The sequence below is a fragment of the Vespula vulgaris genome, chromosome 8 (assembly GCF_905475345.1).
Source record: "Vespula vulgaris chromosome 8, iyVesVulg1.1, whole genome shotgun sequence".
NCBI lineage: Eukaryota > Metazoa > Arthropoda > Insecta > Hymenoptera > Vespidae > Vespula > Vespula vulgaris.
Genome location: NC_066593.1, coordinates 7,079,164 through 7,367,521, shown reverse-complemented (window position 1 = coordinate 7,367,521; position 288,358 = coordinate 7,079,164). Strand labels below are relative to the sequence as shown.

The 288,358-nt window shown below is 33.7% G+C and overlaps 5 protein-coding genes and 1 long non-coding RNA gene across 8 annotated transcripts; 3 read left to right on the top strand and 3 right to left on the bottom strand.

The window, feature by feature from the left end:
- The first annotated feature begins 2,814 nt into the window (after positions 1–2,814).
- Positions 2,815–4,396, top strand: LOC127065697 (uncharacterized). Of its 2 annotated transcripts, XR_007782159.1 has the most exons (3): positions 2,815–3,102; positions 3,186–3,552; positions 3,908–4,396. It is a non-coding gene; the product is annotated as an uncharacterized LOC127065697 (long non-coding RNA). The 2 variants fall into 2 exon arrangements; XR_007782158.1 differs by having other exon boundaries at positions 3,186–4,396.
- Positions 4,397–40,405: 36,009 nt separating this feature from the next.
- Positions 40,406–44,752, top strand: LOC127065690 (UDP-glucosyltransferase 2-like). Its single transcript, XM_050998423.1, has 5 exons — positions 40,406–41,294; positions 42,402–42,769; positions 42,886–43,105; positions 43,226–43,445; positions 43,552–44,752. Exons 1-5 carry the CDS (start codon positions 40,820–40,822, stop codon positions 43,847–43,849), a joined length of 1,581 nt encoding a protein of 526 aa, XP_050854380.1. The 5' UTR covers positions 40,406–40,819; the 3' UTR covers positions 43,850–44,752.
- A 4,872-nt stretch (positions 44,753–49,624) lies between these two features.
- LOC127065692 (myrosinase 1-like) lies at positions 49,625–53,001 on the bottom strand. Its single transcript, XM_050998427.1, has 8 exons — positions 52,867–53,001; positions 52,676–52,785; positions 52,177–52,310; positions 51,770–52,103; positions 51,344–51,686; positions 51,081–51,231; positions 50,036–50,277; positions 49,625–49,950 (listed from the first exon to the last, which is right to left on the bottom strand). Exons 1-8 carry the CDS (start codon positions 52,923–52,925, stop codon positions 49,794–49,796), a joined length of 1,530 nt encoding a protein of 509 aa, XP_050854384.1. The 5' UTR covers positions 52,926–53,001; the 3' UTR covers positions 49,625–49,793.
- A 445-nt stretch (positions 53,002–53,446) lies between these two features.
- Positions 53,447–57,453, bottom strand: LOC127065693 (myrosinase 1-like). Its single transcript, XM_050998428.1, has 7 exons — positions 57,345–57,453; positions 56,641–56,759; positions 56,388–56,521; positions 55,586–56,265; positions 55,357–55,507; positions 55,012–55,253; positions 53,447–54,700 (listed from the first exon to the last, which is right to left on the bottom strand). Exons 1-7 carry the CDS (start codon positions 57,392–57,394, stop codon positions 54,550–54,552), a joined length of 1,527 nt encoding a protein of 508 aa, XP_050854385.1. The 5' UTR covers positions 57,395–57,453; the 3' UTR covers positions 53,447–54,549.
- Positions 57,454–116,152: 58,699 nt separating this feature from the next.
- Positions 116,153–267,744, bottom strand: LOC127065688 (protein O-mannosyl-transferase TMTC1-like). 2 transcript variants are annotated; one of them, XM_050998418.1, is made up of 15 exons: positions 265,176–267,744; positions 208,413–208,590; positions 190,532–190,605; positions 186,722–186,853; positions 185,814–185,886; positions 176,695–176,798; positions 154,299–154,488; positions 144,034–144,155; positions 143,611–143,775; positions 143,089–143,202; positions 132,187–132,327; positions 130,484–130,683; positions 129,952–130,087; positions 123,249–123,378; positions 116,153–121,570 (listed from the first exon to the last, which is right to left on the bottom strand). In XM_050998418.1, the coding sequence occupies exons 1-15, from the start codon at positions 265,529–265,531 to the stop codon at positions 121,385–121,387; spliced, it is 2,301 nt and encodes a 766-aa protein (XP_050854375.1). In that variant the 5' UTR covers positions 265,532–267,744; the 3' UTR covers positions 116,153–121,384. The 2 variants fall into 2 exon arrangements, with proteins under 2 accessions (XP_050854375.1, XP_050854376.1); XM_050998419.1 differs by lacking the exon at positions 265,176–267,744 and adding an exon at positions 233,473–233,601.
- LOC127065686 (MATH and LRR domain-containing protein PFE0570w-like) lies at positions 144,509–153,257 on the top strand. The gene is made up of 4 exons (XM_050998414.1): positions 144,509–144,914; positions 145,017–145,248; positions 145,347–151,438; positions 151,700–153,257. The coding sequence occupies exons 1-4, from the start codon at positions 144,588–144,590 to the stop codon at positions 151,916–151,918; spliced, it is 6,870 nt and encodes a 2,289-aa protein (XP_050854371.1). The 5' UTR covers positions 144,509–144,587; the 3' UTR covers positions 151,919–153,257.
- Positions 267,745–288,358: the final 20,614 nt, after the last annotated feature.

Sequence of the window (288,358 nt, the reverse complement as noted above, 5' to 3'; positions counted from 1 at the left end):
TCTCGTGTAGCGTCTACGATGAGAATGTAATTTAACAGCTTTGACGTGGTAATACTTGCATACATCGCTTACATGCTACCGGCTGTTGTACAGCTTGGATCGAGACATGAGAAATTCTGTAGGTTTGTTTCATTAATTATGCTTACGCTACGATGAATCTTTATCGGAGAAACCGATCTTGCGTAAAATTTTGCATAAGAGAACTAGAAATTATTGAAATGTTAATAATTCCTAATTTGAAATAATATGTTTCTTTATTAAGAAAATGAATAATATAAATAATATATAATACAAGGCAGCTCTCTCTTTCTTTCTCTTGAAAAGGATTTGTATATGTTAAGATATACATAATGACGGATTTTAATAATGAAAATATCTTTAAATCGTTTCAAAATTTTCAGGAAATTAACGTTTCAGAAATATGAAATATAGTTATATTCCAAATTGAATATAACCATTATGTTTACTGCGAAATAAAAGATTATTTCTCTGTTATATTATATACTCGAACTATCATCTATCTTTCATAATACTGAAAATGAATCTTCAATAAATTACATCCATATTGTGTAATATTGTAGTGGGCTTCGTAGAAAAATCATATCGATTAGTATCGAAACTAATAGAGAGGATGAGAGACAGAGAGAAAGAGGAAGAAAGAGAAAGAGAGAGATAGAGACAGGGAGAGACATTTGAGAGATCGCGAGATATTAACAAGATTTGTTAGATTGAAAGATACGCATTATAAATCAGTTGCTTTAATAATAAAATTAAATGTACAAATTGTGCTAAGTGATAGAAATTTCATCGAGAAAATCTGGAGGGTGAATAAAAGAAGGAGGAAGAGAAAAGAAAGGAATAAGAGAAGGGAGAAAGGTGATGAGTTCAAAGAGATGCTAACCTCGAACTTTCTCGATTAAAAGTTAATTGCCTTTTAGTTAAGATCATGGAATTTCAATCAATGAAGGAGAACGGCTCGTTCGATCTTAAGTTTGAACTACTGCAGTGTCAATTAACCGCATCAACATTTACTTTCTGTCAGATCGAATTCTTTTCGATGATGCTTACTGGAATCGGCCGTTCAGCTTCGTTATTTATCTTCGCTTTTGTTCTTCGTCTTCGTTAGTTAATTAATAATCGTTTTAAAGATTGATGAAAATAATCAAAGCGTAATCGAATAATTGTAATAATCTATTAGATTATTATTCGATAATATAAAATGATATGAATAGAAATATTTCGCTTTATGAAAAATATGTCAAATATATCGTAGTCGTTTAAAAAATTCGCTATTTTATAAGAGTATGTATAATTCTTTGTCGAAGTGAGCCCTTTGAATAAACCGAATAGTGCTGGTAGTATGAGCAACGAGTTTCCTGGCAAAGGACGTCGGACGCCTACGCGCTTTTATCTCTGGTGCTCGTTCATTTGCAACATAACATAAAGCTTAAGGAAGAGAAAGACAGGGAACAATGGAAGACACAAAGAATGAAAGAGAGAGAGGAAGAGAGAGAGAGAGAGAGAGAAAGAGAGAGAGGGAAAGAGAGAGAGAGAGAGAGAGAGAGTGAAGAATAATCACCGTAGCGATTAATAAAATTTCATTTGCAAATTCGTTCGTCGAATATAATCGATATTCCGCATATTTTTTCAATCTAACGTATTGGTAATAGTGATTTGGTTTATCGATAATAGAACCAGAATGTAAAAATGGAAAATTCCAATAAGTAAATGTTTCGAAGTTGATTGAAAAAATTACAAAATACTTACATACATGTCGAGATACGTTAAATTGAATAAGAATATCTTCAGAAGAATGAAGTTTACCAAGAATTTCATAATTCACTCTAAATTAGGTTAAAATTTCATGAAAAAGGTAGAATACTCGTCGCCTTATTTCGTACACTTTGAATCTTGCATCGAACCGAAGGGAATAAAGTTTAATTTTCCTCATAACACAGAGAGTCGCGAAGCGAGATACCGAAGTTGAAAGTGAACTCGAAGCAGGAAGTCCCCGAACGAATTAAAAGGAGCCACAGAAAAGTTTCCACAGATCCTACGTACGCGAGTTTATACGTGTCCCATTGGTGATCGAGAAGGACGTTGAATACAACGAAGAAAGAAAAGAAAAATATTTCGAGAAAAGAAGAAATAATGGGATTGGAGAGAGATTGAAAGATTTTTATTTTATATTAAAGAATTCTGTATTAATTAATTCTATTAAAAATCGAAAAAAAAATTATTTTAACAATATTATTGAATACTAAATAATATCTAATAATATTATTGAATAAAGAGTACTTCTATTTATCATATATAAAGAATATAAAATAATTAAATATTACATTCATATTAATGTAATTTAAATACAATGAAATTTTAATATGGTTCTTCGTTATGTATACAGTCGAAGCAGGCCAGTCGAAGTAGGACAGAATTGTAAATAAAACTAAGTATGTGGATGACTTTGAAAATTAACAAGTTAGTCTTCTCTTATACTCCGTCGAATAAACATCGCAGCTCTCTTCTTGTCTCTTTTGCTCTCCCTCTCACGACGCAGGTACGTTACAATGAATAATACATCCATTATTATACATTCATTTTTATGAACAATGTATAATATATAACGACCACTGTATACTGTCGTATAATTTAGTATTTAAGCAATACTACATTTATTTAAATATTATATAACTCGTAATACGTTAAATCTCTATCTCAAGGCCGTTTCTTATCTGTAATGTCAACAAAAATAAACATTCGATCGACTTTAAAGGTTATCGAGTTAGTATTATTTTACATTCCGACGAATAAACATCGAAATTCTCTCTCATATAGTCAAGCTTAAATAATTCTATACTTGTAATTATTTTACGTTCGTTTAAATAAATGTATGGTGTACATAGAATATAATTAATTAATATTTAAACAATGGTATATAAAATCGCGGAGTAGAATCAGTGTTGATCGTGATAAGAAATTCATCTGCAGTTTCTTATTTTCATCTACGTTTTATTAATTTCACGAGAATTCCAAGACGCATTATTGTGGTACTATTGGGCTTTAATTCGTTTGAAAGAAACAATTGTTTGTTCATTTTTCTTTGTATGTGTATATATATTTCATTTGATTTGATTTTAGATCGCTATTGCAAATAACTTATCGTTTTGTTCTTTGTTCTGTTTTAGATGTAACAATGATTCTTTTTCTTTTCAAAGAAGAAGGAAAGTAAGCTCCTCGTTGGAAGTTTTTAAAAAGAAAATCAAAGAACTCATCGATCCCATGACTACTGTGGTTGCTATAAAATAAGTGTGTTTTGAAGACATCGCAGAACTTCTTTAAGTAGTGAGTCAATTTTTAAATCGTTCCGATCACTTAATCATATCGAATATAAGCATATTTTAGTACGTTGATATTTTTTGTCTTACAATCAGTATGAATTAGTTTTTTTTTTATTATTCACGTTTTTTTGATGGATTATTTTGATGGACTAATCAAACTATTCAAGATGGACTAGTTCTACAGAGTAAACTACTTAAAACAGAAAAAACGCTGGTAATTTTACTATCTTATTATTTATTCTTATTAATTATTAATATTAATTTTATTGTTTTAAGTTTCTTTGTTTCCATGTTCTTGTACGTTCTATTGCACCTTCTGAGTTTCTTTTTTTTCCGGAAAAGCTTTTGGGTGGAGGTTTCTTAAAAATGAGTTTTTATGATTGGAAGAGGCTTTATTAAAAGAGATCTTTTATAGTTAGATGGATTTTTTTTTCTTTCTCTTCTCTAGACTGAATCTATTCATCGTTGAAGAGGGAGTTGTGATTTCGCATTGATTTAGATCTTTATACGAATGTTTTTGAAATATTTTCGTATTGTAAAAAGAAAAAAATGTCTTTTATCCCGTGTAGATAAGCTAGAAGAAGGGCATTATGGGCGGAGTGTGGGCGGAAACTCGCGTGGGTGTTTACAGGCGCGATTAAGCCCAAGCTTGGTCCCCAATGTACTTAAGTAGAATACTCGCGTGGGTGTGTCCAGGTCACTCGCGTGAGTATTTGTGGGTATGATAGGATCTAATCTTGGACTCCGTCGTAAGTTGCAGAATTGCTAAAATACGATCGATCGTACTTAATAACTGAAGCTACTGATGTTGGACGATCTCGCTATCTATTATCCAAGCTTAAAATGTCTGCAGTTAGTATCTGAATTCTCGCGAAATAACAGTGATTTCAGTATTTAAATGTTATTTTGATGCTGCTTTGATTGTTTAATAATAATAATAATAATAATAATAATAATAATAATATCCATTACCTTTATCTCATCGGTCTTCAGAAGAAGTGACCTCTATGTGCGAGATTAAGATATAAATAATAATAAATGGACGATATTATTTTCAATCTAATGTGTATCATTTTTTCTATGACATGTATTCCATCCAACAAATATTAAGCTAATGGCTGCTTAAATACCTATATGTATAACTAGAAGCAAAAGATATAAAGTTTGTATAATTAACAAATAATTAACAAACATTTTTTAAATTATTTTAAAAAAGTATAATCTGGCATACAGTTTCTTCTTGTTTTTGTTAGATGTATTATTATTTTACTAATACATAACACATACAAAAATTTCTCTTATACACATTGATATTTCATTGCGAGATAAGCGCGGAAGGATAATATAAAACTGTTGGAATGGAAAACTCATTGTCAGACGCATGTAGAAGGAAATCTTACTATACGTCATTTATGGCTGCAGGTGTACGTGATTCTGATTTGAAATACTCGCAGGAAGCATCTCCGTTCCTGTCAGTTGCATCGGCCTTCAGAATCTTGAATATTTGCGAAGATGAATAAGTGAAATTGTTCCTATACTTATCCATATAACAATCATCACTGCCACAATTACATACATATACATTGCGGTTAGTTTTACACGTTCAACACAATAAGAGATTCGAGAAGTGCAAAAGACAATTACAACGTGGAATAATTCTGCGGAAGAGTAGCTTGTGAAAAACATGTAGATACACGTGAGGATTTGAATATTCCACGCATGAACATAGTCGTATACAAATAACTTTCTAAGATAATTTAGTTTCCTAGTTTTGAAGGAAAATCCTATTTGATAGGTAAACATTACCAGAAAATATTCCTTCGATCTTTAATAGAAATTCAAGAAAGTTAACGATAGTGAGAAATTCACGTCTCGAGTGAAAAGTAAAAAATAAGAAAGAGAGAATAGAACAAAGTTTCAAAGTTTCTTAGTGAGGTGTATCGTATCATGACATGCATTTAAAAAGCGATTAAATAAGGGAACAAAGGTGCAGGTAGATCAAATGATAGGTAAGAAGGGAGGGAGAGAGAGAGAGAGAGAGAGAAAGAGAAAAAGATTTGATTAATTTTAATTTAACCGTTTTATAAAACGAACGACTTAAAATAAATAGCAAAGTTCAATCGTTCTGATTCGAAATGACTTATTCTTATAGTAAAAATTCATCCCTCGTATTTAATTGCAAGATAACAATACACTGTAAAATATTTGTTAAAATTTAATATCGTAAATAGTATCGAAATAAAATGTAATATTTATCATGGAAGCTTCGGTTATCTATAGAAGAGAATCGGCAAGCGAATACGCATTTTTTCATGTGAAATATAGGGATCTCCGCACAATAGCGAGGTGTCGTAGGAAACGTTAAACGCAGCGGAGCGCGACACCAACGACGAATGTCTATTCCCTGACGTTGGTGACAAAGGCGGACGTGAGAAAAGAGAAGGGGAAGAAGAAAAGATAGAATGGAAGGAGAATGAGAAGAGGATGAGGGTAGAAGGAAAGTGGAAACGTTGTGTGCGAATCGAAGAAACGAGCGAGGAGAAATGGAGGGTGGTTTAAGTAGAATTCTTACGTCGATCGGATTCCACTTGAGGTGGCAAAGAGAAAAGATCGGAGAAGAATCAAGCGTACGGCGACAGCGTGAAAGAGGGTAGAAGTAAAAGAAAAAGAAAAAGAGATAGAGATAGAGATAGAAAAAGATAAAGAGATGATGAGTCCAGATAGAGGAACGAAGGGATGACTCGCCGAGTGCTTAGCTCGGGAGGAAAGCAAACAAATCGATGTGCGAGTGCATTTCTTGATTTCATCTCCCGTTCTTTTCATTGACGCCAGGCTCACTTGCCAACGTTAGCTACTTAACGTCTACGTTCCTCACACACACGCACGCACACACTATTTCTGGTGAACTTCAAAGAGCTTTGAGACGCGTCTGCGACACGAGTCCTCGACGTATTTGCGGATTCGCTTATGCGGAAATTGGAGTGTGAGTGGATCTGGGAAGATTTAAGCGAGCTAGGAAAGATGAGGAAGATGTATATGTGCTGTTGCTCGTTGAAATTGTCGTGTTAGATGCACCCTGCGTTCCATCTAACGTGAACGTCGAGGAAACCGAAGAGTTCAATAACACGATTTGCGTGACACGAACGTACTAAAACCTTACGAATATAAGATTGGCACCTTCGTACGATGATAAAACTTTGCGCGGATAACGTCGACTTTCTTCTAAACTTCGATGCTTTCAAAGTGATTGATGAAAGAAAGGTTAAATTACTATAAGATTATCGAAAGAGAAAGATAATTTTGGTTTCTGAGTAAGAATTCGACTAATGCTTGGACCATTTATTGTATTTTTATTCCGTCCTATAGAGACCAATAATTATTTATAGGAACGATATAAGCAAATGACATTGATAAAGTTTATAATTAGAAAATTAATGAACCTTATCTCTTTTAAATGGTCGATATATGGAGGACGCATAACGATCCATGATGATCAGACGATAGCTTTTTGTTCTATACCCGTCCATTCCTTATAGTCGATATTAGATTTTACAAGCTTCTGAATATGACACTTACTTTATGAGCTAGCCTTCTCTGATTCTGCTCACTTGAATTCAGCTGATGAGGTTCCTTTAATATTCGAGCGTCTGCTAGTCGTCTGATCTGAAAGATGATCCAAGTGGAAAGATGAAGATTGTAGGAGATCCTCGTCTATCTTGTCTCTTTTACTATCTTGTCCGTCTTATGATAATAACGCCGCTCCTCGAATATTAAATAACTAGAGTAATTAATTATCGGCATCTTCGTCGTCATTACCTATGCTATGTTACATATACTTATATATATGTATGTTATAATATATTTTCATAATGTTCGTTTAATAATTATTATGACAATTAAGTACATGCCGGAATAAAAAATCTTTGATCGATCACTAAAATCGAAGTTCTTTTTTTCTTTGTTTTTGCAATAAACGACATATTTGTTCAGCTTGAAAGTTTTTTAACAATTTCATTTTCTCTTATTGTGCATCGATCACTGGAGCGTGAAAACCTATCGATGCAAAAAGTTTTATTATAACATATATCCCAGTGGAAATAAATTCGAGAAAATCGTCCGGAGAGTTAACATCCGTTCTATGGAACCTTTAAAATCGATGATAACCTACCATCCTATTTACTATCAAGATGTACATTTATAGATACTATTTTTCGTTTACCGATCGAATCAAATCGAACCGAATCGAATCGATTATCAGAATGAATGAGTTCTCCAATGAAATTATATTAATCGTTATGACAATGACAGAGGCGATGACAGTAAAGTAAAAAATATTTTAATTCGTAAAATTAACGCGCGCATTGTCGAAGTTCAAACGGAAGCGAGCATTAAAGAATTAGGACGGTTGGCGAGGTCGGAAGGAAACAGAAAGACAACGGGAATAATAAAATACGAAGGGAGTAAGAAAGAAAAGAAGAGAGACAAACCTAGCGGGACTACCCGGTGGTACTAAATACATTCTCGCAATTATTCTCCAGCAGTTGGCGGGAAAGAAAGACAAGGAAGAAGTGAAAGAAGGGAAGGAAGGCGATGCGAGAAGAGAGTGCGGGTAAAGGTTACGGAAAAAGAGAGAAAGAGAAAAAGAAGAGGAGACAGAATAGCAGGAAGTAAAGGGCTGCGAATTCGGAAAGAGCGTCCGTTTCTCTCCATTTTTAACCTCTTTCTTTCTTTCTCTCATTCTTCTCTTTTGGATAGCCGTTGGTGGTAGTAGCATTAGAGAGAGAGAGAAAGAAAGAGAGAAGAGAGCGGTGGGAAGAGGATGAATGGTAGATGCTGAGAAGAAGAGACGGGGTCGAGAGTGGCAGTAAAACTTTCAGTGAGCACTTTTGTTAATTAAATGCCGTTGTTCGGTTCAGCTCGGCTCTTTTAATCGAGTTATCGTTTAAACAGCGCTTATTCGACAAAGGGGTCTACTTGAATAAGTCGAGTTTAAAGACCAGCTTCTGCGCAAACATATCAACTCGCCGCGTCGCGCCGTTTTTCCCTAATTACAGCCAATTCCTATACCCTTCCAATGTTTCCTCGTACATTCGACAAACGCAAGAAAGAAGAAATGGAAAATAGAACTTTTCACAAGCGATACGAATTATCGATTTCACGACGTTTCCCATTGTGGATAGGCTCATAAGAAATATCGTATTTGCGAGTAGAACGGAACTTTACGAGTAATAACTCGATTCGATCAATTTTTTCTTTGACAATGAGGAGGAATTAATCTTTGAAACGTACCGATTAGTCTCCGAGTTGTATGATCGATAGAAATGTTCTCAACTGTAAATGATATAGGTATTCGCCTTGATATCGATTATAACGCGATGTAACTTTCGTTTCTCTTTTCTCTTTTCTCTTTCCATTTATACCAAACTCTCTCGTCGATAACGTATTTGACTTGTTTTTCGCCATTTCAAATATCGTTTCGTTTTGCCCATTGACAGTTGGCAGTGTAAACGGCGTGAAGGATAGAGATAAAACGGTGGATGATTAGGAAAAACCTTTAAAGTGGTGATGAAAAACGAAGGACGATGTTTTACGGAATATATTGAATTCCGTTTAAGTTCACGCTCTCACCGTGAGATCGATTGGTTTTACGTAGTAGGATAAACAAGAAAAACGATGATCATCCAAACTCGAGGGAATATCAACACCTTTAATCGTGTATATTCTTTCAGATTTTCTTCATTTTTATCTCTGCCGTCTTTGAAAACATTCGCTTTTCCTTGAATCCGAGCTGAAAACTCACTAAACCCTGAAATAGTTAGCCAGATGTTACATACCGTAATATCATAAGGCCATTCCTAGGCGATTACTCTTTTTGAAGACCGTGCCAGTGGCTCTTGAGAGGTGCATTAAAAGCTTCTACCTCTACTACCTTCATCCCTTTCTTGTAGCTGGTTGTTCGTTCTTTCTGTCTTCTTCTGTCTTCCTCGTTCTACCATCTGCCCTTTCCCCTAACCAACATCACTACTAGCATCCTTTCCGCCCCTTCTTCGCCACCTCTTTTTCGCGAACGATAATGCCGCACAATCTCGGTCGACTTTCTCAAGCTTCGAGCGTCGAGGAAAATATGATAATCCTTGTGCTGCGCATCAACCCCCTCTCTTTATTCTTCCTCCTTTTTCACGAATAAATCTTGTCGTTCAACAAGGATTTTACGAGCACCAGGTCCGGTAGATGCTTTGTGAACAAAACTTTTTCTCCGTCACTTTCGATGGAAAAAAATACGACTCTCCCTGTATCATTCGTTCAAGCGAAGAACCCTTATCTAGCTCTGTCTTTCTCTTCCTTTTTCTCTTCGTTTCTTCGTTGCTCGTTGGCTTCGCTCGAGCGCAACCAGCGAGCAACGAAGAAGTTTACACCATGTTCCGCTTCGAGACAGAGACAAAGATCAGTGGCTCGGCATTGTTTTACCGTCGCCGAGATTGTACGAGAAAAAAACACGGCTATTCCAACGGTAAAAATGATTGTAAAAGTTAGCGGACACTGGGACATATGTCAAGCGACCAAGCGAATGATCGATTCAACCTTCTTACTGTGATCAAAAGTTCAAGTAGAAATTTTAAAGTTGTTTCGGCGAAGTTAAGTAAACTTTATTCGGTTGATTTCTTAAATTTGTCTTAGGAGACTTCTCTTTTTGAAGTTAATTCCTTAGACTTTCGTCCTTTCGAAGAGATAGCCTTGTTTGCCGTATATATTTGCCGATTAATTAAAGTTATTTTAGAAATTGAAAAATCTACGAAAATGAAGAGAGGAGAAATATTCTCGATATACGAATTAGGAAGAGTAACCGAGATAAAAATGTTGAAATAGTCGAGTACACGCTTTTTTCAACTTTCATCTCGTTTTCTTGTTGTTAGGACGTGTCAAACGCGTTTCTTGATATCAAATTGCAAAAACCAATCGTAGGTACTTTAATGTTTCTTACTTCGAATTTATTTTCGTCTGTTTGCTTGATTTTTATTTGCATTTTTATTTTTCCTCACTCGTTTGCAAACTATGATGAACGGAGTTTGAGGCAGATGTGCGCGTCGAGATCACGAAGTGGTTTCGTGTCTCCTAGTCCCACTAGCGTACTCGCTTGCTCGGTAGCTTGCTAGCTCGCCTACAACTCGACGCAAAATCCATTTCCGTTTAACCAGCAAACTTTTAACAAGCCGTATTCGAAATATGCGTGTTCCGTGCTGAAGTTGCGGCCATTGTACACAATGAGCTTTCCTATGTGGTAGTATAAAAGAGCTGGCAATGGGAGTCGAGCTTTGTAATTACAAAAACGCAGGTTCGTGCGATTTCAAAGTGCTGCATACATAGAAAGCATGAATATCTGTATTTGTTGTAAATACTCACAACTATAAAAATTATCTTCCATCGTTTCATATCTAGTATATCGTTTTATCTTACTTTCACATGAATTTATTATCGAACGTTTCTTGATGATATGGCAGCGTATATATTTTATAAGTTGCAAAATGATATCGTAGAGACGTCTTGAGATGTTGACGTGCTAAGATGAGAGAACTACATTTTTGAATTATCGTAAAACGCTTTTACCGGTTCGACAGTTTAAACGTTTAATGTCACGCGCACCTTTATTGTGTCTAGCAAAGCGGAAAGTATCGAACGTTGACGATCTCCCGTGGGATAAAACCAATATCCCGTCGTCAGAACTGGGTCAAAACTAACACCTTGAAAGCATTTAAACTTAGTCGCCGAGAGAGATAGAGAGAGAGGGAGAAAGAGAGAACGTCTCTTGGGTTTCCCATGCATATTGTCTAGTCTACATAGAATGCATATTCCGCGTTGGAATGGCGGAAACTTTGACTGCGACAGATACAGGATATTCCAGACGGCGGACTAGTACGATCCTTCCAACTGATTGTAAACTAATATCCCGTTAAACTTCGTGTAAAATCAGATAACGGAATAAACACGAAATACAGTCATTAAACATTATCCTCGAAGCAGATCTACATATTTTGTACAGGTCCACGCGTAACTTGTCGAACGATTTACGGAATTTCGATATGGAGATTTTACGGCAATGATAACAACGACGAGGCCGGTCCAGAGAGAGAGAGGGAGGGAGGGAGGGAGGGAGAGAACAGAGAGAATCGCTTGAAAGCGTGATGTGAAGCTCATTTCCGTGGGAAATCGCATCATATGTACATATATCGAACGACAGAATATGATACGACCTTTTTTTCGCTATGTAGCCATTTTTTTCTCGCGATATTCCATGTATGAAAATGCTAATATCGCTATCGAGGCATTAAATATCTTTTGTTTTTATCCTGAATACTCTTCTTTATATTTGTATGCAGATATAGTATCAGCATTTATATTCAATGTTTGACAATGTAATATTGACAATGTAATGTTATTGCTCGATTATTGCAACTAAGAATTCGCAATTTTTAACAATAGATTAAGTCCCAAAATATTAATTATCGATGATGCAAACGTTTCGTTCTATTGTTTGTCAAATATCTATTTATAAAGGCAATGAGTAAATTTAGATGCAGCGAATTACTCCGTAAAGTTGGAAAAGAGAGATGACTAGCGGAGGTTAAGAAGAGAGAAAAAGAGAGAGAGAGAGAGAGGGATAGAGAGAGAAGAGAGCAAGATTTGCTTTTCATTGCAAATTCAAGTGTGTTACGCTTCGTGAAAACACAGGGAGAGCAGTAATTAAATGTGAATTATTTAGAGTACGTTTTTGTGCAGAGTCAGCTGCAGATACCAAATATCCATGAGTAGCAATGCCAAAAAGAAAGACGGTCCGTTTCGCCGCTGGCGAGTTTCTATATGTGTGACCATGGAAGGATTAGAGATGGACTTGGAGTAAGTGTAGGAAATAAATAAAGAGAGAAAAAAATTAAACGGAAATATCCAGAAAGAGAAATAAAACTAACTCAAGAATAGAAATGATTATATCGAATAGAATTCATCGAATCTACCAGTTTTAGTTTTTTCTTTTTCTTTTTTTATTTATTTTCTAAAATTGATTTTACATATTTTTAATATGTTGATTACAATATATGATAAAATATTTTTAATAAACGAAGACGATGAAAGGTATTATAGCGGTTTCACGATAAAAATTGTAAAACTCTTATCGAGAAGGTTGAAAGTTCAGTTAATTACCTTCGAAAAATCTTTCGCTTGAAGTCACTTTAGCGAGTGAAAAAGTACACGCGAGAGAAATTGCAGCGAAAGAGTTGTGTAGGAGAGCGATAGAATTGTAGTAATCGAGGGTGGACGGTAGGTAAGCAGATATAATATTTTCCACTCGAAACTTTCGACGAAAAAGCGAGGGAAATTGCGAAAATCCGCTGCCCGACGTAACATACGTTCAACACGTTCATTCGAGTATGATAATCGGTATTGATCGGTTACTACCAGACTTGAGAAAAAGAAAGAATGAAACAAACAGACAGAGAAAGAAAGAAAGAGTTAACTCCACTATTCTGACGTTTTTTCTCTCTTTCCTTTCCTCATTTTGTTCTTTTTTCTTTCTTTTTTTCTCTCACTCTTTCTCTCTCTCTCTCTCTCTCTCTCTCTCTTCACTTCTTCTCTTGCTTGAAGTCCTGCGTGTTCAGCCGTGGCCACTGTGGCTCGATATATCGGATGAGAAGCCACCCCTACACTTTCCTTCCCATTCTTTCCTTCCTACTCTTTCCTTTTCCCTTCTATCTTCGACCACGAAAACCACGAAACCCTTGTCGTCGTCCACATCCTACTTCGAAGAGGAGTATCCCGTTGTTCCGCTTAACCCTTTTCTCTGTTCACTTTTTTTCTTTTGGTCGAGTCCGGTATTTTCGCTCTTTCTCTCTTTCTCTTTCTCTTTTCTCGTCTGTGTCATCCTCGCCAATAAAGAAACCACGTACCGAGTTCAATAGTACGCGATGCGACCTTGGTAATTACGGATTTGGATCGAGAACGGTCGACTCGAACGTAATGACTCTTTTATCGGTGGCTTTTAATTGCAGGAAAGCTTCCTAGAGGTTGATATTGGTCGTACTTGGAAACGGTCAAAAGTTCGATCTTTTCGTTCGAGTTAATCAAAGAAATATTTTATTTTATTTAATATTATATTAAGGGATACTTTTTTATGAGATTAGATACAAGATATAAATGGGATGCGTGTAAATACTTACTACGAAAAAGATGAAGAATCGTAAAGATAGATGAAATCTTATAGAATCTCATCTTTCACATTTAATCCGAAGCTCTTCACCTTGACTCTCTTCGTTTTATCTGGCACTTTGTCATAAATAAAAAGGTACGAAGGGTTGTCTCACCGCCTTACCTTTTATAAAAGGCGTGATTTACGAGCGACTGTTAACATCCGTGTAAAAGGCGTTTTAATCCACACGTGACGTTGCGCGCAATAAAGGCGTCAGCTGGAAATATTTGGTCCACATTGGCCGTTCCAAAATCTAGCTTACGATCGCAACTGCTGTTTCTTGATATCACCAGAACACATTTTCTTCGTGTTAACGAGTACGATGTCATCGATTTATTAAAGACCGTCATCGACGATGAGCGTTCTAATAACGATTGCATTTAATTGCTTTTTCTGGAATAGAATACGTCGTTAGTGACTCGTTTGGAAGGTATCGTATCAGCATTTTAACGATTTATTGTCTAATAATTTCTTCCAATTCTAGATTCGTTAGCAATTTGTTCTAATTTATAGTTGTTAGATATTTCGATCGGAATGAAAGATAGTCTTGAACAATTTAAAGGTAGATCGATACATTTATTACATGTTACTCCATTTAAATAATAAAAAATACACTCGTCAAGAATCGTTGTAGATGACGAAATAATTGAATGATGAAGTAGAAATTATCTTTTATTTCTTAATACTCTCTTGTATCGCTTTTGCAGAGGAAGCAAGCCATTTCACGTAATTTATTTCGGCTCGTATTAGATATTATCGACGAAAAGTAAGACATAAAGTCGTAAAGTTTCATCCTCTCGTTCTTGGGAATTTGATGAAAAGACGGTCTCTTTCTGATGGTAACTACGGAACGCCAACGCTTAGAAGTTGAAAGTTTCTGGTTATTATTAGGAACATCATGTAAATACCTTTGAGCGTTTATGTACGCCTTTTTATTACCTTCAGTGGCCGCTTCTAGAATTTTCTTCCGCGCGAGTATCCAGGAAAAGTTTTGTAATCGGATGACGAACTTTTCAAAGGGAAGGAAGGCCGAACTTTTCATCTTAGCGGCTCTCTGTGTTTCAAACGTCGCTTCTACTTTTTCTTCTTCTCTTCCACGTTCTTTCTCTCCCTCCTCATCGTTGCCTATTCGTCTTCGAACTTCCAACCCCCGTATTCTTTCCCTTCGTTCGGTTGCCTTTTGATAGTTTTTGGGAAGGTTACAAACGAGTGCTAAATATCGTGAAAATTCGTAAAAAAGTACTTTGTTACGCGTCGTTTGTACAAGAATAATTTACACAAGCTTACCTCTCGTAAGTGGAAATTAAATTGTTTGATCTCACCCTTTTGCAGAAAATGCGTCGCACATGAGATAATTTACTAATTGCTTGCTTTTAACTACACTCGAGAACTCCATAGTTGTTCTCTTTATCTCTCCTACATGTTGTACTACGTACTGCATGCAAAGTAAAGTGTCACGAAAGAATAAATGCGTTTTGCACGGATCAACGAACGTAAAAGAAATGTAGAAAACTTAAAAAAATGTTTGAAAAGCTAATTCGATAAATTTGACAGAACGTATATTTCTCCGTTAAATCTTTTCGGTTGTCGTATAAGCATACCGGGTAAGATTTATCTAGAAATCGTTCATAAAAACCTTAACTTTTCTACAGTCTGGATAATAGAAGCTCGGTCCATCGATGCTCGGTCTATTCAGGGTCTAAAGAATCGGTTTCGAAGACGTTATCGTCCTTCCTACAATAATGCACCGGGATTATCGATCTTCGATGCGTCACGTTCGCCTTCGTCTTGCGTCACTCTTCAGAGCTCATAGACCGAAAGAAAAAGAAAAAAAGAAAGAAGTAGGTAGTATAGACGAGGTTAAGAGAAAGTGTCGCTGAAAGAGGAACGAAGCAAGGATGGTCCAGGAGCAGCCTAGCTAATGAAAATCCTTGGAAAAATCGACTTCCACTCAGGATGGTGTTGGTGGTGGTTAGCTCTCTTCCTACGGCCCGTAAAACTGGAGAAGACGAAGGATTTTCTCGTAACCTCCGGCTCTATCGGCCATACCACCATCGAGTTCCATCCAGGATCGTAAGCTTGGAAGAAGACACGAGAGGAATTCAATCTGGTCGATGTGACTAATGAACGAATAAAACGCTTTTCCTTGCCGCATTCCATCTTCCCTTCTTCTTCTTTTTCATGGTAGCACGAAATAACTAGACGGTACTACTGTTTTTAAGAAAGAAAAGGATTCATCGAAATCATCGAATTTCAAACTATTTTGAATCGATGCACTTAGATCTGTACATCGATTGAAATTCTTTTTCGTATCTCTTTGAATTTCGAAATTCTATCTTTAGTTTGTTCTTTAGAGATAGACAACTTTTTTCTATTGTGAGCCATATCAGTAATCACCGCTGTTTATGTGAGCTCATTAGCTTTAAACGATTATCTATCAATAGATAGAAGCAAAAGCCATACCAGTTCACGAGAGTGGGTATTAACGGAGGCGTCAAATAATGGGTGTCTTCTTCTCCTACCTTATCGGAGTAGATTAGTAGAACCACGAGATACATGTGATCATCAGTTACCCACTTCTAGTTTTCATGTAATTGTTTGTAATTTAAAAAATCAAACAATTTATTCGCCAAACGTAGTTTCAACTATACAGTCAACGTATGCAGTGTGTATGGCATGTCGATTAAACAATTCTGATCTATTTCATGCTTTGATTGCTTCAAAAATGTATCATTGAAGTTTTGAAAACGTAAATCGAGTTGGAAATATTTCTCCGTCGAAAATATAATAGTCTGTGGTTTTCCGATTTTTCACTATCAATGCAATAGCAAATATGATATAAAACTTTAGAAGTGATTATCTCTTTAAATCGAATTATTGTAGAAAAGAAAAAATACGTGTCTCTTATTTTTATCTGTTTTATGAAATTATGAAGTATCATTAAAATCAAAATCGGCTATTCTTTAGATGTTTCTTTTAAGACCCACCATTGAATCATAATACCTCCATAATCATTTACAATCTTTTTTATTTTATCAAAGTCGAACGATCCCAAGATGTCAGTTTTTTGTAGATCAATTTATACAACGTTTCAGAATCGAAATACATAAATTTCGAAGCGTAGCGAAAAATAAATTTCTACAATTTCAAATAGATGTTCACGCTTCAATTAATTAAATCATAATCCACAAATCTAGGCAACTACTTTTGAGAAACTACTCTTTTCATATTCCCTAGACGATAATCGTTAAATCTCGAAACGTAGAACGATTTAATAGAGCCTCGCATCTCGCAGGAAGCTTTTACCTTTGGGGAAAAATTTTATGATTAATGGCGCGGTGTGGCTGTAAGGCATGGTGGTCGAGTAGGTACGTGCGTGTGCTTTGAAACAAAGCGCGGCGCTTACTTTACGAGCGCAAAAAACAAAATCGTATGGCACTTGAAGTACCAACGCTCGGAATAGGGACCGGCATCGATAGAGATTGCGATTCGGCACGAGCTTGCAATGTTGCTTGAATCGATTTTTCCACGACCGCCATTCTTTCTGCTTTCTCTTCGAAGCTCATGCATCATTTTTAATGACCAACAATATAAAGTTCGATGTGTTTCGAGTTACCGTGAGCGTACGTTGAAACAAAGAACGACGAATAAAAGAAAGATAGAGACAGAGAGAGAAAGAGAGATAAAGAAATAGAAAAGCAAAATAGTATTATAGAAGTTTGAAATAGCTCGCTAGCAAAATAGGTATATTTTGAAAGAAAGTTTCAAGTATCTCAACTATATGCTGGTTAGCATGTAACCCTCGTACTATGAAAACGAAATTTAAGGACACTCGAAAGAAGGGATGACGATGTACGGAAGTAGGAAAGAATGAAAAAAAACGAGAAAAGGGGAGAAAGACTTATGGATAGAGAATTTAGAGGAAAAAATTACTATGGATTTACACGACAAAAGTTGTTTGCAACGAAAAAGTTATTGCAACGAAAAAATGTTTGCAACGCTGAGAAATAATCTTTAATTTTTTATATTTACGAACTTTCATAATAAAAATATTTTTAAAGATATAAAGAATACACGGTTTAATGAGATTTCTTTCATAAATTAATTGGATTGTGATTTATTCCGAAAAATTTCAATTTAAGTCAGGTCTCTCGAACTGATTCTCATTTGTCATATAATAATTTTTAAATTCGAAATATGAAATATCCTTCGAATGAGTCGCGTATATGAGTCTGAAAATCGTGTATGACACGCAACGTGATCTTTCTCTCCTTTTCCCTCTGTCTTTCTTTTCTCCCTTTCTCTTTGCCTGTCTTTGATGTTCGTGATCGGAGGATGATTTATTGCCAGCGCGTATAAGTTCTTCGTAATTTATGCACAATGACTACCACATTTACATCTTTCTATCTATCTATCTATCTATCTATTTATCTACTTCTTTCATACGTCCTTTCCATCTCTCTCCACATTTGACCCTACCTTTCTTTATCTTTCTCTATTTCAGTCGATCAATCTTTCCGTTTCTCATATTCTCTTTGTATTTCAACATTTTTCCAACTCTCTCTAACTTTCCTTTTCTCTATTTTAAATCCTTTTCACTCATATGCTTTCTTTATTTAACTCTATATAATGTCAGAGGGTTTTATTCGATTGTCCACCATTTTAAGTACGCATTGTGTAATTTTCGCATAAATATTCAACGACCGTGATTTATCTTTCTTTAAACTTCTTCCTTTTACGCGCATTATTTTGGAGCGTTTACGATGTAAATATTCCATTTATATTTTTACTGTAGGTTTTTTATATTTACATGAAAAATCCACATGTCAGATGGGCGTTACGATTATCTCTACATATTTTTTAAATTCCGTTTAGATACATATATCTCGGCCGTTCTCAGACGTAGTAAAAATAATAAAGCGTAAAATAATCTTTTCTTGTGTGAATGATCAACACGCAAGCGGAATACTCAATAATTATTTCACGATATCGTTGGTCATCTCGTCGTCGGTTAATTTTTTCGAGACGTCATTTTAAAAATGAACAAAAGAAAGGAAGTAATAACATGGAACGATCGAAAATAATGAAAACGCTTTTGATGTGCGATTAAGTAAGCGACAAAATCGATGTTATTGTGCGTAATTATCTACGAGTATTACGTATAATCACGTGTGCTTTCGAGCAAGAATGGCGTGATCGATTCTCGTGTTTATTTCCTGTTTCGGTTCGCAGCTTTTCCCGTGTTATTTAGATATAATAACATTAATGTCCGGCTGGCTTCAATCGTTGCGTTAAAATCACGCAGTATTTCAGAACCTACGTGAATTATTCAGATACCGCATAGATTTATTAGATTATTTATCATTTATTTATCGATAAAGTGATTGATCAGTAAAAAACAATTAAGAAAAAACGATTGTCATCAGACAAAATCCCACTTATTCATATCATATTCATTAAAGGTATCTATAATCGTTATTTTCTATTCAATTTTATTGACAATAAATTCGAGATTTTAAATTATATTTGTCATACTTATCATCGTTAACTTTAGTTTCTTTTAAATAGTTCCTGTTTCCTTCTTTGAATATCTGTTCTTACATACATTTACTATTTTTTGTTAAAGATATAGACGAAGTTAAAAGAGAGACAGAAACAAAGCCAAAGAGAAAGAGAGAGATTTTGGTGCAATGGCACAAGAGTCCTTTGTTAGGGATTACAAAACGTTTCGTCCGGAACGGAATCCTCTTTCGGAAATTAACTTCTTCGGTGTCGCGGCGCGTCTCACGCTCTTCTTCAAGCCCCTCTCGTTGAGACATCGTTTTCCTCCTTTTCTCTTTACTCCTTCTAGGAGACCATTATCGTCGTGGTTAGATACTCTCCTTCCAGTCACACGGATTGCTCCTTCGTTTCTTTACGATGGCGGTTTTGGCAACAAGCTCGTCGTAAATTTGGCTGATAATTCTTCCACTGGTCGCGTTAACCTACATTACATACAATTTATTATAGTTTATAACTTGAACGTTCCCCGCTAACCCTTCTTCCTTTTGCGGTTATCTCACAGTTTGTTAGTTTTGTCCTTGGCGACTCAATGGCTTGCCAAGAGAAAATTTCTTATAACTTAGAAAATGTTCCTGTTGCTATGGTACTATAGTTTTTGTTAATTTCTAGAACGATTTATTTTGTATTTTTGTGAGTACAAAATAAATCAGATTTAAAAGGTTGCTGAGAGTTCTCAAATTGTTCAGGATCGATATAGACAAGAAAAGTCCTAGACAGTAAACGATGTCCAATACGTTGCAAAATATATTTTTATTTAAAAGTAGAACTTTCACATTGAATTCGAATTTATAGATTATGACTATAGAGAGATTTCAAAACTTAGAATTCATCTTGCTTATATCTATGCTATAGACTCAGAATCTGAAAGACTAACAACCGAAGCAGAACTTATAATCTAAACAGAACATATAATCGAACGAAACTTTCTCTATGGGATTTAGAATATGGAGACTCGGATAGAATCTACTACATACGAAGTTATTGTAAGAGCCCGAACTATCTCGGGTCAAATATTGTGCAGACCAAAATCATCACTTCAGAAACGTTTAGGTTTGCTATGATCAATGCTTGCAATCGATTTTGACAAAAAGAATTATAATCGAATTGCGGTTTGCATCGACAAAATCGATTTTGATTGTTAACACTGCCAAAGAGAAATATCAATTTTATCTGTTTTCATTTTATTTGAATATATTACAATAAAAAAGAACTGCTTCTGCAATTTAAAAAAATTATTTTCCCTGTATAGGAAAAAAGAACATATGAATTGTTTTATTTTGTTTAAAATTGTAGAAATTATGAGTATATTTATGGTGATTGATCAGATTAGTTAATTTTAATTTACTATATAGAAATATTCACTTTGAAATATGGTAATGTTCAAGTAACGATATTTAAAGGATAGTAATATTTCTTTCTTTTTGACATTTATGCGTTACTTGTTTCTTTTTTCTTCTTTCTTCTTTATATAAATAAAAAAGAACGATATTTTCAAGTTTCTTTCAAATTCTCTAAAACGTTGGAATAACGTTTATCGCGGAAATGTAAATTCATAATGTTGCGTTTAAAATGTCGTACGAGAAGAAGTCTTTAAATGTGCATCATTTTAGTAAGAGTTTATTATCTTTGTAAGTTCCTCTTTCATACACAGTCGTATCCATATGTGTATCTATGTATATCACATATGTAGTCACTTGGTATCTTAATTAGTAACAGAGGAAAAATATGGGGCGAAAGTTGCTTGGCAAATAATTCTCAACTAGAAGGTTATATTTTATGCTAGAGTACGTCGAGTAATGCACATGAGCTCATATAAAGAGAGAAAGGGGAGGAAATGGGGTAGAGATGGGTTGAAGGAACGAGAAACACCAAATCCATGATGGCGTAAATACGTATGCTCGGGATGCAAGTACACCGATACTGAGCGCGTTGGTCCTACAGAATATACGGTGAGTTTGGTTTGTTTGCCAAGATATCTGGGTTAATGAGAAGTTAGCTAAGCTATAAAGTAGACGTAGTCCTATTGCGTATTCTCCGCGTGAGTGTGCAAAACGCGTACCATCTTCTGTCGTCTCTTATTTTCTTTCTAAAACTTAATATCTTAATTATCAAGTAGCATCAAATGATAATTGAAAAATATCTCCTTGTCATTCGCGTTCAGAAATATACAGACCTTATACAATCTCGCCGTCCCCCTTTTTATTCGTATATATATATATATATATATATATATATATATATATATATATATAGATATATATATATATATATATATATATATATATATATATACACAAAGAAATTCGTCGTCATTTTATTTTCTGGGTAGAAAGAAGAAAACTTAAGGGTGGATTTGCCTGGGATAATTCGATGTCGGGAACGTTCTCGTTCTTGTAATTCAGTTTTAGAGATAGATAGAGGGAGAGAGAGAGAGACAGAGAGAGAGAGAGAGAGAGAGAGAGAGAAAGAGATGCAAATAAGAATTTCGTGCCACGTCTCTCATTAGACCGTCTTGATTATACTCTCTCTTTGAGTGCTTTCTTTCATTCGTGGGGGATCGAGTTTTATTTTTCCAAGATTTGAAAACGAAGTGATCTAATCGAATGGTTCGCTCTTTTGTTTACAACGAATGATTTGATAAAGAATCGATTTTGAGTTTCTTTATTTCAAGTTTAAAATTTACTTGTCACACGTATAATTAATTCATTTCGAATGGATTTGTTTTTAAAAAATGTCAGTATTAGTCGAAAAATGTTACCGTTCTCTTTTTACGAACAACATTTGGTCTCACGGAGAAAAGCGTATAACTGTTGAAAAACGAATGTCCACATAGGAGGATTTTCAGCTTTGTTGTATGAAAGCGGCTTAAATGCAATTTCTTGCCGAAAGAAAATATAAATTGTCGTGAAAAATAAAATCACAAAGTTACAGAAAATATTATTGTTATTTGTAATTCAAAAACATATACATATTTAGAAATTTCATAGAATGAACATCAATGTGATAATAAAAATCTTCTTATCATTATATTACCAAAGATTATTTCAAATCTTATTTGTACGTGTGCGAAATTCTTTGTAGAAATAAAACGCAGACATCTCATTTCCGTAATTGGATTTGGAAATGCGAAGGAAGATTCGTCGACACGTAACTCATTAGTTCACCTTGGCACGAATCCCTTCTTTTTGCTTCTTTCTCACCCTCTTTCTCTCTTTCTCTGTTATCTATCTATCTATCTATTACTCCTTCCTTCCCGAGGATTCTTTTCTTTAGGATCACAGAAGCCGTTCAAGCCATGTGCCAGGAGGCATTCACCAGCGTCTCATTTTCGCGCTCGGTATCCTCGAGAATATGACAAATGGATCTCTATCTGTGGCCCCTCGAGAATTTCGATAGAGATTGGGCAAGGAACAAGGAACGGGGAAGAAGATGGAGCTTAGAAAAAGAAGAGAAGGAAGATCTAGAGGACGAAACGAAACTCTGAGAAGCTTGAATTCGAAATCCTATTTGAATGCGATCCCTTTAATCCAGACTTGCAACGGATTACAGGGATAATTTTAGTGAATCGCGCCTAATCAGCTTTCGAATTTGAAGTGTTCGGACTAAGTGCTTCCATGGTCCGTTTATTTCATGTCGACTGAAGAGGCTAAGTATTCTCTAATGGATTTTAATATGGAACCGTTCTGTCATATCCCGAGCTTCTAAGATATGATCGAGCTTTTCGTCGACGTCTTGGTTGGCCGGTAAGAATATGAACGGGATTATCGGTAACCTCGATAACAAGGCCGAAGAATCAGAGGGAAGAAATGGATTTTCAATTTGAAGATTTCACGAACTTTCCATTTGACTTTTCAGGTACTTCTCTAGAAGTTCTTATTTCAAAGACGAAAGAAAAGAGATGGTATTGGTTACTTAAAAGTAGTATAGTCGGTGACATTAATTCTTTTATGAAATCGGATTGATAAGAAAAAATTGTATCGGTATATAAGAGAGGAAAGAAAAAAATTGTTCTAGAAATTAATAAAAAGATCGAGCAAGAAGCAAATTTAACTTTCTTTAACAAAATTATGTGCCAAAACTTTAACTCTCCTTAACAAAATTATGTGCGTATAAGAACATGTCTTCGGTATGTTTTCAAAAGCGACCAACTCAATTTTGTGTTTCGGCTAAGCGTCGAATCCGTTCGTTCACGGTGGACGAGCTGATCGAGATTAATCGCATTCCACCGGTCGAGAGCGGCCTTCTCTGATTGACGACGACTATTAATACAGGTCGTCAGGTTGCACGTACGGGATAAATCGGGGATGCCCACCTCCTCGAGCCACACGCGGAATCGAGCGTGACTACGCACGAACGCGCGAGTTCCCACCATTATCTATGCGTTATCGTCCGTTCTCTCTCTCTCTCTCTCTCTCTCTCTCTCTCTGTATTTATCTATCTATCTATCAATCTATCTATCTATCTATATCTTCCAATTCTATACGGAGAAGAAATTCTTTTGTTAGATAATATTTAATGAGGACTACGATCAGAAATAACATAAATGAAACATGAAATAAAAATAATAGCCAATTAATATTGAGTTAAGTGACGATAAAGTAATTATACAACGAATACAATTGAAACTTTGCAAACTCGTATGATAGATGATATATTATGATTTGGAAATAACATAAGTTTTATAGATATTGTAGATTGAAATTTTGTTTATATAAATTTCTCTCCGATTCTAATAGTTCCAAATATATTTAAAATTTCAATAATTATTGGATCATTCGGTATGTCTACATGAAAGATAAGACGAACAAGAATCAAAGATAATTAAGGTCGTCTTTAACGAGACATGATTTAATAAAAACTTTGCTTTCAGCACTTCCTGTCACGATTTTACGATAACTTTAAATTTCTATTCGAATCCGTAATCGAGTGTAGAATTCTCAAAGTGTCGATCCTTTTTAACGAGATCGAGATTTGGCGTATGCCGTGAAAGAAAAAGTTTGGAAGTGTTAGCCACTGACACGAAATCGTGTCATTCACCGTCGATACATGCGTACACATCGTTTCCTCGTTACTTCTCGCTTGCTCATGCGCGCGCGAATTCGAGCGAAGTGGAGAGGAGAGTCGGAAAAGAATGGAGGTGAATAATTCATTGAGTTTCATCCGCACTTGCGGTTGCTCGCGGCTCGTACAAAAAACGTTGTTCGAACAAATCCACCCTTCCTTTTCATTTCCCACCCTCTCTCTTTTCTGTCTATCTCTCTTTCTTTCTCTTTCTTTTTTTTTATCTATCCATCCAACTCTCTTTTCTTTCTCTGTCTATCTTTTCTGACCACCGTTACGGTTTACCCTCCCCACGGCATTTATTCCTTTTTTGCTTTACGAATTCATAGTTCGTTAGCACCTGGACAAACAGAACGTAAACGCGACCAGCATGAATTTTATTCAACGCTGTTAGATCTACTCCATTCTGTTTCTATTGTCATCGGTGAAAATTACATGAAAAGGATAGAAAAATAGATAGGTAATAATATTTATTTGATTAAAGAAGTGGTTAAGTTCATTTTATAGATTCAACGTAAACAAGTAGCATTTTTTGAAGAAAATGTCACAATAAAAATATATATATATATATATCAATTATCGAATCGAATAGTTGAATCTTTTAATAAAGTCAATACAAAAACGTTATTTGTGTTTTATTTGTTGAATAATATCGTAACGGGAAAGGACATTGTTTCTAACAAATAAAGTGAACGTATGTATGACAGAAATTTTTGAAAATCAATGTTAATACAAACGTCTTAAAAAATTTCTCATTCATTCGCATTCCATATGGTTTCTCGTGTCCATCGAACATGATCTTATCTGCTATGTAATATTTCATTGAATATTTATCGTTTATGCTTATGTCAAAAAGACATTGTAAATTCGGAACAATGCTTATCGTCAAGTTTTTATTTTACAAGACTTCTTTTCAACTCAATTACAATTGAAAATCGATAATTCTGAAATTTATCAATGTTGCAAGACTATGGTTATCTTCTTTTAAATTCTATAGGATGAATAAACAGGAGAAAACAAATTTTTCTAATCCGAGAAATAAACATGCATGGATCTTGAATGTTTATCTGTATTTATATGTTTAAACTGAAAAGACTGATGATTAATTTAGAGTTAATCCACAATTTTTGTAGGCGACGAGAATATATTCGTTGTTTTTTTGAAACAATTTATCAAAGATGTTTTTATATCATTATAAATAGAACGAAATTGCCGTAGACATGGCTATATGCGATCTCATTTGACTAAAACAAAGAAATAGCATTCTGTAAAGTCGTAAAAAAGCGGCAGTTTATTTCTTCAGCGCGAAATGGTCATTCAGCTTCTCAAATTTGCCGGCGCAGTGTCTCGTTGCGTTACGGCCATCAATCTCGATGCCCACGTTATTAATCGTTACGCTGTGTCATCAACGTTTTCACTGGACGGCCGACGAAAATGGTACGAAGAAAAAATGCGTTTTTCGCGACACGCACGCAATACAATAACGATCTATGCGTGTAACAAATTTTTATTGCACTAATGTCTCTCTCGCGATCTGAAAACATACTATATTGTGGCAAACGAAAGATATATAGGACCTTTTTTAGAAAAAGTCTTTCTCGTGAGAACTGAAACAAATCGATAGTATTCGATTATTTTTCAAGACTATATCGAGAGAAACTTTATATCGGCAGACGTAAAGATTCATTAAATTGAGTTTTGAATTTTGATAAGAAAGTTTAAGAATTCCTCTCGAATTCATTTCGTGAACAAATCAATGACGGAAGGTAATAGAGCGAGTCGAAAGGTTAAAGTAAACCATTCATAAATCAAAGTTCGAATCAATTTTTGGGGAGAAAAAACTTTAGACTAGCAAGATGAAGTAAACTCGATCGAAATATCAATAAACTTATTTCGAGTTTTAAGATTCTGGATCATTTTCTATTTTGACGAACAAAGTTAATTCATTGAAAAACTTACCTATACGATTCATTATTTCATTTTCAATCATATTGCTCTTCATTATAAATTGTATCATAATAAATTGTATTTTTAATGGACTTATATATGATACGAAAAATATAAATACAGTAGTCCTATCTACTGCAAAATATTGCATATTCAGTACAATGTGTAATATATGAAAATCTGTCGAACACTTTTTCAAAGATTTTATTTTTTTAAAAGAGCATATTTATTGTGAAAACAGTGAAAACGAATGAGGGACAATAATAAAAAGGATTTTTACGTGAAAAAATAATAAAATACGCCTATTTAATCTATCTTTATTTTGGAACATTTTCCATCTTCTCTTAAAATACGATTACATTTATTTATAAGTTTATACGCATTCGGTTTTTTGAAAATTTTAACCTTTTCATCTTTCTTTCTTTTCCCCTTTTTTGCTTTTACTACGCATACTTTGTTTTTCTGAATATGTCTCGTAAAATAGTTAGGTTCGTAAGCGTAACTAATGCTTTTAACGACGGTATCCGTGCCGACTCGATAGCGGATGTTGTTTCGAGTCTTGTTAAGAGCCGCAATAATCACGAAACGTGGCTCATCAATTTTCAAAACTCGTTACGTTTCGAGTATACGCGAAATGGTGTCGGTATGGGATGCAACTGCAAAAGAGTATTGCATCTAAACTGATATACAATTCGTAGATAGAAACGTGCAAGCGAATTCGAGCTCGAATATGTGAAAAACGAAAACCGATCGATATAAATGAGATCAGGCGAACTGCAAATTTTCAGATTGTATTCAGCACCTATAGATATTTATCTTCCTATGGATTTTTCGAAATCAATGAAGGGCCATCGTCGTGTTTTCGTAAGAGATATAGATTTTTCGATCGTTTTAATAGAATATTTCCATTGGAGATTTCCAATTTAAGTGGCTGAAGCCATTGTTATCGTACAACGATCAAAAATGAATGGAAAACGAACGTTTATTTCGGTTCCACCGTTCGTTCTAACATTTCAAATATTCTTTATACAATATTAAATTTATATTACAAAACATCGTATAAAAATATGGAAGGGCTAACGGTTTAGAAAATCGATTGTAATAATTCATTGAATGTATGGATCTAAAACATCTCATATCATATTGATGGTATTGGCGTAAGTGTAGAAATATTCAAACACTTTATGAAATTGAATAACTTTCTAAATCGATCAAAAGAGAGAGAGAGAGAGAGAGAGAGAGAGAGAGAGAGAGAGAGATGGAAAATTCTAAAATAGTAAGTAACGAATACGTATGGAGAGAATATGTTATACGAAATTTATCTAGAATTTAAGGTTGATTTACTATTTTCGTAATGATTTAAACAATCATTAATATACACGGATTACAATAAAATAATATTTCAACAATAGTATATTCGGTTTAATGTTACAGAGCTCGTAATACGCATTAAATATATAATAATTTTACTTGATATCTTACTAAACGTATATTTTCAAACGTTCGAACGCGGAGATATTATCTTTATTCAATGTCAACAAAAACTAACTTTCAGGTGACTTTATCGGTTATTGCGTTAGTTTTCCTTTGCATACCGACGAGTAAACATCGAAAATTATTCTTCCCGTACAAATTTTAATACTTTATATTTTTCACAAAATTCTAATTTTTTAAACAATCTTTACGGAGTGCAATAAACTAATATTTAAACAATTGGATATTCTTAGCAACATTACAAAGATCGAAGATAGGAGTAATATGAAATAAATTCAATTTAATCTTTCGATAAGTATAAATCGTGAACTCGAGAGGGAATAGTTAATAAATAAGATTATTTTATTAACATTTAAACAATGTACTAGGTACGTGAACTGTAAGTAATTAATAATTAAATAATAGAATATTCTTAGTAACAGTATAACGAACGTAAAAAACGAATAATATAAAATACTAATATAAAAATTAACATTTCAATACGTGTAAATTCAAATTTTCAAATAATTTATAATAAATGAAACAATATGTAATTCTTAAGCAGGATAATAAACTAATATATAAACAATAATACATCAATTTAAATATATCATAGCTTGAAACACGCATTTAATGTAAAATAAATGAAAATTAATATTTCAAAACATTTATATTGAGAAGTCCTTGTACATTACGTAGTACTTGTTTTCTTATAACTTGAACAAAAACAATGTGGTAAATGACTTTGACTGTTATCGAAACAGTTTTCTTTTGGACTTCGACGAGTAAAGATCTAAGCACTTTCCACACAGATAAGCTTAAATATATCATATATCCGACTATTTTAGAATTATTTAAACAATTTGAAATGTGCACGAAGTATAATCAACTAATAATTAAACAATAGCACATTTATTTAAACATTTCCTACCATGAATACACCTTAAATATAAAATAGAATTAATGTAATATTTTGATAATGTTCAAACGCAGTTGTTACCTATTTTCCTTGACAAAAACAAACATTTTACTAATCTTGACTGTTATCGAAACAGTTTTTTCCTTATTCCGTAGAATAAACATCGAAGCAGTCTCTTTATAAATAGGTAAACGAGTGCGGAATATATTATTTCATATTATAATAATGATATTATTAATTTTCCGCTTAAGAACGTGACTACAATCGTTTGGGAAACAATGATGTAATTGAGTGTTTGTATCGTTAAAGGAAAAATCAAAATATCGTGAAGTAGAAGCAGTGTTTGTTCGTTCGCGTTTCGCGATTTAAACAAGTGAACTTGAGTGGATTGCGTGCAATGCAGTCATTAAAGTCAGTGTTTGCTCGCAAAGTTTTTGCTTTTTTAACAATCGCAGAGATTGTATTTATAAACAACAGTAGAGTTTTGTGAATTAACTTCAGTGACCGTCCGTTAAAAAATATCTACCGCGAATTAGAATCAGTTCACTGCTGAAGAGGATTTCAACCAACATCAATATCGATCTCATTTTTAACCACCTAAACTATCCACTTTCAATTTCGATCTAAATCACGGACGAGTGTTTTGGAGCCATTGCAGAACTTCTTAAGTAGTAAGTTAATTTATAAGTCTTTTCGATCACTCAATCATGTCGAGGACGAAAAGTCTAAATCGACATGATTGGTCGTAATCAATTAGTAGAAGAGCATTAGTGACCACGAGGAAATTTACTCGTGAATAATTTATTATTTTTTAATTTATTTATTAGTTCAGAATAGGGTTTTCTTGTTCTATAGACGTTTGTAATTACTTGCGATTTAAATATTTCAATGCATTTTTAAATATTTTTCGCTCGCAGAAATACTAAAGAATTAATATTAATAAGTTCTAATAAAGAATAAATAATCAAAAAAGAATAACCAAAAAAATTAGATTTAGAGGAACATAGATTTATTCGTTTTATACGCGGGTTACGAAGACGATAATGAAACGTATATAGGAAATAGATAATGTGATAGTATTGATTTAAAATCGATCGTATTCAATACATACTGATTTAAATTTTTATACGGAAGAACATAAAACTTTTTCGATTAGATGAAATGTGGAACAATTCTTTCCTACTTTTCGATTGAAATAAATAGATCTCGTGGTACTATCGATTTTGTACACTTTGTTCTAAAAGATATTGGATGTGATCGAGATTTTATTTGATTTTAAAAGAACAAAAATATACGAGCAGAATAATTTTTATATCGATTAATTTACGATTTTTTAACGATTAATTTAATAATATCGTAGGTCTCCAAATATAGCACATGGTGAGATGTGGATTGATTATTTATGATATATTTAAATCTCTATTTAGATTAAATAATGAAAATTCCGCCGGTCGATGTAGATAATAGTTTAAACGATTATTCTAGATCAGTTATTCAAGTTTCACTCGGGTGGGACCCTTGGGAAAGACCCTTGGGTGTGGGCCCTTGAGAGGAGTCTTGGGCGGATCTCTTTCTTTCAGTAGGGATTTTCAGAGTTTCATTTTGATACTCAAATTTTATTTGATAATTTCATTCGATATGTTTACCTCTTGTTCTGAGTTTTGTTATTTTCATGTGTTCCAGTTTTTTTTCTCTTGTCCTTTTTCTCATCTTCGCTTTTTCTTTTTATCTTATTCTCCTCCTTTTTCTCTTCAAGCTGGATCATTAAGGGATAGTTTCATAGATGTTGATCAGAATTCAATTTATTAGTACGGATTCGATGTATCGTCGAACGGCTCGGTTTATCATCGAGTACTTTATACGGAAGTACGGGTAAGATAATTCTGATTGAACATTAAAGTACTAATTCTAAATTGCTAATAATACTTCCATAAGAAATAAATTGGATATTTTATATTTTATATTTTTGTATATTGAGTATATAAATTTGCGATTAAAATCAAGATTTTGTCGATTATTTGGTCAAAAATACTAATTATACTTGTTAAAATACGAATATATACTTGTATATTATATATTATTTTTATAAAAATCAAAACAATAGTTCGTTTCCACACTATCTATGGAGTAAAAGTCCTAGCACTATCTTTTTAATGATTTCTCCTGTTGGAGTAATTTTCTTTAGATTGTATTATTAGTATTATTATAGTAATAATATATAATATAATAATATATTAATAAGAATAATGACGAGAAAGAGAAGAAGTAAAAATGGAAACACATTTATATTTATATTATGTAAAATAATATTTGATATATAAATATTCAGCAATTTTCATATCAATTATATTTATTAATCTTTATGCATTTATATCGTAAAATAAATTCATATCTGTGCAGTGTAGTATTTATCACAGATTACTGGGACAGGCATATCATCATTAAAGAAGGATGTAAATATGAAAGAATGAAAAGCTTGAGTTCACAGCCTAGTAGCATTATCTATTCTAAACCAAACTAAACTGATCATTATATTATGTGTGAGAATGGTATAAGCTACTCAAGCTTATAGACTGATATGATAGGGCATAAGGGTATTCCCCACTTGCGCTTGTAGTTCATTATCTATCGCTGAAGTCACATACTTCAAGTGAAAGATGATGAATTGTCTCAACAGAGTGACCATCCTTACAAAATGCAAAAGCAGATCTCTAAAATATATGTGTATTTCTTATTAAAATTCTTAATGTATACAAATTTATGAAGATATTTTATCATTTTTATTATTGTTACAATAATGGTACAACTTTTGAAAATTTTTTAAATACTTCATGTATTCACTCAAACGTTTAGAGCATTTTGTTTAATCTAAAAATTATTATTTAATTTAGAAAGTGTTTGAATATTTTTGCAATTCATTGTTACTAGAAAAGGGATCATTTTTTTCTTTAAATTGGTTTTTGTTTCATGTTTCTACGACTTTCTGTTATGAAGATACGACTTTTAAAAAAATTGTCATTTAGAATTCTATAAATATGTGGTGTAAATACCAACGTGAATAAGAATCGTAGTAAATGGAGAAAACTATTTGCGTTTTTATACTGGTCAGTATGTCAGTATAAAAGTCAGCTGGAAAGAGTGCCGCAAATTCCAGGAATTTATATAGATCAATGTGTCAATAGCTGCATTAAGAAATTATATAGGTCAGTAGTTCAACTCGAGCATCTAATATTTATATGGAAATATCTTTGGAACTGAAAGTCGTGGAGACTTCCAACAAAAATCATTTCAAAGGAAAAATTATTTTCTATTTTATTGCTAAACAATTAACAATATTTAATAATAATCTATTATAGAGAATTCCTAATAAAATATTTTTATAATTAATTTCTTGTAAAAGAACATCATATAATGAATTTATATTTATACATATATACCAGTTTAACAATTTGTTATAAACAGTTAAAGATAAACAATTTTTATAACTAATTTACTTAGTTATGAACAATTTATTATAAAAAATGTTTATAAAAAGTCTTTTACAAATTTATATTATGCATAACCATTTGTTAATAATATATCAGAGGTGCAATATGTTTCTAAAAACATATGAACGAGAAAATTATTAATAAATAAAGTTATTAATAAATTAATAAACGTTTGAGCTTTTGTGAGAAACACAATTTAGAATAGTGAAAAAAATATTTTCAAAAACAATATGCTAGATTAAATGGATATTATAGGCTCTGAGAACGTATACATATAAACGAGTATTTACTTTTCATCGATCGAATACAATTTCCGTTGTTGAAATTTTTATTTAACTTTACTTATATCTCCATTGTGAAAATTTTATTAGACGAAGAATTACCACTACATTGAGAAAGATTCCAGAAGGGTTAGCCGTTGCGAATTTTAGTTTTCTACCCTTCCGATATAGCTATAGTTCCTGACTATGAAGTTCGAACGTAGATCGCCGGCCAATTCCCGTAATCTCTATTTTCTTTCTCCACTTACAGTACGCGTGCTCGAATGAATCCGGTACGAAATTCGAGAAGCTAGGGAAAACATAGGATCGACTCTGAAGTGGAAATTTTTGGAAGTGGTATTCGTTCTTATTGAGAATTTGAGAAAATAATGAAATATTCGAATCATCCACAATGAATTTTAAACTTTATTTTCGAATTTCATATTTCATTTCTAACGTAACTCATTCTTATAAATTTTGTCATCCTATTTATTTTTGATTCATTTTCCCAAATTTATCATTTTATTTAAACGAGATCTATTTGTATCGGCATCGATTTTATCCTCGTTTAACAGATATCTACATATATCGATCTTATATTTATTCGTCTTGTTTCGTTTTTTGATCGATTGTTCAAAATTAACTAAAGACTCAATTATCATTACCAAGGCTATCCTCATCAGGAGAATCGCGTGAAGTAGTAATTGAAAGAATGCCCTGAAGATAATGCGTACCACGCAAAGGAAAGGATTGACGGATGACAATTATTACTCGAGGAAAGTGTCAGACATTCGAAGCATCCGAAGCTCATTGGTTCGCAGCTGACGTGTACAAGGAAATGGCATTTAACGGATTAAAAGCGTGCTTGCAGAGTGCTAACGTGCGAGCGTTCGATAACGGCAGGCTAACGCTACGATTTTTCGCACGGTCGACTACTTTTTCGAACCGTCTGCGCGTTAACAGCCAACCGGACTTATCGATTTCGAACAAAAGCACCTCTCGCTCTCTCTTCGAACCACCACCATCGCCACCTCGTCCTCCTCCTCCTCCTCCTCTTCCACTCCCTCTTCCTCGTCCTCCTCCTCCACTCTTTCCCCTCCTCCTCCTCCTCCTCCTTCTTCTCCTACCGCTTTACGCTCTTTTCCCGACTTTTTTTTTGCTGCTACTGCTGCTGCTCGCAAATTGCTTTTCTCCTCGATAAGATCTATCCGCGAAGGCTTCCATTTCGGTTATCGCTGCCATTCGAGTACCTTTACTCCTCGGCGTTCCAGCGAAGGTCGTCGAGAGATATCGAGATATTTCTTCTCGAATATCGCGATACGTTTCCTTTTAAAATATTACTCGACGATATTTCGTAGTATGGAAATCGGAATGCTTCGTCGAGAATACCTTGACGGAAATTATAGGATTCCGTTTTAACCCTTTGAAAATATACTAACCCCATGTAGTCGAGGTTATTTGTTGAAATTAAAGTTGATTGTGGACACTCATAATTATATGTAATTCGAGGAGATTTATCGTACTCATGGTAGGAGGTAATGATAGTAGTAGCTTTGATTGCTCGATATTGATGCATATACGCTGTTATTGACAGTATTCTACGTGGATAATATTGATCAGAGACCTAATGTATGCACCTAACTTACTGTAGGTAATTAACTACCTTGAAATTGTATTACAAAGCTAATTTATTGACAAATAGATTATTCTATTTATTAATAGTGAATATTCTTACAGATGTTTATCCATGAAAAATTAAGAATTTAAGAATCTAAAATTATTCATTATCTCTGATGTTGAAAATTTATTTGAAGAAAATTTACCGAACCGAAATATTAAAATGAAACTAAATATTAATGCATTTGCTACCAGAATCGCAAAACTTTATTAATTCTACTACTTTCCTTCCTCTAAACGTACTACGTCCAACGGTTAGTAAAGCGTAAATTTTTAATACACGCTTGCCATTAACTTATGTAGGTATGTATAATAAACGGCTTGTATAGGAGCATCTGCCCGATATCATGGCACATAAAACCTCGTAATTAAACGGTGAACGCGTACGTCCGGAAAAGCTCTTGCTCCAGGGAATTTTGCATATTTTAAGTTAAACGCTGTATTCGCGATCGAATGGAAGAGGATAACTCGAAAAGTTTCGTGAAATTCGTATGCCGTAGAAGATTTCGAGATATCAAGCGCGATACGTGTACGCCTAGAAGCGCGCGTGCACGTTATCGTACTGTGAAAGTTTTTATAAGAAAATCGTTTAGCTCGCATCTACGTGTGTGCGGCTGCGAAAATCGGTAGAGAGAAAGAGAGAGAGAGGGAGAGAGAGAGGGAGAGAGAGAGGGAGAGAGAGAGAGAGTTAGGAAAAACAAAAAGACAAGGAAGAGAAGCACCTATTCATACGCGAGTCTTGGCAAGAACGCTAAAAATCATTTATTGCAGTAGATATTTGTTTCGAGGCCACGAAATTGAAAAAGAAATTGGTATTCTCGCTTTCAGGAAGATAAACTTGTAGCCGTGGTAAACTTTATACACTCGATTTAAAAGTTATTTCCAGCAGAGACGTGAGTAACGTTTATGATTTTTAATGAGATTTTATCTTTCATGTGTTACTTTTTTATTTGTTACACAAGCACTGAAAGACAAACAAGTACCATACTTTGAAATTCCCTATTACATTTACATCGGCCTTCTTCCAAAAAGTTTTGCACAAAATATTGGACAAACAAATCGGATGAAAGAAGATGATAGTGGGGAGACGGCTGTTTCGTAGTATACCGGTAACGCGAAATAATATTTTTTGGTTTATCCACAAAGGAAGAACTCGTGTCGGAATCCAGGTCGCCGTTGGAAAATCTCCGCTGGTCGTTCGTTACGTTCTCGTCTAGTTGTTCATCGCTCTTTCGCTTCGCGAGATATCGCAACGTCACGAGCTATACGAACGCTAGTAAAAGGATGAAAAAGGATGAAGGAATACGCGAATACAAGAATGGGATAGAAAAAATGAGAAACACGAAGTTGGAAATGGAAAAAAGAAAACTAACGCGGGAAAAAGAGATAGAGAATAAGAGGGATACGGGTATGGAACATTCGTACGAAAGAGAGAAAGAGAGAGGGATAGAGATATATATAGAGAGAAGAGGAGAGGTCTCTACGTCCTGAAGCTCATAAATTTTACCGGTCTGTGAACCTCCACCGGTTCGTAACTCGTTCGACCGCGATCCGAGCTGCCGGGAGCTTCGTTGTAATTAACATAGGACGATGCGCAGTGTAAATTACGATTATGCATGATTTACCGGTCGTGATAGACCATGGTTGAGCCATCTTGCGACCGTTCCTCGTCCTTCGTTCCACATTTCCCGGCAGATTTACTTTTACGTCGACCTATTTCATATTCGATACATTTTGAATTTAATGAAGTATATTTTCGTAAAATCGATCATTTAAACTATTCATTAAAAATATTCGAGAAGAAACTATTAATTATACAATTAGCGAGATAGGAAGTATGTTGAATTTTTAAACGTTTTTAAAGTTAGTAAAATTCTTTGGTAAGTGTATCGCGTGATCGGATTATTTCAAATAATTATTAATTATAAACTTTTTCCGATGTCAGAATACAGTGGCGGTGATTAAAGGTCTTTGTTCTTTATCATTTTGTCATTGTCCAGAGAATGATTCATGCGTGATACAATTTAGTAGATATGTTTTCAGACATGCAAACAGTCGATCCAATATACAAAACGCTGATCCATCGTGGATTTAGATTCACCTAGTTACTTCAATATCATTGCATTTTGGAGATTCGTTTATGAAGACTCGTATAGGTTGGGAACAGAATACATCATTTCTAATTTACTAAATGCCCGAGAGGCATATCGCGTGTTCTAGTTGATAATCATTAAATCCTGTACTAATATAACTATAATAACTAATATCAAGATCACTGAGGTCGTAGAATATGAATTTTTCAATTCTTGATAATTCGAGACCAAATAAGTATTGCTACAAATAAATATTTTATTTCAGGACAATTATTTGTCACAGTTCTTTTGTAAATTATTTGTCATTAAGTTTATCATTCGATCACTACGCAAATCCTTGCAGTTTAAATGGAAAAGAAGACAAGACGGAAAGTGATAGGAAAATGAGAAGTAACTAGACTTGGGAAGTTACGCGACGTAGAACTAAGAATTGTACTTGGCCTTATGCTTGATTCCGCATACGAACTTTAAATGGTTACATTAATCTACGTCTCTCTTTCCGCCTTGATTTATTTCTGTATGTCACGGACTACGGATAATCGAGTTCCGTCATTACCATGGAGATGCTTGGAATTCTACTCTCCTAATACGACATACATTTTCTCTCTTTCTCTCTCTCTCTCTTTATCTTTTTTGATCTTTCTGTATCTTCCTTCTCATTCACCTTCCAACTCTTGCATATACTTATTCGTAGATTGCGGAAGAAACGTAACGTGAGAAGCAGATCTATTTCGATGGAAGCATGGAGTATGACGATGTATTCTTCGTCAAATTAACTTTGAATTCTCTTTCGTATTCTCGTTCGACGGTGGAAACGAAAACTCTATTGTTCGTTTTTCTCTTTTCCATTTGAGTTCTTCGTTGTCGTCGTCGCGAATAGTCACGCAGGTAGCAGTGCCATCGCGAAAGAAATTTCGTGTTTTTTATTATGGCAAACTATTCGCGAATTTATTTTCGAGGAAGTAGCTTAAAGAGTAAAGGCAGCTGAAGTGGAGTGAAAATGTTAAATTTATGAAAGTGGAGCGAGCCATTACGCGTTTAAAGTAATTTACGGATATTCAACAAATGAATGGCAGTCATAAATACTTTCTGTTAGTTTCGGATGTGGACGGAAAGGATTATACGAGAAACTGGAGGATAAAGGGGTTCGTTGTTAGGACTCAGATTGATTCGCTTTTCTCGTTTCTTCAATGTTCTTTCTTGGATATGTTAACAGTGATCGATCATCGCTTATATGAGGAAAGATTAATGTCACAATTTTATTATTATTATTCTCATATATGTATGTTCTTAAATTTTAGGGGAAGAAAAAGATGGAGAGAGAAAGAGGGAGAAATGGATCGACTAATCTCTTTCAACTATGAACCGTCTCGACCGTTATTATCAAACTTAGGTCCTATCAACGGAATTATGACACTTTCGATAATGTTGAAATTGTTTGGCGAGCGTAATTCTTGTCTTCTGATAAAGTCTTTGATTTAGATGAGTATTAGGCAGGATGAACTCAATTTCAATGCGAACGTTTCATACTTAATAAAAGAAAGAGAGAAAGAGACAGAGAGGAGAGAGAGAGAAAGAGAGAGAAAGTATAATACGCTATGTTATTAGATATAATTAATTTCAACGATTTGTTATATCCAGTTCATTGATTTACTTGATTTGTATTAATTTCAGTAACATATGTCATGTTGAAATCGTTTAATACATACATCATGTTAATAATAGAAAGCTTTATGAATTATCTATCGTTATCTTTTGTTATAATTAATCATCGTAATGAATATAATTATATACGAACAATTTTACGATACGCAAAATATCGTAAATTCTTTGAATCGTGAATTACTTGCACGCTTAAAGTTAAGATACTTCTTGGAAAGTTATCGTTATATCTCCGTTTATCCCTTGGGAAACAAAAGGGAAATCCGTGCCAGAGAATTTACCGCGACGTAGAAACTGTTTGTAAGGTACCGTAAAGAAGGATGGGAAGGAGAAGGCAAAAGGAAGAGAATGCAAGATTTCAAAGATGTGTCGCTTGAGCGGGCAAATCGCAGCGGAAGTGCCATCGGGCGAGCATGATCGATTCGATGTTTCCTCGTCGCTAAGATTTGCGCACGCACGATGCCATTTCCTTCCTTCCTTTCTTCCATCAGTTGCTTCTTTCTCTTCTCACTTCAACGCACACACTCATATACGTGACCTTCCGTACGTGTACCTTCCACATTTTTCACATATAAGCGCGTCTCCATGATTTCTTCGGTGATATGAAAACAAAAAGATCTATGGTACTTTGGCAAAATATCAAAGACTTTGAGTTATATCTTACAAAATTTTCTCTCTCTCTCTCTATTTATCTCTCTCTCTTTCTCTCTCTTTTTCTTTATCTTTTACAGACTCTTCTTTTTCGTATGTTACGTACAACCGAATGCACGAATATCTAAAACTGGAGGAGGTCCTTGTATTTGGCTTTTCTCGAGCAATCGGAACAACTGTTTGCCAACCCTACCGACCCAGAAACGCACGCGACTGCGTGGGTGCGAATTCGCCGGCAAATGTTTGCTCTCGTAGGATTCGCTTTTGGTGCACGTGCATCGATAAATTTTCCAATTCTCCGCTTCACTATCGTTCCTTCTTTCTCACTCATTCTATCCCTTTAGAGAAATCGAATGCAACTGTTTCATCTTTTTACAAACGACCAGATAATGAAGAAATGGAAACTTGCATGAGAACGTGCATTTTATCATTTATTTTAAAATCTTCATATAACTCGTAACTATAAAACTTCATTTTAGGTATTCGATTAAAGATTATTTATCCCAAAATTTACATCAATTATGTAAATTATGATAATCTTGTGAGAACGAAGATTTCATAATAATTTTAACGCGTTAATAACAAAGACGAATGAATGTATTCGCGTGGATAATGTGAACGTACTTTTTTTTTTGGATATAAAAGAACATTTTCAAAATATCGATAACATTTAATTGATTTATTTTATTTGCATACAAAAAAGAGATGAAAATATATTTCGTTGACATTCGAACGAAACAGATAACACGCTGTATTTTACTTGTTCACATTGACGGGCATCGGAGAGAACGTTTCAAGATTGAATGGGAAAACAAACGGACGGATATAAAAATAGAGAGGTGCGATAGCGTTTCTTCTGTCTCTATTTCGTCAGAGTTTCTTCGTTTCGCCCGCTCTGTTGAACACGCTTTCGAAAAAACCGCCCATTATTATCGTTTAAACGAATTTCACTCTTTACCCCAAAAAACGATTTCATTTTGAACCGCCTGTCGTATACCCATGTAAATTGACCATGAACGTATTTTTATCTTATAAATTTGAACAAGAAAATTGATGTATTTTTCATTCGTATAATAGATAAGAGTATTTGAGGATTCAAATGAAAATGAAAGTTTAAAAAATGAATGAAAAAAGATGTTGAACTTGAAAAAATGAAAAAAATAGTGATATCTTAGAAAATATTATACATAGAGACTATAACTATTAGATAGTCAAGACTTGATTGCTGTTATATAAAGATCACGTAATTATATAATACTGACTTATTAATTCTCATATGTAAGAAATGGAAAACACATATTTATGGTTTTTTAATTCATTAAGAAAATGTGAACTGACATTTGGAAATGGATGACCGGTAGAAGAATTATTATAAAGTAAAGATTCTTATGACTAAACTTAAAGAAGAATCCAAAAGAATTACGATTACACCATTTTAATGGCTCTAAAAGTCTCCGAATTCGATCTAGCGTAAAGTACAAAGAAAGAAACGAACTGTTACGCAATCTTCCGTGGATAAACGCAATCGATTGGAAACTCGGTAAAAAAAAGAATGACTCTCTACGACTGTAGATAAATCGTGTATCTTGCACTTTGTTAGAGTTTTATTCGTTTTCTTTAAAAAATAATAGTTTGATTTCGTTCCAAATTCGATTTTACATGGATACTATAAAAAATCGCATTATAATCGTCCGTTGATAGTGTTAACAAAATATTTATTAAAACACTGCAAATAAATACTTATCAACAGTTTGCTGAGTCACGTAAGATTGTCAGGAAAGTTTCAGATGACAAGCACATTGTAGACATTAACTCGTATTACATAACGAGATGTTACTTAGGTGTTATAATTCTTTAATTACGGAAGTATAAATCTTTCCAAAGATTTCGTGGGATTTGATAGATTGATCTGATAAATATAATATTTATGTATATATATATAATTAAATATAATGTATATAATAATATATATAATTAATTATAAATGAGATATATTGCTAAAATTGTTTCATAAATAAAGAACTTTGAAATCATAATTCATTTAAAATCAATCATAATGTTTACAAAGATAGTGAGATAGCAGAAACAGAGTAGATGATCATTGTGGAAGATAAATCGTAAAAAATTTACTAATTATAAGTCAGAAGACACTTGAGTATATGTATCGGTGTGATTAGATTCTGAAATAGGAACTTATTGCATGTCGAACGCGCGCGCACTGTAGCACGCAATGTATATATAGGAAACGTGTTATTCGAATGAGTTTGTTATCGTGAATAGTGCGATCGAGCCGTAGTATACCTACCTGTGGATAAGAAACTCAATCGGAAGAGCCGTTTTCTCAAGACTGTGTAGATCTACCGTGAACTATTTTATTCAGACGTTTATTTTTCTCCGATTGCAGCATCGTACCGCGTTTGTTTAAAAGTCAGAAAGAAAAAAGGGATCATCATGAAATCATTAATCGTTACTATAGTGGCATGTCTTTTGACTCTCAACGTAGGACTTAGTAGTAGCGCAAAAATTTTAGTTATCATTTCAGTTCCTTCTTATAGTCATCAAATTGCTTACCAGTCTATCTGGAAAACTTTGAGTTTATTAGGTCACCATGTTACGTTGGTAACTACCGATCCACTCCCCGAAAAGAATCTGACAAATTTGAGACAAATAGACCTTAGTTATAATTATAAGCACATACGAAGTATTAACTTCCTAGAACTGAAAGGCAAATATTCGTGGCAGAATATCATGAAAATGTATTTTTGTGAAATATCAAGTATTTTAGCCGAAAGTATTTTTAATCATCCTGATTTCAAGAAGATCTACACACCTGATAGTGGCGAAACATTCGATCTTATCATAACCGAAGCTATTATAACGCCGGCCATTTACGCTTTTGCACACAGATTCCAAGCTCCTTTGATAGGTAAGTTTGAGAAAATTTTTTCAAAAATTAAAAAAGTATACGTGACTAAATATCAGTTTGTTAATCTACGAAAAAAGAAATAAGTTAAATTGTGAATAAGTTAAATTATTATCAAAAGAAAACCGAATAAGTTAAACGTCTTATCTTTTTGTTTGGAATATTCAATTTTTTCAGTAATTATTAATTCATTGCATGACTGTGTATATTTGCAAATTACTTCAACATGTAATTAAACTAAGAATACAACATTTTTTTAAACAAACCTTTGTCCCTAACAATTTAACATTTTTATCAGTATTTTTTCAATAATTATTTAGAGGAAACTTACTAATTCTTATATAAGCATGTATTACGACAGGACTTTGTCGTTAATGATATGATAAGGTATGATAAGAATCGATGAGTTTTATTATGATTCTTATAAAATTCGTAGGAAAATTGTATTCTGAAAGGAATTATTTTACGTCTACTAATTGAAAAATGATGTAAGTAATATTTGTATTATAGGTCCTATTAAGATTATTTTCTTCTTATAGAATAGAGTTAATATTATTTTAGATAATTTTATAGAATAAAGTTAAAATTATTTTAATCTCATATCTACTCCACAATATATCTACTCTAGCTAGAAAAATACTTATTCATTTTTATATATACTTTTATTATTTGCTAAATATTTTTCATAAAGTTCTGTAATAAAATTAGTAAAGCCTTGTAGAAAAATTTTACATAATTTGATATAATGAGATATATATAATTTCGATTTTATATAATTTGATATAATGAGTGGATAAGGTAATTAATATTATAATAAATAATTTGTTATGATTTTTTTTATAAGAAAAGGTAACGCCAAAATTAATATTTTTTATTACTAATATAATTATAAATAATAAAATTTTAGAATATTATGAATGAAATTTTAAAACAATTCTTATTGTCGTATTTCTATTGTGTTTCTATTAAATTTCAAATTCGTTTTCATATTGTATCTCATATCTCGGAATAAGGATCTTGTTAAAAGGACTCAAAAAATTCTTCTTGTCTTAAATCTTTATTTTTATTTTCCATCTATTAAATTTTGACAATTCTATAATATGTTTATAGGTACGTATTCATTAGGCTTTTTACAAATGTCTCACTTTGCTTTTGGTAATCCATTGTTACCATCGCATCCTTCAACCTGGGATATTGGTGTCACTGGTCAGAATATAGCCTTTTGGGCAAGAGTACAGAATTACGTCTTAACATGGTGGCACATACACGTAGATTGTCATAACATATTCTATAAACCGCAACAAGAAATTGCAGAAAAATATCTGGGTAATATACCTTCTATCGTAGAATTACAAAAGAACATGAGTATCATACTTGTTAATCAGCAAGAAGAAATTTCATATACCAGGCCCAACGTTCCCAATATTATACATTTTGGTGGTTTACATATAAGAAATAATTTGAAACCTTTGCCGAAGGTAATTTTTTGTGTAATTCATTCAATATTTTCTTTCTTTTACTACAGTGTTCCGACATGTTCTCTTTCATCATAGTTACTTTTAAGTCAAGTATAATAGATATTAAATCTTTCTAGGCATTACAAGAATTCGTAGATAATGCATCGAATGGTTTCATTTATGTTAGCCTTGGAACAAACGTACATCCAGACATGTTCCCAGAAAATTTGAAAAATATATTTTTCAATACTTTATCAAATTTACCGGTAAAGGTTGTGTGGAAATTTACGGAAGATTTTCGAAAAATACCTGATAATATTTATATTGCAAAATGGTTTCCACAACAGGAGATTTTAGGTAATATAATTTAGTGATTTAGAAGTGATTTTTCAATATCTTTCATCGTTACGAGTTTATATATCCTATGGATAATAATTAACATCTTTGCATTTTATATGTTACAAAATGAAAATATAGCACATCCGAACTTGAAGCTGTTCATTTATCAAGGTGGACTTCAAAGTACGGAAGAAGCTGTATATTCTGGTGTACCTCTTGTTGGAATACCAGTATTAGCTGATCAAGACATGCAAGTTAATAAGATGGTGAGTTTAGGGGTATGCAAGAAAGTCGATATTTTAGAAATTACGAGAGAAGTTTTAAACGAAGCAATTATAGAGGTCTTAAATAACAAAAGGTAAATTTATAATTATAACAAGCTCTCTAAAAATCAGAGAAATTTACCTAAAATTTCTCTGATAATAAGAGAAGGATAAAGGGTAATAACAATATTTCTTCTTCAGTTATAAAGAAAATATGATGAATCTTAAGAAATTCATTGAAGATAAACCACTTTCTAACTTGAAGAAGGTCATTTGGTGGATAGAATATGTTATTCGTCATAAAGGTGCGCCTCATCTGCGTTCTAGTATTGTGGATGAACCTTGGTATCAAAGATACGACACTGATGTCATCGCCTTTTTATCTGTTGTATTGTTTGTCATCGCTCTTCTTAGCTTATATGTCGTTTATAAAATACTACTTGTTATTATAAAATATTACATAACATTAGTGACAGATAAAAAGATGAAAAAAAATTAATTAAACGAACATAAATGAAAAATTAAAATAAGACATACACCCACACACATATATATATACATGAATTTCGAACTTTTTAGATAAGATAGCAGGCAGAACCGGCAAAAAAATATAGAAACTGAAATTAACATATATAAAAGGCTCTAATGTTATCTTCATATCATTTATTTAATAACATTTCATTTTTATTTTAATGAATTTTATAAAAATTCTGTTATCATACGCAAGCGCCAAGCGTCGGTTTATCGATCGCATAGAAATTTCATGAGACACAACGTATCGAGAAAAACGAGGCCATTGCGACTATGCGAAAAGGACGGTTATATTTCGTGAAGCATTGGAAATTTATACAAGAATGTTATCATTTACAAATTATATTCCAAAAGAATGATGAAATTATAGATAGAATCATCGGGAAAATTGACTCATCGCGACCATGAAAATTTCCATAGTTACATAAAAATATGTTAAGTGCTAGTTAATTTGCAAGAAAAGACTATACAATTTCCATCATTTAACATATTGATATTACTTATCGTAATATATGCTACATGATGCGTATAAATTCCATGAACTTCAAAATGTTGAATTCGAATTATTTTTATAAATTTATCTAATGATTACATCACATTTAAATTTTCTTGCATATAAATAACACACAATATACATAATGAGGAATGAATTTTTCTTTTAATCTATCGGATAAAGAAAAGATAAGGATCAAGGAGCTGATTTTCTTAAGTTTTATTAAAAAGTTTCATTACAAACCAAATGATTCAAATCGATAAAGTTCTAAATTGGACTGTAAGATTACAATGCGTCGATTACAATGCTTCTTCGCCAAAGAGTATTTGTATATAAGACAAAAAAATGATGGAAATGAAGAAAGAGGAAGAGAGAGAGGGGGGAGGAGAGAGGGAGAGAGGGAGAGAAAGAAAGAGAGAGAGAGAGAGATAAGAAAAAGCAATGAAATCTTTTGGTACAAGTAAAATTTATTTTTCCAATTTATCATCGTGGATTACGCTTCGAAAACAATTTAACCTCCCCGATAAAATTTTCTAAAGAAAGAAAGATAGATAGATAGATAGAGAGATAGAAAAATAAAGAGAGAGAAAGAGCGAGAGAAAGTGTAAGTAAAAGTAAAAACGATGTAGGAAGACGCAAGGGAGATCGTCGTAACTCCAGCATCGAAGATTTTACGATGTGACAGCGACAGAGAAACGAAGAGGCGTATCAAAAGATTTCCAATGTCCGTGTCGTTTACTTTATCCTTTCGCTAGGAACTCTCCTTACCATTATCAGTAGAAATCCTTTTTTATTCTTGATGTAGCATTCCCGAGAGGTTATCAGAAGGAAAGAAAGAAAGAAAGAGAGAAAGAAAAGAACATTGAAACCAAAGAGAGAAAAGAAGATATGTATAAAGGGCTTCACTCGAAATTCACCTTCTAGAAGGATTTAATCGTTTCTTCGCTCGACAGTATTTCCTTTCGCTTTCTTTCTTTCCTTATCTTTAAATCCATCTTACGAAAGATGAAAATCTTTAAAGGGCTCGCTTAAATGTCATGAACCGATAATGGCGCGAAAGTTATTTGTCGCGAAGATCAACTGAAAGATCACAAATAAAGTGGTGGCTGACTCGACGAAAGTATTTACGCGAAAGAAGAAAATAGAGAGAAAATTAAGGAAGTGAAAGAATAAGAGATAAAGAAGGAAAGAAGTAAAGCTATACCATGATTTCGTTTGGTGCAATTTAAACGCCTGTTGTTTGCGTGTCGTTATGGAAAAAGTTTCACAATTACTACGGGCGAAGATTGTGTCTTCTTCTTTCTCTTTCTTTCTTTCTTTTTCATCATCTTTTTGTTTATTTTTGCGGTTCACAAATAGCAACTTTAATTTGATTCGGTTTAATTGTAAAACGAGAAGTTATGCCTCGAGAAAGAGTTCATGTTGTTATTTTGATATCAGATTAAAACGACGTTCGATTTTGTCGGTCTTTGTTAATATCTTTTGCAAATGTTGCATATTTTTATACGATGGATTTTTTCTTTTATATCAATGGACGTTATTACGTGAAATCAGCCAGGTGTGATACAATCGAGTAAATAAATAGACATGACAAATAATTACTGTACATTCGACGTTGATTTCATTTATGTGGTATGCACGATGTGGTTAGTTGATTTACAGAGGTATAGAATTGTAGATATTCAATTCGTTTTCGGTAACCATGGTTAAATTTAATAGCCTATAATGTAATTATATAGATATTACACCGTAGAAATGTAAATCAATTTTGCGGTGACGATAAAAGCATCAATTTAGAATAAACGGGGAAAAAAACGAATGAATGTATTTTCACTTATTGAATACACTCATCATTATCCATATAATAATTTCCAACAAGATCTTACGTTCTTAAAATAAGTTTCATTTAAAATAAATTTCGTCCATCTGTGTAAGTTCAAGATTTAAAAGAAACACGTTTCAGTATTTGTGGATTTTCTGGAACATATTGTCTTATAGAATCGGTGTAATCCAAAGCTATACTATCTTCTGTGGTAAATTTTTTGGTGGAGCGATTTTGTAGCTGTCGCCCGAGGCATCGACGAACGTGATATGGATACGTGTATAGTGTTACCCAAGATAATTACGCGAGATTTTGCTTGCCGAAGCACGATCTGTTATTTCCTAAACCCTTTTACTCTTTTTCTTTTTTCTTACCCGCCAGCTGCAACCGCAACAGAAAGCTATATAAACGAAATGGCCTCTCTTTCTCTCTCTCGTATGCTGTAGAGAGCTTTTGTTTAACTCCTTATTCCGTGATACGAGATTCAATCTATTTTCTTTCTCATAAATTCAACTATTTCTCTCGTCGATTCATTGCATTATTTAACTTCTTTCTTGTTTAATCATTTTCATCGTTTTTTCTAGTTTAAAAATTAATTTTAATGTGCAGTTACCACTACATACATATAATGTATGTATATTTCTATAATCTTTATATAAAAGATCTAAAATGTATTGTTCTTTTAATCATTAAAAAAAAATTGCATTGTTAAATTCGGGAAAAGAAAATATAGCACACTGTAAGATTATATGTATCATCGTTCAAAAATGAAACCTCTTCCTTCATTCTTTCTCATATAATAATTTTGTTGAACCAATTTCCAGATATGATCAACAGATGATTCTATAGTATTCTGTATTATTTATTCTAATCAGTGATGATTATTTAACAAAAATATATGATTTCAGTTTAATTTAAAAAAATATATACTATTTAAAATAAAGGGTATATTTAAAATATAACTCTTATATATGTGTATCGAGTCCGTTTAGTAAGACTAAATAGTAACTAAAGAGTCAGTTTAGTAAGAGCACTTTAGTACTCTATAATTTAGTACTTTTTGATTCTTCAGTTCTGACTTAATACTATACCCTTTCATTTTTAATTTGATTGACTTCTATAGTCTTTGATTATTTAACTATGATTGTACTTATTATCATTCAAAGATCATTCATTCATTCACAATCTTTTATCGCTTGTCGTAATTTGTATATACATACAAATATTCTTATCACATTGTTCTCTTAAAAGTAGTCGTTCACTTGAGAGTTCCTTTATAATTACTACTTCATTTACTTCGAAGCAAATAAATTTTCTAAATCCATTTGAAAACAACTTCGAGAATGTTTACTTTTAGATAGGCATGTACATTGAGAGCTTAATATCAGACAGAAGTCGCAGAATTATATTCATTTGAGATTTGTTCATATTTATCTACATTTATCTTTTCTGCAATTTGTTTTGTATAATAAGTTTGAGATAACGTCCAAATTTATCGGTTCAATATTGACTTTACTTCATATATTGTCATTAATTCGAAGGTCTCATATTTACTTCATTGTTTTCTTGTAGGCATTTTCGTATTACTACTCTCTGATAGCTACTGTTAGAATATAAATCCGATTCATATTTCTAAGAGAGCTCTTTGATAGTAACATTCCTTTGTTTCCGTTTGAGAGCATGTTACAAGGTAATCGTTTTCAAATATGTAATTACTCTTAAACACAGTATTTATTAGCAAGAAATACTTTCGTGAACAACTCGCGAAAATTTTATATCCAAATGGATCATTGCCTTATTATTCACTCTTGGAATCGATTGTCTTTTGTATATAACATTTTTCCTTCACATCACGCATATTGCTTTGTCTATACACTCTTTATCCACTCGAGACATATCATTTTTGTTCACGCTCATTCCTTCATGCATGCGAGAATACTGTTAGTTAAGAGGCTTACTCAATAGATATTAATGCATTCCACTCGATTAGGGTACGTTGCTAAGGAACGTTAGAGGAGAAGGAAGAGAAAGCGCTAATCGATGTAGAATTTCGCACTTACACCCATGGTGACTTGTCGACGGCCATTAATTATTGTCGCCATTAGTAAGCTAATTTCCAAGTAATTATACTAATTTCTAAGGTAATCAGACTGGGAAATGTTAAATAATTTTTAAACGTTCTAATTGACTATGAAAATGGTTAAATCATTTATGATAAGTGAGTTGTCAATATGTCTTAATGGCTAGCATAGTTCTGCATAAATTAGTGATACTTGATTAGTGATGATAACGTCACACATAGACGTTACACATACGTTCAATTCTAATAGTAAACAGGTGTTAGTGATTAGCAAGTTCAATTTATCATCAACGATTAAGCACAAGTCACATAATTTCTGCAATTTAATTATTATTTATGATTCGAGTATGGATGATTACTATTATTGTTATTGAATTATTTCTAGACTCACTATTGTCTAAAACTAGGAATGATAAATATCCTTAAAGTCTTCTTTTACATTAAATTACTATTTAATTGAATTTCTAATTATATTTTAAAATTAAAAATAGAAGACGAATTTAAAATGTTTCACGATTGTTATTTAATAGAAATATTATATAGTAATATGTCAAAGAATAATGAAAATAATTCAATATATTCTTTTGTATTCTTAGCATTTTTTATGAAAAATAATAATAGTTATAAAGAGCTTGCGAATACAACACGGAAAAAGACAGAAAGTTACAAAGATTCGTCGTCCGATTCGGCAAACATTTAGCTCGTTAATCGGAAGATCGGTCTCAACTCGATTTAAAACGTTTCTTCTCAGTACGATGACGGAGATTAAATCTTTTTTGTTTCATCTTCTTCCTTCACTTTTCTGTTATCATCGGAAATCGAAGATAGGAATTTCATTTCCTAGTCGACTAACGAAGTTTACCGTCTACTTTCTCTTTTGTCACTTCCTAACGATTATATAATATACTTGCATAAAGACAGTAGTGCCGATAAATGAGTACTCATGTAAAGTAGCTGATATGGACAAATTTATCGATAAATGCAAATATTAAAGACTAGATAACATATAATGATATATTAAGGTCATCTTTCAAATGCAATTTTTGTTCGCTGAAATTTGTAATCAAGCGCTAATCAAGTTTTCTCTAAGGACAGATTTTATCTTTAATGATCAATTACACATGTTGTATACTATTGCTGTAAATGCTGATTGTAAATGCTGATATACAGTGATGCTTAGATAGAGGAAATAAATCATGTCAAATACATATATATATATATATATATCCACCATTTTAGATTATTATCGACAAATTAAATTTATGATTTCTTCAAATCATAATAACTTGGAATTTCAAGGAAAGATACTTAAAAGATATTAGTCTGATTCAGTGAAACATACATAATATATTGTGAAGTATATTTATTATATAACAAATGTATAACATTATGTAATACATACATATAGAACATTCTTTTTTTCAGTATAATATTTTCAGTTTAATAAATATGAATAATTTAAAAGTATATTATAATAACAAATTATAATATTTTACTTAAAAAATCCGTATTTTCCATTAACGAACAGATACGACATCATATTCGTTTGTATTTGGTGCAAAATTAGTTATTTTTCGTTGTTTAATTACGTTTTTATACCACTCCATTGACATTTTGGGAGTTCTCGTTCTGTTGGGAGATGCGAAATCAACTTGGACAAGACCGAACTTTTCACTGAAACAAAAAGTATCAAATATTTGAAAAAATACTAAAAGTAAATAATTTTAATTTTTTGTTTTAAATTAGCAATAAATATTACATGTATCCATTTTCCCATTCAAAATTGTCTATCAAACTCCAAACTGTGTAACCTTTAATGTTACAACCATCTTCGTATATAGCTTGCAGCATAGCCTTGAGATACTCAGAAAGATAGTTAATTCTTATTTTGTCCGACAATTTACCATCGTCGGAAACACCATTTTCCGTAATAATAACCGGTGGATTGTTGTATTCATTTTTTATCGCATTAAGAATCTTTCTAAATCCCTCAGGAACTATCTAAAAACAAAATTTCAGACTTTTAGCATTGTCCATTCACGATACTAAAATTCAGTATGTTTTGTAAGTCTATTTACTTATAATTTACTTCAAAGATTAGTAATTTTTTATTCGACAAATGAAAGAAATCGATAAAGTTTCATTATAATATTCATCGAAATCTTAAATTAACAGAAGATATTATAAATGTTAAATATATTAACAAAATGATAGATATTCTTGAAGTATGAGATCCGATTACTTTTATTTTTATTTTATCAAAGAGAAAATTCATTAAATATTCAATAAATTTATCAAGAAGAAGCTATTAGTATCGTGGCATGGAAAGCCAAAGTTGAATGTCGTAAAAATTATCAGGTTCACGGTCGAGAAGTGTATCTATTAAAAATTATACTATTGATTTTCTATTCCCCTTTGATATCAATTTTCTTATCATCGAATACACTCGCATTGCTTAACAAAGAATCAATTATGAACAATTATACTGTGGAAATCTTGTTTATAACAAGCATGCAATCATGATCAAGCTTCGAGCGTTCTTCCACGGGTTAAACATCATCCATGAATTATGTACTGTATAAATTATTCATAAGAAGAGAGTTCTGATAATCGTTACATTTAATTGCAGAAGATGTATATCTCGAGTTAAGTAAAAGAAAAGGGAAAAAGAAAAGAGAAAGAAAAAATATAGAAAAGAAATCGTTAAATGTGTTCGATAGATAGTTTGATCGAAAGAAAATCTCTTTATGACAATAGATTAGAATTACGAATTAGTGTTTATAAAGATATCGTTTAAAGTTGACCTTTAACCATGACGAACCAGAGGATGGCCATTTCGGATCGTAGCTGAATTTAATTCCGCTATCTCCGTACCAAGTATCGTTCGGTCCCTTCGGTACAATTTCAACGAGATTAGAAGTATAATGATTTAAGGCGAAAAAGTCTGAAGTTCCTCTGCGTTAAAAAATATATTGAAGCATGTGTTATCGTGAATATAATAGTGTTAAATTATTGTAATATCATTCATCAATTAAAATAATTCATACATATGTAAATACATATCTACCGTATATATTCAATCCATTCCTGCGTGAATTCAGGCAATCTTGATTTCGAGTATCCTTGAATCCTACTATTTTCTGCTATACGATTCTTCATTACTTGGGGATAATCACCGGTTTTCGAGTAAATTGGATGACCTACCCAGCCACAAATAAATTGGAAGGCTATGTCCTCTGCTGCCAAATTATTTTCATTCTTGGCGAAATACGCGGATGACGATATGACGATAGAGATCAATCCTTTTTGTTCAGATCTGAATTCTTTGTCGTACATATGATATACCTTGGCGTGAGCTTTCAATGCATTGTGCATGCACAAATAAGATCCAATTCCAGTTATATTTTTTCCTAAAATATTTAATTTTATCGTACATTTGATACATAGATATATAATGCCTATAAATTTTTATTTGATTACCTTTCAGACTTACCAGGAGCTTTCGTATGTAAACCATAACCTTCTCCACAAAATACGGCTGGTTCATTTAAGGTATAGAAAAGTTTTACTTTAGGACCGAGCTCTCTGAAAACGATTCTTGCGTAGTCAACAAAATAATCAATGATTAATTCGTTAGTCCAACCACCTAATTTTTCCATATTTTCCGGAAGATCCCAATGAAATATTGAAACGTGTGATTGAATACCTTTTGCGAGTAATTCGTCGATAAGATTTTTATAATAATTAAGTCCATCTTGGTTTATTACGTTAGAAAAACCGTTCGGCAAAATTCGAGACCAGCTAAGTGAAAATCGATAGAAGTCCGCCTAAAATTAACGATAATTCTTCTACGATTCATTCTTTATTTTATCTACAGTTTAAAACTAATTAAATACATACACCTATGTCGCTAATTAACTGCACGTCTTCTTTATATCTGTGATACGAATCACAGGCTAGGTCACCATTGCTGTTGTCTCTTATCACCCCTCCACCATTGTGAGTAAATATATCCCATATATTAACACCTTTTCCTATAAAATATAATTATCTCATGTAATTTATACATTAATTTATAAATTTTTTCCATTCTATATTTGTATCATTAAAGGAACTATTATATTTGATTTATAATTATATGGGTAGTGATTAAAATGATTAAGATTTAAAATAAATTCACAAAAATGGATTTTTTTTATTTATTTTTCTATGTAACGATGTTAGTCACTTTTAATACTTTTAGGATTTTATTTATAGAATTTACGAAAAAAATTTGATCTTTGAGTGGTCTGGAATAGAATTTGAAATAGAATCTTTAGCTCTACGAGCCACTGATCTAGATCACTAAGCTGTCCAGGCCTTTGATATGAAGATATGAAGATGCTCATTCCTACAATACCATTAGTGTTCCAAGCTCCTTCAATTTGATAAGACGCAGAAGCGACTCCCAGTTGAAATCCATCAGGAAATTCCACATTCGTGAGAGCTTCAATCTGTTTCACTATCGATCTGAAATTGTAGATAAGCATAATTAATTTATATTATATAAAAATATTATATATATTACATATATAAGAAGTTAGTACCTACATTGCTACTAGCAACATATATACCATCGCTTTTAAGAAAAAGAAACATTTAATAACCATTACGAAGTTTACTGGTCAACTAACGATGTAATAATAACTCTTCGTGCTACACACAGATTATATTGAAGGTTATATATATTTCACTGTTATCAACATTTCAACTCAGCTGTTTTATCTTATAATTAACCGAAGATAATATGTCTTTCCTTTAAAAAAATATAATCTACTCTGCTGGAATTCAAAATTAATTATTACCTAAAATAATTATTCAACAAAAACTTATAATCAAAAATTTATTATAATCAATTCAAAAAATTTTATTTAAAGAACAGTAATAGCAGATATATAAATTTTCATTGGGTTAATGGAAATAATTTGTAATTAAAAAACAAAAGCTTAATAAACGACGTTTAAATTGTTTGCTGCTTTTTATTAATACTGACAAACACTAAATAATTATAAGTGAAAATAATATTCGTAAATAAGTGACTCAGATTGATTTAATGATCTAACAAATTATTTTTTTTTTATTATTGTATAAATTATTTATTTTATTATTGTATAAATATCTAAGTCAAAAGTAATCAGTGTTATATAACACCGGTTTATTATCTGAAAAAAATGTTATAATTATCTATATTAGTTGATAAAAAAAGAAAAAGATATGTAAGTTGATAAGATTTGTTAAATCGATAAGAATTTAAAAGTTTCCACTTACACACATTTTTAATTCACAAAAGTGTAAGGAAGTTTTCGAATGAAGATGTTAATGAATTCCTTTAAAGCACTCTCTGGTTAAAAATAAGTATTAAAGAAAATAATTTGCTTATAACATATATCTATGCATTCTATTGTTCATGTAAAAATGTATTCTATCTTAATATAAAATTATACACATGTTTTGTTATATCTATTGTGAAATATGTTTTGACATATTTATCGTAATGTATTTCTGTTTTTATATCGCTTTCTCTTTATCTCGCTTCCCACTTTCCATTCTTATGTTTACATACTTATATATTATTTTTATTATACATATTATACATATTATATGAAGGTCGTTTATTTTCAGCGAATTAAAAATTTCTCACACTTACATCGTCTCATATGCTATTGTATATTGTATCATCTGTTTTTCAGCATATCGAGCATCCAAATAATCAGTACATTTATACCGATGTAGTTTAAAAACTTTTTTATTTCTGTGCTTCCATTTAGCGGTTTATAGAATTCTTTATCTCTAACGTTTCCAAATGTAAAATCGAGAACGTAACGATAAGTTAAGAATTTATTGAATTTTGTACCGTCACATAAATGAATATCTATTTATTTAAATGACAGTACAAAATTTTCCATAAAATAATGTAAATTCATATTCCCATCTGCTAAGCCTGATGGTTAAACTATTATAAGTCGAATTTGCTAACGTAGTATTAAATATACGAATATTTATCGAATAGACAGTTGTTGCATTCCATGTTTCATTATAAAGCAAATTTAACTGAAATATTTATAAAGTTGAATGATCATGAATAACAACTACTACTTTTACGAATGTCGTTTTAATTGATTTGAACAATGTTCAAAGCAATGAAAATCTGAAATGTTAACTTTGATTCTCTTCTGTTATTCTCTTTCACATTCGTTATTAGTAATTTAAAAATATAGTCTCCTTTATAAAGATTTACATTCCAAGCGTGGAATTTCCATTTTCAAGGGAGCATATTTTCAAGCTTCCATATTTTATTACTTCTCGCCACCAATGAGCAGACTTTTTCAACGTTCTCTTCCTTTCCGGATCGGTGAAATTCACATGAACGATTCCAAATGTTTGGCTGAAAAATAGAATGATTGTAATTTATCTTCCTTTCGGACTTCCCAGTATTAGAACTAATACCAATTTATCTTTGTTTGATATTATGACATTTTCGTATGATGATATATTTTATTAATATAATTATATATTATTATATATTACTATGGTTAAAATATATTATCATATGTGTACATGCTTGTATATCTTTCTATATTTTGAAATTCAATTACTAATTAGTTGCGTTAATTTTATTATTTCTAGTAACTTTCTATATAAATCACGTTCTATTAATTAAAATACTCAAATTGCAGTTGAATGATTTCAATTTACCTATATCCACTTGACCATTCGAAACTGTCTATTAAAGACCATAAGATATAACCCTTAATATTAACTTTATCTCGATGTATAGAAATAAGCATCTCTTTTAAGTATTTCTGATAATATCTCACTCTCTTATCATCGTCAAGAGTATTTTCGCCGGAAACACCATTTTCCGTAATGTATATGAGCGGATTATTATACTCAATTGCTAATTTTCTAAGAATGTTACCAAATCCTTCTGGTACAACCTAAAAGTAAAGAACATATGAATGTTCATCTGTAAAAGTATTAAAATTTTTAGCTTGAATTGCGATTATAACGATGCGATTAGATTAGATTAGATAAATTCACCTTCAACCACGAAGAAATAGTACTTTCCCAAGTAGGATCTTGTCCTTGTATCAGTCCTTGATCATTATAGAATGAAGGTTCTAATTCGTCGTCTCCCCGTTCGACTATCATAGAAGTATAGTGGTTTACTGATAAAAAATCAGAAGTACCGCTGAATAAAGAAATAAATGAAGAAATTCTTGTAATCAGTTTCAATGTTTGATTAACATCCAATATTTTGATTAATTACCGAATATAATCCACCCAATTAGCTCCAAGTTCGGGTAATCGAGATCGTGGATAACCCTGTTCTTGACTCTTTATAGCAATCAATTTTTTCATTATATAAGGATAATCACCTTTTTCAGAAAATATAGGATGAAGTAACCAACCTATTGAGAATTGAAACGCTATTTCTGCTAATTCTGAATCATTTTCATGCTTTGGAAAAAAATTTCTTGAATGAGCATTGATACCCAATGAGCCATTGTAAATATCTTTGAATTCTTTCTGATACATTCGATAAACACGAGCATGAGCCTTTAACATGTTCTCTCCACAAATATATTCCCCAATGCCGTGTAAAAACGATTTAGAGGGTGCATGAATTCCCGTAGTATAAATGAAAATACAGCTGTCCGATGGTTCGTTCAGTGTTATGAATTTCTTTACTTTTGGAGCGAATTCTTTGAAAACGACTCTAGCATAGTCTACGAACCAATCGATCACATATGGATTCAACCATCCACCAGCATCTTCGATCACTTGAGGATGATCCCAGTGATAGAGTGTTACAATGGGTTCGATATCGTTAGCCAACAATTCATCGATAAGATTATGATAATAAGCAATCCCATCTTTACTAACTTTGTTAGAAAAACCAGTTGGCAATATTCGTGGCCAGCTTAAAGAGAAACGATAGGCCTTTATCTATTAAGTACAATATGAAAATTCAATAATCAAAGATAAAACAATAATCGTGGTTTAGAAATCTTAATTAAAATAATCTCTAATATTTGTAATTCAATTATGCAACAATATTTCACGCTTACCCCAAGTTGTTTCAACAAAGATACATCTTCTCTAAATTTATGATACGAATCACAAGCGGTATCACCGGTATCGTTATTGACGATACGTCCATTTCTTTCGTGAGAGAATCGATCCCAAACACTTTCTCCTTTGTCTATGTTTTTGTATCACAAAAGAGATAGAAAACATGAGAGAGAAAGAGAGAAGAAGATAAGTTGGAAAAGTTTCGAAGATGTAGTCACAGACTGACAGATTTGAATTTAAAAGACCTACCGCTAACGTTCCAAGCTCCTTCGATTTGGTATGCTGCTGTCGCAGCACCCAAGAGAAAGTTCGGTGGGAACCTCAGGTATTCCTCATTCTCCTCCGACAAGTTGGTCCCCTGCGTGGATCTGAAAGAGAAAAAGATAGAGAGAGAGAGAGATAGATAGAAGAAGAAGAAGAAGAAGAAGAAGCGTGAAAAGAGACTTTAGAATTTCGTTGGTTGAACTAGTAAGTATTTTATCGTGTATCGATCGTCCGGAAATTTCAATAAAATCCGATTTTTGAAGGAGTTTAATTTGCGGTACAGTCTTTTCTTTTCTGTAGATTCTTCCCAAACCTAATTAATATTCAATAAATTAGATAAAAATGCTCGAACGAGTCTTAACGTGTTATGATTTTAATATTAAACGAAATTTTACATTACAATCATTCTTTTTATTTGTTTCTTTCCACTCGCAATAACATGATAGTAATTTTAGAATACAATAATTCTTTTTTCGCTTGTTTCTTTCTAATCGACAATAACATGAAGCTAATTTTAGATTATGATAATTCTCTTTGCTCGTTTCTTTCTAATCGGCAATAACATGAAGCTAATGTTAGATTACAATAATTTTCTTTTCTCGTATCTTTCTAATCGACAATAACATGAAGCTAATAAATCTTGATTATTTTTATAAAATTGTCTTTATTAAGTAAGATAATAAACTTACATGATGAAAACAAAGAAAATAATAAATTGGGTCGAAGTGATGAGCTTCATGTCTTTCGTTTAACTGTTAACATTGTTTCAGTAACGTCTCAAGTTAATGAAACTTAGATGAACTATATTCATAGAGGTTATCGAGATGATTTAATACGACTAACCAAGTATATCTTATCAGTTTAAAAAGAAATTTTAAGATATTCTGTTCTTGTTCCTTATGTTTATTTATAAATAAATGTAATATTTACAGATTAAAGGAATTAAATACATTAAAATAACAGAATAAATCTATGAATTTAATTAGTTTACATTCTATATAGATTGGAATAGTTTATCGAATCGTTTGCAATTATGAATGTAGATAAACAATATAAATAATATTATTCCTCGAAGAAGCATTTAGAAGCATTTAAAAATATTTAGAAGAATTTCATTCGTCATTAAACATGACTGCTTGTAATCGATCATCGTATAAAACGTAAATTCGTAATTATAAATTTCCATGATATTAACTTTGTCTTATAAAAATACAAAGATGATTGAAATATAATACTCATTGGCAGACATTTTTCTTTCTCTCCCTCTTTTTCTTCCTTTCGTTTATCATGCTCGGCAGCTGACTCTCTAGAGAAAAGAGAAAAGGTTGAAAACAAATTAAGATTCTTTATCAGAGGTAGAGTACGAGATGGAACGAAGTCTCTTGGTTGTTCGGGATATCGTCACCATGCACCACCATTCCCGTTGAGTCTTTTATCGCGCCTTGCATTTTGTTTCACCATCACCTATTTACCTTCGTCCTTCATCCTTCTTTCCTGCTTCCTCATCTTTACCTTTACGAGAAATTAAAAGCGAAAAAGGATGCTGACGGCAAAGAATAATGCGCTCAGTTTCTAAAAGGACTTGCCTGCCACATTGAAAGATTTTCTGGCTCCTCCCTTCCTATCTCTCTTTCTCTCTCTCTCTCTCTCTCTCTCTCTCTCTCTCTCTCTCTCTCTCTCCCGCGGGAAAAATCTTCTCGCCTGTGGGAAATACGTATCCTGACAGGTAATCTGCGCGAAACATTCGGTTCAGAGGTTATATAACCCACGGATAGAGAAATACGTAGACAAGCGGGAATTTCGTTTCTACGTTTGTACGAGCGGAACGTATCTCTATCACTTTCTTTCTCTCTTTTTCTTTCGTGTTCTTTCCTTCTCACTATATAGTTTCTTTGTTTTCCCATACAAATATAGCATACGAAATATGTCTTACCTGCATCTCGTACAGCGTGACACCAGACTTAAGGATGATTTCTAAGAAACTGGTTCGAAGTATATTTTGTCTGTACTATTAAATGCTATATAACAATACACGCTTTATCTATCACTCTTATATCTGTTTCTTCGCGCGTTTTGTCCTAGTTTAACTAGAAAGAATGGTTTATCGGAAGTATTTGTCGACCTGGATAGATAAATATATAGACTATATTTTTATAATAAACTGTACGGTCAAAGACTATATTTTTGTATTAAGTAGATGTAAAATTTTTATTATAAGAAATTTTGCTAAAAATAAATTTATCTACGCAGATTATTTTGAAATAAACGATTATGATTGTTAAGTTAGCGTATATGGCTCGAGTGAGATTTTTATTTAATTTCATTTGAACAAATAAAAAATCTTGGGGACCATCATTAAAATCAAATCTAAATCATATTACCGTCTTAGATATGAAAATGACCTAAAAATCTAAAATGGTTTTTTTAAATACTATATACTATTTTTATATAATAACAATTTTTGTATAGTAACTTTCCAATCGCAATTGCTACTGATAACAACAGCTAAAAATTGAGCAAGAATTGAATGCGATTTGATTGTAAACATTATATATTTTTCATGGCATTATCTTTCCAATAAAGTCCGTATATTTTTCCATTCGCTTTGCCTTTATGGTTAGTGTAGTGGATACAAGTAAAAATAGAATCTGATTGATTGAACATCTGACACTTAATGACGAATCTAGGACATTAAATATAGTTGATCTAAACATTTCTTTATTAGACTTACTTTGCCGTTTCTTTCTTTTCTTATTTCCTTCTTTCTTTCTCTTTCTTTCTTTCTTTCCTTCTATTCGTTCAAATATTTCTTTATTACTTTAAGTTTTAACAATTTGTTCATTTGATTTCAACTTGGAATACATTGTCGAATCGGTTTGGCAGATAAAGTCGATAAGAAAAGCAAGATTACGGTGTAAAGCAGTATTTTGTTGGAAAGGACGCAATATCACAGCTTCTTTGAATTAAGAACAAACGCTAAAGTCTTATGTATAATTACGGCTGTCAAAGGAGAGATAAAGGAAAGTCGTAGGAGACGGTAAATACGTCGTCTGCATTTTGAGTATCGTCGGAGACACACCAGTAAGGATTTGAGAAAGTTTAATCCGCCTGTCTGTCTTTCTATCTTCATTTCTCTTCATCTACGTATCTCTTAGAAGGAGTAAGAGGCAGAATCTCGCACGACGTAAGATTTAGATTCATTAAGGTGCTTCTTCTCACTTCTCTCATACTTTCTCCGTTTCTCTCTTTCACATTCTCTTTCTTAGCTTCTCGCTCGTTTACCCCCTTATCTTAACCTAACAGGCTATTGTTCGCATAATGCTAACCCCACGAAATATTGCATCAATAAAATTGCTATGAATAAGTTTACGGTGGCATAAAATTGCTACCGTAGTTTGTGTTCTTTTGAAACGGGTACTTCCTCGTTCAAATAGATCAAATATGGTTAATTATATTTGGAGAGAGAAAGAGTCTACTGAGAATCATCGCAATTAGATCGACTAATTTCTAGAGAATGTATTAATTTTAAAAGTTTCGAAGATAAAAGGAATTATAACACTGACTATCAAATTTTTCGTGAATAATATACTTGCGACAATAAGATCGGAGTATTTTTATTATTGTTAAATTATGATGATTCTTTAATTACTGATAAATACGGTTGATTAGATTAATCGTAAATAAATTTGTACGTATTTGCACAAATTTGCAGATACTGCACTTTATAAATGTATATCAATGATTAGTGATTTCATACGAATTCCGACAAATCTAATTATGCAAAATTATGCGTTTTATTGTTGACATTATTCGTATACTGTGGAATTAAGTCAATCGGCGTTTGTGATATATAACATATGACATATAACATAATGATACAAGCGAGTTATTAACATGATCTACGAATGAACTGCACATATGATCGAATGGACCTTCAACTAACGATCAAATGATTATATTCAAGAAAGTATAAATTGTTTCAAATTTGGAAAGAAAAAGACACGTTTGTCATTTTAAACACACAACGTATATCATATAGACCAAAAGTAGAAAAGAGGAAGGGTAAACTGTTTCAGGTGACAAAGTTGTAGATAAACAAAGATGCAGAATGCACAACTAAAAGAGAGAGAGAGAGAGAGAGAGAGAGACAGAACGATAGAAAGGGTTCGTATCGTACAATAAACCATTCTTCGGGAAGCAAAACACGACGGCCGGCGCCGGCACGGTCGAAGCCTAACGTGCTGCTTCATTATGCGGTGCGACGTGGCAAAGTGCCAGGGCCTTTGATATAGAGGGTGGCCACGTCGTAACGCCAACACCACTACTACCACTAGCAGCAGCACCATCACTATTACAACTACTGCGTTCTACTCTCGTTCATCCATCGACTCACCCTTCCGTCTTTATGCTATAGCATGATCAAAGAGTATGTGTATGTGTAAACGTGTTCGAGAAAGAAAGACAGAGAGAGAGAGAGAGAGAGAGAGAGAGAGAGAGAGAGAGAGAGAGAGAGATACTCAAGAAGTAGTTTGTGTCCACACTCTGACGATGCTCGCCAGACTTACTTCGCAAGATACAAGTGAAGAAAGAGGGTGGAGACGTTCACGAAGGTAATTATACGGTCCCTACGTGCGGGATGATCGGCTTCTTGGATTAGAGGGACAAAACTGCTCAAAGGGAGAACGTCTTTTTGAGTAAATTTGACGGAAATTTTGTTTCTACTCTTCTTTTTTCTCTTTTCCCTTTTCTTTTCATTTTTTTCTTCGAAAGATCAATTCTTTCCAAACTGTAACTTTGGTTTCTTGTTTGGGCCACGAAATCGCGGACGCAAAGAACAAACTTGACATAACTTGTTGCTCAACTACGGTGGTAAAGTAAAAAGTCACCAGTATTAATCTTGCGCCGACTTTCTTAAGTCTTCTTTCAGCCGATAATTTCATGCGAGATTTAATTAATTTTAGTAGACTTTCCGAAGAATTTTATCAAGTTCAAAGACCGTAAGACATTAAGTTTTGGTAATCACCTACGATGACTTTGTTCAGTAGCATAGAATTGTAAAAAAATTTCCATTAGATTTTATTCTTAGATTAGTCCATCTAATTTATATCATAAAATGAGATTTACTTTCTTACATTAATAAACTAGTTTCAAGAAGAGTAGATATATACATACATATATGTGTGTGTGTATATATAAGAGGAGAAAAGAAATACGTTCTTGAAAGTAGGTCGATGGAAACTAATAAACCTCAGCGCTTGCATGTTGCGAGATGTGAAACGTTACGGAAACAAAGCGTGAAAAGAGTTCACTTAAAAGTGGCAATGGAGAGATCGTATTTTCTTGCGAGTATTAATAATAGCTCGTATTATCACTAGTGTATAAACGCGATACAATACATCAATACTACGAATGCAGAGGCGGAAAGCACTATTTGCCCTGCCATCGCATAAAAACGATTCCAAATACGTGAATAGCCAGCGCAGTTTCCTTTCTTGAACGCTTAAAACTAAATTCTTGATCAGAAATATTTCAATGATTAATGTGATATGACTGAAAGTTTTCTTCGATCGTTTTTAATTAACTTTCTATTTCTATTATCTGTTTATGTACGAGCCATCAGAACTTATAAGCACGTTCACAGCGATTTTGTTATTAATTATGATAGTCAGTATCTAACGATCGTAATGAATTCTCTCGAAACATCGTAATTCTCTCGAATGCATTTGAAAAATTAAGCTAATAAAGAGAACAATTATAATAGACAGGAAAATTGATCATTTTAAAATTGTTCATTCATCAACCATGACATAGAACAAGTGTATCCAGAAATATATTTTGATTTAACTCGCTTTTTAGTTAATCTTCATTATTTTTCCGTTGATTGGACGAATCTCTCTGCGGATTATAAATTTAATAAACGTCGATCATGACTTGAAATTCCATGTAGATAGATCTTGTTAATGCAATGCTCAAATTTTATCGATGAAACATAGATAGCGATTTACTAGTACTTTGTTATTAATCCCATTCGGATGTAGCAATAGGTATGTATGTAGGAGAAGCTCCGTTTAACCAAAACTCTCCGTTAGGATTAGAAATCGTTAGAATAATCCTCCTGGTCCTCGGGGATTCATTAAGTGTCGGAAAAACGTTATCAAATGGAACACCGGAAGGTGTTTAACGTCTATCGGCAGTATACGATAATTACTATGTAATATGTGGCATATGTACATAGGATCGATAATTACCTATTTTGCGAATATTACTCGCAACTCCTATTGCATTCATAGGATTGTAAATGTTAATATTTATGAGGTATGTCGATACCGAATATCGCAAAACACGCTTTTAAATTATACGCTTTTCATGCTGAAGGCACCAAGATACATTAAAATTTATTGTTTCGAATAAAATTCTCGTTGGATCTCTTTTCCCTTTTTCAATTCGATATAAAGCTTTTCCAACGAGCATTAAGACACGATAGAAAGAACAAGACAACGATACATCGTCTTTTTTTTATGTCGAGTAACGCGTAGGAAGTTTCACGAAATGGATGATAAAGAGAAAAGGTGACATTGGATAACGAAGTTAGCCAACGTTGTCTCTGTGCTACAGAACAGAAAGAAAATTGGCGAGTGTCCTCTCGTCGACGTCTCGCGTTTTTAGAAAAAACGTTCGGAGACGCGCAAAAGGCGAACGCTTGGAAGGAGAAAAAAGAGAAAAGAAAGTGTAAAAACGTGGATAGAGAGAAGTTGGCCTGGAGAAAGGGGAAAAGCCTTCGTTGCTTCGAACGCTATAGCAGTTGGCAACGTCTCCTAGAAAAGTCGACCGTTTATTTGGAGACTTTTATTTTCGTGAAAAAGAAAGAGGGGAAAGAGAGAGAGAGAGAGAGAGAATGTAGAAGGAACGAGTTAACAGTAGTAGATCGAGTTACCCGAGGCGCTTAAGGATGCGACGCTCATAACAAATGGTGGTTCGTCTTACGGCGAGCTACCGAGCACTTATTTTGCATCCTGACGGATAACTTTAGACGAGACGATGATGGCAATGTCGTCTCCTTTTCCATACGATGTTAAAGTAGTAGTCATACAATTAATGTCAGCCGTCCTCGTTCTTCTTCGAAAATAAAAGTTTAAATTGGTTTACGGACCGATAAAAATAGACACGATTTTTATTACTTAAATATAAATTTAAATATTGCGTAGAGTAAACTAGCTTAAATTTAAATTTACATTGTGCAATAGTTTAAAGAAAGAAAGAAGGTAATAACAATATAGCGTATCAAGATGAATCTTTCATCTTCTTTTTTTAGATTGACGTTCATTATTTTTGTAAAATTTTGCTGATAATAGTAGAATGTTTTCGTGATATTCGCAGATTTTATAAATTACATTAAATGTCAAAAAACTAAATTTATGTTTTATTATATTTGAAATATTACGTACTAAAGATTTTATTTATTTATTTATATTCATTGTACATTCTTTGCATGATTTTATAAACTTTTTTTTATATCTGTGATTCGATTTGTTAATATCTCAACGTTTGTTTTAATAAGATAAAACGAATCACTATGTTGTAGTAGAATGTGCAATTAATCGATCTATAAGGATAACATTTCTATAATTATAGTAATGTGATTTCCGATGGATATTCTTTTTTCGTTAACAATATTATTTTTTCTCGTTATATATTTAATAATATTTGTAATATTTAATAATATTTAATGATAATTTAATATCATAATTTCATCAACACGATCTTCATAGCTATTTTTATGCTAATATAATATTTAAATATAATATATAAATTAATTTGATATACTTGGCTTGATTTTATAAAATTATTATAATATAGTTTAAACTATTATATAAAATAGTTTCAATATTGATCTTATTTCTAATTAACTATTTATAGATTTAATAGGAATCTATTTGAGAACCTAGAGGAAGGATTAAGATGAATTATTTATTAGAATTCGTATTGAAAATAAAATTAGATTAATCCAAGAATTGTCTAGTTAACGCGAACTAATGGCAGAAACGAGACATTATCGGAAATATACCAGGAATATCTTCCAACTGACAGCTTCTCCCAGACGATCGCCCGCAGCTATAATATATCGAATGTGTTGCAATTATAGATGTGTTAGAGTTTTTGCTTAATCAAATATGAATCGCTTATTTGATGTATAAGTTCTCCAAAATTCATATACTTAAATAATAAAGAGGACATCTTTAAAAGCATTGCATTAAAAAAATCAAGCAAGTTTTTTAGTACTTTCTTCTTTAATTTCATTCGTCGAAGCGAGTGATGAGTAGTAGCAATGGTGATGATGAAAGCACGAACGAAAGGCACAACATTGTCCGACATTTATGATTTACGATCGACATGCGGCCGACGATACCTTTGCTTTTCTTCTCTTTCGCGTACGTGGAAAACACGTACACCCACTTTTCACTCTAACCGACTCAACCTCCATCATCGTGCAACGACCTTTCAAAACGCGTCAAAGAGATTCGAGATGGAAGAAAAGAGCAACTCTCTCTCTCTCTCTCTCTCTCTCTCTCTCTCTCTCTCGCTCGCTCTTTCTTTCCATGCTTGCCGTTAGGAAATCGAGGGTGGCTTGACTGATTTTGATTTTTTATGATGAAGTGAAAGACCTCTCTCGATTCTGTTTTTTCGTGAAAAGCATCGATAGGCTCTCGCAACAAAGAAATAACCCAAGGAAGCAAGATATACGAGCTTGAAAAATACGAACTCCGACAAGTTTATATTCTTATCGAAATGTTCTTTTATGTATACGCATTTTTTCGAAAAATAATAAATTGCTATATTAGATAAATGATAATATTTATATTTTTAAATCGGATCATTTTTTTCTTTATCAAATATTTTTATCTATTTACGTATCGAATAAGCAGTTCAATATTCCAATATAAAGTGAAACATATTCAATAGTGAAACATTTATGACGATCATTCTTTCGCATTCCTATGTAATGTTCATATCATATTGACCTAGTTTTGAAAACACGTTATGCAAAAATGTGGAATATATGAAACCGTTGATGGTCAAAGTGCGTGATGCATCAAATTCTAACCGATAACAGCAAAGCATGCCAGTGAAATACGTTTATAGAATTTATTTTTACCTTAAGGCATAGAAAATATCGTTTGATACAATATTATTACAAAATTACATTTGAACGTTGCTTGAAATAATATCTTTAATAAAACAAATAAAATCTTGTAGAATCTTACTACGGAAATGCAATTTATTGATGAAATTTATTCGTTTTAATAGTAAGAAATAAATTGTTTGATTATTTAGAAAACAAAATGGTCTTACTCGACGCACATTAAACAATTTAAATAGATTCTCTTTTTATAACATCGTAAGATGATCTTCAGACGATATTTCATGATGTCGTTGAAATCGTCGGTATAACGAGAATTTTTATCACAAGCGTCGCGTCGCGTCGTGAAAATCAAGAAAACTTTTCAAGTAGCCGACCGTAAAAGTAGTGATAGTAAGAAAGAAAAAAGGAGAGAAAGATAGACTAAGAAGTAAGAAAGAAAGAAGATGGTCAGAGACGAGTTCAATACGATTCCTTTGACCTTTTTGCCTTTTACCATCGTCACTTTGGCCTCTGCATTCATCCTACGGTATATTAAAGCGATTCTTGGCTCAGCTTTTTGATACAGATCCAAGAATACTAAAATTTAATGTTTCGTGCATACTGCTAGGATTCTAAAGCCACTGTCTGTCTATAAAATTTCTAATGCAGAGCTGTGACGTTTGGCACCGTGAATCTCAAAATGTTATCATTATTGTCCTATTGTTCTCTGTTGAATTCTGTTCAGTTCTCGAGAATATATACTTTAAGTAGATTCCAAGAAACACGTTTGAGATTCATGACATCAAGAAAATGTATCGAGAAATATAAGTACTTACATTTCCTCTTCATGTAATATCATAAATGATCTCCTCTTTAGATTCTTTTCTTAGGTCTTCTTTGAAGGAAAGCAATCTTTGAGAAGATTTCTTTGAAAATATGATGCATATTCAGTAATATCTCTCTTAAGAATATCCTTTGCGAAGTTCGAAGCAATCGAAAAGAAATTCAATGTCGCTCGAACTTCCTTTTATTAAAACGAACAAATTTCTATACTTGATTCGAAGTCATGTTTCAATATGTTCTTTATTAAAAGGCAAGTATTATACATTCTTAGAATCTCCGAAGTTTGAATGAGATTTATCAGTAATAGTCTTTTCATAAAAAGATTCGTATCAAAGGCTTCAAATCTTTGTATGAGAGAATTGCTCTTATTTAAGATATCTAATCGATGATGCAATTCTCATTAAAATCGAAGAAATGCATTTATTAGAATATTCAACGTTAGATGCTCAACGTTAGATTCAACTCGTAAAAGCGGCGTTATTGCGTTTGAAAGAGTTAAACCAGTCCGGCGATAACTTCGACTCCCTCTAAAAATAGGTCAAGAACGAACACGATAGCTTGCGTTCTGATGCGATAACAACCACTTTAGCATTGTTTCTCGGGCACGATCGAAGTCGTCTTTTCAATGGTACGAACTATACTGTAGCGTTTCTCTATCTTTGATAGGAAATCTTCCGCTTCTTGAATAGTCCAAGTCATTCGATCGATAGACAGGTATATGTTATAGATAGGTAGTGTTCAGCTTTTCTATAACTATTATTTGTAGACTATTTGTAAACTATTTCAAGATATAGATTGTAACAAAATGAATCGGAAGTTAGGTACAATAAATTGTCTACAACCTAAAGTAGATTACATCTTAAACTTTAAACTAAACTTTCGAACGTAAGTATGCATCTTTTTCACAACTTCCTAACTTGTCTCGACGCTCATGGTATTTCGTGCTTTCCAAGTTTAGATCTTATCTGAATCTGCAGTTTCGTTTTGTAATTTATTCGTTTCCACTTTCATCGAAGCACTCTCCTTTGACAATAAATTAGCTAGTGGATCGTAAAACGTAAGTTTCTAACGTGCTTTCGAGCTTTGTCGAAGTGTACAATGTCGCGGCGTAGAAATGCGCATGGTTACGATGCCGCGACAAAACTTGCCAGAAAATGTATGTAAATAAGGTTTACATATTCAGATAATGCGCGAAGTACACAGTGCCGCGGTGAACAGCCGGTGGAGCCTGAACCGAATCGTAATTATGCAAAGAACTCACGAGAGAACTAGTGTGAGTCTCTGTGAAGCCGAGAACACGAAGATAGATTTATATTCGAGGGATCGCGAGTGAGCTGCTAAAATGTTTAAGTTATTCGTCGAGGTGACGCCAAGCTAGGCGATTTTCGAGTTAACTGATCGATTCGAAGTTCGCTCGTTAATCTTCTTTAAAAACCTTTGCTCTCAAAGTTATTGCCTTCTTCATTAATGCCAGGGAGTCAGTACTTGTCGACTGACAAATGGATGGTGAACGATCGTTCATAGAGAAGAACAAGACTTGTTAAGATACAAAGAAAATTTGTGATTTTTGGAATTCAACGAAGACGGAAGAGTAGAAGATGAATTTGGATGATATATCCGGTTTCTTTAATCGAGAAAACACGAGGAGAGGAAAGTTCTTAAATTTTTTATTCGAATTCCGAAAGCAAGATAAATAAACTTTAATAGGTATATTTTAAACAACTTTCCTCTCCTCGTATTATATCAGAGATTCTAGCAAAAAAGATACGTCTATATTTTCTTTTTCCACAGTTAATGCCAAATTACCAGAAGTTCGTACTTTTCCCACGCAAGCGTGTTCCACTTAGAAAAGAGGGAAGAAAACCAAGAAAGATCGAGAAATCTTCGGGATCCTTTATAGAAGGAACAAAGAACGATCGATTGACCGAGGAATCTTCGAGGATCCTTTATAGAAGAAACAAAGAACGATCAATCGATATTTTTTAGAATGGCAGAGGTCATGGTTTCAAACTTGTTTGGAGTGTAGTACCGAGAGATATCGATGTAAGAGATGCTTCGCGTGAAGGGTTTGCTGCTTGGAGACAATAAGACGTTTCTTCTTTCCGGAGATTAAAACGATATTTCCTCGCTTTTATTCTTCTTTATTTCTTTTTCTTCTTTTGTTCCATCTTTCCACCTTCGCACAATATTTTGAGGAAATACTTGTCGGAAGGGCTTTAAAATCTCGTTTCCTTTTCAGAAACTTATAAGACAAGATCTTTCTCTACTATGTTTTATTATTTATAGAGAAACTTCGACACATATCGGGTTGAAATTTTTGTTGTTCTTGAAATAAGAACTATATTTCTATCTACTCTCACAACATGACAATTACAGATAACGGGATTTCCTGTTCCTTTCAAGCTGGAAAACGTGTAATCGCTGTTTCGTTCGATTCTGACGACATTCCTTCTCCGAAAAGCAAATCACGCGCTCTCTTTCCTTCTCACTAATACTTTCTATTGCGCAGTCGGAGTCGCGAGCGAGTTGATTCGATCTACTCCCTCGTACCGTCCAAATTAATCCCGTTTTAATCAAGAACGAACAACACTCGACGATTCCGCGTAATCGTGCAAGAGAGAAGATCGGGACGAGGAATAGCGGATGGGAGTAGGAATGGGAAAGAGGGTAAAGAGGTAGAGGAGTTTGGAGGGGGTGGTAAACCGTATCGATGAGATTTCACGTACAAACGGTGCCGGAACGGATTCGTCCGATCGCACGGAATTTCCTTGTGTCGAGGCGCAACGACAGTGCAATTTTTTCGTCTATTAAACGAGAATTCGATTGCCGCTTGGCCAGGCCAGCTTTGTCGATTTCGCGATGGCGCAGAAAGCTCGCGGCCATCGCGCATTCTAACCCACCCGATACCCTTTTTACCTCTTTTTATCTCTTTCTCTCTCTCTCTCTCTCTCTCTCTCTCTTTCTCTTTCTCTCACGAAGCTACATTATCAGGCTTTCCTCTTCACCGTCGTCGCCCTGCCCTGCACGCAATCTCGTTTTTGCAGGCAGACAGATGGAATTTGCATTTTGGATTCCAAGAGAGATAGATAGATAGAGAGAGAAAACGACGAAAGCGATACGGCGGTGGCTCTCGTCGGTAATAAGATAAAGCCGCGAATGGCTCGTTCGAGCCAGCTCATTCAAAGTGTTGCCCGTCCTCCGTAGTCTCTCTCGCCCTTTCGTCGCTGCTTTTTGTGAATATAAACCGATCACGAAATTTCAAGAGGCTAGCCACCATTGACCGTGCCAACCAACTTCCTACTATTATATCGCGCTTTGTCCATTTCCTCGCTGATGGATTTTCCAAATTTTGCACGTCCATTCTTTGTGTGTCCGCTCTTTCCCTCTCCCTCTCCCTCCCTCGTTCTCTTTTGAACTGTTCAATATACATAGTACCTATGTGTGCGTGGAAATATATATAAAACTTTTCCGGTTTTGTGTATCCACTTGATAGACAATTGATTTTGATTTAGTTTTAGGCAATAACCACAAATATAGAAACGCAAACACAATTGAATTTAATTGATGTATTATTTATTTCCTAAAATATGTATTTCATATATATATATATATATATATATATATATATATATATATATATAGCTAACAATGATTTTGTAAATACGATAAAAATGGACACAATGAGTATTAAGCGCTGTTATTTGGAAGAAAGCGCAACACATTAATGGAAAATCCTACGAATGGGTTATATCATAGATACCGCTTAAAAAGCTTTTCGATAAATTATTCTAGGGCAAGGCAAGCAAGAACATAATCGTCGATCGTTAAGTGCATTTTCGTGTAACCTATCTACTTCGCTTTCTCATAAGTATCATTTTCGGTGAAGTAAACTTTAGGATTCAGGAAACTACATAACGATGCAGAAAAATAACATAAATAAATTCTTATTTTATGAATGATTATATTTTGGCGGTTAAAGTGTAAACAATTAAACTAAAATTAGAAAAGAATAGTTAAACGTTTAGGAAAGAAGGATATTTAGGTACGAACTTTTACGACATTTTGACGTCGTATATATTAAAAAGTCGTCGATTTCCTTGGACTACGAGCATTCAGCGTACTCTAGAGAATTCTGCACGTCGTGAGAAAACTTACTTCGCGATTGATCACCAAAGTCGCATTCGCATCGTTAACGGTAACGTCGTCGACAACGTGGACGATCGCAGTGGCTGCGGCTTTTAATCAAACTACCTTATAGCACGTACAAATATTTGGCCAAGGAAAACTAGTCGGACGAGATTATCGGCCGAGATGGAGGCGGAACTGGAAAGTGCAAAGTGCGCATTCGGAAGAACGCATAGATCAGACCAGATTGTTGACCAACCCTGTGCGAGTTCTTCCACTTCACTCCATTCCTTCTGGTTCTCCATTACAAATCTTCTATCATTCATTTGCAAATAATAATAAAGGAAAAATAAGAACGTAAAAATACGTGATATCATTTTTCAAATAACGAAAGATCATATTTTGTTCCAATTATTTAGCAAAATAGAAGATGCCAAAGTAGATCTGCTTAAAAGTGATCCTCTTAATACTTTTTGCGAAGTTTGCTCTCTGTGTTTGTGTGATAATAAGTTTTATATCAGGAATATTGGGAATATTATTTTCGTGATCTAAAGTAATTTACTTTTCACTAAACTCCATAGATTTCCTTCAAGTAAATAATCAAGAAATGAAAGAAAAAAAGATAATTTTCAAAATATCGGCATATCATCACTAGATTTGCGATTATTTAATCAACATCGTAATTGCTTTATTTTGTTTATTTTTCTATCATAAGAATGTCACATTTTATGGCTTACGTAAAAGCACGTTTTAAATATAAATAAAGGGAAAAAAGGATACCGGAGGAAACACGGCTTTGGAATTCGTCGGTAAAAGTAGACACGTGAATTCGTGACGATATACGTGCGAGAAATCCTGACTGACGTCGGAGCTCGCAATTCGAATACCAAATCGCAAAATAGTCGCATTCAGCATCAAAGAAAGATGTGCGTAGGTAGGCTGCTCTGAGAGTAAAATGAAACAGGAAAGAAATAGCAAAGAAAAAGAATATGTCAAAGAAGATAGTTCTTCATGTGGAAGTAGAGTTATTCGTAAATTTTATACGATTTATTATTTATTTAACAACGAAAATCTTTCTGTGCTTTTTTTCATCATCTTCCTTTTTTCTTCTTATATCATCAATCCTTTCGTACCGTTTATTTCAATCATAAACGTGAAGTTTGTGCCAATTAAACCAGACTAATTACAGCAAAAAATCGAAGAACCGTCAATATTTCTTCTCAATCTTTGTCGTTGATATCGGTATCGAAGACATCTGATCGTGCGCTCTCTTCTATTAAAATATAAATAGATATATCGAGAAAGTAAGATTATCAAACTCATCGACAAAATTAAAAAACTGATAAAAATTCAATAATTATTGATGAATCATATATAATTAAATTCATCTTTATTTCCAATTGTTGTAATTATCTTCGTAAATTTTATTTCATAAAATGCTTGAGCAAGTTCGATTGAAAGAAAATGTTAAATCGTTTAACTTTATTTTTTTTTTAGGCTAAGAGAGAAGAACCTCTTCGTTCTCAGGAAGGGTAAAAGTACAATTTTTCAAGGGTGAACCAGCAGACTCTACAGGTGTACCGTGTGACTCTCGTACGCATATATCATTGCCGCACACCTCTTTCTCTCTCTTTCTCACTATCGCTGCATAAACAAAAGAAACTACCGCCGTAAAGAATCGGCATCTACCCTCTCCTGGCCTGACTCCACTTTCCTCGACCCTCTCCAGTTCTCCCCAATCCGCCCCAGCCCGCCCCAGCCCGCCCCAGTCCGTAACGTAACGCAGGAAACAAGACACTTCGCGCTTAAATAATGCATGAGGAAGAATATTTACTGCCTCGGAGGCCGAGTGTATAGCCATGCGTTGCACACAATGCACTTTCAGTGGCGCTTGTATCTCGTTCGTGGGTGCGAGTCCCATTCAACTGCTCGATATTGCATCGAGATAGCGTTCATGTCGCTTTTTTAGATCGGTGAATATTTTCGACGTTTTCGAAAATGTATAAATCTTTCAGAAATTCCATTTTCTTTCAAATTATCGTTTATATTACATAATCTTTCAATTATGAATTATTTCTTAAGGTTGATAATATTATATTCGTAGAATAAACAATAAAGAAACAAAAAATCGTAGCATCAAAAACATTTCAAACTCACCTTAATGTCCAATAAGAAGGCTTCTGACGGTCGAGAGACTTCTTAAATAAGTGACAAGCGTATCAGAAATAATTTATCGTGCAACGGTCTTTGCCTCTAAAAAACAGGTCGAGTGAAGAAATAAATTATTCAATAGAAAGAAATGGGTCTGAAGGGTAAAGATCAGTAATCTGTTCGGTTTTCCATGGTAAATTAAGAAACATTGGGTTCGACGTTAACACGTCGAGCTTACTTTTACTTCCGATGTATTATCCTTCGTTTTCCTTTTTGCAAATAGATGAAATTTCTGAAAAGTAAGAAAAATGGGTATTATGCAGGAACAATGGTTCGAAGTAAATACAAAAAGGATAAAAATATCGCTCATAAGTCATCCTACGAAAAAAGATCGATGAGGTGTCGCCGAAGATATTTATGTCGATTCTGTCTCATGACGTCACAAGTGCCAAGAGAGTAATCAAATTTTATCTCGGGATGTCGGTAAACACGCCGGGTATTTAACGAACACTCGAGCGAGCCCCTTATCTTCAATGATTTTCGACGATCGGGACGAACCGCTTAATGCGACCGGAATAAAACCTTAGGTTACATTAAGTTACGTTATACCATTTTCCATTTCCGAACAGAAATTTTTTACATTCATTTCTTTTACTTGCGGTCTCGACGAGAATTCAAGAAAATTGATTCATACAATCAACCTTAACATATTAAACCGTTTTTTTTGTTTAATCTTGTCCTTTATAGATTATTTAAATTTCATCGCTATTTTTTTAAATGAATTTGTGTTTCTCTAATATTTTGTAATGCGAGAAAGAAAAATTTCATGATTGGATTAATATCACGTAGTATTATTGAATATCGAAAAAAATCTTGAGTCTTTTAAATGAATTATTGATTTTGAAGTTGAATATCAATCTAAAAGTAAACCGCAGAGGATATAAGTTAAACGTGAGAAACACTTATATCTTTGATTGTGACGATAAATGTAAATATGAACAGCAACTATATTTGATATTAGCTATAACTCGAGTTTACTGACAAAGAAAGGTTCTCTTGGTAAATCAAGATCGAAGAAAGTATATGACTATATTTTTATGCAAACTTACGTGGATCGAAAAATAGGAATCGAATTTCGTTTAAAAATAGAGTGAAAAATAGAGTTACTACTATCGAAAGGTTTAAATTCATTTTGTCATTTTCGGGAAAGGGTACGTATTTCGAAGCTTGTAAATGGAAAAGGAGTCGGCCATGAAAGAGTAAAAAGGAGAGAGGTAGGAGTATCTAACTTTTAACACTTTTGGCAATTTTGTATCTATGCTGCGCCGTCTCTAATGGTCTCATCTTCATAATTTTCATTTGCATTTATATTCCGTTATTATTCCGGAACGCGAAGTTTCACTGACATAATGGCATTCATGTGATTATTTTAGCCAGTGTGAGTGGAGAAGAAGGGGACTGCAACGTTACGCCAATGCATGCTCCGCCACAGCCCTGCTACCGTACAGTGACGTAAATTACGCCGAAGTTTCACGGTAAGATTAATACTCATTACGCCATTCTACGAACACTAAACGCTATGACACTTTAATCGTCTGTAGAATATACGTGAACGTCACCGTAGAAAGAGAAAGAAAGAGAGAGATGATAAAAACGAACAAGAACGAAATTTCTGAACGAGCCATTAAATCGTCCCATTGAGGAATCGTAAAAATGCTCGAAAAAAAACCTATCTAAAAACCTATTTTTATTCTACTTTTTGTATGAATATGTGTATATCATAGAAATGTTAGTACCAACTTCAAAAAATACGTTTAAAGTGCATCATAGGAACTTTACAGAAATCAGTATAATACGCAATCGAAGAAAGAATTAAAAGAATATTCGTAGAAATTTTTCTTTTTCTTTAGATACTTTTTATCCTTCATTTTATCTTAATATCTTTTATATTTTTTAACATCTTAATTTTTAATAGTAATCTCGTAGTAGGACGAAATATCATAAGATATACACCGTATATTTAATATCTCGAATGAGTTGAGGGAAAAAGCTCAGAGATTTTCTTGGCGTGACTAAAGATTCGTACTTTTTTCGCACCTCTAACCCTTCCTTGTGAGCGCAGAAAGGCGCGATAAAATTCGCAAAATGGAAAAAAAAGAAGGGAAGAGAGATAGAGGAAGAAAGAGAGAGAGGAAAAATACGAAGGCCGCTTTCTCTATCTCTTTCTTTGGGTTTAGTTCTATCTCTATCGCAAACCTGAGACCGTTTATATTTTCCCAGCAGCGCATTCAGACGAGGTTGCATCCTCATTTACTTTGGAAATGAAGGTGTTACGACGAGAAGGACGCAGGGCTGAGGGCTCCCTTTTTATTGGAACATTCTACAAAGCCATTTTGCATTTTTCCTTCTCTACAGCAGTACGGCACCCGTCATCGAGCTTTGCTCTTTCCACGTGTAGAATCCTTCTTCGTGCTTTCCTTTCTACATTCTTTTTCTCTTTCTCCTCTTTTTCTCTTCCTATTCTCTTTCTTCGTCTTTCTTTTTCCTACACACTCACTTCTGTTCGTCTGCGTATCGAGCAAATTACTTTCCGAGTGGCTCCTCCAGTTCGTTGCTCGTTGCTCGTTCGCTTTCATTTTTCTTTCCCATTCGGTGCTTAGTGTATCTCAGCCTCTTTCAGGATATTATTTCAATGGATATCGACCGTTATTAATCCCTGAAAAATCGAGTGGCAATCTCACATCAAAAAGTTTTAGCAAACCATACTTACACTATGTAAAATACACGTACAGGTGTATGTGCATCCTCTGCGTGCGTAATATTGATCGCCAAACTCTTTCAAAATTCTAAAGCAAATTTGTTCGTTGTATACGCTAAATCTATTGGTACAACTTTTGGTTTATGTAGGTTTGAAGTACTTAGTTATTGCCTCTTACATAATTTCAATTTTGAGTACTTATACGAGGTTTATTTGTAATAACGTTTGTATATGTTTTAAAAGTATACCGTAATCGGATTTTATTGATCGAAAATTACATGTATTAAAACCATTAAATTCATGGTTAGAAGCAAGTAGCACTAAACCGTTCACTAAGTCATTCAATTATAGAGATATTTATTAAATAATGCTATGATAAAAACAAAGCTGAAAGAGTAGCTCAAATGTTATATTGTGGTTAGATATAATGTATTGAGTTCATGCCTTAGTTTCATTTATTTTCAACTTCTTAAATCAATACGAAAATGACCATGATATTGAACAAAAGATAATTTTATCAAATATTCTTTATTACGAACGTAGTAACTTTCTGTCCATTAATCCTTTTATGTTTATTTTAACCTTGAACCTTAATCATAACAGGCGACAAAATGATATTTTCTATATTTTATAGTAAAAGAATTACAATTAGAACTCTATTTTCTTTTCTCGACAAGTGTATTCTAAACAGATATAGAGTAGGAAAATTATCCAAATCATTAATCACAGATTGTGTCACGTGTAATTATTCAGTAAGCTGAAAAGCGGCATTTGTGATAAAAACAACTGGATTTTGAAAAATTAATGTATTTCGAGTTCCTCTAATTACAGGTATTCATATATAAACTTAAGCTATAACCTTTTGAAATATTTATATGGATCTATGGTTGGTACCAAAATAGCCGTAAACCATTCGCTTTATAAACATAATCAAAACTAAATAAACGATTAAAGCAAATATTATGATAATAAGAAAATGAAATATCAGATTAGTGATAAATGAATAAGAATTTATTTAACAATTATTAAACTCCAAATAATATCGTAAGATTTTGATTACATTAGAGTTTATTAGATATTAGATTTTATTATTATTGTTATCGAATAAAAGAGAAATACTTTGAATTTTGCATATTTTGAAAATGATGAATAAACGTTTTTAATGTAACAGAACACGTCGCCGCGTATATTCCTGGAGACATTGTCGATTCCTTATTCTGGAGTAAACGATTAATTATTTATTTTCCCATTTACCGAGCGGTATACCAGGCAATATTCAACCACCCTTCTTGTTCCCTAGTCTCATGGCGGCGGATGTAGCTATGCGCTTACGTCCCATCGTGCTCGTCATATACGTTGTACTTTGGCATAGTCGGCATGGCAGACAGTCTAATGTATTCGGCGCCTTAGATATCGACATATACAGTATCATTATATAGATACACGAACATATGCACATAGGCGACACATAAGTTCTTGATGTGAAAAATTTATGAATAGCGACAACGTAAAGACCAGACATGCTTCTAATAATGCTTTTAATCCTTTGTCTGTTCAAGAGGTTAATGCACATCGAATATGATATAAGTGGCTAACTGACAAAAAAGTTTCAAAACGGTTTCCAAACAAATTGATTATTTAAGGTTTGCCAAGTTAACGAGAATTTATTTCTTTTGTAACTATACGTGATACAAATGTACGGACGTTTTTGAAGTTCTTTTATCTTTTGCAAATTTTGCTTTTATTATCAAGTAATCTTTATTTGTATTATCAGGCAAGGTAGTAAGAGACAAACAATGTTCGTTGTAGTTTCAAGGAGAGCTTGGTAACGTGGAAGTTGGGCTTACCGTGTCTTTCGGCTCTGTCGAGGTTCGTTTGCCGCAGTAACTGCACCCTCGAATGGAAACAAACACATCGTCTCGCCGTTGGATACAACCGTCGTATTATAGTATCGTCGTTTGGGCACAGAGAACAGCTAGCAGGTAGGAATTAGCGTTCTTGCTAATTCAATGCTAATTCCAAGAGCACATACATATACATATGCCCACATGCATACACAAGTTTTAACTGTGTAACGTTCTGTTTACTCCAATTTTACAGAAATTTTTCAAATCATTCTAAATTCAAAATACCCTACTGACTGTAATCTTTATGAAGAATTTGACAGCAGACTTCGTGACTTACTCTTTCGATTTTCTTGAGAATGTTTCCAACGTCTCAAGACGCGACATGAGAGGACGTTAACCCCGTCTGTACCATACGAGTGCATCCTTCTTGGGAAGAGATTTAATAAAGAATTAAATACTGAAGATAAGTTTGACTCCGCAAACGGATAGATTTAATTCTATATTTATTAAGACATATTCTTTAATAGATTTAACGTTTAAAAAATTATGAACAACTGTAGCGATAATTTTTCTTTAAATATTTTCGTAATATTCAGTTCAATAAATATCTCTGTGTTAGTAAAAATGAAATTCGTTCCATCGTAAAGCTTGAAAGCAAAGTACGATAATGTCGTATACTATCAAGAAAGAAGGAAAACTGTTCTTTAATGAAGAATTTCGAAGTACCTAATCAATTTTATTGTACGAAATCGGAGGTGCGAAACTACAGCGTAGATTCGCTCGTACCGCTTACACAACTCGCACGCAACATAGATCCTTTCTGGCGATACCAAGTGGAACGATCTCTCGTGCCACTTACAATTTCCTTTCCGAGAAAGTCGGTTTTATCTTTACTCGTTGTAGATGCACACGTCAGAAAAACGATCTTTAAAAGGTTAACACGATTTTCGAGGCTTATCTCTGTCTACCTCTAATCTTTCGAGCAAGTATCATACGATACGTTGTTCTCCTTAAAGCTTAGGTAAACTTTACACTATGATGTTAAGGATTTTCGGGGATTACTGTGTAACGTCTTGAAAGATAAATCAAGAAAGAGAAACTCTTATTTCATAAAGAGAAATATCTGAGTGAGAATTTTAGACGATGTTTTAATGTGTAAGGATATCTTTAAATTATGAATGGAATAGATCCATATAAATTTTTATTTTCTTTATTTTTATATCTGCATATATGTATCTACATACATGTATTAGATATTAGGTAAATCTATAGAATATATTGTATTCGATAAAAAACAGAGTTATAACATAAAACCTTACTAAATTTTAGAAAACTATATAAACGAATTCCTTTCAGGTTGGTGCAACGCCACCAAGGGAACCATCGAGTTCTATGTGTTCTACATTGAACAAATCGTTCAGAAGAGATAACAGATATACAAACGATATGAGAATACGTGGATAGCGTTTTGTTCGTGCTCACGAAAATATATACATATCTAGCTACGCGAATTTATACATAGTATTATTATGATACAATTGCACGAAAGTTTTTGATAGCTAACTTTATTCGAATTCGTTTGATTATGGAGAATGCAAGGATGAGATTTGAAAAATCGTGATATTGAAAGTTCAATATATCGGATTGTAGTTATCAAAACATGCAAAACACATCAGATTTCAAAACGTACATTTGAATCAGACGACGTGTACACGGATTAGAATTTGTTGATAGAAAAATCAAAAAATATGTATTAATTACAAGAAACAGATACATACAGGTTGATAAAACGCGTAAATCATAATCGATGAAAGCACATGATTAGAAACACATAATCAAAATTAAATATAATATATCCTTAACAAATGAACTTGTATATAAATAAGGTAAAGAAAATCAACGTATCAATTTATAGTTAAGGATTATTATAGACTTTTGGGTTCTTGGTCGTACAAGAGACATTTAATTCATGTTGTAATTTCCGAGAGAGAAAGAGAAAGAGAGAGAGAGAGAGAAAGAGAGAAATAAAACAAGAAAAAAGAGCATCGTCAGGAGCAGACCGGATGCTGCGATTCAATGTAAGGTACAACATTTATGACTAGGATGGGTTTATGCTTTAAGGACGATCTATGTGGTACTCTCCTTTCGTGATTTACGACATCGTTAAGTGGTGCACGAGTAATTTTAATTGTTTCGCCACACGAAAGCCAGCTCGCACGCATGAACACAAGAATGGAGGAGGGGTTAGCGCTACCGAGAGACAATAGTAGACGATTAGGTCGTCGTTGTTCTTCCAGTGGAAGATCCGACACTCACAGTTTGAACGTTATCGCTGTCGTAAACGAGCTTCGAGGCCGATTTGAAAGCGAGTTTCCTGCGTTACGATTCTCTCGGCAAAGTATAAAGGAACGTTTAACGGGACGTTGGTTGAACGGTTCGGTGCGTGGCTGGGCGAACCGAAATGAAGCGCTTACTGAGATTCGGTTCCAAAGTGAGATAACGGCACTTCCGGTCAAACTGTCCCACTATTGTGGTAATTAACGAGAGTCCCTTATTTAAGCGACTTGGTTCGTTTACGTTTGCGCTAATAGTCACTGCTCTAGAAACTCCGTATTGAGAATCGACCGTATTAACATCTCTTTCCAAGTAATTACAAGTCATTGAAATCACATTCTCGTAAGAAAACTTTAACGATAACAAAGATAAGACTATTACCTCAACTTTCTTAATAACGCCATCATGCAAATTGTATCGTATTTATAAGTTTAGAAGAAATTGGAGCTTTTTACGACTTAATTTAAGTTGGATCTAACAACTAAGATCAGTCGCATGAGGATATTTTTATAACGAATATCGATCCGTGTTCGCATCAAACATGAAACATAGCTATTTCTTTCTCTATATAAATTTTTACGTTTTTATTATCACCTACATTTACGTTTTCTTTCGTTGTTATTTTATAATCCGGCGTTACGTGATTACACAAAATTCGTGATAATTTCTAATTTGGAGCATCAACTTTTCAATCTCGTTATAGCAAAGATCGGGAATGAGTTAATTGAATTAACTGAATTCTTGTTCACAAAGTAAACAAAAAAATCGAATATAAAAGTGAATACCTAACAAAACGCAAAAGTTCACATTTATCCAATGTTTTATGATGAAAAAAATTCAATTAATCTATAAATATATTAAATTCTAAAAAAGTTCGACCTATGAAATTCGAGCAAATACGATCATTGGGTTTCATCTATCAGTTTTTCAGTTGATGCAACGATTTGTTCTTATTCTACTAAATCGACCTTCATATTCGTAAAACATATCCTCCTTCTTATCACCGTTTCATCATTCTATATCACAAAAAAAGGTAGATGGGAGACATCATAGCTATCTCTAAAAGCACCTAACGTAATAAGATTTTTTTTTTTTGAGGTAACGTAGATCCATGGTCCTCTCAAATTCTCCCATCCATCGAACATCGTAGACCCTAAGATACAGGAGAAAATGAGGGGGTGAAACGGTATTCACGAGGGTGAGGGGGTGGATAAGGTCGACGGGCTTTCCTCTTCTCACGCCACTTCCACCGCTTCATGCATAATTCCAATATGTGATAGAAATTGTAGGGTAAGATAGAAGGAGAAAGAGCTAGAGAGAGAGAGAAAAGATGGAACAAGGGAAAGAGATGGAGTCTCCTGAATAACTTATCGGTCGCTTGTTATCGTGCGCATCCGAGGTCGAGCAGAAGGATAAAGGTAAATTATTTATTACCTTTCGAAGACAGACCTTGGACATGAAGAGGAAAAAAGAAGAAAAAAAAGACCGGGCTGAGAGAAAGACTTCTTTGATACACCATACGATTACTTCAGAGAATAATGCATAATCCAAAAGAGGACAACGTTCAAATTATGAACGCTCACGAGCACGGCGATTTCCATTTGATGCTATCTATTCCAAAGAATACTCAAACAAAGAACCATTTTCCCTCTACTTTTGTCCATTTGCAGAACTCGCATAGGAAATGTCTAGACTCTCTTTCAAATACGATGGTATTTCCTTTTTTGATTATAAATAATACAGTTAAAAAATTAACATCAAATTTAGAAAAAGTAAATTTATTGAAGAGCTTCATTTATTTTAAAGATATTTTGAATAGTGTACAAATTTTTAAATTACAGAGAGGAAGCTGCTCAAGCTGTTTATGCGTTGCGAAGTTGTTTATGCGTAGCAAAATTGGAATTATACCAAATTAAAAGATATTACTTCGGAATAATTACCAATATAGGACGATGACGTCTGTCGGATCACTTTTTTCATCGTTAATATTCGATGGAATTTTCCATCTAACGAGACGTCAGGGGGTACCACCTTCTACCCTTCCCTCCTCTCCCAGTTCTCAATTCGATTCCCTCGAAGAACTCTCATTCTTTGGCGAAATTCAATTTCTACTTGAATCGCAGATCCTGCCCTTTCTACCGAACGGAAGGCAGCTAATTAAAACGCCTCCGAGATTTGCATTCTTCGATGAACCAAACTTGGCCTCCTCCGTTCCATTCCCCTTTACCGATTCCTTTGCTTTCTTTTTAACGTTAAAACAATTCAGGCTTCCGCGCTAATTTTACTCATCGAGGTAGCCCGCCTGGACGGAACGTTTCAATGAAAGGTGAAAATTTTTAAGAAATTCCTAATTAATCGATTCTATCCTAGTTTCTTAGGGACATACCCGTTGAGCATATTGTTCGATGAATCAAAGAAATCATTGGATTTTGTTACTTGAACAACCTAATACGATCTCTTATATCTTCAGTTTATAGATCTCATCAATAAAGATTTAGCAAGGACTTATTAATCAAGTAGATATCTTGGAGATGTCGATTTTATCGAAGTAATTTTTTGGTTTGTCCATTACCTGGTATCATGAGCAGTGATACGTTTCTGTTAAAAGTTAAACAACGTTATCGAATGAGGATTTAAAGATTCTCTGGTAAGGTTTGGCATCGAAGCGAAAGCTAAAGGAAACGGCAAGTAGTGAAGGGTCGATAGGTCGAACGTGGGTAGGATTCTGCCCGGATTCGAGAAACTGCAATCCATCTTCGTCCTTTGGTCGAGCAACGGTTCAAGTAACGGACCAAGTGTTGGTCTTCAGACCGGCTCGAAGCATACTCTTCCATCATGTTCACCGATACTCTCATCTTCTTCTCCCTCTTCTCCTAGGTACACACGTACATACGCGTATATATGGACCTTCTTGTATCTCCTTTTTCCGGTTTTCTTCTTGTGCTTTTCTCAACGATCCGCTTCTTGTTCACCGTCTGTTCTTTATCTCTAACCATTTTCCGAGTCTAAAATCTCGACTCGACTAATGATGCCTCGAAGGAAAAATAACAGCTTTAGTTTACCTACAATTTTCTCTCTCTCTCTTTCTCTTTCTCTCTTTTGTTTTACATATTTTCTTTATTGATATAGATACTTGAAAAAAAAAAAATGGAAAAGAATATTGAATATGTGCAAACCATATTAGCATCGAAGTGCATTTATAGGCTTAAAAAAATTTCTACTACGTTAGTCACATTTATTAGAGTTTTACAAGGTATGCTTTATTTCTAAGACGAAAACCAATTAGCATTATTCGCTCGTTCAAATATTTTTGTAAATTAGATAAATTGTTTGTAATATATGGGAAGAATCTTTAAAGGATGAAGGATAAATTTTTTCCTTCTTTCTGTTTACACGCAAACTTTGCCTATATTTATCCCTTTTTCCTCTTTCCTCAAAAATTGTTGAATGGTCTTGCGGGATTGTAAGCTGAGAAAATATACACAGTCCAATCACCGTTGTGAACGAAGTAGCATCTAAGACTGACGCATATCATTCATTGGAAACTCTCTTTGATCCATCAAGGATCAATCGTATAAGCATCCATCAACAATCGTGACAACTAAAATCACCACAATCTAAGATTCATCAAAAATCTAAACAGCGAGTAGGGTAAAAACTCGATTGTAAAACTTCTTGTCGTCTAAGATAAATTATAATATTCCTCTATGATAAACTAATTTACTACCTAAAAACTTTGAGATCGTATTTTCGACATTGAGTTACCAAAGAATAAAGTGTTGCTACTAGTGTATCTCTTACAAAGGAAACACGGTAACGCGTGTACGTTAGTCGAAGTTCATTATTGACATATGGACAATTATAAGAAAGTATTTCGTAATCATTCAATCCAAATTCTATCCAGGTCAGAAGACTTAATAAGATAATCACGTTTAGCGGGCATATTTCACGAGCATTCTACTGTATAGCCGATAAGATACGTTAAAGGATATTCGAGCATTTGGATTCATCTTGTGTTTCCATGGTTCTCTATTTCCACGAAACGTTCGAGTTCATCTTACTAATTCGACAATTATTAACGTTTCACTTAACAATGTCTACTATCATGGAATGTAATATCATTTACATCGTCGTTTCTTCTAAAAAGAGTGAAACGGTGTATTAATCGAATGAACATAATCTTTCATTCTATCTACGTTTATTTTTTTCATCCCAAAAAATTTGCCCCTCATCTATTGTAAAACATCAACCGATAGAACAGAGACAATAATTGGGGATTAAATCGTACGAAGAAAAAACTCTGGGTGATTTAGATAAATTTATTTCGCTTCCTAATTCTTTTCTCCTTATCGGACATTTGTTGTTTCCTTGAAACACAGAAAAAAAGGAAATAAAAAGAAAGGTCTGTCGTTTTTCATTTTCCAGAGCGAATAACTTGAGCCAAAGTCGGAGCTGCCATCGGTATCTCTAAGCCCGTGCGTTTCTTTCAAATAAACAAGATCCTTTTCCATGAGCAAGCCATTAATCGCGCGTCTACGGACGAAGTGATACAATCCATTGAGGTAGGTCGAGCAATAGTAGATGTTACCGCCGGATTCCGAGTTGTTCGCTCCTTCTCTCTAAGAGTTTTTTACTCAATCTCATTTGCTGGTGCATTCGGGCGCGTCTAACGAACCTAAATACTTTTCCTCGGCTTGATTCGGGTGGCCACGAACCAACTCGCAAAAGGTTATCGCTGTGTTTCGCCTCTCCTTCCTCGAAACGCTCGAAACGCTACTAACTCATCCTTTTTCTTTTTATTTTCGACCCTTTCTCTCTTCCTTTACCTTTTCTTCTTCCTCATCCTCTTCTTCTTCTTCTTCTGCTTCTTCTTCTTTCTCGCTATTTCATTGTTCATCCACTTTCTTCTCGTTCGCTTACCGATTTCTAGCATCTACGATCCTTCATCTCCGCCCCAATAACCTCTTTCGTTCGACTCCTTTCCTGCCTTGACCAAGTATTTCCTCCGCGAACCAAACCAAGCGATCCTTCAAACCCACACCACCTATCCGAACCTTCTTTTCACCTGCACGTTTCAAAATTCTTTTTCTTTTCTACTTTCTTTGGTCTCTACAAATCCGGATATGCTCGACGAACCGTAAGAATGACTATTTCCAGATTCCTGTACCAACATTCTTAGATGGCTTGCTTTATATCGACGACTTAAAAGTGTTTGCATTTTCTTCTTTCCCTTCTCCGTCTCTCCTTTCTTTAAGTATCCGTCTATATTTTTATCTCTTCTACTATACGATAAAAATCGGTTGTCTTTGTAAGAATATACTTTCAAATCTTCTTTTTCTCTAGCAGACAAAAAACTGTCTATAAATGTTTCAATATTACGAGTCTTATATAGATCATTTTTTAAAGTTTAATTTGAACTTAAGTTATTAATCTTTTAAAAATAGTACAATAGTACTATAATATAGGTTTCATTGTATCTTAAACATTCACGCGGTGGGAACGGTACGCTTCCTTTGATGCGATGTAAATCGCATCTTACACTTTCTACGTAATATTTTTCAGAAAACATTTCCCCTCACATAACATTTATTCTTTCTTATCACAGCTTATAAAACACTTTAGTATAAAGAAAATACCGTTCTTGTCTTACGTACCGCCTGTACTTATGGCGAGATACTTTAACAATATGATATTATAAAATCTAAGTATACGTTGTAACTTTTTTATTTCGTCACAACTTAAACGAACAAAAATTAAGATTATACTCAGATACGATAACTAACAATTATATGAATTACTCAAAAGTATGTGACAACATATCGTGTTATATAGTACAATATAGAACAGTATAGTAAGAACAGTGTTCGTATAAAATCGTCTATATTGCTATAAAAACTATATTTTGTTATATATATATAATATTTCTTTATATCGTTTAACTATATTATCCACCAATCTTTTATTTCCTATGATTAAAAGAGTACCAAAATTAAATTTATCAAGTACGATCGAACTATAACTTAGTTTGATTTATAATGTAGAAAAAAATCGATTGGAAAGTAAATAGCATTTATATACTTTTTAAGAGTTTTTAGAAAAAGAAAATCTTTGTCGATACATTTAAATGATATATATTTTCTCGCAGAACTCAATCTATAACGATTCATAGAAATTTCTCGTTCTACGTAACGAAGATTTCAACTTCGTCGAATCATTTGAAAGATTCTCCCGTTCCTTTCGGAGAATCACTAGAACGTCTTCGAAAATCGTGAAAGTAGTTAAACATGGAAAAGAAAAAGAGAAGGTCGAGTTTGAAGTTCGAAGGAAGAAGGAGGAGTTTCTCGGAAAAAGAGAATCGTCGAGAATCCGTATTTGATCGATAGCATCGAAGATAAGATCTCATTTAAATTAAGTTTCTTTCGGGCCTTTTCTCACCTTTTACCTTCGAACCTCCGGGAAAACTCCTTCTTTCTCGTTCGGGTAGCCTGCCGGCACGTCTTCTGAAATCGGAGACCCTCTTCTGTAACAGGCTACTCCCTCGACAGAAACATTGGCTACGAGAGAGAACGGTCTTATCAGATCCCGGTCTGCTTAATACTCTATTACCGAGTACAAAAGCGCGGGGAACTCTCACTCGAGCTTTAACGAAGTCGACGGCTTTTAACTCGACTTCCTCTAAATGTTAAATTCAAAATCATGAACATGAATTTCGCATTCGTTCTGTCAACTGACAGTGGACAATTCTTGAAAGAAATAAATCGGTGTTCCTATAATCAAGATAGAAAATAGAAGCTATCGAAATTTAATGTCACCTCATTTGATAGTTTACTTATTGATAATGAAAATTTAATAAAAACAATATAATATATTTAATTGTAATTTCTTAATAAGAGTTATACGATTTACAATTGTCGGTATCACAAATCCACTTAAAACATTTGTAAGATCGTTAAGGATCGTAAAGCGTTCTGATCTCTAATCTCAGTAATGAATCTCTGCTCGAAATCGGATCAATCTGGAAAAGACAAAGAGAAGAGTGCATTGGAAAAGGAAAGGCTAGGGTGATCTCTTTGGCGCGACCTCGATTTGCCAAACGTCAGACGTCGCATTCTCAAGAAAGAATCTTATCAGCAGTTTTTCTGTAAGAGACAGAGAGAGAGAGAGAGAGAGAGAGGGAGAGGGTAAGAGAGAAAGAAAAAAAGGGTATATATTCTACCTTGCTACTTTCTCTCAGATTCTTTTAAAGTGCAATCTTTTGCGCAAATGAGGTAAAATTGAAGTGCTTGGAAATAAATGGGCTATCGCAACGGGCACTGCGTCTGCCTGCGACAAGGGAAAGCATATTGAACGTAGCTGCAAATTGGAAGCTCTAAAATAATCTCTGTAATCTTTCTTCCTCCGCTTTCTATCTGCCTTCCCTTTTCTTACGTTACGCCGTTCTCTTCTGTCTACTTCTTTCATCTTTCTTTTTCTATCTTTCTCTTTCTATCCATCTACCTATTTCTACCCTGCAGCACATTCTTCGTCTTCCATGTATCCTCTTCGCTCCTCTTTCAGCTTTTATCGACGAGATTGCGCGCGCCTGCAAGGCTTTCATCACTACACTAAATCTATGTGTGTATATATATATACCTAGCCAGCTACGTGTTGCTCACGAAAGGGCTTGCTGCTAGTTTGATCATATCTACCAGCTTAGAATATCATGGCTTCGTAACTGGAAATGAAACAAGCGTTAGTTCTTTCCTTCGCAACAATTTTACCGTATGGTACGTATAAAAGAGTTACGAGTAATAGTTGTCCTGCGGGGAGAATACAAGGAGAAAGCTTGCGAAAGGATTATGCACAAAATTATCTTATAAACTACTTTGTTCTCTCTTGACGACGATCTTTTCTTTCTTGTGTTTCTCTCTCCCTTTTTTTTTTTTTTTTAATTATACAAAACAACTTGTAATCGTCTTGAAACAGGATTAAGAACATTAATTTGTTTTTTAATAAATTACGTAAATTTCGATTTAATTAGAGAAGTATATAGATATAGGACAGGTAGAACGTGTTCGAATGTATTATCAATTATTCGTCTGAACTGTTTCCAACATCAGTTGCGTTTTCTTTCTATATATACACGACAGACTAGTTATATGGTTTATCTTCTACCAGGAAACAGCTATGACGTTGATTCCTGAATAGGAATCATGGACTACTTTATTTACTAGGAAACTAACTAAGGGATACTACGAATCGCCATCGACGTCCTCGTTACGATAAGTATATATTACTGACATAAGTGCTTTTATATTATACCGTTACACTTTAACATTTTCAATCGATTATAAGGCATAACAAACATTGAGAAAATTAAGACCAGTTTTGTTTATCTGATCGATATAAGTTTCAAAAATGAAATAATTTATATCAATGAATTTAATGTATCTCTTGTTTTGATAACGCAATGTTTATGTAAAATCACTTTTATCTTTATAAAAATAGTAGTAGCACGTTTTCTCTTTCAAAGCTTTTCATGCAAACTGGATAATCGTCTAGCGTACGCGATTTACTTAGATCGTGAATATCGATATCCTTTATCCTGTGCAGAATATCCTCTCCGTCCAGATCCCACGAGTATTTATGGAAGGTCTTGGCCAAGAACCGATGTATTATCGATAGTATGTTAGGGACACGCTCGGTGGAGATAGGATAATGATCCGATAGGATGAGAGTTGGGTTGAACTTTTGAACTTTATTTTCTGATTTCAGTTTGTTATCTGTTATAGAATCTTTCCAATACCATTCTCTTCGATTTGTAATAACATAATTACGAAAAAGAACGTATTATTCTGACGTTTATATTATAAATCCTAGATTGGAAATACTGACTCTTTTTTAATAAAAACTATATGAATTTACAAAACTGAAAAAGTACAATTCAACAAACAATGTAAGAAAAAAGAAAGTTCTGAGCAATACGATCAGAATTTATGCTCGGATTATTCCATAAAATACTTATTTTATTGATTGTATTCTTGATAAATAAGAAAGAAAGAGAACATAATACGGCTACAATTCGAAAGTGGACTTTATAAAGCAATATGCTATTTTATTGAGTTTAAGTTCTATCTTTGAAGTATCGTAAATATTCCTAAGATATCACGCAGCTCGTTTCGAGAGAAAATCTTTTCTGAAACAGGGTATTCCGTGTACGGCCACATCATAACTCGATTACGTGACCGCTAGGAAGAGAGTAGCTCAACGTCATTCTATCGTTGCTACAAACTTTGACTACGAAGCTTACACTGATATTAGTAACGATAATAACTCTTTATCATGCTTTCTTGAAGGAAAAAACTGCATGTTAAACCACTCTAATGATTGTTAATTTTTCGTTATTATCGATATGCCATAAACACATGTATCATACTCCTTGTTTCATTGTAATCGTTTATAAAAATATCTTTATTTGCTAAACAATATCGTATATAATCATATTCAATATTTCGAAGTGTTTTGACCAGTAAAACGATCGAACACGAATAAGAATTCCAATACAAACATGAAAGCTTTTCTCGTTCAAAAGCGGAGGTGTGAAAGGGGAATTGGAAAGGAAGGTAGAGAAATCGTTACGACGAAATCGCACCGTCCACAGTGCAGTGTATATACGTATACACACGTATAAAAGTGTATACACTCGATGGAAACGATGCTTCTTCGAATTCATTTGCTCGGGGTTAAGATCGTGCAGGAAATCTGAGCTAGAACCGCTTTTTAGATTGGAAAACCATTCGAGCCGAAATGTGCGATAATTCGACCTGACCGAAGCTTCGAATTCACCATCGAACGAATTCAACCAAAGCTTTCGAACTTGCGAAAGAAGAAAAGATGAGGTGGAGAAACCGAGCTTTGAATTTTACACGCTCGAACATGTCCTATGTTCGGTACGATGTAAACGATCGTATTAGGTTGAATGTATCGTACAAGAGAGAGGAAAAGAGAAAGATAATCAAAGTAGAAATAAAAAGATTGAAGAAAAGAAGAAAATAAACAAGAAAAAAAGAATAAAGAAGAAAAGAAGAGGATAAAGAAGAAAAGACGAGAACGTGTGTTCAATGTTACCTCTATATACGCAAAACTCTAGTGGCGCAATTCAAACCATTATTCTGCATTACCATTTTGTCGATACTTTTCAATAGATATTTAAATAAGACTGTGACTACTTGAAGCTGAGGCGATTTTTCAATTGCTATAATAACCAATTCTGAATATCTGTATGATCAAGCGTTAGCATATTCTAGTAGATGTAAGTAAAGGAAAGGATAGCAAAAGAGATATAAAAAGATAGCAAAGAAAGAATAAGTTTTGTGAGAAAATAATCTTAAAATGGTTTATTCAAAGAAGAAAGGAATTGATCTTGTTTCTTTTTAATATTACGTAATTACGAAATCGAAAGATGTTGTGGTTTTATCTATGGTTCATTATTTTCAAGATTGTGATACTGGATACTGATGGAAAACTAAAAATATCTATGTACTAGAAAAAGATAAAAGAGGACGACAGTAAATGCATCGAGTTTGCGAAGACTACTTGGAAAGATTCGAGCCGTTTTACGATGGATTTATATCGGTCGGCATGAACCGTTAACCGCTTCTCGGTTCGTTCTTGTCAAGAGCGATTTCTTTCTAAGATCGAGAGGTTGACTCTCGATTGACCTTTGCATCGATCGTCAAAGAGGTTCCGAAAGGTCGAATAGAATCCATTGGGACTGGAAAGTCTCTTTGGAACTCGATCAAAAGAATGTACTGTGGACTTTCTTCGCGTATAATCTGTTAGACGTTTTGTATAGACATTTTTTTTTGCTGTGAAAAAATATATAAACTAACTCCAATAACATTTTCTTTGACTATTATTATAATACGAATATTAAAAATCGATATTTATGCAACATTCTTACGTACTAAACATGTAATACTTCGATAAATTAGCTAATTTATCATTCTATTCTAATAAATGTGGAAATGAATAGTGAAAGTTGAAAGATGAGTTAGATTCGAATGTGATCGATGATTAATTAAAAAACTAACTCAATTAATTATTCAGTTAAGCGACATTGTAATACGCGGGGAAGTTGTGCGTACAGAGAACTAGGGTTTACGCGAAATTTACTAGTAATTAGATGGATCTCTCTCTCTCTCTCTCTCTCTCCTCTTTATTTATCTCTCTTTCACTCTTACTCTGTTTCCTATCGAATAAAATGATCGGCGTTTCGCGGTATTGGCGGTGGTGATGGTAACCATTCTGGTACGAATCCGAGTGTGATGGAATTGGTAGATCATGGAATGGTAGCGGCAATGACACCGTGAATCCGACGTATACTGGGAAACGAGTTGTTGAATTGCCCATTGATTGCCTTCGCCTGCCATTTACACCGGATAGCATTACGTGAGATCTGGCTATGGGTGTGAAGGAGGAATCGAATGAAGGAATAAGCTATAACTGCATCGACACCATAAATGAAAAGTCCTCTTTGTCTGTTCTCCGTTATCCTGCATCCTGGAATTTAATTTCTTGTTTCCTCTTTCTTTATTCTCTCTCTTCCTGTTTCATCTTTTGTTTTAATCTTTCTCTCTCATCCTTTGTTTCAGTCTCGCTCTTCCTCTCACTTCTCTCTTTGTTTCTGTAGTCTAACGTTAAAGTAATTTATAATCGATTATTTAAAAGTTCGATGGACAAAAGTTAATTTGATATAAAATTCACATTTGTCTCAGGTTTTTGGTAATTAAGGCTGTTCGTTAATACTGTTCTTATAATATAATGATTCTTTAATGATTATTATAATGTTTCTTTTAATGCCACAAATAAATCTATAATACTTGTCAAAAATTCGAAAAAGCTATATCCTTGCATAAATTTTTATCTTTTAAATGATATCTTGCTCGTAAAAGCTGATCAAGAATTACATCTGGTTTCATTGCTGTTTTTGATATTTTTTGTGAAAAATAAGTTTTGAATAATGGTACCTTTTAAAATCTGTTATAAAAGAGATAAAGGTTCTATCCCCACTACAGATTTTCATATACAAACATGCCTGAGCGATATGTGGTTTGTTTCCGAGAATTAGCCTGCTTGTTATGTACATAAACAGTTCCTAGAATTATCTGACCTATTTACAATAGTATGTATATTTGTTTAAACATAACATACTTCGTAACATACGTTAAATAGAAAATAATATTAATTGAATATTCGATACACTTAAACCTTGAATTCTGAGTTGTTTCTTGTCTGTAAGGTAAACGAAAACAAACATTCGACCGACCCTAACAGTTATCGAGTCAGTATTATTTTACATTTCGACAAGTGAACATCGAAATTCTCTCTTCCAATACAGTTAAGCTTAAATAATTTATACTTTCGATTATTTTTCATTTATTTAAACAATTTATAATGTACATAGAGTACAATCAATCAATATTTAAACAATATATTTTTGAATATAATTTTGAAGTAGAGTCAGTGTCTACGGCGATAAGAAACTCATCTATAATTTTTTATTTTCATCTGCGTTCTTCACCACATCTTGGAACAAGATATCCATCGTGCAAGTATCAACAAAGATTTAAAGTAAGTAAATTTTTGTATATACATTTTCTCAATAATTTGGATAATTTTTCATTATAATAATCATACTAATAATTTTATTTGTGGTTTATTTTTATAACATTATTGCAATCGTGTACGATACAACAAAGAAACCAAATGTTATATCGCTAAAATAAAAAAGCAAAAACCGTCAGTTTTTTCAATGACGTTCAATATCGTTCACCGTATACGAATATTTCGATAACGATAAGAAATTCACGTGTAGTTTTTTGTCAACGCATTATTAAATTCACACGCAAGACACACCAACATGATGGTATTGGGTTTTATTCTATTCGAAAGAAACGTAAATACTTATTTTGCTTCACATATGTATTTTATTTTATTCTATTTGATTTTGGAGCAGCATTGCAGATAACTTATTCTCATGTTCTTTTTTCTATTTTAAATGTGATAACAGTTTTTCTTTCTTCCAAAGAAAAAGAAAAGTGAATTCTTCGACGGAAGTTCTTATAAAGAAAACGAAAGAACTCCCAGATTGTGTAACTATTGTAATTGCTGTAAAGTAGATGTATTTTGAAGCCATTGCAGAACTTCTCTAAGTAGTAAGTGAATTTTTAAGTTTCTTCTAAGATTTTTAAATTGATCTGATCATTCAATCATATTAAAGATTGAACGTAATTAATTTCTACAGAAAAACATAGAGTGACTATGAGTAATATTTCTTCGAAGACTTATTCATGATTAATTTTTTATTTTTTGATTTATCCTATGTGTATATATTTATCAGATAAAGTTTTTTGGTTTCATACACGTTTATAATTGTTTACATGTTCAACAATTCATTGCGTTGTCTTATATTTTTATCTTAAGAAAGTAATAAATAATTCGATATGTTATTCATGCGAATTCATCAATGTAATCGTAATTCGGAGTAAATTAATTTAGCATCGTAATTATAATAATTCAAGGTTATTCACAAGGTTTAATAAAGATTAAGCAAGAAGAGATTCGCAAAGAACAGTTTTTGGGTTAAAGTAAAACTGTATGATTCTCTTATGCAGTTAGAATCGCTTACAAGAAGGAGCGTGAGAAGATATGTGAAATAATTGTAAAATATCTACTCGAATGAATGATTTGTTATTTTTTAAATATAAGTTATAGGCAGACAAGTAATATATTTCTCTGAGCAAAGCTTTTTGTACGTACACAAAGCGCATATAAAAAATGCTTACACAAGGTTATGCAGCAATACGATAGGCACATGATTATGATAGTACTTCCCTATGATGCTTCAGTTTTTATCCATACCTATTGCTGAAATCACTCTTCGAGGAAAAGGTAGTAAACAACTTTAATATCTCCATTGATTTAATAATAATATCGACGGATTAAACTCTGTTTAGCATAATATTAAATATCGAGATAGAAACGAAGTCCATCGTAGAGAGAAGAGTAAATCTTTATATATTTGCTTATATCCGTAATTTTCTATCTACAGCAAATATTACTTTCATTTAACAGAAATTTATGAAAAAGACTACGTTGCGAGAAAGATATTAAATTTCTTATCTACGAAACGGTTGAATCTCGGGTCAGGTTAAGAGAATAAGGTTGCTTAAAATCCAATATTATGTCCTGGGTGAATTTAAAAGACACTTAAATTTCAAGCTACGTTGAGGATGGCAAAAGAAAGAAAGAAAAAAAATAAGAGAGGGAAAGAGAAAGAATAAAAAAAAAACGAAAGTCATAGAGCAATTCCATTTATGTATGTAGCAACATCAGAATGCTTTCCGACATACCGAAAAAGGAGTAAGAGAACTAGAAGGGGTTACGTGTCTTTCTGGACGACAAGGATCCACCTTGCTCATCCACCCGGAAATTGGCCACATCTGTGTGGATACTCGTTACTGCCAGACTGGAGTCCATGTAGTCCGGCTTTATCGGCAGCTGCGAACGACGAAAAGGAAGGGCTGAGAGAAAGAGAGTGAGAAAGACAGTCTAATTGAACTGGAGGAAAACTGCATTGGAAAGCGTCCTGTTGTTTCTAAAGCGTTGTTTCTCTCGAAAGATAACGACCCACTTTATCTGAGAGTATAAGCGCGATAATCGCCCTCGGCTTAGGACTGCACGAAAAACAGGAAACAGAAGAAAGTAGAAAGAGAAGGAGAGAGAGAGAGAGAAAGAGTTCTTTTTAGCTCTCACCTTCGTATCACGAAGGTATTAACGTTCATAAACGAAATCAACGGATTATCTTTTATTGTTTGTCGTTTTCGTTATGACGCAGGCTCACCTCTCCTTCACCTCCCTCTCTCTTCTTTATCCGGAAATTCTTTTCCGAGGTGTAGCTCTTTGTTCCATTGTTCGCATAACGATTTGTGTTCCTGCTTTTTCTCACTTAAAGTAATAACCACCTTTCTCTTTTGCGATGTAAAGTTTTAATAGAACGAATCGCCATATTAATTTCACTTGGTACCGTAATTTCTCCAAGTATTCGCTATTTTACGAGCTTTCAGCTTTTTTTTTTACGATTCTTCTATGTTGACAAACGATTTTGTAACTAAAAAAAGAAAAAACGATTTTTTGAAATATTAGAGAGAAAGAAAATAATTTTCGAATCGAGAAAAGGAGAAACGAACTTCTTATATTTGCAGGAACAGAGGGAGAGAGAGAGAGAGGAAAGGATTAATGTCCTGCTTCGTATTTTCTTAGGAAGAGATGAAAATCAGATTGAACAAACTGTCAACGCGTTTACGCAATAGCTAAAGCTCTGGACAACGTTATACCATCTTATACTGCATCCAAATGTAAACTGTACTAACTCTAAGCGCATTTCTCTGCGGACATTGTCTTAAACCTTTTGCCATCCGAACGTAAGAGGAACAGCTGCTGGTAGAGCAATAGAGAAAGGACGGTTTTCTCTTGTACACACGTACATACAAGAGTTTTGTTAATTTAGGAGAAGAACTTTAATGATTGTGACGTTAATCGCGTTCCCCTTTCTTATAGGTTTCCGTACTTCAGTGATCTATCCTCGGTGAACGAAAGGATTCAGAGAAAATGGGAATCCGTCGAGATAAGTTTTTCTTGCAAATAATCGAACAGCTAATCAAACGAGTCAACACGAATAAATATTCCTATATTACTAGCTTGAAAAACAATTTATTTAAAAATGTATTGCGCCGATTGTATATATATTTAAAGGAACGTTTTAATATATGTATGTCGTTTATTTATACAACATCAGCACAATCATATTAATAACTTCTTTATTGTGTCTGTTTAAACAATTATCATTTAATAAGATTAAGATCATTTAATAGATATATAAATAATTAATAATTATCATTTAATAAGATTTAATAAGAATTTTTCGATACTAATATTATATTTTAAAGAACATTTTTCATAATTAGTCAAATGAATCCTAATTTCTTCTGATATATGTTAATCTTTTTTTCTTTCTCTATTAAATTTAGAATCTTTATTCTCAAAAATATTTTACAATCGACAGGAATCGAATACGTTTGATGTCTACTAGTCGTTCGGGGTTAATAAAAATGTCGACGATTCGGAGGGATACGTGAAAAGTTCAGATGCTCGAGATTACAGAGACACGTTCAAGTGTACCGACCGTATTGACAGTAGATCGGACGATAGCAAATAATATTCGGCAGTCAATATATTTATTGTGTTTGTACAGGCCACGGTAAATTGATATCGACTGGTACTCGTATTGTAACGAAGGGAAAACTAGAAGGATGATACGTTGGTAACTCAAAAAAAGAACAAGAAAGAGTTTAGAATATGTGGATTAAACGTCTCTTATAACAAACGTTAATTACGTATTTACATGTTCGCAAATATACACTAGAATTTGTCATTTACACTAGGTAGAAACGTTATTTCTCTCTCTCTCTCTCTCTCTCTCTCTCTCTCCATCTTTCTCCCTCTCTCTTTCTCTCTCTTCCTATTTCGTTAACTCGTCAAATGGAAAAGTTAGAAGCATGAAGTGAAACACGAAAGAGAAAGAGAGAATACAAATATATATTTGGTTTATGAGCTTACTATCCATTAGAACAAGTCATGCATGGAAACATTTACTTTTTAGTTTCCATTTATTTAGCTGTGAATCACTTTATAATTCGAGTAGGATCTAGAATTGTTAGATCTAATACCGAAACTCGCAATTTTCGTTTTACTTCCTCGTAAATCACTAAGTTTTAGTTCACGAATTATTCAGTTAAATAATCACAAGTAAATTTTTGTGTAATAATGGATATAGATTGATTCTGTTTTAACAAGAAAAAAGAAAAATGGCGAGTTTCAATATATTTTGATATGTTTTGATTACACTTTGTTAACATCGAAGAGAATTAACTTTTATTTGTTGATGTAGGTTTCTTTTGTTTATCTTTTTTTTTATTACGAAAGACTCTTTTGAAAGAACAACTAAATTATATTCGTTTAACTGAAATCTTTCTATCGATTATGTGAATGTATGTGTGTTGGAGTACATAGGCAGCTAACATGGAGTACGATCACTACTCAGCTTTATATCGCTCGTGACACTCGAACGTGTCGACTTAACGAAGCTTTTGCACGTAAACTAGTCGGTTAACACGAGCGACGATCTGGCGGACTTTTGCTGGCGCTGTTACCAGTATAGATAGGATCGAATTTGGCGTCTGGTAGCACGACTCCATTTTTTTCCCCTCGATATGGGAGTTATTTTGCCAGTTCGGACGGTTAAAACGCATTTGCTCGTAGAATTTAAAAAATTCCAACACAAACCGTAAATGAAACGCAAAAAGCGTTATGCTGGCTTGTTCCCCGAGGAAATCACTTTACTAATTCGTATCTACAATTTCCATTCAGGCCCACAAGTTTGTTTTTCATTTTTGTTTCTTCTGTTTTTTCCAATACGATTGGAATTCTATTTAACATAGTTGCAGTCATTGCTTTTAAAATTTAACAACAATCGTATAGTAAATTAAAGGAGTTTATTTGCTTTCAATTGTTTCTGTTGCTCTCTCATATTAAAAATTCTTCAAAAACTTTAATTATACGTTAGTATAATTTAAATTTAATAGAAAATACCTATCTAAAAATAATGAAAGAACTTATTTAATATGCAATAAACAAATGATGCTTACATCACTCCTCTCTAAAATATTGCATCGTCCATGAAGAGAGAAAATATCACTTGCGCGAAGGGAAATTTTCCAACAGAAAGGGAAAGAGGAAAAGAGAGAAGGAGAGAGAGGGAGAGAGAGAGAGAGGGGAAGAGAGAAAGAGAGAGAGAGAGAGAAGGGAGGGAAAAAGGAGGGAGAAACGAAGGTAGACCGCTTACCATTTCCGTAACAAAAAATCCGACTAGTCGAACGATGCAGCTTAAGTGGGATTGTGGTTGATATATATTTCAGGGAATAGGAATAGGTAGATCCAATAAACATTATTGACATTGCGTCATAGGAAAAACACTTAAAGAAAAGGAATTGTCTCATATTCGTTATAAAAAATATACGTAAATACTATTTCTGTATAAATATAATTATAAAGAGAAGAATTTCATTTTAAGTTTTACTTGCAAATCGTTCGACATTAACACTAAAACGATAAATAATGCATACGATTATTAAAGTTACTTATTTTTCACAATGACTTTCAGATTTGATTCATATAAATTCATCAGACATTTCAGACAATACCTTAATAAATTAAAATAGATAAATTGAAGGAAACAATTAAAGAAGACACTGAACTGATTAAAAGATTTAAGTGATCGCGGAAAAAGAAAAAAATATATATATAATGGGTGTTACGATTACGCTCAACATTTTATTGGTGAAATCGTAGGTTCGTACGAATACTACCAACAGAGAGACAAACAACCTGACGGGATTTTAATGCTCGCCATAAGGGTACCTGATTGATTATCGAGAAGTTCGATCATTTCCGTTCGAACTTCGTTCGAATACCTAAATTGGCGATCGTTGTAATCTGACTGACATTGATGGATGGAATATTTTATTCGGTTATAAGCCATGAATTATAGGCATTTCACCCTCTATTTCCCTCTCGCTCTTTCTCTCTTTCGTGTGTGCGCATACGCCTTGTTTCCTCGCATGAATCTGTCATCAGGTATGACGACTTTATTGTGATGAAATATCCGAGCGATGAAACGGAAAACGCGAGCGTATTTTAGCGAACAAAAGTGCAGTCCCGATATCGACGTTGATTGGGCTATCATATTTTACTAAGTAAATATTAATTTCGATATAAATAAACCAGCTGGGTAAAGGTAGACAGATTTCATATAGAGATAAGCCAACTTTCAAAAGAATCTTTTTGTGTGATATTTGCACATATTTGAATCATTAACTCTGCACTGCATGAATTTTTATATTTTATTGAAAAATAGACTGTCAGTAGAGAAATTACTTTTTAAAAATAATAAAAATTACCATCGAAAAAATAGTAAAAAGAAAAGAAAAAAAGAAAAATCAGGAAGAAAAGTTATAACAAGAAATTTTCACATATATATTACCATATGTTTAAATTTATTTACGAATAAATATACGAATGAGTTACATAATCGAATATTATTTATTTATAAATATTGCTGAAATTAAATTTTACTTCTCTTTTTCTTTAGAAAATGTAAAAGTTACAACTAATTTTGATCTAGCCTTCATAACAGTTTCATCAAAACGAAATTTAAAAACTTAGCTCACAATACAAAAGTAAGTTAATCATTTTAGCAAGCCTTTTTTTTATTATCATATATATTATATAATATATATATATATATATATATATATATATATATATATACATATATATATACATATATATGATAATAAGGTCTATAAAATGTATATGAGTGAATATTTAGCGAGAGTTAAAACGGAATTAGAATTGATTATTATAACAAAAGAATTATGTATCACCAGTAATACGTTTTAAAGTGTAAGATTAAATTTATGGTAAATTAGTTTCTAATACGTTTCTCCTTATTTTTTATTTTCAGAAGCAATAGATAAAATTTAATAACTTTTGTTAAAATTAAAACGAAGTTTAAGACTTAACGCAACATAAGTACTTCATTAAAAATTTTTTTCATGGATATAACTTACCAAATCTGTGTTGTAATTAAAGTTTAACCATTTTACTGTTACTCCAATTTTACTGAATCACGTCTGAAATATCTAATCTTGCATCGAAGACAGCTCAAAGTCTTGAGTATTCCTTTGATAAATTCTTTAAGATATCTCGTAGATAAATCACTTTATCGAATTCCTTGCTGCTTTCAAAAGATATCTACCTACGTGCTTAGAAGCGAGCGGATTCAAAGTTTCTTGATAACTTCTTTCGACTTTTCCACTTTCGATGAAAAAAAAGATGAACTCATTTAATCCTTAATTTAATTACTATCTTACGAACATGATCTTTTTTCTTAGGCGAATAATATGTAGATGTTTTATTTTATTTTGCAATCTAATGACATCAAATATAGTAAAGAACGCAATATAAAAAAAAATCGTGCTCTTATAAAATAAAAAAATAAATAAATAAGAAAAGAGCATTATCAATAGAAAGTTTTTAAGCGACGTGAGTAGTTTAAAGTCTCAGCAATCACCCGAAGAGAGAACTTTTCAGAGATACTATCCATCATGATCGGTCTTACGTGTGTTACTTGCAAAACTATGCTTGATAACACGGCTCATTGACGCTGCTGTCTCCAGATTCGAAGGTTTCTTTTGATCAATCACAGGCGAGATTAATCAGGGCGCTCCCTGTCTCGACTAAACTCGTAAATTCTGTTTTTCAACCATCCTCGACTCGTGTTCTCTATTATTCATTAATCCTAGTAACGTCGAAAAAAGATCGTTCCCCATCGTCTGTCGTTCCTCGTACGAATTGAACGACGATTGGTAATTGTTCACATCGATTCGTCTGATAAATTAAAAGACGAGGACTTTTCTCTCATTTCTTCCGTTTAGGGATTGAGTTCATCGAACGTGCCAAATTACTGACATATTCATACGCATTTTTTTTTTTATCATATCGAAAGAAAATTTCCTTTGTAAGAAAGGAAATAAGAACAGAAAAAGAAAGTAAGGAAGGTAGGAGCGAAGTAAGGAAGGAAGGAAGGAAGGAAGGAAGGAAGGAAGGTCCTGGAAAATATTTCCGGCTGCTTGGTGTCAGACACGTACTGGAACTGTAGGTACAGTGTTACATACCTAAGTAGCTCTCAGAGCCATAGCACTTTGGTAAAACACCTTGTTCCCACTAAGAGAGTATTTAGTATGCGAGCTGAGCTTTGAACAGATTAACTTAGCTATCGTGGAACATGCTGGTTCCTTGCAAAGGTTTTGATGTTGACGTTGCTCGCGTGCCACGTGACTGTCTCCAAGCGATTTCGATTTCACCAATCGAGACGAGAGGTTCAAAGCCACCTAAGGAATATTCTCATCGAAAACATCTCATCGAATACATCTTGTGCTTATTCACGCAATTGAGAGTATTTGAAAAAAAGAATGATCCAATTTCTTTTTTTATTTCTTTTTACAACGCCATCGCAGTTGCGTTATATTTAATGTCATCATCAAGATAATATTTATAAAATTCTTTTAATAAGTTTAATTAATTTTTAATTTTCGTCGCCACATGCCCTCGTCTCTTTTTTTCGCAATAAAAGTAAGGAATTCAGTATCGGAAATTAAACAAGGAAAAAATATATTTTTTTATTCATTGCGATAAAACGTATCGATCTTTGTAATAAGTACTTTGTAATTTTTTATTTCAACAAAATACAGTAATTGAAAAAAGGTACAAAATTTGTATAACCAAATATTTCTCTTATGAATTTCATTTGAATGAACCATTACGTTGATTCTTGATTCGTTTATTGCGAGTATGTACGAATAAAATCAAGAGTCCGATGTTTCTCGTTTGGATTAAAATTATTGTTTACTCTGCTATACACATACATACATATTCCAGGCGCTTCACATTTTTCTCTGTTTCTCTTCTGACCCCCTTTCTTTTAAAAAAAGAAAACCAATCACGCTACGTGCGAAGAAAAATAATCGGAGGATTTTATTTCATCTCATATTACTTATCGTGAAAGAGATGGAATATAAGCAAAATAACGCAATTTTCACATAGTAATAATGGAACACCAGTTTGTGCATTATTTTTATTATTTCTATTTTTCTTTGTCATTGATTTATCAAGAAATCTGAGCAGAGATTTTTGTCATTTAAACAAATGCAACATTTTTGAAAATATTTTGCATTGTAGCTTAAATTCTCCTCTTACTTATTTTTTTAATTTTCTCAATTAACGATAAAAAGATCGAACAAAAAATATCGTCTCAAGGTAGCTCCTTCGTGAATAATCTAGTACGATAATGATAATGGTCCCAAAACTTTCTTCAGAAGTAAGTAATATAGTTGTTTTTCTTTTCGATCGAGCGTAACTTCTTATCGGCTTTGAGAGAAAAAAGGGCAGATACATCAATGCTGCATGGTTCGTATCCTTCTCAATAAAGGTAAAATGCATTATGATTAATCTGCAATAAAAATTACTTTTATGTTTATTAAAATGCAATGCGGTGTAAAGCACTTTTGCAAGTATTTTATTTAATAAAACGATTAAGTATTGTTTTCAAAAATCTGATAAAAGCTTTTTCATTTTTTAATAGTATATTAATATTTATATAATAGACAATATATGTGTGTTTTTATGTGTGTGTGAGGAAGGGAGAGAGAGAGAGAGAGAGAAAAGGAGAGTTGATCCTTAAAATGGATGATATGAGCTGACGAATTCGTATGGATCATTTTACGTAGATAAAATATATATCCTGATCGTGTTTATCCGTGATCGCATGGGAATGTGCGATCGTGAAATAACGCAGAAGAGGAATACCTACTACCTACATCGAACAAAAGGATAAGTTGGAAGGAAGAAAACAGTGAACAGTCGACTGCAGTTTTTGTGATAAATTGCACGATCTGATATCGGTGTACCAGAGGTGAATGTGGGCCATATGTTAAAGTTCAAAATACACTCAGAAATAAGGTATCCGGGTGCATATCCGTTGGAAACTTCTGACACTTTAAAGCGTGCGCATACTGCGTTTTCCGTATCGTGTACATGAAGGGAACGACAAATCGCACAATCACAACGTGCGCGGCTTACTATTCACTCGATTTATTTCTTGTATCCCTTACCTTGTGAAGCGTAGATATGTTTAAAGATGTTTATTTGGTAAACGATAAGCAATACGTCATCGATACCTACGTTTTGAATCTCAAATCGTATTTTTCATGAAAATTACACTGCCTTATGGTCGATTTCGCGTACATCAAAAGAAGATAGAACGATAGAATAAAATATATACGAAGGAAATTATAAAATTCGTTGTATATATATTTAATAATTTTTATTATACTTGCACGTATTAACAATATGTACATATTATAAGAAGACATGAAAAATACTGTGGTGTAGAAGTTACTCTGAATTATTACTTATCAGTCACAGGGAGTCAAGTTTAGCAAAGGTTTATGGTTACCTTGAGGGTAAACAGTGATAAAAAATTAATAAAAACAAAAAAGAAAGAGAAGGAGATAAATAATGAAGAGGTACAAAGACGACAGGATTGTCAAGGAAGGAGAAGAAAAAGAAAAAGAAAAAGAAAACGGTAAAGATGGAGAAGAAAAGTGGAATACAGCAACGGCAGCATCCGCATAATATATCGAGGAGGGCTTGATTCTGGCAGCGCAAACTACTTGCTAACTTTGTAAGACGAGCTACGCAACTCTGACGAAACTCTTTGCCGACTACTTATAAACTTATCTCGCACAGCACGCCTTTAAAATGATATACATACATCCTTTCCTTCTCGTAAGGATAAACGATAAGGGTTGCCATGGAACGGCCTACAAAAAGAAAAACCACACGTTGAAGAAGAAAAACGAAGGGGACCATTCAGAAAGAGCAAGCGAGTGTGCTACATCGTCTCCGAAGAGAAAATTAGTTTTTTATGGTCGGCTGATTTGGAAGAACGATAGAAGCCAAAAGAATAATGGGACTCTTTTCTTTTCAACTTTCATTCTTTTTTCTCTTTTCTTTCCTTTTCTTTTCTTTTCTTTTCTTTTCTTTTCTTTTCTTTTTCTTTCCCTTTAGCAATCGTCATGGTGTCTCGGAAGCTTTTAGCGTTTCATAATTAGTCGTGGTATTTATTTTTATCAAGAATAGGTATCGTGACAAGGCAAAAATATCTACCGAACATCTTTCGGAATTTTTAGTTCTAGATAGAAATACGGAATGGAGACTGGAAGTCGTTCGTAAGTTTTTCACAAGACTTTCTACGTTCATCCGTTTTCAAAGCTCTCTGTTACTCCCTGTTTCTACTTTACTTCTTCCTTTTCGCTTTCAGACTGACACCGGAGACAAATCGATGTCACCGGTAGTGCAATATCTCTACTGATTTACAACTATTTTTTTTCTCTTGAGCGCTTTTCGGATTGTCTAGCGAGATAGCGTATTTCGAAGGGAGATCGATTTATTTGTATTCGCCTTCGTGCTTGGTACTTCGAGCTTCGTTTTCAAGCTCTCTTTAACACACGTTATTCACTAAAATTATTACTTTTATTGAAGAAATGTTGAAATCAATTGGAAACAATTTTCGAATATATGATGACTCAAGAACGAGAAGTTAAACATCCGAATGTTTGTTGATTCATGTTTTGACGTAAAAAAAAATGTAATAAATAAAAAAATGTCGAGTAATTCTGCGATTATTTGTACGTGCATGCGGGATGGTACTGGAAATCGATGCGTGCTCTATCAGGAAAGAGAAGAGAATCAGAGAGAGAGAGAGAGAGATAGGGAGAGAGAGAGAGAGAGAGAGAGAGAGAGAGAGAGAGGGAGAGAGAGAGAAAGAGAAGGACATCGTATAAAACACACATATACAAAGATAAATACGTACACACATGTTTCTGCATTCGATCGTTCGTATCGTATCTCTGTCTCCTCTCTGGCCGCTCATCTATTCGTCCACGCATGTATTTGTGTCCCGGATATTTCGTGCATATATGCACGTGTGTTTCTCGTTTCAGATAACTTTTCCGCGCGAGGAGGTTAACGAGGGCAACGCGGAGGACAGCGAATGAATATGGATGAAATATGCATTGCTTCGTTATTGTTCATCGGGCGGCTTAGAAAGCTAGTACCTCTCTCTCTCTCTCTCTCTCTCTCTCTCTCTCTCTCTCTCTCTCTCTCTCTCTCTCTCTCTCTCTCTCTCTCTCTCTCTCTCTCTCTCTCTCTCTCTCTCTCTTTCTGATATGTTCATCCTCCTCTCTTTGTATATTTGTCTCTCTTCTATTCGCCTTCTATTCCTCTTCCTACGGTTCCACTTTTCATCACCATATACGAGTTAGTATTCAATGCTTGTACTGGTAGATCATACTCAGGAGAATATTATATCTATCTCTCTATCTTGCTTTCCTTTATCATGTATTCTCATCTTTGTCACTCATGAACTATAATGATTCGTTTTTGATTTAGACGTATGACATTCCATCTATAGTAATCCATAAAAATCAAGAAAGATAAATAATAAATAAAGTATTGTAAACACCAGTTCAATATTTTTAATGGAAAGCATTCAGGAAAATAATATATGCCATAGTCGATATTGTTTACAAGTCAGTGTCGTTTAGAATGTTGCGTATGGTGTCACAATTCACAATACATTTTAATGGAATGTTTTTGTTTTGTCATGTTATATTTTATTTTGCTTTTTTTTTACGTCAGTTTACATACCCGTTAAATTTTTAAATAGGCAGGAAACCAGAAATGTTTTTTTATGATTGGTAAATATATTGATTGAAAAGAGTTTCAAACTACAATGATATTGGAATTTGTTCATAGGACTCGACGAAGTTTCGATCTCTTTTCCTTTATCATAGCCTCACTTTCAAAGTCACGCATCGGAAAAGGATCAAAGGTATTCCTTCAAACTTACTTCTTTCGCATTATTCAAGAGAGAAGTGAGGAGCCTTTTGAATGAGTCCGGTCACGCAGTCGCAAGAAAATTTCACTTTTGGCAAGCAGCATTTGGAAAATGTTGAATAGAAATATCCTTGAATTCTTTACCACGGGAATCAGGAAAAAGTGTTGATCGAGGAATGTTTTCACGTCAATCTAGCTGTGGTTAAGAGCTATTTTAAAAAAATAAATAGTATTTGCTTAGAATACATATTTTTGCTTGAGGAAATCAGTAAACAAGAAATGAAATAGAATGTGACAAGATGATAGAGAGGGAGAGAAATTTAGTAAGGGTTATAGATCACGCAGTCATATGTATAATATACATCTTTGCGCAGATATTGACTACGACTTCGGCCTATTCTATATCTGTTTTGGTATAGTTAAAACGACTTCATATCAAAAAGCTTTATCTTTTCATCTTATCATCTTTTCATAATTCTAATCGCATTTTATCGATTCCGAAAGATCTTTTGATTTTTTGATCATGCTTCATATCGATCATGCATCCATGTATTGCGTTAATCTGTAATAATAATTGTAATCATATTTTCTTGATCAGTATATTATCATATTTTCTTACGATATATAATGATTATAAATTTATGGAATATTATAGATCAGTAGCGGTCGAGGTATATGAATATCAATAATTATCCTGTTTTCTAATAGAAATAATTCATGTAGCATGTTCGTGTAATCACGATTGGAGCAGTGGATTTATTAAAGTATCTGAATCAAAACGTTTTCAGAGAATTAAAGAGAAAGAAAATACGCATGTTCGGAAATATTTATATGGGTAAAATTTGTGCAATCTTTATTTTTCGTATGTGAGTGAAAGAACTTTGAGGTCTAGACGAATAGTAATGTTCATATAGATATATAGGTACTATTTGTTCGTGTTACGTATACAAATTCGAAGCAATTAATCGTGAGTTGTATTTATCGAGTTCCATCTCTGTTTTTTCGATTCAACTTTATCTTTTAATTCTTTAACGCATGGAACTTTAATCGGAAAATGACAAATAGGATTTCAAGGTGAACTTGTAAAAAATGGATATTACGAATTAAATTTTTTATTACGATACTATTAAAGTTAGTTATAGTTTACTGCAATACTGTCAAATATAATTCGATCTGTAGATTGAAGTAAGAAAGAGAATACTTGTATTGTCCTTTAAATTCGGAGCAAGAAAGTAGTTTCCTTTATGAAAGTAATATGGTAATTTACGGGTCAGTTCTCAGGATACCTAACGTTGTAACGTATAAAACTAATTGTTTATCAATGCACAGCGGGATTCTCTGGCATTGCCGCAAGAATACACGAAGATAGAAAACTCGTTAATAAGGAAATAAATATTCATGTCCAGCTTACGTGCGCGTTGACAGAGAACTAATTTATAACTTTAAAACAGCACTTCATCGACATAGCTCTTGACAGGTTCGTTATTCATGGAATAAATAATTCATGTAAAAGAAAGGAGGAGGGAGGGGGAAGGGTGTCAGCACCTAAGCCGAATAATCATAAAAAGCGTTTCAACTCTTTGATCAAGGTGAGACGGCTTTGAAATGTCTGAAGGTTCACAAAAGGAAAAAGAGAGAAAAATTTGCAAAGTCCTTCTGAAAAACCAGCTAAATATTCATAAACTCTCGAAAGATACACAGCTGAAGACTTATCGAAAAAAATAGTTCACGTTTGATTGTTACAAAATTATTTTATAAAAATATTCTTTGTGAAATTTTGCAAAATTCCCATGTACTTTCAATATTTTTATATACCGTCGTGATATCAGAGTCTACAGATGTAGGTATTTTCTTTTTTCAATTATATTTAATATGAAATACATACATGTCGTTGTCATAAAGACATCGTTACATCAATAATGACATGATTATATAAGACTCTTGCTTTGCGAATCGATTATTTAGTGGATCGATTTCAAAGAAGAAAGCTCGTCTTGCGAAAACAAATAGCGGAGCTTTTGAGCTTTCGGGATAAGAATCGACAAGGAACGTGCCGAGCTTACTCGGAAGTTGATTTACGCGCGCTCGTAAGACTCCCGACGTTATGAATATATCACTGTCATATCGATGTAGTACTGCAGGTACCTACTGCGCTTGAAATTAGTCGCTTGACAAAGTACTGCAGACGGAGTTCCCAAGTTTCTTTTTTATATTTTTTACGCGCTAATAAGAATGCTTCTGCAATATAATATATAATGTCTCTGTTTTCAAAATAGAAGGAAATTAAAACATAATAAATAAATATTTTGTTTCAGCTAGATAGATAAACTTAATAGCGATATCTATTAAATTAAAAGTCAAGAAAATTCTTTAAAAGGAATAACAATATCTATTTAATCAATCTATAAAGCAAAATATTGTATATAATTTCGATTAGTTTTAATAACTTTTTAATACGAATAAGTTAATGTAACAAACTTTTATTTTATCATGCAGATCTAACTTGAATAGTATATAAGACAGTTTCACTGTTACTAACTTGATCACTAGAACTTATTGTAGTTGATAGCATGGCAAGCACAGAAGGTAGTTTCTTGGAAAGTATATAAAAGAAGTTGAAAAATCGATGCGAGAATACCGTCTGTTTCGTCGCGTCTGCGACTTTTTGCGTAGAAGTTCATCGAATTGCTAGACGAGACACCTTTTAAAAGCGTTGCAACGACGTTAAACTTTGGCATCGAATACCTTAAATCGTTTTTCGAATACGTTTTCCTTTTTTTTCTCATTGGACCGTAAAAAAAGTGGACGTATCTGTATACGTACGTCGTACGTGAGGAAAAGAAGAATAATAGTTCAGGAAAAACAAGATTGGTAATATAAAACAACATCTATATATGTGCATATATAGAAATGATTTTTAGTTATAATATTGCAATATAAGCTCATATCTGTGTGTAAATATGAAGGGGTTAAAATAAGCTACTTATCTGAAAGAGAAGCAGAATTTTCTTTTATCACTAAAGAGCTGAGATTTCGAACGCGTTATGGGTAAGGAACATAAATACATTAGATACGGAATCATTGTATTTTTATTTTATTTTGTACCTCGTGCTTGATGTTTATATAATATTATTTTCGTGTTTTGAAATTGTTGAGTATTAATTAATCTGTTTTAACAACGGACAACGAGATTGGCTTACAATTCGGTCGGTCGATTTTTATCTTTTTTAATTTTCATCCTTTCAGAGAACGTCAAATTAATAACATTGAATATGCATGCAAATTTGACTGAAATTTGACAACATAAAAAAAAGGTGTCGAAGTTTTATAAGAGCACACATGTTTTAAACTTATTTTGAATGTATTTTTTATTATTTCATATATCACAAGAAAATCTTAATACATATGTATATATTCTGAAACGTAGCGATATGATTTCAGAATAGCAATAAATTTTCCGCTGGGATCTCAATATTTCTGTTACCGAGTGACACCTCGTTGCGAACGTTGAATCGATAATCGTGTCCACTGCCAACGAACATGTTCGATGAATCGTGAAATTACAGACGGCTATATATATATATATATACATATATATGTAGATAGTTCGTTATAATCTAAAAATTTGACGATACACGAAAATATGAACCCTGTATTGCTATTAAAAATCAATAAAACATTTCCATATGATAGTGAATTCAGTATCATAGAAAGATAAGATATTAATCGAGTTATAATCAGCGGATGAAATTTTTGGATAAATTTTAAATACCTTCAAAGATAAATGAACACCACAAGTAATTTCATCCTCTCGTACTTCTTTTTTTATATCACGACCATTAAACGCTTGCCTCTTTAAAAAAAGCATTCTATTAACGAAACTATCGATCAAGCTCGTGTCGACAACGAAACTATGACATACTGTGCTCTCACAGCTTCAACGTATAATTTCACGTGCTCTCTTCTCGCACCCTTCCTTCATCTTTCGTACTTCGAAAAAAGGGCTTGCACGGTTATACGTCGAAGTAGCTCATAGAATTATGCAAAACGTTGTTCCTCCCCCAAGAACTAGAAGAAATCTTGTAAAAGAGATAGTATAGTATAGGTATAGTATGGTAATCAGTATAAAAAGATCTTGATTGTCTACAGAAGGAATAAGAATAAAATAGAACTTTTTAAGATGATTTTAAATTTACATTGTATCAGAGAAGGGAAATTATATTTTGATAACTCTATATTCTAATTTCTCAAATTTAAAATAAGTAAGAGTATACGAATATCATGTGTTCTATCATGCGTTATAATACAATAATCGAAAATAATTATCTGTAGCAATTGCAAAAATATGAAGAAAGTATAACATCTGTAAAAACACAGTAATTATTTATTTTCCTGTTAGCATAATGATAAAAATATTCATAAGATAATTCAAATATTCTTTTTTAGGTAGGTCATCCTGTACAAAAGACTCGTAAAGCAGCATAGCAGATATGGAAAGAGAGTTGAAAGTGGGGGATTGTATGTAATTGACCTCGGCAGGAACAAAGCTTACTCATTAATCAACGGTGACGTACGGTTGACGTCACGTCCCACGAGCCCGGTGCAACACAGACGAGCTTGCCGGTCCATTTATTTACCATTAACGGCTCATTAGTGCAACGGTACTCTCGCCTGTCGATCTCTTGCGAACGAACGTGCGTGCTTGCTTGCTTGCTAGCTTGGTTGCTAGCTTGGTTACGAGCAAGCAAGCGAGCCGATGTGGTTGCTCGTTCACAAACGATGATACTCTTTCAGCTTGCGAACGAGTATCGGCCTACGGTTTTCAAAATACCGCCTATATCGTCGATGAGCATTTTAGCGGCTGGATGGTATACCCTTTGCCATCATCGTTGCTGTTCACGACGATTGTTCGTTGTACGTACATTCATCAGAATTCAGCAGAATTTCAGATAAAATTCATCATTGATACGTTTATAATTACATTGGCATGGATGAAGAAAAGAAAATATTAATTAAAAATAATCTAAAAAAGTGTTTACTGGGATAATGTTACGTTTGGATATAACTTTTCGTTATCTTTTATACATAATTTCGTTTATCGTTTTTAAGAATTTGTGTTATTACGCAATATGCGAATTTAAAAACGTTGCGATTGAATTCGACATACAGGAGGAAATGTATGCTGTAACAGGAAAATAAAAACTAATATGTCGAAATGAATTTTATAAGAAACGAGTGAAACGATCTAGTCCACGATTGCAAGCGTGCTATCGTTTATCGTCTAGTCGAGTGGTGGGAGTATCGATTCTGCTGATGCATCGTTCCTTCCTGAGTGTTCCTCTTTTTTCGAATTCTTTAACAGGAGAGAGTACAAGGAAAGGCTTTCAAGAGTGCAGAGAAGCATTTTGCAAATCATTCTGCATGGCACGATCTTTGTAACGTTACGAATGCGTTCTTATTAGTATTCTCGAATACTTGGAAAGAATCGTGACTTTGCGAAGTATTATTCATTTTTCTTTCTTTTTTCTCTGTCGCAAAATTTTTCCCTCCTTTCCACATTCCATTTGCAAACTCTGTCGCAGTACATCGTGAGCGTAAATATTTTAATTGTCGCGCTTAAATGATATTTCAAATTCTAGTATAACAAAAAAGTCATATAAAAAGTCGTAACGTATCGTTACGTGTAGTATACGGACGCGTAGCATAAGGAACGATAAACGTAATACTGCGAAAGACCGTAAACGTTGGAACAATTTTTACATCGGCAAGTTGTATTCAATGTTCAGTGCCGTGAAATCGTAGGATGAAATTTCAACTTGCAATGGATGCATATACGAATGCATATACGAAGAAAGGGAGATCGGTTCATTCATATAGTAGTCCTGTTTCGTTGAAAATTCTTTAGTAGTAAGTATAGAACGTCGACTAAGAGAAAGAGCAAGAAAGAAGGAGGGAGAGAGAGAGAGAGAAAGAGAAAGAGATGGATTCTTACTGAAGAAATAGAAGTGGAATAACTTCTACATAGTAGAAAGACTGAGTAAAAGAAAGACAGAGAGATAAATAAGAAAGAAGGGATATAAAATCTCTAGGGTATGTGGTCTAACAAATAACGAGTGTATTCGATACACGTAGCAACGTTATGGTAATAAAAAGAGGTAATAACTTGCTTCAGGCGAGATCTACGGGGTGTCTCGTGTCTCCAACTTCTTCTATTTCTTTCTTTATTTTTTCTTCGTCGTCAAAAATAGCCATTTCTTTCGGCTTTCTTCAACGAAGAGGAAAAGAGAAAGAGAAATTGAAGACAATTACATAACGTCGTTTATACGAGCATATTAAACGTGCCCACGCTATCGTTCTTTTTACTAAACTCTTTGAGATAGCTTTATTAGTTTCTCGAAATGATATGGCTGTTAATATGGATTTTTTGTTACGTAAAATCCACAACTTTCAACGATAAACGATAGAGCACTTTCAAGGTATTAATATAACATGACGATAAAAACAATTGTTTTCTGATGAAAAAGAAATCGAAGCAATGAAACAGATTTTCTCATTTGTAGGTTTCGATGAGTACTATAAATATAATGTCAACATAATATATGTTCGATAATAAAAATACTCTTCTTAAAGTTTTGGAATTTACTTTTATACTATTGTAAGGTTTTTCTCTATTCATGGAAATGTAAAGAAGATTCGTTGTTCTATAACACTATGTATATTTATGTACATACATATATATATATATATATATATATATATATATATATATATATATACACACGTATACATACATCATGAAAATGTCCTTTACAATGTTCGTTCATTCTTTTACTTGGAGACAGTACGCGTAACGTGTTTCTGCGCAATTCCAATGGGGTGCAATCCACAGTGGTTTACGGTACATAAAAATGCACAGCGAAACGATACCACGATTTTATATCGTGATGCTTCATGCTCGTTTCGGTTCGCCACGAAATTCTTCGGAACAATGCTACATAGCCGATAAAGTTTTTCCGATCCGTTATCTTTCTCTTCCGACCATTCTGTAAAATTACTTTTTCCAAGGTAGTCTAAATATAAAAAAGATAACGAGCGGCGCATGTTATACGATCGTTTTATGAATTTAATTATTATTCTTATTTCTTTATTTATTGATTAAATGTACCTACTACTTATTAATTTTTATATCACATTGATAAATTTTACAAACAAATATTTCCAATCAATTTCGCAAAATTCTACAGAAAGATGCACATATTGAAACTTTCATCGCTAAATTACAACAAAATTAAAGACAGTCAGAATACCAGTTCGAATTGAATTTCTCGCATTTTGTTTGTTGCCGGAACGAACGTGGAAACCCGAGGGAAAACTCGAGTAATCGTACTAAAATCTCGGAACCGATTCTTCCCGGTCGAACGAACGTATCGTTTCGTTTCAATTACGCATGGTGAGTCCTCGCGTCGCTTTCCTGTCGATCGGCCTTTCGGCTTCCGTCGTTTAAAACATTTTGGATCTGGCGCTTGGTAACGTTGAGCGAGATAGGATTGTATGCTGTGCTGTGCTGTGCTATGCTGTGGTATGGGAGGTTAAGGGTCATTAGGCACGTAAAGGCGTATTCTACGAGAGCGTTCGTCGAATCCTGATCACGTAGGTAGAGTCGATGCAGGGCCAGGTAGATCCATTTCACGTTTACCGTCTAGGTAGCTGCTGTCGTTGCTAGCTAGCTATCTCCCACGCACGCTCTCGTTCGTTCGTTCAACCGTTCGTGGGGTCCTCGCCAGGATAATGTCCGGATTCGTATTCCCACGTGGTGCCAGGATCATGTAGATCCGGCTGCCATTATCGGGAAATCCGCCCATCGAAAACGTGATACCCACCTTTCGCGCCACGTAAATCAAACCGCATCGTCAGCCAGCGCGAGATATTCCCAAACGCTTTGCTCTGACCGTGATCTTTCTAGGCTGCTCCGAAGAGTATTCGAGAGTATTCTCACTTTTCTTCTCTCTATCTTCTGAATAATTCGTCCCATCGGTATCGGAGCCAACGCATATCACGTTTTTAGTACACACATCGACGATCGGAGAGAGAGAGAGAAAGAAATAGAAAGAGTGAGAGTTCATCGGATTTAACGGCAGGTTATTTGCTTCTACGTGTGAGCTTTCGATCGCATTGACAGAGAAAATACTTGTTTGCAATGCTCTTTGTAAACAGGATTTCAGAGATACGATTTTATTTTTTTATTTCTTTTTCCTTTCTATTTTTTTTTTTTTTTTTTAAGAAATCTTTCCCTTCCTTTTCAATTTTTATCATGCATGCAGCATAGATATATTGTACAAATATGTAATCTGCTTATTCGCACTTGTCATGTTCAATAATAATTCGTATTTATGATACATTTACGATGTGAGACAAAAGTTGTGGTTATTGCTGTTTACAGAATGATATCAATTTAAGAATTGGATTTATTAGAATTTTAATTTAAGCCTAATCGAAAGTAATTCTATTGTTCTCTGGCAACTTCGAATCAGAACTATGATTCGTCGTAGGATTATTTTAATTCGATCGTTAATTGATAAAGTATCTTTTAAATCCTTTTATTCGTGTATGTTGCTTAATTTGGAATATTCTTTATATAATTCTCAAAATTGCTTTCTGAAAGAGATGATAGAAACTTCTTTTTCATTTCTCTTCTATTTCTTTCCTTTTTTCTCTTCGCCCTCAATTATATTCGACATTCCATCGGATATATTCTCTTCGGATTTTGTTTTCTTCTCTCTTTATTTTTGAATCGAGGCCATGAAATTACGAGTATAGATGAATCAGAGCTTTATTGGAAACGCAATATGAGATGTACTCGGTGTTGTACTTTTCGCCATTCTCCGTGATTCCATTTGAGAAAGGAATTTATTTTATTCTTAGTATTTCGTGTTCCGTCACGGGATTTCTAGATAGAGCCTCTGTAACGGCCCGATGGAAATATCATCGGTTTCTATATTCTCACGTCTATGTATGGACATCGAATCTCGGATGAAAGGGATTTTTTGAACGTTTTCATATTGCTTTACAAAAAAAGGAAAGTTCTATTGTTGGACTCTTGATAACGAAAACGATCTCTTTTATCAAATGTTACTTTGATCCTAAAAACTTTTTATATAAAAAGAAAACGCTTTATAATCTTTGATAAAAGAAGAAAGAACATCATAATCGACAAAATTAAAAGAGGCTGTAGTATAATGATATGCGTGACAGCGAACGTATCAGGCATAAATAAAATTGTGAAAATAGAAACCCAAGATAACAAACTCTGTTTCATATAAATCGTCTTTGTCTTTGTACAGAGACAGAACATTAACAGGAGCTTATTCTGTTGGGATTGGAGAGGTGTGTATCGAATGAAAAAGAAAACGGTAAGCTTTTTTAACGATAGCCATGATAAAATTTAACGTGTCTACATCTTTCCGTTCTTCTTTGTCCTTTTTCGACGATCTTTTGTCTTTGCTTCCTCCCTCCCTCTCTCTCTCTCTTTTTACTTTACAGCATCCTGTACCTTGCGCCCTACGGTGTTCCAAACCCGGGCGACAAAATAAGGGCTATTTCAATTGTGGCGCGCTAAACCGCCGGCAATTACCGTTAAAATTACACGATACTTACTGGCGCACCGAAATTCTGCATTGCGGCGGGCTCCATTATTTCTATGGTACTGTGGCATAGGAAGTATAGGGTGAGGCAGCAGAGAGCACGAAGGGCGTGGTGGTAGTATAGAGATAGAAAGAGAAAGAGAGAAGGAGAAAGAGAGTAAGAGAGAGGGCGTTTGTACGCATTCATTGTGAATCGAGCATAATGTTAACGACTCTTCAAAACCACCTGCGTGCACTTTTTGTCTGAATATGCTCAGGTGTGTACAGTGAATAAAAGAGTCGCTGATTTGTCAACCTTTCCAAAATACGACATTTAAGTTTTCCTTTTAAATCATTTTTTTCGGAGATATCAAATCTTTTTGATTCTAACTTCGGATTGAAAATGAAAATATTCTTTTAGTATTTTTCTTTAAGTAAGAAAAGAATTTATATAAACATTTAAAAGTAATATTTAAGATTAAAAATTAGATTTGAAACTAATTAATTTTCGATTTTTAGGTGTTTGCTGAAAAACTAAAGTTTCTCAGTATGATAGATGATTTGAAATAATTAATTAGTCGGTGATTTACATCACTTGTCAACAGATTCGAAGAAATATTCATATCTTATATTAAATAATCTTGTGCATGTTTTTTATTTAATCCGAATTGCTTATAAAACAATTAACTTTCCGAATGTCTAAAATACCGCTATGGTTTCGCAAATAAAACGTCTTTCGCAAGAACGACCCTAATTCGAGAACGTTCGGGAGATCGATGAGGAGACTTGCGTTCTAGAAATTCTTGTCATGGTTTGTTCGATATCTTGGTGGTGCCTGGAGTAATAGAAATTTGTGGTGCGAAAATTCGAGCTCGTTTATAAGCCACGATGACAATAGCTGGTACGACGATAATTAAACAACGAACCGCGAGGGTAATTGATTGAGTGCGAACAACGGTGACGTTGTCGTCAATATTGGTATCGAATAAAATACGCAATGGAAGTGGAAGTGGTAAAAGGAAAGGATATCTAATAGAGGTAGGTGATTTAATAAAGCATCCATCCAACAGGCTCTATATGTATATAAACATACACTTTATTATGATAATTTATAATTGTTGTTATTCACAGTGAGTATGCGTGGTTAACGTACTGTAATTAGATGTACAAACTGGTCTATGGAATAATAACCTAGAGAGACTAATCGAATTGCGACTAATTATTGCACACGGCCAACGTTTCAGCGTTTCCGCGGCGATCTCTTCTCATTGATCGGCGTGATGACAAGTTACTGTAATTTCGTTATTTCTTTTATCTTCTTTTTTGATGAAAATGAGCAAAATGTTTTAATTTATGCTCTCTCTCTCTCTTTCTCTCTCTGTCTCTCTCCCTCTCTCATTCTTTCTCTGTTTTTTTTTCATTGTTTTAATCAAAAAATTTAACATGATCAAATGATAATTGATCATTCTTTCGATTCTCAAAACAATAAAATTTTATTGAGTCTGCAATACTGGTCGGATTCCTTCGAGTGAACATTCGTTGTGTAAAACAGTATTTATTTTCAGTTCTGTAATATGTTTGGCATAGTGTAAATGTATAAATGAAATATTATTGTTTTATTTACAAAATTACAGTATCGTGTAAAACAAAACTCAGTATCGTGCATTTCGAACTGTACCGTATTCTATCGAATTATCCAACGTATTGATGTTTCTAATTTATCACATTAATCATAGAACAAATTTTGTCTTTTCCTTGTTCGATTCGATTTACTATAAAATGAGATTAGATATGTCAAAGAGAAAACAAGAAACAAAAGAGAATGATAATGAGAAAAAGGATTTAATTTAACTGGAAATAGTAAGTAAACGATTATCTTAAATCTTTCAGAGAAAGATTTCGTTTGAACAGAACAAAAGCACGATTCGATTTTACTTAAGAACAAGTAAGCGATTTCGTTTGGCATTTCTTCGAGAGAAAATCGATCGATTACACCTTTCAATATCGATAGATTTTCTATTCTTCTTTATCCTTCGATATTCCTATTCTTCTCGTGCTAAATTTTTATATTCTCATAGGTCGAAAAGAGAAAAAGAAAAATACAAAGAGAAAGAACAAATATTTTCAGATGTCGAAATGTAAAGAGAAAAAGATGACTGACAAAGATTGATTTAAAAAAAGAATTTTTAACGTTTTGAAAACTCGATTCTATGTACTTCTCACATTTTTTCATATTTTTCAATCTAAATTTTGCTAATTCAGTTTTAAACATGGTAGAATAAATATATATTGATATAAAAGGAAAAAAATCAAATCATTAAGAAAGAACTAGTAAGTATTCTTAATCAAGAGAATTTCATGATGTAAATGAATTTATATGATATATGAACTAAAAAATGACAAATAAAAATCAGTTCGTTAAGAGAAAAATATTTAATTCAGTTTATTTTGGTATTGATCGTTATTTATTAATAGAATATCTTTTGCTAATGAAGGGAGAGAGAGAGGGAGAAAGAGAGAGAGAGAGAGAGAGAGAGAGAGAGAAAGAGAGAAAAAGAGAGAGAAAGAGAGAAAGAGAGAGAAAGAGAGAAAAAGAGAGGATATAATTACTGATGGAAACTCTTCGTAATAAGCAAGAAAGACATGTTAAATATGTGGAACGATGCACCTGTGAAAGTATAATTTATTTGCATTTTTTATGTTTATCAACTCGGGCGAAAAGGATAACAAACTATACCATCAGCATATCAGTGACCAAATATTACGAATGTATTATCGATTGATCATTAAAACGCGAAATGTATAATATACTTGCCGTAATTAAAATGATTGTCTAATGCATTATAATCGAATATAAAAACAACTTATTGCTGTTTTTTGAGAAAAAAATAGAAATATATTTGATTTCTAAATGAGCATTTTTTATATTTTTATTTGTATAAAAACAAATTTACATTCAGTTTTGATTATTTTTTGATTTTCAAGATTGACGGTGACTCAAACAATTCATTTAAAAGTTTATATTTTTGATAAAATCAGTGAAATAATCAAATGATTATCATGATTATAAGACAGCAAATTCCTTTTATCTGATTTCTTTTTAATTATCTAAATCGTTCGAGGTTGTTTCTCGCAAGATGTTAATACGATATGTTTCTTATCTAAATCACGTATAGAGATTGTAAATAAACAAAAATTGAGATAATTTATCGGAAAAGTATTTCATGATTTTACCAAGATATTTTCTGTGTTTTATGAAATCAATATTTCATATTTATAAGTTTATATAAATATAGTTTTATAACACTGTATAATAAAATATCTTGAAAATAATTATATACCATTATTCGATATTTTAATTATATGCTAAATATCGTTTTTAACATAATATACACTTTCATATTAGCTCATCTGAATGTATACACATAGAATCGATTTGATCAAAGTAAAGATTAGACTATTTTGTGATTCTTCTCCGATTTTTATTATCTTTTGTTTATGTTACTTTTACCTTTCTCTTTGTATTTATTTGTCTATTTTCTTCTCCTTCTTTTACATTGCATAGATATACGATCCTCTTGCCCGCCTTTTTGTCCACTTTAAAAAAAGAAATCTAGTTGCCAGCTTGTAATTTAATTAAATCGATTATCTCACCTCGTTAACCTTTATTATCAGGAATCACGAATAAATGAGTTTTTGTTGAAACGTATCAATAGCGCTGATTAACATTTTTGAAAGGGAGAGGAGCTGCGTCAAATATTTCATAAAGTAACGAAAGACTATACATATATTAGTCTTATCGTTTCACATGGGGTATTCAAGGAATTAGGTTGTATTAATTGTATTGTTTTTTAATATCATACGATGAATTTTTACATTGCACCTTTCGCGCATTATTTTTATCCGCCGAAGCCAAGAGCCATTTAAATATGTAGATTAAAAGTATCGTAAAATAATCCTGTCCTATCCTATTATTTTATTAATTACGTAGTATGTGTGTGTGTGTGTATGAATGTGTGCATGTGTATGTGTAAATGTATTTTTTTCCTATATAATATATATATAATATATATATGTATATTTCTTTTCTCCATTTCAGCTTCCTATGTGTAACATATTATAAAAATATGTATGTGAAATTCTGATCGCACTGTAAAACGAGTTCCTGTTCCTCGTACGAGGCGTATACTGTCTTCCTACGTTAAATATCATTTTCGAAAGATTTATTTACAAATTATACAAAGAACAAAATTTTTATCTTTTAAAATAACATGTTCGATGTATACATTTTAACGTTCTCTTTAACAACATCATTGCAATCTTCAAAAATCGAATACGACGAGCCTTTCTCGAGAAGAAAGAAATCATCTTTTCGAAGATTGAAATGCGTGAACTATAGAAAAAATAGATTTTGTAAATCAATAATTGTCTTCTGCAAAATTCGAATTGTTCTCGTAAATCAAATGTTTCTGATGATAGCTAATAAATAAAGTGAATACACATCAGCAATGTATGATGTGTATATTTCGAACTACGAAAAACGAAACGAAAGAAGAAAATTTACAAAGCCTCTGCGGTATATCATATGTATATATAATATATATATACAAGCATTAGTATTTTTTTACGAAATGTTCGAAGTGAAACGCTTTCGTGTAAAGCTCAAAAGATTTTTTCGTGTATTTCTTCCCTTTCTTCTTCTTTATTTTCTATCTTTTTTTTTTATCAAGTCTTTCATCTAGTTTTCATACAAAAGCTGTACGAAACGCCCTGAATCAATGATACCATTCCTTATATCCTAAGATTGGCACCGTGTATGTATAGTATACGTGCACAAAGTTATAATTTTTGTATGTTGTGTTAGTGAAGAAAGAATGGGAGTTGTGTGTGTAAGAGAGACAGAGGGAGAGAGATAAAGATAGAAACAGAGAGAGAAAAAGAGAGAGAGAAGAGAAAAAAGAATGATCAGGTCAAAAAGAAAAGAAAAAGAAACGGAGAAAGATTCGGAGCGAAGTAGAGAAAGAGAGAGAGAGAGAGAGAGAGAGAAATAAAGCAAACTATGTTACTTTGCGTGACTTGTAAGCATCTCGCATCGCGTTACTTTTCGTGTGAAAAATAAATCTCTCGTACCGATACTTTTCGAGTTCTTCTTACTGAGAAAGAAGAAAAAAAGAGAGAGAGAGAGAAAAGAAGAAAAAAGAAGAAAGAAGATAATGATATTTACAATTACGTGATATCTCTTGGCAGATCCTTTTTCGCGTTTCTCGTCGAGGGAGATCGACTTTATTGTTCGTAGAAACGAGTTTCGCTTGAGGAAAGAATGGCTAAGTTTCTCCTGTCCTCATTGAATTGATAAGATTTTGTTGAGAAAAGAAATCAAATACGAGTATATTTAATTGCTATTTCTTTTTTCTTTTTATCTTTTCTTTCTCTATACTTCATCTCATCCTCAAAGTCGATCGCTATATAGAAAGTGTGATTACAGTGTGATTAATTTGATATATTACGATCGATCGACTTCGAATATTTTATAAAAAATTCATACTACATATGGTAATTCATAAATTAAAATAAACGAAGAAAGTAAAATATTAAAATATATAACCATTTATTATATATAATAAAATAAATAAATTATAATTATTAAACTCGTTTCACGCAAATGCAAACTTATGAAGTTTTTCGCGTTTACACGAGAAGGATCAATTTTCGTCGTAGCAACTCGGTCTCTCTACATCGTTGATAAAAATTCATTTTAAAGTTCCGTACCTTGTAAGAATCTTGTATAGCGTAGTTATGTTAAATAATCACACAAAAAGAAAAACTTCCTTCTTTCTTTCTTCCTCTCTGTTCCTTTCTTTCACACGCTCTCCCTCCTCCTCTCTCTATTCTTTTTTAACTTTTTTTTTACCTATCTCCCGCCCTTTGGTTTAAGCTCACAAAGTTCCATTCGAAGAGTCTGGGCCAGTGTTCTCTCTTGATCGACAGATAAAAAACACCACAGATAAAACACGTAGAAGACGTAAAAACGATAAGAGACGTTGAAACGCGTTTTCTTTGCTATATTTCTTTTTTTTTTCTTTCTTTCTTCCTATCTTTCTTCTTAACGTACAACTATAAAACAGTTTCATACCACTCACGAATTCGCGGGTCGCAACGTTCACCGAGAGCGGATAAACACTCGCGCTGGAGGTCCTTCTTTTCTTTTTCCTTTTCCTTTTCCGCTTCTTCTTTCATTTCTTCTTTCTCCGAGTATCGTAGAAGCATCACGTTCAATCGTGAGACATTCGTTCGACAATAAAAACCGTGACTAAAGTGTCTCGAGAAGATTTTGAACCAAAAGTGCTGGTGCTGTCACACGAGACTTTCCCTTTCTCGCTTGGCGACAGGTCCGTACATTGCAACGAGGTGCCCTTTCCAATTGTTCGGACTTGTTGCTGTCTTGTTCCAACTGGACCGATACGCTTGCGACACGAGGCGTCGAACAATTCTCCTCCTGTGACAGAGGATAACTTGACTTAAACATATCAGCATCCCAAATTGATCCTCTAATTTTAAGTTTCATAGAATATTTGGACTCTAATTACGAAATCGAATAGTAAAGAACAATATTTGAAACTTGTACGAACGTTATTTAAAGGATTCTTCTATTAAAATTAAGCAAACTAATTATTGCAAACGATAGATAATCAGTATATGAAAACCATTTCTACAAATCTAACTATATAGAAATAATAAATGTAGAATACGATTGCGAGTTCAAGGAAAAATAGAACTCTTAATAAGTTTTTCTTGTAACAGTCATCGCGTAGTCTCTCTTGGCCTATTTTCCAAACTCGTTTTACTTGACACAAGTCGAACGAATTTGCAATAATTATAAGGGCTAACTTTGTCGAAGACGAAAAAGAAAATTGAGGAAAAGAGAAAATAGAGCTTGTAAAAAGGAACGAAGGAAGGAAGGAAGAAACGCGACGATCTGAATTGCGTAAGTTTTTACGAGTTGAATCTTTAATGACTGGAACGAATCGTGCTCGGGTTTTTTCTCTACCTAGTGAGAAGGAAACTAGTGAAAGAAGGAAAGAGAAAGAAAGAGAGGGGGAAGAGGGAGAAGAGAGAGAAAGAGAGAGGACAGAGAGAGAAGGGAGAGAGAGAGAGAGGAAGACAGAAAAAGTGAAAAAAAGAGAGCAAACGACTCGATAGAAAGCTGAATTCATTCGATCGAAATTATAGCGATACTACGTGACCGGGGAAGTTTAATTAATCTTTTAAAGGGGAAACGCGCTAGGGATAAGGCCAAAGATACCACTATGTCGATACATACCAAAGCTTTTCAATAGAGAAAAAAGAAAATCCTCTCAAATTAATCGTATTTTAGTAGTTTTTCGTGAGAAATAAATGATTGATGGCGATTAAGGAATTTTTAAAGAGAAAAAATTTGTTAAATTCAATAAAACTTCTATGGCGGTGTACAGATGTACATATTATTTAAGAAAAGTTTACTTTAATAATATCGACGTGACATACTTCTAAATATATTATTATTGGTTAATTAATTATGGGATCGCTAATCAGAAACGGAAATACTATAGAAATCTTAAATGCAGAAATTAAAAAAAAATAAAACGACAAAAAATCTTTCGAAATTCATTTCTTTGCGGTTAATAATCCGATTTATTTTACTTGGAACGATTTCCAATAAATGATTTCCGGGTACTGATAAATTAGTAGAAATAGATCGAGAAAAGGAACAAGATCAATGATAAAATTTTATTAAAATGTCTCATAATAAAGTCGATATCTATTATGTTATATGTCTATATATTTATTATGCTCGTACAACCTGATTTTCTTCGTTTTTCAATTCACATTGGCACGACCTTCGTGCCTGTTACATTATCGTGGCTATCGTTATCGATATATTATTAAAATTTATTATTTGCCGTGCTTTTGAGCGCCCATACGCACATAATCACACGCAATTCATCTACATATCTTACAGCGAGAAATACTCCCTCTCTCTTCTTGCATTTTTTATATTGAAACTACATATCTCTTATTCTCGTTTTTTATTATTCATATCAAGTAAGCCGAAGATTGATAATAATTTTATATTTCACCTTATTAATATTAAACTAAGAGTTATAAAGTATAGAGTTATAAAAGATTGAACTTACCGATAGACAAAGATTTCGTTGATGTTGATGAGCCCTTTGACGAGATTCACTCTGAAGTTGCCACGCTCGAATATAAAGATCACCACGATATATTAAGCCACCCCTTTTCGCTCTTAACATTAGGTGCCATCTGAAACACAATTATATTATCGATTCGACGATGAACAAATGTATCATGTAACAAGTGTATTGACTCGTACATAATTATTTTGTCCAGAAATATCTATCACATGATAATATTTCATTGTTTCTAGAAAAAAAGAAACCAATAGCAAAAAGAAAGTGAAAAAGTCTATCCATTGGCCCATTAAACCGAGCCATCATTTTTCCAGTCAAAATTTACGTTTAAAAAAAAAAGAAAATTTCTTTTTATCTCATTTGGAATAGGTTCATCACTAATCATCTATCCGAATGTACTCGTACAAAACAAATTCGTAAGAATCATGTCCTTTTTACGTATTGCTTTGCGCGCAAATTTATTCATGGATCCCTACCATAGGTTGTCTCTCTTTCTCTCGCACACGCGCACCAAGAGTATCGTATTTATGTGAGGAAGAAGAGGGTGAACGGGGTGTTTACGTCTGAAGAGTAGGTCGTCATAGGGGTTGTCGGTGTTGCTGAGAAGGCAAAGGCACACGATTCTTCACCCCTTCGATATGTTTGACCCGTGACTTTCCGATGATGCTTACCATCTTCTCTTTGTTCGTCCTTTATACGGATCGATCGATTTTCCTACCCTCCCTAGTATGATCGTTCACCGAAAGAAGAATTCATAGCTCATTAATTCCCGGTCCAATCATCCCTTTTCTCTCTTTCTCTCTGTTTCTCTTCATAACACCTTTCACGTACGTCCTTTTCAGGGATTAAACTTTCGACAGAGAGTTCGTCAAATGATTATCGATTATATCGCCTTTATTAAACACGAATTGTAGTATAATAGTGCGACAAAGTCATCGCTTTGACATGAAAAGCATTACATTCTATTAGTTTGTTTCGAAGGAGAAGATGAAAGAACGATTAAACGCTCGATTATAAACTAACTTTAGTCGCTTATGAATCATCTCATCACTGTTGACAGAGCGTTCAGTGGTCAATAATTTTCATGATTAGCTTTGAATTTGAATTACATATTATCCAATATATGTGATATGAATGCATTGAAATACGTTTACGTTAATCGATGCACGATTCTCTCCGCGTTTATACTGATATCAGATCGAGAAAGCGAGTGTATACTATCAAGAATTATAAAATTTAGAATTATTATCACGATTTTGATTTTAATGATGTTCATATCAAAGAGATATTTTCTCGTAATTTTAGAACTTGACTTTCGTGCAAGCTTAAGTTTTCCACTTAACGAAAAGTACGTATGTATATATCTCGTTTTCTTCTTTTTTCCCCCTCTCATTTGTTTTTTTATTCGCGAGAGAATCGACGTGCTTCCACGTGCGCAGAATTTACCTCTTTCTATTCAACCATCTTCTTTCCCGGGCATTCAATTCTCATCAAAAAACGTTTAGTTTCTCGCGTACCTTTTGCACGTAATTTTCATAAGTGCCATTTATTCTATCGTATGTAACTGTCATAAATGCGTTTTCATATCATTCGAATGATTCATTGCAACGGAAGTATTAAATGATTATGATTCATAGAAAATATTTTCTTTTCCACGTTACTTTTTCACTAAACATTTATAAGTATGGTTTGTTATAAACAGATAATCTTTATAATTTGTCAATTCTTAACTATTGCGTTATTCGATGATAGTTGAATACGTAAGAGAATGTATAGAAAGTAGGGGAGCAAAGCAACCTCTCCGAAAGGTTTAGCCAGTCGTATAATTTAGATCGTTATCAGGGCTATTTCATTTACACAAACACGTTTAAGAACGTCTTGCAACATTGATAATAGAACGATTTCAAGTCTTGCAATCAACCGTTCGACGATGTAATACGTATACGTTTTTATCTGCCATTTCTCGCCTGCAACTTCGATTTTACTATTTCCTTGCTCGTTAAAAAAGCTTCAAGAAATTCTGAAGAAGGAAAGACCGTCGTTAATAAAAGAAGTGAATAGGTCTATCAAACTTCTTGGAATTACAATGATCAATATAATAATTATATATAGATAATAAAAATAACGTTGATAACCGTAATGATTTTTAATGTCGTTGTTCATGGATAAACCTAGCTCACAAGGGAAAAGATGAAGCAAAGAAGACTTAAACATTCTTGGAACGATAATCCAATTGGATTATTGTATAAAAGTTCAAACGACTGACAATCTTATTCGCAATATTGTCCAGGAAACTGGTTTAGACTGTGATTGCGATAGTCTTACTTTCGATCGCGTTTTGACGTTCGTTACAATGAATTTCGCAGTGAAACAAAGTCCAGTCTCGACGCAAGAGTGGTTATAACGAAGTGGTAACACGCATAGCTTCAACCAGTGATATCGGCCATATGGTAGCTCACCGATAGACCGAATGAAACACGGTACTCCATGAATTATAAAATCGCCATTTACGCTGGAAGATAAAGACCACTTTAGCCGATAGAAAGGGAGAAAGAGAGAAAGGTAGAGAGCACGAGAGTGGAAACGCCTCTTGTCGTAATATCGCATCGAACGCGTGAAAACGATAGCGACGAACTTGATTTAAAAGTATGGCCAACTGCGGTATGTTCTTTTTGTATTCCCCGCAGGAGATATCACCTGCTCCCAAAACACTCGAATCTCTCGACACAAGAGTCGATATCGTTATCGATAGGTATCACGATCGATATCGTCGATCTCGAACGATTCTCACTCTCTAATAATAGTACAAGACTATCGTTGACATTTTTCCACGTGACGACTAGCTACTGCTATAGAGCTTAAAAATAGTATTGGCATTGGCAGTGTCACAAACGCGAACGCGATAGTGTTCCGTTGAAAATAGATACGCATTCGACGGCCGGCGGTAAATTTTCGATTTATCGCTGCGCCGAGCGCTTAATGCAACAACGACAACGTTATCGCCGTATCGTGACATTATTTCACGGATGTTGGATCTTTTTTCGGATTTATGTTGTCCGTTCCAAAATGAAATGCATGGAACGCAGCTAACTTGCGAATATTTACCATTTCTCGATCGACACTTCGTATCGAATATGGTAAAATTTCGAGTTACCATGACGTGTATGAATCAGGGTATGTGCGTATGTGTTTTTAATCTGTAAATATGAGGCAAGAGCTGGAAAAATACTTTCGCCAAAAATTCATTTCAACGAAGTATTCTATTTTTTCTCTCGTGACCCAGCACGATCAAAAAGAATGACACACACACACACACACACACACACACGTGCGCCCGAAGAAAAAAACAAAGAGAAAAGTGTGAACTCAACAGTGATATCGACAAAGCTGACCATTTTAACGCGATAGATGCGAATTAAATGACCGACGAAAAATTTTTTTCTCGCTTATTTGTCAATTATTCTTTTACGGCAAATATATCACTTAAGTACTATTTCGATAAGAAATGTAGACTACATTGAACTGAAAATTATAAATGATAGTGACAGACGGAAAGAGAGAGAAATAATGATAGATACACATATATACGAATGGTTTTGTAAATACATAGAATGTACGATTTACCTGTAGCGATCAAAAGGTCTGCTAGCTTTCAACCTTCATCAATCAGTTGCCTCTGTTCACCGTCATCTCTTTGAAAGATGAGAGAGGAAATAACGTATGAGCGTATTACTTCCGGACCACCGTGATAACGCAGTAACGTGCTTAATGTTTGACCGATATAGATTCTGCGATATTCGTTGGACATGAACCAAAAAGCTTTATCATTTTTTGTTTTTTTTCCTTTTTGTATTTTTTTTAGTACTCGAATATCTCAATGGAAATGATTGAGGTCGAGGGACAGTCACCTCGAACCATTGCCTTTTTAAACAAGAGACAAGGGAAACGAGTTTTTCAACTATTCTACATTCCAGAGAATTTTTTGGTATAGTCAATATATCTAGTCGGAAAATTTTTATATGTTATTGGTTTTTATTAAATCGTTGCATATATACGAGGTATTGGAATTTGTCAACTATCCCATGATATGTTATATAACAGTAGTATTCTAACGATACGTATATGTAACTATAGATATCTGTTTGTTTATTACGTTACGTTGGCATATTTTGATGGAGATGTATATGTATTTGTAACTGTACATGATACGATAAATGCTAAAAGTTCTAATGAAAAAATAATTCCTCGTTTATTCAAGTTGTTTCTCATCTTTTTTTCATGCTTAATATTAAACAGATCCTTTTTTCTCTTTTTTCCTCTATCATCGAGATGAAAACCCATTATTAACGACGTTGTAATAGAAAGAACTTCGTCAATGGGTGGAAAAATTACTTCTCTGAACACTTATCATACCTTCTTGTATGAAAACCACCGATCCAATCTTTGCACCTTTTTCCTCTTTTCAAATACTACTACTACGAACGATGTTAAATATGTTTTATAAAAATACTTCTTCAGTGGACTACAAGAAATGTCTTATTTAAATTTGATAAGAAATAATATAAGTAATATAAATTTTCGTTTTAATTTAGGCAAACCCAAACATTACTTTTTACAAATGATAATAATCGATATGAATAAATCCAATATTCTATATAAAATTTTACGTTAAATTAAAGATGGAGACGTTTAATTACGATATCATACATTTTCAAATCTTTGCTAATCTTTTATTAAATAATAATCAACGTAAAGTTGTTTGTCAAAATTTAAATACAATATATGAAATTAATTCAAGCATTATTTCGCATTGAAAATTTATAATAGTAAAATCATCTTTAAATATACAATATGTAAATTTGAAAAAATCTATGCCAAAAACAAGATTTCATTTGTCAATGCCGGTCGAATAGTTCATCTTTAATATTCGTTTCAAATAAATGGCTTGTTTCAAATCCTCTCGATCCTCTCGATTGGGAGAAGAAAAAACAACGATACGAGATCGATTTTCGATATTTTACAAATTAATCAAGAAAAGTGGACACGTGGGAAAAAAGATTTATGAAAGAGTAACGGAGCTGGAGATACAATGATAGGATTGTCTTTTCTTTTTTGACTATAGAATATACTTACATTGTAGAACAAGAAAAGGAGAAATCCTTGTAATGCGATTACGATTATCGTGTCATTTTCTTGTCGTGTCTGCGCGCATGTAAACGCAAGCATGGGCACGCACCCTATCGATCGTAGCACGTGTCATATCGCCTACGAATATAATTCACTATGGCGTTACGTTGGAATATGATTTGTATCTCGCAGAATGGTGAGTTATGAGCTAAACGTTCTCCGTGAGTTCTACATTTCTTTTACGGAACAATTCGTACGATGAATAATTCACGGATTCGGACTGGAGAAATGGTATGGAACTACCATAATGAAATGTTTGGAAATATGTAGGGAGATTTGAAATATTTACATCAAGCTATTGCGCACCTACGTACATATATATATACACATATGCGAAATATTTTATGATCGCTTAACGTAACCATTTTGGAAAAGAGAATATAGAAAAAATAAAATCTTGGGAAAAATCAGATCCATTCAACGAGTTTTTCGCATCTTCTTCGTTTCCCAAGATCGAAGTTATGCCGTCAAATGGTTTGATTCGTATTTATATTGGAAATACGAAAGGCATCGAAACATCTGTCAAACGACGTACATTGAAAGATTCGTCGAGTCTCCTCCCATTGTCACTGGTTTTATCAGTGACATCACTAACGTTTTGACCGAGTTTTTTGAAGCTCTTTCTTGAAGTTTCAACCACGCCTATGTACATCTACTTTTCCTTGGTTCTCGAGTGATCTTTCTCGCGAAATTCGTACATATTCGGACGAGAGAACGTCGACTGCAAAAACAACGCGAATTGCCGCCGGTAAATTTACCGTCCGCATTTTATAGACGCTATTTGCAGAACTTTGGCCAAGAGGACAGGATTACAATGCTGCGTACGAGTGCGAGAGAGAAAGTCGTAATCGCGAGATCGAGAAAAAACACTGGAAAGCCATTCCAGCCAGCAAACGCTCGAGTTAAGTGCGGTGGACGACGAAAGCCATATGGAAATGCGTGCCCGAAAAGTTTACGTTTAGTTTTCAACGAAAAATGCATCACTCTTATATTCCATTAAAAGACTGAAAGTATTTTGCATCAAAACTGAATCGACATTTTTCCTTCTCCCATTTAATATTTCCTATTTGAAAGAATTAATTATATTAATTATCGATTAAGAGAAAAATATATATTATAAGTATTCCGAGAATTTTTCTACACTTTCAATGTTCTAATTCTAGGGATAATATTGGAAAGAAATACAATTCGTATACGTATTGATAGAGATCGGTAAGCTAGTATTAGTTAAAAATTCATTATCTCTTTTATTACGACCATTTCATCGGACTTATATAAAAATTGCACACTCCTGACTTTCAGTCAGTGCAAAAAATTCGAATTCATCGCTTGGCCATTAATCCCATCTCTCTCTTTCTCTCTCTTCCTCTCTCTCCTTCTTTTCCGTTCTTCTACAACTTTTTCAACAAGTGACTGATATAACGAGCATAGCCGAATCGAACGAACGCCGTGCTTGTAAACGTGGCTTCAAAAATATAATAGAAAAAATAAGACTCACCTGGTTATGAGTTGATGCACTCTCGGCCATTGACCTCTCGACCTGAGAATCCTCGCTGTACCTACGAGCGACGATCTATGCGATGGTGAGACCTCCATGCCCTTGAGATAGTACTTCAGAGAGGGTAGCCATTTTCCTGGAAAAGAGACGCGAAGAGACGATTTGGCATGAAGTTTCGTGCCATACTAAACTCGTCGGGAAAACTCACTGCTCGGTTCTCAATGCTGCTACTGTTACTACTCTTGGACTACTAACGTCGAGCTGTAATATCGTCGACTCACTTACGCGGTGAACTTTCGGCTCTAGGGATGGTAACAAAGACTCTTTCACGTCCTTTCTCACTCCTCTCTGTCTATATATCTCTATATATCTACCTATTTCTCTCTCTCTCTCTCTCTCTCTCTCTCTCTCTCTCTCTATTTATCTATTTATCTATCTTCCTATTTCTCTTTATTTTCTCATTCCTATTTCTCTAATTTTCATTATTACTTTTCGTTACTCACTTATGTAATGTGCAAGACAGATTACTCACCGTTTTGATATAACCATGTAGCATATTCCGCGAGATGATCCGGACTTCGAGGTTGCAAACGAACGACGTGCCGTAGAAGGACTCCCGTTGCGGAACCACTTGCTAATCTCGCGAGAACCAGATATGCTGGAATATAAGCTGGATCTAATGATACGCACTTCTGCAACATCTTGATGCACTCCTCCGTCCTGTTCGTCTTCCTATATTTACATAATCATAACATTTTTTATATTTTATAATAATCTCTTATAAAAATCATTTAAATTCGATAATTGAGAATATATAAATCTTATTGATTAGTACACCGTAAATGATGTGTTAAGATTTACATTCATTTTTATAAGTTACTTTATACTACACGTATTTTTAATTCACTCTGTTGCATTTTTACTAAGAAAGTTGTTTTTACATGTTTAACTTAAACAAAATTATAAAAACAACTCAACGTATAACACTTACAGAGGTAATTAAATATCATCAAATTTTTGAAAATTTGTTGATCATTTAGTTTCTAGCAAGTAATCTTTATGATAGGTCATATAAAATTATATACTTAAAAACTGACTCACGATAAAATTAGATCGTAACTATATCATGAATTCCGAAATACACAGATTAAAAGAGAGTGGTGGACATTAAAACAGTCAATGGATTGATTGGGCTTGTAAGCTTTATGTGTTTTAGTATAGGTTGCAGGCAATTTTGCAACATACGTTCGAACGAATTATAGTCGTGCGCTTCGCAGTAATTGACTTGACGCTTCGTAAAAGGCTTCGTAATGGTCGTGAATGACAACAGCAGGAGTGACAATCGATAATTGCATTCTTTTCCGTTTACACTCATTGCACAAGCGTCAATATAGTGAAAGAGGAAATCGATGAGTCGTTGAAGAATATAAAGGTTCAGAAACTTCATTTCTGAACAAATGCTTTCATAAATTATAAACAAGTTGATACAAAAAAGAAATTACGAGAAAGAATCTCCTTGTTAATACTTTTCCTTGTATATCTACATTGACCTACACATAAAACAGATATATCGAACGAATTCCAAGAGAATGGATATTTTTCTAATAGTAATGGTTTTATTTAAAATTTTCTTTATTTGCACGAGTTAAACTAAGCCGCAAGGAAATATGATCGGTGCGGTAATACATAGTACGATTCTTCTGATGAAAATCTTATTTACCAAAAAATAATGCAAAGAAAAAAGGAAAGAAGAGAATAACGAAATATAGGTAAAGAGCAATATCCCGTGCAAAATATTTTTCCACGGCATACGGGTACTAGAAGATAATTTTGCGATGCATGGGGTTACTGATTTACACTCGCGGGGGTGTTCTCCTAGCTCCATTAATTAAACTTTAATTTATCTAGCAGAGAGCGTTAATTAAACTTTAATTCTGGCCGTAGCTTTGGAGTTATCGCCTTGTGCAAATTTACTGTTAAAAATAAGTGCTATATATTCCTTAATGAACAGTTCGTTACGGTATACCTCGTAGAAACATTTTGTATCTTGTTGATTTACGTAGTTGAGATTATACGCAATCGAGAATGAAATCTGTTATACGATTTATGATTTGCTCTTCCGCGGCGGACAATATTCGAAATTGAAATGTCACAAAAAATGAGAGCGACACAAAGTGCAAGAGAGAAAGATAGAAAGAGAGAGAGAGAGAAACGTTTTATTTACCCATCACTGACCTGTACAATTGCCCTAAATTGTAGTGCGCATTGACGTGACCAGGTTGGGCGTGGATTGCGGCCAGAAAATGCTGCTCCGCTTGATCGCCTACCGTCAACGTCCCAAGATTATTGTGAGCGCTCGCGTAAGTTGGCCACAACCTACGAACATGAAAAATTAAATTTGTTTATATTATCAAATTAATATGCAGCTTTCATGACAATCTTAATTAATCGGAAAAAACGTGAAATTCAAATGAATAAAATCAAATTTTATTACGAGAAATAAGTACAAAGGAAGATTTTGATGCTAGAAGCCGTCGACATCTCGTTCGCTTCGTTCTCTTGGAACTTTGAAACTGCCCTTGTTAGGAAAGTTTCGATTGTAAACTTAATTATATGCAAATATTAGCCACTCTCTCGAATGCCAAAACGCGCGACAACGAGACTAGAATGGCCGCCATTGCAGTAGCGTCAGCTCGTAATGACTGTAGTAACACCAACGAGCTAGCTTGTAATCCGATTACTAATCGCATTACAGTAGACCACTAAACCGCGGCGCTAAACAAACAATTGAACTACTTTTATGTCGCAATTATGGGACAATAGCAATGTTACATTCTGCTTTAGTGATGATCGATGCGAAAAGTTGATTTTAATGAGCAAAAATTTTATGATCCGACAAAGAAATCTTCTTTTATTAAAGTTTGATTATTTGTACATTATATTTTGGTGAAGATAATTAACAAAGATAAAAATCATACGAATGAATTAATCTCTATCAAATCTATTAACTTTCAATGATTATTGTTGTCCAATAGAAATTATATTTCTGATAATGAAGAGTGATCGTTCTTGTGATCTTATAATATGTAAGCTCGAAAGAGCTGCGTTCGATATATTTTTAAAACGGATGATAGATTTGTCCATGTTACTAAAGCAGTAGAATTTGGTGATAGACACGCTTGCAAATTCGTGTAATCCGCGAATACAGGATTTTCTTATCGTAACGATCGAAACCCGATCGTCCTTTGTTAATACTAGGAAGCGATAGGAGATAGCGAAACTATCCTCGACAGAACAACGTCCGTCTATTTGTGATAAGCTGTCGGATGTTCACTATGGTGTTTCAATTGAACGAGAATTCTCAATTGTGAGATGAATGAGATCGATAACGAGACGAAACATACGGAATAATTGGATATAGAGAAACTAGTTCACAGATTACAAATTTATTCTTTATGCGAAAATACTACTGAAATGAGTTTGAAATAACAATGCAAAAAATTCGAGAATTGGTGGAAAAGAAATTAAAATATTAAAGAATCTGATAGAACATTCCGGCATTTATTTTATAAATAAATAAAGAATTCAGGACATGGAGTTTCCGTAATTTAATCTCGTTTTAGACTCCAAATAATACGAAAAATCGATTCGTACAAATATAATATTACAACATAAGAAGAAGAATAAAATATTAAAGTATGGAATGGTCATTCGTTATTTTATCGTAATATTGCGTGTTTAAACACCCGTTTGTAAACATAATCTACAAATAAAGTAGACTAATAGGAATACTTCACTAAGAACACTTAGAAGCATTCCAATGAAATTACGTTCTTATAAAACCTTATGCTATCGCTTTAATTGCAATAATGAATTCCATCAAGGAATTCCAGCCAAAAGTGCAGAATCAACGATAGGAAAAGAGAAAGAGGTGCCGACTTTATCTATCAGCTCTTTTCATTGCATTTTTGTTAAAATATCTTTTTTTTGAGAGCATCGTGCGGCTATACCGTTCATATCTCCAGAGTGTGAAAGGGGCGATCCCATTTCGTTCGTGACGTATCGCCACGAGGGACAAATTGACATTATTGCAAGCGCGAAAAGTTATTGGCTATGCGAACGTTGAATGTCTGCTTCGTTGATAGATGATAAAATATGTGAAAATTTTGTACAATGACAAATTGCCACATATGTCCTTTGTTAGACGTTGATCAATGTTAATCTTTTATCTATCTCTCTGACTCCCTCTCTCTCTCTCTCTCTCTCTCTTTGTCTTTCTCTTTTTCTCTTGTTCATCGATGAAAATCGTCGGGTATCGGACTCGCGAAACGATAGTGACGATGTGCGTTCATTAATTATGTATAACGAATGCTTTGTATTTACGTTACAACGATTCGCACTCGCTGGGTTCGCTTGATTGCGAGCGTGAGTTTACATGGGGACTATGTGCGATGAATATATAATCCTTCGTTATGATGTACACTACGGTTCCGATGCATCGGCATATTTTTTCGATGAAAATCAAAACGTGTTAGAATCATGATCGATGATATCAATGATAGCGTATTAGAACGTGTTGTTTCCAAACGAGAATCGACGTCGTTCGAATACATGCTAGTCATAGATTAAAAAAATATTTAACATATTATTATTACCTGATAATTGGAACATTTAAATACACTGACAATGTCAATATTTATTAAAATAATCGTAAATTGATAATAAGAGACAATTAAAAATTTTATACGATGACAATACTTACAAATTTTGCCTGGTATTCGATACTTTAAAATTGAAAAAGGCAATCTTTCTTCAATGTTATAAGCAAGATCAAGGTATTTCTCTAAGGCTTTTGTAACTACAGATTACATTCCGCAGAGCTGCAAAATTCCAAAGTACTGACGGGAAAATCGCAATGCGTGAAAGATGCGAAGATCGGTGTGGTGAGGGAAGCTTATCGAATTCCTTGAGAACCCTTACGGTGTCTTAAAAAGCAAATACTCTTTGCGTCGTGACAGCATTCAACTCCTTTTGTCCTGAAACTCCTCGAACGATTTTTCATTCGTTCCTTTTCTCTCAAGCCAGCGTTCCTTGAAAGAAGGGTTCTTCGCGAAGAATGCAATTCTTTCGACGAGGATAAGTCACATTCGTTTGAAGCGTTAAAAACAAGCGCGAATGGTGTTAAAACAAGAAAGAAAGAGTAAAGGAAAAAGGGAAAAAAGAAATGACACATTTATGGATCTAGAGATCTAGAATGATACAAAAACTAATTAGGATGAGGAAATATAAAAGCAAAGTTTTTGCACATTAATCTTATTTCAAAGGCATTAAATATTTATATGTTTTTCGTAAATTACAGACCTTTGATGTAACACATACGAACTAACAAGAATAAATAGTACTTGAAAATTTGTCAGATAAAAAGCAACGAAAACGAGATAGAACTCGGACTCTTTCAAATGATTGTTTGTCAAATATCTTCTTCATCGTCCCTTTTCTAGAAGTTCAACGGGTCTTAAAAATACATTCACGTACGTATGTATCTATATCTACTTCCTCTCTTATATCAGCGACGCTATCAAAAGTCTCTCGAAAGCGATAGCAAGGAGAGTTCCGACAGGCATCTCCCTCGAGAAGAAGAACGCTAAAGAGAGTAGGAAAAAAGAAGTGAGAAAAGAAGGAGTAGAACTACGCGATGCGTCTCACGCTTGTGAGACCAAACTCGAGATCGAGTTAGGAGAAAAATCTATCGGCTGCAGGTCTCGAAACTCAGTTAAAAGTTTTCGGGTAGCAAGAGAGTGAACGAGCGTGCAAATATGTTCGAATGTGTGTGTGTGTGTGTATGCGTGTATGTATGAGAAAGAGAAAGTCAAGAGAAGTGAATAAGGGAAGAAAAGATGGTTAGGAGTAAGGTGAGCGTTTCGCGATGAAAACGCTTGGCCGAAAGACGAGAAGGTTGAGGTCTTTCGAGACGTACTTCAAGCTTGTACCGTGAAGTTGTACTGCTTGAGAAAGGGTGAGAGAAGAGAGGAGAATTGGCCGAGGGTAGAGAATACGCGAATTATTTGCTCGGTCTCTCTGAAAGATATACTTTGAAAAGCTAAAATTTTCATATGGTTTTATTTAGCTGGTTATAACGTAAGCTATTGTTAACGATTATCATTGCTTGTTTTCCTAATTTCTTGCTAGCTCACGGTGTGCTGTTCTTCGGATTACTCCCTAAACGTTGAACATTTTTAGAGTTGCTGTTCTCCAAATATTCATGGATTATTCAAACGCATAAAGGACAACGAACTTTTAATTAAAGCTATTGTGTTAAACATTCCAGCCATGAAATTTTCTACGCTGAATCATAAAATCTATCAGATTTTTTTCTTGCTTTTTTTACTCGCCAAAGAAATGTTAATAACACCTGCGGTTAATTGCTAGTTGTTTTCTTTTTAAGTATAAGTACTGTTACTCGTTGGGAAATGATATTAGAGATCTTGCAAAGGTTTGAAGGAGATTAGTTTAATTTTCTTCGTGTACTTAACGTTAATTAGAATTTCATTTTGTTCGATTCGTTGAAAAGGACTCATTTTTCATTCGTTTCAAGATACATACTTTGAAAGAATTGGTTCTACATGCGTTCGTTGAAACCAAGAGTGAAAGATGAACCGAGAACAAGCCAGTCCAGGCCGGTCTCAAGAGAGAGAACCACATAGAAACCTCGATATTTACACGTCAGCCGATGCTACCCTCTAAAGTACTCGCCGGGGTGCTGCGTGCCAGGAGTGTCTCTTTATTGGATAATAAATAACGTGTTTCATTTATAAGAAGGAGATAAAGCGTGGAAGCATGTGCTCCCCAGATAGATCCCTACCTTTGGCTTTTCCCTTCATCCGTATCTCGTCATTCTTCGCAATTTCAAAATACCAGCTATTTTGTGGATACCTACTCTTTCGACTTACCCTTCTTATTACGACGATATCTATTCAATATTATTTTATGTAAAAAGCATTTGCATACTGATTCGATGTATATGTGCATAAAACGTATATTTCATAACGCACAAATCTTATTCCATCTTATATTTCAAAATAGAATTTATTAAAAAAAATTTGTTGAACTTTCGTATATAATAATAATTTTAATAAATATAAATACTTACTACGTTGTGAGATTAAAATGAAAAGTAATGTTCGAGTTCAAATTAGTATACTTAATATCGGTATTAGTCATATGTGCTATAGAATATTTATACTAACTTATACGGTTAAACATCAGATATCTAGAAGTTCATTAAGCATAATACAGTATTAGAATATTATTTAAGACAACAATATATAATAGCTAAGCAATTCAATTTAGATCAACGTATGACTATATTATTCATTTCTGTTGTTTGGCATTTCGAATCACGTTACATTACATCATATATTCAACATATGCGATTACGTTATCGAATTACGAAAATAACTCAGAATCATAGCGTTTATAGGATTGTCGATAAATAATGAAATAATGGTGCCACGGTGTTACCATCGCGCAAGAATGCATTCAGATGATTCATTCGTGAAATTTATGTGCGTCCAAAGCAATTACGTGATCAAAGGATATCCTGGGAAAGTGCGATGTAATAATTTTATCAATGGAACGATTTTGAATGCGTAGTTCAATCGTTTTGCATGTTGATAATAATCCTTCTTTCGCAAATCCGTTTTATGAATCAGATAAAAGATGGTAATGTACTCACGTTCGATATACAAGGTCTGTCATTACGATTGATAGGTATTGACTTTATACAGCTTGCGATCTAGTGTGAAACATGGAATAATAATAAAAGCACAGTGACGTGAAACCATGCTGACATGATGCATTATCGTAAACACACCTATATAATAGGTAATCTATAAAACTCCGATGGCTGATCTATATTCTTCTTCTTCATATCGACAGTAACGTAGCGTAAAAGAAAAAAAGGTTGTGTTTTAAATATTTAAATATTAAACACTGTAGGAAGGGAAAGAACAAAGGATAGAAACCTGGACAAGTTTAAAGTGCAATAAGATGACGTAAAAAATGCGATAAAAGTACAAGATATCAGACAAGCTTTAACATTCCGACGTCGGAAGAAAATGAGAAACAAGAACATGATGAAAGAAATAGGTGGAACTAACTGTGACGTAATTCAATGTACAAGATATATAAACAGATAGATAAAGAAACAGAGAAAAAGATATATATAGAGAAAGAGAGAAAGAGAGAAATAGGAGAAAGGAAGAGCAGAAAAATGGAAGAAAATACTGACAGGCAGAATGTGCTTCGAAGAAACGCACCGCTTTTCCTGGTGAATGAAAAGTAAACAGAAAAGTCTCGCCTTTTCCTGATTTCTACTTCTAGAAACTACGTTTCTTTCATCTCATTTCTCTTTCTTTCTCATTCGGTCTTTTTGCCCATTACACGCCGACTCCTTCGTGCTTTTTTCATCCATCTCTTTACTATACTTAGGACACCTTCAGCTATTTCTCCCAAGCATTAAAGCAATAAGTACTTTACGATAGTACAATGAAAACTTTACAAAAATGAATTATCTTAAAGAGAAAAAGAAATAGAAAACTCCATGATCTTTTAGCAATGCTCAATTACTACTCGTCTGCATAGAGTATCATTTCCCAATTTCTTGTATCTACTAAATAGACCAACGTCCATGTTACAAGTAATTTTCTTGGTAGAAAACTGAAGACTCAAGAAAAAGCTTTCTAACATCTGCGTTTTTCTAAGAAAGAATTTCACGATGAGATAATTACCGGTACGAAAAACGCGACAATCTTAAAAAAGTTTGAATCGTGATTACTACACGTTAAAGAATAATCAACGATATCAAGTTACCTACATGAATGCTAATTCCAACGAAATTCTACAGTAGAAGAATGCCATACGTTGAAAAAACGTATAAAAAGTGCTTACAATTAGAAGGAAATTGCTAGTTAGTTGGGTAGTCCGATTTTTCAAAGTCGATACTCGTCGACGAGACAAGTCTGTGTTGACGAACCCACATTGATGGTGATGTGGTTAGCTAGGAACGAAGAAAAGACTCCAAAAAAGAACAAAAGCAATACCAGCGTGCAGTGGCTAGTGAGTTCAGCCTAGGAAATGAAACCTACGAGTGAGAGGAAGTGGATTGGGTTAAAGTGTACGTGAAAGAGAGAGAGAGAGAGAGGGAGAGAGAGAGAAAGAAAGAGATTGCATCTGTGTGTGCGCGCGTACTCGTTTGTGTGACGACGAAATGCAATTTTCATCTGCCTGCCGACGCCCATCGTCGGTTGCATCGACTGCAGCTGCAGCTGCCGCTACTCTCCTCGTTTACCATCCCCTTCCGTTTCTCTCCCCTCTTCTTCCTTCTCTATCCTTCCATCTCCATCGATTCTACTACTGGCAAACCTTCCGTTCTTCCCCATTCCTCTCCCTCCCTCTTTCTCACTCTTTCTCCCTCTCTATCTATCTTTCTCTCACACACACACTCTCTCTCTTTTTCATTTTCGTTCTCGATCTATCTCTATCTATTAATCTCCCTTTTTTCCAACGCTTGTCCACTTTCCCGATGTGTTTGCCAGACTGATTGCATTTTCGTGGACAAATATTGTGGTATTATGACAAAGCTGATTGGCGAAAGGCCACAGGGACTCGCGCCATCTCTCGTGTCATTCGCGACGGCTAACTCTGCACAGTCGATTGCATCGTACTTCGAGCCATTAATTGGATTTAAGCGCTTTCTTCATTCTTCGATCACGCACCGTCTTATCGTATCTCTTTTGAAAATAGAGTTTAATTACAATCATATACATATATATTTGTTTTTTCTTGACGATTGATCACTTTTGTGAATGGTTCACTTTAATGTCAATCGTTGAAGATTTGTTAAACAACTTTCTAAGATCATTTTACAATAACTTATTCGAATCGAAAAATTTATTATCGAAAATTACTTAATTCAGAGAATAATTGAAATATAAAGAAAAGAAAAGGATTTGTATAGTACACAGATACGCGTTGGCCTCGAAGTGATAGAAAAAGAGAAGAGACAGTAGTGGGGGTGTGAAATAGAGAGATTGGAAAAGGGTGGGAAGGTAAAGAGAGAGATGGGTGGATTTGAAAACCGAAACAGAGAACGAGTGCTTCCCACACCTCCTCGTACGCAACCGAGCTGCGGCTAATTAATGCACTTTTGTTTGTTTACTACCACCCTGGTCTGACTATGCACTAGGGGTCTGCTGAAGTGGTGATGGTGAGTAGTGGTAAGAGTGGTTGCGAGTGCGGAGAGGTCGAACCAACGGTAGATCGTATACCCTCCCTCCACTTTAAGCTACCAACGGTAGCTCGTACAAAAGCGTCAAGTTCCCTTCGCAGTTGCACCCCCTTTTCTCCTTTTACCCTCCTTTTCCCTCTCTATATATATTCGTCTATCCTTTCTCATTACATACCTATACATACACATACACTGACATGGTCCACCGTGGGGGTAGTAGGTAACACAAACGATGGGCTGCGAAAGCTCATCCAAAATAATTAACTGGTGATGATGAGAATGCGATATCCATGAGTCGTTATAGCTTTCTACGCTCTGAAACCTCTTATTAATAGTCACTCAAGGATCTTCGAGCTAGTTCCGATCTCTTGACGTCGAGAAAATAGATAAGTAAAACAAAATATACGATGGTCTATAGGAATCATTATACTGTGTTACGTAAACAATTTCTTTTCCTTTTTTACTTTCTCGAAATAAGGTATTATATAATTGCAACAAATTCGCAAATTAGTTCTTTCGAATAATGGTAATTATACCATGAACGCGTTAGTCCATTAACCAGAGAACTCTTAGAATAGGATTCGAATGGTTTTAAATCGATTTTCACGTTAAGGAAATAACATTGTAGAATTAAAACCTAATATTCTCTCTAGTGAAATTCTATTCTAATTTAAAGTATTTTCATCGAAGCCTCTTAAAATATTTAGCGAAATCTATCATTCCAATTAAACAATTTTTTTTTTATTTTCTTGTGTTATATTCCAGACTTATTATTAAAAGAATATATTAAGTCAAGCAGGTTTAGATTATTTTATATGTTCGTAAATTAATATCACATCGCTGTTTCTATCCTTTTTTTTTACTTTAGTAGTATAAACAATGATACTTTTGTTCGTCTCAATTAGCGGAAGAAGTGAAGTGAGAAAAAAAAATCTCATCTGATGACGCACCCTCTTTCGTTATTATCGTCGTGTCAATACAACCTTTTCGTGAGATTTTTTCTCCGAGGGAACGCATAATACCGAATGCTTTCCGTACGAAGCAGACGGCAAAACACTCGATTTTACGGACCGATAATGCATTGAGTGTTTTTGTAAAGGTTTTCGTTTCGCTTCAGCTAGCACGTAATACCGAAATCTATGGTATGAGTTTGTATGTGTAGACGCGTGCAAGACGAAGGAAAAGGGTGCGCAGAGTTCAAAAAAAGGGTGCACGATTCGAACGTGAAATCCTTGTTGCGTCGCCATGCACGAATTATTTAATTGGATGGTGCTTTTAATATGTCTGTAAACGGTAAATTCACGGTCGAATTAATATACAATATCTTCTCGCGAGCTCGAACGAATGGAATTGCAAAGGAGAAATAGTTTTCCAGAGTTACCCTTTTCAACGACACGTTGTCTGGAAAGAAGCCAAACGAAGAGACAATGAGAAAACGAATAATAATGCAAATGTTACTGCACATCGTTTCACTTTTTTATTTTTCCGTTTCTCGAACTTGTTAAGGAAAAATCATATTACTTTCTACTCAGACTCTCGGACCCTAGGGCCTTAGAACAACGAATGAAAATAATTGTTTATTCTCGACGTACAATTTACAATCTGCTTCATTTGCCCCAATTAAAATATAAATGACATATTACCGGCGATCATTCTAGTATATAATTTATAATACTTGTTTTCACATTACGACGAGGATACACGCTTGGACAAAAAGATAATACGTGTGTGCTATCATTAGTTTCTTAGTGATACATCCAAAATAAATTACCACAAGAGTATATTCGTCGATTGTTTAATTCATTAAAAGAAAACAAATGATTGAATATAAAGGAGGACCCACGCATTACTAATAATGTTATATTTTTTTCAATTCGTTTCATTTTTGTGAAATATACATTTTATTTTTTAAAATATACTGTCGACAGTGTTTCTGAACAAACTTCGGAACTTTGCCGAATTTTTTGAAATATTAAGAGAAATACTCTAACATTTCGGCACTTATTTCACGACTTTCTTGATACTGAAGAAAGGACAGACTTGATGCTGAGAAAGGACTTAAACTCAAGAAAGGACAGACTTTAATTTATAATTATATATTATATTACCACGAAGTAATATTTATATGCTATTCGTCATATTTGGAGTATTTCACATGTGATACTTTTCTGTCAAGAGATGTATATAAAATGATAATTACATATATAATATATCTTGTAATTTCTAATAAAATCAATAAAATGACTAAATTCTTTTAAATCTGACATGCGATGAAATGGATTTATACAAATATCGACGTTTCACCTAATACGATACGTAAAATGTTCTTGAAAAAATAGCTGTACTTTTCTGCAGCTGTATCATCTATAGGAGTTATTTTACTGGTTATCGATACAAAGAACAAACAAAAAAACAAAGAAGTATGTTCTTACTGTCGGATAATTAAGATTTATATATTCTACGTAAACATGTATGTCGCCAGATTAATGTTTTATTATTATAATATTATTTATATCTTGTACTTTTAACAATTAAAACGAACTTGTTATTGTATAAATATTTTACTGATGAGTCTGACTATGTGCGAAAGAAAAAGTAAAAAAATGATCATTAGAAATTAAATACTTTTTATGCATTCTTTTTTATTTTTTAAATAGTCAGAAGATTAGTTATGTAAATTAAATCGATTTTTATACATAAATATGTTATTGAACTGTGGAAAAGACTCATCGAATATTTCGAAAAGAAGGATAAAGAATCTTATTATTGAAAATAGCTGAAATCACAAGAACGTTTACTTTTTGTTCCTGAGTTTCTTCATAAAAGTGAGATAACGTTTTCTTACTTACCAGAGGGCCAACTGGTAATGGAGAATTGCACGGTTCGGTTGTGACGTATCTCTTAGGAAGTTGGCGAAGTTGTAATGCATCTTGGCATTGTGAGGCAGAGACCGCAAACCAGCTCTGCAACAAGACGATCCGAGGTCAGACAAGACACAACCTCTCGACCTCGACACAACCTAACCACCCTCGTCATTCCGTATCTATGTTAGTTATGTTTTGCGTTCGCCTTGCATGACCCAATCACTACTAAGCGATGCCACGAAGTCATCTCACATATAGTCTAGATGTGTGTGTAAACGTGTGTACTCTGGCTCTCAGCCAGCATTCTTGTCTCGAACTATACGATTACCTTTACCCTTAAGTTTAGATATTTTTGTATTATCATAAAATGCAACAGAGTCAGAAATCAAAATTTACTTTTTATTTTGAAGTGTTCTTTCCAAAAATTAAATGAATAATCATACAGATTATCATAAGAGATGAATGTATGATATATAAATTGACTTTACATAACGGTATAAAGCGTACCTAAGTAAAGTCTCTCGAGACGTCCAATCATTGTTTCGAAGAAAGGTTCTGTAGCACCCTAAAATGAGAAGTAAGACCACTCCAGCTGTAATAAAACTTCTTCGTCGTGGTAGAGCTGTCCAAGTCACTTGAATACCATACACAACTAATAAGGTCCATCCAACGCTAGAAAATATCAAACAAATATCGATCACGGGTTGAATCAGACATATAGTTTTATAGTATACGACATTTATTTTTTCATAATTAAAAAATTTTATATTAATTATTAACATAATACAATTAATACTGTGTAATTATTATTTAATAACATGTACGAACGTAACAACAAGTGTAATAACTTTACGATTTTATATAAACGAATGGCAGACACCTTTATATACAAATGTCTGGTTTCAATTGGTATTAAAGCTTCAGTATTACCTTGGCATGTACAGTACGCGCTCCGCAACGACGAATCCGACAGTTAAGAAAAGATTAGACGCAGGTAGGAACGGTAGCACCAGGAACATCCAACCAAGAATAAGGGGCGGGTGCCTTTGTTGCTGAAAATCAAAGATGTACTTCTATACATTACTATTTATTGAAAAATAATATGTACGTATTAATAAAATAATGTCAACTTTTATAATATACAATTGTAACAATTTTGCGTGAATAAATTTTATTAGCGTCAAGTATTCTAAATAATTAATACAAGATGAGATCACAAATGTAAAAAATAAACATTATTATTAACATTTATATAACTTTGATTTTTTTGGATTATATTTTCCAAAAGAAAATGTAAGTTCTATTTTATTTCAATCATTTTTATATATGTACAATTTATTTACTTTGAACATTTATTATAATATTGTTTTTTTTTTTTTTAAGAGGGCATTGTATCCGATTTAAAAGTATTTCTTGGAAATAAATAAAAATCAAATGATGAAACGAAGCTCTTTGTGATTAAAATAATATTTAATAATTTACTCATGATATATAGTCCAACAGCGCATTGTTTTTACAATTGCTTGAAACGGTATATAATCGACGATTTAGTGAAAACACACAGCATTTTAAAAGTTTCACTCAGAATGAAGATTCTGGCGATATTATTGATTCCTTGGGGAATCGTTTCAGCTATTCCATCGTTCAGAGAAGTTAATTTGATAAAAAATGAAATAAGTAATTTCAATAACCAGGAAAGGCAGAGAAAAATTCCTGATATAGAAACGGTCATTCCCGATGAAGACGAACTTGAACCCGATGCTACAAGAAGCGAGCTTCACAAAAGATCTCTATTTCCTCAATTTCGAAAGGTATCTTTCAAAAGTATCGAAATATACAACAATTCTATGCTTTAATAAAACTCTTGTATATTACTTTCCAAGTTATGTAATTAAGATTCAATTTATTGTTAGGGTTTCGACTTCTTCTTAGATAAAAGAAACAACAAAGATGTAAATCTTAATAATATATTCTTAAATGGATTTGGAAACAAACTTATAGATGACATAATACAGTCATTTTTTAAAGTCATTCAGCTATTCACTAGTAAGGAAGAATTATTGAAATTTGGAGAATTGAATCAATTCGAATCGAATCAAGTTGATGATGTATTTAAAGACAAATTCTATCAGAGACAAAAAAAGGGTAAGAATTTAATAAGTAAAGTTCAAGCACGCACGATAACATGTTAAAAATAATATAATTAATTGATAAAGTCTTAAAAATATAAATCCATTTTACAGTTGATAACGAAGAAAAAGATACAACTAAATTAGATAAAAGCTTAAAAAGTACATTCAATTTCAAAAATGAAAAGATAAGAAAAATCGACGAAGAAATGCTTCATTCAATAATTCCGCAAATTACAGCGAATGAAAATCGACGGAATGGTAAATCAGAAAATAATGAATATTCTGATAAAAGTGATAACGATGAATTTGAAACTAAACGAAGACAATTATACACTGAAATACCAGATAATGTGCTACGAAATAAAAGAGATACACACATTCCATTATGTAACACTCTTAATAAAGATAGTAAGGATTGTCTGGTAAATTCTAATAGAATAAATGCTAACAGAATAAAAAATAAACAATCATCGATTGAATCTTTGAATACTGATCTTGCTTTTACAAAAATCATTCAAAAAGCAAACGCAGAAGCAGAGAAATTCAATGAATTTCAAATAAACGTTCCGGATGGTGAATTTAGCAAATGGCTTGATAATAGTGCAGGATCTTATTTTAATTACCCGGAATCTTCTAATACTTCACCAAAATATGAACCAATTGCAACCATAAAAGCAACATCGACTGAAACAACATTAGACAAAAAACCTGATAATTCAGTACCTATTAAAACATACATCGAATCTGATTATAAAGACTTAAATTTGAAATGGCTAAATGACGAAGAATATGAATTTAGCAAAGATCTTAAGAAATCATCTAGAATGTGGCAGGATAATGGTGTTGTTGGTGAAGCTATTCTTATACCACCAGAATTGGATTCAATTGACAAAACGACGAAGGATAATAATAATGCTATATCCAATGCTAACTCAATTTCTAAGACAACTACGTCTAAGGCAGCTAATCTAGACGTTGTTTCTGATAGTAAAGACATTTATATACCATCAGACTGGATTGTTAAATATAAAATGATGAGTGATAAAAATGATGACATATTATTTTCTAAGATAGCTTCATCTACTGAAAATCATGCTGGAGCTAATTCTAGAACTGGAATAGTTCGTGAAGATGAATATAAGCCATTAAAGAGTACACAGACGATAGTACAGATGAATAACGATGGTATAAGCAGAAGTACTACGGATGATGCTATTTTTAAATCTAAACAAGTAACATCTATTGCAACTGAAGTAAAACCTTTCGTCAGTGGAGAAAAACGAAAACTATCAACCTGGGCTCTCGATGACACCATTGTGAGTGACAATAATAATATAGCAATTGCTGCTAAATCAACTGCATTTACTAAAGCTCATGCTGGAAATGTCGCAATTAATGAAGACAACCAAAGGTTGACAAAGTGGAATATCAAAAATGCAATCATCAACGATGAAAATACTACTATATCAAATGGTAAAGTAGCTGCACCTGCCACTGTATATCCTGCATCAGGTGCATCTAGTGAAAGCAAGCGTGAATCATTTCAAAACAGCATGAAAAACAATGTGTCCAGTAATCAAACCGATGGTTTGCCGAAAATTGAAATAAAAGCTGATGCTACTGTCAATAAAGAAACCAGAGTTTCAAGAGGAGACAAGAATGAACAACTAAGAAAAACAGCGACTCAAGAAAGTGTATTAAATAATAAAAATAATCCTGCTATAGTTGAAAAAGAAATATTATCTAAAACAGTTAATTCCGGTGTTGGTGTAACTTATCCGGTGGAAAATTCAAATATTTATGAAATTCAAGTACCGTCGGAATGGATTGTCAAATATGAAAGTCTTGATAATAAAGACGATTCTTTAAAATTCGCTAAAGTAACGTCTGTCAATCTTAATGCTAGAAATAATGCAGCTACAGAAGATGCATCAAACTGGGCAAACGAACCAAAAGTTACAAGAGAACGAGACGACAAATGGTCTAGTTTGGAATCAAATGCAAATACCTCAGCTATACAACCAGTTGCTGTTTCAACAGAGAAAACAGAAAAACTACCGAACAAGAGAGTCAAGGATAACGTACAAATTAATAAAGTGTTAGAGTCTACTAAAACAGATGCTGAAGCTGCAACAGTTAATAACAATGATAAAGAGCAATGGAACAACAATGAAAAAGTTCAAAGTTTAAATAGTCAATCAGTTGCATCTGTTGCTGATAATGTTGAAGTTGCGATCAGTACTAAAAAGGAAAAAGAGCAGTGGAAATGGAACGACACGGATAAAGATCTGATAATTAAAAACAGCGTTAAATCAGAAAATAAAGCAACTACGTCTGCTGAAATTAATACTAATGTCGCAGAAGCTACTCATAATAAAAACAGGCAATGGAATTGGAACAGTGACGAGAAAATTAAAAGTACGAAAGATGATGTTATATTAAATACTAAAACAGCTGCATTTGCAGCAGGTAATAGCAAAGCAGCTGCATCTGCTGCAAGTAATAGTAAATTTATAACAGCTACTCAAAGTGAAGAAAAACAATGGAATTGGGTAGAAAACAGCAGGGTCGCGAATATGAAAAATTATGATATATCAAATAATGAAAGAACTGCAATTGTCGAAGATACTTATGATGCTGAAGAAGGTACAACCGATAAAAAACTTTCATGGACGTCTAACGCAAATGAAAAACACAATTTAACGTCAAATAATAAAGTAACTACGACTAATGGCACAATTATCGAAGAAGACAAGGAGAAATGGAAATGGGATAATGTACTCAAAGATCTAAGTGTAAAAAATAATGTTTTATTAAATAATGTAACAGCAGCACTTACCGCGACTGATAATATAGCTACGGCTGTTTCGGAAAGTGAAATACAACGCAGAATATGGAACAATGAAAACAAAATTTTAGATGGTCAAAAAGATGTTGCATCAAGTAATGAAGCAATTGCGACTGTTGGAGTTAGTGCTAATATTCAATCAGTTATAGAAGATGACAAGCAACAAAGGCAGTGGGATAATAAAGAAAATACTCAAACTTTAAAAGAAAATAGTTCTTCAAAGAATGTAACAATTTCGTCTGCGAAAGCTAATGCTAATGCTGCAGAATCTACTGTAAGTAACAAAAAAATATGGAAGTGGGACAGCGCTGATGAAGTTTCGAGTGATAAATATGATAATTTAATAGCTAATGAAACGGAACTGACTTCAGAAACAGATGTTATAATTGATGTAGCTACCGATACTAACAAAAAGTTATTAAAGTTAAGTGATAAGAATGAAAATTCGAGTGAAAAAAGAAATGTTACATCAAATAGTGAAGCAACTGCAACTGCTGAAACTGGTACTAATTTTCAAGCAACTATTGAAAACAAAAATCAGAAATGGAACTGGGACAATAAAAAAAATGCCCAAATCGTAAGAAACGATGATGCATCGAAGGGTGAAACAATTTTATCTACGAAAGCTAATGTTAATGCTGCAGAAGTTAGTACAAGTAACAGCCAATCACGGAAATGGGAACGTGCAGATGAAGTTTCGAGTGATAAATACGGCTATTTAACAACAAATAAAACAGATTCGTCTTCAGGAGCTGATGTTAAAGCTAATTCTATCGGTAGTAACACAAACTTATTAAAATTGAACAACAAGAATGAAAATCTAAATGAAAAAGAAAGTATTATATCAAATAGTACAGCAACTGCGTCTACTGAGGCTAATGCCAATTCTCAGACGATTATTAAAGATGAAAATTTGCGATCAGTATGGGACAATAAACAAAACGCTCAAATAAAAGAAGATGGTTCTTCAAACGGTGTAACAATTTCGTCTGCGAAAACTAATGCTAATGCCGCAGAATCTACTGTAAGTAACAAAAAGATATGGAAGTTGGACCGTGCTGATGAAATTTCGAGTGATAAATACGACTATTTAGCAGCTAATGAAAGGGATCCGCCTTCTAGAATAAATGTTACAGCTAATGCAACTACCGATGATAACAAAAAGTTATTAAACGACAAAAATAAAAATGTTAATGAAAAAGAAAATATTACAGCAAATAATAAAGCAATAACGTCTACTCAGACTATTACTGATATCGCAGCCGTTTTGGAAAATAATAATAACCAATGGGATATCAATAGTAAATCTCTAATTGTAAAAGATAATCTTATCATAAATAATCAATCAGCTACATCTGCCGTAAGCAATGCTAATGCCACATTAATTATTACACGTAATAAGTTACAATCAAAATTGGACAACGAAAATAACGATCTAAGTGTTAAAAACGATGTTACATCAAATAATAAAGCAGCAGGATCTGCAGAAGCTCATGGCGTAGCTGCAGTAACTACTGAAAGTGAAATAAAGCAGAAGAAGTTTGAAGACAAAAATAAACATTTGAATATTAAAAACAATATTTCAGTGAATAATAAAACAACTGTTTCTGTAGGAGCTAAGACAGATGCCGTAACAATTATGACAAATGACCAGCAGCAATGGTGGTCGGTCAATGAAAACAAAGATCCGAGTATCAAAGATGATGATGTTTTATTACCAAATGAAGTAACTCAATCTACTAGAGCTAATGCTGATGCTGCAGCAGCTACTGCAAATAGCAAACAACTATTAACGTTTAACGATGAAGACGATACTTCAAATAGTGAAAGCGATGATATCTTAAATTTAGAAAGTGCTGCGTCCGCTCGAACTAATGGTGAAATTGCTGATGTTACTGCAAGTTATGAGAATCCAAGGATATTGGATAATAGAAACAAGAATCCAAGACTTAGAGTTAGTGTTACATCAAATACTGAAAAAGGTACATCTGCTAGAACTGCTGAAGAAACTGAAACTGGAATTACTCTAATGACAAATAATGATAATAGAAAAATATATGGCCAGAAAACTTTTGACTCAATTTCTGAAACATTCCCGTCAACTATTAATACCGCAAAAATTGATTTAGAAAACAAAGACGAGAATACATTAGCCGAATATAATATCAATGACAAGGGAGCATGGGTTCGTAAAGATTTCATATCTAATTCAAGGATAGCTGCATTAGCCACAGCCGCAACGAAAGCTACTTCTGTTCGCCAAAATAAGGAAAAATCATCTGATGGAATTGCAGACAAATCTGTATCAAGTGTCACCAAAATTGAAACTGATTTTAAAAATGAAAACAAGGAAAAGCTTCAAAGCTTAGAATTAAAAAACAGTACTTTGAAAGAAGAACGAGACAAACCATCCGATCGAAATAGTAAGGACAACAATGCCAAAGATAATATCGATGCGATGGCATTTACTAAGGCAATTGCATATACCATCAATAAAGGAGATGTCGATACTTTTAGTAAAGAAGACACTAAGCCCTCCGAATGGAAAATCAAAGAGACAAACGTACAAAGTCATCAAGATTTAGTATCTCATGAGAAAATAACAGTATCGACTACAGCTCAAACAAAAGCTGACTCTGTAATAGAAGATCAGAATAAATCACTAAATAAAAAAGTTGGAGACAATAACTCGTATAATAATGAACTTTCAATTGCAAATATACCAACCGCTACAGAAGCTAAAGTTAATCCTTCAATAAGAATTAAAGATAGTCAGACTAAATACAATGACATTTTAAAAGATACAGAAATAAGTAAAAAATCATTGGAAAATACAAAAACGTCAACATCAGCTATTATAGAAGCAGAAATGAATTCGGTGAGTGAAGATGAAAATAAACAATTCAATCGAAAAACTGATAATAAGAATCTAATGGATAATACTAATTTGAAAGCTGCTATTGAGGCAACTAAATCAATTGATGCTGAATCAAATTCTGTTTCAACGAGTAATGATATAGATAAACAAATAAAGTGGAAATATAAGAACGAAGACAATATTAACGCAAATGATTCAATGACAGATAACGATGATACAATTGACAATGGAAGTGACAATTTTGCAATCATTTCTTCGAAAGAAGAAGATATAATTAGCAGTCTGAATAAAACATCCAATAATCTTATAAATTGGCTTATAAGATGGAGATCGATAAATGTTAATGCTCTTGAAAGTAATAAGAATGAGCGACACAATAATACAGAGTTAAATTATTGGAAACTTGGAAATTCTAATGATAGAAAATATACAAATGATAAATTAGACATTCCCGTTACTACTGATGACAAAACGAAGGTATGTTTTATGAGTTTATGTTATATATAGTAAAATGAAGATATAATTTTATATTTTGTTATACATAGATATACATATACGAAATAATGGTTATTAATATTTTTCTGTATAATGTGTTAATAATGTGTTATGTATATTATGTATGACATGTTGGTACGATGTTAATTAATTTCATGATTTTTTTATTCATTGTATATAAGATAGATCTTTTTAAGTCTTTAAAATTTATTCATCAAATATAAGAAGTTTATTATATTATAGGATTCGAAGGAAAAAATAGAAGAAATGGACGATATTGACCTTATTGTACTAAAGAAACCATACGGTCAACAAAATACGATTGGTGTTACATACATTAAAGATTCGGTAACTCCTATAGTTACATATAGAGTGATTCCCATAAGTGTGTTTGAACAAGTAAATAAGTTAATTAAACAATGGGAAATAATTTACACAGAATATGCCAAACCACAAGTATAAAAACTATGAGACATCCTATGCAATGTTAGTAACTTTTTACAATTATTTTTTACAAAGACAGATTTTTCATTTCATAAAGAAATGTCATTTCATTTCGCAAATAATAAAAAAATTATCATTTCGTTTTAATATAGTATTCTACCAATAATTTTATTTGCAAATGAATCATTTGTTTGAATCAAAACATTTTTTATAATGTAATAAATGACCATTAATTATTCACTATAACTTGTAAAAATATGCAAAACAATCAATTAATGTATGCACTTTCCATATAATTTATAGGGAATACTTAAGTAAACGATATAACACATATAGTATCAACGAATAAATATAAATTAAAAAATATAAATTAAAAATCGTACCCGTTAACGTTATCACAGTAAATATGTTTAGATATGTGAACTTTTTTACTAAATCCTTTGTGATTATACGATTATAACGAACACAAAGCTAGTCGTCGTAATAAATTAACAGTTTAATTATTTAAAAATCTGTTATTTTTATAACGTTTGTTACTAATTATAATATTATTAAATACAATTTTATATATATCCCATTATGATTATTTATCAAAGAAAGTAAAAGAGTGAATGAAGACAATAAAATAAATGAGAGAAATAAACGAGCTATTCATACGAATTTTGCAACAAAACGTAAAAAATATAAAATCTTAAAAACGTAAAAAAAATATAAAATAAAAAAATAATCTGTTATCATTTATAAACCTACATATTTATCTCCACGAGAACTTATTAGGTAGAAATATCGCAATGTAAAATTTGAATGAAAACAAAGAGGCATAGATTTAATCATTATATGGTTTGTGTATTTTAATGAATAGGACAAATATGAAAATAGATAAAAATACAATTATTTGATACATTGAAATGTTTAAAGGGCCTTGTTAAAATAGAGAGAACATTAATCATAAATGCGGTCTACAATACCTTGCAAAAGGAAGAAGATATAAGAGAGCCTTTAAGTAATTCATCCGTTAGATACCAAACTAATATCGATCAAGCATCCTTGTATGATATCGTGATTAACCCAATAACCACACATGTTAACCCATTAATGTTAATTCATGTTTGACTTTAACCTTGTCGATAACACAAGCGTAGCCGGAAGTTTAGTCTGTGGTTTACATTAAAACGCTGATTCGTCGAAGCATGATTCTACCTTCGGAATGATCGCTTCTCTGAATACGGTATGAACTATAGATATGTACATTGGAGCTGGTAACGCTTGGCTTGTTAGCCATTCCTGTAATTTATCGCGGTTTGAAAAATCAATACATAGCAAAGCTTGCTAAACCGACAACATAACTCTTTACATCATTCAAAATATATCGCATCAAAGAAAACAAAATCCATATATTTTCTTTCATTAAAACATCTATGTAAATTGTTCAAAACGATATAGAAGCTTTAGCTTTAAAATCATTACAAATTCATGATCGACTTGTTTCGTAAAAATGATAAGAAGCTATTCTCGTAAAAATATCTATCTCCTACAAGCACCTGCCTACACAAGTTTCTAACTCTCAACGCGGAGTAAAGTAAAAATATGACCTCTTTCAAAAAAAAAAAAAAGAAAAAAGATAGCTCGCCTGGAGTTCTTACCGTGACTTCAACCACGGATCTCATTCGTGCTTCGTAGAAAGATGGACATTAAAGCCGCAACTATGCTCTTCTTCAAGAAAAGTGGCCATCACAGAGTCGTACTCTTTAAAGAGTTCATCACGTCGAACACTTGACTCCATTTAAGTTTGTTTCTCCAAGATTCATGATCTTTACGAGAATGACAAACCATAATGGACGATTACGTGATTATATTTTTATCATCAAACGTATTCTAACATCGATAACGAACGATGCGATGGTTAAAAAATAATGCATAAATGAAAGAGTTAAGTTTGAGAGGAAAATATAAGTTTCGAAGATTTAAATAAATTTTCGAGTATACGACGCGAACATATAATCCGGTAAGCTATAGATTCTTGTGTTACGACTTTCGAAATTGGTGCGACTTCATCATCGACCGCTATACGGTCCGTCGTTGACTGAAATACGAGCGACAGGGCCGCAAGATCGTTTCGAAGGAAACATTTCGATGTGAAACAACTTTTAGAGGCCGTAACTAGCAACCACTTCGCTCGATGTCGTTCGAATGCAGTCGCATCTGACGTCGAAAATCCAGCAACTTTGTTAAGTGTCTATATACTCTGGATTACAGTGTTCATCGAGATTTTGTAAAAATTCAGGTAAAGATCGAACTTTCCACAAAAGAGCTTTTATGACATAGAAATATAATGCAAGGAAAATGCATGTAGGATATTTATGATCGTGTACATAAAATATGTGTATATACAACTTACCTCAAAATCCGTGAAAGCTTTGTACGTGAGAACTAAGCAGCCGCCGAAAAAGAGACACGTCGCCAGGTTCCTAGTATCAGCTAAAGATGTAACCAGAGGAACGGAACCCATTTGCCAATCATGAGAAAGTGTCACAGGACATAGAAGTAACCAACAATTCAGCGCAGCCAAATAGCAAAACGTTAGTAATCTGTAACAATAAAGTATGAACGTTCAATTAGAAACAAATAATTTACTATATGATATATACTTTATCATATAAAAGCGAGTTCTATTTTATATATATTTTATTATATAATAACGACTTTGACGAATAGAGAATTTCGTCGACAGTGCTTCTCTGATCGATGAATCTACATCGTAAGCACTACATAGAAACCAAACCCCTAATCCATCGTTATTCGCGATAGCTTGATGCAAAGTGCCAAAAGATGTCAATGGTTCTTTTCTGCGAGTCACTCGAGAAAAAATGGAAGCGATCGAGGATCATGGCTCGTAAAGTAGACGAGCTTCAACGTACGGTATTGTTCTCACGCGTTCGTGGCGAAGCGCGAGAGAAAACCATTAGGAAGAAGAAGAAGAGGATCGTCGCGTCTAGTGCTGACGTTGAATCTTTCGTTTTCTCACTATCAGCATTCACCGATATAATCACCGATATAATACCTACGATGCTCCATCATCGAGGCTGCGTATCCTCGACATCGTCTTCGATGAAGCCGATGTTCTCTCTCTCTCTCTCTCTCTCCCTCTCTCTCTCTCTCTCTTTTTCTCTCTTTCGCTTTTTCTCTTCATCCTTTACCTTCTTCGTTTCTCTCCTTCACCCACTCGGCGTTGTATCGGCTCGACGCCCTCAGGGTGGCTTACTCGGCGGGTCTATTGTTTCGCGAACAAGCCCCGTCGTATAACGACGAGTCGCATAACATGCCGGCAAATATTCTCGTCACTACGCCACCCTGAGTGTTAATACCGACGGAGCGTGATCCCCTCTAATTGTCCTCCGCACCAGCTGCGGATTTACCGAGAAACGTGCTTGTTTATGAGAGACCGACTACTAGACCGAAGGAATACGAGGAGAATGCCAAAAGCGCCGCGGTGACGCACTTCCACTCAAATTTCTTAAAAATTGAATCGTTGCAAGGAGATTCGTCGAACAAATTCTCACGCCGATCGAAAATTATATCACAAGGTAAAAATATAATAATACCGGTGTTGAGACTGACATGGAAATCAGCATGTATTTCAACTTTGTATCTGGGCAAATTATTTGACAATACACGTTGAATTCTGGTTTAAAATAATATTAACATGTTTAAGAAGTATTGCGTTACTCTTATAAGTATCAAATGTAAATTACGTTAATGCCCAAATACGTATTTCCGACATGGATATAAAAGTCTATTCAACACTGTTCAAGATTTTCTGTTCCTATCGATTTTCATCTGTTTACCGTCCTTACTTATCTTTACTTTGCTTTATTCCGCATTATTAACGTTTTGGACGAGTATTCTTAACATCGCTTTCCATTGAAACCCGTATATACTCGACGTAAAACAAGTGAAGTAGCTTAGTTGCCTGCTTTAATTCTCCTGCCGACATTGTTGAGTGCCGAACAGTCGAAAAGGTAAATTACATAGCGAAGATTAAGATTTTTCCTAGCACGTCATAATTTTCTAATTGTAAGTATCCTTTTTGTGTTAATGACGTAATTGAAAACAAGTATTAATTTAAAGTTTCTATAACAAGGAGTTCATAAATGTTAATAAACACATCGAAATAGCTTAAAAATATTTCTTTAACGAAACGAAAGTACCTGAATTCCTATTTTTCGACATTTTTAAAAGATGAAAGTAACATAACTCACATTTTAAGATCACCAAGGATTAGACCGTCAAAGAAACGAACATAGTCGATTCGCATTAGTTCAAATGTTTTCGCGCGAGTCAACCCGAATGGTGCAAAGTGACATAAAACCATCGAATAGAGCACGAAGCGACGCGCATGCTGATGAACTGCGAAGAGCTCTCTGAGTTTACAATCGATCGCATAGAAATGACACGTTTCTCTACAATTTGCTTTTTGAATTTTTACCGAAGTGAATGTCGAGTTCGTATCTTTTTAATTTACTAATGATTCTTTTAACACGCTCACACGTGCCTCTCACGAAGAGCGACAAAATTAGCAAAAAGAGTAAAAAATGATTAAATTTTAATTGCACCTTCGTTTTGATGTTTCACACAAATTTCTAACTTGCTTAAACGAAATACGTTATAAAGAGTATAATTTTCTTGTGCTTTTTCTCTCGTAAAGTTCTTATCAACCCAATAGATTTTTTACTTTATCCTATAACACGCAAATCATTATATTTTGCGTGAAAGTTTACACTGTACCAAACATTCACTTTAAAACCCAAATTATTTGACAAAAGTGGCAGCGAATGCACTACGGGACCATTACCTGTGTGGCAGGAATGGTGACTCGGATGGAGGATACGGGATACATGGCATCCCGAACTGCATTGCGGCATACTCGACTTCCCCTTGAGTAAAGATGACCTTCTGCTTCACTTTCTGAGACGGCAATGTAGCGCACGCGCTTATAAACATTTTCCAGTAATACTTTTCATCCGTAGCATAAAACATTGCTCTACGTTTCATAGACTCTAACACTTTTTCTTCTCTTTAGGTTATACCAAACTCCATTTATCATTATGTATAATAATCAGTTAGATGCTCTTTAAGTGCCTCGTCAATAAACGTGCAGTTTTTACTCGTTATATTTTGACGTTAAAACTCTAATATATAACAAAGGTAATTAAAAAATAATATCCGTAGGAAAATGTTCTTTAGAAACTTAGTTGGTGTCAGATGACTGTGAGAGTTTACTTTTTGCATCAAAAAGTATTTCCATCGATTCGTTCTTCTTTTTTTCTTTTTAATTCTTATTATATTCCCACTAACGTCAAATATCCTGTATCATCGCTGCATCGATTAATATCAGTCTTCGGTGTTCCCAATAGCGATGAAACAAAATCGGCCAGGTATACCTGGTATACACGGTGCTTGGAAAAACAATGACAATAATGTATTTCAGTTGCCCGTCACCATTGATCCTTTTTCTCAGCATAATTTTTTCTTTTTTTTTTTTGAGCCGGTCATATTTTTATTTCGTCGACATGATTAATGGGCCAGTCGGAAAGAAACGGAGACTCGAGTAAAGGCGGAGAAAGAACCACGGTCGACCCGAAACGTCAAAATAATAATTCTCGGCATACATCAAGCGCAATGCACGTACCGTAACGTAAAAGGATAGGATTTCCTTCGAAGATGGTCTTGCGAGGACGCGCGCGCACGCTTTACAAAGGATGAGGCATTCATATATGAACTTTATCCTTCTCGAATGTGGTAGAAAATGGGTAGAGATTGAGATAAATCTTATATATTTGGTTCGAAAGATCCGTGAGACCTTCAACTCTTGATAAGATCCGTATTTTTTTCATGGATTTCTACGATAGATCAACGGGTCTGCTTTTATATTATAAAATATATATATATATCTATATATAAGTTTATAGCGTTATTCCAAAATCATTAATCATTTCTCTGCAAAGTCATGAATGAATGAACGATCTTCATGATTATTTCGAGCGATTATTGCCGTGAATAAACGCGTACGTTGAAAATTATATATTATCTTCCTATTTCTCGTTTTATCATTATCTTTATTATTATTCTCATTTATTTATTATCAGTAAGTTTCTCTTAAATCTTCTTTTATTTGGGAATATCCTTCTGCCATCTCGATCAGTCTCAAAGTTCTATGTGAAATTCTCTTTATTACAAATAATATTACCAATATACGTAGTTTCGTTACTATATGATAAAACTCACAATTGAAAAGTCATTATTGAAACAATAATGTTAGCTAAATTTCATAAATATTGAGTTTTTCAATGGTTCGTTAATTCTTAAATCTTATGAAAGGTTTATCGATGAACCCGAAAGCTTTCTCGTTAAACGGATATCCAATATCCTCTTATAGGGTTGTCATAAGTTTTATATAAAGCTTTTCATCGTTGTTACTCCATTGCAGTTCATTGCGATTATGGCGGGAAAAGATTGTAAGACTATTGTAACAGGTCGCTCTTTACTGGATTTGTTTCAAATTGGTATATAACTTGGTATGCGAGAACGGTAATACATCCCACACGTATTCGTATTATGAGAGTAACGCACTTGGAGTTTTATGGTCATGAAATTTGAACAACGACTAGAGCATGCTATTCTGAAACGTAATAACCATACGTTATGAAGCGTTATTACGTTGTATTAGTATTCCGTCGGCTTGCCCTGTCCTTACTTTTTACGCGTTTGCCGGCTATACGATCGAATTTATGTTCGCAAATCCTCACTCCACCACAATCTAAATGCCACAGCTAACCGAAGTGTCATTTTTCCTTTCTTTTTTTTTTTATTCTAATAAATCAATGTTAAAGATGTTAAAAATCAGGACGACAAATTACGAATACGTTGGTAAATACCACGTTGAATTAACTTTCGAACAAATGTGTTCAATCTTCTTTCTTGATATGCAATTGAATATGATAATATACAATAAATGAGTAATTTAAAATCAAACGATTTTCGGTGTACCATTCAAACAACTATAAAACAAAAAATATGAAAAACCGGGTATATTGGTTCGGTCCAATCGAAGCGGGAAAACGTTGATAGCCATGCAAGCGAAACTTATGGAAATCAGAGACGGATAGAGGATGGGTTTTCGACAGTACGAAGAGCGCAATCTGTTCTTTAATATCGACGCATCAATCCGCTCGGCGAATTCGAAGCGGGTTCACATTTAACCACAGAACTGGCCTTTATTAACCCCTCTCCCCCTTTCTCTCTCTACCTTATTCACCAATCTATGTCGCTCGAAAACGCCGATTTTGAAGGTCTTCCTGAGAGGACGTTTGTTCCGTGCGAATCCTCGTTAACTGTAATTCGATAGTATGTCACGGTCGGTTGGAAGTACTCCGCAATAATTTTCTTTCGAAGCATCGTACTGATTCATGGCGAAGCGCGGTGTCGTTAGCCTCTAATCACGCCATTTCATCGATCGATTCTCATCCCCCTCGCACCTTCCTACTCTTCTCGTCCCTCTCCATTCACCTATTTGAACACCTTTTCTGTCTATATGTATATACACTTATATTGTACATATCTATATGCATTATATGTATATCTATTTGTATATATATGCGTTTATAACCGTGCTTGAATTTATAGACGTTAAATCTTCCTTAAATTTATCGTTTTATGGTTATTGACATTGGCATAATTATCGGCACAATCGTATGCATTACAACAGCGCCATTATTTATCCTTTCTAAAGTTTTTTATATCGAGAGAAATGATAAAACTTTTAAAAATGATATTGTAAAAGCAAAATAGATATATTTTATCAGATTAAAATTATCTAGAATGACGTATAGCTTTGTAAAGGAAATTCACATCAAAAGTAGGTTATCGTTTTTGTTACGTGACAACAGTTATTATTTTTGATCGATTTATGAAGATAATAATATTAATACATTCAATCACATCCAAGTAATGTTACCTAAAAACAAAAGTGACATTTCTGGATCGCGCGACAGAAACTCAATCACGATGAGTTAATTTGTGGAGAAAGAGAGAGAGAGAGAGAGGTACAAATTGAAAACTTTAATTGACACTACCACACTAAGTATCTACTCTCATCGGCTTTTTCACCCACTTTCCTTCTCTATCGTGGTACGTAGGAACTTTGACCTTTTGCGGAAGCTTTTAAATTTATACGAAAGAAATTTTCTTTTTTCGAACATCTTCCTAACGATCGATTGGAATGCAAAATTAATTCATCTCACTGTTGTTTTTGTTTGCAATTAAACGTGGTAATTAGTTAAGAACGATAATATACATCATTTACTATTCGCAAAGGTAGAGTTTAAAAATGACCAAAGTTTTCGCCGACAATTCCCATAGATCATGACAACTCTCTCTCTTTCGTGAAAGGAGTTGATAGAACACACGCGACGATCTATTACGGTTGACTTAAAACGACGACGTCGCTGACTGGTACCTGACAAAGTCCTGACCCGAGGTGTATCATGGTACACTCGTGAAGAATCGTCTACGGACCAATGAAACACTTCGGATTGAAGTTCCTATAAATCAATCAGGTTCATAGAATTGACTCTTCTATCCGGCAACGACACAGACATCTTTAACTGTATTCTGTTTTACTATATTCTATTTTACTGTATTCTGTTTTATTCGTTGTTATTCATTAATGTGTTCTACATATCAATGTCTACGAACCAAAACAATTGTTTTGAGTCTTCCTAGTTTATATAAAAACTCCAGCGATGAAAAAAAAAAGAAAAAAACACCAAAATAAAACTCATAAATCCTCGAATCGAATAAAGCATTGAACTGCACTACGAACCTATACATTTACTAACGAACAGTATAAACTTCATTCAAAACGTTTGGTATTTTTAGTAACTGGCCCATCATCGGCTAACCGAGTTGGATCTTCGTTAACGATAATAAATTCTCACACGGAAGCAATCGTACATTAATCGCGGATCGTTGTATAAATCGATAGCCGGCTTGGGACGATCGCGAAACCACGAGAAGAGTGACGGTATCGGAAGAGGGCTCTGTAATGGAACTTTGTTGGCAGTTAATCTTGCAGGCCGGATGGGCCCGCTTCGCTGGGCACGATACACTTCCGTCTCACCGGATCGTTGGTAAACCGAGGAGAGATGTATTGCGTTCTAGCACGAAATCAAATGTGTCCTTTTCGTTCTCTCTCTCTCTTTTTCTCTGCCTCTTACTTTAACTGATCGGCTAATCCGCACTTTGTGAATCCTTTTCATCGAGTCTTTCCGGTTATATTATACGTACGTTGCTTTGATAGTAGAATAGGAGAAAAGTTTTCGCTTTACTATCTTCATAATATGTATTTGACCAACAATAAAAAAAACAGAAAAAGAGACAAATAAGTTATTATAAAAGATAACTAAACAGGCATTCATTATTCGAATATACAGAAAATACAACTATCGACGTGTTATTATTTCCAAGAAAATATCCAGAAATTTTTTATCATTCTCTTTTTGCGAACAATAAAAAAGTGTCAAATCAATCGATTTTTATGTTTTTCCATTTAATCCTTTTTTAATCATGCACGAATAATTTCTTATCTACATGTCTGTATAATGTCATATAATAATTAAGACGAGTATAGCATTCCAACATTTAGCAAATCGTGCATGTCAGAGTGCGAATAATTTAATTACTTTCACGGTATTAACACCACCGTAGCCGTTCGATGTAGGAAGAAACCAAAAATGGAAGAAAAAAACAAGAGGCGATGAGATCGATGAGAGAGGGGTCGCGGATAAAGCGTGAAAACCAGAACGAACGGTAGCGAGCGTACAAGCGTGTTTCGTTCCTTTTGCCAGGATATAGCGTGCCCGTACGATACGATCATTTGGCGAGGTTCCGCGACGAGTATTGGCCGGTGGATTATTTTACAGGTAGTACACAAAAATACATCGGAGGGTTTATTTTCGATTATTCAGCGAGCCGTATAATGTTCAGAAAACAGAAGAGATGGTGGGGGTATCGTATACGGGTGATTTGTACGCAAAGAGAGAGAGAGAGAGAGAGAGAGAGAGAGAGAGGAGAGAGAGAGAGGATGAGAGAGAGACTGTGTGTGAGAGAGAGAGAGAGAGAGAAAGGGGTTGAAGGAGAGGATGGAGAATGATGGAAGGGGTGCGAGGTAGTAGAAGAGAGTATCGGCCACGTACAAATCGATATCCGTTATCGGAGAAAACGCTAAACACATATACACATGGATAACACACACAAAGAAACACGAAGGTATACATTCAATATATTCCTGTATATATTTACACGGAATAAAATGTTTGAGTGTTTCGTGAGACTCCAGTAATTATTTTTATGACAATCGCTAACGCTTATCGCCACAGCTCAGGATATTATTTTAACAAAATCAAATTAACGGTTATTATATTTCGAAATCTCATCTGGAATAATAGGTGGCCATGATGATAGTAAGGGTTAGCTTTACGTGTAAAAAAAGTTACTTGATATTCCTCTTGAATCGAAAAATTTTTTTATGTTCTTTTCTATATCTAGCTAAAGAATGAGTCAGAGATTGAGAATAGATAGATATTTATATCACGTAACGGTAATGTCTATTTATATAATAATCTTTATATGATAAAATAATTTAATATAGAAATTAAAATTAGAGAACTAGGTTATTGAGAGAAAAGAATTCAATAAAATAAGTGATGAAAATACTTGCAGATACGTTATCCTATTTTCTCTTTTTATTCAACGCCTTTTCTGTATCGTGGTGTTGTTTCTTTCTCTCTTTTTTTGGAATGAATGTGTACACACATGTATATACAAACTTAGGTAGTATAGTACACTCGAGTGTACAGAACAAACTCAGCCCTTTACTCCTCTTCGAGAATCGACCTTTCTCCGTTCATTAATGACCTAGCTCGTATTAATTGGTCCCTTGCATCCAGTTTAATTAAATGCTCACACAAACATCAATTCTTCTCTAGAGTATCTATCCCACTAAGAAAAGAACAATTACCTATATCGTGTGCAGTAGCACTGACAGGTACAATGCTAATTCCATTGTTGATACGTTGATTATCATTTCGAAATACGATTTATTTTAATATGATAAATGTACCTTGCTCTTTGTATTCTGTTAATCATAATAATATTGTTGAAGATTTATCATTAATACTGGCGTAGTAATGACATTATTAAAATATTAACTTTTTAAGTCCTGTAAAATTGATTACAGCAATAATAGAGTACCGATACGTAATAGATTTATTTTATAAAAATCAATAACAATAAGAGTTTGCACTAATTTTATAAATAAAAACTATCGCCATTGTTTTTTATTCGCAAAGATATCTGTAGGAAATCTGAATACAGAAATGACTTCAATTTAACTTATCCAAGGAAGATTGATAGAAAAGGATAAGAAGTAGGATATTAAGACGTCTGTGATAAAGAAATCTCGATGAATAAAGTTCTTTGAGAGTTTTCGTCGAATTCCTCCTTCGTTACGATGCACGCGTGTGTTAGAGAAAAGCGAAGAGAAAGAGAGAGAAAGAGAAGGAGAGAAAAGAGAAGAGAAAGGATGAGGAAATGGGTGGAAAAGTACATGCTAGAAGCTAGTGATGGTGACAGTGACGGTAGCGGTACGGGGCGAAGAGAGAAAATTAGTAGGTGGAACCCCTTGTGCTAGATAATTTGTGGTATGCAATCCCGGCCCGACCGTGCATTTAGATAGATAGGACGTAAACTCTATTTCAACGATTATGTTCGTGCTGGTAGAGACATTCGCGGTAAGACTCGTTCAATACATGAGATTAACGAAAGTAATTCGTACTTTTCTTTTTCGAATAAGAGGGAAGAAAATAACAAAGTAGATCAATTTATTTTCTACCTGGTATTACTTCTTTGAGAAAAAAGAACAATGAAATGATTCCATCTCTATTATATTTCATTTCGAGAAAAAGAAAAGATGGAAGTATGTACTTTCTCGTTTGAGAAAATATTTTCTTGTTAACAATATAAGATATGAAAATTAATAAGTTACTGATATAAGTTACAGGAAATAAGATAATATCTCATGAGATATACGGAATATTCAATTAAAGTAAATAAACGAGTAATATGAAAAAGATGAATTTTCGAGAAGCATTAATACAGTTGTAACTTTAAATCAGTTGGATACTACGTTGCTACCGATAATTCGTAATGACCTACCTGTTGAGCCCAGTTCAATGATTCGTGTAACGGTTTATGATCCAAAACGTTGATGTTCGATGACGCTTATAAGCAATATAAAATATTGTCTTACTACTAGCTCATTAATCGAAGATTTTAGAACAAATTTTTGTATAATAATCTTATTTCATTAGAATTTCATTGGTTGTGAGTAACTATTCTTTTCATTTATTCAACTGTACTTTCTGTCAAGTTGTAATCAACGGAAGATGTTGATAGAGATAACGGTATGCGGAGCTTGCAGGACATGCTGAAACATCAGAGCTCGTTGCGCAACCACGTGTACGGAAATACATCGCTGAGAGATGTCAACGACATCCCTTGCGGTCTCAACATCGTGAACCATGGATGTAGCGGCCACAGAATAATGATATATGTGCGAGAACTGGAAAGTACGTATGATACTCCGATTGATATTACATATTCGTATTCTAGGTTTACTTTCAAGACTTATACTTCAAAGATTCTATATTTGAAGATGTTGAAATCATGGAATGCATTATTTGCAGAAATCATACTGTTTTTTATAAATTATTAATACATCTTTATTAATGCAAGCAATAAATACTTATATCTTACTTCTGATATTATATTAACATTTACCAGTTACTATATTTTATATAGAAATCTATACACCAACGACGAAGTCTAGAAACAGCTTGACCGCATGCAAAACCATAGAACGTACAAAATTTATGCGCCGACGCTGTCACGACCCACTATTGCAGAGCTGAGAAGCTCGTTGTAAATGTCTGCCATGCAACTTTAAGATGTTCAAGCTCCTATTCCTCATCTCAGTTACTCGACGAAACTTCAAAATTTCATATAACTTATACGTACTTATAATGGATTGATTATTAAAATGATTTTGATTGTTTCGTTTTACTTGAGAAAATGGAACGATGATATCGCGATGTTTTGTATTTGTCTGATTCCATTTGAAATTTGAATTTTTAATGGGAAGTAGGGAATCATTGAAATTTTTGATTCGAAATATTTGGAATCCTTTACTTCTTTGAAATTACTTCGAATACAATCGCGTTGTGAAGCTAACAGAATGGTGAAAAGCACTTTATAAAGATATAACGCTTATAAGAAGATATGAGAGAATGAAGTCTCTTCATTATGATGCTACAATCCATTTGTAGCAACGGTAGACGGTCTCCTTCTTCGAGTATAAGAGTGAATGAAGGACTTCGTGTGGAAGGAGAAGCATGCCACAAGGTAGAGAGGGGTTTGGGACGATACGCGTTGGAAAGCAACGAAGCGAAGTTAAGTAGTCCTTCTTGTATACCGCAAGCTATAGCGCCTCGTGGAAATGGGCTAAAGCGGGTGGAGTGGCAGATGCACAAAACTACAAACCACGGGGATGTACTACTGTAGTCGGTTGATTCTAGGCGGAGCTACCTCCAGGCGTTCTTCACTCTACAACCGTGTACTGTCCTCCCTTGAGTGCCGACTAATTGGATACTCTGTAGCTGGCGTATCCGATGATGCTTTATTTTTCCTACCTATCTCTCTACTACTCCCTATCTCTCTTTTTTTTTTGTTCTCTATCTATACTCTCTAGCGCCTCCTATCTATTTTCTCTTTGAGCTTATACTTTAACACTATCTCTACTAACGAAATAGTCTGGATAAACTCAAATCGTTTTCACCAAATACGTCGTGAAACTTGTGAAAGTCCTATCTCTCCTTCGACGTAATAGGAGCAACGTAATTACTTGGTAAATTATTTTCGATCATGGAATAAAATGTATCCGTCCGTTCCTTCTTTGGTTTGCTTAAATCCAATCCTAATGAGAAGATTTATCACATCCTTGAATTTGAAAGAAAATGGGTGCAAAAAAGGCTCTAGAGAAAAGTTTTACCATGACGTTCGCTATTCTGAAGTTTCCAGCGTATACTGGTAGGAAAGAAAGTTAAGATGTTCTACGGTCGCAGTGATAAAGAAGACCCAATAACATCACGGTCACTAATTCTTTGATGTCGGCCGGAAAAGCCGTTGAAAAAGCCACAAAAGCTGTTTGATATCATCTAGGTGCCTTTGTTCCACCGCGAAGTATAAAATTTTCTACAGCCTGGAAACTTGTCAGAGAGTGCTTTCCTAGACCCTCCGGATATAACTAATTACGTGCAGTCGACAGCACCTACGCCGCAGCTTTTGTCGGAGACGTTTTATTCCCACATCAGGATCTCCGGTGATTCGAACAAAATGAATACGGAAAATCAAAACTTCTCATATTTTACGAAGAAAAAAGAAAGGAAAAAATATGTTAGATAAAGCCATATGAGAATTCCAGTTCGCCAGCAATTAATTTAAGACACCCTTTATAAAAATTGAAACCTCTATATACAAGATGAACAAATAACTTTAATCACCCTCAATTTCTCCATTTAGAGATATGGAGAAACTTTGTTTACAAACGTCATACATTGGCGATTGTTAATAAGTCTTCAAGAAAAAACAATATAAAATTTACATAAACATTTAATTTTAATATTTAATAATTTCCAAAAACAATTATAATAAAAATTTTAATGATTTCATTATAGTTATGTGCTTATTACGAAAAAAAAGAAAATATTTAATTTAAAAAATAATTAACAAAATCGATTTTATTATAACAATATTATTGCAATATTTAAATAAATAGAGATTTAAAAACGCTTTACAATGGTATTTTTTTCAAGTCTCTACGATTTTCCGTTCCCGAGATAATGTCTTCGAAAGATTTCCATTCATAATTTGCATAGTACAGCTGACATAGTAATAGTAGTAGTAGTAGTAGCAAGACGGAGTAAATTCTCGGAATTTATGTAGGTCAGTGTGTCATTGAAACAAATGAATGAAATTATATGGGTTAGTAGGTCAAATAAATGTATTTGATTTAAATGGGAATATTTCCGGATCTAAACATCGTAGAGACTTGAATGAACTATCATTTTAAAGAGGAAAATTTTCTCTATTTTTTTTACATATTACTAATAATTAATTAACAATTTGTTATAAATAATTTTTATAAACGAATTCTTACGAATTAAATTCAACTTATTTTCTTAAAATAGAATCACATAACATAGTGATTGATTCATAAAATCACATAAATTAATAAAAAGTTAATAAACAAATTGTTTGTTTAACAAAAAAAAACAATTTTTATTGCATTATTATAGTCATATCTTTCGTTTAACGGGAATATCTCCCGAACTAAACGTCGTAAAGACTTCAAACAAATATGCAAAATAAGTGCACAGTAAACTGAAAAATACTAAGTATTGTTTAACTAATACTATTTACACACTACTACTTTTTTTATATCTTAGTCGCGCCTCTACATGGTTTCTTGAATGGACCAATATTTAATTAAAATATCTCCTAAAGTAATACTTTTTCGACATATATGGGTTAATACTTTTTTATGGAAAATACAGAGCTGCATTAACCAATACAATTAAAAACATATAATTCTATTTAAAAAAAACCTTCGTATATGATTGACCTCTATATATTCTTTAACCAAAAAATGATTACTATCATATTACGGCCACCTTTGTACTGTATAACTTTTGTAAACAAAATTTCTCCATATCTCTAAAAAAACCTGAGGCATTCGATTAATATTATTGCCTTATCCTGTATATCATGTTCTATAATGAACGAAAAATTATCACCTTCGATAGTAGAATGTGCAAGAAATTTAGGAATAGAGAAGAAACAAATAATAAAAAACGTTCAAAGTAAAACATCTGAACACAAAAAATTGAAATAAATTTTTTTAATGATATCTTTCATCGTTGATTTAAGATTTTTATTCTCATTAAAAATTGTACCAGATAACGCATACATCTATGCATTCTATTGGTAAATAAATCCCGAACTCAACTCTTGAGTCGAGAAAGACATATCGTTAAGCTACATCCTTTCTAAAGCGACAAAGACATACTTTTTGTTGATATTTCATGTATTTTGAAAAATCACCGCCTGTTGTCGAATGTTTTTCCAGGTTTCTTTGGTGTTTTCGTTGCCGATAACAAATGTCGCCGCTTGTTTCCTATTTCCATTCGGAGCGGTAAAGATCAAAGAAAAATAGGAAACACGCGGCAACAGAAACAAATACACCTCGTGTATGCGCAAATGTAGTCTTAAAACCAAAACGAAACACAAATGTTTCACATTATATTGCTTCAGTTTGAACAAAATGTTTCTATAAGTTGATATTTGTTGAAAATGTTATAGAACATTAAACAATAAGGGTTGGCAAAAAATACTTCGCTTAATTGTTTAAATGAGAACACAGCTTTAGTTTACTACGTTATTACATTGTATTCAAAGAACTTTCCTGTTTATTCTAATTTATTAATCTCTAATTTATTAGTTTAAGATAGTAAGATTATTGGAAGTGATTATTACTTACATATTTACTTTTAAAATAGTATATCAAAGATAAAACTTTTATTCAACCAAAAATAAACTAATTCACGCTTACCTCTGTTGTCAATTCGAACGAGAAATCGTACGGGATTATTTAAACATTCTAAACAAACTATCCAGATACGCCTTTCCCTTTTTTCATTTAATTATTTCAACCATCTTGGCAAATAATGAGTCTTCTCAAGTCGCAACACAAGTCGCATCTAAAGTCGCAAAATAACATCGTAAGACGCAAGTTAGAGTATCTATCAAAGCAGAACTCTAACATATCACATAACATGACTCGTTAGTAAACTCAATGTATCATAACAATCTTAAGCATATATTATTATATTATTATACTTCGCAAGCATATTTCGCGATATACAAAAAGTAACTATCGTTTAAATTAATTTCCATTCAAGGGTTTGATGATCTTGGGAACAATATATAATTTTCAGGCTAACTACGTCTATGGCAATAACGTATGTGTTTACAAACAGTACGATGTTTACTATGTTATCAACGCGCAAAACTATTTTTTCATAAATTAATTCATACTTATAATTTAATAAAATTTGAGATTAACCCGTTCATTAAATATGATCTATATTTTATAAATCTATATTTTATCTATTAATTTTTAAAATTAGATAAGATTTAGAACATATCGTTCAACTGAAACTTGTCTAGACAATCCGTGAACAATGCTAATTATAGGCATCTAGATGTATATTATCCATGAATCTTTACGATAAACTTGTAGACGAAGTTTCCCGACGCCTGGCATTCCTACCAGTTCTGTAAGCAGGTGCTTGAATGAAGCATAAATTGCGAGTGGGGAAGTACACAAAGTTCATCCTTATCCGTAAGGAAGGAGGGTTGAACGTGCTTATAGCAAAAAAGAAGCTCAGTATATCCGTAGTTGACTAGTGGTATTAACTGAGCGTGACGGTGTCGGCTTTGGTAGTTGCATAGGCGTAAAAATATAGTTGAAATCGTAAATCCGTCGGGTCCTTGAGTTAACGTGAAAAACGGTTTTACAGTCTCTTATGATTTTAATGTCCCTTCTACTTTTTTACGTGCTTGACTCTCTTTCCACTTTTTTTTTCCTTGTCTATCTTTGATCCTTTTTTTCTTCTTTTTATTTACCATTCGTTTAGCATTTTATGTACATTTTTGAAATAACAAAGTAACGTTTCCACCAGTTGAGAAAAGAGATACTAAAACGAAAATCTGAAATATCCACTGCTTTATGCTTTTGACGTTTAAAAAAAGAAAAGAGAAAAAACACATGCAAAGACATTCGAGTGTAAGAAGTACTTATCTGTAGATATCACTTGGATATTAATATTTAAGAGAAAAATAATAGGAGAATCTTTTTACTATACACCAATTTTCAAACACGTTTTCAAGTTAAACAGTTTCAATGCGATAAGACAAGATGAGGAAAGATAACAAAAAAACTATATTCACTTTATTGACGATCCTGAAAGTAATAATGTTTCCTGAAAATCTATAAAAAAAAGATCAGAACATCTATCCGTCTGGTATAGGTTTAACGAGTTCTTTTTAAAACTACAGATGTACTACGATCTTGCGAGATAACTTTTTTTTACGATGTTACTAAGAACGAATTTACGGAGATCGATTCAGTAATGGTTTCGAAAGCTTTTCTTCTCTTCTTTCACTCTGTTCTTTGTGGATAGTGGGATAAGCAGAGTCGGGTTAACACGATACACTTACAAGACATCTTAAACTGATAAATGGTTTGAGGAGGAACTTTCTTCGATTTCAAGCTTGCGAGAAGATCGTGGGCCGTTCGTTTTATCGTGAAACTTTCGAAGGGTAACGAGAATTAATTGTTCGACGATGAGGCGAGCCAACGAAAATGGATCCGCGGTTTGAACGTCCTCAAGAGTTAACTTCGGATGATCGAGAAAAGGCTGTTGTTGTGGTATCAACCGATCGATTGGTAAGGACAACGCTAGTACGACGCGAGGTTCCTTTCTTCTTTCTCCTTTCTCTTACTCCTCCTTCTTCTTCTTCCGACAGGATCACGTTGACGATTGGAATCCGAAGCTCGAAGCTCTGCTCCCGATGGCACGTAATTTACGAGAAAACTTCGGTCTGTTCTCAAAGTAAATCCCCTTTTCTCTTCACCTATTGACGCTCTGTCTTTCTAATGGAACCTGGTTTGAGCTAGGGACTGAAATACCTGTGTCATGTCTATCCTACGACACCACGTCGCCACGATCCAACATTTATACATACGAAAAATAAGTATCCAAGCTGATTCTAATCCTTAGAAATCATAATGTTTCTATTCCGCTCTTTGCCAGAACAAAACTGTCTTCTTAACTGGTTAGAATCATTAGGAAAATCGTGGTAAATTATTTTTAAGATTGAAATGCTTTTATCGTTTATACGTATAGAACCGATTAACGTCATGGAAAGCAATTATTTCTTATTAATTGCTTTCTAACTACAAATACGACGTGAAAGTACAGAAGTTTGTAAAAGCTTTGTTCAGACGTTTTGATATCTTATTAAGTTTATGACAGATCCAAAATCATATTTCATCGTGATGCGTAATATATAATACGAATTATATACGCAATTGATGGTGAACGTATTATGTGAAAAATAAATTTATATGGTATAAAATAATTATATAATTATTTTACATCAATTGTTAAAATCATTAATGATAAGATAAAGTGTCGACAAAATTGCGTAGTGTTTCAATCTAGGCTACGAGGGGTACTTTATCAATACTGTCAGAAAAATTAATGTATCTCTCGAAATCCGAAATGCTCTTTATCGACGAAATACTCTATATCATTGAAAATCTCATGTCGAACGCAATATATTCAACTTGATTGGTAAAATTATTACTTATCAATAAAACAATATATTGCAAAATCAAGAGGCGTATTGTTTAAAATAAAATCGATGTTATATTCTTTCTCGAAATTTAATTATTTAAAAATATTTTTTTCGATTATTAAAATAACAATACGTACTTACGGTTAAACCATTAAAATTATTTATGTGGATAAAATGCGGTGGATTAAGCTGCATTACCAACCAATTGATTTATATACGTATAAATTTACTGTGAGAACGAATTTATTCATAGTAACAGCAATACACAAGGCAGAGAGACTTTCGTTTGCCGCATATGTCTTTAAAAAAGCAGATATTAAATACGTAACCTGAGTAAAAAGTTCAGCAACTTTTTACGAGAAAAGTTATGTAAATCGTTTATCGCATTACTTCTTTCGCTCTGCAATATATTTTACAGTGTCTCCGAGCTAAACCTTCCCAAAGTTATAAATCTTCGGACGAGCAAACGTAGAGAGGAATTTTCGAGTTACAATGCGATATAAATTCCAATGAATGTTCTCGGTCAGTTAAAGAAAAAAATAAACTTTATACGTCTTGCGAGATATAAAGGGTTTTACTTAATATTTAATGTTACTATTAAAGCTTATACGTTAATATTGCAAAAATAATAAATAGTACTTTAAACGTCTGTTTTTCGTTTAAGTTTTATTTTAATCGCTGTTCACAAAAATTGTTGAATTTTCAAAGTGAATCTATATGATTAATCGACTATAATGATTTAGCATGATTGTATATTTTTAAGTTTTTCGCCGTTACCAAGTTAGACGTAAAACTCGATTTTTTAACTGAGAAAATTAACTTCTTATAGTTATTTCCTATGAGACTCATCGAGTTTAAAAGAGGAAATAAGTTTTGGCCAATGTAATGAGTTTTGGTATGTTGTAACGGAAAGATTTAAATTGTTACTATACTATAACTATAACTTTCTATTCTTGGAAAATAAAGTGACATTTTTATTTAACGCTTTTCAGATACATTGGCATTCTCATTTGATAACATAAATATTATCAAAACGATTAAAGGAAAACCATCGTTTAATTATCGACCGATCTCAACGACTTATACAATAAATCTGAAAGTGCTTTAACTTTAGTTATACCATTGCACCTAATCATTCATATTCCCATGTATAATACATCATGTACCACAATGAAGTTGACTAAAGATGGAGAATCGTAGAAGTTGGAAATACCTAATAGGAAACGTACCTCCATAAAGACGACCTGCTAGATGAAACAGCAAACTCGAAACACCAAGAGATGAAAGAGAAGGAGAGAAAGGGAGAGAAATGTAGCGCGTCGAGCATATTTCCTAGTAGACGATGCGCTTATCATCATTAATATTTTACGCAAAGCTACTGCGGAATACGTAAAAACGATGCGTGTATAGTAATGCAAAGGGTATTAGTGATATCATTATATACGGCTATGAACACGATAAAGAATAGAGTATGAGAAAGAAGAATAGGGAAAGAGAAAAAGAAAAAAACAGGATAAATGCTCTAGAATTAATCATTATGTAAAAACTGCGTTAGTGTGTAGGATCACCTTAACGTAGCCCTTTAACAAGCTCAAGGGATCAACCCAATACACCACATATAATACTTCATGTATCCACTACTTTCTCTCCCTTCATTTCTCTCCGTGTAGCCTCTAAAGCGAGAACGCTTCAAGTCCTCGTTGGTTAGTATTCATGGTAAGTCAGGGGTATTCGTTCGGGTATCACAACGAGGTAATACTTTATTCTAATAACGATCCTCTCAAGGGAATGTTCCTTGTATACGAACCTCCAAAATTCACTTTATCTATCGATACTATTTATGATATCTACATATATGTAAGAATGTATTCAATCGGATATCTGTTATGTTGTCAAAGAAAAGTAAATATAATGTAAATGTCATATAAATGTCGTTCAAGATTATGGAAAATTTAAACATGATATATATAAAGGAAGATATACATCTTCCGGAAAAATTGCAGACGTTAGCTTTTACGTTAGTAATAGGTATCAATAAATGCTAGTTTCGTTATTTTCAAATACGACGTTTTCAATTTTTATTACTTCTGAACAACAGGAGTTTAAAATAAACGAGAATTGTCTAAAAATTGCTAAGTATTTTAACTGCATATATCGACCAATAGCAGTAATTACGTCTCTTCTAGGTTTATTTTCAACGAAAACAGAGGTATATTAAGATCTATTAAAGTTTATTTTCAACAAAGTTTATGAAAATCCAAAAAAAAACATTATAAAAATAGATAGATATTTGAGACGGAATAATAAAAAAAATGTTTAATGTCTTATATTAAAGACTTTTTTAACTTTAACTAATCAGTTTGGTTGACAGTAGATATCTCTTTAAAATATTGAGATTAAAGTTATTTATAACGCTTTAATCTAACATTTCTATATCTTATTTGCAATCTTATTTACTCTTACGAATAATACTAGTCTTATATATTATTTTAATTCTATCTTACTCACGATGTTACAAGTTACACGAAAATATAGTTATGATTCAATGACACACAAAATGATATATAAACGCGAAGACAAAGGATTTAATTCAACTTTAAGTTATCTATTGATTGTGAAAAAATAATGTATATCTACGTTCTAAGAAGAGCTAGATAGACGTTATATTCTTCTTCTAACGAAATGTAAGACCAAACGAACATAGGTGTACATACATATATAGAAGAGATAGAAGAACATGGCTGAGAATGTAGTGACTCGCTAGGGTATCCTAAGAAGACATGTAACATTTGTGATCTTTTTGCAAGGTCAAATATCCAACACTTTGAAAGCAACATGTCGTAGACTAGAGCAATCATAAATTCTGCAAGAAGGTTGCTACATGCGACCGAATTATACATCTCATAAAGTATTCCGAACCAGTTTCTAGAAAGTAGAGGGAAAGTATTTCGTATAATATTCTAGTGGATCTGACGAAAGGAAAGAAGAGAGGAGTTGGAAGGTGGAGGGTTTCGACGAGATTTGGTAAAGAGAATCGATTCAAGGGTAGAAAGAAGAATAATAAGAGCGAGCAATGCGCTGGGAGGAGTATCGATACGACGCTGATACGACGAAACGGTTAGGAGAGAACGAAATAATATTTCAATATGCTAAAATTATCGAACGAATTCACCCCTCTACTCGTTATCTGTAATCTTGAAATTCGAAACTCTCGTTTTATTTTTCTGATTGATCCTTTTGTCCCAGGGAGCATTGATCTTTGCATTGAATACCTTGAATAAATTATAAAAATAAATTGAATATATTAAAAAATTTGATTGTTGATCGTGAGACGTTGAATGATTAATTACAATCTTATGTTTGACAATAAGATTGCGAACAATTCACATTTATCTTGATGGGATTTAATAAAATAATTCTACTGCGAGAAAAATTCTGCCAAAATAAAGAAAAAGATAAAAAATATATAAAAAGACAAGAAATTCTTGATCCTTCAAGTATCCGTTATACATTACTAAAGACCTCGATATTTTGTCGAGCTTCGATTTCCGAATATTGCAGATTCCTCAAAGCGGTCGACGAGAAAGTTTCTCCTCACGTAACTGCAATTCATCTTTCGGACAAAGTAGCCACATGTTTTCGTAAATCGCTATGAACTGATCGTGGGCGATCGGAAAACGATACGGGGTTGCGTATTGCTTTATAAACGAACGATCCAATCTTTCATTTTATCGTGTAATTAAAATCATTAAAACAAAGTTAAATACTCTTTTTATCAGATATTATTTATAATTAGGTGGTTTATCGTTTAATAAATATATTTTTTAGATTATGGTATTGTTCTTTTTATTATTATCTACTTGCAAGATTTATTTATTTTATTATTAAAAATAATTCGCTATGACACTCTCGATCATCTCACTGATCAATATTATCAGACTGAATAATGAATCTCACTATAAAACGTAATACAAAAACTAATCCACTCAACAAATTGTAATAACTCACGAATAGCATTCTTTCAAGATTCCCAAAACGGGAGGCAATATATATGGGAAATAAGAGAGTGGGTATAGCTGGACGACTGGAATAAATCGAAATCGGATTCCTCGGACACGTTCGTCGATGCGTAAAATCTAATCGTATTTTTGAATCTTTTCCCATGCTCGTTCGTGTGAGTCGAAAAGTTGAAGCTATAATATACAGAATAAGTCGAAAAGAGATGCTATTCCCGGTAGATGGCGAGAATCGTACTCTCGCTTCGCCATTAGATCGATCGGAAGACGAATGGAATTTATTTTCTACCTGACCGGTCGAGTTGTAAAATCAAGGAAAAAGAACTGACGACGGAAAGGATGATCGTGATAAAAGATTGTAGGAAAAATCAAGAAAGTTTGAAATACGACTTTCTATCCGTCTTTCAAATAAAAATTATACTTTTTCGTAACTAACAAAATCTTTGATCGAAATTTTCCCAAGACTAATTCATATTACTTTAATTTTTTATTATCCATGCTCTAATGGATATCCTAGACTTCATGCAAACGTTACTCCTCTTCTTGGAGCATCCTTAAAGCGAAAGAAAGATAAAAGTTTCGTTCGAAATCAGAAAAAACTGATCGAAGTTCGTAAAATTGTACGGATATCGTATACTCCCGGCCACTTGCGTTTCGAGTGGTTTACTAAGATATTTTCGTAAAAGTTGTAGAAGAAATTCTAGGCTCTCTTTGAGAAGTGAAGGCGACGCCTCGAGTGGAAAAGAGTTTGATTCTTCCTCTTCTAAGTCGGTCAGAAACGGGCATCAGAAGTGGAGAAGTTGGCAAAGAACGCTTTTTCGGTTTAAACCTCACGAAGTAGTACTGATCCAAAAGGGCTTTTTGAGCGAGCAATCAAAGAGAAAAAAAAGAATCTAGTAAAACTTTCAAATATCGTTCGTTTTACAGTCCATGCTTTTTAACACGCATAGCAACGAATATTTAACTTCATGCACTATCCAACCATAGATTTTCATCAATTTGATGATACAGTGAGATAAAATTATTTTCTACATATTTTTTATCCTCTTAAAATATTTGTGATCCCGAAATAGAAATTTCATTTTCATTTTACATCTTGATGCTTGAGAAGATTGAAGAAAACCGCCGTTAAACTTTTGATCTCTGATGATTATCATATAAATATGTCGTTATATAACTCACCTAACGTGGAAACAGGGATGAAAAGCTGCAGGATTATCCTGTGGTGAAAATTTCGGCAAAGCACCGTGAAGAAGGGCGAGCCTTACTACCAAAAGTATCCCGAGCTGCAAAGAAAAAGAAAAGTTGATCAGTTTCAATTTCGTCCTTTTATTCATTCTATTATAAAAAAAAGAAAAAAAATGTGTTGCCTTTCGCTGAAAAATATGATTAGATTTGATAAACAAAATAAATGATATTATTTTCTAATTTTGATATAATTTATACAAGTGAAAATTCGATAACTAAGTATATTGAATAAATACTATATAAATATTAATAATAATATAATTACATTTTAGGACAAATAATCTCAGTCAGGTTAGTACAATAAATGTTGAATTTGTCTGTAAAATATTTGACAGTTTCCGAATTTGATTAAACTGATCAGAACATATCGTATTTAGATATCGTCATCGTAGATGTTGCGTATAAAATGCTTTGAATTATTATATTTTTATTCTATTCGGATTACAAAGTTTTCACGTGAGTATGCATATTTTCTATCTTTTTGTATCGTCGCTGTACATGTCTGTCCAATCGTAAACAACTACTCGAAACGAGACTACTTCGTTTAACGTTAAATGTGAATTGCGAATGTGAAACGTTACTACAGTATAACGGTAATATTTATGCGTTGCAATTTAACGGCTACCCCTAAATATTTTCACAAATAACGGCAATTCACGTAACTCTTTTCGCGTGACTTAAATTCGTTTAACGTAATGTGTGTCTCGCCTGTGAACAAGCTCGCACGTTGCCTGCTGGTAATTAATACAAGAGAATTTCGATCGTTACAGTCGAACAAAAATATCTGTTCCATGAATAATGTAACGGTATAATACTATAAGGACGAAGAAAAAAATAAAGAGTTTAATAGACCATAATCACGAATTAATATTTTTTCGAATCGTATATCTTCAAAATGATCCTTTAACTATATCATAAATTATATGCCTTCAATTTTGTTCGATAGCAATAATAGTAATAATAAAGATTATTTTTTATTAATACGGATGAATTTTATAAAGGTTTTATGTGTTTATATATATTTATTTGAAATATAAAATTATAAAACGAAAATTATAAATGAAAATGTAGAGAAAAATTTGCTTTTTGAAATGGTTTTTGTTTTTATCTTCATTTTTAGTTATACTAACAATAAGTTAATAAAGGTGCTAGAAATTAAAACTGATATTATGATAACAAAAATATCAAAAATAAAAAAAAACCAAAATCAAATGGGAAGAAACAAGAGAAATATTGCACACGGACAATAGCAATGGATTTTTTAATTGCTGTTTCTCTACTTTTATTTTTATTGTTTTCGTATGAATACGTATAATAAATATTTTTATAACATACACGGATTTTGATTGATTATCTTTATACCACTTTTGAAATTTTTAACATTCTAAAAAAAAATCATATGGAAATACGTAAGTTAAGCAATTATTAGTGTATATTTAAAATATTTAAAATCTGTGAATCAGTAAACTGGGAAAAAATAATATCTCTCTAAACATATATTCATGCGATATCGAACGAATCTAAATCGAGTGTCGTATTTCACGATCGCGATATTCTCTTTTCTGTAAATCCCTGAACGAATGCTCGAATTGCAAAAGTACATACGTTGACTTGTATATCGAATATCAGTGACAAGATATCTCTCAGAACGATTTCTATTTGTTTTGAAATAAAAGTAGAAAACAATCATATTCTAAATAGGAAAATAATTGAATACCTAATGTAAATAATTAAACCACGATTTCTTTTGTTCTACATTATTTTCATATTTTATAAAACGAATTCTAATATTTATATCAAAATCCTTTCAATTGTAAAATTTCACATGTTTAAAAAAGAAATGCGAACGATAGTATCATTCCGTTTCTTAAACTTCATCGATATATCAATATATGATACTAAAGTGCCGCTCGAAATACATTTTAAAAAAAAGATCTGTACTGAATTTTTTCATGAGAACGTCAAAGAACACAAGCCAGTTTCTTCGTCCGTAGGACTCGTTGCTAACGTTGAAACGTCGTCACGTTCTCGCAAAGGCACAGCAGAATTCGTCGTCACATTTCCGTCACGTCCCACGGTAGCTCGCTAACCCAATAGCCGGCTGACTCGTCCTCGAGCAAACCACTCTCCGTTTTCAACTCTGAGAATTCGGAACGAATGTTAGCAGCTCTTTCGTCTTCTTCGCTTTCTGTCCACTATCTCCCCTTTTTCTAACTCCCCCCCTTTCTCTCTCTTTTCACGTACTGTCGAAAACACACTGGTAAAGGACAAAGAAAGAAAATAAAGAAAAGAAAGAAGGAGAAGAATCTAAGAGGAAAATAACATGAAAAAAGAAGAAGGAAAAGATAAAAAGAAAGAGAGAATCTCAAAGAAGAATAAAGAGATAGCGTTGGAGAAAAAGAAAGAAATGATATAACGAGAAAATATATTGCTTGAGAGAATTCTAATAAAAGACAAGGAAGAATGAAATGATAAAAAAAAACTAACGTAGAAGTGGGAGAAAGTCGACGTTTTCTTGAATCGTATTCATATCGTCTTCAATATACACCGATATTGATATATCGTGAAACATCTCGTTCCTTTTAGTTATCCGACATTGCTAGCCATTTGTTTCTAAGAGACGTGTGTGTATTTTTATATACTTGCCATTTTATCTATCTATGTACATCTAAATATGTAGGTGTATGAGTATGCATGTACAAAGTATTCAGATTATTCCAAAATAAACATTGACAATCGTTGAATAAATAAACATAATAATGATTCATAAATAGTAAAATAAAAAGATAAAACAGATATTGGAAAAACCGTTTTATCTTTTATGTGAATTTTATATTTTTATAATCCTTTTAATAACGTAATTTTAAAATCATATTTAAACATTTACACTTACAAAACACGTTATACCATTTACACGAGAGAACGTGAGACACTTCCTATAACACGGTTGTCTTCTTGGTCTATCGACAGACTCTTATAGAATATCATATTACATTGCCGCAAGACGTCGACTGACCCTGCAAAATGCATCGAATCGAATAAAAATTCAATTTCGAGGAACGTTCAATGACACACTAAACGACGTTACGTCTTTTTCACAACAAATTTTAGGGTTTCGAGGATTGTCTAGTAATTTCACGATCGAATTGTGTCAAGATTAGATTATATCAAGATATTATATTCATCTAGTTCAAATTTTATTTTTTTGAAACGAAATTTTGAACTTCATTTAATTTCCCTTTTCTTTGACATCTTTTTTTCTTTTTCTTAGAACGCATCTTCGTTCTTCAATTTCTTCTATTCTTTCTTTTCTTCGTTTTTTGCTCGCAAAAACGTTAAAAAGCGACAGAAAATCATTCGGTGATTACACACTCGCGTTCTTATTTTCTCGTGCATGCACTGGATATATCAGAAGGGTGATTTTGTGCCGTTTGCGGTGCATTCCGGAACTATTTCTCCCTTTTCTACCCTCTCTTCTCTTTTCTCGTTGTACGGCTTCGATTCGTTGGAGAGGTAAAATGTTTCCTGGCACTATATACATGTTCGTAGAAGTGAGAAACGTACACCTTTCTGCTTTTCTCTTTCTCTTTTTCACTCCTTTCCGAAAAGACACATACGGCTTCCTTGAAGCCAATCCGTACTGAGTTACTTCTTTTTTTTTCAGGCTTATCGACCGAGTATATTTCTTTCTATGCCTGCGACATGAATTTCTTTTACGCTTTCTGCTCCAGTTTCTTAGAATGCGCTTTGCAAATAAGAAGGAACGAATGGAATTTAAGCGAAAATCTGCATAGCACGGTACGGAAAAATTTCTTTTTAAGATTATCCTTTATCGAAATAAAATATATCATAAAATAAAAAATATAAGACATTTAATAAAAATCGATGAACGATAATATAGATTTATTTATTGATATTTGAAAGATATAAAAATTTTATTTGTCGATATCATGATATTTGAGACCCTATTATATAGATTCATAATTAATAGTTATGAAGCTACTTCTAATCTTTTCGAGTATAATCGATTAAAACAAATATGCTACAAATCCTACGTAATACTAATATTAGCGCACACGAGAATGTTGAACAATCTGCAAGGGTAAATTGAAGTACCTTATGGTAATGCTAGGTAAACACATAACAGCTAAGAGGTAAGTCAATCGAGAAACAATAAACATACCAAACAATCGATGAACAATGTGTTACTCTAATGGATTTGTCAATTGATTACGTTCACTAATTGGATAAAATCTATGTTAACAAAGTTACTAACGTTAATAAAACTAATAAAAAACAAGTGCATAAGACGACAAAAGATTCCGATTTAATTAACTATAGATTGATATAAATTATTTTTTGACGAAATAAGGAGACTATTATCGAACTTTAACGTAGCTTCGATGTAGTTAAATGAAAGTAAAATAATCGTAAAATAACAGTTAATGAAATTCCCATTTTATTACGACTTACTGAAGAAACTAAGAACTTACTGAAAAAATAAGAAAAATCAAAGGAATGAAAGATTTTTTGAAATTCCATCATTACCATTATTACAAGGTAAGTAGAAAGGAAAAGGATTTTTACAAGGAAAGTAAAGAAGAAAGAAGTTCTTTCTATGGGATCTAACTCTAAGAAATGAAAGACGGAAATATGGGAAAAGTAGAGGAGTATACCGAGAAAGGGAGATTATAAAGTAGTAGATAGCTACATGAAGGGTAGTCTGTGCTTGCACACCTTCTTCGTTTCTAGCATAAATTAGCATAATTCAGTATCGCGTTCGACCAAGGGACGATGTGTATGCGCACGAATCCCTTACATCGGTGGTCTGGTGTATTAGTAAACGCTGGCTTGCACGCTTCCATGATTTTCTTCGATACAACACGACGTCCATGTCTCTAGTCCTGTCCGTGTTAAACGCGAAAGGAACTTTCCTAAGTAGGTACTACGAGAAACGGCTTGAACGACGAAAGGACTTTGTATCGACTTACGACGGATTTCAACTACTACTACGTCGCCATGACACGACTTCGTTTAGTTTTACTTCATTAACGTTCACTTCCTTCAAGCGATAAAATGATTTATAGTTGACTACAAAGCGATGATAATATAATTTACACGCGTTCATATTAAATATACGATATAGATAGATATAACTCATGTATTATACGTCTGGTATGGAACAAAATTAAATTATTATAAAATAAACAGGCAGATTAGTATCTTGGACAATTTATAACGACGTTCACTTCAAATCTTGATACTATTATCCACTAGTTAAATCCGCATTAACCAAAGGCGAAACAGAAGATGTTGCATCGTAACAAACGTTTATATTGGCAAAGATCCATTATTCCATAGATACAGCATGACAAAGCCGTTTAAATTAATTCACAATGGAGCTACGATGAGGGTTTACGCCGCAAGTCCGCCCGTTTCTTAACTATGAACATCGAGTATACGTAAAGCACGAGGATTTAATAGCACCTCGTAAACTTCCCCGAGGGATTACGCCGCGGCGATGTAACGCGTGATTGGTCCTCGTGACCTCGGCACTTTCCTACCTTCCGAACTACACATTCAAAGTCGCCCCTTTTACCTAACTACCACCACTAGTATTACGATTTTCCTCGTCCCTTCTCCTTTTGCTCTCTCTCTCTCTCTCTCTCTCTCTCTCTCTCTCTCTCTCTCTCTCTTTCTCTTTCTCCCTTTCCTTTCCCTCTTCTCGCTTCATCAAACGGAATTTTCAACACCACTCGAGAACCCCTCGCAAAACCGACGGAATTCGCTCCATCGGATAGATCCAGTTATCGATAGAAGTTCGAATCTCGAAATGCACTCGTTTAAAAATTCTTAAATATTCGCCAAACGGTCGTCTATGAAAATCCACCTACATAGAGAACGAGTTCCCTTCGACTGACGTATTTTCAGTTATTTTTCAGTGAAATAGAATATATAAATAACAGAATGTATTTACTTGTTCTCTTTCCTTTTTTTCTTTCTTTTTAAAACATTTTGTGCAGGTAAACTATTTTTCAATTGATATATTTAAGAAGGAATTAGATACGTGGGTTTAGAAAGTCCTTTCTGTTTTTTCCTAATTATACTCAAGGTTCGTTATTTTTTCTATCTAACGATACATCTTCCGTTGACCACTCTTAATTAGGTTTACCTCCTTCTTTGGTCACCCTGACCTATACCAATTTATCTTAGCCGCTTCGTAATTCGGGCCATGCCGTTTATTTCCCGTGATCGTAAAGGGAAATTCTCTGGACCAGTTGTATCTGTGTTAACGATCGTTAAACTTACTCGAAGCACGAGAGGCTGTAAACATCGGCGGTCGACTGGTGGGTTAAACGATAAAAACGAAAGATATCGGTCGTTAAGAATTAACGATGCGAACACTGAGATCGTCCGCTAATGCGTAGGATTAACTAAGAAAGATCTGCTGTTTTCTCGGAGAAAAAGAGAAATCAAATGTGTCGCTCGTTTAATTGGTATGACAAAGTATTAATGGATATACAATGCTCGAAACTCATTGTTATAGCACAGATATAAAAAATATTCTGATCTGTTCTATATCTTAGTTATGTAAACATTAAACTTTTATGTTTAAAAAATTGATTTTATGTAAGAAATGATTTTATGTAAACAAAAATTTTGAATACACCGTCCGATCTAATTCATCACGTAAGAATTTGTAAAACCTAAGAGAAGAAAAGTTCTTTTGAATTACAATACTTACATCATATGGGCAAGTTCCCACTTCTTCTCATCGTAATTTATTAAAAATAAATAAATTAAGCAATCACCCTATATAGTATCCTGACTAAATATTTAATAGATTTTTAAAGTTCCTCTAATCATTATATTTGATCATTTAGTTTTACAAGCCAAACATTTCGTACCTCTCGAATTGCAGCTTTAATTAAATACTTTTTCTAGAGCTTTAAAATATTTTAATACTTTCAGTTTAAATCCCCAAAATACAGACCGAGAATTAATAATTAAAAGATCGGTGAAAACTTTAGTTTTTGATAATTGATCATAATTTTCTTTTATACTCTGATAAATTTTATAAAAAAAAGAAATATTAATCTTTAACATATCAATTGAGTTACTGAACAATGACATGCCATTCGATTTACCATTTTCAATTAACGTTCCATTATCTTTATATGTAGATATCGAAACCACCGAGTTATTTCATGTAATAACGTCGCTCGGAAATAAATCGTAAAAATTGTAAAAGCTTCGCATTGTAAAAATTTTAAAGTGCCTTTTACGTTTTTGCCCGTGCTAAATTTTAATTTCAACTACGGGATGTACAAGATAGATAGAAAAGTAACATTATCGTATCGTTAACTGAATTAGCACGTTATCGAGATATCCTCGTTGCTTTCTTGTAAATGTGCTCCCATTTTTTTTTCGAACAATATAAACAATTCTTCTTGATAACGAAACGATCGCGAACAAAATAACTATATACATTGTATATCCATCTATCTCGATAGTCTAGGTTTCAAAGTGAACTCAATGAAAATTGAACGTCGGTGGTTATCGTCAAAGTGGTTGCTCGATTAAAATTTCACGTTGATTTTCCGTATGCAATACTGTATTTCCAAAAGCAATCGTCATTAACAAGTTGCGCAAAGCCGAATATAATGGTACTTATTTATCAGCGGTGAACGTAGTGCTTATCGGCGGAATTATATTTTTATCGCGGCCAACCATCGTAATTTTGAGACCACCGAGGCTGTCGATGACACGTATTTTTCACAAACTCGATAGGGTGCTCGCAACTCATCGAATCGTTTATCGATTTTCATTCTCTTTCGTTCACTTCTCTTTCTCTTTCCCTCTCTCCCCCTTTCTCTCTTTCTCTCTCTCTCTCTCTCGTTTTTATATTTGATTACCGATACCTTCCTTTATCGTGACGCTTACCTACTATCGTAATTTGTATCACTGGAAAATGAATTAAATGCACGAGATTAAGCACATTATTTATACCTCTTCGCGTTGAAAATCATCTACGTGAATTTCATTGGCCGTTATTGCAAATGAAAATTAAATCGCAAGCCAAACATTTTTTCAATTCGTTGTTATAATTCAGACTGTCAATCTTGTACATGTGCCTTTTGTAGTTGGATTATGAAAGAAAAAAAGAAATAGAAAGAAAAGTCTCACACATGGAATACATAAGCACATGGTAGTAGAAAGGGTCTACAGTATACATTAGGGGTAAACGGATCTGACGACTTTTTTTCTACTATTCTATTCATCGTACCTACTGTCGATGTAGACATTGTCGGTAATACAATAGTAACAATACCATTTATATATGTACATATATATATATAGATACGAGAATGTTATGTAAGGGTGCCATGAGTGTGAGTGGGCGATAGCTGGACGTCTGAAAGTCCTGTAGGGCTTCTACGCACGACTGATTCTGCGTGGTCGGCTAAGAGGATTTTTGACTCACCCCTATTCAACCACAACAGTCAAACCACCCTCTTTCTCTCTTTCTTCTTTTATCCATTGCTATATAGGTATCACTCAGTTTCTTTCTCTTTCTCTCTTTCTTTTTCACTTTCTCATACACGTTCGTTTCTCATACACGTATACATACACTGTACCTTTTTTCCACATCTATTTCTGTATCTATTTCTCTCGGAAACACAACGATTCCTTTCCCGTTGTCCTTTGATAATACGATTGGTTCGATGGGTTTGCGAAAGCGATGTTCGATTTAATGAACAACTCCATCCGATCTTCTTCCACGTTCATTGATAATTAATGGACTAATAACTTGGGTCAGAATATTAAAAGAACCGAAATTGAATCGTACGAGTATCTTATCTTACTACGTCCTTTTTGATTATTTTGGAAAGATTGATATTTGATAGTTCAATATTAAAGTGACACGAGACGATTATGAGTATATATGTAAATCGAATTCCGGATAGTATATTGAATTTGTTAATATCTGATTTATAGTAGTTATCGATAGAGATATGCATAAATATATCGAAAAGGAGGAAATAACTTACGGAAACTAGTAAAGCAGCCGCACGTCTGGAAAAGTGTCGTGAATCTTCATTCCATCGAGCTTCGGAAATAGATCTGAAATAAAAAATGTAGAAATTGTCTGAAAAATATTTTAATACTCAGTGCAGTACTAATTTTATTTAAAAGATAAAATTTTAATTAGTCCTAGTCATCGCATGCGCTTATTAACTAGTTTGATCTTGTTAACTTAAATATTTGATTTAATTTAATGCTGAATCTTTAATATCGCTCTTCAATCTGTTACTTTTTATCACTCATATCAAATACGAAAATTTACATGGATCTTAATAATTTATTCAGAAGAATAGTTTTTTTTTTGAATAAATTACAAAAATACGTATGAATAGAAACTTTTTAGAAATTCATTATGCAAACCAGTACTTTTAAACTCTATATGACAATTATGTAAAAACGCAAGCGTTTTTGTATGAAAATTTCACGAGATTATACGCAAACATTAAGTTCGTTATTTAACTAGACTACAAATTAAGCGTTAATTAAAATTTATCATCTGTACGTTTAAGCAGAACTACTATCGTTTGTACCCTTTGATAATTCAAATGCATTTGTAGAACGCTTAATTTATTTTTATTTTATTATTATTATTAATTAAAATACTTGGTGTAATATCGCTCAAACAAGATTTTTTCTTTCAAAAAATTGATTACAAAAATATTATTCGCAAAAAATGTAATTCTTATTGTTTAATAATTTTTAAAAGTATATGCACATTTTCTTATGGATTTAAATAACCGTTTGTGTATAGCGTTGTTTATAAGAAGTTAAGTTCTTATTAACGAAGCATAAATTCTATTTCTAAAAATGAAGAACCACTATCGTTATCGTTAATTTTGTATGACTATGAATGTGCTTCCGCAGTTAAACTCACCTCCTGATTGAGTGCCAGGAACGACAAAGGTCGTAAAGAAGGTTTAGGAGTAGAACCGTAACACCGGTTTCCTTAGCCAACATTGACAGGGTACCGAGACACACACTGCTCCACACGTAGGCTGTTTGCTGACTATAACAAAAGCAATTCCCTGAGGTTTAATTAAATAGGTACATTTTATGAGCCGAATCACTGCTAAAGAAGAAATGTCAACAATTTTGTCGTAAAATGTCAAACACGTTATATTTATGATTTCCTTTAAAACGATTGTATTCTCGATTGAGAACAAGATTACATTGCTTTCCTAAAGTGTAATATGGTATGGTATTTTCTAATAGAACAAGAGATGGCACTTATTTCATGTGAATAAATATTTCAACGAACAGAAGCATCTACAAAACTATTCAATTATGAATTCTCTTTTTATATTCTCCTATTTTCTTTTTTTGAACATTTTGCATTCGAGTAGACTACCGCTTCGTTTCGAATAGCTTCGAAAAGTAAGATAAAGAACAATCATACATTTTCTCACAAGAACTTATAATTAAATATTTCGAATAGTCCAATTAAATGCTGAGCTCTATAGATCTATATTTAGATGCTCGTTAATATCTTTTGTATGCTTCATCCTTACTTCGAACAAGTTTCCACAACGAATGAATTATTATTAAAGAAGTTGGTAGAAACTTGACATTCCGTTAAAATAGTTTCGAACGATTTTTTCCTGTTCAAAAAAGAGAAAGAGAGCGAGAAAGTCGAAGAAAGAAACTGGAGGAAGAGAAATGCCAGTCTTCAGAAGTTGTCGAGGAGTGAATGACCTACTACGAAACTTACGCTTCAATTTATTTCAAGTACCGTTAAAATATTTTTATTTCAGTATTAAGCCGTACATATGTTTCCATTGAAACTTTTCCTCAAGTGAAAAATGCGCTAATGATTATTTTCTCTTTTTTTTGTTTCTCCTTAAATTTCTTTAAGATAAGACCGCTTACGAGAAAATAAAAATACCGATGTTGATAAATAATCTTCACCGATCTTCTTTTCTCAGAATTCGATAGATGTGTTGGTATACATGCTCCTCGAGTACTCTACGTACATAAATCAACGCCGAGAGGTAGATCCGTTACAAGATGTCATTCGGGATTTCGGTGGTGAGAGATAGAGGGTTCAGGAGGCATGGGTAAAAGGTTGAAGAGTGGAATGACGTGAAACAAGAGTACTTGACCGAATAGACTTGAATATATATACCATTTCAGGACGAAAAGAGCATATTATACTTATTAAGCTTTATAATAAGATGCTTCTTCGATATGAACCGTAAAATTAATCTCAACAAAGTTTCGATTTCAAATAACTCGTTTTTGTTCTTTTCTGTTAAAAAAAAAGTACAAATTTTTGTAATATAACAATATAAAAATAAATTTTTTTAATTATCAAAAAACTTTCATGAAAATTTCATTTAAAATTTTCACAAGAATTAATCTTCATTTTGATTAAAAAATATTAAATCACACTATCATTTATTTAGGAATATCGTTTCTCAAAGACATTCATGGACTACTTATAGAACAAGAGAGTTGTCTTTTAATAACAGAAATTTAATCGTAATAAACCCTTCGCTGTGAACGTTGCTACCTTCGCATAAACTTCGTTTAGTTGATAGATTCAATGAAGCTACAAATTAATGATGCACTTGCAATTTACTTAACAATGCCCCTTTAACGCGTTCGAAGGAGTTCCTTTTTCGGACTTGTAATGAGATCGAACCAACTTTCAATACAATTATTAAGAAGTAACGACATCGAGAGCTTGCTTCAAAACGTTGATTCTCACGTTCACTGTCAGACTTTTATTCGTTGTATAATGAACTTTTTAATATTAATTGAACGAAAGTAGAAATCTTTATAAGAAATTTAAAAGATGTAGATGTTTAATTTTACAATAAAAACTTTTTCGATCTATGTCCGTTTTATATTTTTTAATTAAATCCATACTTATATTTCTTTCACTAGACAAAAAATATAATTATATGTCTTACAATTAATTCATATAAAATTGTGGCACTTATCAGATAGAAAAAAAAAGAAAATGAAAAGGAACAATATGAGGGTTATTTGTTGTGGCAAGAAAAAAAAAAGAAAGAAATGGAAAAAAAGGAGGAAATGGAATAAGGTGAAAATATATGACACTATGAAAACATAGGTTTAATAACGTAGACAGATAGAAACTATACATACATTCCATCGTTGAATACAAGAATAAACAGGAACAATGAAAAAAGTAGAACACTGCACGTAGTCGTGTTCCTCGTTTGCTCTTTCATATATATACCCGTGATTCATTACTTAAAATGATGACGGTTGACCTATTAACCTTCTTCTTTTTTTGTTTTTGTCGCACTCTTTGATTCCTTCATCATTCTTTTTTTTATTTTCTATTCGATCATACTTTATTTCATTTCCCTCTTGACATGTTAATTTCTAAATGTATATATTTCTTCGAGTTAAACTATCAATAATAATTGCAAGTGGTCATTACGATATTCAGTACAATAACGAATGATTAAATGAAATCAATAAATTAAATTCGATATACGTGCATAGGACGAGATCGGAAATAAATGTAAATATTAACTCGTTTGTTCTGCATCTTCATTTACGAAAAATATTTTACAAAATAGTATCTCAAAATCGAACCTACAAAATGTTGTGGTATTTAGCGTCACTTAAAAATTAATTAATCTTTCATGAAATAATGAACAAACTACGTAATTTCTATCATAGTTCCATTCTCCATTCATTATTATCGTTTGCAAATTTTAAATTAGTATTGTATCCGATGTTTGCTTGAATTTTTAGAAAAGTATGCCAAGAATAGCAGAATTAAAGTAGAACAATAGTTTAAAACAAATAGTTTAAAGGAAATTTATTTATTCACTTCGATGATGAAACGATACAATCGCTTTAATTTTTCATCTCTCATGTAGTATAAAGAAACAAATAAAAATTCGGACTGCTATTTTTGTGTAATTTTTTTTATTCCATTTAACGTTTTTCAATGTCACTTCGTTATTCGTAAGGTCGACGACAAACGTGCGCGCGCACGCGATGCTTTCTATAAAGCATTTACGAACAAACTGATACCTTCGTTTTTCTTTCTTTCTTTTTCCCTCTCTCTTTCTCTCTCTTTCTCTTTCTCTCTTTGGGAATATTGCGAACGTTTACAAAGAAATGCATAGAATTTTTTAACGCAAAAGCTTAGGAAAAAAGTGGGTCGTCTTGCATACAATATGAAGCAGACAAAATGTGAGTAAAATTCCAAAAGATGTCTCGTTTTAGTTTCCTGCCATAATGATTTCTCAGACGAAAAACCTAGTTTCTCTTAACATTCAGATACGATGGATTTACTGTTTCAGGTCGCGCAATATTCAAAAGACGTCCCAAATGTATCCAATATTGGCGAAATACAGATGAAGTCTTGACATTTACAAGCCGCATTACTTATCTTTTTCATCCTTATTATATAATTTCTTACACTGAATAGAATACTAAAAATTTATCATAGATTTATATAATGTAGAAAACAAATACATTTAAAATATTTCTTTCATTTCTGTACAATTTATTTTGAATAAATAATTGTCTTATTTTTTATCAATATACGACATTAAATATGTAATTACATCGAAATTTGTTTATTGATGACACTTGTTACATCGATATTTCAAAAAGTCCATCGATGTTACGCATTATCTATAAAATGGAAGATCGATGACCCGAAAAAATTGATGTCAAAATAAGTTAGACTCACCCATGATAAGCCAGGAAGGAGAGTAGGAAAAAGATGCAGGCGAGAACATCCGCTCTTCCGACGATGCCAGTCACCTAAAATAAAAAGAAAAGCAAAAATCTTGAAACGTAATATCGTAAATGGCATCCGATTTATCGATTTTTCTTACATCATTTCTTTCTACTATCAATGAGGTTTTTTACATCTTTCTTAATAATCTATAAATGATTATATATTAAATATTTGTGAACAAGGCATTAATATCATAAATATTATTTCAATTGCTTCTTATTTCGAAATTTTTAAATAATTCATGTTTAACAGCAATACATTTAGATATTTATTATAATCATAGAAATTTAAATACGTTAATTTTAATCTTGCCATCGTATCAATTATGACGAGTACGAGAAAATTTACATTACACGTCAGAAATTAAACGAGTCTCAACGTTTTCCGAAAAAAAAAGAAATGAAAAATAAGGAGGATATTAAAAACGAAAGAGAAAAATCAGAAAGAGAAAGAAAATAAAAGAGTGTCCTTAGTACAAAGCTTATCAGCGAAAGCATCGTCAGTGAATAATCGTGATTCCGAAGGATTTCGGAGAACTACCGCCGGAAGTTGGACTTCCTTCCTTCCTCCCTTCCTTTCTTCCTTTCTTTCTTTCTTTCTTCCTTCCTTCCTTCCTTCCTTCCTTCCTTCCTTCCTTCCTTCCTTCCGTTCTTCCTTTTCTTTTACTCCCTCTTTTACTCCTATCCAATTGAAGTACCAGGTGCACTTCGAAAATTTACGGAGCCCGTCTATCACGATAGAGTATCCCGACTTGCCATTCCTAACGAATTAATTCCGCGGGTTGGTTCCTATATAACGCGAGAAAACGAAGCTAAAAGAGGGAAAAAGACGAAGTCAAAGAAACTAAGATAGAAAGGATCGAGTTAAAAAAAAAAGAATTAGGGAATGTGTAAAAAAGGTGAGAAATCAAGGGATTTACTTGAATCTACCTTATCACGGTGCGAAATTATAGTCTTTCCTTTATTACCTTCCTAAACAGATACATCGAATAAATTTTCAACAGTTCTTTTCTCTTCTTCCTAGTTGAAAAATAGCATTTGAAAAAGAAACTCTTTAAATGCACGATGTACTTGAAAACGAAAACTAATTTATACTTTTGAACGTAATACAATGTCGTTTTATTTCATATTATCAGGTAATCGTTTTTAAATTTCGTCTACGAATTCGTTTATATTTTAATAATTAGTTCATCTATAAACATAATCCATTACGGATAGATATTAACATTATCGTTAAATTGGAAACTGTAATTACTGATACGAGAGACAGTGATGAATATTCACTTTCAATCGGGCAAGGGGCACGTCGAGAAGTAATTAATCAAAGAGTTACAACGACGTGACGACAAAAGTGAGTCATGTATTTACGCACTCGAAGAAAAGACTAAGACGTCGAATCATAACTCACGTTCCTATTATTTGCAAGTTTAGATCTTATTAATATATCTACGATTCATATATATTTACAGGATATCCCATTTAAAGTTCTGCACGTAATTATTTCCCAAAATAAAATGAACAATGAAATGAAACAAATTATTTATATTATCAATTGATTTATCTAATCTCGTGGGTTATAAAAAGTTGGTAGAAATCACGCACGAAAGATAATATTTTATCAATGTCAAGATGGATAAAAACAGATCACGGAGTATTTTATCGAAGGTCCAAGAGCCATGATCGAGGGTCCTACTTAAGATAACAGAGATTATCCTTACTACCTTGTGATAAATTTCTTATGTACCCTCAGATATATTGGGAAGGATAACTGACAATTTTCCAAAATATCAAAGATTATTCCAACCGACCGTAATGTGGGAAAGATTTATATCGAAACTTGTTTATAAAGTGCATGGAATAGTCTCAAATATCAACAGTTTAATCGCTCTATCTATTTTTTATAAAATATCATATAAATTGTTTACCTATTATTACAATCGTACATTTTATGTATTTTACGTATTTACAATATTGATTGCACGTATATTTACGACGATAAAAGAGATGGTAACTAGAGTAAAATGGAATAATACCTAATATATAATAATATCATTTTAGTGTACCAAACGTAATACATTTCTGAATCTTTAAAATGAAATATTAAATTTTTCTTTCTATAAAATTAACAGAAAAAATATATTTGTTGAAAAAGGAAAGAATATTTCATAAAATTCTTTGAAATATTTAATTGTATATTGAAATTATTCCCCGAGAAGTATACCATTAACTCGATAAATCAAGCCGAACTTTTTACTAAATTGTATGAAACTAGATCACGTTTTCCGACGAAGATTCATGTTCGTCGATATAAAAGGTCCTCGCTTTTCTTTACCTCGTAAGAAAGGTTGGAAGGATAACCATCGAGAGAAGCGTGCGTTCGGCCAACTCGTTGCTAGTTTGCTCCAGTTACTGTACTTAGCTCTAACTCCATTACCATCTCACTCGTTCGAGAGTTCTAATTGATTATATGGAGCGGTAGTTCCCTTAGAGTTCGCTCGTTACTTGGAGGCTGCTCATCCACCCTTCTTATTTTATCTCTTCTTACCCTCGACTTCTTCTCCCTTCTTCTCTTTCTACGCCGACCATCGTATCTTTTACTTGGAGGAGTTATATTTACGAGTTACGTTACGAATAAACGACGATAGTATAGAAAAGATACTTGGAGCCTAAATAAGTATAATAGCTCGAGAGTAATCGACTAACTTTTTCTTTACGAACGTTTCTTTCTTTCTTTTTCTTTTTTTTTTGCTCCTTTTTAGAATCAAATAAATAACTTTTTCAATTTACACCCATTAAAAATCTATTTTTCTGATATAAATAAAAATTACTTGAATATTTTGTAATCGTCAAATACAGCTACCTTTTTATATTCGTATTTACAATTAAAAATATACAAAAATATAGATACAAAATCTACTGTGGATAAAATGCCCTTTTCGGTTGGAAACACACATTTCACGTATTCACACGCACATGGTTCCTAAAAGTTTTGGTATAATTTCATCTCTTTTTTACGGCGAGTGCACCGTTTAATTGCCTTCCAACGTTTAATTCTAATATTTTTACTCGGTAACTGGGGTTGCATCCAACGGTGACTGATTTTCCATTGATAAACTTGTTCCTTCTTGTATTAAAGTAATCAAGAATCAAGTATTCAAGGATGAATATGTGTTAAAGATCTCTTGTAATATCTCGGAGTAAATAAATATATTTTATCTGTACAAATATAATACAAAGAAAAAGAAGGGATCACGTTGATAAAATAGAATATAGAGATGAAAAATTTATTGGGAGGAAACAAAACGAGAGAGGAAAAATTCGAAATAGGAAATCGAACAAGCCTTATCATCGTGAGCTGTCATTCTTTCTTCTGTTTTTGCTCTAACAATATCTGACAACGACATTTCGTATGATTAAAGAGCTATTATTCACCTAGGTAACCCTCATCGATCAATGAACCTCTATCATATACGTATGCAATACATGTTTCGGATTACATCGAGAAGTCGCGAGAAAAATTCTTTAATATTATAAAAATCCGATAATGGTGATCAACCTCCACGGATTAATACCCAAGATTATTATATATTTTCGTTTGCAGATATTTTCTTCTCTTTATCTACAAACAAATATATTATAATATAAACGAGATTTTTAAATAACGGAACACAATAGCTTGTAATTACAGTGGGTGACAGAATATAAATAATGTTAAAAATGAAAAATGTTTAAAATTGAAAAAAGTGTTTGTTGTTAAATTTTATCTTTCTCCTTTGTGTTCGTAATACAGATACGTCAATATACTATTGGAAAATAGAACATATATCTCGTCTATGTGTTTCTTTATAATCGTAGATAAGAAATCTTTCGCACGGATAAAAGATCGACGCGTATATCGTTTCGCAAGGTACTCCCAGATCTTCCTTTTCATTCTTTTGTATGCATTAAAGCGAGAGTATAACGATCAAGTACATAAAATAGAGGATAGATCATGAGGATGAAATATATCAGCTCTAGGGCTTGCATTATCTTTCACGTATAAAAATAAATTGATGACGAGTAATACTCGTTTATAAAAATATAAATTCTTTCTGTAACGTTAAGAATTTCGATTATAATCATACGAAAATCAACGGGAAGAATGAAAATAAAAAAATAGTTACGATAACAAAGAAAATAAAAGCAATATTCAAGAATTAAAATTTATATCGGATAGCACGATGCTTTCAGCGAGTCTTCAGTATAGATCTCTTTTACGTTGTAGGGCTTAAAAGGTTTAAAGGCGTAATCCGAATAGAGTGGGACAGTGGACTCGTTTGATTTAATTAATGTACAACGAGTGTACGTGATCGCATCCTTTGCGTAAAGATAAGAGAACATTACATGTATAATTATAAAATAGTGAATATAAAGAGAATGTTAGTTCCATTGATAAGATATCAATTACACTGTCATTATATTTTAGTACAGTACTAGTTTGAGATATCGCTAACTTTAGACCTGAAACTGAATTATTCGTAGAAAATGAAATTATATTAATATAGTCAGAGAAAAATCTGATTATGTAAATCATGATGTAACTGATTTTTGTTATTAATCGATTAATTTGGCAAAATATATTCCATTCAAATATCTTACATTCGTCTCACGAAATTGTTTTTTTTTTTTGTAAAGAAATTCAATGTTTTAGAACTCTAATATTACAAGAGACTTTATTATAGTACATTTTAGATAGGAAGCATTAGAAAACGATGTCGTTAACTTTTCTTTGTATTCGTTCTATGAGAAAGTAATGACAGTCACGAGAACCGATGGTAAAATGTATGAAGAAAGAAAAGAATAAAAAGAGATAAAAAGATATATATATATATATATATATATATATATATATATATATATAATAAGAAAGGAAAAGCACAAGAAATGGGCGATAAAGTATCTTGCCAAAAATCTTTAATGTTACAGGCGGCTTATTTAAGAACATTAAATCTCACATAAGACTGTCACAATTTGGAAAATGCTACTATTTTCTATTCTTGATTTCTTATTTACTTTCGTTTCCAACTGTATCCTGACAACGACGTCGTTAACCTCGTCTAAAACTCGTCTCGGTGGTTGGCAACAGGAAAGGGTAACGGAGTGTAAACGCTGGAAACGAAAAGAACGACTAGGTATTTTGTTTCTCTTCTCGTTTCTTTTGCTTCTCATTTTTGCTATTCGTTTTCTCTTTACTTATTACGATGAAGTTCATAAAAGTCTGATAACTTTTTCTTTAAATTCTCGAAAGAGAAAATACGACTATTAGTCGAACGAAGAAAATCTTACATTTCTAAATACAGCTCGCATGCAACGTTCTTACCGAAAGTATTCTCTTTAATTATCGAATTTACTTCTCGATATCGCAACCTCAAAGTGTTAAATTGAATTCTCTTCAATAGCGGTCGGTATCGTGCACTTGGCTACACTTAATAAGTTTTCATTAAGAGTAAGTACATAATCGCTTTTCACCAAAGTTCGATTTTATTTTCTTTAACTATTTAATGTTATCCTATAATTATAAAAATAGTTACTCTCTATTCAATCACTTCTTCCTTTTTAAATACCGTAGGACTCGCGATAAAACGTATATATTGAACCTTGACGTTAAGATTATTTTTCGTATTAACGTTAAGAACACAAACTGTGAAGATTTGGACATACGATATCGATTATCCGTGATTGCAAATATTTATTATGTACTATGTCTACCGATCGAATTGTAGCCGAGGTGAACAGGAAGGGAATCTCTTCGCGATAGCCTTCGATCTGTTACTAATACTATTACAGGAAGGAGGTAAAGGAGAGAATTCGCAATGTACGTTCATAGACGGCGTTACCACGCTATCATCGACGGCATCCACAAAGCGGTTCGAGCACGCACGGACGGTTCTGGTTTCTCGAAGGAGAACCTAATAACCAGAGAACGTCGTGTTCGAAGTTCCTTTCCTTTCTCCTAGGAAGAAGGTCCAAGTCCACGTCTCAAGCCAACAGCCAATCCGATCGCGAGTTTCTACACCCTCGACCCTTTCATCTCCTTCTCTCTCTCTCTCTCTCTCTCTTTTCTCTTGAAAGTTTCTCGTTCCGTAGAGCGGCAATATCCTTTAATGAAATGTCTAATCGGCCGTACGAGACAACCACATCACCATCATTCCCAATACTATCAAAAGATTTTTCTCCGTTTGTCCACAATTACCGTTTTATTTCCCCTTTTTCTCAATATTCTTCCTTTCTATCGACGTTCAAAGATTTATTTATATATTAAGAACAAGTTGTCGATGTGGCGAGAAAGGAACGATCGTTATTAAAGAAATATTATAATAACGTTACTTTTGGAAACACGAATGTATAACATCAATCATTTATTAATTACTTATTTAATTAATGAGTAATGTGTTTCGTCAATCTGATGCGACTATATTTCATTTTTCTTTTAAGTTTTAAGAAAGATATATAAATATTATATTTTCTATTTATCACTCATTTGTTCTTTATGATTATCACGAATTATTCACTTCATGTTTTCAAAGAAATCATCAATAGCAAAATACTAGCGATTGTTATACAACAATCTATACCATAAGCATTATCATTCTATTCGAATATCTGGACCATATCGCATCTCTGAAAAAGTTTCGTAACATTTAAAGACTCTGCTCTTAGAAAACGTCGAAGAAAAGAATAAACATTGCTACATAAATATATGATATAGCGATAGCTAGGATGTATATACATACGTACGTATATAAGTACACATATACGAAAAAGTAAGGCTTTCGATAAGAAACGAAGAAGGAAAGTTCGGTTGCCTGCAAGCCGCCTTTAAAAGAAGAAACGTCGGAAGGAGCTCTGAGAAAAAAAGAAAGAAAAATATAGAAGCATGGATAGTGGAATAGGATGGAACGAGGAATGGAAGATGTGGGAGAGAAAGGTCGAACGAAGTAAACACTCCTTGAGCCAAAGCCCTTTTCCTAGGGGAGCTGGCAAGCCTCTTTTCTTGCAACTTGCATAAAACCGTTTTCCAGTTTCAGCCAGGCCGAATTCGATGGACTTTCCTTTTACAAACAACTAATGTCGTGGTCTGAAAACTCGGGCTCGCGTTTTAAATTATACCGTATATGTACACTACAGTTTCACAACGCCCTCTTATCGAATTACATTGGATTTGTTGTTACTTTGCCAAAATCGCAAATACTTTTATAGCGAGAACACGAGATAAATTTGCCAATTTCACTTCTAACCACTCGTACGTTCGATATCGGAAACGATAAATTACGAAACTCGTAATACAATAAGATTATTTTCACTGAATACTTCATTGATTTCACTAAACCTGAATACGAAGGAAATTAAAAATGTATATGCTGTGAAAACGTTTCGAGTTCCTTCCTTTAAAAGTATCTCGATGAGTATTGAAAGAAGAAAAGAAAAATCGATTTCCAACACTCATAGAAACGTCTCTTTCAAGCAGCGATATAGAATAGACAAGATTACGAAAGTTAGGACCATCTTTCCACGGCATTGATAAAGGGCCTGCCTTCAGGATCGATAACAAAACACCAAGAATTCTTATGGAAAAAAGGGAAGAGATTATCTTTCTCTTTTTATTTCTCTTTCCTACTCGTTTCAAGTCCAAATACTGAATTCATGAGACGAGCAAGTGACGCATTCCAACAGATCAAACGTTTGCGCACTATCGAGATAGTCGACTGAGTTACGTTACTTTTCCCTCCGTTTTCAACGCTTTTCAAAGCTTTCTCCCATTTCGCAGCACCATCATATGTTGTTCTCTCTCTCTCTCTCTCTCCCTCTATCCATTTATCTATCTCCTTTCTCCTTTTTTATCTTTCTCTCTCTCTTTCTCTTTTTGGAGTTACATTATTATTTGTATTCCACAAAATTCGCTTATACATTTTATCTTTCCATAAGTAAAAAATAGATTTTTTTCTTTGTGTTCTAGGCAATTTGCTTTTATATTTGATTTTTATATTTCAAAAGATCTAGCCTGAGTAATATGATACACCTATTTCGAAGAAATAAAAGAAGTCGAAATAACATGAATGATTACATTTTAATAGCGAATAATTATTAAATACTTATCAGGTAATTGGAATGTATTATAGTGAACAATATTTTGCAAGACAATTTAAAAAGGAAAAGAAAAACGAGATCGTTCTTTAACAGTAATCGACAATTTCATTGTGGAAACGAATTCTGTCGTTCCGTAGCACCGTATACATTTGAATCCAAATAACGTTCGGTTACTACAATTTGAGGTTCTTTTCAGCCGTCATTGCTAAAAAAAAAGTTTGTTTGAGAATACTTTTCTCTTTTTCAATTATCGTGCACACCTGCGTTCCGTATAACTCTCCCTTTTATTCTACACTTTCCGCCTCTTTTCTTTTACGTCAATGTAAAATATTCGATTTTATAGTACATCGAATATTCAAATACTTACGAACTCTTTCATATTACTTGATTATATTTCTTGCCTATTTACTTTCTGTTTACGCATTTCTATTAATATCGAAGTTGACGTTTAAGTGATCGTTTAATTATATATATATTATAGATCGTAAATACGATAACTTTAATTTTTTTCCTTTGCTGTTTTTCATAGGAAGCACGTTCTCAGTCTTAACGAATAAGTTTGAACTTCTTCCCGAACACGTCGTCGAATAGATTTCCAAACGAAGAAAGATCAAAGAAAAAAGAAAAATAAGAAGAAGAAGAAACTAAAAGAGAAGGAGATTTTAGAATCTCACCGTTATGAATCGCGCAATCAGAACTGAAATCGTTTTGAAGTCAAGATCCCAGACAGCTGATGCCCTTTTACTTCCGGTTCCTCCAGAAAATGTTAGACTCAACGATAGAGGTTTTAACTCGATTCGAGAATTAACTTTCCTTCGAGACGAATTTACTCTCTTTCAATTGCTCCAATTCCTTTACAATATCTAAAGCGAATCAGATTCGGAAGTTCTTATGATCTCTCTTACCGTTTCTAATGACGATCAACTTTATCGATAATCACTACTTTCAAAGGAGATAGAAGTAAAGTTTTGTAACGCGCGAATATTCTTCTTCACGATTTCCATTTAGATAATCCTAATATGTGACTCTATCGATGATCAAATAATTGCGTAACTAATTAAGTTCGTTAACAGATATAAGTTACATATATTCATTATCAATAATTCGAATAGAAAAGTTAGGAAAATGTAAAAAATCGATATGACTTTTTTCAGAATACGAAAAAAGTAAGATTATAACGGAGATAAGTTCAAGAAATCGATCTACTTGACGTCCATGAAAAATTGTAAAATGAAAACGTACGATCAATCGAAATCGATTGCTAAGAGAAATACGACTTTGAGATCGATCAGCATCGACAATGCTTTCCACTTACGAACTCACTAAATTACAAAATATTTTCCGAAAAAAGTTTTTTCTTTCCGTTTTAAAGTTTAGCCAACATCCTTTGGAAGAATCTTACGATGCATTTTCAACGGTGTCTCAACATTAGGATCCAAGAAAGAAGCGAAGTTTAGAAAAGATGAAAGAGAAAAGTTTCCCGTTCGGGCGAGAAAAACGAAGTTAGTTCTTTCGCTTTGAGCAAATAGATCGTGCTCGAATTAAACCTATATGATCGAATTTCATATGTCATCGATGTTTCACAATAGAATGTCATAAAACGTTAAAGTTCAAAGGAAATAAAACGATATCTGATTTATTCATCGAAAATTAAACGATATTTAATCTATTTATCAAAATAATATGAAATATTAAGTCACTGTGAATTGTAATTAATAAAATATACGATTATCAACACGTGTTGTTTATAATTTGAATTAACGAAAAAGATATGATTATTAAATGAGAAGACAAATGAACTATTTGTAATGAGTAGTGATATTCGTAGTATCGAAAATTACATGAATATTAGATTATATTAGGAATTTCGTTCTAAACTGAATTTTGTCAATCAGTCATAAATTATTAATATCGGATCACATTTTATATATTTCTATTACACACGTATTGATTTGGATAAAAACACTGAAATAATTCTGATATGATGCCAATCTGATTTTGTGCCAATATTCTTGAGTGTGATATCATATAGAGTGTAAAGAACCAAAACTGGAAATAAAAATGATCGACGCGTAAATGAAAGGGGAAAGCGTAACCCCTGACAACAGGTGGCCGGAAATATTGAAAAGAATCCTAAAATTCGTTTCTTAAGACTTGTTCGATTGATGGTTCGATAGACGTGCACAATTCTACTCGTTCTATTCACAAAATATTCAAACTCACGAGGAAATTTCTTTCTCCGATAAAAAAAAAAAGAAAAAAAAGAAAAGAAAAAGAAAGAAAGTAAGTAGGTATATCCTATGCCCACTTCTTTTCTCTTTATCTTTTCTTGCTCGAAACGAACGACCCCGATGGGATTCGACGTGTAAACGATATCACTGACTGTCCATTGTGGCCGACCGATAATTCTTTCCGCCTCGTCGCCGAAAAGTCGGGAAACTTTCGGCTTCCGGACCCGGATTCTTTTCCTTCATAAATCAGAGATAAATCACTTTTAAACTGGCTCTGTTAACTCCAGGTCGTCGTGGACTTGGATAGACCAGTACCATTCCCAGTACTACCAGCACCGTCATGGTGCTATCGGTAGCGAGAGCCACCAGAATCGCCATCCTTGAATTCCCTTTGGGAAGAGAAGGATCGTTGGAATCGATGAGCCACGAGATAATGAATATGTCTCCTAAAGTCTTTTAAAGTTTCACGCAAAAAAAAGAAAATTTTCTCGGGAGAAAGAATTGGCTAAGGGGAAAAGGACTGAACGTCCACGATTAACATAATCGAATCGAAGAAACGCTTGAAAGTCCCTTCGTCGTTTCTTCCTTCCTTTATATATTAACGGAGTCTCTCTCGCGGAAATTTCTATTACCCACTTTATCTACCTTTCCCTGATGCTTTCCCACGAATTGTCGTTAGACAACTTCTTGCGGACGGATATTCTACATTTTTGTGTCCTATCGACGAATCGTCGATAATAGAAAATTCCTTCAATAAATCTATGCACTTTGAAATACGATCAATATCTTTGGAATTCTACTTATTTCAACAAGCTTATCTATCGATATCTAATACCTGATTATACTATTCTCAGTTATTATGATTATATCTCACATAGTAACATCACGTACTAGGAACGCTTTGCAAATAATCGATAAGTAATCCCTCTATTACGTAATAATCGCGCGCGCGTATTTGATGTAAAATACATTACAGTTCTGAAACTCGGCACCTTACCGAACATACAAATTAATGTAGATCTATTGGATCGTTTAATGAATAATGGAATAGTAATCATAATAGATCATAGAGACTACTTCTAATTATCTAAGTTATATAATTAACACCATTAATTCCGTTAATGACAAGTTTTGTAATAACCATTCTAACGATTGAATTTGTTCTTATTAAAGTTCTTCGTATTAAACATTGCAATAAAATACCTTGCTAAAGCGATAATGATCCTATGACACGCTATCAAGTATCTCATATATTCGCTGAGTTATATAGGCCGTTGAAAACGGATCGAGAATATCGAAAAAAAAACTATTCCCTTTTCCCTTTAAAACCACTAGAAGATAAAGCTCTCGTTTTCAAAGACATCCACTTCTCTTTACCTCCAATTTCCTCGTTATTTACGAGACGTCCGAAATGACTCCCAGTGTCGTTTTCTTCTGAGTTTTCCCGCCCTCTCGATATCCTTAGTTTCCTTTCTAGACGACCCGTACTTTCTCCTTTCGCAGATCGACCTGAGAGTAGACATATGCTCTACGAAATGTTACTGCTTGTGGCTCGCCCTATAGTATCATTGTTTGTTCGCTCGAATTTTAGATAAAATACTTTGGCCGTTTTCTCGGAAATGTTTCTTTCAAGGCCCACGGATAGGGACGGTATAAAAACTTTTTGAAAACCGCCAATATTTTTAGCAAATTCACATCGATAAAGTTTCGAGAGTTATGCACGGATCGATATCGAAATTCTTTAAGGTCGTACGCATTGTGAAACTCTGCGGTAGATAAATTTCATTATTCTTACAGCCATGGATACTGTAAGTATAAAGTGTTCATGTAGAATCTAAACGCAAGTTCCGCTTATCTATATGAACGTATCGAAGTTTTATTTCATACTGAGTATCTTGCTTTTACCGAATTGAGGTTACTTTTGAAGTTATTTGAAGCGAAAAATTCAATATGTAGGAAACAAAAAGTTTTCTTTAAAAAAAAGCTGGGAATTAATTAAAGAAAAAAAAATACATGTGTAAAACAACGTATTAGTAGAATGTAGAATTAAATAAATACCTATACGTCGATAACTTTAAATATAAAAGGTCTCTGTAATTACTCGTTCGTTATTTTATTCCTCTTAATGAATCCAATTATGAAGGGGAGAATCACGTATTTTATCCGGAATGGATTATATCTTTGTCAAATAGATACGGAGATATTCGCATGACCAGGAACTGGAAAATAGTTGAGAAAGACTCTTTTCAAAGCAATGGAAGCGCCTACGATTTTATGAATGATTTCACGGAAATGGACGGATCGAACAATACGTGGAAAATGTTCTGCTCGCGATGATCATCCTTTACCTACTCCAAGAATAAATACAGGACATGTTCATAGCGCTCGACTTATCTCCTTTCCCGCTAAAACGTTCGGCTTCTGCTAAGGCTTCACAACGAACACCTTCATCATCTCCCTTCTTTTTTCCTAAGCCGATACTCCTTTCCTCATTATTTGCATACTTTTTCTCTAGGCTTTCTTTGTTCTCTTTTTCTCTCATTTTTCCTCCTTTCTTCTTTTCTTCTTTATCACTTTCTTGCTTTAACTTTATCTCCCGTTTTTCCTTATTTAAATATGAATATCCCTTTCTATAGAAGTATCCAAAAATTTTATTTCTCCTTTTTCCATCTTATTCTACTTTATCTTATTTTATTTTCCATCTTTCATCTTTTTCTTTTTTCTTTTTCTTTTTTCCACTACGTTGTACCTATCACTTAAACGTATCTCTGACGTTCGCGTTAATGTACGCAACAATTTCGATTTTAATACTCCTCTCTTATTCCCGATAAAAATGCAGAACATGAGGGAGTCGTTAAAACGAAATATCGATTACTCGTGACATTTCAGACTGAATAGCGTTGCCACACGAAAAGCAACACGGCGAACGATCGCATTCTGACACGTCACGTTTACGTTACAACGTTCGTATGTTGGGACACGCCGTAGAACACGTCTATCATGTGCTTACTTCGAAAATTAAGTATTTCATCGCGAAGTGCTAACGGCACTGTCGTCTCTACAAAGTGACGACGTACTATATAGATGTACTATAGACAGCCTACATTAGCAACGACGTGGTTTAACGGCGCGTGTAACTCAGAAAATTATGCGAGAATCGTACCTACCGGAATTAAGCACTAACTTTTCCGCACTTGTTACTCGGAGCTTTGAATTTCTACCCTCCAACGCCGGCTGTCGTAACTTCCGTTGAGCTTTACTTCAACCTGTATATTCAACCATATTATAAGAAATAAAATTGTGAGCACTGACAGATCTGCTAAAAATCGCTAAAATCTTCTTAAAATTCGTCGAATATGATTTAACATTACTTTCATTTATTACACGTTCCATTACTCTTTCTTTACGAAATGCGCTACGAAATATGTAAATTACATAGTTTCGTATACTTAGGAAAAAATCAGTGGATCTAATCTTACGTTTTATTTATAATATCGAACATCGTCGATAGCTAGAAGGGATAAGAGAATATCGAAAGAAGATACGATACTCTCATAAAATGTTATCGGCTAAGTTTGCATTTTCCTGAAAATCTTCTTACGTAATATCGGATAAAAATGAAAGGTAGAAAATTATCGGGAAAGATAAAATAACCAAGTAAAACTATAGAATGTACATTAATGTCATTAACCCTCAGAAATTAAAAATCCGCATGTATCTATTATACCAGTACATATGTATAATATCTATTACGTGCAGAAATTTTTAATGAAATATGCTCGAAATGACACGGTCAATTCTTGTGAGAAAAATGGAAGAAGAGAAAGGACAAAGTGAAAAAGTCTTGAGAAAAAGGTTTCGAAGTCCATCGACTCTCAATTATGTAGACGGATGAACTCTTCGAGGCTTTTGAAATTCTTCGATATAAATGGCTGGCGTTTATCACCATTTTCGATACCACCGGAGTTAGTGGAGTAGGAAATGAACTAATTCAAAGGCAGCGACCCGATGTTCCTTTAAACGAACAGGGAAGAAAACGATGAAGAAATGGGAGGAGAGGGTAAGGTAAGGAAACAGAGAGAAAGAAAGAGAGAAAGAAAGAGAATGAGTGAGAGAGAGAGGGAGGGTAGGCAGAGAGAGAGAGAGAGAGAGAGAGAGAGAGAGAGAGAGAGAGTTGAAGGAAGCATATCGATCGGTGCACCTTTAATAGACGGTGTTTATCGTCGTTTCGAAACTTTCGAAGCCCTTTCTTCCAACATAACACGAATGACTAAGGGGTTAAATTACAGACTCTTCATCTTTAGCGAGACGGAAAAGCATCTTTTGTGACAAACGACCTTTGCCCTTAACAAATATATACATATATTTCTCTCGAAGCTAATTGCACGAAAATTACTTTTATTACATTTATTATGTGACTACATTGTCGTTCCTGCATCCGGAACCAACATGATTTTAACTTTCAACTTCTTTTACTTCCGTGCCTACGTGTAAATCAATATTCTCTAATAAATTTCACTTTTTTTTTTCTCTAATTCACGATGCTGGAATTTTAGTGAAATGAGAAAGCATTCATTGAGCGTCCAATTAAAAAGAAAAAACGAAAAACAGATGTCGGATGAGCAAATGAATCGAGAAATATCGACACCGATAATTATTATTAAAAAGCACGCAATAACTCTTGTCCTATTTTACATTTCTATTCGATTGCCCAATGTTACCGTACTACTTATACTGTTAAGGAAAAAAACAAGAAATCTGATTGGTAGAAAGACTATTGATCCGATTAACGATTTAATTGAATTCTCAGCCTATTAAACTTTTTTCAAATCGAAAGAGAAAATAAGGAATTGCGAAAGGGTGAAGTTTTACAAGAACCGATCAATCACTAACGCACGACCGACTTTCGATCATTAACGCGAGTTAAGGGCTATATACCAGATGAAATCTCACTCTACAAAACGAACAAGAAATGCTGAAGCCTTGTTGATCGATCGATCATCAGTATTTTCCGAATCGTCGTCGAGCAACGAATCCCAAAGGCTTTCCATTTCCCTCTTTCTTTCTTTTTCTCACTCACTCTCTCTTTCTCTCTCTATCTCCCTCTCTCTCTCTCCATCTCTTATTCTCTTGATAGAGCAGTTCACTTTCCTATTCCAAATCAGCCGGAGTCCTTTGTCCGCATCCGTTTACATTAGGATCGAGCGCTTCGACGGCGTCGCACTTAATTACCGAGTTTCCTTTCAGCACCTGACCAAAGGCTTAATCCGACAACCGGAAGTGGACTGCGCTTTCACGGCTTGATCATTTTAACAGACACCAACTAAGCGATGCTAACCGATCGAGGAGTAATACCGTGCCATTCGTAAATGTCTATCCACTTGATTCGTACAATCCATAGGTCATGCCAGTAAACTGTAACGGATTAAATTCTACGTTTGTCTTATGTACGAAAGCGAAATTGAAAATACTTTCGACACGATATAACGGATGACATTGTTTCATGGAAACATTAATTATGTTTGAAAGTTGTTTAGCTTGAAAGAGGATATCGCATAATTATATATTTCGAAACCTTTCATCATTGCTGAAAGAAAAAGGAAAATTAATCATGAAGGGAATTATATGAATAAGTAATAGTACTTTGAAAATCTTAATTTATCTGAATGACGGAGCTGTTATTCTCAACAATGTTATGCCATATTTTAAAGAAATACACAGGAAAAATGCAAAGAATGTTTAAGATATATTTTAAACTATGCAAAGTAGAAAAAGTTGCGCCAGTGGTGATTTAAACGGACTGATCATTATCCAGATTTAACGGGTAGCAAATAATATCTGACTTCTTCATCCGACATACAACGTGATAACCGAGTGAACGCGGTCAGCGAAAGACAGACACACACGCAATAGCGATAATGCACGCACCTGATGTAAACGGATGCGGTGCGTGACCGGCCGAGTTGGCTGCTCTCGTAATGAGTGGTTAGAACGCGCGAATCGATGTCGTGTGCCATTGGTAATTCTCTTTGATAGAGATCAGTGAACGGTCTAATAATTTGATGCTCAAAGGAGAATACGTAATTTTATTTCACGAAATTATTTAAATTTTTCCTGGAACTATTTTCAAAATAATCATAAAATTAAAATTGAAAAGAAAAATATATTAACAATGGAAAAACGAATAAGCCAAAGTATTAGTAAAATGTACTATAGAAAATTTCTATATAATCTAAATTGTATTATAATTTATGTGAAATAGATACTATGTTGAAAAATCTGTTGTAAGTGTATACATATGACCTAACAAATTTATTTTAACCATTTTCTATAATTTATCTGAGATTAGATCTCATGCATACCTAAGCTTTCAAAAATTCTGTACAAATGAAGAAATAAAAGATCATTTTCAAGAAGATGATTCTATTCTCGAGACAGATGTATTTATATATCCACGTCTATTCGCAAACATACTATGAACCGTTATCGTTTTGCAAATTTTCTCGCTCGCTTTGTCTATGAATAGGAAAGATTTGAGGGAATAGATGGGATGTGACACCAAATCAGAGAATAAGCTACGTTCAGGGCGATTTTGATATCAGACGAATATGTCATAATCCTTTGTAATCACCGTCACATCGATCCAGCGGTTGCTCACCCTACCAAGCTCCAATCCCTGTCCGGTCATCCCTTTTCACTCTCCTATCCTCGACCAAAAGTCTCATCGTCTGAAATAGCAGATAGCTCCGACAGGGCCAATGAACACAACGGACCAAGCGTTATGCGCTTAACCGAAGCAGGTTAAGTAGACCAACGTCGTTATCACCGTCGACGAATTTCATTGTTCACTCCTACCCTTTCATCCCCTTCTATGTTCACTGACTGCTTCTCCTACTGATCTTCCTGACGCTTCGATCGGCTTAACGAAAATCCGATGTTACCTGCACTTAATACCAACACTGCACGTAAGCAGACACTTTAAACGAAGTATCCATTAAGGCGGATTATTAACTATTAACAAGAACCCTCATCCTGCTACAGAACTCCCAGTAGGATGCTAATCGTTTGCCGTAGCCATTTACTCGAATCCAAGTTGTTCTTGATCTGGTGAAAATGATTTAGTCCGGCTCGATATTCTTTAATAGTATCTAAATATCCGTAGATGATTGCTAACGAGCTTACGAAATCGTTCGATTACTGTAAAATGGTGAAAAATATAATGTAACTCTCTATATCTTGAATTTTTCTACTTATTATGTTTTTATAGCTAACGATACACAACATTTGTATCATAAAAAATACACTTCAAAAGATGCGAAAGAGAAAAAGAGAGAGAGAGAGAGAGATTTAAGTACTGAAGAATTATTTTTAAATTAAATAGCATGTCTTAATTAAAAAATATTTTTAAATAGAACGGAAAGGAGTGGTTTAAAAGAAAAATGCGTTTTATAAGATCATTAAATTTCTACTTACAGCCTCGGTATGAATAGGATGAGCGGCAAATAACAAGCCGGTCAATGCCGCGAATCCAGGACGAAGTGACGCCACGGTTAAGCTCACTCTGGTCACTAAAACGCATGCCGCGGCGTGTAACGCGACATTCGTTGCGTGATACCACGTTGGCGTCAGGCCTGACATCAGATAGTTCAATCTAAAAGGGAAAAGAAAAAGACGTTAATTCATGCGCATATCGTGTATTTTATTATTCCTTCCTTTTTTTGTTCAACATAAAAAAATTATCAGAGTATGATTTCAATATCATAATTTAATAAACAATTAACAATATTTCTGAATGTATAATAATATTATTATCAATCTCATAAAATATTTTTAAGTTATTATCTTCCAGCTGTGATTCTTAAATACAGATTTTCCGAAAGAAAGTGCCTAAATAATATAACAAGTCGAAGAGAAAAAAAAAAGAAATAAATGGACACTTTGGACACATCTGAACTGAGACTGCATGATCTTTGCCAAATCCATTTCAAAAATCTAATCTTCATTCTGGGTGGATAATCGCATTTCGTCCGATCTTTGCCAAATCACTTTATACTCCCAACACCCTTGTATATACACGTACGTGTACATGTACTCATGGTGAGAGCAAACGTTTCATGGAACAACCCTGCTTTGAATAGAACGCTCGTCGTGATAAGCAGCTTCGCTTCTGGCTCTTGTCCCTGGAAGGCAAATCAGGTCGGAGGTATGTATGTCGAACACACATACATACACATACCTACACATATATACGCAAAGAGAGAGAGAGAGAGAGAGAGAGAGAGAGAGGGAAAAGAGAAGAGAGAGAAAGAAAGAAATAGAAGTAAAGAAAGAAAGAGCAAGGGGTGAAATAACAGAAAGAATAGGCAGTGCACAAAGATTCGTGCGCCTGGATGGAGAGATGAAAACAAACATCGTAGTTGCTGACATGGCTGAACAATAATTTTTGGAGTCTGCAGACAGCATAAGTTTGAAGTTTCTATCCGTGGAGCTAAGTTTGGAACTGTTCCAGGTGTCAAGGTGGAAACGTATCCTGTCGCCTCGTTGGCCCCGAATCAAGCACCACGATCAAATCCATCCTTATATTCTACTAAAATTCACCTATTGTTTCTTCATTTTTATTGATAACTTTTCTTACTTTCAATGTATCTGATATTATAAAGATAACGAAACGTTGAGATATTCGTATCTGAATTTTCTAATTTTCCAATATTCAGACGTTATATTGCTCAAAGATATTTAACGTATCCAAATGAAGATCAAAAAGAGCTGAAAATTATCTACGTGTTTGCTCACATGAACCACTCGAGCCGCTTCGAGACTCGAGCTGTCTGTCGTGAAATGAAGTATATTGGACCGGCAAGTATATTATCGCTCTTAAACGTCGGTCAAATGTTGACAGAGTGCTACTATCCTGTACGCGTGCAAACAAAGTCTAGGTACGAGCGTCGCTTTTGCAGGCAAAGGATTAATATTTTCAACATTTAAATGGCTCACTTCAACTAATAAAGTTCGCTTTCGCCGTTCAAATTTGACAGCAATATTGATATTTACAGAAGAAAGAGATGTTTAATGCCAACCAACGTATCTTGCTCGATTATGAATAATATTATTAAGAAATCAGAACTTCTTGAAATAATATGATAAAAAGAATGCTGCGAAATAAGATTTTAACTAAGTTCTCCACTGTGCGACACTTTAATGAGAATTATTCGTTTATTTATGATTTTCAAGTTGTAAAATAAAAATATATATAAAAAAATAAGATGGCGATCAAGTGAATCGTTACTCGCATCTGACCATAGCAAGAGCTGATACTAACCATCCGACCACAGGTGCTCTCTTACTACTGACCAACCACGACTGGCTCTATTACTACTGTTCGACCACACCAGCTTGTAACTACTGGATGACCACATTCGCCGAACGATGCTTATTCGCACTCCGTCGTTGTTATCGATCGCCATCGTCCTACATTTCTATCGAAAAGAATATTGCAGCCTTCGGAGAAGATATACTTTTAATAGTTATCCAACCGATTTTTCGATAATGACAAAATCTTTCTTCCGCAATACAGTGATTCGTGTCATGATGAAAATTCAACGAAATTTCTTAATAATTAATTTTATATAAGATTATTAGAAAATTAATTTCTTATCACAAAATCAAACGTAATCATCTAATTACACAATTCGCTAGATTCATAACAATGTAGAGTACTTGTTACAAAACTCAATGTACACTTAATGTTAAAAAGATCTTTTTCAAGCGTAGTGTTTTGTGATAATAAATATTTACGAAAGTTTGCGCTAACAACGATAAGAATCTTCAAAAAGCAAAGTTTAAGTAAGCTCGCGTAACGTTGTCGAGAAGACACCTAATCAAAGGGTTTAATTAATTAACGACGTTATATGTAACGAAGAGATAAATTGTCTTGTAAGCTTCTTAAGAAAATGCTCTTTTCTTTTCCTATTTCCTGTCTACTTTTCTTTTTAGCTAAGAGTCCTTTTTGAAAACGGAATATACTGAAAAGGACGAAAAAAGGCAGCGAACCTTATCATAACGAGACATTAAAGCGTTGAAGGATGTCGTTAAATCTGACTGGCTCAGTTTATTCTCGACTACGTTTTCACCAAAGACGACTCTCTTTCGCCCTTTCGTACTTTTTTCACTACCTTTTCCTTCAATGAAACTTCTCGAAATACGATTCGAAGTAATAGTCCTCCTCGAAGTCCTCAGCCTTTTAATCTTAAAATCGACATCTTTTTAAACACGATGCAATTTACATATTTCATATTCGTGAAAAATCATTAACTCGTTTATTAATACCCGAATAAACATGAATTTCGTATAGTGTTTTCTTTACTTTTTCTTTAAACACGGTAAGAACGTTAGAAAGATCGAAGGAAATTTTTGCAAAATTTCAATCAATCGGATGGATAAAAAATTTTATACGTAGATTTTTGTAGATTCAGTTTTATCTAAGTAAGTACAATCAGACTTATCTAAAAGATAAAAAAAGAGACGAAAGTTTGCAAGATTTTATCAAAAGATCGTATTTGAAAAATATTTATTAGTCTTTTTTAATGAAAGAACTTAGATGTATACAAAGAGGATGGTAGCTTTAAAATATTCAATGATTTATTTGATTGATTCTCTTGCCAGAAGATACGTGATCAGGAGTTTCGAAAAGTCGAAAGCAAGTCTCCTAAATCATTGAGTTCCTATCGATGTATCGAAATCGGTATCCAACCAACGTTAGTATATTCGCTACACGAAAGAATTTCGATAACGTCTTACCTGGCTCTCCTGGGTTTGTCTACTCTTCCGGAACGATAATCGGTTCTACCGGCTACAGAGAGACTACGGAAAGCTACGGATCTACAACGCCAAGACAAAGGAGAACTTTTATTTCCGTTCCCAGAGAAACTTCCTCGCGCGTTGGATTTTCTCTTTTCGAAATATTATCTATAGAAATTCCATTAGCTCACGCGGGCAGGATACGTGTGTCTCTTGGATATAATAGAAATTTTCTGAGACCCGTTTCTTCTTGTACCGGTAATTCTGTAAGCTAGGTATCCACTTGTTTTAAGGATTTTAAAAAGAAAGAATTTTCAATCTTTCTTTAAGTTTTCCTTTATAAGGTTTTAATCGTAATAAAATAAATATAAAATAGAAAAAGGAAATGGACATAATCGGAAATAATAATTAACAAATTCCATTTTTGTATACGTATATTTTAATTACAGAAAATAAATTGAAATGGAAGAGAAACGTTGTTCGATCGAATCCTAAAAACCTCGAACAACTCGGCAATGTTCGATTTATCGGATTGCTCTACCTTTAACTAAGAAAATAGCAACGAAGCAAAGTCTCGATCTTTTCCAGTAGAAAATTTCTCTCTTGGATTTAGAGCATTACGGAGTGATAAAAGAGAAGGAAGACCGATAAAAGATGCGGTGAGCGTATGGGTGCAAGAAAAACGTAACCGAGTCCGAAGTTTCAGATACAAGGCACGTACACCGTCGTTCTTTTGTGGTCCGCAAATTCGAGGTTACATCTTCGAAACGGGCAGGATCGAATCTAAATTCTTTCCTCGGTTTAGCCCCAACGTTCGAATACATATATTTGTCTCCTAATTATTTTGTCGCTCTAATTATAAGTAAAATTAGGAACTTTTTTTTACTAACGAGCTTACAACGTGGGTTACGTCATCTTTATTAAATAAATTAAACGTTATTTGTATTATAATTCTTTATTTCTATATTGTGGGTCTATCGTGTTAAAAATCTTGCTAACGATTATCTTGCCAATACAAAACTGAAAAGACAAAAAGCATTACTAAACCATAACTTTTGTTAGAGTTCTTTATTTTTTGTCAAACAGTTTCTTGTCTGGGCAATAAATTTAACTTCAAGACAAAGACATTTGTGCAAACATGGATAATACGTTTACACTAGCAGGAATTCAACACTATCGTAGACAAATTTTTCCTCTAACCAAACATTGTCTCTCTTTCTTTCTACGTCAAGGTCTTCCATTTACTCTGTTCTCCGTTTCAGTACCACAACTCTCATATCTTTCGAACCTTTCCAAAGCTTACACCGACGCTGTCTCCTCCTCATTTTACACAACCACGTATCTAGATCTGATAATACCATGAATTACGAGCGCTTATGTGCCTTGAGTGGTACCATATATCAACGGACGAAACTCATTCCTTTCACAGATTCTGTATTGGAAAATATGGCATGTCCACGCCGAACGTGATGAAGGACTCTCTTTCTGCTTTTGGAAAAGGTACGCACATACATTTGTATGCACGCATATAAGCGTATTTAAACACACATTTACACTCATACAAGCAACAGACTTGAAATAATACCTTATAATGATTATGCATTACACCGCGTCATATCTGGACATATACTTTGAAATTACACACTACTCTCTCCCTCTCTCTTTCTCTCACTTATTTTCATCAAGTTATCAACGTCCTTGCGTGTAAAGCTCACACTAGTCGAACGGTGTCGACATTACGAACCGTTGTACCTTCTGAAGAGAAAAAGAAATACGTTCTTATTTTAATGACTCTTTTCCATTGTAACGTACAACCAGATTATACCTTGATCTTTATTAATAGCGATGATGCTGCGTATTTGAACTTATTTTAAGAATAGATCAAAGCACATCTTTATTTAAATCAACTGCGTATGACATTCTATGGTTAGTACAATTTCAGATTTTTATATTGCTGGAAAGTAATTTATAGACTTATAGTAAGTCCGATTAATTCAGAAGATATTTCTACTAAAATTTTATACGCTCGATTTAAAAAAAAAGAGAACCTACTAATCTTCAAATTAATTCGAATTCGGGTATACTATGAAAATGTTGCTATAAAATATATAAGTAAAACTACAAGATTAAATGTTCGTACAATTGTAGGAAAAAAAATAAGAAACAAAAAAAAGAGGTTCTTTTAAAAGTGTAATTTGGAATGCTGCCACAAATCAATGATATCGGACATCGTTGATGCCTCTAAGCGAGAATCCGACTTACAGATTGTTCTCAATCCTCTGCATTGGGTTTCGCTTGGAAACACTCGGGGTTGGTTTCATTGCGGGCAGATTAGTTCCACGATCGACCGTGTCGTCGTGCCAGGAATCGTTAAGAAATGCTTCTGATTGTGAGCTTTTAGAGTAGGTTAATGTGAATAAAATTTGGAATTCACTGTGAATCTTTAGTAATTGATGCTTTTGGAATTATATATTAAAAGAATAATAATATATTTGTAATGCTATTACCATAAATATTTTGATGATAAATATTAAAGATCTTAATTGGTTATTTACATTTTCCTAAAAAAATTAATACATACCAAGTTGGTAATAATAATTGTAGAAAAAATAAAGAATTCGGGAACACGTCTTATATAAAGTAATAAATCATTAAGAAATTAAGTAGAATACCAGCCATTAATGTCGCTAACTATCGGAATTCAGAGGAAAAGAAAAAGATAGGTATTAAACTTTCGAATGACTCCATCCATCACGAAATCCCATCGAGCACGACATCCACACCTTTACGACCCTCCTTAATCGTCTCCTTTTATCGTCAACGCACGATCAGCTCGTTTAAAGCATTTACGACGAGCCTACTCTCTTTTTCAGTCGTCAAATAAAGACGACATAAAGATAATAACGCAGAGACGACGGAGCAACATAATTTCATTTTCCCTAGTATGTTCGTCTTCTCTTTCTCTCTTTTCCTTTTCTTCTTCTTCTCTTTCACTCAAAGAGCTATCTAGGAAACTGTAAAGGTAAAGTTCTCTTCTCTGCCACGAAACTAATTGTGTTCAAGCTTTCTCTTGTCTCTTACAATCAGCATTAACTATGAGGTCTGAACGATTCGCAGCAGTGAGAAAGAGATAGTACGCGTAAAGGTAATAGAAAGACATAGGAATGAGAGAAAGAGAGATAAAAGGAAGAAGAAATAGTGGGGAAGCGAACAATGTAGGACGAAGCTTATTAACGTCCAGGTCCTGTACTACCGTAATGAAATTTGTACGTTTGTGAGTGGACCAAGTGATGCATCGTCACGAAGAAAAATGGCTGAAGGACCACGTATTAAATTTAATCAAGCCTCGAATGAATGAAAATTTTCATTTTAATCACGTCCTAATTTAGATTCATACGAACGAGTTGTGGGGAGGAGGTATAAAATGGACTCACCTTATCAATTTTGCTCTGTAGTTTTCAAGACTTTTATATTTTATTTTCTCGGAGATTTTTTAACGAAATTTTAACGTGATTGGCATTTCTTTATCTGGTAAAACATATTTTGTATCTTTAAGGAAATTCAATCAGGAGTTGAATTAATTTATTATTTACTTTTAGTTTTCGATAGTCGATTAAAATCTATTAAAATAATAAAATTTTTCTAACGAAAAATATTCATTGTTCATTCCTTTTTTTTATAATTTATTAAATAATATGGAAAACGAACAAAGAGTAAAAAAGTTTTAACATGCGAGTACAATCTCTCACACGTAACGAGATAAATAAAAACCTGTTACTAACGAATTGATCTCGCGAGTATTCAATTTTCAGTAGTATTTGCACAAATGAAAAGACGTAGAAATCGGATTTACAAGCAGCTGTAAAACTCCCGTTTACGATTCTGCTCATGCACAACGACGTACCAGATTTTTGTTTTAATTTACGGCCTCACCATAGTAGCTCGTAAATATACGCCAACGCATTGCGTTCGAGCTAACAGCATGCGTGCATGCTCCGAAACTATTTCCTTCGACATCGTTAACCAATTCAAGCAAACACGATCAACGTCCAATTTAAAAGCATCTACTATTTTCTTGAAATTATTATTCATGTAAAACTAAATTACGTTATTTTAAACGAAACGATTTTATAGACTTCGCGGAATAGGATAAATACGCCAAAATGGATTGAAACAGCGAAGAAACGAAAATGGCAATTTTCATCGTCAGCCCAACGTTACGTTTCGCGATTTTAGTCGCGTGTCTTTGAATGATAAAAGGTCGTATATCAAAGAAGAAAAGTCTTAGAAGAATGAGACAGCCAACCGAGAAGCGTGATCGAGCAAAACGTACATTACGCTAGAGTGGATTTTTCAATCGCACGATAAGGCGACTTCTGACTCTATCGCAACTCGAATGAGCAAAATCACGCGAAAGGGCGGAGTCGAGTCGACGGTATGACGTAATTTTCTACCTCTCAAAGAATTTTCTTCATTTATCCATCATGTCCGATCGATCGGTTTTCATAAAGAAGACAATGTACAATATTTAGATGTAAACAGTATAATCTTCGTTTGTCTCGAGATATCGATTGATTTCTGGATAATTCTCTTATGAAATAAATTCTCAACTTTCTTCGTTTGTATATATGTAGGTACTACAACGTGCACGCAGTCCTCAAGCTATCTGAACTATATCCTTCTCCGGTAATGGGTGGCTGTTTGCGAGGTGGAGGCGCGTATAAATTGCCTCGCAAGAAGGTACGACTGGGGAAAAAGAAACGAAAGAGACTCGGATGAAAAAGAGAAAAAGAAAACGAATAAGAGAGAAAAAGTAGAACAAAAGGAAGACAAGGAAGGAAAGAAAAGGAAGGTAACTTCTCTATCCTCCCAGGATATTCAGGGCTATTCAGTTGCCAGCCAAGGAAAGAACGAGACCTACAATTCCGCGGGAAGAATACCTCTGGGTATTTAAGGGATAAAGTGCCACGCCAAACTAAACGTCTCCCTGCACCCCGTGTATGCTCAATCTCCTTATATCTATTTCGGTTATCTCTACCACCTACCACTGCAACTCAGTAGTAGTGCGGCGTACCAAAAGCGTATGAAAGCTAAGCCTCACAAGAGACACATGAAAAAGATGTACCTACATATAAATGTATCTATATGCCTATATATATATATATATATATATATATATATGTATATATATATATATATATAGCCGTATTTATATACATATGAAATAGGAGGAGACAATATCTTTTCTAACCGATTTGAAATACGTTTCCCGTGCCGGATATAACGACGCTTCGAAAATAGAAAGACGTGGCTCGATTGAGACTTACATCTAGTATCAAGTATGATCACAACGACAATGACAATGAAAACGCGAGGATATACATCTGAGTTTCCTCCTTCCTCAAAAGTAATCTCACTCGACGCAAAAGCCGCAACAACTCTATCCAACGGATTCGCCAAGGATTATCCTTTTGAAATCTTCGCACCAGCTCGTAAAAGAGTTGTTTAAACGTTCTCTCCGTTCTTTCTATAGCCGACAACGCTAGAAAAATGTAACGATTTAAATACTCCAAAAATATATTCAGCATATTTTACATTATATTTCATAATTTACATTATAAAGGAAGTAGGACATCTCATTTTTATTATGCAGAGTTTCCTTTATATACACATATGTGTGTGTATGTATATATATATATATATATATATATATATATATATATATATATGTATAAATATTATAGAGAGAGAGAGAGAGAGAGAGAGAGAGAGAGAGAAAGAGAGATCAAGATTGTAGCAGTCAGAGGTCGGAGATCTAGACAGCTGTACCATTCTAAGATTGTAGAGTCTGTCTTAACGATCACAGTAGCAAGTGACTAGATCGCTTGCAACGATCGCAGTTCTCTTCCCCTTCTTCTCCATTTTACTTCTTCGTCTATCTTGTTCCTTCTCTATTATCTCTCTGAAGTACATTTCTCACGTATCCTATCCTTGCTCTCTCGTTCTCTTTCTTTTGATATTTCTTGCATACATTACCCGATATCACCTCATATACTATTACACGAATACTAACCTATTTATTTTCATTTATTCAATAATAAATAAATAATAATCCAATTTCGCGGTTACAAGTTTAGTTATGCATTTATAGAATCATGTGGCAACGGTAACTATATACATACATACGTAATAATTATGAATAATAATTATGAATGGGATAAAACTGATTTGAAATAATGACATTTCATATTTATCCGTTTAATCCTCGAATATGAACGACATTCGAATATTCATTCGTTTAAAGCGAATATGATTCGTAACGATGGAATATTCAGAAACGATTTAGTTAATGAGTAACTTTAAACAACAACGCTGATTGCTGGATACTAATGATATCGAGAAACAAATGTTATAAATATCGTCGAATAATTGTAAGAGCACCAGCTGGATTCGAAGAGTATTAAATTGGATTTGAGAGAAATATCGTATATCATAAAGGTATTAGAGAGGGTCTAATTCATGGTATTCTTGATTCGGCTCGATTTGATTTGGCTTGATGGTCGATCAATCGAATATGCGATTAGATCGTACGATAATTGTAAAAATAACAGGTAAACATATCGTATTGAATTTTGAATTCTGAATATTTGGCGTGAAACCACGTTTACTTTTCGAACAAATATTAATAGATCTCCGCTAATATCGAAATGAAGAAAATGGTGACGAAGAAATAAAATAAATCATTTTGCACGTAAGAAAAAAAAATAGGCTTACTCTGAAGTGAACGCCTGTTCCGTTCCATAATAAATTTCTTTTATTTCTCGTATGGATCGTTCGAAAAAAGAAAAAAATCTAAGAATCCGAGGAAGTACCGACAAATTTTCAGTTGGAATTCACAGAAATTTATTCGCGATTTATCATAGACCGCGGACAGTCGGCTATAAATTTTCCGTATATTTCAACGAATTAGCGTCGCAATGGGTCACGCGGGAACGTTTCCCGACTTTACGAGATTGTCCTCAATAATTATGCGTCAGCGTAACGACACCATTCGTATATTAGATTATTATCATACATTAAATTTATTACCATGACGATTATATCGTTGCTCGATCGAAGTCGACATTCGTGAGCCGTACCACGCCATAGTCTGGTTGGTGCAACTGCAATATTTTCAGACTGCTCGTGCTACGTTGAATGACGATAAATTCAGAAAATATAACATGCTCACAGTTTGTCGAGTAATAATTCTGCACGCAAAAGATAATTCCCTGACTTACGTTTAATTATTTCAATTGCCTATTGAACCGAATATAAAATATACGATTAATCATTAAAGAAAAAAGAAAGCATAACAACAATTTTATAAGTAATCAAATTTCTTATTCAGCATTTCCCTCGCTTTGCAATCATTTTACAATCTCAGAGAATATTGAGTAATACGAAGTTTTACCTTAAAAAAAGGAAAAAAGGAAAAGGAAAAAAAAATTAACGACAACGATTTAACAGAACGATTCGTTGTCATCCCTGTTGTCATCGTTCTAAAGAAATTTGCTCGCTGTTCGTGCTCTCATTCCCGTAAAACATAGCGGAAAAGTAAGTTCGGTATAACGAGGCCGGTGTTCGTTAGGGGATTTTCAATTTTTCCTGAAGTTTTTTCTACGCTTCCACGCGCTGTCGACTCGGTCGTGAAGCCAACGGCGCTCGGCCCAAGTATTATATATTTTAAATTCCAACTCGAACTTTCAAAGAAGCGTGCTGTGTCAGTCCAAGATGGGAACGTGTCGTCGCAACCTCATTTTATGTTTGTCCTAAGAAAAAGCAAAGTGCTGTGGAAGGTCACGTAAAATCTCGAAAGAAAAAATTGTACATACGGAAAGTTACAAGAACAAATATATACATATTTCTTTGCTTTTACACTTTCAACGTTTGAAAATTGCATGTATCGTTTATATCTATAGAAAATCTATAAAATTCTCTCGTCGCTTTTTATCTATTCATGAATAACTACGAAAGAAACAAAGTAATGGAAATCTTTTGTACGAATCAACCGAACTAAATCTAATACACTTTAAAACAAGACTCTGTCTCAATTCTCCGAGATTACTCTTAAAAAGTTGACTTTCCTGGTATCGATCGCATTTATATTGAACGCATGGTTAATTTAAAATAATTCTAAAAGAAAAACCGGGAGTTTACTTCCCGGAAAAAAGGGATATTATTTCTAGAAATGCTCTCGAACGAGAAAATAGATCCAAGAGCTAAATTTTAAACATCCTGACCAAAGAATTTTCTTATTTTTCGAGAAAGAATCGTCGATGCTAAAAAATTTACATTTGTTAAATATTTGTATTTATTTGAACTGTTAAATATTTGTTCCTCCATTTGGAATGAATTTTTTTACCAAAAAAAGAAAGTTATATCAGGATTTATCATAGAGTTCAATATTTTTAAGAGACTATTAATAGTTAAAAATCAAAGTTTAACTTATCAGTTGTAATAATCATATTTTTGGAAAATAAAAATAAGAATGCAGGTGAACGATAATAGAAATACTCGAAATACATGCGGACTACTTGGTGTTACCTTCTAATTAACGTTGAAAACTGAAGGAGGTAGAGAAACGAAGAGTGGAAGCAACAGAATAAGAAAGAAAGAGAAAGAAAAGTGAAGGATTTCTATCATACATGAGATGTATGTATTGTGATGCTTCAACCCTTCGTAAGAGCAGTTCGTCCAGCCGGACACCTGGAAACGCCCTTATCAGCGTCCTCCAGAGCGGAAGAACGAAACAAGGCCAGCCTCATTATAACGAGAAGCGCAGACTGAGCCTCTCATCTCGAGGATGGTGTGTATTGTCTTGGAAAGACGTTTCTACGAGAATACTGAGTCCATTCTTAAGGGAACTGGAAAAACACTTACCGTTCGATGAAGCATATATGTATCTGTAGTATGTAGAACGCTTTTCGAAGATAGATAAAGATGCCCGTTTTGGTAGACAAGATAAAAGTTTAAGAAACGAAAATAAATGATAAATAATAATAAAACATATCAATCAAAATAAAGTACAGTTATTTAACAAGTAACAAGTAACTGTTATTCTTCTTGTCAAAAGTCCTTAAACTTTAATCTTTAAAACGAGAATGAAAGTACGTTACTTGTAACATAGTTTTTTAGAAATTCCATGACCGATTTCAAAGATACGATCAAGTCGAGACAAGAAAGAATGCTCCTTCCCGTTTTTCCTTTCAGCTCTCGACGTCTAAGTTCACGCGTGATAATGCTTTAGCCGTCTCTTCAACTATCCTCCCGACGAGTCGTCGTTCTATGTAGAGTGAGAAGGTAGAAAAAAGTAAGTGGAAAACTGAAACGGATACATCGTTTCTACGTGTCTGGGAAGTTTTTAAGCTCGCCTTTAACGTCCGTCCAACGTAGCAACGTTTTCCGCCTCGTTTTCCAGGTCGGCCGAGTTACGAAATAAGAGAATTTCTTGGGTTCCTTTCCACCTAAGTAGACACATACATTCAACAAGACTTTCTAGGATGGTCCAAACTTGTATATACTCGACTACACGCTATATACATACGTATCTATATAAGTATATACCTAGGCAGATTTTAAATACACGCGTATACACATATATACCTACATAAACGTGAAATACAAGCACGCACGCACGCACGCACACACTACTCATGTACTTGCCTCTAACGGACGAAGCCGCCGCAGCCCACAGGCGTGCTGTAAAATTAGCGATTAAAACTTTTCGTGGCTAATTTCTGCCTTCCTCGCGGACGGTTGACCGCATTTCACGGACGAGCTCACAGCGAATTTCCATTTCTGCGAACCAACCGACGACGACTCATTGGTCTTAACTTAAATAATTTCACTACATTCTCCTTCTCCATCCGTCTTCTTCCTTTTCCCCCGACGCTAATTCGTCTTACAAAATCCTTTCCAACTTATTCCTATTCCTCTTTATCTTCTTCTATTACTCTTCTCGCTTCTTCTTCTTCTTCTTCTTCACTTTCTTCTTTCTCTTCCTCCAAAGGTCATATGAATCATCGTTATCACCTTCTCCTTTCATCTTCACTTGTTGCCGCGTGCATTTATGCAAGAAACGATGGATAGAGCGAGATGGAAATTTTATGAACTTCTCCTATCGTTTTCGCACAGCTCTTTAAAATTTGTTTTGAGGAAGACAGAAAACGTTGAGTTTACCTCACGAAGTCTACAAACGAGCTACTTGATAAATATTCTAGATAGTTAAATTACGGAAAATGAAGTAATACGGAGAATAAAATCATTCTTTTTAGTTTATTTTTAAGAATATCGAAATTTTCGATCGAGTTTGTCCTAATTTTCTTCTGCGAATAAGAATTCTTATTCGAATGGACTCCACAGGAGTCCTCGTAAAATAATGAAAATTAATAAAGCGTTTCTTTATTACGATAATACCTTGCCGGGTGCTAAGTTCGTACGAATTAGTACTAATGAAGTTAGTTAGAAACAATAGAATACGAATTAGAACTAATATAAATTATGCTTTTTATTCCCATTACTTCGTTCTTCTCTCTCTCTCTCTCTCTCTCTCTCTCTCTCTCTCTCTCTCTCTTTCTCTTTCTCACGCGCTACTCGTGCAGTTACTCGTAAATGCGATTCAACAGAAGTTTTAAATTGTTGAAATGTTTCACTTTTTCAAAATCAATCTATTAGTTTTAAATTATTTAATCGTTATAATGAACATCACAACGCCTTATCCGTATTAAACGAGTATTATAAAAATTAAATTAAATTCACACACGCGCATAAATTTACAAGAAATTTTTGATCGATATTTAAACAATTTCAGATATTCTTGTAAAATGGAATTCCTATTCCGAAAATTTCAATGAGCAGAATTGTTTAATGCATATATTTGCGTATATTTTAATCTAATATATTTAAATTTACATCAGATCGTTGTTTATTCTTCGATTTGTAAACATAAAATATCGATGTAAATTTTGTCGTTTTTATCATTCGACTTCAATAATTTTTTTTAGAAAAAACATCATGTATAACATGCAAAGGATAACGGGATATCCTTCCAGTTTGACGGAAATGCGTGATCGCGTAGAGGAATGTCCGGTGATATGCAGAAATTCGAATTACGCTCGTATACGATTACCGATGTCTGGTGTTATCTAGGGATTAGCATTGATAATAGTTGGCCCGTTCGGGATATCGCATTTCACGACTGAATTTCCTTCGACAGGCGGGGGCGTTAGATTGGGAAGTAGAGACAGACCAATTATCGATTATTATCCGTGCATATGATTCTAGTAGAGATGTACTCTTTAATTTTGTAAATCCTTAACAATTATTTCATCGATTTGAAATTTTCTTATGAAATGATTTTCTTTTCTTTTTTTCAGAGATATTGAAAATTCTTATTAAAATTCTATAAAACAAGGAAAAAGAAAAAAATATAATATATTCTATAGCTTCTACAGCTTTTTAATAAATTCGTATAAATTAAAATCGAGACAGATTATTATTTACGTAATTATATATGCATAAACATAGAGAAGCATAAGAACGATGTACAAACGTCAAAGAAAATCTCATTTCCATTCGTGCTTCTTTATATATATTCTTCATAGAAATATTTTCACTTAATAACGCACATTCAGAGACTGAACGCACAATATTATGTCTCCCTATAACACGGTCAAAGCAAAAGCATTACATTCATTTCTTTCTGCAAATCGTAATTACGATTCACACCAGCATCAGGATAATTCTAGGAAAATACCTGTTTGCACAAATATGGAGAAAGAAATAATATGCGCTGTGTCGGTTTTTTTCATGGTCTGATAACTAAAACATATAATGGCTGTACTAATGTACGAACGCGTCAAGAGTTTTGATTGTTATCACCTTTGAAGTTAACATTGTATCAGGTTTATGTATTTCCGTCATTTGTTTTATTCTTCCCGCTTCTATCTCCATAGATTTCGTGCATGATAAAATGAAACCTTCTTCCCTATAGGTGGTCGGAAATTATACTTACTTTGCAATCGTCATATCTATGAAATACATTTGTCTATATTCATATGTCATAGTAATCTTATATAATTATTTTCTTTTACGAATAAAAGATCTACGATAGAAAGAAGAAGATAAAAAAAAGTAGAAATAAAGATTCTTATCTATCAAAAATCTTACTAAAACAATTTTGTTTTATATCATACGGCTTGGTCATAAAATATTCTAATTCTAAACAATTTCCGTCATATCGGTAGATTATAAAAAGCAGAAAAACTTTTTGTTATGCAATTTTTATCGGAGCCACAGTTTATCGTATAATATCTATGTCGCTGATGTTAAAGGAGCAAAAAGGATACATTAGAGAAGAGAAAAGCGAGATAGTAGATCCGTGTAAAACAGAGAAGGAAGAGATGAAAAATAATACGATGAGAAGAGAAAATAGAGACGGAAAAGAAAGAACGTGGATGACGGGAAAGAAGAACGAAATTGCAAGCTTTGTCTCGTGTCGAGAGAATAGTAGACGAGTCTTATCTGTTCTATATTTCTTTTTCTCTCCTTTTTTCTCTACTTTTCCTTCGATCCCCTCATTTTCGTCATCTCCAAGACTCCTATGAGGTTTTCGAAGAATAACTTCTAGTTCCATCCGTTAGATCGTAAATATAAGAGTGTGTCTTGTGCATGTATTCGTGCACGTGGTGACAGACGTTCAAGTATCTGTATTTCGTACAGCAAGGAAACTAGGTCGACCTTCATAAATCGATAGTAATCCATGAGGAACCCCTACCGAGTTGTTATCTTACCTGAAAATCGACCAAATGATGTCACCTTTGACGTCCATCAAAGGGACCTTTCCGTCAACTTTCTCGTAAAATTTATATGTAAGTCTGTGTTTATGTGAAGCGAACAGAGATAAAGAGTGATCGAACGAAAAGTCGTGTAAATGATAAATATAGGTTTATCTATCGCAACTAAAGAAAAAAAGAAAAGAAAATATAAAAGACGAATAACTATACTCTGATATTTCAGAATTTTATAATAATTTTCATACTAGTTCTCGACAATAAAGCAAACATTAAATAGTTTTTTAAAGCTTATTAAATAGCCTATTAAAGTTCGATTAAACGATATAGTAAAAATTACAAAAAAATGCTGAAAAAAGATTTAATAAATCGTACAAAATAAAATTATAGTATAAATAATTATAAAATACGTAAATCAAAACTGTAAATATTTTCAAATATTTCTGCTTTCGTCAACGAAGAAGAATCGATGAATAATTAATGATGTAATGATCTTCAATGATTTTACGAAGAAGAAATTTTCTATCGGAAAAGTGAGAGAAAATGCTTTGGTGTTTCAAGGAACTTCACGCCAATTCCGAAGATAAAGTCATGGTTCATTTGCAACATCTCCTCCTCCTTCTCCTCCTTCTCCTCCTTTACCCTTGCCTTACACTTCAGCTTAATTTACCTACATCTTGTTTGTAAGAGGACAAGGGTACCGGAAATTACAGCAATATTTTCAAGAGCCAAGGTAATTTTTTTTCTTTCTAAGCAAGAGTTAGGCTTTTGGGTTTTTCACAAAATAGAAAGAGAGAAACCTTGACCATAATAAATATCAAGTACGATCTTTCACTGTAAAACAAACATTTTTATTCGATCCCAAAGAAAAAAAATACGTCGGTAGTACGAAGATTAATTTATTTGAGTTTTTCCTTTCTCATTATATTGTAATTTTTGTATGACTATTATTTCCATTAAAATTATTAAATTATTTCCAATAAAATTATTAATGAAACATCAATTATTTCGTTTCGATGATATTTAAAATTTTCGAATCATCTACCATCGTTATATGACGATCTCTACGAGAAGAAACGAAAATATTTAAACCATAATCTTGCAGATTACATCTATGCTCAAAAATTACGTGAAACGATTTGAATTTCAACGAGAATTCTGTCTCGTCTGAGCTCGTCTACGTAAGAAGAAAAAAGAAAATAAAAGGAAAAAAAAAGAAAGACCTCGATACAATGGAAAGAAAATATAATTACAGATCTTTCAGTTGTAATTCCTTGGAGATTTCGATGTTGAGAAATAGAATGTGACAGATGAAAAAGTCGATACATTGAAAATAAAGTTGAAACGCTCAGAAATACTGAAAGATTTGAATAAATGTATGTAATACTACTAAAAGCGGTTAATGAAAAAATTCATAAATTGCGAAATAAAAGTAAAAACTTAAGGAAATTAATCGCGATACAAAAAATGGAGAAACATCGAGAGAGTTAAAACCAAAGATGTGACCTATTGATCGAGATGATTTTTAAATTAACAGGAAAAGAACTTTAAATTTGTTAAGGACGTTAAAGTATTATTACCTAATAAATATCTTAACATAGATTCTAATGAATCATCTTTGGCTCTATCTCTGTTTCGAATAATTAAAAAGATATTCGTTTATAATTTTGTTAGTCTTATAAAGCGATCCCGTTATTTTTTATTAAAAAATGAAAGGGTGACAATTTGTATTTTAATTTGATATTTCTTAACGTCGAGAGAATTAGTTTGGCTAATGAATAAGAATTATTAAAAAAAAAAAGAAATTGAGATATATTCATTCTTCTTTCTAAATGTTTCTTGAAAAGATAGAGTAGATATTCAAAACGAAATTCGATTGATCGATAAAAGAGACAGTTCTCCGAAAATTTTTTCTCATCTTATCCGTTTCCTATAAAAATGTACTCTTCGAAAAATTTCAATCTCGAGAACGATTTACTGATTCATTCTTCGATGAAAGAATTTTCGTTCAATGCCGTGTTGCTTCGTCGTCTACCGTAGGTAGCGAGAAATTAAACGTTTCCACGGACCCACCCTTTTCACAAATATCTCCTCCGTTTCTTCGTTCCTTCCTTCGTTCCTTCGAAAAATCGCAAGAGTACGTGACTAATGACGCTGTTTCACTCGGAAAGAAGAAAATTCTGTGGTTCGCGAAAAAAGAAAAAAAGAGAAAGAAAAAGAGAGAGAGAGAAAAGAGAGAAAGGAGAAAAGTAATAGATCATGAGGCATGTCGGACAATTCCATAATCTCTTTCCACTTTCTCTTCTTTTATTTGTAATCCCCAATGTTCGTATCATGGAATTATTTAAAAAGAATCGATAACATTTCGAACGATGGGAAATCAAAAATGACGAGAAAAAAGCAAGAATGTTGGATATGTGTGTAATAAAATCTCGATGACATATGTACGATTAGAAATCTTCTCGACTGACAATGACAATGAGAAAGAAATAAAAGAAGAAATGTTGTAGAAGAAAAGAACAGGGGTTTCTCGAAAAGTTAGCGAAAAATCGAAGTAAGAAGATTGAGAAAGTTTCTAATCGTGGGTTTATCTAACGGTCAAGAAATATTTCTCGACGGGGTTCGAGGATGGTAACTTGTGGGGTACGAGGGAGAAAAAAAAGAAGAAAAGGGATCTGCGAAGAGAAGGTTAGCGATGAAGGTGGGCGTGACACGATCAATCATTCCTCCCAGTTATTCCGCGCGTATTTCGTTTAAGCTCGAACCCCTCGATGCTCTAGTACCACAGCTACTAATCCTCCCTTAATAAAACGGGCCAACAGTACATTGGCCTTACTTTGATCAAATACTTATCATTCCTTTTATTTCCGCTTCTTATCGGTATTTCTTTATTTGCGTTCGATCAAATTATTTAAATTAGAATGAATTTATTTCTCCATTGTTGTTTCTTAATGGCAATATAATAATAAGTTAATTATAGTTCATGTTTATATATATATATTATATATAAATTCAAGCATATATAAATAATATAAATTTTGAAATATAAATATATTTTCAAAAGTTTGGAGAATCATTCTTCTACTTTGTTAAATGAGTTAAATATATATAAAGTAATAATATAAAGTAATAGTATATTAGAATATCTCTCGTCCATATATACTTGTCACCAATAGAGAGAAAATCTAGAAACATGCTGAAATTGTGGTAAACTTCAAGTAACCGATTACGAAATTGGTCAATTTAGAAAACGATATACCTCAAACCTCGAGATTTCGTACTCAACCGCAATATCGATCACTATCACTTCCTATTACAGTTTATACATCTGGGAAGCTAAACGGTGATCATTCGAACTCGATAGTTTGCTGATCGCGTTACTCTGGTTTGTTTTCCTTTATATCAATTTCTAAAAGCTTCTATCTCCCATTGATAATTAATACTACCGAGACCGAACTTGGATGGAAAATTGATTCGGATGTAGGTTATTATTCCGATTGAAATGAAAGAATTCTTTTGTTTCTACCCATATTATTCACTGTATTATCATGTAATGAAGAAAACCGATGAATGCATGTTACACTGACGAAGTACACGATCATAAGAATAATATCATGTAGATTTAATCAACGTCTAATTGAAATGAACCATTATTGTTAATCACGAGATTAACAGTTTTTATTTTCTCCGAGGAAGTAATTATGAAATGAAATAATCATATTATCCTCTCTTTGTTATCTTTTTCTGAAGCATTATATATATCGAGTATTTCTACAAATAAATAAATCAATGAATAGAACTATTTCAAAGAGATATCATTTCTATTATACAGTCCAATTTATATACTCTACTATTTTTTGTATAAATACGTCATATATAGAAGCAACGAAACGACGAATGGTCGAAGCAGTCTATGATTGAATCGAGCAACCGTCTATTCAAATTGGTATATAAAAGCACTTCGAATCTAGTGATTCAACGTATTCGATTGAAAATGATTACGAAAGATACGGATAAAATCTATTTCGAATGATACGAAAGCTGAGATAGTACGAACTAGACGTTCGGATGGACTTCCAACAAACAGAGATCATCCTTTCTGAAGTAGAGGAGGATCGCACGTGTCGAGCGTTCTTAAAGGCGGAATATCATGGCGGTCACTCCCTTAGGCTCGTCTCTTTCTCATTTGAGCAACTTTCATCGATCCTTCTGAGAAAAGAGAGACGGTGGATTAGAGTATTAGCCGAGCGTGACGTAGCCGAGGCTATATCGATCGGAAGTAATCGATCAAACGATCTCGCGTTGCCAACTAAGGTGTAGAGTGCCTGCGGCTTTATTGCGTTACACGAGTGCTTCTATCTCGTCTCCCTCTCTCTGTCTTTCCCTCTGTCTCTCTCTCTTTCTTTCTCTCTCTCTCTCTCTCTCTCTCTCCCTCTCTCTCCCTCTCTCTCTGTCTCTCTCTCTCTCTCACTCATTTTTCTTTTTCTCTTTTTATAGTCGAAAGCAGGAAGTACCAACCTAGCTTTATCCATCGCTTCCTTCTTCCCTCTAGTATTACAAGAGCGAAAAGGTTATCTATCGCGCATAAGGGTGCCGATCAAAGTATTTGCGATCAAAGAATTTCGATATCGAAAATCAAATAAAAGAGCACGATTTATTGAAAATTATCGTATCCTACATGTAACATTTCATTGTATTCGACGACAAGATTCTTGTTTTCTTTCTTTTTTTCTGTCTTTCTTTCTTTAAAGATATATCTATAAAGGATATGTAATGATCTCATTAGTCGATCTTAATGACGATTTTTTTAGTTCGTTAAAGTCTAAGAAAGGTTACTACAAAGTGGTGTTAGAAAAAGGAGGATTATCCGAAGGAAATCGTCTTTTGGCTGACAATAGAAATCACTTTGTCGTTGGTCGATCCTCGAGAACGTGAAAGTCGCAGAAACAAGGTCGACTTCTCTTCTCTTGACTCTTTCCTTTTATCTTCTCCGAAGCCGTAGAAGAACTTTTTCTTTTTTTGGCTTTCCGCAAACGCGTCTCTATTGTATCGTAAGAGTACAATTTCACGCAGAGGCAAAGAAAAGAAAAGAGATAGAATGAGAAAATCAGAGAAAGGGACTCATTGCAAAGATCAAGACATTTTTATCGAAAGTTCGATAAACTTCGAAATTAAATTATCTTGAAAGCGAAACATAGTTTTGTGATAATTACATTTATAGAAATACAATTAAGACTATACTATTTCGTTATCTCTCTCTATAACTCAATTTTTCTTTGTTTCTAAAAAGAAATTATATAATATCAAACTTACTAGTATAACTTATAGTTAATACAAATACAGTAGTATAACTTAACTTTTAGATAAGTTTTGTGATAAAAGAAAATACGTGACTAATTTCTGCAGATTTTAAAGCCACAAGTCTAGCTTGTAAAATTATAAGCCTCACTACTAGCCAGAAAAGTTTTGAAAAAGAGTAATTAATTTTTACAGTCACTTAGGATTTTTTGGCCCATTCTGTATATAATCCTCGTATCTCTTCGTTAATTTTCTTTCGATTTCTTTATCACAAAAATTCTCGTCAAAAAAAATTTCTGTTGAACATTTCTCGAGATTCATTTGCCATTAAATTTTTTATTCGTGATCGTTCGACCATATAACAAGCTACAGCAGTGAAATATCTGAATATACTATATTCAATTTCGCAGCTAAATCATTTCATTGAAATCCCCATCTTCGAAAAAAAGTAAGTACAAGTAAAGTAAGTACATAAGTTCCGTAAAAAAAGGAAGTAAGTGCTATTCTAAAAATATAGCCACACATTTCGAAAAACTTTTCCATTTTATCAGTTTCCTTTCTTGCCTTTTCATTGATGAATTCTACGAAATGTCTTCGATTTTATGCCTTTTCTTTATCTTTATTTCTTTTTTCCTCTTGAGATTAGAGATGCAAATACGCTATGTATACATACGTAGGAGAGCAATTTGAAAAATTTGCAGCATTTTTTGAATTTATAAATATCGTTTTTAAAATATTCGTTGATCAAATGTTTTCATTTGTCGAAAAAGATGTTATCTACAAACGATACGTGAGCAAAACTTTCGAATAATTGATTTAAGATCGATCGATCTAACGATTTTTAATAATTGGTCAATACTATTCGAAAGAAAGAAAAAGAAAGAGAGAGAGAGAAAGAGAGAGAGATTATGAATCGGTTGTGTATGGGAACGCAGAAAGGGTTACCCAAAATGTTAGTTGCAGATGTCGGCTACTAAAACGAAAGCTCGTTCGTCACAACGAGTCAACGGCAAAACCACTTTTATTGTCCGTCGACATTGCTGGCTACCACTGTGTAACGCTATTTTTCGAGAATAAATATCAATCTTTCGAGGGCTCGTGTTGTTCGTTATAATCCGAATCTCGCTTCGACGCTACCAACTTTACTATTCGAGTATCGATGAACCTGCCTCTCCTAAAATCACGATGCCCTTTTTTGCTTTTCTTTTTTTCTCTTTTAACACGAATACTCGTAAAAAGAAAATTTCAAAAGAAGATTGCAAGTTCTCGTTTATTCTTTTCGAACGAGTTGACATTTTGCGACGAAATGTGATTTAAACTTCTTTTACGTATTTCCATTTCTTTTCTTTCATATCTTTGATATTCCCATCTTGACATTTGAACGCGTATCAATGTTTACACATTCCTGTTCAAACTTTACTAAAACGTCATATGACATTTTGTATTTCTAATTATTTCGTTCTATCTGTATCGAATAAATCCTACGATCGCACGTAGGATCGCTCAGAGCAAATATCAATAACAAATAAAACGATTGGATGTTTCCATACCTTTCCATTTTTCATGTTTGCATTCGATTATACGAACAGCATATTGTACAATGCATTTAATCTTTTGCAGGAGAAAAAATTTTTATTATTTTTCTTCATAGAAAAAAGTGATAATTCAAAGTTAAAATAAAATAATGAAAAAAGAAAAATTATCAAATAAAGACTAAACATTACAAAAAGGTAAATAATCGAACGAGCTTTTTAAAAAGCTGTAAGAGGATATAGCTGTTATTCGAGAGGAATTACTGTATATTCCGATAAAAGAAGATAAATTTCCGTTCTTAATACGAAAGAAGAAGATAAAAGAAGGGTCGTACTTAACGAATTTCGGAAATCACGTTCTAGAAGCAATATCATTCTGGAAAAGGTGCAGCGTTTCAAAGCGGAAAGACGAGTATTCGCTCGGTCCTACCTCCGAAAGGGAAGGAGGAACTTTCGATAAATCTTGTAGGTTCCGTACGACAGGGTAGGAGGTATACGGATCTGGTTTCATCTTCCGTTATACGTAGAAGGAACACGAGAGCCAGCTTTGCGGGGGAGCTGAATGTAGATGGAAGGGGTAGAGAAGCGGACGAGTAACGATTTGTATTCGTCAGAGGAATACGAAAGGCTCTCCTTTCCATCTCTCTATCTCCTTTCTCTTTCTCTCTTATATTACCGTCCCGAGAGTCTTGTTCTCAGAAACTTCGTCTTCTCGTTACCATTCATCATATTAATAAACCAAATTCTCCCTCTTCGAGGGAAACGAGATCAAACCTTGCACTAGTTGTCGTCCTAGATGTTACTTACATATATTATGTAGTATCTATATAAGTAAGTATAACCTAGTTAAAAGTAGTCGTCCAAAAGAAGTTAACGTCACCGAGAACTCTCTCTTTCGCTCTCTCTCTCTCTCTCTCTCTCTCTCTATCTCTCTCTCTCTCTCTCTCTCTCTCTGTTAATCTTTCTGCTACGTATAGTTATAAATTATATTTCATTTTATGAAAGAGAACAATTTAAAACGTTATAACGTACCTATTATAATTATAATGGATAATTTATTTCTCGAATTTATTTTTCTTTTTTTGTTATACCATCTTTCTTTCATTAACAATTTTTTATTATATAGAAAACTCCGAAAGTATTAAAAATAGCGGACAGAATGTACAATAAAGAAACGAGAAAAGCAAGAACGAATAATGAACTTATCAAAAGAAATCCTTGAGGTATCTCTCTTTCAAACTTATTTATAGCATAAAATACGAAGACACGAATATTTTCTCGATCGATTCCTTCGAATATCAAAAGATGAAATACATAGTCGAATTTCACGAATCGTAAAAAAGCAAAAAGTTCTCCATAAGACGTATGCATTTGTAAATATGCGTGAAACTCGGCATAGATTTTCCAAAGTGCTTCGAGAAATATTCCTTCGAATTTTCCAAGTGGAATAGAAAGCGATTGCGCTACTTTCTCTCTCTCTCTCTCTCTCTCCATGTATCTATCTATCTATCTATCTATCTCTCTAGCTAGTTATCTATCTATCTATCTATCTATCTCCTTTACCTGTGCATCTCTTACCACAAATTATCGTTGAATTTAATAGCAACGAAAATGAGAAATACCGACGAGCCGATTACTTTTCCAATGCTCATTTCGTAATCTCGTTCAACTGACAGCCAGACCGAACTTTCCAGTGCAATTAGTACGAAATATGATCATGCTAAGTAAACTGACGTGCAATATTACGATGATTAGAAAAGCAACGAACAAATATACAATATGTAATACAACTATGATCCATAAAAGAACATAGGACTCTATTTTTTATTAAATTTTCGCCTATTCACGTAAACGTGAACAGGCAAAGAAAAAGGTCTCCTTTAAGAAAATTACCAACGAATTCTCGGAATTGTCCCTCTTCGGGAGTATCATCCCTCCTAATTCATTCACGCTCAACGAAAGCGGCTGCCCGACAGATGCGGAGATAGGCTTAATGCATGCAAATGTCGGCGGAAAGCAGAAGCTGAATTCGTGCCGTATCTCCTCCTTTCGTCGCTTCGTCGTCCCACTCACCCCTTCCGCCACCCTCAACTCCACCCCTAACTCTCTTTCTCTCTCTCTCTCTCTATCTATCTATCTAACTTGGTCCGCGACTCGTATGAGAAGCTCGCTTTCACTAAAATCCAAGCTCCACTCGATGGAAGGCAGAAGCAAACTCTGTGAATACTACGGAGCAATTTACCGATTACCCTTAATTGAAGACGATGACTTTACGTCGGCTCCTACTAAACGCTCTTCTTCGAGAATGAGATAGGCGAGGTCTTCGTGGAAGAACCTATCTTATTCGGCTCACAAATATTTGAGAATGAAATCGAAATTCATACGTTCTGTCGTTTTCTTCATTTTTTTTTCTAGGATAAAAAGAACTCAGAACGTTTATAATCGAAATAAAAAAAGAAGTTTCTCTAGTTAATTTTTAACAAACACGTTAATATTCGTCGATCGTATATAGAAATAAAATGAATAAAAATTTCAAGACATTAAAAAATCAGGATGAATATTTGTAAGAACTGAATATGTGAACAGGTGAAAAAGAAAGAGGGATGATCGGAGAGGGAGCACGTCGTAATCATTAAAACGAGATAAAATACTATTAAAGAATACGATTGCTTTCTTAGCTCGTCAATCAATCGACCGTGATGTACCCACGAACGATCATTAATCTTCATTATGAAAGACGGAGTTTTCAATTAACCGAATTGCTTGTACTTTTTGCTTCTATGTCGAGGAAAGGGAATGAAGGAGAAAGCTGGACCAAGCATGGCGTGTCTCTTCCATCATTTTGACAGTGAAAGAGAAAGACAGAAAATACAAGCGTATAAATTTTAGAAAAAACACGAACGAAACGCCAGACAATAGAGTATTGGATAATTGTAGTTGTTAGTAGAGAACTTTCTATTGTAAATAAAAACAGCTTTGTAGGAGAAACAATTTTTTTATTTTTCCAACAGATGCTACTTCCCAATCACGAACCTTTATCAATTATTCCACTATAAAATATACTTTAAAATATATAAAAACGAAAATTTCGAAAGAGACAAAGAAATATAAACGCATGCGAATACGTTTCTAAAACTCTTATTATCGATAAGCCTCTTAGTCACATTGTTATCGAAGCTATTCAATCATAAAGTATTATCGATCTATTTGCTACGAGACAAAAGAGACAACAATGTGTTACGCAGGTGTTCCAAGACGAGGTAAAAATCTGAATGTTGTATAAGCTATTGGGTTGGAACTACCTATGGCAAAATTCGATACGATAATGTAAGTGTGCATGCTGGTTAATTCATGAGAATAAAAACAAGAAAAGAGTATTACGGTGAGAAAAACGTAGGGAAAGAGAGAGAGAGAGAGAGAGAGCGAGAGAGAAAAAGAGAGAGAGAGAGAGAAAGAGAGAAAATGTTAAAGAAGAAGAAGAAAAGAGAAAGCCATAGCCGACAAGAACGAACAAGTCTATGTATATGCGTTGATCAACGTAAAAATCAAAGGCTCGTCTTCTCTTCTTTCACTTCATTGATGCGAAAAAAATTTCAATTTTTTTCCACGCTTTCCAATAGCTGTAAATAATTCGATATATCGCAGCTGAATGAATATTTAGTTAACGATGATAGTTAATAATGTTTCATTCGAGACTGAAAAGCTCCAAATGTCATTAAATCGCTTTCATAGACAAAAACATGAAATTCAAAAAATCGATGCTTTTTATTTGTTAAATATATATAAAAAATCGTATGACATATTTTGCATTTATCTATCTTGACGGACATCGAAAGTAGTAGTAAGACCAAATAAATATAAAAAAAAATTCGAATAAAACAAACTATTCTATATTTATAATAGAGTTTCCCCGTCAAAACATGATTGGCAGGATTCATCAAACTCTAACATTCTCTTTTACCTGTCTGTTATATGCGGAATTAAAGTCAACACAGTCAACGGGTATTCTATAAATAAAACGAAAAGATCGATCGAAAGCTTAAACAAATTACACCGAAAATAGCTTTCAAATAAAATTAACTATAAAAACACACGAGTGTCATTCTCTGATTCATTGTTAATATCCAAAGGACAATTTGTTTACATTCAGACAGTGGAGATTACCACAAACCACTTTACCGAAAATATTGTATGTATTATATACTTTATAAAAAAGAGCGAATAGGAATATAAATAAAAGAGAAAAAAGAGGGAGAGAGAGCGAGAGAGAGAGACAGAAGGAGAGAACGTTTTAATCACCAACACGACAGCCGGAACGTTAATGAACGCTCGACAACTTTGCCGTACGTTCGGTGGATATTTCGAACGTAGCCTCGTTTATGCATATGCCGACGATGGAGGTAGGTGATGGTGGTAGAACGCGTGAATATTTGTCAGAAGTTATCACAACGTGTCATCGCACCAACTCTGACTACCAGTTGGTTTTGTCGATGCCACTGATGGCCGCTAGAAAGGGATGGAAAAGAGAAGGTAGCTTGTAATGAAGGTTGCACACATACACATACACACACACGTACATACTCACGTATATATCAAACGCGAAACATATGTCGAACTACTGCCATGCTATGCCGAAGTCATGGTAAACCAAATTCTCTGACCGATTCACGAAAATCTATCCAGCGTGAATTACGAGTTTACTGCTTTCGCCTCGGATTTTCCTCCGAGTCATCTCTCTATAAAAGCCCAATACAACGTTCAGAGAATTTTAAAAAGAACCATCTAGATGAACATGAAACAACAATCGACTTGATGCACACGCTCATGTATGGAACTCTTTTTTAAATAATCAAAAGATATCCACAAATATATTCTGATGTTATAACGAAATGTCCAAGAAATGAAAGAAAAAAAGAACGGATAAAAGTGCTTCTCTCTTATAAAAACTAACGAGAATTTGTTGAAAAAATTGATACTTCATTCGGAAAAAGCAACAATTTTAATTAAAAGAAAAAAGAAAGAGCTACTGTTGAATAAATAAAGTTTCGGAGATTTTCATATCTAAAATTATAGCACTTAACCCTCGTAATTCTGTTTCCTACAATACAATATCAAGCTCGTTCGCGACTTCATTAGTGAAAATAAAAAACTGAATATAATTCTCATTAGTCTACCTGTCTAATTTCGATATTCTCCTAAACTTTATAACGAACTAGATAGATATATACGTATACCTTCACAAAGTGACAGTCGAATAAGGAAGAATATTTATTCACATTAATACTGATGTTTCTATCTTTCAATGGCATCATTACAATCCACACGAAAGCTTCTTTTGCAAAATTATTAATAAAACTTTCTATACACGCTTATATTTCATGCTCGTGAAAGTTCCCTCTCTATCTCTCTATCTTTTTATTTTTCTCTATCTGCCTATCTCTCTATTTCTCTCTCTCTATCTTCCCTTCTTTTATTATATATTTAAAATGAGACATTCCGACTATAAAATGGAATCGAAAAAGATCAACAACACTGCACGCTATTCGCCAAAATCACAATATTTAAAAAAAAAATATTAATAAACGAAAATATCTGTGAAATAAAATTGATATATCTAACATTTAAAAATATTGAATATTTCAAGCGTTCTTTCTGATAATATTAAGAATCAATATTGACAAAGGAAAGTAATAAAAATTACGAAATAAAAACATCGAGATTCATCCACAATAACATATATGATCTTCGAAAAGTTTGTTCTTTTATCGAAAGATTTCTATCGATATAAAACATGTAGGATCAAAAAGAAAAGAAGATCGAACGATGCTGAAAAGCTATGCCATTCGCTATTTCTCTCTATTTCTCTTTCTCTCTCTCTCTCTCTCTCTCTCTTTCTCTTTTTTCTGTTTCTAGTTCACCCTTTTCTCTTTTCTTTTCTTTCCTCCTTCCTCTCCTGCGTCTTCATCTTATCCATCAAGGATTTAATATTAACGAGATTCTGCCGTTTCCTTCGTTTCTTTTTCTTTCTTTTTTTTTTCTTCACGTGGACCACTGAAAAGGCATATTCCCTTGGGGTTACGAAGGGTCGGCGAGGATGTTAAAGTATCTGCAGATTGAAGTAACTTTTTCTTCCCTCCGCCTATTAATCCGACAGAAAACTTGGAAGGTAAAACATCGAGGATGTTGGTCATGTATATCGTTGGAAATTTTGAATAAAGATCGCCCTTCCAGTCTCGATTTTAGTTAATAAAAAATATTTTAATCGAAGGAAACGTCCATCCATTGTTTTGTATCCTTTAACGAGTTACAATGGAAAGCTTAATGACATGCAGAGCTAATTTTCTCGTTCTCTCCTTTTTTTTTTTTTTTTATTAATTAACGATCGATCCTGGGCTTTGAATAGAGAGGGAGGAATAATTTGCGTACTACTTCAAGTCCAGGCTAGAATTTACGAGCGAAGGATGAAGTAGCAGGTGGGATACGGTAGTCTCGTAAGGACAATGTGACGTGCAGTAAAAAGGATCGAATGATAGCGCAGGAAACAATTATAAGAAGGAGATATCTGACGAAGGAAGGGAGAAAAAGAACAACAGCAACAGGGACAGCAGCAGCGGCAGCAGCAGCGGCAGCAACGACAACAGCAGCAGCTGGGATAAGAGAGAAGCGAGAAGAAAAAGAGAGAAGAGTTCGGTAGAAGCCGCAGACATACCCGGAAGAATTATAATGGAGGAAAAGAATAGATATAATAGCGTCGTTCTGAAAAGGAAAAAGAGAAGTGGAGAAGGAAAGAGAGAAAGAAAGCGTAGTCGAAGGAGAATGCGAAGGAGGAGAAAACGAAAGAGAAAAAGAAGAAGGGAGAAGGGAACAGAGAAAAAGGGTCGAATAAGGATGAAAGAAGGTAGTGCCGGTAGAGAAGCGAGAGCAGAACGATTTGCGCAGCGCCAATTCATCAAGCATACGACTCCATACTACTGAGCAGACCAGCAGACCGCGGCGAGCCATTTCATCGTTCATCCTCATCAACAATGCTTGCCAAGAATCACGGTGGGTGGGGCCGAGGCCCCCAACGGCCGCTGAAACAATTCCGTCTAGGTATACGATTCCACGAGAGTCGCATTATTCCTCACGCTGGAAGCCACCGAAAAGCTACTTTTCTTTCCTTTCTTTCTCTATTTCTTGCTATATTTCTCTCTCTCTCTCTCTCTCTCTCTCTCTCTCTCTTTCTTTCCGTTCTTTCTATTTTCCTTCTATACTATTTTAGAAAAATTCTTTGCTAAAACTCGTATGAAAATAATCAAATTGGCATTTTGTTAATAAAACAAAATAAAAATGTTCGAAGTGGACTTAATACTTATTAAACAGAAAAGAATAGTACATATCTCTGAATCAATCTATTTTGTATATTTACAAGATCAATTTAGTTGGTTTATTCACTTACGTATATTTAATTTTCGAATAAATCTAGAACAACATTATACGAAGGAAATTATATATTTTTCCTTTTTCTTTTTCTTTTAGATTGATCACGTTGATACGGACGTTTGTCCGGAGAAAAAGCAACGGCAGGATTTCCGGTATATGTATGTCCTAGCTACAGGATTTTCATTGCACTGTTTCCTGTCTTCCCATGAGAAAGGGATATAAAAGATAGAAAGAAATAGTGAAAGAGAGAGAGAAAGGAGTATTCCTTCCCTTCATGGCTTCTACAGCTCAAGCTTGATTGAAACGGGTGACTTGCCAAAATTGCGAGCATTGTGAATCGTGTAGCAAGCATTGTCAGCCCAGACGAGGCGGATTCGACCACGACGGTAGTTTATTTTACGGAATACGTCCGCGTGAAAAATGAGACGGGAAACCAATTCTCGTCTTACCTCACTTGGAGTCTCCTTTTTCCTTTTCTATTAGTTGCCCACGAAGACTATGCTATGTTATCCACAGACTGAACGAATTGTCGACATTCCATAACGCTTCTTACGCTTCGATTCGTTTCTTATAAATTGACCTTAGTTGACGAACAAATGAAAAAAAAAAATAAGACCAGCAAGGGAAAGTTTAATAAAAGTATCAATTTTTCAAATCATTTAAAACATCGTTTCATGTAAATCAATAATACATAATATCATAATCATACAGATTCTAAAAAAAGGTACGGTGCAAATATATTTTATTTCGAGAATCTACTTATATAAAATGTACATACTAATGATATTAAAAAATCAAAATCGTGAGAAAAAGACAAAATCGTGAGAGAGAAATTACATTAGTAATTTTTGCAATTAAATGCACATCATGAATAATTTGAGTTGGAAGCTAAAATATGGAAGAGAAAGGAAAGCATTGAAACGAAATGTCATATGAACGAAATAACGAGAGAACGCACACATCGCCGGCAGATTTGGTGAACGGCTGAAACGTTTCTTTACGGTTGACGAAATAATTGTTATTAGAGGACCGCGATTATTACGAACGCGAGGCATCGAGACGTTCGAAATAAACGTGATGGTGACGGACCGCGTCGGTGCGTTCAATAGGATTTTCCGAAGCGCAGAAATAATTTCTTTCGAACGATTTAACCCTTTTCGTTTGATATTCGTAAATTTCGTTCAGCGGGGTGCGGCTTAATGAAAGATCACAGCGAAAACCGTAAAGGCATGACCGAAAATTTTCGACCAGTGAAATGCAAAATTTGTTAGCGGATATAATCCTCTAATCAAACATTCTTTGACGAAGCGTGAACATTCGTATTTCATCTACGTTTTTATTGCAATAAAACATGTTTCATACTAACCTCGAACATTGTACATTGTTGCAATGTTATTATTGCACCGAGAACATGGTTTTTCCTCGCTTATTTGATGAATAGTTACGTGACGGTATTCATTTTATCTCTTTTTCCTTTTAATTATTCCTGCTAATTTCAACATCAATAGTTTTTAGCGACCATACTATCTAATAATAATTAAAGATAAATATCTTTGTGATTTCTATCTTTTTTAAGATTTCTAACGTTGCCAGTGATTAGCTAAGTTTTTCTATTTCAATTATATACTTGAAGTTAGAAGTTTTATGTTTATAAATCATTCAGCAAACAATATTCTAGTGATATTTGAAAGAAATTGGTTCATTGCAACGTGAGCATTATATAATTTTTCAGGCGTCATATATCTAATAACGTAATAACATTGATAAATATATAACTCAATAACTTAATAATATAAAAACGCATACCGCTTTCGTCTATATATGTACATATACATGGGATAATTAACGAAACATATATTTTCAAATGATTTTCATAGACCAAAATAGACCACTCTCGTTGATAAATTCTCATCGTCTGGAGACTCATTAACTTCAAAAATATTCTCAAACATGTCTCTGATAAAATAAATGTGAATCCTCGCTTACGGATAATTGCGAAAGATGAAGCTGGAAGTTTATATGGTTAATAATATCGTAACGCTTCTAGAAAAGAAAAAGGAGAAAGAAGAAACGGAACAACCACAACGATATACACCATTCTCTCTGGTATAACTTGGATCATGCTTATGGCAAACATCCATCCAGTCTGGTGAATACGTAAACGTACACTGCAGTCCCGACAGTGTTTAAACTAGAGATTAAAAAGCAATATTTTTCACTCTTCTGTTTTTATATTTCCGTCCAGGCTTCTTCTTCGTCTCTGTGACGTCGTTTTCATAGAAACATTATCTTTAAATTTATAAGTCCGTCGCGCATTTTCATTACATGACACAATATATAATATATATTATTATTAATTAATATAGTAAATATTTATTTAAATAATAAATTTGAAAGGAATTTCTATTTAATGTTGGATTCAATATTCCTATAATTAAATATATCAAATGCAGGATGAGATTTTTTTTTTGCAGAAATTATCTATTTCTCAATCTAAAATAAAACTATGAAACTATATTGAATCGATTGTTATCAGATCTACAATATACATAAAGCAAAAAGTTATTTATGTATGTACTTTGAAACAAACTGAAGTTTCATATTTCTCGTTCGGAACGAAACTCGTGAAATGATGAAATCTAATATTTTTACCAACGATTCGATCTCTTATTCCGGTTAGAGTGATATAGCATTCTCAATCCCAAAATCATATAAACAAAAGATGAGTTTTAAATGTAAAAAGATATAGATTGGTGGATAAAAAATAAAAAAAAAAGGAAACGAGAAAACATTAGAAAGAGACAGATAAATTCTTCATTTGTGTAAGTAGATAAATCTAATTATTCTATAAATAGATATTAAATACAGAAAATCTTTTCTTTACTTTTTACATATAGATAATATAGATAAAAGAATCCATCAAGAAATCATTTATGACATATAACAATTCCGAGGATCCTATATACGTTATCATCAGATAATAAGAAAGATGAAATACTTATGTATATATGAACAATTTAATAAATAATAAAGAGCTTCCAAAAGCAGCCTTACATTACCATGGATTAATAATTAAAATACCCATTAATCTATCTCAACGGGTTGCGTCGCATTAGCTTTCTAATGAAATAATAAACAAGCGCGGTTACCATCACGCTCACCTGGATATGAAGGATTCGAATTAACCAGTGTGCTTGCAACGAGCTGCAATAATTTTCTCTTCCATCAATGTTCAACTTCGTTCAATATAGAAATAAAAACTGAAAGGAATTGTTGAAAATAACAGAATTAATTATTTTAGTGTATTCACTTCTCGTTGAGTTTAAATATAATAAATTAGCTTTATTCTTCAAAGGAATAATTTAATATTTACATATGAAAAAGTAATTTTCGCATTTTCTGTAGTATCATAATGATTATTATAGAAAATATAAAAATCAGACACTTAAATAATTGTTTAAAATAATATGAATATATAAAGCATTAAAAATGATTAAACGCGATATTTACGAACGGACAAATAATGAATTTCTAAAAGTAACGAATAAATTTGATTATTGAAATTATTATGATGACAATCATGGTGGTAATGATGGTAACGATATTAGTGTATGTATATGAGAAGGGTTAATGAATATATTTTTTGTCTTTACATCCTTGTGTATAGAACAGAAAATCCTATACAATTTTCAATTGTAAATTACGATAATATAAAAGAAATTGAAAAAGATAAAAAATCTAAAAGCAATAAAAGATCATAATCCCAATGTTTTATAGACTGTCACGTACATCTTTTGTGAAAGCGGAGATGGTAGAAGGAGAAGTAAGAAATATCCAATGTGAGGAAAGATTTTCGGAATTTTTATGTCGGAGAGTATTCACGGAAAAATTCAATAGAATCTGACGGGAAAGCGTATTCACGAACAGTTACGAATACACGTGCGTATTTGCTATCGTCGGACGTGTCTCAATAAGTGAAATTGCATATTTCAGGAGGAGACACAACACATTCTGCTTTTATCTTCGGCCTGACTAGAAAGAGAGCGAAAGAGAGCGAGAGAGAGAGAGAGAGAAAGGATGAGAGAGAAAGAATGAGAGAAAATGAAAACGAAAAAGAGATAAGAAAAGAAAGGGAAAAGCAAAGTATGAAATAAAACGGAGAACGGAAGCAAAGAAAGAAAGGAGCGAACTCTTGCCCTCCTGCACAACCCTTTTAACTACCACGTCCGTTTTAATAGGCATAGGTTTTATTTGCACGACGTAGTAGACACGAGGACACGTGGAACACACGGAATGATGCATATAAACGCAAACACGTTTCCCCATCGCGACGCGTAAAGAGAGAAAAATGCGCTGATGTAATTTATGAAATCTCACTCGTTGCATACAAACGAGCTTGAAATTATTCACGATACGAGCACGACCCTATGTCAAGGGTTTTTTTTTATTTTTTTGCAAATAACGGACTGCTTCTGCACCCCTCCTACTTATTTCGTACCAGTATTAATGTATATAAGGGTTGAACTTGGCATTAAAAAAAATAGGGGATGAACGATGCATGTGAATATAATTAAAGGACATGTTATACGTAACCATTCGAGGGTAAGGATTTAAATGTATCCTTAACAATTTTGAAATCATTAAAATAGTAGACTATGACGTTTTTATTCGTCCCATTTTATTTCATCTATCGTAATTAGACGGTCTTCATAATGACTGACTGTTATGATGAAATAAAATTAAGAAAATAATGTTAATATACACATTCCTTCATTTTCGTTCTTTTCCTGTTTAAAAAAAATTTTATAAATATTTCAAATTTTTGAAGGGGCGAATTCTTTCTTAGAATTTGGAATAAATCAATATTAAATTATACTTAATGCACTACACAATTCGTCGGATGATTATTCGAAATAGGGTATTCAATTGCAAATGCAATCTCGTCAACAGACAATCCTTCATATAAAATGCGTATTTAAGCATTTTTATTTTCTCCGATTCTGCAACGGAACCAGAGAAAATGCACTAAAATTGCAGAATCTTGATACACGGAAACAGGAATCGTTTCCGCGTAACGATGCGGATGCAACGAACTAACATTGAGGAAAACTTGCTAGTATTTCGCTCGCATATTTTACTAAGCTCATTGAGCTTTAAGTAGAAGTACGTAACGCATTGTATTTACGTACATGTGTGTATGTGTGTATATATATACCGGGTGTCTTATTTTAAATGTGTCCTAATATCACCGATTCTATTGGTTTTATAAGCAAATATTTCAAATAAAAATTATTAGATATTAAGGAGAAAATATAATATTTATTGCCGTTATTTCCTGAAGGAAGCTTCTTAAAATGCAAACGTTATAACAATTTTGTTTTCATATAAATCAATATTTTAAGTCTACTTAAAGTTGTAAAGAATATTACTAGGAATCTAACAAGTACTTACAGTTTACTTTTTTAATAACTATTTCATCGAGTTATGATAATAATAGTTATATTACGACATGAAATGTGTTATTTGTAATCGTTATTGTAATTTTGATTGTTATAGTTATTATTAATGGTATTGTTATTATAATTTGTAATTTGTGACTTGTGATTTGTAATAATTATTTCAAAAAAGAAAAACTCTTTTGCTGAGATTACGACTCACTGATTAAGTTGGTTTTTATTCACGTTAAGATCTACGTAACCAATTGCATATTAGCATAATCAATTAAGAATAATCTTCTCATACAAAATTTAAAACATGAAAACATTTAAACGATTCGTTTATGAAAACAACAATATGACTAAATAATAATCCAATATGATATTCTAATTTCGTTGGTTATTCGAAATCGTTTCGTATAAAATAGACGAAGAAAAATAGTGAAATAGAGAAAAAGAAATTGGATGAGAAAAACGAGGATAAAGAGGAATAGGACGATAGAGAAAGGGATTTAGGATGGGTAGGAACGCGACATGATTACTCGACGCCGCGCAGAACACAAAACACGCACGTGCACCCTTTATCTTCTATCGTAAAGCGACACGATGCCTAAGCTGGTTTTACGCTTTAAACGACACGTCGAGATAAACGGTCCAAATGCGTTTCTCCTACATTCCGAGAGAAGTAGGTATTCCATGCGAGACTTTAATCAAGCTCATACCACGCCAACGCAAAAAAGAGAAACCAGTGGCCTCGATCATGCTTGTTTCTGTTAATGAATGCAGGAAACAAGGCTAATTTTCATAATCATCGAATCGGAAGAAAAAAAATAGGCGAAACCATTGTAAGACCACTATTATAAGTCCGCTAACAAAAAAAAGCTGCGATATTCCTGTTTTTTTTTTTTCAAAAAACGCTGCATTTTTCTAACTGTATTAAAGCAACAAACAATCGACTTTCATCAGCAATTAAAAGAATTTAATGCAATATTAAAATATTAACATCCTTGCTGTAAAAATTCATCGTGGATCCAAAAAGCAAGCTTCGTCTTGACCGAATCACGTTTCTTTCAACGAGTAGAAAATCGATAAGAAGAACGATACGCTTTCCTATCTCGAGCATCGATGAAATAAATCAGGAGCAGGCCAAGAACGGTCCATTCGTCTTGGCATCTATCTGATGCATCGTATCTTATCCTGGATGTCCTTGGCACCCGAACGAGCTTATCGGCCATCCTCATTGTCACAAACGATCCTAGGCATGGAACCTTAGTGGAAAATGGCGTTGTCAGTAGGATAAGACAATACGGGATCCTCGCACGTCGCTCGGAAATGCGTGTTAAGTCACGTACCATCCTGACGGAAGCAAGTCTGTCTAGACTTATACGTACCCGCACACATACTCACATACACAATCATACACAGTCCATATCGTTGACGTATGAACATTTACATAAAGACAAAGTTTGTGTTCGTGTTCGTGTTCGTGTTCGTGTTCGTGTTCGTGTTCGTATTCATGTTCGTGTTCCTATGGTAAAGAAAGAGAAAGAAAAAGAAAAAAAGAGAGAAACGTTAGCAAGGATTGGGTTAAATATCAGGACGCAATTAATAATCACGTCAATTAAGATCTTAACTGACAAGGTGGAACTGCACACGACGATGTCCTAGCGTGGAGCACGAAACGGCATTGACCGCAATGCGAATAATTTTGTGTTAATTAGAGATATAAGATAGGATCAGATAGAGAAAATCGAAGAAAATACACAAGTATAGAAAAGATGAGAAAGAGAGAGAGAAGGATGGAAAATGCTGACTTAACGGATTACGATTTTCTCGATAAAACTTGGAATATTGTCCTCGGATTGCGATTACATTCTATTTTCGGATTTTTTTTATCTGTTCATTCTTCCAACTTCATAATTTATTCATATTCCTTAGAATTGCATGTTTAAAGTCAACATCAAACAACCTGAACGAGTAAATTTTCGCGATCGAATTTAGCTTCCTCGATATCGTTCGTATCGGATTAGTTACTTCCTTCTATAGCAACGAACTGTGCAAGTTCGTGAACGCCACTGAAACTTTGACTGCGTCCACGACGACGTGTCTACCATTCTACACTTCGTAGACACGTGCAAGTTCTCTACCAAGATCATGGATCCCTTTTCCTTCCTCGTAAAGCCCGAATATAGTACCTAGCACGTTCTTACGTGAAATCCTTCGAAATCTTCTATTCGAAAGAATGGACGAGCTGTACACCTGCTGCCACTAGACTCAAAAAAAAGTAATCGTTCCGCCATTTCTCCATTGGAAATTATAGCGATCCTGAAGCGACGATTTTATGATTGGTAGTCAAGAAAAGGAACGAAATGATCCAAGATATTCAATTTTATTGCAAAAATGGAGAAATTATTTTATATAATGACATTAAATTTCGTTTAATATAAAGGTAAAATATTTTTTAATTTCTTTAAAATAATAAAAGTAAAACTTTTATCTTAAAGAAAGTATTCTTTCTTTATTTTATTCGTGACAATATTTTTATATTAATTGAAAAAGAAGGCTGTAAATCAAACAAAGTTTAGATATATTAATTTTTAAGTATATCCTTGAATAAAACTACAATGTAAACTCCCTGGCATGTTCGTTTGACCACAATCTACCTTACGTGGTAGCGAAAAGAACGAAAGGAATTACGAGGGCAAAAAGATACGTTTTGGGAGAAAAGGCTAAAGAGAAGGGGAATGGAAGCAAGTGAACAGTGTGGTCGGTAGAGACGCCGTGCAAATCGGGTTTATCGAGCGTAGCCCTCAGGGACCTTGGCAGCCTTTTCGTGGCGCCTCTTTCCGAATTACTCGGCAGGGAAAAGCTAGGGGATGCTAGTACTAGGCGCCGAGATTTGTTGGATGTATGCCGAGCCGATCCTCCACGATTTATCGTCGTTTCCTCGACTCGCTTTAAGAGCGAAGAGGTCAGACTGTCTTCGCAAAATTCATTACTCCCACGTCACGACATTCACCTCTTTGCCACACCATCACCCATTACTTGCACTCACTCTTCCTTTTTTTCTTTATATTTCTTTTTTTTTTTATTTGTTTTCTTCTTTTCTTCTTTCCTTCTGTAAAACGAGATCTTCTCAATGTCGACACCTTTGGCAAGTTTATTTTTTCAATGGAGTTTGTCCAATTTGCCATTTACGTATACGTTGTTTCATAGATTCATTGTTCCTATCCTGACGTAACTTGTAACAAGTTTTGACAAGGAACTTCGGAGTCCCGGCGAACTGAACTGGCCCATTTAACAACACGAGCAGATTCAGACATGACAGAATATAACGATGTTTCGTATCGATTTCTTTTTCTTTTTTCTTTTAATAACGAGATGAAAAGTAGTATATCTATTAATACTACGATAAGACGATAAACTGTCGATGTAAGTGCGATATTTGAAACTACACTGATTCTTTTTTTCCTCTTTATCGAATGCAAAAAGACCGGTAAAGAAGCACGGATGGTTAGCAACTTTAGCAAAACTTATAATATGAAAGAACTCGTTAAGACGCTCTGGACATCCAAACGACCTCTCGTTAGCATAATCTTCGAAGTTGAAGTGTTTTGAATTTCTCTAGAAATAAATACAAGAATGCAAGGACGAAGGAGCACAACACCCACCTTATCTTCCTTAAACGCTCGCAATAATTATATTGTTCGTTTCTTGACGTTTAGTCGAGCGTACATTTTAAAGAGAACTTCAAGTTCAATGGAGAGTATCCAAAAAACTATTATTTCAAGATAATATTTCATTAATTGTGAATTTATTCATTGGTTTCAATCGATTGATTCAATTAGAAAATTTTTGGAATATTCTTTGAGAAACTTCATTTCCGAGGAAAAACCTTTATTCTCAAAATAAATTGGTATCGACAAATAAATTAGAGATATTTCTTCGATTTGTCAAAACTATTCAACGAACACCAATTACAGAATACAGAATTTTAAGTAAAACAAATTTAACTGATAAGTGTCAATTCATAATCATATTATAAATACATATTATATATATACTATCATTATTAAGATTTGTGATCTGAATAGAGATAAATCTTTAATATTAGAAATGAAAGGTCTTCTTTCAAGAATATGTCTAAATGCATATTAATATTAGCTGTGATATACCAAAAAATATGCATTTACATTTATATGTAAAAAAGAACTTAGGTGTTATTCCGAAAACCCTGAAAAGAAATAATCTTAACAAAAAGATATTGTTTACAGGATATCCATAGTTCGATATCTTTCGAATTGCATATGAAATATATTTTATATCGTGTATATTACAGTCAAAGAAAATATTGAGATGACTATCTTAAGACGAGATACTCTGTATATTGATACATCGGTCGAGAAATGCGAATAAGCCCACACCTCTTCGATGAATACCGTTTCTCCCCAATTTCAGCCAATTACGAGAATCCAATTATCGTCGCACCATGGCCACGGAATCGAAGCTGTACCGTTCGCGTTATACTCACGTACATACAATCGAAACACGTTTCAGATATCGCCGTTGCCGGTGCGTGCTTTTCATTCTCTACCCTTCTACCCTCTGACCCTCTTCTCTTTCTCTCTCTCTCTCTCTCTCTCTCTTTCACTCTCTTGCTCTATACATTCAACCAGCATCACACAAGCTATCCTCCGAAACAGCATCCTCTCACACCCTCTTTGCTGTTCCCCGGAAACGATGTCATACGTCATTGCCGGTTTCATTGTGACTCTCGTGTAGAGCGCGAACCGTAGGTAGTAACGACGGATTCGAGCGTGAATTCCACGACGTACTCGATTGCGTTTCGAACTCGGCATTTCAATTTCATATGACAACCCCCTTTACTCCTTAGTCGTATTCCCGACATAGCTACTTTTTGCGGCATTGATTGGCGTATATACAAACGTCTATAAATTTATGATCCCTTTATGAAAAGCGAAGTTGTCCAGATAACCAAACCTATTTATAGGTACCTATATATTTTACTGAATATGTTTACTTTATGTATCAAAGAATACTTCTTCAATGATACACATATTTTTTATAGAAAGATCATACGAATGAGAGTCAATGTCAATTTATGCGAAAAATTAGATCGAAGATTTCGTTAGTTAATACGTAAAATACACAAGCTGAATTTATTATCAATTAACATTTATTATCAATTAATAAATTTGGAGATAATGTAAAGGAGAGAAGTGAATATTGGTTAATAGAAGTTGTTACGAACGATCTATACAACCAATACATACATACATACATACATACATACATACATACATACATACATACATATATATATATATATATATATATATATATATATATATATATATATATAGGAAAACACTCGGGTGAATATGTTGCATCAATCGTTGATCCTGCTTTTGATTATAAAAATCTCACATATTATAAATTTTGTGATGAAAGAGGAAAATCCAATTATATCAAGTTTTTTCAGAATTTTCTATATGCACCATGCACTATTGCTTACAAAAAGTAAAGTAAAAACTATAATCAAAGAAGTACGTTTGTTGTAACTACGATAATTTTTAATAGTTTTAAAAATCTGCATATTTATTTCATCTATTTAAACAATAAAACTAAAGCTTGTTAAATATTCCATTTTTCAGAGAAATAAAAATATTATTTCAAAAATCTATTGATTTCGTATGAAATGATTCGCCAACTTGTTTTGTGTATAATCGTTGTACATAAAAGGCTGAAAATTCTTTTTCAACCGTCTAAATTCTGCAAATTAAAGAGTAAATATAAGAGAAAGGAAAGTTTACTACAACTTTGTGACGTAAAAGTTCTAGAAATCCTCTCTCTTCTTGGTACGAAACGTCCTTTGCATTTGCATGAAAAAGGAGACGGACCTTCGAGTAACTAGAATACCTATAAGCTTCTCCCTAAATAAATGCAAATTCTTCTTAGAACGTTCTTCCAATGAGAACTAAGAAATTTACTTATGTAAACACTGCGTTATCGTACGATGAAATATTCCTTTGTCGTCACGCTCAAAAAAATATTCTGACATGAGGCTAATCGTATCAAGAATTTAACTTGTTATTATAAATTCCCTAGATTTTTAATCATATTTGTACTATTTCATTTTCATTATGATATGTAAAATCACATCTACACATACAATCTAATCAGATTTACTCATCAGACTTACACACATAAAAGATTAAATCGCGTACGTTTTTAGAGGGTTGCTAGATAATTGCCTGACACTAGGTAGGAAAACAATTACCGACTCGAATTAGAACTTGGAGTGTCACTGTGAGAGTTCTACAATGAACAGCGATGGCGTGCTTCGGGATAGTAAGTATTCTCCGACTATTCGCTATGTGTCGTTGATCGATTGATCCAAAGAAGATAACGAAATTCACAATTCACTGAATAAATAAATGATTTCAATTAATATCGATAAAGGATGAATAAAAAGTTTTCAATGAATATTCTAATATCGTTTCTTCGCTGATATAATAACTATGAAGAATAATTGCGACGATAATATTTAAAAATAAAATTACATTTCCAAGATTTATCTCAATCCGTTGAAAAAATAATTGCAACCTATAGATCGAAACTTATATCCACGTTTAAAAAGTTATATTTTTTTGACGAACGACAATGGTAAAGGGAAGGCTTTACTTTTTCTCCTTAGCGCACCCATCATTTCACTATCAAATAAACGAGAGGAGGATCTAAAGAGAGCTCTCAATGACACTTCCCTCCCGTTAGTGGAATCGCCAAGACGACGATATTGGCCCAATTCGGAAACGGCCGACCCTTTGGAAGGAAATGGATCTTGGCAAGAGGCTGCGGCAGAATCGAATCGAACCTAATCCAGCTGACCGCAACAATTTCACCCTCTTACCACTGGCAAATCGAACTTTCAAGTTCCGCAATACTCGACTACCTTAGTACTCTCGCAACTTCGATCGAAGTATAGAATGCATGTATTTTAATTTAGTAATTTAAATGAATAAAAATGAAAGTTTTCAAAAGAAATATCGTATACAAATGATCTGTTATAAATGTAAAATTTAGATTTTGAATCTTTTTTACTTTTACGTCATTTTATACTTCGTTTAGAATTTTGTTATTTCCCATCTAAATTATCTACTAAAATAAAATTCTCTTTATAATCCTATTTTTCTAATCTCCAATTATAATCGTACAAAATCGATATCTACTGAACAAATGGCTTTTTATTTGTATACAAAGTTATCTTTTCTTGTTATATTATCTAATGAAGACACATTTACTGTTACGACGATTACAAATATTTGAATAAAATAAAATAGCATGAAACGTAAGTCCTAGGAGAGAAAGCATTTGCAATCATGACTATTCTACTTCTCTTCTCTTCGCTCGTGTTTTACCATCTCCGCGAAAACGTTGAGCTTCGCTAAGCTTCGCAGATAACGCCAGCGTCCTCCTTCCACGTTGTTTCAGGACTTTAAACAGATTATGCGCGGTGCTGTTTAAACGTAAATTGCTGCTCTAACTGGTCTTTCGTCGAAGGACCGCACCTGACATCGTCTTTACCATGAGATTTTCCTGGGATAAAAACTGACGTAGAAGAATGAACGAATAAAACCGTGCAGTCTATTTTAAGAGTTAAACGTCCTACACGAAAATTAAACAATCAAGAATAATATTTTAATAATAATAATAATAATAGTAATAATAATAATAATATAATAATAATAATAATAATAATAATAATAATAATATAATAATATAATGATGATGATGATGATGATGATGATTCATTTTCCTTTGTTCAAAATGTAGTTATGTAGATACCTACAAAGCTATAGCGTTAACAAATAAAATGGACGAGTACAAATAATTTATCTGCGGTAGCTGGAAGACAATCCGGACAGGTCTGAGTGAATGGGATAGTGAAGTGATTGGCGGTGGACATTAACCGACAATGAACCGTTCTATCGAAGGACCTTCCCATTAGTGAAGCCACGTGGAGAGTCGAACAGCTTGTAGTAACTCAAATAAATTATCCGACTAACTACTAATAGTTTTTCGTTCACGGTCTACAACATAGAATTTTATGTGAAAGACGTGAAAGCATTTATTGAAACAAGATTATATTAATGAAAATAAAAATAAAAACGCGATTAACGTCATCAGTTAGAGTTTAATGAGTTTAAAGAAAGTTTGTTGACATTAACTGATTTTTTAAAAGACTTTAAAGTTATTATCTTAAGATAATAGTATCAAAATAAGTAAGTATAATGAAAGATTTTTTCCATCTAATAGTCACATGAATTTCGATTGAAACAAAGCTCACGCAAGTAAATGACACGACTTCTTGAAAACATTGTTACAACAAAATCGATAATGACAGAGTAATTAGGATGAGAATCTACAAGAGAAGAAAGGACGTGTATTCCCTGTCCTACTAAATCCTGCAAACGATGGAATTCATCGTTGGTCTAAAATCATTCTTTTTCACCCAGCGAGTTCTTTAACAACGACCTGCCGACTACTTACAGAAGAAATAAAGCATAAAATAGAAGAAGCAAAGGTAGAAAAGAGACAGAGAAGAAGACAGAGAGAAAAGAAAGGTAGAAACGGAGAGAAGAAAAAAGAAAAAGACAAGGCTCGGATCCAAGAAGCAGCCTTGGCTGCTTTCGTCCTCTTGGAAAATGCAGTGTAATGGCGCAGGAAAACCTGGAGTTCGTTGTATTGTAATACTTAATGAAGCTCGGCTCGCAACGACTCAATATCTACGGTGCGACGGAAGCAATGGAAGCGTAGCTGGTGCGGATTACAGCGACAAGAGGCCATATATTTTATATTACTCGGTTTACGATTGCACGAGATTAATGTTACGGTGCCCTGCTTATAACGAAACGCTTTATTGCTGTGTATAAATAAAATCCTTATGTTGTCTCGAAGTTCTTCTGTCGTTTTTTTTTCATTTTGCTTCTTTTTTCTAAAACTGTTTCAGTTTTAATGGAACTAAAAGAATAAAAGGAGAAGAAAACGAATATAATGAAAGCTTGAGAGATAGAGATACAGAGAGGAAAAGAGAGAGAGAGAGAGAGGGAGAGAGAGAAAGAGAGAGGGAGAGAGTAAGAGTGAGAAAATGAAAACGTCATGGCGATTCATTGTCACGCAGGATGGTCTTGAAAGAAAGATAAAGATTATTATGACTTTATTCTTCCTCTTTCGTCCATCCTTTCTTTTGTCGTATATAAGCTACGTAGGAAATGTTAAGTTCGTTTTCGTATATTCTTTCTACTACTTGATACACGTTTTAGAGAAAAAGAAAGAAAAAAGATAATGTAACCAAGAAACTTTATTCGTGAAACGAAAAATAAATGTGAAATTAAAAAAAGAGTGTTGAGAACAGATATTTTTGAATATAACCTGCTTACGTCATTGTAACAAAAGCTTGTTTCTATCCATGCAATGATTATCGCAAATAATTTTATAAAATTGAATTATAAAAATAACGAGATAGTTTTTTCACGAGATACAAAAACGAAGACAAGAAAAAAAATTTCTTTCGTTTAGGATATTAGAATCTACTATGCACTGGTTATTTTTCCACGAAGAAAATGCTTTTACACGTGCTTCGAAACTTTTTTACGAAAAATTCAATAGACGTGTTCCACGAGAATGGATTGAATTTAAATAAACTAGAAAACTTTATTATGCAAATATAATGCCTTAACGTAATTGGATATGATTGGAAGTAAATTATGATGATTATTATTATTATTAACAATTTTCGTTTTGGCGTCCACATTTCCGAACTAACTGTTTATACATATACAAAAATTGAATAAATATTTTTTACGATCTTTTTATGACCACGAAAAAATTAAAAAAAGAGCAATTGTTTCGTAACAATGATTATAACGATATTCTTGAATATCTCAAATTCTTCAATATCTAAGAACAGAATTACGAAACACAATAAAGGTAAGCCGAAGTAAGCGAGCAGAAAGCGGCGATTCCAAAGGTTGCAGCCCAAGGGAATATGCTATCGAGGGATTTGTTAAGATGCGGTCGAAGTTTTGCGCGTACTTGCGCTCGGAAAAGTTAACGGGAAAGTTACGTTAAAGGTGCAAGTATGGAAGCTGGTAGAAAACGGCCAGCATCTGGGTTGCTAGGAAAATAACGGAAAAAGAGTGAAAGGTAGGAAAAAAAAGCATACATAAGACGATAACGAAACGGCTTTTTACATGATGAAAATGCAAGATACAAAAGACGAGTTTTCGTATCGAAGAGAGAAGAAAAAAAAAACAATAAGTGCACTTTCAGAATTGCATCCGCATCATAAATTACGTCGAAAAATAGTCAAAATTTTTTAGCTTAACAATTTTAAAGTGTGAACAAATTTTTAAGTGAATATAGACGAAACAATGTCGATTCAGTTTTAATATTTCAAGGTTACCGTTGAAAATAATTATTATTTAAAAAGTATTATCATAATTTTACGAACTTAATACAAAATTAATGATGGCAAAATGTGTCTTTTGAAAATAAATGTTGTAGGATAACATTCAATAAAGAAAAAGTTTGATACGAATCTAATAAAAATTAGCACTTAAAAATACTCTAACTTGATCCTGCTATATTTTTCATTATTTTAACAGTGAATGAAAAAAAAAAAAAACATTATAGCTTCAACTTGGGTCAAACGGAAATACCTTTAGATACAATTTCAATCATCTTATTCGTCGAAGTCCATTCCATATAAATACGTACGTATACACGGTAGCTGTTTGACAGTCGGATGTTAGTTTGAAAGAAATATCAGACGTATTTACGAATAACGTCGATTTCTCGTTACACGAGGAAATGAACAAAAGCGGAGATGAGTCACGAGTCTATACATACTCACCGAACGAACATTTGATACTTCTGTAAAAGCGAGTCAAAGCTAAAGAACGTTATTCAATACACATTCATGTATACATTTCGAAGATACGCGATAAGTTTGATCGTTCCTAGAACTAATCATAAAATCGACAATAATCTAACGAAGAAAATTTATCTAATCATAAGATTATACCATATTGTTATCGATCCTACTAATTCTTCAAAACGAATTACTTAAGAATTAATGGTAAGTACGATATTTTAACAATATGTAAAAAAAACGCTTTGTGATTACAAACATTGCTGTAAAATAGTAGAAAATTGAATTATTACATAATAACATTACATAATAATTATATACACAATATATAAACATTAAATTATATTACTGAATGCTATTTCGCTTGGGCTAATTCAACTATTTCCTTGTTCGATGGAAATAAATAACAAAACGAAACTACATTTTGCCGCATCAATGCGTTCAAGTGTTTTTGCTGTTAAATAATTCTTTCTTTCAATACACACATACACATACAGTGTATGCACAATTTTGTTTGTGCAGTTTTATGCAAAATTCATTGATTAAATTAATCGGTATAATATTGTGATAGCATTTTATAAAACTCAAACTCTTCAATTCGATGAACTACTAAATAAAGTTCAATAATTTAAATTTTCTAAACTATTCATATAGGAAGTAATTAGATTCCTAGGACAAAATTAACATAGATAATTATTCCATACATACGAGTAGAAGTATATGCGTTGCTTTATTACCAAGATAACAGTAAGTAAGTATATAACGTGGCCGTTGTAAAGGAGTGCCTTACTGTCGCGACGATACGTCAATCAAGAGCCTTCATGTACCAACCTCGTAGCCGTGAACTAATTACGGCAACGTAATTAAGTAATTAACTATCTGCCGGAAAGCTCGCAGTAACGTGGTCTTCCCTTAACTTCGTCAGCAAACGTGTACGTGCATGCATGGGTCCTTGCAATTTCCAGAATTTATCCTCCAGTCGTACCATTAAATCGTCCAATTTTGCTAAACCGCGACACGAGATTTGCACGACTCATTTGTTAAAGGTAACGAGTCTCGAATGAATTTCTTCAATTGCTTACAAAATTGAATGAAATCATAATTTAGTTTCAAAGATGATACCAAGCATTTTGTACTATAAAATCTAAATTGGAAACATTCAATACATTTATTCTTGTTAAGTCGAGAGGTCGACGTCGACGAAATATCTCGAATCATTCAAACATCGTGTCTTCCAATTAGTTTGGACAATCCATACCCAATTAGTTTGAACAATCCATATTCTATAATAGATAGTGTACAATATATATATATATATATATATATATATATATATATATATATATATTCTCAAATCTATCATAGATTCGACCTTTTGCATGACTCTTCATGATTTTATAAAATCAATCCTCTTGTGTTTTTCACTTTGTTAAACGATATTATAGAAAATATCGAATTCATAGTCAAACGAATCGATTTAATTATTGGAAAAAAATTATATCGATAGGTCGAAGTATGTTCGTAGGAAACCTTATATTTACACTACTAGTTGATGGAAATTCTAGATTTTTTTCCACAAAGTGAAAGACTCCACGAAACTAAATTCCACAACTAAGCTCGTTCTCGGAAGATGAAAGAATCGGAATTATACGTATATACATTTAATAAAATGTTCCAACACGGTGGAATTTACGGGAAATGTTCTGCATCGATTGCACGAAAAAGCGTTGTCTATTTCATATACGTATGTACGTAGAGGTATATGGATGTATAATATATTTATATATGTTTGTAGACGCACGCATACGATCAATTGAACGACTGAGTTTACTATATTTTTTCACGGCATCTTTTCTACCAAGGAGAAAGAAAGGTCACGAAATGTGCGTTTTATCTGTTATGCTTTTTTGTTCGGGGAAGAATCGCAGTACAATATTAAGCTCCAATGATAAGTGTGAAAACGACCTCTATTCCTCTATTTCTCTCTCTCTCTCTCTCTCTCTCTCTCTCTATCTATCTATTTATCTATCTATCTATCTATCTATCTGTCTATCTATCTATCTCTGGCTTCATAGTTTATGTAAAATCGAACGGCGATACCTTTACTATGCCAACACCGTGCCGATGACGAAATTATCGCTCCTCTATATCCGCATGTTTCAAACGCCAATGAATTTTCCTACTAGTACACCATTACCACGCTTTTAATGAATATAGCCCGCTGTAAACTCCAAACTTGCTATAAATAATATCTGTTCGTTCGATAATTTCCTCCTTACCGATATCGATTAATGATAATCGAAAATAGGTACCTTCATATAAATCAAATATTATAAATTTTAGAATTCCAATACTATTTCGATCGGAGTATGTACATATTATATTACGTATATATATATATATATATATATATATATATATATATATATATATATTCGTACATCCGAAATGCTGTGATATTTAAGTCACTTACGGTTATGTATCTTTTATGATACGATAGCATATGAGAAATACGTTTCGATAATACCTTTTTAGATATATCGAAAAATAATTTAGTTTATGTTAGAATAATACAATAATGAAAAATTTAAGTTAGAAATAAATAATATGGTCATCGATTGATTATACGATATATTTATGAATATACTATCATTTTCCAGCAAGAGGATGAAGAAAACAATCGCATCCATTGATCGGAATTATAACGTGAAACTTGCTCGAGCGAATCCGTGTCGATCGTGTGATTACGGTTTAAATGCCTCCCGAAAACTCTCTCCGTTCTTCGTTCGATCGTAGGTGGGATCACCATACAACACGCGAGAATCGATGAATCCGTTCGTTCGCTTAATGCGCGTAGAACATGCGTCGAAACGCATTGAAATCCGAACCTAGCCACGCTTCGAAATGAAACGCTCATAGTGTCTCGTGAACACCGGAAAAGCATCGCTATGAATGTGTTCGAAGCATGCAAGATATTAAATCTATTGAAATCGCAGTTCCTACGACGAATCGAAAGAACCGAGGACTGTAAAACGAGTGCGCTCACGCGTACACGATTTTCATTTTCAGATACCTATATAGATGCACACACACACACACACATTCATATATATATATATATACATACGTACATACATACATACATATTTATACATATATATATATATATATATATATATATATATATATATATATAGGTATATATATGAGATAGAACTATAAATTTTAGCACAACGACGATATCGACGAAAGTTGAGCAACCAGGGGCAACGATTTTATAGAACTCCATATACAAAGATTTACCGGCAAATATTTGAAAGAAATGCGTTTGAATAATACACTCGCAATTTCTCATATTCGCTGCTTCGTCGATTCAATGTATGTATGTACATACATATACGTGTACGTACGTATTTCTATATCGTGAATTGTAGAGCTAAGAAATAAGAAAATTCATTGTACCAATTTCTCTTTTGTTATTAGCATATATTACGCAAGAATATTTTGTAATAAAGTAGCGAACTTTCTACAAAGATATCGTGATAAAATATTTGATAAAATACAGTATATTAAGATTAAAATATAATTTAATTACCTTCTATATTCCTCCGTAGAGAACAAATCACGTCTACAACGTAAGACTTCTCAAAGACGACTAACTCCCAAAGGACCTTCGTGAAGGTAACCTACTGGATAAACACTAAGAGCAACTGCGTACGTACGAGCTCGAATGAAAACAAAACATAAAATACATTCTCGTTAATGAGAAATTCAATTTCACCTTGGATATATTTACATGACATTGGTACATATATCTATTGTAACAACATGTTCGATAATGATAAATAATAATAAATATGTCTTATTATTATAGATAATAATGAAATACGTCTTAGTTAATATTCGAAATAAAAACGAATGAGAAAATTATTTCTTAAATATCTTTTTCGATATTAGAGAAATATTATTTCGTAGCATTCTGTGACGTCTTTTCTCCCGTTTTCTCGATTTTCGCTTTCACGAATTTACTTCATCTCGTTTCATCGTCGGTTATTACATACCTCGAAGCAAAGTTCATAGATCCGATAAACGTGCGGCTACGTTGGAGAAGACAAATGCGCGCTTACGATTCCTCGTCACGATCAAGTTGAAATAACACACCAACATAGAAGTGCTCCTGTAATACCGACCATATCGAGAATTTCTCTTTACCACTCATTTACTTTAAAGACACAACGACGACAGAGACGTACCTATCGTGAGAAATATAATCGAGATAAAGGAATGAATTGCAGTTGGAATCGCGCGACGAAATAGATCTTCGAACGAGCGCTCAGGACGAATCGATTCTTAATCTTAATTATTTCTAACGAAGATCTTTATAAGATTAAATATCAATAAAAAGTTCGTGATTAAAGATCACGCTGTTGTAATAAAGTACATTGATTTATTTCGTTATAATTATGATCGATTTTATATGGATTCAAAATGGAGAAAGAAAAAAAAAGAAAAAATTAAGATTTTATCACGCCTTTCTATTCCAGCTGATCGTTAAAGAATAAAAACAGAAAAAATTTTCAATTCTGATCAAAATTACAACTCCCGACTATCGTCACCTCAAGAAAACTTAACGACGATAGTCCGGGACGCTTAAAATGAAGCGTAAAATCTTCAACGCTCTCGTACTTTTCTCATAAATCATCGTCGAACTCGTTCTATGTGAACTTGACTCGTTGATCGCGATTTAACCGACACGATCGCGTAAAATGTCTAGCAGGAAGATCGCTCGATCTCCAGGCACGATATTCCAACGGATAACTACCATAAACGGCTTCCTGAGTATTCCCTTTTGCAAAATGCTCGACCAGCGAAATACTACTTCACGCGAAACGAGTCTTACACGCGAGAAAGCCGAATCCTGATAGCTTCCTATTCATTATCTAGCATTACATCGACCCAGCTTGGCCGATCGCCATCGTCGTGCTTTCAAAATACTTTCTTGCAAAGTGTACACTATCTTAAATCTATTAAAGGTCTCCTAATCTCCCTTCACAGGCAAACGAGGAGAAGAGGTTGTTACCTTCTTCTATCTATCTATCTATCTCTCTATCTCTCTATCTCTCTCTCTCTCTCTCTTTCTCTCTGTTTCTTTCTCTTTGTTTCTCTGTCTTACTCTTTGTAACATTTTAAATTCTTTTTCGGACTTTCGAGCATTAACACGATTCCATTTAAACAGCTATAACGATTAATTCCATCACATCGACCGTACGAATATCTTTCGCCTACTGGTTTATCCAGGAAAGCGCATTTCGTATTCGTCTGAAAGTCCAATTCAAGTAATCGCTCTCTTCTCTGCCTTCTTTTCGAAGCAACTTTCGATGAACTCTGCTAGAGTATTGGAAAGCTGCAGGACTTTGATGATGCACAACGACCCTTTCAGCTTTCTCAGAGATCGCATCGACTACCCTTTCTACCTTTCTGTCTCTCTATCTCTCTTTTTCTCCTTTTCTCTTTTTCTCTCTTCCTTTTTCCTCTTTATCATTCCCTTTCTCTTTCTCTCTCTTTCTCTCTCTCTCTCTCTCTTTCTCTTTCTATCCTTTGCTACTCACACTCTTCTTTCTCCCGTAGCCGTACACACACTAAGAGAAAACCGCCATAGCAAAGCTCCGACTCGTTACGTTTCTGTTTGCCTCGGCCTCTACTGGCGATAACGAGATAAAGCTGCTGTAGTCGACGACGAGAACGACGAGGAGGTCTTTGCCTTCGCGTTTTCCTGAATTTAGCCTCGCCCGACCCTCTATCAGAACCAACACTACTACCATCGCTACCAACATCAGCAGGTAGTACCGACTAACTCGACGACTACCACTTTCTTCAGCTAGCAGCTTCGAGTCTCGTCGGTACGATGATCACGAACGTGCCCGCTACATCGTTCCGTACAACCGCGATCTCCGCTCGTTGAAAGTGACTCAAGCGGAAGGTACGGCGAAGAAAAGTGTGTGTGTGTGTGAGAGAGAGAGAGAGAGAGAGAGAGAAAGAGAGAGAGGTGTCGAACCAACCGCTTCCTCCATTGTTAACGTCCTGAAGTGAAGCTGAGATTTCTTGGTTACGATGTGTGCATTCTAGACAGTAAAAGAAAAAAAAGAAAGAAAAAAAGGATAGTGAGTTTCCAACTACTCGGCCTCTCGACAGAGCACGCCATACTCGCTAAAGTCGAAACGCTCCCTTTTGTAAAGTTTCTATTACGTTCTTTCTTTTTCATTCTATTCTTTTTCTTTTATCCTTTCTTTCTTAACAGAAACAAGAGAAACGGGGAGGAAACGACGAAGTAAGAGAAATGTTGTTATCATCGTTGAAAGAATAAAAAGCTAGTTCGTTAACGATACGTAACATAACTAGCTTTTTCGATGATGGATCGTTGAAACGGAAACTGATCACTCGTGGGAGTGAAAGAGAACTTAGAACAAGCGCGATTATAACGATCATTATAGTGCAACTACAAAGATGTCTATCCGTTCTTTCATTTTCTTTTCTAATTTCTTTCGTATACGTATGCGCGCGTGAACACGTAAATGTTCTTGAAATAACATCGAGTAATTTACTGAAAAGAAATACGTATCTACATCTATTGATTTTTTTTTTCAATTATTGGAAAATGTATTTAATTCTGAATAATGTAAAAAATGAGACAGCGTTGTTTAATAAAATGATATTTTCGCTTTGTTCGCGAGCTATAAATTTTAATGTTCGAATAATCTAAAAACGCCTTGCGTTATTTTACAATTTTTTTAATTAACAGGTTAATTATAGTTCTGTTAGATTCTGCTGTTGCAATTATTCATAAAATATGTATATTCCAGTTTTTCAATCGTGACTAATAAAAATTCTCTGTTTCATTTTAATATTACAGCATTCGTTATAACGAGAATGTTAAAGCTCGCAAATAACATTTGGTTCATTGCTGATTGTCAACATTTTATATCTTATTTTATATTTCGTGGGTATATTTATGTGAATATGTATATATATGGTTGTTTTCTTTTCTTACAACTGTCCATGTACTGAAGCTTACAACTGCACATTTGTTTTATCCGAAAGAAAAGAACATGGAAGAAAACAAAAAAGAAATAAGTAAAAATACGTAAGTACGATACGCCGCGTATAAATTTTCATTGCGCAGGAATTTTTAATTATTCTTAAGACGTAAAATAAATATTAATTCTCAAATAAAGAATTATATAATATTTTAAACCTTAATAACTTTATTTCTCGAATTTCTTTTAATTCTTTTAATTTCCTTTGTTGTATACATAAATGACAAACGAACAAAATAACGAGCATGCTAATCATTTTTAATACCTATTAAACATTTGTGAATACTTTTGTCGTCAGTTAACGAGATCCCAATTATAACTGAAAAGAGAAGAAACAAAAATTTGTTCGAGTAGTTATACCGAGAATATCAAATCTCCAAAATATATTCAACTCGTAAATCTTTAAAATTAAAAATAATGACACCGATATAAATAAAATATATAGGGAAAAACCAAATTTTCTCTGGATCTGATATTGTATAATTATCGTGGCAAATTGGTCTTTTTATTTAACATAAGTGTGGGAATTTATACAAATAAACGACTTTCGGTAGTTTTCTACTTTTCCAATAATGCTACCTAATTACGAATTAGCCGGCATTGAAACGGCTTTTACCCCACGCTGGGTCCTTTAGTCCTTTAATCCTCGATTCGACTAAAACAACAGGCAACGATAATGGAAACCTTGAAACTAATCGCAAGAATTAAAAACTTAGCAAAGAGTAAACGTGACGTTGAAAGATTATAAAAAAAAAAACTAAAGAAATTATTATAGGAATAGAGATCACAGATATGTTGTATATGCTGGACGCACATAAAAATAAAGTATAATACGTAGTTTGGTAAAGCAACCGGAAATACAGCGGAAAGTTTGGAACGATACGGAAGGCGCTGGGTCAACCGGCACGAATGCAACCCTGGACTTTTGGGGTCGACCACGCAGTTTCATTCGGGCACTCGAGCCTTCAAAGCGGACTAACGTGAGCAATGTCCGAGTTTCGTGGCAATAAAGAGGTAGGAATGTAAAAAGAGAGAGAAAGATAGAGAGACAGAGAGAGAAAAGAGAGAGAGAGAGAGGGAAGAGATAATCACCAGAAACAGAGATGGAGAATGAAATGTGCACTGTTGAAAAAAAGAAAAAGATAGATAGTTTTATTCAAAGGCTAATGGCCAACTGGAAAAATTTTTGCGATTGCAACAGGCAAAAGGATTTAAGTATTAGCGTCAAAAGAAAAGTCAGTAGAATCACGAAAAGGACGAACTATACTCAAAATTTGCAATACATTTTTTTTTTTTTATTATTAGAACATCTTTACCTTTGTCTCCTTAAAATAAAATCGAGCTGCTCCTTCCGGATGCAATTTAATATTTTTTCCCAAGAAAAGAAAGAAACCAATTCAATTGAATCCTTTCGATGGTACGCATAATATGAAATAAAAAGAAGTTAGAAAGGATTTGAAAAGAGCAAAATTAATTTGTAAATTCATTGCTTCCAGAATCTCCGTTATTTGAAATAATAAAAAGAAGAAAGTCATGAATCTCGTGACAAGTACTAGCTCGTTTGTGAAGCTATTCTTGTTATAAAATAACAGAACGGAATTTTAACGAGAGGAATAAAAAGAAAAACAAAGAATTTGATTTCATTCTCGTTTCACGACGAAAGCTCGTCGTTTGCCTTGAACGGACACGACGAACGACGCGTCGACGTAAGGATTAAGACGTGACGAAGGTTACGAGGTGCTTACGTAAACTACTTCGACGTGGCGCCATCCGAATCGTTAATATCTCGTAGTACGGAGATAAACGTGACTCGACATATCCAGTGAACACTCTTTCTTTCTCCTTGCCTACTTCGACGTGAACTATTATAGATACGATCCACTTCCGGTAGTGTGTGAAACGTGGGATCCTATCCTTCGTATAGCCCTTTCCTTTCGTAGCAAATAGTAGTACGTATGTATAGTAGAATCTATGTGACTGTGTGTGTGTGTGTATGTGTCTATGTACGAGCAAGTAGGTGAGTAGTGCTGCTCTAGCAAGACCCCTTCTCCTTCTTGTGCTACACCACGAAGTTGGCAAGAGCATCTGGAGCGTTAAGGCGGATGAGCGATGTGCCGGTGTCTTGTGGCGTGATGGATCGTCCAATACCAGCCAATATGCAGTATTGCACGTGGAGTGGCAAACTGGTATCCATGCATCAAATCGGAAGTGGTATGGGGTTGAAGGATAAAAAGAAAGAGAAAGACAGCAGAGGGTAGGGGTTATATGGCATACGATTGGTATCGTTGTAACATGTTTTACCGATTCACCTAATCCTTTGTCAAGGATTTTCTTACTACAACATCTATGGTGAACTGTCACTATCGACCACATACGTCACACTAATCGGATTCATAATGCTCACTTTCGATAAGAAAATAACACGAGAGGATTAGTACTTGCCATTATATCGCGACACAACGAAAATCAGAAATATACCTATTGCTTAATAGAAGTTTTAATAGATACAACATGCTATCGAAGTCTGATCTTTTTGTGACGCGTCGATAATCTCAAATAGGAGTCATGAAAACAATAGGAAGGCAATAAATAGAATAATCTTACAATCGTTGAAATACGAATGAACGAAGAAACTCTAAGAAGCTTAATTCTGAAACACTGACAGAAAATCGATAGTACTTTTTTTATCACAGAACCAAGACAATGTCACAAAATCACAGAACAATCGACTGAATTGTATCGTAACGTTAATTGGTTTTGTATAGTATATGTGTTTCTTAGCTACCAACTTAAGATTAAAAATGTCTTAAGATTCGAACCGTATCGAATGAAACTTACACTCTAAGTTCGTAAAAATCATTGTATACTCACCGAAATGTAAGTGTTGTAAGTGGACGATAACTCTTGTGGCTATTGACATCCTGCATCGGCGTACCCCAAAAATCGTCTTTTAAAACGTTAGCGATTGGGGTTTGAGCGATCACATCCTTATTTCTTACAATAGCTGGGATATCATCGTGCACAAAATCCCCACCAAGAGCGTTCAGATAACAACCAATCGCGACAAGGGTAACGGCCGCATAGATGCACCATTCTGGTGGCTCGTTGCCCTCCGATTCGTTGCAACTACCACCGGCAAAAGAGCGATTTCCAGCTTTTCTCGCGTTCTGGCAGCAAAAAGCGACATTATTGCCGCCAGCCGTAAAGCCGTTGTTACGCCGCCTCATAACTTCACCGGACCGCCCGAACGATCCAACTCGCGATCGTTGAATTTGACCAGCACGCTTCTTCTTTCGCGTGACTCACGAAAACGATGGATCTCATGAGGCTCGATGATTTTAGTTTGTCCGGTATCAGCAACAGAAAATTGGATACATCTTTCACCTCCTACTTAATACGTTCGAGAAATTTTAATGAAACTACGTAGAGATTATCGCTGCTATCGTGATCTCCGTCGTCGATCTTTTCTCGCGAACTCTTCCCATCGGACGTCTCATCGTCGCGAAGACAATGCTTTCTTAACGACGACGAGCTCATTCGTTAGCTCTTTGTTTGTCTCTTGAAAAATAGTCGAGCATTTTAACCTTTCAATGCATCGCCGACGGCAACGTTCGTTCTCCTTTGAAGCGAGCTCGATGAACGATTACAAGAGTTCATTATTTAACAGCCAAACCGATGTCCACCAGCAAATCACTTTATCCTCCTTTACGGTAGCCTCCTTTTAGGCGTATAATATCTTGCAAATCGGAATGGATCGTTCTTTCTAGAATTTAGTCATCATAGCAACTCGTTAAAGCGAACGTATATCGCTTGACTTTTTGTCTTTACGATTCACCATACGAGTCGATTTGCGGATGCTTTCCAATCGAAAAGCAATGACCGAATCGATTGCACTCGCGTGCTTTCGACAGGCAAGCACCGCAATAAATGCAATGCTTCTTTGATCCCTTTTCTCTTTGCGCGATCGACTATTAGGATCGATTCATTGTTCTCTCTCCTGCAATTGGATACCTGTTATTCGATCGCTTTAATCCAAATAGCATCAGCTGCGTATCTTCCTAAAGCACCTTACAGAAATCCGCTACGATCGATTCGGTTGGAAGATTCCAACCTTTCGAGAAGAATGAAATGGAATCGTTCACTCCGCACGATGACGTCGTTTTAATTACAATTCTATCTAACACTACCTCGTAGATCCCGATTCAACCATTCTCTAATGTCCACCAGAAGAGAGAAATTTAAAGCAGAACTTCGGTGAACACGAATCCTTCAATTACACTAATCTTATTCCATGAATTTTCGTAAACGTTCGTGAAATTCGTGAAATTATTGTAAGATAAACGAGAACGTTATAACTTATAAAACCCCATTGGTCACAAATTTTCTATGTATATAGATCTATCGACAATTATTCATATTTAACTCGAAACACTGTAACCAAGAATTCTCTTTCTCCTTTCTCGTCAACTCTCACCTCTTTCCTTTTCCTCGTTTCCTTCGTTGTATTATCTCTCTTTCCTTCCCTTTTTTTCTTTTCTGTCTTTTTATCTCGCGGCTACTCTTGCGCGCTACCTAACCCTTCCACTCTCTCATCTTCCTCTCTTTCTCTCTCAGCCTTTCACCACCCTTGCACCACCGAACGAATCGAATTTCTAGCGGAGTATCGCAATAACTTTTCCGGTTTCGCTTATCGACGAGGATTGCATCTTCTCTCGAACGGACCCTTTTTGATCCCGGAACACTGCTCGAGGCACCTCCAGCGACTCCTCTTCTACTCTGCACTTTAAAAAGACGATCACGTCTTCGGATCAAAATGAAAAGAAGAATGCTGCGATATCGATGATATCGTAACCTTGTTTGCACCTCGAACTTGATCGATGATCGATATCTTCGATTGATTGTTCTTCTTCCACGATAGCTCTTTGACCTACTATTCAAAGATACATACACACAGAAAATACATGTCACAGATTTACACGGACACCGACGTTTTATTAAACCCCAACTATGATCGATCCATATTAATGGGAACATAGGTTGTTGATGTTGTTATTATTATCATTATTACCATTATTATTATAATTCGATTGATCATGCACGATCATCGATCAATGACTGTAATTATCATTGATATCAAACTTTGAAATCCAACAGTTTAAAACTGTCATTAGAATTTTAATAACACGTAAAAGAAATCCATTTATCAAAATAGAACTGGCATATGAATGTGAAAGAAACAATTTTTTTCTTGACTTTTAATCCACTTGTCGAACGTCACAAAATATCCGATAGAAAAAGAAACGCGCGCATTTTTGTCATCGTACGTCGCATGTGAGGTAAGATCGCGCGATTCGTAACGACGAAGATGACAGTAACGAGCGCGACGATGATAATGACGATATCGACATCGACGCGACGACGATAAACGCGAGACTAAAGGACGACGGCATCCGCCCGGTTATATACCCGGCGCACTCTGACCCGCAAAGCCGCGCCCGCGCACCAGCCACCCCCAGGGCTTTCCTTCTGCGTGCGTGTCCTCGTGCGATCCCTCTCACTCTCTCTCTCTCTCTCTCTCTCTCTCTCTCTCTCTCTCTTTCTCTCTCTCTCTCTCCTTCTCGCTCATCCAACCTCGCAAGTACACCGTCGGTTCAAAGTGCAAGAAGAGTCGCGCACCTACGTCCGATATCTGTATTTGTTTACACTACTAAAGACTTCGTTTCGAAAATAAATTGTTCGTTTGTACTAAAGTTCTTTTTTATACTCTTTTTCACGATCGATAGTTCTAATGCGTTTCGTGTCACGTGGCTCATCGATGATTTAAAGTAAACGTTATGGCTTGCAATACAAACGTGCTATGAGTATATAAGATACCCGATAAAACATACCTCTCCCATTTGCAATGCCGTTTAATCGTGAATGTACTCGTAAACCATGGAAAGGAATATAGTGGAAAAAGAGAAAAGATTATCTATGATTTAAAAGATAAACGAGTTCGGTTGTCGTTCTTACCGCCTCCTTTGTTACACGTACCTACTCGTGGCAAACGGTGTCCAAGAACACTTATTTAATAATGTATCTAACTCGCGGCGATGTGTTTTCACATTTTCACGGAGAAACGAAGCTGTTCTAACGATTGTGAAAAAGTATAGATAACGTAAAAAATGACTATAATTCCGATTGCTACTTTAAAAATTTTCTCCTAAAATATAAAACGAATATATTTGAGTTCTATAGGAACAGAAAATCTTACGATCAATGATACTAATTAACGAATATATAAAAAAATTATCAATCAAGTATTTTTCATTAGTAAAAAAAGAATCGACTGTTAATATACTTAAATGCGAGGACCTAATAGCAACCTAATACCAATCTAATACCAATTAAAGATGTTAAACAAACCAAAGAAAATACATCGAGCATTAATGATTCGATAAAAAACCTCAAAAATTAATCTAATGTAAACGAACATTCGAACCGGAATAACTTGATGAGAGCAAAACACACATGAAACTAAGTCAAAAATGACCTGTGAAACGAATGACTGATCAAAAGAATCAATTTCGTCGCTCGATGCGCTCGATTCATCTAATCAAGCGTTAACACGCAACTTCATCAACACTCCAGATGTAGTAATACGAAACTCAGTCGAAAATGAGTTAAGCTTTCTAATAAATTTCGGTTAAACGAAGCGTGGCTAGCTTGGCTTTAGATAGATAGGTGGAGAGGGATTTCATCAAAACGCCGTAGCTCTGTAACAGCTTCCGAAACTAGAACTGAAGCATCACCACAATAGGAGCTCCATGGATAATCAAAGGTGCGGGACATTCGGCTGGTTAAAGGTGCGGTGTGCATACGGAGAATGTGGAGAGAAGGATAGTAAAGGTAAAGATAGATAGATAGATAGATGGAGAGGGAAAGAGAAAGAGGGAGAGAGAGAGAGAAAGAGAGTGAGCGACAGAAGACAGAATGTATTTAATTAATGTACCCGAACAGCAGTGAGCACAGAGTACACAGGTCCTACCAACCAAGCTATCCACTCTGGACTTCCTCATTTTGTGTGGGCGTATGTATATAAACGCCTATCTATGTGTGTACCTACGTCGTTCATCTGAATGTGTGTGTACATATACAAACCATCGAATTTACCGCAAAACTCATGCATTTCGTGGTGGGACTACACCTCGAAAAGACAGAGAGAGAGATAGATAGATAGATAAAGAGAGAAAGAGAGAGAGAGAGAGAGAGAGAGACAGAGAAAGAGAATTCAGGAAAGACACCAGCCGCAATTTCCGGTAATGTCGCACGAGAACGCTTTGACGCGGCCGCGGCCAACATCGAAACTCGTGTTCACGAAATCCAATGAAAATTCGCTACCCATCTACTGTTTCTATGCTCTTCTACTCTCAAACTACCTATCTCTTTCTATCTACATCTCCAGAGTTTCTCTAGGAAGTAGCTTCCACCCCTTTGTCGACCACCGTAGGCGGAGTTCTAGGCTTACGAGAGAAGGGCGTAAACGTTCGTGCGGATAAGAGAAAATCGAGAATTCCTTGTTCCTAAGATCACCGACGTAATCGAGATCCACCTGATTATCTTTCATCATCGTCCGTGACATTTCTGATTGCTTCATGTTAGATCGTTCATTGTACTTTCCTTTTCTCGAGAAAGAAAGAAAGAAATTTAGTTGGATTTATCTAAGAAATTTTCGAATCGTTAATGCTTCCTTTACATTCAAATGTTCCAAATTATTCCAATTGAATGTAAAATCGATGACGATCGTACTGTAGCCGAATAAAATCATTTCAATGTTCCAACATAAATATATTTACTTACATCCTTTTCTCTCCCTCTCTCTCTCTCTCTCTTTCCCTCTCTTTAAAAAGTCATATTTTAGAAATATTTACGATATTTCTGACGTTTTAAAACTCGTATTGATACTTCGAGAGAGGAATCAATACTTTTAGTCTGACCTTAACTATGAGAAATCATGGTAATAGCAGAAATCTTTACTTGTATCACGGTTCAGTACGATGAATCAGCTATTAGTTCTGTTTCCTGACTGTCTTATCCAATGGCAAGTATTTCCTTATGACACGTTTCTAAGTTGCTGATTCCCCTCGGGCAATAAACCAGTACCGTAGAGCTTGTACACCACAGGCACTCGGAAATCCTTGAATGGTGCGAACAAATAGGTTTCCCACACTTTCGCTTTGCAGCGTACAAGCGAAGGGCGTAGACATTGTGATAGGAGAAAGAAGAAATTTCTTAAGAGATCTGTCACGACGTAACAAGACCGACTTAGACCATGTCGCCACGGATACCAAATGATTTTGTTCGACAGAAAAGAAATCGTCCAAGAGTGTTATTGCTTCTCAACTAAAACGCTGACACTTCTTCGAATAGGATAAATCTAAAAAAAATGAAATATTTTTCAAGTATATCAAATACTTTCGATGAAATAACAAATAAACAGGGAAAGAAAAATACAATGAATTCAAAAGGAAAATCGTTCGTCGATAACTAATGAAAGATAATTGAAGTCAAAGAAATAAGAGAAAATTACTCGATTTCCACTGCAATTACTCGTTTCGTTTTATTTCAAAATTGTTTTTCACCGGGCGACGAGTTCTTTCAGTTTGATCAATTTCAAAGTTCGTTTAGACGCTAATACTGACCGACGTTCAGCAGAAAGCAACTTTCGACTCGAAAGTTTACGTGATCATACAAGATGGAACGAGACGGCGAATGATCTCGACTTCTCGAAAGCTGACCAAACAGCGATACGTGGATTCCAATATAATAAATTCACGCTTTCCTTGCGATTGACTCAATGTTGAAGCAACCGCTGCAATTTCCCAATAACTTAAATCTCATATCGTTCGAAACCCAGAGCATGATAAAAATGAAAAAAAAATAACATAACCGAATTGAATTATTACACGAATTTTATTAAACGTTAGAAACCATTATTTATTTCCTTTTTATATGAAATCAACAAAAATTATAACACAAGAAATTATAACAAACCAATACATTCCTCTATTTTTGATTATTAAACTTTCGTTATAAATTTTCGTTAGCTTCGAACGTGATTGATAAAAAATACAAAGCGATATGCGAACCGTATTTTGTAAATTCCTATTCGTTTACTACAAACATTTTGTCCAAAGCGCGTTATTTCCATTATTGATATACGCATCAATGCCGAAAGACAGAGAGAGTGAAAATACATATATCGCGTATACGTAGACTCGCTCTTTAAATAAACATTTCAATAAACTGAATGGTAAAACAGAGGAAACAAGAATCGACATTTATACTGGCAGTACGCGTTATAGCATCTTCCGGTGGGATCATTCTCACGCTTCTTCCATTTTCACCCTCTTATTCCTTTCTTTTGCGTCCATTTAACTCATCGCAATTATTTATAAGGAAACAATTTCTATCGAGTATTGTTACAGTTTCAAGATACGCAAAAATTTGCACGAGTTTACAGCCCCGTTCGTTCGTAGCTACGACACTAGCAAGAAAGATGAAAAAAATATTCATTAAAAACTATTAATAGTGAGATATATACGGTATGATAGAAAAAAAAAAGGAAAAAGAATTTGTTTTGCAACGACTAGTGCTTAATGTGATACCAGTAAATGCCAAGTATCGGAAAAAATGAACGATATCCAAGGAAAACCGTCGATGCGCCAGGTCTAAATCGAAACTTTTCCAATTTCCAGGACTTCGTATTTATAAGTTCGCATGCCCTTCCTTTCTTTTTCGCAGATTCTCGTACTCTTAGTCTACTACTCACCCCCCACCCTAGTCATAGTCGTACTTTCGCGCGCTTGATGTACGATTCCTCGTAGTAACACAAGTTCCAAAGCAGACTTTCGAACGCTAAAAATGTATCCCGAGAAGCTAACCCCGACTCTTTCCATCGATGTTTCTTTACGATCTTAAGGAAAAAGTAGTGAATTTAGCTTCATACGAAGAAGCGTTTCGTCGATTGCGAACTAAAACTCTGATCCAATGGTCATTATCGATCTGGCGTAAGTACTAAGAGGATTTCAGGATTTTAAAAAGTCTTAGAGAATGTTCGTAAAAGTTCTTAATGCTGCCTCAATCAGAAAATATAATGGTTTATTCGTTACGAAGATAAGCTCGAGTCAGAATCAATCTTGTTAATTCACAATTACGCGCGTTGAAACTAAAATTGAACGGAAACGGGAATCATCTCGGGCCGGAATTTTGTAAAGTGCCATTTTACGGCATTTACACTCAACATACCACAAATGAAATTTTATCGATCAATACTCAATGAATGTGCTGCAAACTTCGACATGATTTCTCTTTTATAAAAGAAGTATATTTTCTGTTAAAACCCATATTTACGAGGACGAAATTGCTATCGAACTTGATACAAATATTTTGAAAACAATAATAATCTTAGCAAAAAATATAATGCATTTGACACTTGGAGTAAATAGATTAGGACTAATTTATGCATTCGTATATCGTATCTTCCATCGAATCTCGAAATACCATATCAACTGATTTCTGCACGACGGCGAATCCAGAGAAATTAATTTACATCGACCAGTATGCGAAGAATGATTTTGATGCAAGCAAATACTCGTAAACTTCCAAACAGGCAGAAACTCTCGAGTTCGAGCATTTCGATTTCTTCAGCATTCGGTTATCGAATGGCTGAATATAGTGTACTATCAACTCAGATGATCTAATCATTATAGAAGGTAAAATAACTTTCTTATATTACGGTAATAAAACTATAGACACATAATTACTATAACTAATAAAGTTCGTTCCTGATCATAATTTTGAATAAAACAATAACTCAGATAAATAGATAATATTTAATATTCACTAGTCTGATCATAATTCCAAATATTTTGATTAATTACTTATTCTAAACAAACATTATTTTCATTCAACAATTTGTAATTTTTGAAAAACCTTTACAATCTTCGGGAATTGTTACGAGTATCATTTCCTTAATTAAATAATTTGGTTAAATTCTATTGATTGTGAACACCATTCGCCTCGAATTGTTGAACTTCGTCGAATTTTCTACAGATCAAATGCATTACGTTTGATTCATGAATTTTACACGGCCTACATACCATATCATTTTCGAACTAGACGTCGAATTTGAAAATATTCCTTACATAACGTAAATACTATACTATATTATCTATATTTCGAATTTCATTGGGTGTTCTCGATTTGTGCTATTCTTTTTTAATTTTCATTTGACATCTGACGAATGTAGAATATGTATTTACAATTACGTACATACCAATGTACGTTCATACATAAATAATTATCACGAAAACAAAGCGAGAATTCATTTCCATCGTGCTACGTATTGGCGTGCCTACTCGAATAATCATACATAATAAAATATCTCACAACGATGATTACTATCGTTATTCGGCATCAGAGAAAATCGTTTTCGTGATTCGGACAAAGGCCGACAGTTCGCGATCACCGTGGTTTTCTAGGTAGATTATTGCGTGTATGTACGTAGAAATATACATATATATAAAATATTCCTATAATTTATCCATAAATACGTCCATTGTAGTCCCGATTCGACGCCTACACCTGTCACAGGCTATCGCTTCAAATCTCGCGACGAGATCGAAATCGATTCAATCGATTGTAACGAACGTCCTAACATTGCGGTATGTGATGGTGATAGTGGCAATAGTGGGAGTGATAGAATAGAAGAGTACAATAATTCTCGAACAAAGGGACGTTCGATAAAATCGAGTTAAAAGCTTCGTACAGAGTGTTAATAATTTCACAGAATGTAGCTATAACACATTATAAATTCTATCGAGATGAATTTATAATAAAGATAAAAGTGATCGTTGAAAAAGTGACCACGTTACAAAGGAATAATCTGGAACATGAAACTGCTTCTATGTTTCATTAATTCAATATCATTATGAATAGTATAATATAATATTTATTGACTTATTGAAAATATAGATCGTAGAATTCGTACGATTTGACTTCGTAGTTATCGTCAGGAATTCACCCTTTTCCTATTACTCGCGCGCGTCGAAAGCCATGATGGCTATGGCGATGATAGTGGGGATATGTAGAAGAGGCGGCGAGCTGCGGCAGAGAGAATTTAAGGCGTAAAACTTTCGCAATTACTGAATGTTCGGTATCCTTGAAAAGTTGAATAAGTGCCATGGATGCCTAGCACCGAGCTCCACCCTCCACTTTCTCACTTTCAACCTCTCATCCCTATTTCCAACCTTTACTTTTGCTCTTCTGTTTCTCCTTCGACCCTTGTCTCTTTTCTGTCAGCTGCGAAATCAACCGAATGTAAAAAAGCTGGAATGTACGATGTAACGCATACGTATGTAATGATAAACTACAAAGGATTTTCCACAAAGCGCATTGTTACATATCAAGTAACACCAGATTTCTCTTTCATATTATCTCGTATTTTTATTTGTACTCCTCTTTCACTCCACATTTTTTTCATTTACTTCAAATCAGATCAGTTTGCTATTCTATACGTTAATATCAATTGATACTAGAGATGAACGTTGTTGCTTTTTTTATAGTTAGGTGTCAAATCGCGCAAAAAACTTGTAAAATACCTGCCTATATTGTTTTACATTGTGAAATATATCTAACGATTCTTTAATTATCTATTTTTTATAATTAATATCATATATACGTTGTTTCTAAATATTATATCATATAATTTATACGTGTAAATAATAAAAGAATCTATGAAAATCGTAATACGAATGGAAAATTACTAATGTCCTTTTCGATCTAACGAGTTCGTTTACTGGTACCTACTTACGAAACGGTCTTGTTAAGTCTATCCTTTACAAACTAACAAACGTGAAATACAAATCCTCTTAACTTCTCTCTCGGAAAACCAGAATTTACGATCGTACGGGAGAATTTAAACTATGCGGCCTTTTTTCTTTTTTTTTTCTTCGTCTTATATCTTCCTTTTTTCTCCTATTTTTATTTTTTATGAATACCAAAACAAATACTAGTTATAAATCTCCTTAACTTTCATTTCGAATAAAGGACAACAAATCGTAAATAACATCGAAACAAACGTTTTCAAAAATATTATCACAATTACATTGTTTTTCTTTTTCTTTTTTTATAAAAATCCAAGAAATAAATCCCCGACGAATGAGAAAATAGAAGGAAACTCATTGCAAAATCTTATTCTAAAAAATTTCGAGCGATCTAGAGAAAATAATCGAGAAAAGAGATTTAACAAACCATTTAAATCTAAGCTGTCCGATGAGTCCGCAAAAGTGATGGAATAGATACGAAATAACGTCGTCATCGTTCGGCCTCCTCGTTGTCGCGGAATGTAAGAGAATTCCAAGAAATTCCGGAGACTTCTCTTCGAGCTTTTTGTCGCTTAGATAGGACGAGGACGAGCGATATACTCGAAAGGTCGCATGAATAAGTCAAGAGAGAGCCGCTGGTAAATAAAGCGAATACCATGGACGGTCGCGAGCCACGCCAAGACACTCATTACGCTGTCTTACAGACGTACTATATTGAATTTTTAATCGTGCAACTATGACGGAGAAAAGGAAAAGAAAGAGGAAGAAAAAAAGAAGAAAAAAAGAAGAGAAGGACCATCCAAACGATCTCGATGCGAAGAATAAGAGAGTTTTGAAGATAGCAAAGGGACAGAGAAGAAAAGAAAGAGAGAGAGAGAGAGAGAACAACTTAACTTTATGTTTGGCAAGTAAAAGCTGTTTCAAGAAAAAGCTGTGTCGAAATCCTTGGTCGCGAATCTGTAAACGTGCTGACTACGAACTGCATCGCGTAATCGCGTAATTTACATTGCAAAAGAATAAAAAGAAGTCCTCAAAGAGGAGCGTACTGTCTTCTACTGTCCTTCCTCCTCCAACATTTCCTTCGCTCTTTTATCTCTTCCCTCGAGTCACGAGAACGTTAAGGAAGGAGGCAATGAGCGCAGGAGATTTCACCGTAACGGATGCAACGAAGCGACGAGTCGACTAGCGAAAAGGGCTAAAAACGTCTCGGATGTTTATCTTCTAAGTTACGCGAGACACCAAATTGCACGAATATACCGTGTCTCTGCATTTTCGAAGCACAACCACTCCCACGTTATTTGGAATTATGACGCTATGTCCCTAATCCTGCAATAGTTAAAATATGTTCCTTTGCCTTTCTACTTTGTCTTTCGTTTTTCTCTAAATTGAAATATGATGACTTCTTTTCATATGTCCAAGATATTTATCATCTTACGATATATCATACTAAAGACAAAAATCTCCTGGTATTTTATACCTTAAATCTTACAATATAAATTACATTCAGAATGGAATTTAATCTTTCTTCCTTTAAAGGATAATTCTTCTCGTTATAATCGATTTTTCGAATAAACTGATCTACGATCTAAAAATGAGATTTTCTATATATATCGGAATTCCACCTTAGCAGTAACCTCGATATACTTGATCTATTTAATGATGGTATCAAGATTTTAAACAAAGTATCGTAATTCGAAAAAAAGTAAGAAGAGAAAGGAAGAAGTCGTATATCGAGTAACAGCGAGCGTTAAGATTGCGATCGGCATTAATCACGGCAACGAGAACGTATCGCGTAGTCTCTCTTTGTCTTACGACTCTATTCATTTACTCGTATAAGGTATAGAGTGACAACGGTCTCTTCAGCGAGGTATACTTTATCCTTTAACACAACTACACTGGTATGTACTTTCCGTATAAATACAAGAAACATCGATTGCTCCAACGAAAACATGATATTTGATTCGTGAAAAGCACTTATATTTCCAATTAGTCGAACATCGATTGAATATGTATTCAATGAATAAAGGAAAACAATGATCTAACTTATCTTATTATAAACCTAAGCTTCTCTTCGTGATGCTCTTCGTCCTCTTCTCTCTTCTCTCTCTCTCTCTCTCTCTCTCTCTCTCTCTCTCTCTCTCTCTCTCTCTCTCTCTCTCTCTCTCTCTTTCAACATACGTATATCTGATGACCCAGTTCGCTAACTTGCTTCGTAACACCAGCAAACATATCTTCGTAATAGATTTACCCATGTGTCAAGCTAACGGTGATAGCGGCGTAGCTATCACGACTGTTGCGAAGTTTCTAATCTTATTTTTGCATTGCCATTAAAAATTAAAAAAATATATATAACAAGAAACGTAAATCTTAGAAATGTTTGTTAAAAAAAGTTTATGGAAGGAAATACGCATCACCAAAAATATACAAAAATATTACGAGTTCTCTTATTACGTACGTATTATATGATGATGATGTATAATAACAATGTAAAATGTACACGTCGTCGTTGTAATTATTGTAATAATAAAATAATAAATAATAATTTGAGATACAGAGATGCTTACTGTGAGCGTAGATAAAACAGAAATAGAAATTCTTAAAAATGTACGAATTTACTTACATAATTCATTCTTTTAGTTAGTCGAGTTAATCTTCTCGAAATAAAAAAAATTCAACGAAAGTACCAGAGACTATCCGATTTTCATTGGATAACTCTTTTAATGACCGAACAAAATCCAAATCCGTGGAATTTTAACGAACGCGCACGATGATTTTCGCTTCCATCTGCGCAATTCCCTGAGTCTTTCTCTCGCTTGTAAGCGAGAATTCATTAGAAAGCCTCGAGGGAATAGCGTTTAAGGGGATACTATCGGGTTAACGGTTCGTTCGTTTCTATGGTAGAATTGTGCGAGAAAGAGAAAGGGAAAGGGAAAGAGAAATAGAGAAAGAAAGATAGAAAGATCGAGAGAGAGAAAGAGAGAGAGAGAGAGCGAGAGAGAGAGAGAGAAAGGACGCGATGCTTTCGGACATTTGGATGGTTGGAAATCAGTGATTCGCGGTGCACGAGCCATAAAACTCAGTGTACACCCCATAAAAATATCCGGGACGTGCGCGTACAAAGAGAGACCATCCGATTCACCGACGCGCCTCGCGGTGCTATTTTATTTTCTACGACCCGCGTGTCACGCGGCTTGCAGGACATTATTCGAAATTAATTCCGCGCGTGGGAAATGGCCGTGCATTCCTCGTCGTTGTTGTCGTCTCTGTCTCTCTCTCTCTTTTTCTCTCTGTCTGTCTCTCTCTCTCTCTATCTATCTATCTATCTACCTATATCTCTCTCTCCTTTTATCTCTCTCTTTCACACACACACTTTTTCGTTCTTTACCTTCTGCACACTGGATGTTCATATATCAGTCATCGCGTGATACGTGGTTGTCTACAAATCTACATTCCCTCGTTTTATCGTAATACAATAGAATCACCTCTATCCTCCAAATTAATACGACAATGTATTCTAAGAATTCGGAAAAATGAATTTTTATGTGTGTATTATTCGATAGACGATTGCGGTAGAAAATATACGAGTAATAATTAAATTACGTTGTGAATATAAATTTCGCATTTAAAAGTATATAAATTTGTCGAATAATCGAAGACGAACTGAACTACGTGATGTCTTCGCTCGTACTGATATCGACAACGACCTACACACACGTCCTCTAATAGACCTATTGATAAACGATCTATAAAAAGAAAACACAAGAACGTAAACAGTTTGTGGCTCGTGACTCATATAGTAATAGGATAATGTCAAAAGTAATATGTAAACATTAATAGTTTTTCAAAATGCCACAACAAAACGTAGTATGTTAAGAAATGGCTAAGTGATATAATGAGTAATATCAAAAGTACGCATAAATTATTTCAAGAGAAGTAAATACTTCATCAGTGATATCATTAGCGATTAAATAATAATATATAAACTCCCTTTCTCTCGTCATCTAACGCGTAATAATTATCTTAATCCATGGCATTATTCGTTTTAACGTACAGGATTACCAAAGATTACAGGAATATCTATTTCGCTCGTCAGTGAAGCGCTAAAACTCATTCGAAAGCGATTAAATCTGCGACAAATGAGGATTCGCATCAAAATCCTCTTATTTATTTTTAAAATATGTTTATATAGGCGTATATATAAACTTTTCATAAACACGATTGATTGTGAACTATAGAAATAAATAAAGAGGATAATTTTAGACTCTTTCGAAAAATTTGTACTCCTATTTTCCACGTAAACTAATTACAATCCTTCAGAAAAATATAACATCGTTCTAAACAAGCGACGATTACTTTAGGATCGCATCATGCGATCGAGTGCACAATGGAAAACAAATTGCAACACGTTGCTGTATGAGTTATTAATTCCACGCGGTCGCGAAAATGAGAGCCGTAGGGAAGCGTTTTAATTAAGTACAGCGTGTATATCGAACATCACCGATACTCAACACGTGAAATTACTGATCGGAAAATTAAAATCAGATTTTCTATCTGGCAAAGTATTCTACGATGGATGAAAAATCTTTTGTTATCTTTTGTTAAATATTCTCCATTTCTGTAATAATGATATAAATAAATAGTGCTGTTGAAGTCATTGATGACGTATTGAGATTAAATTTCTTCTTTATACGTATGTATATATATATATATATATATATATATATATATATAAAGATAAAAGATGAATATATAAGTGTATGTATATAGCCCAAAAAATAATTTAGTATCTTAAACTTTTAAATTTTACTTATGTTTTAAATTTAACTACAATAATAATCTATTAAATGAGTTACGTATATATGATTTCATTTTTCAACGGACAAAGATTATAATCGAGTAATTGTATCGATCGTATCTTAATATATTACAGTAAGACAGAAAATCGATTTGTCTATTAATTTGTACCAAACAGATGCCATTTAATTCGCTAGTAGTCGAGTTGTCGACATAACTCACTTAAGATGCTCGCAATACGGCATATCCTTCGAGACTGACGTAAGCCAGACGCGTCCGACACAATGATGCGAGGGTAGAAAGCAGTAGGAAGCAGTAGGAAACAAGGAAGGAGAAATGGATGAAAGGAGGGAAGGGAAAGGAAGGTGCACTCGGCAGGTGGTGAAACTAATAGGACGTTTCTTAAGGCAGAATTTAACTGGATCGGGATATGAAGCGGGAGCAAGTTCAATGAGCAACTCGAGCAGCTAATGGAGCAGGCACTTATGGTTATTATATCATTTCGAACGTTTCAACGACAGTAACTATAATCTCATGCAAGGTTAGCAATTAGAGAAGACGTTTTTGGCAACCAATCTCATATCGTTACACCTATATTCTCCTAGCGTAACGTGAAAACTTTTTATTACGTCTAAAATAAAAATTCTACACGTTTTGGCATCGTGTAAAAATGTAAAAGATCGTCAGTTTTCTTTTCGTCGTTATTATATTATCATTGTTATATGGTCATTGAGATTATTTTATACTTTTTTTTTTATCGTTTCTTAATCGTCGTAAATTCGATGAACGTGGAATTCATATTTTCATATTTCATATTTTGATACTTTTTAAATTTATTTAAATCATATTGCAAACAGACTTCGATTTATTTTTCCAATATTTCATATTCCTTTCAGTTATCAATTTTTTTAGAAGATACCGGGATTACGCGTAACGTTCGTAAGGCAAGCACATTCAATACATTCGAGACTAATGCGCGAACCAAGAAAAACCATCCGATCTAAGAAGAAAACTCACTAAATCCCTCAATTTGAAACGGGCTAGGTAAAACTCGAAGGGAGTTTCTTTCTTCGATCACAAACGCATAGATACACTAGAAAGTGAAGGAAATTGTTCGTTCGTACATGTATACAAGCGTATCGTTCTCTTCCTACGACACTTTTATCTAGGAAAGTACGCAACGGGATTGGAATCGGTCAGGCTCGCTTGAGAGGATTTTAAAGGTTTAAAGCCGTGTCCAGGGTTTGATTGAAATCAGTTTGTCGCTATTTTATTATCCTGAAATTGATGTAACGTGAACGTGCATTCATGTTGAATCCTTTTCTCTATCCCTTTATCTATATAAAAGATTTTCTCTCTCTCTCTCTCTCTCTCTCTTTTTCTTTCTCTCCCTTTCTCTCTTCCTCTCTCTCCTCATTCAATGTTATTCGTCGCCATTAAACTTGACGCTTTCATCGCGGTAATAAAAGATAGACAAGGCAAACGTAACCTTTCACTACTCTTCTACCTAACTTTGCACCTACTACGTATGCACTACGTTAGCACGCACGTGCGCCAAGCCAGCAATCCGCTGATATACACGAAATGTCACCCTTACAAGTACCGTCGCGATCTCGTAACTCTCCAATATGACGTAGGTCGTACCGCAAGAGTCAGGATGTGTTACACAACCTTACAACAACAATGTAGAGAAATCGAGAGAGAGAAAGAGAGAGCGAGAGAGAGAGAGAGAGAGAGAGAGAGAGAGAGAAAGAGAGAGATAGAAAGGACCAAATTTCTCTTTCCCTCGCTCCATTTCTCTCCTACACATAAACATAACGCCAGTACGTGGTTACGCGCACGTGTATCTGCCTCTTACGCGTTTTGCTACACCGGATATATGTTTTGAACGCGGTTCTCCTCGAATATGTATTCGCATACATACGTACACGATGCGGATGATCGTAAGCCCAGGGAAACGACGTTCGCACAGTAGTTTCTCGCGGTTTTCGTCCGCTCTAACGTCGAAACGCATTTCGATGTCCCTTTGGATAGGGATGTTGCTTTCGTTGAAATGGCTAACCGAACGACCTTGCGCCCATTTTCTCCTATACCTTACCCAATCCCGATATATGTAAGTACATACGTATCTGCAGTCGTCAAAGTTTCTCTATTTCCGTTTTACTCTTTCGTTTACGTCATCATACGTATGTCTTTTTCAGGATTCCATAAATTCAAGATTGGCGACGTTCGACAAATCAAAAACGTTGTGTTTATACTCGCAAAAAATTCTTCGAGTTATTTATTTATCTATTTACAAAGTATTCATAAAGTAGAACTTTAAAGTTTAATTGTCAATGATTAACCAAACATTCTTTTGCGTTTCTATTTTCATAAGCTTAATGATTCATCTTTACTTGGGCGTTGTTAAGTGTAGCTGATGAAATAAAGAAATAAAGGCGAGCTAAGCTAAGATTTTTACGATGAAAAAGCGTCTGCGCGTAAGATAAGAAGAAGAGCGGGTTACCTTGTAAAAAGTGCAGTATAAAAGCGCTACAATACTAACGGAGTACGTCTGTAACTGACGTGAAGGTCCAGCTCGGGGCAAAAATATATTTTACTCACGTCGGCGCAACATGACTTTGCGATATATACATAAATATCTAAATACATATACATATATGTATATGTATATATATACATTTGTGTGTGTATACATGTATATACGTCATTGCGTAACGTTACTTTTACTCACACATAGCGAGAGATGACAGTTTTATTTACATTTGTCCGATTCAAAAACCGGAAGAAGTGGACGGGAACGTCCGACTGCCTTGTCCTTGATGGAAGAACGGTTTTAAAGAGGAGGTCAAAGTCATTTTATCGCCTGCCATTTTCAGCACGATTTTCATCTCGAGTAATTCAAATCAGAATAATATTTTATATATGCAAGAAATATTCGCAGATATTTGAATTTGATGCATAAATAAAATATTACACTATACTATGCTATACATACAAGATGAGAACGACATAGGAAAAGAAATAGGATTTAATACTTATAAGAATCGATCGAGGAATACTAAGTACAAAGGTAGAAATAGAAACAATGTTAATAACTGCTTAGAAACCCATCTATGTGAATGTTGACTGAGTGTAATCTTTCTCGAAGAAGAAATAAAATAATATTACGACAAAATAGTGGATACGTCTATATTCAATATTGTTATATAATCAACTAACGTCACGTAGAATCAATAACGGAACTCATTTATGACATGTCACGTTCAAGTATTACCTACCTCGTGAAGATTCGAATTACGATGACGTGGAGTAATGTTAAATCCAGTCAATGAAGGATACAAGTCGAAAATTTGATGAGAGATCCTCCGTTTGTTGATTTGAAACTGATCAATGATACATGCGTTAATTACCAGCCAGCAAAAGCTCATTCTCACCGGATTGACCGGTCAGTGCCGTGACAGGATTACGTATCTACGTTGTACATACGAGGTACAGCAAGGATCAAATCCAGCTAATATCGCGTATGAATTATGAATCTGTATCGTGCTTAACACTGGAGAATCAACTCGGTAATGGTAGTTATCCGATAGCTGTAACAACACAGCCTAATACGGATCGATCTAACGTCTGAATCTTCTAGCGATGTTACGAACATATTATGGATTCAAACTTGGGCACTCCTATAAATTGATTCTTATGAGTTAAAAGGCGTACGAAAAAATAAAATAAAACTATATTTAAGTCACAGTACATTGAAAATATCTCGATTCATACAAATCGAATTTCGTTTAATCGATAAAAATAATGATAAAATGATCTAAGTAACGTAAAACCATTCTATTAAAGATCTAAAAAATTTATTTTCCACGATTTTAAACAATAAATGTATTTACCACTATTCCTTTTACGAATGTTATCTTATCATATGTCAAATCTATATCTATTTTTCCGACATGAACTCTCTACGCGTTTACAATTATTTAAGCTATTATATTTCACATGCAAGGTACTTTACGATACTATGTATATCTATATTTATATATGTATGTACATACATGGAAAGCTAATTGATGCCAAGTTTGACCATGCTTGAAACACTGACTTGATGAAACGTATATTGGTATGTTTATATGTAAAAATAGATTAACAAAAAAATGATTTAAAAAAATAATGTAAATCTACTTGGCGCAATAATTTTATTACATATTCTTTTAAAAATTCAATTTTAAACATAAAACATAATAAACATTAAAGAGACAAGAGAAAACATAGTTTTAATCTAGAAAATGCTTAAATAAAATTACTATTCCATACTTTTATCCCTAACGCTCTAACTTAACTTTCATTCTCTGTGCATCTTCCCTTCCCTAAACCTTTCTGAAAGATAATGGATTATCTTTATATTACACATTTTAATACATGTATTAAGTTAATACTACAGCCTTTTGACTAAAATAATGTTGGACAGCGATAGTGTTCATTTTTTTCTTTTGTATCATGTCATAATACGCTCTCGCTTGATGAATGTCCGTATCGATAAAAAAAAAAAGAAGTATGGTCGTGATAAAAAGACCACTTTTAAAGTACTGAATTTTGGTCTCGTTCGTTCGGGTATCGATAGTCGAGCGTCGGATACAGAAAGTGATGTGATTTCTATCTCATCCGAAATATACCCTCGGGAAATATTTGAATAAAAAAAGATAAAGAACAATTATCTAACGAATATAAAATCACTACTATAAATACTAAATACTAGCGAACGAGATGAATCGTTAAAGATTCATAAGTTGGATAAAATCTCTGTGAGCTTCATTATTCTTCTGAAATTCTTGAAACAAGGCCGAAACTTCTTCTCTCATTGAAGAAGAAACAGAAAAATTTCGACGACCTTTCAAACGTTGTAAATTACGAACGGATGCGTCACTCATCCCTTTTACTTTCTTCGTTCTCTTTCTCTTTTTATCTTCTTCTTTACTTTCTTACTCCTTTCCTTTCTTTTTCTCTCTCTCCCTCTCTTTTTCTATCTCTTTCTTTCACTCTCTCTCTCTCTCTCTCTCTCTCTCTCTCTCTCTCTCTGCGATTTTTCTGACTTACCTACATTAATCTTCCCTTCTACCGCGAACGGTGTGAGAGAAAATAAGATTGATGAGCAACTCACCTTAATTAATGCAAAGCCTTCACCGTTGAGAAAGTACATCAAGCACTTAAACGGAAGCTCAATTATTGTGAAGGCTAATTCAATTTTAAAATGGTCATACTTGAATATATATATATATATATATATATATATATATATATACTTGACTTTTACTACTATAATATAAGTTAGATCTATATCCGATAACTGTAGGTATCAACTGTAGTAATAATAAGATGACAAAATGGAATTATAATTCCATAAAGGTATTCCTTGTTCCAATTATATAATTTTGATATCTATTATTTTTAAATTCTTTTTATGTCTCCTTTTATTGTTAAAGCAATACTTATTACAGTGGATAATTTAGTGCCGGTACGCGGGTCTACGAAAACAGACACGATATAAGGAAAATATATGCGTATGAGTAATCCGGGATGAAAGGTAGCAGTGGTAGTAACAGTGGTTAGCAAGATTCTGGTACGAAGGATAAAGGAACGTTATGTGCTAGGCTTTACCAACAATTTGGAACACCTAAGAGAAAGGAGAATTTCGAATTAATAGAGACACATATTACTAAAAAATTATTATTAACGATCCTTCCTCTTCCTCTCTTCCTCTCTTTACTTTTCCATTATCTCGACATTCTTCAAGGAATTTTCAAAAATTCGAAACGAAAAAATACTGCAAATTATTTGATTTTATAAGTTATAATTATATTTTTTTAAATATCCGTTATATGAAAGAATCGATATTACCTACTTAAAATTTTATTGCTTTCTTATGTCCAAATTATCTAATCCGGTCCAATATTTAAAAATGAAAATAGATACTCCAGAAACGTAAATCGTAATATATTTATAATTTATAAATCTTCTTTAAGAAAATTATTAATATTAATACTTTTGAAATAAAATGGAAACTGTTCAGAGAGTAGAATATCTGAATGATGGTTATCCGCTTTATGAAATTTTCATCAGGCAGATGAAAAATAATTCATTTCGAACGGAGTAAAAGGGAATCATCGTGATAACTTCTCAAAAGAGATTTTTATTCGATACGTAAAAGAGTTTCGTAGATACTTGTCGGATTATAAAAAGATATCATGTCTATAGTTAATTATAATTATTAATAGTTAATTATAGTTAATTATAGTTGTTGGGAGTTTCCACGCTCAATGATAAGAGCTTTGTGAATATGGCGCATAGGATGAGAACTCGATAAGCAAGGCGCGCGTAAAGCGATAGTAGGATAAAGTTACTAGCAGAGTTTAATTAGGTACGTTAACATCCAAGTTGATAAAAAGTATCTACAAAGTGATATCGTCAAGTTTTTCTTGAAAAGTAGTAGATCGGACTTTTCTAGATGCCTTTCGATAATACCATTCTTTTTAATCAAGAAGTATAACTTAGCTATGGTTTCTTTTAATCATTTTAACTTTTGAAACAATATTTTCAATTAAAGTATGTTGTTTAGCGAAGCATATTTTGTTTTGATAAGTAAAATAGCTAACACGCACGAAATGAACATCTTAATAATCACAATGCATGATCATGCTCGTGATTGGAAGCTTAAAAAGATTTGAAAATTTCGCGTAAGTTTTCTTCGATAAAAGAAAAATTGATTTAAATATAAATCGTCTAAAGTTGAACGTAAAATATTTGGCAACGAATATCTTCGACGTTATTATGCTATGAGAAATTTGATTTCTTTTATAGGATATAGTAACGAAAATACCTTGTAGATCTATCGAACAAAAGTTGTATATTCTATACAACACGTCGTTTCAATGATATATCGTAACTACGTATTCGTTGCGCCATTCAAAAGGCGATATGATTTATTCCGAAATCCGTCCTATACTATTTCCTATACGTATATCTTTCCATTTGCATGTTTTTCCTTTCAAATATCCACTAAGCTAAAGAATCTAGTATATTTTTATAAAATCGAACTTGTCTGAAATAAGAGAAGTATAACTTATTGAATTTTCATTGACAGGAAGATGATTCATTTCATTGAAGCAAACACGTAACAACGAATTGGTTATCTTGAATTGGCACTACTACATATTACTAAATTTTTTATAAAAACATAGAAAAATTTGTACGACCATTTGAAATATTCTATGACCATTTTGAATGAAACCAGTTTATTCTCACATGTATATCTATCATATGAAGGACGATATCGATCCCTTTGTGTGTGAATGGCTTTTAAAATATTTCTTTAATATCAACGATGCGACAGAGTTTTCCTTTCTTCGACGCTCTTTTCGTACTATATAAGTATCATACTTGTTTTTACTAGATCGCACTCCCATTATACATCGGGCAAATAAATTTACATAGCGGCTATATGAACATTACTCTCACTTATAAGAACATTTTCTTATCCCACCATATGTTTGCATAGTATCCATATAAGCTTGCACAGGAAGTTGTAAAAGATCTATACTTAAATATATTCTGATAATTTCAATAATATATCACTCATATCTATTACATTTTTGTGTTTTTATTATATTTTTAATTCCACGATAAAAGTAAATTAATGAAAGATATTGCACTTTAAAGCTTTCAGAGAGAAGCTGGCGAAAGTGACGTTTCTTGGGAAACGTTCGACCTCTGGGTTGACAAGAGTAAATAATGTTTAGAATAAACACAGTGTATAGAACCTTGACCCTTAGTCAATAGGCCTAGCTATGAACCGAACGAGTAATTAATCTCAACTGATCCTCCTATCTGCATAAGCCTAGATTACTGACTGCTTGACATATGAGACTTCGATGAAGCTCAACGAGACTGAAGCACTATCGGTAACAAGACTAATGGTGCTTATTCATAGCCCAATATACCTCAAATACGTTAACCGAACTATGGTTTCTCATTAAACCGCAAGGCAATTTACTTTAAAAGGACCGCTGATATCCTAAGATCCTATTTTGATCCCCATTTACGTCGACCACCCGAACACTCTGACGATATATTAAAGCTATTTTACACGACTCACTTATATATATATATATATATATATATATATATATATATATATATACAGCTTTCTTAACTCCCTCGCAATGAAAATATTTTAAAAACATTTGAAAAAACGAAAACTCTCGTGAATGATAAGAAAAGGCAGAAAAATACAAAGAAAAAAGAAAGGTCATTCAAATCATTCGAAGGAATTTAAAAGTCCGTAAAAAATAGTCTCTCTTGTCGCGCAATTTCTGTACTCAAGAAATCAAAGAGACC

Bases quoted from the DNA above. Each gene is read 5' to 3' on its own strand.
- LOC127065690 (XM_050998423.1), top strand. From the start codon at position 40,820: ATGAAATCATTAATCGTTACTATAGTGGCATGTCTTTTGACTCTCAAC. The intron at 42,770-42,885 runs GTAATTTTTTGT...AAATCTTTCTAG, and splicing joins ATTTGAAACCTTTGCCGAAG to GCATTACAAGAATTCGTAGA. The intron at 43,446-43,551 runs GTAAATTTATAA...TTTCTTCTTCAG, and splicing joins GAGGTCTTAAATAACAAAAG to TTATAAAGAAAATATGATGA.
- LOC127065692 (XM_050998427.1), bottom strand. From the start codon at position 52,925: ATGGTTATTAAATGTTTCTTTTTCTTAAAAGCGATGGTATATATGTTG. The intron at 52,786-52,866 runs GTAGGTACTAAC...CTACAATTTCAG, and splicing joins TATATGTTGCTAGTAGCAAT to ATCGATAGTGAAACAGATTG. The intron at 52,104-52,176 runs GTATGTATTTAA...CGTTAATTTTAG, and splicing joins AGTTAATTAGCGACATAGGT to GCGGACTTCTATCGATTTTC.
- LOC127065693 (XM_050998428.1), bottom strand. From the start codon at position 57,394: ATGAAGCTCATCACTTCGACCCAATTTATTATTTTCTTTGTTTTCATC. The intron at 56,266-56,387 runs GTAAGCGTGAAA...TGTACTTAATAG, and splicing joins CTTTGTTGAAACAACTTGGG to ATAAAGGCCTATCGTTTCTC. The intron at 54,701-55,011 runs GTAAATTGAAAT...TCTATTTTTCAG, and splicing joins GAATGGTCAAGTGGATATAG to CCAAACATTTGGAATCGTTC.
- LOC127065686 (XM_050998414.1), top strand. From the start codon at position 144,588: ATGATATATAGTCCAACAGCGCATTGTTTTTACAATTGCTTGAAACGG. The intron at 144,915-145,016 runs GTATCTTTCAAA...ATTTATTGTTAG, and splicing joins TATTTCCTCAATTTCGAAAG to GGTTTCGACTTCTTCTTAGA. The intron at 145,249-145,346 runs GTAAGAATTTAA...TCCATTTTACAG, and splicing joins CTATCAGAGACAAAAAAAGG to TTGATAACGAAGAAAAAGAT.
- LOC127065688 (XM_050998418.1), bottom strand. From the start codon at position 265,531: ATGAGGCGGCGTAACAACGGCTTTACGGCTGGCGGCAATAATGTCGCT. The intron at 190,606-208,412 runs GTAAGTAGAAAT...TTTTTATTTTAG, and splicing joins ATCCTATTCATACCGAGGCT to GTGACTGGCATCGTCGGAAG. The intron at 130,684-132,186 runs GTCAGTGATGGG...ATGTAAATATAG, and splicing joins AATTTAGGGCAATTGTACAG to GAAGACGAACAGGACGGAGG.